Raw genomic sequence first — 219,282 nt, 5'->3', positions numbered from 1 at the left:
ACTCTAAATGGAATGATTTAGTCCTCATGACCATCATTAGAACTGCTTTTCATAGGAGGAGAACAAAGTCACACTCGCATACTTAAACCAAGAAGATAAATTTGGAAAATGTCTTGCTATCTTCATGGCCATTCTGTCCTGCGATGGTGTTCCAGTTATCTATTGCCGTATAACAAAGCACCACAAATCTTTGCAGTTTACACAGAAGGCTCTTATCTCCCATGATTTTGTGGGTGATTGCTGTCTCTAGGAGCCTCCTGGTTGCTTTCAGATGGCAGCTGAGTCTGGCATCCTCTGAGTGCCTGACTGAGTGGGAGATCCATCGGGGATGTGTTGCTCACTTGTCCGGTCTCTCCATGCAGTGAGCTTGTGCTTCCTCACAAAGGGAGGTCTCAGAGTAGTCAGACTTCTGGCAGAGCGGCTGGCTCCCCCAGAGCTAACCCTGCAAGAGGTCCCAGTAGATGCTGCAGGGTTCTTCTAATAACCTCTGAAGTAACTCAGTCATCCCCACCACACGTCATTGGTCAGGAGCAAATCGTAAGGCCAACCTGGACTCAAGGGGAAGGGATTACACAAGAACAGAATACAAGAAGGTATGGCTCATGAGGGCCACTTTGGAGATAGTGGGGATGGAAGTTGGAGGGGAAGGTGTCACTAAATCAGAGGGCTTCCTGGGTAGTTGTCACTTTAAAAGCACATGCAATACTTAACATGCATGAGGGTAGAGTAAGAGGTGAGTAATAAGGGGTGGGGCTGGGGAAGGGATATCCATGGGCAATTAAATAGAGCAAAGCTAAAGAAAGACAACTAGTTATGATGGTTATAGAGCTTATGAAGTCACAAGAAACCCTGGAGGAAAGCCACAGTTGTCATTCTACGACGGCTCCAATGCTTGAGTTGGATGCTTTCCCCCACCTCATCTCAGAGCCAAAGTAAAGGTTCAAACAAGACATTCCCATTCTTGGAAATGTGGTGATTAAAATGCTAAGTATGCTAAGTGGAGATTCTTCCTTTTCTAAAGACTTCAGAAAGAATTATTGCAGCTAATTAAGAGAGAGGGTTTTATCAAGTCTAGCTGGGATGAACGTAATTCTGGCAGTTGTCCCCTCGCATGAGGTCCCTACATCGCTAGAGTTGCCATGGCGCCTTCTCTAGTCTGTCCCTCCCTCTCTCGCAGGAGTCCTGCTGTATGGAGTAGCCTGCTGATCTTCCCCCTACCCTGGCCTCCATTTAACTCAGCCACTTGGCTAGGACATTCAAAGTTAAAGAGATTTAACAAACTGAGAAAAGGACATAAAATATGGATATGCAAATGGCCACAGACAGTGTCTGCACCCAGTATGTGGATCCTGGGAATGCTGCAGGCCATTCAGCTGTCCTTGGCCACTCATTTCATTGGTAGCCACTGAGGACTGTTGGGAGTATCCAGCCTGGGAGTGCCCTGGAATTACCACCTACACTGCAGCCAGAGAGAACGACCTTACCTGTGGCTTTACTGTCCCACTCCAGATCCCTGCAAAGAGTATCTCTCTCACATGCAGGACTCCCGAGCTGGCTGCTGACATGGAGCACAGCCAGAGGCTAGGAGAGGCCAGTGAGATTTCTCTGAGACTGAGGTTTTCTCGCTGATGGTGCCTTCTGACTTTTTACCCCTCCAACCCTCTCTCTGGACCAAAGAGAGGTGATACCCCTCAATAACCTTTAACAATCACCTGCAATTGATTCCCTAGCCATACACCCAGCAATGCCAGCCATAGAGGGTTGGCTTGGGACCTTATCTCCTAAACCAGACATAAGGTAGCAGCAGTGCTCAGAGAATTGTAGTGTGTCTGTAAGATGTCCTTACTAGAGAAGAGGCCCAGATGAAGGGGGCCCTTTGTTATAGCACATGCTATTCCACCTTCACCCAACTTCTGTAAAGTAGGCTGACCTTTGTGGAAGAAGTGAAATAAAAGTAAAGAAGTAAAAAGAATAAAAGAAGTGAAGCTAAGAAAAAGAAAATGATCAGAGGGAAAATTGCCCCACCAACTGAGGAACTTCTCAGGGAAGACCTGTAGGGTAACTGCAAGGAAGACAGGAGAAGAGAGGGTCTGCTGGCACTCCTTGGGCTGTAGAGGGTGAGGCTTGGTCCTCAGCTCCCCTCTAAGCCCAGATGGCAGGCAAACAGAAGCTCTGAGCCATGCCAGGGACCCGCCTCCAGTGGCGACGATGTCAGGTGTAAAGCTCCCTTTGGTCTGTCTCCCGAGAACTCAGACCCAGGCTCTCCAAGGGTCATGGCAGAACCCACTTCTTCTTCTTCCACTCAAAATGCTTGCTTGTCACTTGCTGCCTGGGCACCCTGAGCATATGGGCTGCAAAATTAAGCCAGCAGTATAATCACCTCTGTGCTCACACTCCCTGGTGTCTTTTCACCATGTCCAGGAGCTCTGGGTCTGGGAAGGACCAAGAATCAAGTTGGAAGATGGCCCCCAAGGCCTCAGAGGATCAGGAGTCAGGTGTGAAGTCCAGTCACCTTGATTAAGTCTTAACGACATCAGGGTCCCCCAGTTCAGCCGCAGGCCCACTGATGATCCATGTACCTTTTCCTGGTTGGGAGAAGAGCAGGCCAAAGGCGCCCGGACCACAGGGGCTGTTCCCTTAAGTCATTGCTGCTGCCTCCCAAAGTCCATGTAAGTTAGAGTTCCCCGCGAAGGCTGAGTGGGCATCGCCAGACAGTTAAAAAGGTATATTTATCAATATAAAAGTAAATGATAATTAACAACACTGCATTTTATAGTTTACAATGCATGGCATCGTTTTTATCTTTTTTTTTTTTTTGAAAAGTCAACTTGTGATTCCAAAGAGTAAAGTTAGTTTTTTAAAGAGTTAATATCCTCGTGACTTGATAATAAATTTATTGTAGTTATTATTCCAATAATTATTCTTTGCATTAAAGCTACTTCCAGCCCAGTTGGTTAGAGTCATTCCATGTGTCAAGGTTGCGGTTCGATCCCCAGTCAGGGCACATACAAGAAACACCCAATGAGCACATGAATGGGTGGAACAGCAAATTGATCTCTCTCCCTCTCTCTCTCCCCCCCCCTCTAAAATCAATAAATTAAAAAAAAAACTATTTCCAAACCAATATATGACACATTAATATTCACAGTTTTTCCTATCAAATGAACATCAACTCCAAGACACTGGGTTTTTGACAATTTAGATAAAGTTCTTTTTGCATGGTGACAGTATCCAGATTTGAATTCATCCAAGAAAAACAACTTCTCTAATTCACCAAACTCAAAGCTTTCAATAATAATAAAATCATTTCTTCAAATACCTGAAGACACTGTGTTCTAGGGCTTTAGAGACCAGCTGGAGGACTGTCTACACTGGTAAATAACCCTACGGAAACAAGTTTCACCCTCATCTCAGAAAAATAATGATTTTTTAAAACTATATATTTTCCCTCAAGGAATTGTGGAAGTAAAGTAAAATTTGAAGTTGAAGATAAAGTTTTCAAAAGTGCACAAGCAAATGTAAGCTAGATAAGAACTCAATATAAAAGCATTGCCACAAACTGCACATTTCATAAAGAAAACAAATTGCATTTCCCTGCCTGTCCACAGACTCAGGTTGGAGCTCTGCTGAGAACTTTGGGGGCTGCTGGATCCAGCAGGTCTCATGAACTTTCTTAGACAAGCAACAAATCTGCGTTTTGACCCTTAATACTGCATTACAGTCAGTATTTTTAAATTGTGTTTTCTGGCCGGAAAGAGTGAAGGTTTTACATAAAGATTTTATTGAGAGTAAGACCCAGGCAGCCCTGGGCCAACCCCCTGAACAGAAGCGCAGTGTCTGAGCTACCACAGAAAATGCAAGTAGAGCAGCCCTATGCTGTTTTCCAAATTAGAACACCTGGGATTTGTAAGTACTTCAAAGTAAGTATTTTTCTAAAATATGTATTGGTTGTACTCTGTTCTCTCTGCAAAGTCTGTCGCACTATCTTCAACAGCACTGACAAGTTTTGAAAAAATTGTGTTTGAGTATAAGTAACAAGAAGACATTTAAACCTGTTTTCCACACTTGAAATCTGCAGGAAGCTGCCTGCCCGACCTGCCAGCGTGAATCCGCCCCGACCAGAGCTGTTAATACACCTACAGTCCACTTAGCAGCTTCCACAAACCCTCCGGGGCTTCCGCGTCAAGATAACGCCATTTGGGCAGCTCCGCTGCCCAAATAATCAAATTATCACTTGATGTTGGTTGTCCCCACTCTAAAAGGTGGTCCCTGCTCTCCCCCAACCACCAAAAAAAGACATCAAAGCAAAGGAGAATGAATCTACATCACCAAATAGAATAAAAACAAGGACAACATCTGTGCAGGCATGCGGGGGAGGGGAAGTCACCTAGAGCCAACCCAAAGGCAGCATTCTTCGCTTTGCCTGCATTTGAAAACTTAGTGATCTTGAATTTGTAGGGGACGTAAAGATGGAATTTCAAAAAGCTTAAGCAATGGACCCAGAGAAAACCCAAAGGGTATGTATGTCTGTGACTTTAAAGATTCCCATAAAAACAGAAAAGTAACAAAGTATTCAAATGCTTATTATATCTGGTAAACCAAATATTAACATTTGACTTTCTGTTAACTTCAGCAGCTCATTTAAAAATAAAACATAGCTATTATGGGTGCCTCCTTGAAGGACTGTTCTTACACACGAAGCCTCATCGGGCCCTTCCTGGCTTGGAAGAGAAGAGCAGATACAGGAAACCAGCACAGTCTACACGTCTCCTCATGCTTCCATGGGGAGGGCAGGTCCTTGTGGAAGACGGTGTTTATATAATCAAGGGGTGAACTCATGACCTTCTTTGACTCCAGGGGACGAGGTAAAATCACTAGTTTGGGAAAGGCAGAGGTCAGGCTTGAAGCTGTAATTATCCAAGGGTTAAGGACTGGGAAGGAAGATTAAACTTGTACCCACCACTCAAAACTATTCTAGTGCATTATCTCACTGCGTTGGGTTCTAGTCATAACACATTTGCTTCATTCCGGTAGATGGAAGCAGTGGGGGAGACCAGCTAGCCCTAGAAGATGTGGAAGGAACTCAACCATAGCTCCAAGCAGAGTGCTGGTTGGAAACAGCCCTGCCACCAACCAGCCCTGTGACCTTCAGGCCTCATCTTCCTACTATTCCCCCACCCTTAGGGGTCCCTGCCCAGGCCCTTGTCAGTCCCTATGCAACCAGATCACAAACATACCTTAGGGAGAACAGCAGTGAATCTGTGGCTGCACTTGGCTTCCACTCTTCTGGGCCTAAAAGGACTTCGGCAATCCCCAAATGTCTCAAGCACACAATAGAAGTGTGGGACTTCCTGCCTTGAGCCAGCCTCTCACCGATCTTCCCTTAATGTTGCTTTGTGTCACCAGGCCACTGTACATATGCACACAAACATAAATGCCATTACTTTGCAGGAACAGCTCGGAAGAGTCTGGTGCAGGGCTCCCTGTCCCTTCTAGGCAAGCGAAAATGATTGAGGAGAACGTGGCTTCATTCAGAGCTGGGAGACTTGATCTCGTGTGTCTCTTTACAGCAAGGAGCTATACAGGAATTGCTGCATGGGAACTCCGAACATAAGGTAAGGCTCCATGAGCGCACCTGCCCACCTGGCATAAGGAGCCTACTTCTCTCAGAAGCTTCTTCCTGTCTCCTTAGGTACCTATGACCCTCAGTCATGGCAGCTCTCGCCTCTCATTTTATGCAAGTCTCTGCCTGACGCTCACCTGCCTAGCCCTGTCTGCAGCCAGGAAATGTGTCCCTAGGGGTGTCCTTGCCACTCTGGGGCCATAATATGTGAGTTGAAGACAGGATCATGTCAGAATCCACGGAGGGTTTCTCAGAGCTGCTGCTTTGGATGAAAGCTTGCCACTCACATGTAGTATTTGCAACTGGGTTGCTAGCCCGAGAAACACCGAGCAACGACTGAGAAATAGCGTGATGTGATGGGGGGCGCCATGGGCTGGGGCTGGGCCGGGAGCTCTGCTCCTGCCTCTGCAGCTGAGACCACCCTGTGGCTCCCAGCTTCTTCTCACATGGGGAGGGTGATGGCCCCGTGTGTTCTGCGCTCTTCTGCCTCTGAAGTCTGTGTGTCTCGGAATCTAGGAACTGGTCATGCCTGTCACGGCAAAGCTGTGCAGCTTGGGTGGGGCCTGTGTCGTCCTAGGCTCCTACTGCTGAGAAAACCAAGCACAGACTAACTCTGAAAGAGGTTTTTTGTATGATTTCCAGAGGACATTGGCTCTCTCCCCATCCCTTCCTATGATCTTCAATGGGTTTTTATTTTTAATTATTGATTATATATGATCTTTTGTTTATTAAATTTATTGGGGTGGCAAGGGTTATAAGATTTTATAAGCTTCAAGTGTACAACTCTATGATACGTCATCTGCGTATTGCATTGTGTGTTCCCCACCAAAGTCACAGCTTCCGTCACCATATATTTGACCCCCTTTACGCTTTACTACCTCCCACCCCCTTCCCTCTGGTAACCACCATACTGTCTCTGTGAGTTTTTGTTTGTTTGCCTTGTTTGTTCATTTCTCGCTTTCAGTTTTATATCCCACATGTGATTATACATGATCTTAAAGGGGTTTGATTTTGAGACTTTCCTGGAAGCTGTTTTAACTCTCAGTGATGTCTGCTGTGCATCAGAGAAAGGCTCTCTCCGCAGAGGAATTTCCATTTTTAATTAAATACCATGACAGGTTCTCTCCATACACCCTCAAGAGCTCATTGAGGTTCTCTCAATACACCCTCAAGAGCTCATCGTGGTCCTGAAAATAAGTGGGAGGAGGGAAGAGGGCGGGTGCCCAGGGAGGCCTCTGTAAGCAGGGTTTCTGATGAAGAAAAGAGGGAAAGACAGTCTGTGTGGCTAGCTCACAGTCAGGGGCAGGGGAGAGGGGACACTGCGGGGCTCCTTCCCGGCCTGCTTCTGCACCACCCACCTACAGTCCCTGCCCTCGGGCTGTGGTAGAAAACTTTATCCCAGGAAGTTCATGCTGCTCAGCCCTGGGCTCCAGTAACACGGAGACAGAGGTATCGGGTACCGAGAGCAAGTACCTTCCTTCTCCAAACTGCATAGCTCACACAAGCCAGCACAGCCCACTGAGCAGGCCCACGTGTGAACTGGTTTGAAATGTGGATTTCTAGAGCCTGACGCTCTATTGACTGCAAGAATGTGTTTGAAAATAATACCACTCAGCCTGTTCTATTTAGTCAATCAGATGGAGAAGAGCAATCAGATTAATCGGGCAAGGAGGGAGAGAAGAGAGAAGGTTTTGGGGTACTTTTGGTAGATGGAATACATTCCCATTCAAATCTCAAAAGGCAAAGGACTACCACCTTAGCCACAGTCAGGTAACACCTGAAAAGTCTCTGCCCTCTAGTGGCTGAAGGTTCAAACAATATTCTGCAGAAAATTGACAATGTGGGTTTGGGACTCTGAACTGAGACCACCCAAGCAGGTACTCTCTGTGGTCAGGGTTAGCCGCTTGGCTTTAGGTCCTGGGGCTCTGTTCCCAGTGAGGTAACTGATCCTAGGTCCCCAGAGGCGTCATGCACTTGGGAGCCTGTGCAGCAGAGGCCAAGGATAGCCCTATGCTGGGGAAGCCATAGAGCCTGTGTGAGACCCAGCTTCCCTCCCATACTGACCAGCCCTGGCCCTGGGGCCTCCCTTGGATGGAGCCCTGTGCAGGTGACCATCAGGCAATATGACATCATGTCCTGGCCAGTTGTCTTCTCTAGCTGCAGCTGCACTTTTCCCATCCCCAGAAGTCACTGGTCATGTCCCATCCCCATCAGCCTCTCATTAGTCCGATTCCTCACCACAGTCTATCCACCCTCCATTCCGAAGCCCTCCCCAAGCTGGGTGAACTTCAGAAGCTCTTGGAAGAGATGTGGTTACCAGGTGCTGAAGGACCAGGGATTCCAAATAGGCCACCTGAGCCCACCCAGCACACCTGGCATATCCAGCATTTGACTAGGGCCACTTAGGACCAGACACTCAGCCTCCAGGGAGAATCATCTCTTGGGAAACTGCCCAGGAGGTTTCAAAAGTCAAACCAGAATGATTGCAATGAGAGGTTTTGAGAGTTCTAGGGGCTCTGGTGTACATGGTTTTTATTTCAAAGAGCAGCATGAGGCTGTGACTGTTCCACCACATGAATGCTGGGCAGGCAGCTGTCCATCCTGGGGACAGTGGGGAGAAAGGGCCGGGCTCTGGGAGACAAGGAACAGTGCCACCGCCAGCCACTCGAGAGGTTTCTGCCTTATTCAAGATTATATACCTCCCTCCTCAGGAACAGCCCTCAGCAGTGACTGCCTGACGCAGGGGCGCCAATGCGGGGTCCCCTTACCTCAACTGGGCACATGGATGCTTAGTTCACTCCCAACAGGCACTGTTCCAGAGAACTCACCCCCAAAAGGCCTTGCATGAGTGTTGTTCTCACAGACTGTTTCCTGAGGAGTCTGACCTACAATGCTCTCCCAGCCCCATCACTCGGTCATTGAAAGTTCATACAGAACTTTGATCAGTTCCTCAAGCCCACTAAGCTCTCTCTGGTTTACGTGTCTTTGTACAAACTATTGCTTCTGCGTAGAGCCTTTCCCCTCTCCCCTCCCTGCTGTCCATTTTGTAAGGCTAACTTCTCTTCATCCTTCAAGCCTCAGCTAAGATGTCACCTCCTTTGGAAAGTCTTCCCTGATTCACGGAGCTCAGATGCCCTACCTCTCTCTGTGCTGTCACTGCCTGCAGTACTGGCTCTGTCACTGCATAATGAAGTTGTGCATCCATGTGATTGTTTCTCCTACTAGACCGTACCCTCTATGAGGGCAAGGACTGTGTCTCTCCTGTCCGTAATTGTGCATAGTGCAAGACCTGGAACACAATAGGCATGCCAAAATATTTGTTAAATAACTGAATAAAAAGTAGGAAATAAAGAAGCCATATATATATATACATATATATATATATATATATATATATATATATATATATATATATGCTAGAATTAATAGGTTTTGATGACTGATGAACTGACTGATTAACCATAAGAATAAGAGTGAGGAAGCTCTAGAACAAGTCCCAGGTTTCTGCATTTATAAGTAGGTAGGAGATGGTGCTGTTTGCTGAGAGAGAGAATACAGGAGGAAGGGTAAGGTGGCTTAAACAACAGCAATTTATTTCTGACAGGTCTGAAGGCTAAAGGTTCAGGATCGAGGTATCAACAGGTCTGGTTTCTTCTAAGGCTTCTCTCCTTGGCTTGCAGGTGGCTGCCTTCTCACTGTGTCCTCGCATGGTCCTTTCTCGGTGCCCCTACATCCCTGCCATCTGTGTGTGTGTGTGTGTGTGTATCCGAATGCCCTCTCTTTATAAGGATACCAGTCATAGTAGATTAGGGCCCAACTTAGTGTCTTCATTTTAGCTTAATCACCTTTTTAAAGGTCCTGTGTCCAAATACAGTCACATTCTGAGGTACTGGGAGGTAGGACTCCAACATATGAATTTTGTAGGAGGCACAGTTTGGCTCATAGCAGGTCCACATATCTCCTCAGCCTCCTTCCACACCACTGCCACAAAGACTGCCAGCCATGCCTCTCTGCCACAGCACCGACGTACAGATGGGCTTCTGCCTCAGATTTCCAAGATTCAGACTTCATTGTGTTAAGAAAACATATGAAAGAAGAGGTTATTCTGCCCGGGATGGGGGTAATAAAATGGCAGGAAGACATTTCCTTACTCCCCTGAAGCAGGAGTAACAATTCACTGGTTCCCAAAGAGAGGAACACACTAAGCCAAGGGACCTACATCAGCAAAGATACCACGACGTTAAATTTCCTAGGGAGTTTGGGGACAATTGGATGTGGCTGTTGTGGTGGTGGCATGTGGGGGATGGTAAGAGCTGAAGCAAGAGGGGGTGGCTGAGATCATTGTAAAGAGCTTTCCTTTTGGCATAAAATCAGCCAGTGTTTTATCTAGACATGTAAACAGGGAATTAGAGGCTGCTCCAATCGCTCAGGCAGAAAACAATATAATTATTGTAAAAGGTCGGAACATTGGAGGATGACGTTAAGACAAAGAGCTATTAGGATGGGGGTAGGGACCAGAGCAGTGAATAAAAGATAAAGAGAGAAAAAAAGATAAAAGCGGAGAAAAAGAGAGGAGAAAGGAAGAGAAGACAAAAAGAGGAGATACCTTGTTCAGATCTAAATGATGAATGCTGGTATCCCAGATGGGATTCTGTTGAGTTGGGCTCCGCCTCCTCAAGAAGACAGTATCCTCCTCACAGACTTTCTGGAGTTGGCCAACACCTCTGGAAAGTGGAGGATCCTGAGACCAGAGGAGGCTCTAGAAATTAGAGGGTCAGTTCCCATGGGAGACACAGCAGAAAAAGGACTGCCAGTGAGGAAGGAAGGTGGCAAAGAAGTCCAAGAGGGCCTGACAGGCTGGATGAGTTGGGCCTCTGTGGGCTGATTGGCTGGGCGTTCATAAGTCCAGTTCTGATTGGTCATTTAGGGAACACAGTCAACTCGAGATAGGGCTTATAGATCAAGCAAGGACCAGTCACCTGGATCCAAGCACACTGAGGACGTAGTGGCAGCTGTCAAAAGACTTAAGTTTCCTCTTTTAGGTACAGCAACAGGAAAGCAGAAGGATCAGAGGAGAAAGGGGAGATCACTACGCTTGGTCACTGTCGTCAGTGGTGAGCTTATAGCAGTGGTCAAGGCCAGAGGTTAAATGTACGGAAGGCGAAAGAACCAAGTGAGGGGTTTTATCCCAACTGCAGGCTAAGCAAGCCATCTTCACTCAACCTCCATTGAGTGAGGCTTGCTCTGAATGAAGATGGCCAGAGTTGGCTATTGTATGTCAGTCAAAGTTGTGACAATCTCCAAAATGAGTTTACTTTTTCCTTATGAAAACTCTAGTCACAAGAACACGAGGGTTTCAGCCCTGGCCGGGCGGCTCAGTTAATTGGAGTTTTCTCCCATACACCAAAAAGTTGCAGGTTCGATTCCTGGTCAGGGCACATACCTAGGCTGCAGTTTCAATCCCCGGTATAGGAGGCAACAGATGGATGTTTCTCTCTCACATCAATGTTCCTCTCTTCCTTCCTCTCTCTCTAAAGTCAGTAAAAATACATCCTTGTGTAAGGATTTAAAAAAGAAGAACACTAGGGTTTCCACTCTGGGTCTGCCCCAGGGCTCATCAACACTGATGGGTTAGGGAAGCCATCTGTGGGGCTTTGTTACCTCTGGGCTCAGAAGAGTGAAGCACTCTCTCTAAGACCGTGTGGGGACACTTAGAGCAGAGAGACCAGGCTTGTCCCTATGCAGCCGGTGACTGATGAGAGATTGGTGTGGACATGAATCACTGGCAGGCAGAGGCAGAGGCTGCCAAATTGGACAAAAGGACTCTGAGGCCAAGCTCTTTGGAGCACGCCCCATACACAACCAGGCACAACCGCCCTGGAAGCAGCCCGAAGCCTTCCACTGTGTTCTCACCCACTCTCTGATGATTCCGTAGGCTTTATTAATGTAGACTGTATCTTTCATTGTACAAATAGTGTAAGCATGCTATAGAAAACCAAGAAGAATTTTATCCACAACCCTGCCCCCCAAAGATAATTGTGATACAATCATAGATTTCCTCCACTGGACCTTACCCGCCTTAGTTCACAGTCTCAAACTTAGGACTTGAGGCACTCGTGGAAGAAAATCAACCAGAGCACCTTTAGCATAAGGCTTTATTCAAAAATGCCTGGCTTGAGAAGGTTCCAAAAGAGCATTCTCACTTGGGCAAGGAGGCTGAGTCGAGCAGTATTTTTTACAAGGATTTAAGAGGAAGGACCAGCTGAAGTTCAGCTAGTTTGGGAAATAGTTCAAAGATGGCTCTTAGAAACAGGAGGAATTGTTCTTCAGGATGAAGAGCGCTTGTTTGTGATTTTACCAAGGGTATTTGGGGGGGGGGCATAGTTAGGGGCTAAACTCACGTAGGAGAGAGGTAGAGAGGAACGGCTAATGGGGGCCAGGACAGGCAAGGCCCACACTGGGAATTCTGTCTTTTAGTGTCTCTTGCAGGGATCAAACGCAGATCCAGGCTCGCAAACTTCTGACTCCTGGCCAGAGTTCTTGGCCCATCCCACAGGGGCCCCAACCTTCACTACTTTGGTGGGTGATTGAGAAAGAATCGTGGGTATCCTGGATCCACTCATGGAAGGAGAGGTTCAGTACGTAAAGCCTTGGACGGCAAAGGCAAAAAATGGAAGGTTTTGTGCTAAGAATGTGACTTATCTCCAACAGCACTGGGGCCTGCAGGAATTGAGTTCTATGTATTGCTGGCCTGCAGCTACAGGTGAAGGGGACTCGGCCACTAGGGACTGACACAGTCAAGGGCTCCCTTATTTGCTGATGATTTAGCTCTGGAAGCATCACTATATTAATAACTGTTGCTGGGCTTCCTAATAAAACTCCCCAGTGCTTGATTTTTTAGCTATCAGCCTGGGTGGCCAGGCCTGCAGCCCATTGTACCTCTGTCCCCTAGGGGCAATCAGCCATGTGCATATCAGAGCTTTTTTTCCTTGCTGTGCCTTTAAGAGCTGCAGGAATGCAAAGAGTGTCTGGAGGAGGGGTGGGGTCTCCCAACAGGACTTCTGGGAAAGGATCCTGGGAATTTTTACCAGAAACCAAGCTGAGTTCCAACTCTGAGAAGTTGGGAGTGGTGTGTGTTAGGTCTGGGCTGGGATTGGACTGCAGAATCCCCTTGGGAAGTAAAGCAAAAGTAAAAGAGTTTGGGAGAGGGGAGAAGCCCTTCCTGCACTCTCCCCGATGCACTTTCACCTAGGCCTAGAAGCAGGGTACAGCCACTAGGCTGGGGAGGGTCTGTGTGTTTCAAGGGTGATGTCAACAGATGCTGGACCCAGGAAGCTCTCTACCCCAAGTCGGCCTGCAGGGCCTCCAGGGACCGGCTTGCCAACAGCTGGACTTGATCACCAGCTTTCAAAGTGAGGTCACACATCTGGTGGAATAACAAGCAAACTTTGCTTTCCGGCTCCTTTTAGAGGATTTTCACAGCAGCGGCTAGAAACCAGGAAACCACCACCTGGACCCTTGACTCTTCTTGGAGAGGCACGGCATAGGCGAGTCTACCCGTGGGTGGTTTGCAGGACGATGCTGGCCCTTCGGCGAGCTTCTGCTTTCCTGGTTCTGCTCCTCTCAGCTTTTCTGCCCCCGCCACAGTGCGCTCAGGACCCAGGCATGGTGCACTACATCTACCAGCGCTTTCGAGTCATGGAGGTAGGTGACATCTGTGCACCTGATATGGGAACATGCCTCCTGGAAGTTACCTTATCTTACCCACACGTCCCTATCTACTTGGGTTTGTTTTTCCAGATAGTAAATGATAAATACATTGCTAAAGTTACACTTGAACCTTTTTATGCTCTAGTGCTTTGCAGCACCAGAGTCCGGACTGCACCACTCCCCGACCTGGAACAGGGTCTCCCCCTGTGTGGGTTTTCTCTGTAAAATGGGGGTGATAATGGAATGTACCTCGTAAAGCTCTTCTGAAGATTTAATAAATTATTCCATTAGGACATGGCCTGGCATACTGGGAACTGTCCAAAATCTTATTATTCAGTAGTTCTGCTTTTAAAATACGAACGTTGAAATTTGGGGTCATTTTTTCTTCATTTTCACAATATCAGGATAATAGCTAATTTTAGCTTTTCCTCTTGTCTTCTCATGATAAACCATTAGGTCATGGTAACAAGTCATAACACTGCTGTGCCAAGAAGCTGTCCTAGCTTCCTTTGCCAAACTGGACTCAGATTTAGAAATGAGCAGATTTCAGCAATGTTAGGCAGGGAGAAAGTATCTGGGCCCTCTTCTCCATATGTTGCAGCCACCACTTCATGAAGCTTTGCAAAACCCAACATTTTTGCAGCATGACTAGGCTCCCAGGGACAAATGTAACCCTCTGTCCTACCTAGCCTGTGACACAACCCTGGTCTTGACATTGACTATTTCATACTTAATTGCTTCGCTTGTGCACAAGTTAAATTTTGACAAATTATCTTCTTTCAAAGACACTCTTATATCCAATATTTATTTTCAGTATTTTCCTGAAAAATTCTTGAAGTCCAAATTATTTGCTCACCTAGTTACAGTCAGGATCAAATAATTCCACAGAGCAAGCCCAACACATTTCCCAATGTTGTCCGGCCAACGGGCTGAAGCCTGGAGGCAGTGGATGGAATGTCCCCAGGCCACTGGCCTGAAGCGGCTTCTTCACTTGCTTTCTCCTCAGACACCTCCTCCCTACTCTCACCTCCTTGCAAGTGCCAGCATTACACTCAACCACTACCTGTAGCACCCACTTGCCCAACATTTTAAGATATATATTTATATATCTATGATTAAATGCACAAAAAACTTAAAAATTGATTCCTTAAAGTATCAATAGTACTTTGAATGAAGAAATTAAGTGTGATTTTTATTTCCCCCTTTCTGATTATTTGTATTTTAAAAATCTTTTTCTATGAATGATAGCTATTTGTATTACTTGGGTATAACTTCAATTACTAGTAGTAATTTGGGAATTTATTTTCTAACTGAAGCAAGGACTGCAAAAATGTACCCAAGCAACGAGGACATACATTCAAGACTTCCGCGAGTTCTCGAAAAACATATCTGTTATGCTGGGACAATGTCAGACCCACACAAGTGAATATAAGAGTGCAGTGGACAACCTGGCACTGAGGGTCGAACGTGCCCAACGAGAGATTGACTACCTAGAGTACCTGCGAGAAGCTGACTTGTGTGTAGAATCAGAGGACAAGATGCTGGCAGAAAAGCTAGTCCAAGAAGCTGAAGAAGAGAAAAAGATCCAGACTCTGCTGAATGCAAGTAAGAGAGCTGTGTCTTTTAAACTCTGCTAGGGACTGTCACTCAGAGACACAGATGTTGTGGGGGTGCTGACTGAGTATGAGAGTAATAGTTGGATGTGACCCTTGTGTGCTGTGCTGGGGGTGGGGCAGCCTTAGCAGGGAGCAGGTGTCCAAAGGAAAACCCATTCTCAGAAAGCAGCTTTTTCTTTCACACGGCATTCCTGAAGGCCCCATGGAAGGTCAGGGCTACAGGGTCAGAGGTCAGCCCAGGTAGGGCATCTCCTGATAGACCTTGGTTTGTCAGAGGCATGTGGTTCCAGATCCTCCCCGGGAGAAGGACAGGTTGGTGGATTCTCCTAGAGCTCTGGGAGTGGGGAGAGGCTGCAAACACACCGGGCATCCCTCAGGGTCGGGGTCTGCAGTGCACGATTATCGTGTGTGCTATTGGGATGGTGATATCTAGGGATCCATCCGAATCACTTCCAGGCCATTAAGAATAATGTTGAGGTGCTCAAATTAAAATAACAAGTAGCAAGCAACAAAAATATAAAAGGGAAGGAAAATGTCCTATATATGAGTCCATTTTACTAAAACCGTGAGGGACACAGTTCCCCCAAAAGCCTGTGTTCTGAGACAGTTTTATTGCAAATGGGATATTTATAGGCCAAGCATGTGTGCTTCAAATGTGAGACACCCCATTAGGGAAGTACGACGGAAGCTGAATGTCATCATTGTGCTAAGGGTTTCACACACCTTCTCAATGTAACCTGCATAAGACCTCCATGGTTCTTCCTAAGTGAGGGGACTTTTGATGTGAATTTTGAACAAATAAATCAGAGAAGAATGTGCAGAGGGCACATGTCAAAGGTATGAGGGAATGTCTGCTTTCCCACGTGGATCTGCAGATATGGCCAAGTGGACCTGTACAGGGCAGGTGGATGGGGAAGGAAGATCGAAGAGTTCAGTAGGATCCAGATAATAAAAGACCTTTCATGCTAAGGGGGTTGGACTTGACTTGAGAAACTACAGAAACCACTGAGCGATTTTAAGCAGCCACATGACATGAAGGAAGAAGGCAAGGCTAGAGAGAGAAGACCTGTCAGGGGAATGCTACAGTAATTGGGGCAACAGTGATTGATGGTGCCTGCAATTAGTGTCAGTGAGATGGAGAACAGATGGGTTTGAGAGCCACTGAGAGTTGGAATCCACATGGCTGGGTGACTGATAATTAAGTGAAAAGTGAGTGAGAAGGATGCATCCAGGATGTTGAGACAGGAAACCCAAGAGGAGTTTTGGAGCTCTTATTACTCTACTATTTTGCGGGGGAGCACTTACTACTCTAAAATCTTGTAGATCGTTTATTTGCTCACTGCTCATTTTCTGCCTCCACATCTAGAACATCAGCTCAATGAGAGCCGACATCCAGCATTTCATATCAATGTTGGGTCCCAGTGCCTAGAATGGTGTTTACATTCAACAGCTCTTTGTTAGTGAATAACTAAGTGAACAAATGAATGAATGGATGGAAGGGTCGTCAGCACAGAGAGAGGGGCTATTCGGCTTTGAAAGAAAAGAGGACATGTTAACTCAGAGTCAGAAGACAGAGAGGAGGGTGTCTTATCTATAGCAGGAAGCAGTTGATCAAGGTGGTCGAGTGAGTAATCCTTTTTGGCCCTGACACTGCCTTGAGATGAACCATCCTCTGAGAAGGAGAAACTGGGGCTAAGCATGGGGTAAGGGAAGGGGGAAAAGGGTAAGGATGAGCCAGCAGAGCATGAGCAGAGGCTGACCAAAACGCCGATGGGTAAGATTGGGAGCTAATGAGGCCTGAGCTAGAATGTGCCTGAACTTTTGTGCCAGGGATCAGGCAGGACTCCAACTCTGAACAGTTGTACTGAATTGGATCCTTGAGCTGCTCCTGGTCCCTGAACACCCTGAGCCCCTCAGGCCTTAAAGTTGCCCCTCGCCACTACATCTTAAGCTCAGCAGGGGTCTTGTGTCTAGACTTGTTGATTATTCAACTCTTGTCCTCTGCCTCATCCCTGAGACACTGGAGGCTAAAATATTCCCTCTCCTGGCTCCATGGTGAGTGAAAACTTCTCTTTCAGCTTTCCAGAGATTGCTCCTTTCATGCCTGTTGCCTCTGGGGCCCTCATTTGGTGACTCGGTTTATGATTAACAGCCACGTTTCACACCCCCCCCCCCCCCCCCCCGCCCCCCGACCATTGGATGGGTCCTGTCTACGTACACAGTGGGGGTGGAGGAGAGAGTTGGACACACTGTGTCCTGAACTAGCTCTCTTACTGCTTCTTTACTCTGGTCTTGCCTCTTACAATCCAACTGCTGTCAGGCAGGCCTTCCCACCACATAAAATGGATCACATTACTCCTCTGAGTGGAATTTTTTTTTTTTATCATTCACCATCCGTTATCAGCAGCAATAAAAAAATCCATTTGAATCTGTGCTAGTCTTTTATATAGAGAAGGCCCCTCACAAAGTGACCCAAGCTCATGTCCAGCTTCTTAGGCTCCTGTGATTTATCCAATGCAGTTGCAATTGAAAATACAAATATTGTTTTCTACCCACCCTTTATGACTCAAAAATGCTGTGGGTTCTCCAGGAAGACTTGTTGGTGGTGGGGAGGGGCGGAGGCATGAGACTCCAGGCAGTTTGGCCCATAGAACTCCTGCAGCACCTCACTCACCCTCCGAGGGAGCGCTAGTACTTTTAACAATACATGTCTATGTGTAGGTGACTGCTCAACCAGACCACGAGCCTGCTGCATCCCTACTTCAGTATTCCCAGGGTCTGGATCAGGGCCTCCCATGGAGGAAGCTGTAAAAATTGTCTATAGAAGAGCCCAGTTTACGGAAAGAAAAACCTGTAAACAGTCACAACTTTGTGATTAGTGGTCCTTGGCCTATTATTTTCAGAGGTTCTCTGCCCAAACGTAGACTTTGAATTGCAAATTTATTCCCCTCCCTTACACTGTTTTGTATTTTACATACTTTGCCCACTGCCCCCCACCTCTTTTATTTTTATTTTTTGCCATTTCTGTTAGTAGCTATGCCTATCTTGGTTTTCTAGTGCTGTGTAACAAATTGCCACCGATTTAGCAGCTTAAAGCAACACACATTTATTCCCTCAGAGTTTCTGGGGTCAGGAGTCCAGACACAGCTCAGTTGGACCCTTTGTTGAAGGTCGCAGGAGGGAACAGTCAAGGCACTGGCTAGGCTATATTCTCACCTGGCGCTCAGGGCTTTCTTCCAGGCTCATTTCTTATGGCAGAATTGGTGTAACTTTCTCTTGATTGTAGGATTGGGTCCCTCAGCTTCTGGAGGCTGCCCTCTCCATGGGCAGCTCACAACATGGCTAGTTGCTGCTTCAAGGCCAGGAGGAGAGGGCCTGTCTTAAGGAAGTATCCAGTCCCTCTTTTAAGAGTTTTTATCTGATGTAAGGCAGTCCCACCCATAATAATCTTCCTTTTGATTAACTCAAAATCAACTGATTTGGTACCTTAATTATATCTGCAAAATCCCTTCAGCTTTATCTTATACTATAATCTTATCATATTGCCAGGTCTTGCCCTCACTGAAGGGGAGGGGATTGTGTAGGGCAGAGGTGTCAAACTCATTTTCAGCGGGGGCCACATCAGCCTCGAAGTTGCCTTCAAAGGGCCAAAATAATTTTAGGATTGTATAAATGTAACTACTCCTTAACTGTTAAGGAGTTGAAATTACATTCGGCCCTTTGAAGGCAACCATGAGGCTGATGTGGCCCCCAGTGAAAATGAGTTTGACACCCCTGATGTAGGGCATGTCAACTAGATGGTGGGAATCTTGGGAACTGTCTTAATAGAATTTTGCCCACTATCCTGGCTGGTGTGGCCCAGTGGATTGTGCGCTGGCCTGCGAACCAGTTCCATTGCCAGTCAGGGCACATGCCTGGGTTGCAGTCACTGGGGGTGTGTGGGAGACAACCAATCCATGTATCTCTAGCACATCAGATATTTCCCTCACTCTCCTTCTCCCTCCATTCTCCTTTTTCTAAGAAATAAATAAATAAAATCGGACCCACCTTCTTCCTATAAGTCTTTGATCTTCCTATCTTCTAATCTTGGACTGCAGGGACTGAGCCAGCTATGGAATTTACACTAAAGTTTCTGAGACTCAAGTCTGCAGACACCGTGACAGGGATTACGGGCTGGAGAAGAATCACCAGAGGTCACATCATAGGGTTTTGTTCATAGATACACTCTTGGCTTTTTTTGGAAAATCTGTAGGGAGAGGACAATACAACGTCCTTGGGAAAATTCTACCTTATCTCAGGAGATTTCCAGAAAATCCTCACATCAGTCTAAATGGTTCTTATTTATTCTGGAAATGTTTCTTGGGCAACTATGAAGGACCAGATAGTGGGGATAATTAATAAGACTGAGTTGCTCTGTAATGAAGCCATTCCCTATGGAGCAGTTCCCAAGTCTTCGACCTTTATTTAGAGAAGATCCCCAAAGATGTTCTCATGAGTGCTACAATCCCAAGGATGTTTAGGGGTTATATAAAATTTTTAGAATCTTAACCTTAACAAACGCTCTATTTCTCTTCTTCCCCTCTCCCTTCCTCCTTCTCTCCCTCTGCCACACACTCTTGTATACGTGCATGTGCACACACGTCCAGACAAAACACACACACACACTTTAGAATGCAGTGAGTGAAAGTTACTTGGATACAATCTAACTTACATTTGAAAATCATTCCAAGTCTTTGATTCTTTAACTCTTACAGTACAATGAGATTTCTCATTGTACTTGGCAGTTTATGGCAAAGCCCATTACCTCAGCTACCCAACCAAAAGTCTTTAGCCGATTCCACTTGGCTGCATTCTTGTGTAGATAAGAGTATTAACCTCTTGTAAATAGCTTGTAAAGGAAAATTCTCCAGGCAGTCAAAACAAGGCATTATAGAAGATTTTATATTATTTTCTGTTTCAGTCCAGCTCCCTTTATTACAAGGGTGGGTGCAAGTTACCTCAAGTAACCCTCTCCCTGCTGAATTAAATAATTCATATCTTTTGTTAGATCTTGTTTGAAAAGAAGAAAGACTTCTGCTGCAAATTTAAATCCCTCTGGGATCCATTCAGGTAGAATAAATGGGTGTGCCTCATATTCAAAGCCATTAAAAACAAAATAAAATAAAAATCAAAACAAGTAAGCAAATAGAAAACCCACTGGAAGCCAAATAAAACATATCTGTGAGCCAAGTCCCAGGGTCTGTTAGTTTGTGATGAGTGGAAAGAAACATTAAGATGTGTAACTCTAAGTTGCAACAGATATATTGATCACGAAGGAGGAGATTGAGAGTATACACACGAGTGTGAGCAGAGGAGTGTGAGAGTGCTCTCACACACACAGGTTCTTCGCCCAGAAGGTGCTGCACCCATGGGGCCAGCAACACCGGAGGTACGTGTGCAGCTTGTCCCGTGCTGTCTCCCGGAGAGTACAATAGGCCACTGTGCTGCGTCCAGAAAGGCCCATGTACACAGCACTTGGTCTGTCCATCCATCTGGGAGGCCTGTGGTCTGTGAGGATACCTCCATTCCCAACACTACAGATACTAACAGAAGGTCCCCAAGCTGATGGCTTTGGCTCCAGGTTCAGTGGACATCTTTTTATTCTCTCTATAACTCACTCATTTATTCATTCATTCAACAAATGTCTAATGAAGATATATGTTGGCATTGTGCCAGGTATTAGAGCTGGAACATTGAATAGTGCAACATAACATCTTGTTCTCGAAGAGCTCACTGCCAAGTGAGGTAGCCACCTAAGCAAATAGGTTAACAGCTGGAGTGTGACCATTCTGAGGGAGGTGGCACAGAAGCCCAGGGGGGAGCCATTAAGTAGTTGAGCAAGGTCAGAGTTGCTGTGGAGATGGGGAGACTGTGGAAGGTAGACAGTAACCCTCAAGCTCAGTCTTAATAATAAAAAGAACCAATCAAACGGAGAATAAAGGGCACTTCGAGCAAATGGAACTGTAAATGGAGACACAAAGTCCTACTCGGACTTAGGGTTGAGTAGATCTCAGGTGAAAGGGGAAGTCTTGGAGTGGAGCTGAAAGAACCGGACAGGAGCTCAGGTTCTTCATGCTAAGTCAGGTCAAACTTTCAAGTGGTGGGAAATGAAAATGAGGTAAATAATAGTAGCTAGTGTTTATTAAATGCATACTGCATAGCAGGTAATCTTTAAGCATTTTACATACTGGGTTATAGCATCTAATTCTCACAACAGCTCTGTGACATGGGTTTTACAATTATCCCCACTTATGGGTGAAGAAGCCAAAGCACCGAGACAATAAGCAATTACTGCCCGAGGTCTCAGAGCTCACTGGTGCCAGACCTGGGATTCAAACTAAGGCAGGCTGGCTCCCATGGTACACCTCTCTCATGGTCTGTTCTGTTTGACAGTGGTAAGCATGGGGGTGTCAGGACTCAGAAGGAGGTTTTGGGAGGGTCATTCTGGTCCCAGTGTACAGAATGGACTGCAGTAGGGGAGGTTGAGTGTGCACAGAAGGGCTAGAGGGGTCATCTCCAGGCCTGCCACAGAGGACTCAAGGTGGGAGCCCTTTGCTCTGAGACTAGATGTCCTCACCCACAAGGCTCAGCTGCTTCTGATCTTATTGAGGGATATATATGAATGTTACTGAACAGCAAGTGGGGTCCTGCTGCCTGCTGCCACCCTCTAGGCAAAATCCGGGAGGAAAAGCTTTGGTGATAAAGGAAAGGAGTCTTTATTCAAAAGCTACACGATTTTGGAATAACGTCTTTCCACGTGCATTAGTCACTTAAGCCTACCCATTAAGGCCAAACTCTTTGACACCTGAGTTCTCCTACCATTCCCCCTGTTAGTTTTTAATTATATTATTTCTATAGGGTTAGTTTACAAACTAAAACAACATAAGATGCAAAAGCTACACAATTTTGGAAGAATGGCAGGCTTCTGCCTCAGACCTCATCCCCTCTAGGAAACCCAAAGAAGAATAACCCTGCCACCCTCTCCCAGGGCAACCCAATCCTAGGCTGTACCTGGAGTTTCTTCTCCTATCCAAAGTCTATCCAAATTATCATCCTTTGGGAAACACAGGAAGCTGCAGCATGATTGTGCAGACATTCTTGAGGAAGTAAGCCTGAGAGACAGTCTCTGCCCACTTTTTATCTTAAATCTTCTGGCCCATAATTCCATGGGCTCTGTAGGTATTCAGCTTCTCAGCTGACCCCACCCTAGACTGTTTACCACTGCCTCGGGCAGCCTCCTCCTCCGGCCCCTCCCTACTCCTCCCCAGAGATCTGATCAGATCTCTCTATCTTATGAGCACCATGTCAATCCTCTTGGTTGCTATTTGATGAGGAGTCCTACCCACAAATAGTTTGGTTTAAATCATTCCTTTAAAATTTGGCCTAGAAGGTTCAATTTTCTTCCCCACCTTCTTTATTTTTAACTCCTGACTTCTCTTCATTTACTCGTAAACAACACTCCTCTGCTTTCCTCTGGTGCTCTTATTTAACAGAAGAGTTGCATCTCAGGGGCATCTCTTTAGCCCTTATCTGACCAGGTACCATATCAAGTAGATTCTTCCTTCTGAATACCTCTTAAATGTATCCTTTCCATATGCACCACTCTGTCATCATCCCTGCTCTTGATGACTACAAGAGCCTCCTAACTGATCTGCTGGCTTCCAGTCTTGCTGGTCCAGTGCTGGCTTCCTCCTCCAGTGCCACCAGTATTATCTTGGCTAGAGTTACTTCATCATTGCCTTATCAACTCTGATGGCAACCACAATCTATAAGCTAAAGCAAACCCCATAAAATAACATAAAGAAAGCCCTTACAACTTGACCTAGCTTTCTTTAAACAATTTGTCATGTTATTCTCTATGAAAATAATACCTGCTGATTAAATAAAAACTGTGAATATTGTATGTACTATATTTATTGTATTTACTTTTATTGTAAAAATAGATGGCAAGCCAACCCGAGCACAGCAACTTTGAACATTTCTTGTCTTCGTCTTTCACCACTGCTTCCTTTCTCCGTCCGTCCAATGCTGTATGCTGGGTCTGATCTGCTATTCTGAAAACATGAAATACACCCCATGCATCCCTGCATTATTCATGCTGTGTTCCCCAAGTCTATTGCAGTGCATGGAACAGAGTAGAAATCAGTATTTTTTTTTTTTTAGCATGAGGAATGGTTTATTAGATAGTGGAAACAACTATTAATATTTTCCAGAGATTGCATTGAGTACTTTTTATCTGTTATCTTGTCCAAGCCCATGGCAACCCTGCTAGATAGAGACCATTATGACTTCTTTTCAGATGAAGAAACTGTGGCTCAGTGCTTCATGCAGTCCATCTTCCTCCCACTCCCCTGCTGCATCCAGAGTACCCATCACCCCGGAGACACACTAGATTCATCTCAGCCTTCATCTCTGCTCACCATCCCTTCACCTCTACCTCGTGTCAGTTGTCTGTTGCCACAACGATGCTGCATAACAAACACTCTGAAAGTGAGCAGTCAAAACAAAAATCACTGGTTATTTCTCAGGAGTCTACAGGGTGGCTGGACAGCTCTGTTGGTCTGGGCCAGGCTTGGCCACTCTTGTCTGTGTTCCCTAGCGGCACATTGCCCAGGGATGGCTGGTTGAGGATGGCTTCAGCAGGGATGGCTTGGATCTCCACGTGATCTCTAATATTTGAGAAGGTGAGCCTGGGCTTGTTCTCATGATGGAGACAGACGCCTGAGAGAGGGGGCATAAGCACACCAAGATGTGGTCAGTTTTACCAAATTTTTTTGTCCAAAGCAAGTTCCAAGTCTGGCTCCAGAGCCCACCCTTCCCCTGGAACCTCCAATGGCATTTACAAGGCTTTTGTTCTTGACACTCTGGAAATAGGCAGTAATCAAGATCAGTTTTTAAGTTTGCAAATTTCTCCATGAGAGCAGTGAATTGGACATTGGTGTGATTGATGGCTTTGAGATGAGATCAAAGAACCAGTGAGAGGACTGCTATAAAGTTCAGGTTCAGGAGAGCAGGCCCTAGACTTTGAGAAAGGACGGCAAGAACAGAATGAAATGAGATTGATCTCACAGGAAGGATCCATGGTGAAATGTCAAAATGACGTTTTCTAACCAGGCAAATGGGGGAATGGCAGTACCACACCTAGAAATTGAGGGCATTTCTATCCTTTTTAGTTTAGTTTTTTATTACAGGGGGAAAAAAACACTATGCAAAAAAAAAAAAGCTCAGTTTTTAAATGAAAATAAATAAAAACAGGAAGTTCATAATTATAATCTTGGAATGCTTAAATGTTGCGACTGTCAGATATTTGGTATGAAAAGCAGCTGTGTGATCAGAATTTCCCCAGAGCACTGTGCCCTCCCGTGCGTCACTTCCCATCAGCGTGCACCAGCCTGGATGCTCTCGGCCAGTATTCTCCAACTTTTAGTCTCTGGACCCTTTACATTTTAGAAGTTATCAGAACCCTAAAGAGTGTCTTTGAATTGCAGTTGTATCTGTTGATATCTACCTTATTCATCGTTAAAATATAGAAGTTGCAATATGTGGCAGATGGTCTTCCAGGACAAGACATACAGCAGAGAATATAACAAGTTAGCCATAGCCCTGCCCTCCTGGGGTTTACTTTCTATTGAGGGGAGTCAGACAGTAAAGGTGTTAAAGACAAACGTATAACCTGTCAGATAGGGGATAATAAACACCATGGAGGAGAATCAGCTAAGGTAAGGGGTGGCACGTGAAGGAGGTCGGCTGTGTGGGACTCCAGCTCTGGGGCCCCAGGGCGGAAGCGGCAGGACTTAGACGAGCACAGCTTTCAGCTTCCGGGCTCCGCCATGAGGTTCTCAACTCAGTGCTGTTGAGCAACACACAGCTGGGCAAGCAACTTTTCTTCCTCCCTATCTATTGCTAATCACCAATAAAGAGAAGCTGTCAGGGCCCTGTACTGTGTGCCAAGGAATACTTTGAATTTAGTGCTGGGCACCTAGAAAAGCCTCTGATGTGGATTTACCAAAGAGTTCTTATAACTCACCAACATCTAGGGCATTTATTGTATTCCAGGCCTTGTTTAAGCCCTGGATTCACACCCCTGCAAAGCCACCTCCTATGGCTCACTGAGACCCATTTCATATCACCCAGGCACTCAGACCATGTAATAAGGCCTGCTAATGTCCACACACACCTCTTGCTATTCAAATCAATTTTATTTCTAAGTTGGCATCTCAGGAGCTGGGATGGCAGATTTGGACACTGACTGATGCTGTGTTATCTGAATTGAATTGATTCCAGAGTTGGGGTGGGAAACAGCAGAAGACTGAATAGGAGAGAGATATGTATTGTGTCCCAGGCACTGTGGATAAAAACACCAATAAGACATAATCTCTGTCTGAAGTGCTTACAAGGAAACAAAGTGAATAAGCAATTCCAAGTCAGCCTGATGGATGCCCTGGAAGAGAGAGGGCTACACAGAGTGCCTTGGACACAGGAGGCGCAACCAACTGCTCTGCGGGAGTCAGAGAGTTTTGTTTTCAAGGACGAGTAGATGTAGCCCAAGTTGGCAAAGGTGAGCTAAGGGCAAGTCCAGGTAAAATCTAAAACTTCTGAGAGGCCATGGCAAGTATGGTGAGTAGTGACCCATCTAGTGTGGCGGGGAAGTGACAAAAGAAGTCAGATGAAGGACCTTGAGTGCCATACCGAGACATCTGGAACTTATTCTGTGGGCAAAAAGCATGAGATGGCCCTAATTTCTAGAACAAGTAAGTTCACGTTGACAATGTCACTGTAACTGCTTGAAGCATTGTAATTGGCTACTCATCCGAGAGCCATCATCTTCCTCATCCCAGTTTCTAACATTACACCTGTCACTTGATAGGCATTAACAAACATTTATTAACATGAATACAATTCAGGTGCTTGGACAAGTCAAGTTTGATAACAGGTTTTCAAGAAGCAGTCAAAATATTTATGGTTTTATAGCAATTCTCTCCTTTTTAATAAATTCAGCATTCTTCTTCCCAAGCAAACCTGTCCTCTCTTCTCTGTCACTATCTCATGCGATCTGTCACCCTATCCTTGAGTTTGGTTTATTACCCAGCTCCCTTGGATCTAATCATTATTAAGACCTGACTTCTCTTTTTCTATTTCTTGAATCTATACCCCTTCTCCTATGCCACTGCTATTTAGATATCTCTCATCTGCATTATACTTACAGACACTCCACCTCTTCCTCCATGGCCCCACCCCCCACCTCAGCCACAGTCCATTCTCTACCAACATCCAGACTGATGTTCTAAAACAACTCCTACTGAGTCACTTCACTGCAGAAGGACAAGTCTCGCCAGGTCTGGAGAGTGTTGTCATTAAATAAGGGGGAAAGTATTTTTTAAAAATTCAAATAAGTGATCTTTGTATATGAATTCACTGTGAGGCCTTGGGCCAAATTCTATCCTAATTGCTTGTCTGCAATTCTGCCTGAGGGAGAAAGGACAGAGTTTCGTTCTTTGGTTTGCAGGTAGAACCTTACATATCATTGTCTCTGTTAAATAATTTGCATCTTGGCTGGACTCAAAGGTCTTAAATTTATTTCCTATCCTTCCTTTTCCTCCAGCTAATTATCTCTTCTCAAGAGAAGCACAGCAGAGAGTCTCAACTTACCCTTTCACTCAAACACTGAGGGTATATTCTCCCCAAATTCCAAATCGAGGAATATATAAAAATTATAAAATATATGCCCTGAAAAAAACTATAGAAAGCATCCAGCCTAAACCCCTCCTTTTACTACTGGAAAAGCTCAGCTAAGGCTGACTGACAAGGGACTTTTAGAGAGACACAGAGAGAACCAGAGACCCAGTTCAGACCCCTCAGGGCTCTGACTCTGTGCCGCGGGCTCCATCTACCAAGGACGGGATGGGAGAAGCAGAGGAGCACGTGGGGAAAACTCTGTTCATTTTTTCCCCAGAACTCTTTCCCTGATCTAATCCATCCATCAACACTCTCTTTGTTTTGCTATTTCTCCAGGGACTCTCTATTAGAATAGAGGCATAGAAGGAGAATGGATTTCTGTGCTAGTGTCTGATGTATTTTTTTTTTAATTTCTCAATTACAGTTAACATTCAAAACTATATTAGTTTCAGGTGTACAGCATAGTGGTTAGACATTTATATGCCTTAAGAAGTGATCCCCTTGATAAGTCTAGTACCCACCTGGTGCCATATATAGTTGTTATATTATTGATTATATCCCCTATGCTGTATGTTACATCCCCGTGACTATTTTGTAACTGCCAACTTGTACTTCTACATTTTAAATGAACATTTTCTTATGGGTGAGACATTGAACGTGCCTTGCTCTTAGACATAATCCCTCTCAGCTGTGCTGCAAGCCTGCAGACTCTCCTCCCAAAAGGATGGGCAGGCTGGGCACTTCCTTGTCCAGGCATGCATCGTCACCCTGGGAATAGGTCCCAGGGAGGCCACTGCCCTCACCCACCCCTCCCTAGGCACACCCAGACTCACCCACTCTCCACTCCCTCCCACCACACACACACACACACCTTTCCACCGTGTTCCCGGGGCTGGCTGGCCCTGCCTCCTGGCTCAGACCGAGCCCAAGGGCCCATAGCTCTGTGGCCTATTCATTAACTTATCCAAGTTTTTTACTTTTTTTTTTCACTTGGGAACAGGAGACTAAAATAACTACCACTTGAGCTTATTGTAACAATTAGATACATTAATCTAAATAAAGTACCTATCACAGTACCAGGCACATTATATATATGGATATTTATTAATTTCTCAAGCCTTTGTGCTTGTTTTTCAATAGGGAACAGTTTCTAAGCTTCTCTAATATGCCTCTTCCTCCCCATTAAAGGTATCTGTGATCACTTACAGGCTTAAACCCTCATTCACTCACACTCTGTGTTCACCAGAGAATATGGGAGGAACAGAGCATTTACATAAGAGGACATGAGCTTGAAAAACTGAAAAACTGGGCTCTGGCAGGGAGGGGCCCTGGTAAATGGAAGCCCACTCCTCCTCCACGCCACAGCCCGCAGCCCCCACAGCTCAGTGTGGCCGAGGATCCAATGGTTCCTTGTGGAGTGCATAGGTTCCCAGCCAGCCCAGGCTTTCCCGCCTTCCCCAGGGGTCTGACTTCCTCTAATGCAGGCCAACTGGGACCAAGGTGACCCCAAGGCCACAGGGAAGTAACCCCTCAGGCTGGCAAAGCATGTCAGCAGGGGGACATAGTGGCAACTGATGGCTGAGAGACTCCTACACCTCTGTCCCAAAGTCAGGCTCTGGCCACACTGGGGGCCAGGCAAGTTCTCTGGGGGTCCGGGAGCACACAATGACAACAAGACCACTGAAAGGACTGACCTCCCTGGGACTCAGCTCTTCCCAGCTAAGGTTGCTCCTTGCCTCTACTCCTACTTGAGGTTTCCTTGATGAGAACCTTGTGTCAGATTTTTAAATGAAGTAATGGATTTGAAAGTATCTTAAAAGCTTTAAAGTACTTTACAAATATTATTTACTTAAGACAGGACTTATGATCACAGCTCCGGATATGCAGCACTAGAAAAGATCCTAGAAAAACATCTGTTTGAATGAAACTATTTTCCTCATTAATTCAATAGATAGTTATTGAACCCATTAAGCGCTGAGTTGGGAAGTTGGGTACAACAGTAAACATTAAGACAAAGGCCCTGCTTTTGTGGAGCTCGTAGTGTAGTGGGGAGAAGCACAGTTAGCTAATAAATAAAACCGATAACATCATTACAGAATGTGATAACTGATCTCAAGAAAACAGGAAAATATGCTATAGGCTATAGGACATCATTTTAAATTTAGATGCGGTAGTCTCAGGAAGCTTCCTAAAGAGATGATTCTGAAACTGTGATTTGAAAGACGAGTAGGAGCAGACTGTGGAAAGATCAAGAAAAACATCATTCCAGGCAGAAAGAATTGCAAGTGCAAGAGCCCTGAGGCAGAAACAAATTTGACATTCTCCCAGAATAGCAAGAAAGCCAATGCAGTCCCCAAGCACTGAGCAAGGGGGAGAAGAGTGGATGGTAAAGTCCCAGAAATAGGCAGCAGCCACATCATGTAGGTCCTTTAAGACAGGGTTCCCCAATTCCTGGGCCGCAGGCCAGTCCTGGTCAGGAACCAGGCCGTGAAGGAAGCTTACCTGAGCCTCTCACCTCCAGCCTGAGCTCTGCCTCCTGTCCCCGCACCCTGCCCCACCCCTACCAGTGGGAAAACTGGGCCCTGGTGTGAAGAAGGTTGGAGACCGCTGCTTTAGGACAGGGTCAAGGGTTAGAATTTTCTTCTAAAAGAGATAGGAGAAAGGATTTAGTAAGTCAGTCACATAACTCATGCTTTTAAGCAAATCACTCCTGCCGTTTTGTGGAGAAGATACTGTAGGTAAGCAAGAGTAAACCCAGGGAGAGAAGTTACAGACTATTTTCATGATCTAGGAGGAGGAGATTCAAGGAATACAGAGGACGAGGAGGTGGGAAGAGGGGGAGAAAGATGCATTTGAGCATTTTAATTAATATTTAACATCATAATTTAAAGATAAGCTTTACTATCAGAACTTGCTGGTGGTGGGGAAATGCAGGAAAAGAAATAAACCACGACTTCTGGAAAAGAAACTTGTTTGGTGGTTCTTGCCAGAAATGGGAAGAAGAGGATAAAGGACATTTGTGGGGGAAAAGCCGGGGTTCTGCTTCAGACAGGGCAAATGGAAAGATATCCAGGCAGGGACATTGAGTAGGCAGTTGGATAAATGAGTTTGAGACTAAGTAGATACCAAAATAGGACATTATTCCAGATACAAATTTGGAATTCATCGTTGTTTAGAATTCATATGGAATTCAGAGCCATGAGATAAAACAAGGTGACTTGGGAAGTGACTGCAGATGAAGAAAAGAAGAGGTGTGAGGACAGAGCCCTTACAGGTGGAAGATGAGAAGGCAGCAGCAATGATGCCAGGAAAGAAACCCAGAAAGATGGGAAGACAAACAAAAGGAGGGGTGCTCCAAAGTCGAGAGAAGAAGGGGTTTCAAGGGGAGATGGTGGTCAAGTAATGAAATTTTGCTGAGAATTTGCGTAGGTTGAAGACTGAGAATTGACCCTTGGATTTGTCAGCATGAAGGTTGTCAGTGACCTTGACAAGAATTGATTCAGTGGGATGGGCTTGGAACTTCAGATCAGTGACGAGTTGAAGTTTAGAGTAGCTGAGGGGATAACTGGAGGTGAGTGAAGTCCTCTTTTAAGGGGTTTTATTGTAAAGTGGAACAGAGAAATGGAGCCACACTAAAAGTTCTGTTTACTGAGGGGAATGATCTAATAGGGTGGGGGAGACTATTGACACAGGAGTGGGGAAGATAATTTCAGGTGCTAAATCCTTGAGTAGGGGAGAGGGGATTAGATCCACTGAAAATGTACTGAGTAGGAGGGAAGACAGAAAGTGGGGGTTTAGGTGCAATTGGTAGATTTGGTGGTTGGTAAATTCATTCATTCATTCATTCATTCATTCATCCCTTCCTTCAGCAAATAGTGGCCTGTGTTGGTTGCTATCCCAGGAGCAAGACATGCAGCAATGAATGGGCAGTAAGACAAAGCTCCTGCCCTTATGGAGTTTACACTCTAGTGATGGAAGTCAAGCAATAAATGTTAACAAATTAATTTATGATAGGTCAGATTGAAGATAAGAAGCACTCTTAAGAAAAATGAACTAGGGTAAAGAGGCTATGGAGAGCTGGAGAAGAGGTTGCCATTTTTTTTTTTTTTTTATCAGGTTGTCAGAAAAAGCTTTAATGATCAGGGAACATTTGAGAACAGATGTAAAGGAAGCAAGAGAGGATGCCATGTAGATGTCTGGGGGAAGATAGCTAAGTTGCAAGCAGAGGGGACAAAAAGTGTCTAATTTCTGAGGCAGCAGAGAGCTTGACACAGTTTGAGGAACAGTGAGGAGGCCAGTGTGGCTGAACAAAAGGAACGAGGTAGGAGAGTTGTAGGAGACAAGATCAGAGAGGCAGCCGGGGGAATAGCTCACATGTGCCCTGGAAGGCAAACCCTTGAGCATTACTCTCAGTGAGATGGGAAGTCACTTGTGAGCTTTGAGCAGACGTTGGACGTGATGGGACTTACATTTTTACAAAAATCCCTTTGGCTGGAAATGGACAATGGGGGTCAAGGATGGAGGTATGGCCACCATGTGGGAGTCTATTGCAGTAACTTAGGCAGGAGATGTAGTTCTCAGATTGCTCCTATTTTCTTAGTGAAATAAGAAGTAAGAATTTCATATGAGAGCAAGAAGGAAATGATGGAGGCTTAAGGAAAGAGAAGGTATGATAATGGAGGATGATGACTTGATTAAGGAAGTATGGTAGAATTTTTACCCAAACATCTGGCAGTAACAAATAGTTTGCTAAAATGCTTACTTACCTCAGAACCTGTGGGACTTCTGTGCACCTTTCTTCCTTGTGTCCAGTTTCTCTCCCTTCACCTGTTTCTTGTCCTCTAGCTCTAGACAACCTCCAGTTGGCCTATAGAACTCAAGCATTTATTAAGCAGTAAATGACAACCCACTGTCACATCCAGCTTCTTATATCAAAGCCTTTGGAAGGACTTCAGGAGGCCCCATTCTTCTTAAGAGACGGTTATACACATGTCTATCACGCCACCACCTCACCCCCCAGTCAGTGAGGGGGGCCCATAGAGTTCCATGCTCTTGTTCAGACCATCCTCTCCTGCCCACAATACAGACCTCATCAGGATCTGAGGGAGGCCACAGGGTTCTTCCTGCTCTCTAGTAAGACCAGGACTTCCTGTCTCCACGACACTGCTCACCTCACAATAGACTGCCTAACAGAGCAGTCCCAGCATCAAGTCCTTAATTAGAACCGATGACCCACTTTTCCTGAAATAATCAGTACAACTACTCTTATCTTGACCCAAAATTCTAAGACTCTAAGGTCTTCTGGAAAATAGCATGTTTAGGGCCAGGTGGAAATGGCTTACACCTCTTCTGTCCATATCTCGCTGGACAGAACGCCAGTCAGTGGGTGCAGCCTAAAAACAAGGAGGCCGCAAATGTCTAACTAGGGATGAAGAAAATGAAGTGGCATTTGATGAACACAGACAGACATTGTCTCTGCCAGGAGCAGTCAGAGAAAAGACAAGGAGGCACACAAGGAGAGATAGTGGTGACACAAAGATCAAGGAGAAAGAAATCTTCAGGAAGGAGGAAGTGATCGTGATGTCATGCTTCAGAAAGGTCAAGTAGGATATGGACGTAAAAGGTCTGATTTTTCAGCTGGGAAGTGCCTGGTAACATTATGAAGGGTAGTTTCTCTGAAGCTATGGTGACATGAAAGAATGGGAGGTGAGGAAGTAGGTACAGAGAGTACAGACTATTCTGTACAAGAAGTAACCAGAAGAGGGTGCCTATTGAGAGAGAATTGTTTTTTAATGTGGACAAGATGCTTATAAGCTAAAGAACTCATAGTGAAGGAGAAAGTCAAGGTAACAGGAAGGTGCTAATTCATCAAGGAGGTCTAGGAAAAGCTAGGAAAGGGCAAGGCCAGAGCACAGTGAATGAATTAGTCTTGGACAGGAGGAATGACATGGCTTCTTCTAAGACGTGTGGGAGGGTAACAAGGGTAGGAACAGCTGAAGAAAAGTTTGTAAGTGAGGGAAAGGAAGTGAAGGGGTTCATGTCTAATGGTGTTTATTTTTCAAAGTGTTAATCTGTTGTTTTGAAAGGAATGATGGGGCGGTTGTAAGGGGGATTTATCAATAAGATGGCTGCTACGTGGTGATTATAGTGGGGAGGGGGGTCAGCGGAGGTGGAAGAGGGTATAAGGGGGATAAATAGCAATGGAAAAAATACAATAAAAAAAGATAGCTGCTATGTGGAAGATGGGGGAGGCAGGGGCTAACCATGAAAAGCAGTATTGTATTTAGGGCTCAGCTGAGTTTGGAGACCCCTGATGTGTAGTGGTACCCACATGCACCATTGTGAGATTTTCTCCACCAACACACAGCTCTTCAGAGCAGAGGCAGATGTCTGAACTGAATTTTGTAGAGTGAACATGGTGGAATAACTAGGGATTGGTGGGTGATAGGGCTGCTCAGAGAGCTATTACAGATTACAGTGGTCTAGGATGCATAGGAAAGGAAGTGAGGCCAAGAGAGGTCTGATGGCCTGGGAGAAAGTAGAGGTCAAGTGATGGGGTGACATGAGGAAATGGAAGAGCAGAGGAGGTGAGAGCAAAGGAGTGAGAGATGAAAGGATTCGAAGGTAGGATGTTAGAGTTTTAGATGGATAATATGGAGCAGCTCTGGGGTGGGGGGATCCAGAGTATGACCAGGGGAGGAGGTTACTGAAGTGGTTTAAAAGTAAGGTGCCATGGAGTTGAAGAATTTGAGATGCTCAGAGGCTCTTCACGCATGTGGGGGGGGTGGTCCTGGAGAGCAATCAATGATTTAGACTAGAAGGAGTTGATAGCATGAGATATAAAGACAAGTTTTTTTTGCATAAAGGTGGAAGGATAATAGCCCGAAGTGTCAGGGAGGAGCTAGAAAAATATAAACCCCTCTTTTCATTTCATCTTCCTCCATCTAGTTTATGCCCTTTTCATCCTGTTTGAACTTTCAAAATATTCTTCTAATTAGTTTCCTTGATTTTTGCCTCTCTCATGCACCCATGATACGTGACTGCCAACTTAATTAATCTTGTTGAACAGCCTTCACCATTGCTCACTCTTGCTCAAAATCTGCAGTAGCTCCCTATGTGCCAGTAGAATAAAATCCATCTTCCTTAGCCCCACCTTCAAGGTTTCAGGCACGGAGCTGGTTTCAATCTATTGTGCTACTTTGTTTTATGCATTTAGTTTGAGGCAATATCAAGTCCTTAGCTTGTATTGGTTTAAATTTGATACTACCTTATTAATACTAATCTTGGAGGACTTTCCCAAATATAGTTTTGTTAACTGTCAGGAACATTCTTCCCCCATCTCAGAATGTCATCCTTCAAGAGCCAATTTAAATGAAGATTAACCTTTGCCTCAAATGACATCTCTATTCTCTGTTCTTCTTGTGTAAAAAATTTCACATTAAGCTTTATATTCTAGTTAGTCATATCAAGCAAGAACCACTCCTAATTTATCATTGCACCTCAGCCCATTGCACCCCCAGCTCTTAACACCTGGGTCAGTACCTTGCCTTTGTAGATATCCAGTGTCTACTGACTAAATGCATGAATACATTCATGAATAAATAAACGAATAGATGAGTAGAGCTCTTATGATGCTAGTAGTTTAAGGGCCAGAATCCTTCACTAGAAGATGATCTCCTGAAGGTATAGGGTTGATTTTATATAATATATGGTGGGGCAAAAGTAGGTTTATATGGAAAACCTACTTTTGTATTATATGGAAAATACATATGTATGGAAAAGTTGTCTGTATGGAAAATAATACAACAGTTAATAAATAATAATACAAGAATAAATTCTGTGTTTCATGTACTCACAACTATAAACCTACTTTTGCCCCACCCTGTATGTGTGTGTATATATACTCACAGAGAGAAAGAGAGAGAGATTTTGCATAGAGTAGAGAAGAGATCTGTTGCTTCAAAAATACTGTGGAACAAGCAACCCCAAAATTGAGTGACTTAAAACAATAGTCATTTGTTCTCATGGATCTGTGATTGAATGAGGGTTTGTCGATCTAGGCTGGGCTTATTTGTGGTGATTTGGTTTTGTTTCAAATGTCTCTTACCCTAACTGAGGCACGATTTTTTTCATGGCAGTGTCAGAAACATAGTTTTTTACCCTCAATATTTGGCGCTGTTCTGGGAGCATTGCACACTAAGAACACAGTAGATACCCAATAAAATATTGGCAAGTGGAGTTGAAATAGGCAGCTTCACACCTAAGTTACACCTGTGTCAACCTCAAAGAGCTCCAGGCAGGGGTGTCCAACCTGCGGCCCAGGATGGCTATGAATGCGGCCCAACACAGAATCGTAAATTTACTTAAAACATGATGAGATTTTTTTGTGACTACATGTCACAATGTACTTAATGTGTGTCCCAAGACAACTCTTCTTCCAGTGTGGCCCAGAGACGCCAAAAGGTTGGACACCCCTGCCTGAACAGGACCTCTGACAGCAAATAGCCGTCCTGATGAGTAAAATGCTGACTCTTCTAGGTGTACAGCCACACCCTCTGCAGAGATCCGTTTATTGATTTAATTCTTTGATTCTTGAATCATACCACAAATTGTCATTGATCAAATTGTGTGGTAACTTCATCTCGATGCTAAAGGGGTGGGGGGAAAGCCATCTGTGAGAAAAGCAGACACCTCATGTCTATAAAGTAACCTCCCCTTTTCTCCTGTTTGGCCAGGCTGTGACAACATGCTAACGGGCATAAAGTCTCTGAAAATAGTGAAGAAGACTATGGACACACATGGCTCTTGGATGAAAGATGCTGCCAGCAACTCTCCCAAGGTTTATTTCTTAATTGGATCCAGAAACAACACTGTTTGGGAATTCGCAAACATACGGGCGCTCATGGAGGACAGCACCAAGCCAGGCCCCCGGAAGCTCATCTTAACACATTCCTGGCAGGGAACAGGCCAAGTGATCTACAAAGGCTTCCTATTTTTTCATAACCAAGGGACTCCCAATGAGATAATCAAATACAATCTGCAGAAGAGAACTGTGGAAGACCGGATGCTGCTCCCGGGAGGGGCAGGCCGAGCACTGGTCTACCAGCACTCCCCATCAACTTACATTGACTTGGCTGTGGATGAGCATGGGCTCTGGGCCATCCACTCAGGGCCGGGCATCCATGGCTATTTGGTTCTCACCAAAATTGAGCCTGGCACACTGGGAGTGGAACACTCATGGGACACTCCATGTGGAAGCCAGGATGCCGAAGCTGCGTTCCTCTTGTGTGGGGTTCTTTACGTGGTCTATAGTTCTGGTGGCCATGGCCTGCATCGCATCACCTGTGTCTATGACCCACGGGGCACTATCATCGAGGAGGATCTGCCCAACTTGTTCTTTCCCAGGCGGCCAAGAAGTCATTCCATGATCCATTACAATGCCAGAGATAAGCAGCTCTATGCCTGGAATGATGGAAACCAGATCATTTACAAGCTCCAGACAAAGAGAAAGCAGCCTCTGAAGTAATGCATTACCTCCAGGAGGGAGAGGGCCTTGGCCTTGGAAGGTGCTCTCCAGGACATGGATGCCACAGCCCCTTTCATAATACCGTATCTCTCTAATCACATACAGTGATAAGGTCTAGAAATCAATGCATGTGTATCCTCCCTGATGTTACTGCCTTAGAGATGATCCAAGAGCTTAAATGAGAGTCTGTCATTCAGAAATTTCAACAAATTCTAACTCATCCAAACCTCTTGGCACTCAAAGCCTTCCACATTCTGATCCAGCTTACTTCCAGCCTTTTCTTTTACTAGCATTTACTCTAACTCCATCCACCTCACCCCGCCAAGCAGTTAGAAATGTAGGTCACCCCTAATACTCCTGGCTTTAGTCTCCTCTGGCCTTTGCTCAAACTCTTCCTCTTTTACAAATGCCTTTTGATATTCTTCCATTTTCACTCCCCAACTAAACTACTGTTTTTACTGATGTTTAATCTCAATTTTCCCTAGCTTTGCCTCTCATCAAGCTAGATAGATGTAATATTAAGGTAAACACATCAATATTTGAATACTGCTTTCCAGGTACAAAGTGTTTGCACCTATGTTACATCACTTAATTCTTATCTTAGTCTTGTATGCAGAATAAATCTTTGTAGTTGCCATTTTAGAGAGGAGGAGATCTTAAGTGAGCCATTCAAAGTAACACAGCTACAAAACAAAAGCTAGAGCTAAACACTGTAAATTCAATCATTTTTTCATTGCCCAAGGAGGCACCAAATACAAGGGAGGACCCCAAAAAACCTGGAATTACCTTCTGGAGGGCTGGCCCATTGTAGTACAGGCTTCACCCCGCTAGGTAAATGTTCTAGGAGCCTGTCTGTATCGGGGTACCAATTGGTGTTGTTGTGAGAGGCTGCATTTGGCTTCAGGGAATTTTTTTGAAGACCCTCTCAACGGGTTTACCCATTTCATGATGAGTGATTTACCAGCACACTGGCCCACACTACACTGAGTATTCAGCATTTTTTTGACCAAAAATGGCATGACCACTGTGCCCCACCCTCCCTATTCACCTGATCTCACCCCCAGGGACTTTTTTTTTTGTTTCTCCAGATGAAACAAGATCTCAAAGGGGAATGTTTTCCCAATGTGGAAGAGGTGAAACAAAAAAATGGCAGAAGCATTAAAAGGCATCAAAATCAATGAGTTCAAAAACTGTTTTAAGCAGTGGAAAAATGTCTCAATAAGTGTATTACATCAAATGGAGAGTACTTTAAAGGTGCCTGAAGTTTAAACATGTAAGAATAAATACACAATTTTTTATAAATAAATTCCAGTTTTTTGGGTCCCCCCTTGTATGCACATTAATAGAAAATTTTATAAGCAATATGTTCATCATGTTATACTAAAAATAATGATCTGCCCCTTTAACTACTTTTCATGTCCACACAAGACCTTCCTATAGGCATTTCAAAAGCTACTTGCTCCAGAAAACCAGCCTGAGGGTGAGGACACTACCTCTAGCCTCCTCTTGTCTTACTTGCTCTGCATCTCTTTTCTTGCTTGAGATACAATAAAATTGACACTAAGCAAACAAATCTCATCAGGGTATATTTGCTTACATGTCCTCAAGCAAAGCAGTTTCAGGGCCTGGGTTTACTGTGAGCAATCCCCAGCACACTGAAGCCCTTGGTAAATATTCTGGAATCTGGATGGAAGCCAGAGACCCTCCAAGTGACTCCCTGCCACAGCAGGCATGCCATGTGGCACAGGGGATGGAGGGCAGCCGTGCCAGGCCAGTGGGGCTCCTTCAAAATCTTTCCCACGCGTTCGTCCAATTCAGCCTGGTTTGGGTCACAAGTGTGGGCTGTGGTGCCAGTCTGTGTCATTTGCTGAGGCCTCTGTCTTTCCAGGTTGGTCACATGAGAGGGTTTGCTTTGTATGCTTGCAGCTGTTTCCAGACTCTGCCAAGCTCAGGCCAGGGCCACAGGCAATGAAGAGAGGTCTTCCCCACTCCCCACCCCCTCCCCCTTAGCATTTGAGTAGGTCTTTGACAGAATAGAATTACTCACTTCATGGATAGAGTGCAATTGCCCACTGTGCTAATAGAGCAATAACAGAGCAAGCCAAACCCACTGCGAAATGAAGCAGGTATGAATAAACATGATGGTATTATCCTCTCCATGGGTTCGGGGACATTACCTACCCTATAGGTAAAAGAAGATTACCTATTTCACAGGGATAAGGAATGTGAGCTGCCTCACAGAGGACGGTAGAGTGCAGTTACTAGCGAGTGGAGTTACGTGCGAGTCCCTGGCACATAGTTCCTTTGGCGGTACAGAGAGGTTGACTTTCATTTGTGATGTGCTTTGAATTAATAGCTTTTCAGGGTGCACTTTTCACTAACAATGCACTCTGGCACCTTAAATTCCTGCAGTTAGAATCACTCTTTTAGGTCAAGACATTTTTCTTCAGGAAGCCCCTGTTAATGTGCCATTTTTGTATACATTTTGGAGCTTACTCCAGGTAAATTACCTTTCAGCTCTGGGGTTTTTGTTGGATTTTAGTCTGGACTGAAGTCCCTATGACCTGTACCAATGGTCCTTAAACTTTATTGAACATAAGCATCACCTGAGGAGCTTTTTAAACTCCTAATGACAGGCCATAACCCCAGACCATCAAAACAGAAGCTCTGGAGGTGGGACCCAGATACATTTTTAAGTCCCCTCCTCCAAAGTGGTTCCAAAGTGCAAATAAACTCTAGAGCCAGTGACTTAAAAAGTGATTGTAAAAAATTAATTGCATCGTTCTGAGAACAGATCAGCATTTTCTGGGGTCTAGGGTCTGGGTAGTGGGTCCACTGGACAATGACGTGGGATTCGGGAATACCCATGAACTCATGTGAACTGTGGCCGCCTGTCTACAAAAGCCTCTGCTGCTATTTTAAGGAAGTGAAAGAGAACTGAAGGGTGTCCTGTTGTAACACAACTCTTGTGGGCCCCAGCCTTCCTCAGCTGGCTTTGCCCTTAGTCTGCTTCTGGCCAGGTTCCCACAGTGACCAGAGTCTCATATTTGCCTGGGTGGCTTAAGTTCTGTTCACATGTAAAAGACTTCTGAGCACACTGGTAATTTCAGACCACCAGGGTAATTTGAAAAAAAAGGATGTGTCTTGTGGAGTTTGTCAACACTTCAGCCTGAAGAAACGTAGAGAAAAAAACTGAGGCCAGGGCTGTAGTGACTCCTGCCAGAGCTGGGGACCAGGCCAGAGTCCCTGGTATGGATGCCATCTGAGGCCCACAGGGATTTTAATCAGCTGAAATGAGCAACTAGTCCTTGGAGGCCTAGGTGGGGCGACAACTAGCAATACAGCCAAAGGGGATTCAAGCCACACGCTGGCAGAAGGCGTTGGACTAGGTCTTCAGGGCCCAGTTCTGCTCAGATTCTAGAATCCATTCCTGTGGTTGGACCGGCAAAGCTTTTCTTGGGCCTTTGTACTCCAGCCTTGGTACTGCGCACAGGGAAGTGCTTCTGGTGCTCAGTTTTCATAAGATTGGGGACCAGTGCCTTTAGTTGGCGCTGACCACTAGAGGGACCTCCACCCCAGGTAGAGGGGTTCAAGCGGGGCCGGACCGTAGGTTGCCTCAGAGCCTTCCATATTGAGGGGCGAGGATAGGGCGGTGGAGTAGGGTGGGAAATCAGAGACGAGGAACGCACCTTCCCGTTGCCAGCCTCAATTTGGACAGAATCGCACGGGTCAGGGAGTCTAGACACCCAAAGAGTTGTTGCGCTGGGTGTGCCTCTAAATGGTGTTTTTATGGATTCTCTCCGCACTTCGCGACACAAATTTTCTATTTCCCTGTTTTCATTCCTTTCCGCCGATGACTGGTGTTGAAGAGCCGGAGAAGCCCAGGGGACCGAGAGAGGGAACTGCTCGGCGGCCTCCCTGGGGCGAGAAGGGTGCGGGATGGGGAGGTGACAGCAGCGGGGTCTCGCTCCAGGGAGGGGCGTGGCTGTCGGAGAGGGGCGGGGCTTGGAAACCTGGAGTGTGGTCTGGGGGGCGGGGCCTGGGCTAGGCGGACCCGGCCTAAGGCAGGTTCGAAGGGGCGGGGTTGACAAGGTCCGTCCCAGAGGAACCGGAACCTGTGACGGACCGGTCCCCGAGGTTCACAACGGTGCCGGAGAGGGTCTAGGAGCGACAGAGGGCGGTCCCAGGGGAAGAAGGCGGGGAAGCGGGTGCTCTGGGACAAGCCTCCCGTGGGTCCCCGCCCCCGTCACGTGGGCTCCAGACCCGGCCGCTGCGGTCCGTCCGCTCCTTGGTCGGTCGGTCAGTGGGTCGGTGGGTCAGTGGCCTGCAGCTCGGCTCTCTACTCTCATGTTCGGAAGTGGGAGGGACCCGGGAGCAGTCCGCTCACCTGAGCCGCCCGGAGAGGAACCCTTCACCCAGGTCAGTGGGCTCTTCCATGGCTCCCAGGCCCGCTGCGCTGTCCGGTCTGGGAGCGCCCGTAGGGGCATTGCCTGGGATACGGAGAGCCCCCAGATCCTAGAACCACCCGGGGAGGAGAGGTCAGTGACAGTATAGGTCCCAGAGCGTGTCCCAGCCGCGAGGGCGGGGACGCACTTCTCTTTCTCTGTCCAGAAGACTGGGTGGAGGGTATAATTCCTATAGATTTGTTCCGAATCTCTTGGGATCTAGGGACAGTGTGCGCTCCTACAGGTGCTAGGATGTCCCCGAAGATGCTCAGGGTGGTCGGTCACTTAAGTTCTGTGGGGTATGTCAGAGCCCTGCTCAGTCCCCTGGAGCAGCAGCCTAATCTAGAGAGCTCAAGGTGGTTAGGAATTTTACCGTCTGTTTGCCCATGCAAATCTGTGTTCGACGGAGTATGTGTCCAGATGCAAAGCCTTGGCTGAGACTAACTCTAAACTGTAATTGCAAAATGCAACATGATTTTGAAACTCTCAAGCCATGTCCCCCAGTAAACTGTAAGAAGGGGATGGTCCTATTTGAAAGTGGGCTCCTCCTCTCTTTCTCCTGACATCCTGACTCTAGACCCCACAGTTTGCCCTCAGATGAAAATAAAATTATATATCTAAAGACCAGAACTTTCAAAGTTTGGGGAGGATTGAAACAGGCATTCTAGTCAATGTATAACTCTTAAAAAAAATCCGGAGCATTGTATTTTTACATTTACCGCAGTTGGGTGTTTGGTATAGATCTAACCCCTTCCAATTTTGATCTACTTCTGTCTTTCTGTTCTTCTCCTTCCTCTCCCAGTTCCTTAATTGATGATAATACAAATCTGAAGTGTGTCCAAATTTTATGTTGCGTTTTGTGAATTTAAACGACCAACTATAGAAAGCTAGTTGGCTGTAAACATAATTAATTCATCTTCAGCATGTTCAGCCTTTGGTTATTATTTGTATATGGAAAACATTTGATTTATAGACTATGTGTTTCTCTTTGGGGCTTAAGAGAGGCAGCCCATTTGTATTCTGCTTAAATTCATGTTTAAATGACTTTGGAGTGGATGATGATTTAACACATTATTGTTATGACTTTGAGATGTGTTGATGTGCCAGTTACTGGTTTATTGCTCCTGGGGAGACACACAGCATCATGGTTTCTTCTTTACTGGGGTAGCTATCGCAGGTTCCACGAAGGAGTTATGAACAGAGTTGTGGGAATTCCTATCTTTCATCTGAGCAGAGAAAATCTGGGGTAATTTCAGGAAGGGGGTCACACGCCCTGAGAAGTGGCAAGTTGCCCAAGTGGGCCCTTATGGATAGTGGTAAACTATGAAGTTGACAAGGATGAAAAACATGGTTCCAGTAGGTGATGGAGTTCAGGTGCAGAGTCTGGATGTTGTCTGAAAGCATGGAAGCCAACAACAGGTTTTACGCAGGGGAAGGATGGATGTTTCTGTGAGCTTAAAGTCAAGGCCCTTCACCCTAGACCCTCCCAACTTCCCAAACCCTACTGTGATGTGGAGAAAATCCAGTAAATACTGTGGCATGAATGGTCAGGCAACACTTCCAAACAGTGCTTCTCAACTTGAACAAGCTTAAGAATCACCTGGGGATCTTGTTCACATGCAGATTCTGATCACTGGGTCAGGGGTGCGACCTGACAGTCTGCATTTCTAACCTGTTCTTGAATTGTGTGATTCCTTCACTATCTGTAACAAAGATTTAGAGCAGTAGTTTGCAAACCTGGTGTGCCTCAGAATTGCCTGAGGGGCTCTTAAACTATTCAGACTAAGTAGGTTTGGGATGTTTTTAACCAAGTTTTCCCCAGGTGATTTGATGAAGGCTGAGTGGGAACCGCAGTAGTGCTGTGGGGAGCAGCGGCCAGAGGGCAAAGACACGGGGGTGGAGAGCCCAGATAGCAGCCTGGAAAGTCACTCAGGACAGAAGTGATGAGGCCTATATTGGGTCTGAGAGAGCAGGCCACTGAGGCAGGAGAGACTCCAGAGAGAGATTCTATAGGACAGGGGGCTAGGGAGTGGGCATTGTCGGTCTTTTGACTGACTGCACAGGTTAAGTAGGAAGGAAGAATGATTTTGAGAGAATCCAGCTTTGGAGGAGGAATGGCATGCACTTAGGATTAAAACAATTTATGTAAGATTTGAAGTTATGTTTTACCTGGCCATCAGAAATTTTTTTCCATGAACAAATCTGTTAATGACACTCCCATGCTTAAAATCCTCGGGTGGATTCTCTGTTGTGAAACATGAGAAGGAAGAGCTAATATGAACACACTAATGAGGCATTTAAGCACTTATTTATTAAGTTCCCAGACTGTGCACCCCTATTCAAGAGGCTACATTCAGAAAAAATAAAAAAGATGTCACACATGGTGTAGGCACAACTAGGCTAACACTTCGGCAGTTTTGTGTTGTCCTGAGTTACTATTTTTCCTGCTTCCTCCTTCCTCAGAGCAGTTCCTCTTTATTCCCTGGCCTCATCCTTGGCTTTCAACCCTGGATGGGTCAGCTTTCACAGAATCCACAGGTCGTCTCAGAAAATGGGCTGTATCATTCATAGACTCTGAAGGCCAGGTCTGGTTCGACCCTGTGGCTCTTCAGCAGGTCCATTCTTACCTCTCACACACCAGGTAAATAATCTGGAGGGTGCTGTCCCAGAACATCTTTTTAGCTTTAGACCCAGATCACACCAAGGACTTTCAAGTTCCAGGGGGCTGCTAATTCTCAGGAAATTTATATGTTTAGTGCTTCTAGGTAAGTCCTAACTTGGTTCTCCTTGGTAATTCTTACTTCCATTTCCTCTGTCACTTACATAGTTATGCACACTGACCACTGAGCATTCATTGGGTGCAATGCTTTTCATCACCATGTTCCCTGTTGTATAGTAATCTTGACCTCTAGCACATCTGTAGATAGAAAGGCTAGACACAGATGGCATAGGATTGCCTCTCTAAAAGGATAAAGTATAACATCCTGGTACAGCATTCAAGGCTCTGTGGAGGCTGGCAATAATTCAGCTCACCAGCTGCATCTCCACTGTTCCCCAAACTGAGTACCTCACCCATTTCTATCCTTTGTGCCTCTCTGTCTTTGCATGCACTATTTCCTCTTCCTGGAAGGCCCTTTGTTCTCTGCTCTGCGACATGAATGCACTCCTATTAATCCTTCAGGATGCAGATCAAACTCTTGAAACACCTCTCCTTTTCCCACCCCCAAGTCATGTTTACTCTTCTCTTTAATAGTACATGTGTACAGCATCAAATACAGATCTCTGTTGTGGTACTTAGGCACTTTATTTGCATATCTCTGTCTACAAGCCCTGCAAACTCTGAGCTGCTCTAAGACTGCATCAGCCCTTGTGTGCGGCCTACTTGTGGCAGATGTTCAGGAAGAGTTTGTGGCAGAGACTTGAGCTAGATGGTTTTGCAATGTTTGCTCAGTAAAGGGGGGAAGAGGCAGGTTATTTTGTGAAGGAGATGAGGGAAGGGACAAGAGCAGAACCTGAAAAACTAGGACAAGCCCAATGAGGAGTGGCCCGCATGGCTAGAGTCATAGAGTGAGGTGGGGAGGGGACACCAGGAGAGGTGAGGCTGTAGTCTTAGGCAGGGAAGAGATCACAGAAGGCCTTAGAAGTTGAAGCTAGAGAATTTAAATTTTATTCTGATGACATCAAAGGTCTTTGAGTATGGGAAAGACATGGTGAAAGCTGTGCTTTGTGAGGGATTCAGGGCTAGGAAGGGCAGATTGGAGGGGGAGAGGAACTCCTCGTGAGCACGCACTGTTGGACTAACCCACTGGAATGGATTAGGACCTAAATCAAGGCAATGGCAACAGGGATGGAGTGGAGGAAATAGAAGTGAGTGAGCTTGCCAAGAAATCCTGCAGGATTTGGTGACTGATTGGATTTGAGGGAGGGAGAGAAGAGTCAAATTGGATACTGACATTTTGTGCTAGTTTGCTGGGAGAAGAATGAGGCAATTGTTAGCAGCATGAGAGCATGGAGGGGCATGGAGGGGCATGGAGAGGGGAAGGCAAACGAAGGTGGTTGATTCCCTTTGGAATCAGGGGAGCCATGAGTAGTTTCTTGCATGCCCCTTATATTCTTACACAGGAGAATGGTAAAGTCCAAAAGAAGGCTCAGCCACTGGTGGCAGAATCCAGGCCTCCTGGTCGTCTGCCCTGGGCCTCTATCCTGTGCCTCTGGAGCACAGTGGGTTTGGCCAGAGGGGAGTTGCCAGAAGGTCCAGCTGGAGATTCCATTTAGGCAATAAAAAATGGGAAAGAGACCAGGTTTGGGGTGAATGCAGCCTGTAGGGCAGCTAAGGCTGGAGCCTTATAGATCAAGGACTCAGAGGGGAAGTGTCTGCTGGCAGCCAATAACAGTGAGGGTGTGAAGGCTCACAAGTCCTCCTTTCTGTCCTGTTGCCTGGTATGTGGGCCCATGAGAAGTGGGAAGAGTCTTTATGGAATCAGCACTGATACTTTTTAGTGCTCGGTGTGGGTACATGTGTAATAAATGGTTTTTCTGCGACGGCAACCACCAATCTGCAATTCTATGGAAAGATGTATTCCGAGATCCAAGCACCTTTTCTTGTTCTAGAAACAGTTGAGGGACACATCCAGCTAGTCATGAGAAGTTGCCTGTGTAGTGTTGGAGTGGGGGTAATGGAGGAGGCAACCAGCCCTGAGTGGGTGTAGGGCCAGTATGAGGGATCCAGAGGGTTGGGGGAGGGCCAAAGCTGTCAGATGAGTAGGAGGACTTTATCTAGAATCTTTACCGTGGCCAAGAGACTCAGTGACCTGAGGCTGGATTTCCTCCCCTCCTTACCCCTCCCTTCCACGCCTCTCAACTCAGCCTCCAGCTTCCTAGGGTGAGCCCTGCCTTTGCCATGGCACAGTGTTCACCCCGGTTTGATAAGGCCAAGCTGGGTTAATGCATGTAAAACATTTAGATCATTGCTGGGCATGTGGTAATTGCCATATAAAAACAAAGATACAGGGAATGCTGGGATTTGACTTCGAGGGAAAGCTTGTGAAGCCTCTTGCCTCTTTTCAGCTATGTAACTGGGTCTGGCAAGTTTCCACTTCATATTGTTTTGAGCTTTTCTTTTTGTGCTTTTTTTTTTTTTTTTTTAAACTGAGACTAGAATGTATGCACGAGCTTGCTCACCCATACTAAAGACTTGAGATTTGGGTTGTTCACGACTCAGGGAGAACTAATACAGAAGTGAGTGGGTGGAGTGCCTGCTACTTACAAATCTTTAGGAAGAGATTTTCACTCAGATATAAATTGTGTCCTGGCCTCTCCCTGGGCCTACAGCTGTTGCAATGTTCCCAGGTGGCTCTGATTTGGGTACACAGGCATACCTCATTTTATTGAGCTTTGCTTTATTGTGCTTCACAGATGTTGTGTTTCTGAAGGCTGACCCTTGGCCAACGAAAAGGTTACAACTAGCTTTATTGCAATACTCACTTGATTTCAGTGGCCTGGAACCAAACCTGCCTGTATCTGTCTCCTCCTTGAGTACAGGCACAGTGAAGGAGGTGATCCAAATCTCAGGGTTTCTGTGCCTGCTTAGAGATTGTCAGTGCTTGCTGGACCCTGGGAGTATGTTTTAGTAGCATAGTCAGAACTCCTGCCCTGACTCCCAGGTAAAGACGTAAATCTATAGTGACTTAGGATCATGGGCGGAATGTACCAGTAAGATGTAGTTGGGCCTCTCATCTGGGCAGGGACTACTCTGGCCTGGAGAACCCCTCCTGTGACTGTACTGGGGTGTCCTGAGAGGTCTCAGCAAACTTCTCCCACGTGCTTCTGACAGAAAGGCCCAGAGAGCCCTACCAGAAGGTACTCCTTGGGTTGACAACCTGTGTGTGTGTGTGTGTGTGTGTGTGAGAGAGAGAGAGAGAGAGAGAAGAAAGACAGAGTTATGTAGGAGCCAAAAGGTCTATTTTAGCGGTCAAGCCACTGGTCATCTGGTGAGACCAAACTTGGGTTACCTTTATTCCTTGCATGCATATGTGGCACCTCCTTTCTCTTTAGGGGCCAGTTTCCTTCTCCCAATAAAAGGCCTAATTTCCCCTGAATCAAAGAGGTTTTCGCGTGAATAGTAAACTCCATGGTGGACTGACTGCTTTATGGAGACAACAGGGGTGTAGACAGGTCCCTCAGAAAGCTGCCTCCAGTGGGAAGGCTGGAGTGGAACTTTGGCTTTGGGGGATTTTACAGAGGGCTTGCCTCATGAGGTAGTGTTATTCCCAGTAATAGGGAAACTCTAGAGTTAAAGATTTTAGCTGTAGTTATGGTTGATAAGCTTCCGTGATTAATGCTTGTGGAAAGCTGTTATTCCTAGAATGGCATGCATGACTTACAGGACTCCAGGAGGTCGACAGGCAGTTCAGCCTTTGTGCCTCAAGGGGTCTGCAAACAATGGAAATGGTATCTGAACCATTGCGTTCCAGGGAGGATGCAGATAAAATTTGTTTATTAGCAGATTACAACTCTTATCTGATTAACCTTTTTCCCAAACCTTTTACTTACCCTGTTTGTCTCCTTATAAAAAGATTGGCTTGAAATGAGATGTTAAGATGGTTTTTTAGGGTATATAACCCTCTGTCTTCTCACATCACTGGCATCTGAGTAAAGCACCCATAAAGAGTCAATCCTTGTCTCTACTTATTAGTTCTGGTAGTGACAGGCAACAGGAATCCCAACTTTTCCTGTTTTATCATTTTATGGGAGGGAAACAGGTGTCATAGAAGTGAAGTGATTTTTTTTTAAGGTTCCAGAATATTAGACTTCATTTATTGTCCAGTGAGTGATAGGGAGAGTGATAGGAGATGAACATACGCTGAACTGGATGGGACCCTGGGATGACAGGAATGTCCCAGGCACACGGGGATGTGTGGTATCAAACTCCAAGTTCAATAAAGAACCAGGACATGTAAGGGGAGGAGGGACTGGGGAGAATGAACTGCAACAGGGAAAGGGGAGAAATTAGAATTTGAATTTGGGTGGGAAAGGTAGATGCTTCTAATTCAACAGTTTGCTAAAGCAAAGGAATAGTTCTTGGCTTTGACACCTGACCTTGACTAGATGTGATGAAAAAATTGTATTATATAAGCCCTTCCTGCAACCAGCCAAGACATCTGGTTCTTTGATAAAAGACTGCTCACTCGACAACCTCCACCACCACCCTGTGTGTTCATCTAGGTTTCTCTGAGCCTGCTTATTGGAACTGCGCAATGCCTCAGGCTCGGATCATTGTCCTGTTTCTGAAGTTGAGGAAACTGACTCTGTCCGCACCCCCGCCCCTTGCCCAGCTTTACTACAGCGTGGGAGGCAGCAGGTTTTCTCTACAATGAAGACTCCCTAATCTCTGAGGATTCTGGTAGCTCTAGAGTGTGGACTTCCAATCAGACAGGCCTCCCTTTAAATTCCAGCTCTGCACAGACTTGCTGTTGCTACTTTGAGCAAGTGTCTACCTCTCTGAACCTGAAGTCCCTCACCTGCCAAGTGAGAACAGGGCTATTTTATTTGGCTGTCGTAAAGATGAAATGAGATGATGCACAGAAAATGTTGGCTGCAGTGCTTGGCACATTGTAAGGAGTCAATAAAAGGTATTATTATCATTATCATGTTCTCAGGAAGCCTGGGAAAAATCCTCTGTCAAGAAGAGTGATTTATATTATCCAGATATAAGCTTATACTGAAATTTCAGGGGGAAGTAGCATTTTCAGGCCTCCAGGTGCATCAAAAAAGACAACCATGGTGGAGGTGAGCAGGAAGACCAGGAGGCAAAAGTGTGTGGCAGGGTGGGGAACAGCCTGGTTTCAGATGACCAGTCACCAAAGTTCAGGACAAGGGCAGCAAACAGAGGGCGTTCAGAGCCCAAACCAGCTCAGTGAGACATGGCAGGGGTAAGTGCAAAGTCCTGTCTTTAGGCTCCAATATCAGTTGGTGTGAGTATCCTACCTGACCATGTGGAAAAACCCACATAAGTTGTCTTAGCCTGGCTGCATTACTAGAAGTCCTTGGTTTAGACCTTGCTAGAGGATCATCCCCTTTTCCCAGCACTAGCCAAGACTGGCCACACCTGGAGGTAGGACCCTGGACAGCACACTTTGGAGGCAGGTGGAAGAGGGACCTTAAATGCTGCAAAGTTGGAGTCCCCACCCTGTAAGCTTTGGAAGGACCTGGGGACAGGCTGGAAGGCCCCAGGCTATGATTACGATTTTCAGGTGGGTGGGGGAGCTACCACATTCTGTGTTGCTCAGAGGGCACAGTTGAGGGTCTGTGGGGGTGATGGTAAAGGGAAGATGAAGAGGTAGATTTCAGTCTGAGATGATGTAAGAAATTCCAAATAACTCAAGCTCATCTCTGGGGCCAGGCAGCTGCCTGAAAGCGTGCATGCGAGTCTACCTGAAGAGGGTATTGTCCAAGCAGTACTGGCTAGAGACGTTTGTGCAATAACAGGAGGGCAGAGTTTGCGGAAAGGTTAAAGGTTTGACTAAAAGTGCTGTGGGACTTGCGGGAGGCGGGGTGGTAATTGGTGGCTTCTGAGCAGAGATGACTTGCAGCAAATGTAGGGTGGAATGAGCGTGGGAGGCTGGGGAAGGGCAGCCTTAAAGCTGTGCAGAAGCTTCTCTGTCTCATGTCACAGGCTGAAGCCCCACTCAGTAACAGGGGTTGGAGAGAGGAAATGCTCCGAGAAACTGCCTTTGTGGGCTGCAATTGAGGCTATGATCCGAAAGAAGTGATTGTACTGTGTATATTCTCTGCTGATGGTCATCTTGGCCCATCTGCCTGATAGGGGTATGAAGGCTCTTATAGCATCATGGTCACCCCTTGAAGATTTTGGGGACACAATGTCCTGGCCCCCAGAGAATCTGAGCCATGTGGCTGGGGCACTGGGCTCACAGCATCCAAGACACTGGGAATTCTGACTTGTCTGCAGCCTGGGCCACAGAACACACTTCCCTCCCCAAGGGGAGGTGGGGAAGGGTTGTGGGCAGCAGGGCCTCATTCACGTCGGCTGAGGTTTTGGGTGGGGTGCATGGAAGGAGGATGGAGAGTGCTGTGGTTAAGCAACGTGGATGTCTGAGAGGCGCGGTCTCCGGGCCTGAGTGGCAGGGAGCCTGGCTAGGCTCTAGGAGTTGGCCCAATGGATCTAAGGGAATGTTCACGCTTTTAGAAGCTGAGGTAGAGTATAATTCTTAAGTACTCTAGGGTCAATGGATTTGTGACCTCATTTATGATTTCAGTTACCAAATGATTTTTGACTACCCTCTGTGCTGAATACTGAGATGGTGGGAGCAGCGATGAATCAAATGTACCCTTCTAGGTGAAATTTAAGGAATGTACTCTTTACTCAAAATAGGCAGTAATACCTGCAAAGAAAACACAGTGAACATAGAAAGGAGAAGTTGGGGCACGTGGCTCTCTGAGGAGGTGGCATTGGATGTGTGTGTGGAAGGAAAGACAGGGACCAGAGACATCCCTTTCTGTGGGGACAAAGGGCATTTATAGCAGAGGGAGCAGCAATGTACAAAGAAAGGCATGGGGATGGTAAATTATGGGGCATGTGTGGGAAACAGACGGTGGTCTGGTTTGGCTGGAACGGAGGGAACCAGGGATTGAAATTATCAGCTATTAAGTCCCCACCACGCATAGGCATGAGCACTGAGGCATCTGCACCCACCACTCACAGGAGCCTTTCAGGGCTTTAGCCGAGGAGGGAACTGACTCAGGATAAGTGACTTTCCTAAGGTTCCTTATTTGGTGATTGGCTGAAATAAGGCTTTTGCTCTGTCTGTCTGGTCCCCAAACACATATTCTTTCCATAGTGTCTTGCCACCACGTTGAGAGTCTAGATTACAGTCATACCTTGGTTCTTGTTGACTCCAGAACCCGTCAAACCCTGTACTCATTGCATTTTGATGAGAGAAAAATGTTTTGGCACTTGGCGCCTGCTCGCCACGCAGAGCCCCTCTCTCACGATGAAACAGAGGTCAATGAGTCAGTCTCATGAGCAGTTCGGTACTCGTTGGCTTCAGCACTCATCACAGGTTCCGGAATGAATTAATAAGTACGGAGGTACCGCTGTATTTAGTTTTAAGTTTGCTGTGAAGATGAGCTCTTCATGTTGAGGCAGGAAGGTGGTTGGTGTACACAGGTCAGATGACATTAACCTTTGAGAAGCATTTGGTGGGCGTGACCAGATCATTATGATGCATACCTGACCCCGGGGATATATGTATATAAGCACATGTGTATTTAGGAAGTAAACCTCAAACACAGTAGGAATTGCACTGTCGTTCATAGCGTCATAGAAACTTACTCCCTGGTACTACAGGCAATTGCTGATTTCTTGGCCAAATTCCTCTATTTTCTCTCCCACTCAAGAAAGTATGTTAGAATAGGACAAGGTAATTCAGAATCTTCTCTAATTTATACAAAAAGATTCTTGGCTTTAGCTACTTTATCATATGACCCACCTCACCTATTGGGAATCGTGAAGGGACGGTAAGCAAGATGGTGCTCTGGAGTGAGTGGAAGGGGTGGGGGGGGGAGTCAGGGAAACCTGGGCAGTGACCCAGGTGGGGCTGCGGGGGTGGAAAGGAGCAGTCCATGCAGTTCCGTGGCATGTTCCTGGAGCCTGCCCATGCAGGGGTGTGGAGTGGATGCAGGGATGGATACCTGTGTGAAAGGAGAGCATTGTTTCCACAGTGACGTGTTCAGGTTCTGAGCAAGTGGGTGCTAGGGGTGGCTGCCTGCTAAAGTTAGGGCTCTTTCTTATTCTGTGTCCTGCGAACCTTATTGTTGAATAAGTCCACCCAGGGCCCCATACTCTGTCTAGCCTGGCCTCCCTCCTGGAGCTCAACCCAGATCCAGGCCTGGCCCCTTCACTTTGCTTCTGACCTCAGGGTGGACCTGGGCTCCTTCACCCTTCCTGATGGCAAAATTTCCCTCAGCCCAGAGAGAAAGCCTAAGACTACCTAGGGAAGTTGGGGGGCTACAGAGGGAGTATTTGGGCTGCAGGGACTCGGGATCTCATGTTCACAAGGGACTTTAGGTAGGACAAAATGCGACCTTCATGTTCTGCCTACTAATCATGACCACTTTGAAAGCTTAAGAGCTACTCCAGGGTCACAAATCCACTCCTCAAGTGTTGTGATTAATTATATTAGAAAGAGAATTTTAAGTAAACATAGTGACAACTGAATAAAGACTGGTGTCCATGGGAAGGACCCTGCCGGCTGCGTGAGACACGCATCTCAGAGCATGTTACACACCGTGCATGGAAACCTTTCCTCAGTAACTCCAGCGTGCTCGCCTGTTTGGCGCTAGGTGTTCTATACGAGTGTGATGTCCATCAGGACTGATTGTGGGGCCTCTCTGAATCACAAGTATGATCTGGCTGTCATCTCTCAGGGCCACTGCTGAGTTAAATGTGCCTCCCGGGACAAGTGCCGGGGGCTGGACACCTCCTGCTCACAGGCTAAAGCCTTTCACAAATGTGGTCAGGGTCTAGTCCTTCCTCTCCCCGCCCCTAGAGCCCTGTTTCAGCTGTAGCCTCCATGCTTGGGGTCTTCCAAATCCATCTCCTCATCTCCCTCTGCCAGACGTCTCCTTGATCATCATAAACTCTGCTCACTGTCACTAAGCCGGGCACTGGGTGAGGCTGGTGGAATGACTGAGGAAGGGGTGGTAAGGGTCTGGTTGCCCTGTCACACACTGCTGCAGAGAGACAGAAAGCTCAGATCATGTGCCCTGTGGTGCTTCCCCCCGATCTGCCTAATTGGGGGCTGGCTTCAGAGATTTGGCAACTTCTTGAAGTTATATTTCCCCCTCCTGATCTCAACATTTAGGCCCTGTTAAGGGGTCTTGGTCTTGGCTAAACGCATCTTCAGGAATAGTGCAGTTAGGGACGTGTTCTCCAAGAGAGGAGAGGCGGGGTGTTGCATATTTACTGGCCAGGCACTGAGCGGATCATTTACTCTATCCTCCCTCCTAAGCCTCTGACCTATGGAGCACCTATTCTTATCTCCATTACATAGTAACCTGAGACATTAATATGCATTACCCAAGCCCAGGATTTAAACCCAAGTCATCCGACTCCAAAGCTTGGACTCTTTCTTCTTCCTCCTGCCCCTCTCCTTCTTCAGGGACATGAGAAAGGAGTCACAGAAGGCCTGGGGTTGGGCTGGGCTGGCAGTGGGGGCTCTGGAATCAGCACTGCCTTCCCTTTCTATGGCCCTTTTAAATCACACTGACTTCTCCACCTTTCACTTTGAGTCCGAGGAACTATTCAGGTTTCTCCAACGGAAAATAATGGCCCGGCTAAATTTATGGACAACAAGAGGTAAGAAAAGGAAGAGAGGCCCTCAGGAAATTCTGCAGAGGAAGTCTGTCCTCTGGGGTCAGACTGACAGACTTCCAGGAGCAAGATCCCCCGGCTCCCAGGGAGGGGAGACCTAGAGCAGGGCAATTCTCCAGCCAGCTTCGCTTCGATCTGCAGAATTGTGTGCACATGGGGGATTCCTGGGACGCTTATCCTGGGAAAGTCCCTGACCCTCTCTCTGGCCTAAGTGCTCTTAGGGGAGGGAAGTGATCCCAGTGGCAAATGTCTTATGACTGCTGAGCTGAGAGTAGGGGCCCAGCGCTGCCCTGCCCCTCCCTCCCCCAGCCTACCCTGGGAGTTGTTGACTTGGCTTGAGGAGAAGAGGGTTGGGCCCAGGGCTCTTGGCTCCTTGAATGCAGCTTGACAGCTGGGCAAGCTAAGGGATCTTAGGGTTTCCTCCTGCAGCCTGCCCGAGTCTGGCCTTACTAAATGGTCTTGGTCCTCAGGTGCGGCTGCCTCAGAGCTGGCTTACAAATTGTCTTTACCTGGGTGTTGTGTAAGGTTTGAAGATGTGAAGCAAAGTCTCCCTTAGACTAAGAGGGAAGGGGCATGAGTGGATGAGAACAGAGGACCAGCTCCAGAGAGTTCTACCGTTTTCTGATGGCCTTGCTGTGTTTCCAAGATCAGTTTGCTGGGAATGCCAAAACCAAGTACCACAGCACTGGGTAAACGACAGACATTTTTTCCCCTCACAATTCTGGAAGCTAGAAGTCCAAGATCAATGTGTTGGCAGGGTTGGTTTTTTTCTGAGGCTGCTCTCCTCGGCTTCTAAAGGTCCATCTGCTCCCTGAGTCTTCACATGGTCTTCCCTCTACCCATCTGTGTCCTAAGGATACCAGTCCTATTGGATAAGGGCCCACCCTAATGTCCTCATTTTAACCTCATTACCTCTTTAAAGATCTTATTTCTAAATACAGTCATATTCTGAGGTACTGACGGTTGGAACTTCAACATATGAATTTGGGGAATGGGGATATAATTTAGCCCATAACAGGATATTTCCAAAATCTTCATTAGGCAAGATTCACAGTGAGGGATGGAGAGGTCTCACTGCTGGTCCTGCCAAAGACAAAGGTGGCCCCAGCCCAGCCCGTGGTGGAGGAAGCGCCATTGGCCTTGTCCGAAGGCTCAGCCCAGGAAAGTCCAGGCAGAGCTGTTCCCCTACAGTCTGGGCTGCCTGGCTGCATTGGTTCTGTGTGGTGTCTCCATTTGGCTCCCACGTGTCCCTCGGTCCCCGGTGAAGACAGGGCTGCTAATCGGTCCCCTGCTGACAACATCCAGCCCAGGCCCGCAGAGGAAGCCCCCTTCTCCTCGCGCCGAGGCAGGAGCCAGGCTGTTGTTGCCAGTGCACATAGCCTGACTTTAAGGAAATTCTTTGGTCTCCCTACCGGTTTAAACTTTTCTTAATGCAAAAGGAAAACTATTGCATTGGTTCAAAATTAAAATGTTTAACAAATGTTGAAATGAACATTCAAAATACAGAATAAATTTTGCTTAGTTCAATTAGTATTCTCCTAGAGCCTGCCAAATTCCGGTGTCTGTGCCCTTCCCCAGGTAGCGTGGGAGGCTTGTAGGAGGTAGCTGGCTGCAGGCTGAGGTTACGCAGGAGAGCCCTGAACACTCTAGATAATAGAGAAAACGTGCTAACTCAGATCTGTTTTTTTTTTCTTGTTGCTTAGCATTTTAAAATAATAGAATGAGGAGAAATGCCTGGTTTTATCATCTGTTAGGGGAAGTTACATCCTCTTCTCCTCTTGGTCCTTTGGGAGGATAATTGCATTCATCTATTATGTATCTTGTTCATGCCAGGCCCAAGCATGGCCAAGTTCCTCTCATGGTAGAGCTGCCTTTACCTTGGAATATCAGGCTGCAAAGAGAGGGGCCTCAGGTATGGAGAAAGTGGGACTGGAGAGGCTGCTACGGACAACTCCCCACCCTTATTTCAGGAAGCTGACCATGTCTGTCTGTGTGTCTGTCTCTCTCCCCTCTTTTCCCTTTTCTTGACACTCAGATACACATGCCTTTAGCATTTTGTGTCCGCCCACTTTTACTGAGGGTCCACTTGAATCAGGTTCATTGCTAGGCTCTGAGGATAGAAAGGTGAATAGCACGTACTCCTTGCTCTTAAGCTTCTTAACTTAGAAGGGGAGACAGACATATCGAGGAACTGTGCCAACAGCACTGTAAGTGATGATAGAGGTGGGTACCGAGTATGGCCGGAGCAGAGTGGAGCAGTAGTGGTGTCAGGAAAGGTTTGCTGGGGTTGGTGCATTTGGATAAAGCCTTAGAATGGGTGGGATGGAGACAACCATCCCAAAAGAGGAAATAGAGAAAACAGGAAAATCTTTCTGGATTTAGGGATTTATGGAGTGGCCCGTTGTGACTGGACCTGAGTGTTTGACTTGCAACTAGGAGGGTGGATCTTGCTGGAGAAGTTTGATGGCCAAGCTACAGATGCAGCTTTGTTCCTGAAGCACTGGGGAGCCTGGAATGTTTGAGAGCAGGGGGGTAATGTCATGAGCTTTATGGACATATCCTGTCTGCACTGGGAAAGAGGTAGGTGAAAGAAGAGTCAGCTAGAAGTAAGAAGCCGAAAGTAGGCAGCTTTGGCAATCCAGGTGAGAGACGATGAGGGTCTGAAGGAGTTTGGTTAGGTGTTGGGGCCTTCAGGGAGTCTGAATGGCACTGTAGAAAGAACACTGTATGAGTCATCAGGAATTTAGGTTCAAATCTCAGCTCTGCTGGCCCCTAGCAAGGGAAGGTGGGATCCTGTGCCTCCGTCTGGAAAAGCCCAGCTCCCTAAGCAGTGTGTGTGTGTATGTTTAATTTTTCACTATAAAAAATTCAAGCATACACAGAAGTAGAAGGAATGGTACAATGACTCTCTTTACCCATCACTCAGCTTCAACAATGGCCCCTGGCTGGTTATAATTTTTAGGTGGTAGTTTCTGAGATGAAACTTTTTGGAAGTATTCAAGTTAAGGTTAATTTGAAGCATTTCTCTGAATCTGTCTCTCTTCAGGTTGAGTCAGGGAAACGACTTGATGTCCATTTCATTTGTTCCTCCCTGGAGGTAAATCTGTGTGTGTGTGTACGTGTGTTCTCTGTTGTGAGAAGGATGAGGGTAGCTTTCTTTGAAGGGTATGTTCTTTCTTTGGGGGGATTGATGAGGCACACTGCCAGCAGGTTCCCATCAGCGGGGTGACATTCTCTCTGCCATGGGGCAGGCAGGTGTGGCCAGAGCAGAGAGTAGAGGTAAAGATGGCTTGGGAGGGTGGCTTGCAGGATCAGACTCCCTCCTGATCCATTCACTAAAGGGTGCATGTGGCCTGGGAGCCTGATTCATGCCAACCAAACTGACAAGGCTAATCTGTAAACCAGACACCAGTGGACTAATTCACTTTGGCAGGCGTTGTCCAGTGGCCACAACACGAACGCCTGCCCTCCCAGGCCGCCTTCCTGGCATTATCCTACCTGGGAAAGTGAATTACAGGGGTGGGTGCAGGTTGCGGGGAAGCCGGACTCCCAGACAGAGGCGCCATGTGGATGGTAGGGCTATCACTCAGATTCTGTGGGGCCTCCTTGCTGCTAGTGATCAGTCCTCAACCCCCAGAGATTCCTTATCGGTCACCAGTGTGCCACATAGAGCAATCACTGGCCAGTTCTTTTACTGAGAGTGACACAGGTCTGGTGGGGAATGTGGTAATTATTTATACTACTTAAATGCCCTCTGAGTTCAGCACCAATTGAAAAAATAGGACCAAGAGTCAGACAGATAGACCAAAATATCTGTTCAAGGGTTAATAAAGGTGTTTGAGAACATGGCCAGTAGGGTTCCCGGTGCATCCCTTTGCTGCTGAGTTAGCATACTCACCTCTATCAGGGACCTAGATGAATAGAGGCCTCTTCCTGTCAAGGCAGCTCTGGAAAAAGAGAGGGAAGGATGGGGCTGGGCCACACATGCTCAGTTCCTTCTCTCATTCCCTCCAATCAGATACTTAGCTGCTCCCAGGTGAGGAGGTCCTGGAAAGAGAGAATGTCAGTGTCCTCCCACCCCATGGCACCATGAAATAAATTAAATGAATGTGTGAGCTCGTGTTGTGGGTCTCGGCAGAGGCTCTCTTGGACAGGTAGGTGTGGAGATGCTGTCATCAGGAAGGAGAATCATTTGGGCCTTGAAAAGTTAGTTTTAGTGGGCAGAGACTAGAAAAGAGACCTTTAGCTTGAGGGGACAGCATGAAGAAGGCACAGCAAAGTGAGAATGCACTCCTGTGGCTGGAGTATCAGGGACTCAGAAGATTGTGGGCGCAGGTAGCCAGGCTTAGTGAGGAAGTGCTGCATAGTGGTTAAGAACATAACCTTGGAGTCAGAGAGTCTGGGTTCAAATCCCATTTCTACTTCTTCCTGGATGTGTGATTTGACTAAGGTATTTAACACCTCTAAGGTTCTCTTTCCTTGTCTGTAAAATTTAGATAGTAACAATTATGAATATTGACATATGAAATACATATAAACACTTGACTCAGTGCCGGGAGAGTGCTTAGTAAGTCACAGCCATTATTATTACAATCATGAGTCCAGGACAGTTTGGGCTCAGCGAGAAATGCCTGGAATGCCAGGTCATGAGTTTGGACTGCTGTGAGAGAGGCAGGTATTGCTCAGGTGAGAGGAGGCGCTCAGTGCTTAGGTTCTGAATACCTAAACCCAGCATGGAGCAGCAGGAGTGGAGAGGGCGAGGTGGAGAAGAGCATCCTTGCAGGAAGCCATCCACAAGGACCCGTCTGCTGTTGGAAGGTGAGGGAGGGGGTCACAGGGGAGGCCGGGTATATATACAGTTTAAGGAGGTCCCAGGAGCTAGCAGGCAAGGGCAGGACCATGCTGGAAGTTTCTGAGAATGCTGAATCTCAGGGGCTGCTAGGAAATGCTCAGTAAGCTGAGGAGTATTTGAATATTTTGATCTGGAGCTCACAAAATCAGTCTAGGTTTATGAGTCATGAACATGGAGACAAAATGTGGATTGTCCAGAGACTACAGAAAGAAAAGAGAAGAGACTGAGCACAGAACCTGCCCCAGGACGGTAAGTGGAAGCCACGAGAGGACATTTGGTGAAGGAGAGGATCTGAAAGAACTCAAAGAGTGCTCCATCCCAAATGCCAGCGAAGGAGGCTGTCTCAGGGCTTTCAGCACTGGTGAGATGCCGAGGGAAGCAATCCCAGCCGACACCGACCGATCACTTGTCTCAGTGCTTTAGTGGTATCAATCATTGAACCTTCACCACCACCTATGGGTTTTATTCTGCTCAGCTTATAGATGAGGAAGCTGAGGCACAGAGGGTACATGTTTTGCCTTAGGACACATTGTGAGTGGTGTCAGAAACGGGGTTCTAATCCAAGCAGTCTGACCTTCCAGCTTGCACTTTAAGCCCATCCTAGACTGTCTCTAGGATTCAGAACCAAAGTAGCTCAGTAGATGAGGGAGCAGCAGCAGTATACATGGGGGGAAATGTTATCACACAAGATGTCAGAGAGAATGGGAGGTGAACCATGAAGTGATAGCTGGGGATGTGGAGCCGAAGGAAGGCTTTTGGGGTAGCCGAGGCTTTAATATTTGTGGGCTGAGAGGAAGAAGCAGGAGAGGGGGAAAGATGCAGATTCAGCTTAGAGAGGGAACAACTGAGAGGCTGGACCCCAGTGATGAGAGATTAGGGGATCTGAGAGCAGAGGAAAATTTGGGGTGTAGAGAATTGAAGGATTCCATGTCTCACCAAAGAAAGATGCATGGTGGTTTGTTGAGGAAGAGTCTCATGACAAGAAGGAAACATGAGATTAAAGGTCTGGGTGCACGCGTGTCTGATGAAGCTGTATGCATTGTGAAGCATTCTGGAGCAGAAGGAAGAAGACACCTGAGCTTGCCTCCCAGGCAGGGGGAGAGTCAGGGCAAGTTGTGACCGGAGAGGCAGAGTGAGCTGGGAGCAGGTTCCGTGAGAGCTGGGGAGGTTGCCGGAGCGAGGTAGGCAGAGTTTCAGGGGAGGATCCTGCATGCTGACTGCTGACGTGCACATGTTGAGGGGCCCTGGAGTAGAGAGGCCCCATCCTTTCTGACCGGAATGAGAAGTGGTGAAAGAGAAGTGTGGGAGGGTGCCGCGGGGTTCTTGAAGTAGGCAGGTGCTGGGGACAGGCTGCCATAGCCTGGTTATGCTCAGAGAAGGGGAGTTCTGAGAGCCCTGCAAGCTCCTCTGAGAAGGATCCTTCCCTCCGGTCCTTGCATCCTTCTCCATTATTGTTGGAGAAGAATGGCAACCCCCAGGCAGCTCCTTTCACTGGTTCCCTATTGCCCAGTGGATAAAGGTCAAGTTCTAGGGTGAATGAGGTAAGGGACCCTTCACAGGCTGGTCTCAGCCTCATTCGCTGCTATTCTTCCCCCGTTCTCTGACCACACAGAGCCACATGCACAGCCCCTCCCCGCCAAGGCTTTCATGCAATGGGATGTGCTCTTTGCTCCTCTAGCAGTGCATTTCTGCCTGCTGTCGACCTGTAGAAGTCTCACTTGCTCCAGGAAGCCTTCTAGGATTGCCCACACTCTACTGTTTCTCCTTCCTCCTGCTGCCCTGTCCTGGGCATGCTGAACTTTTCTCCCCTGGGCATGCACATTGTGCTGGGTTGTAGCCAGGCATGCGTCCTTCTCCCTTGGGATCCCTGGGGCCTCTGTGGTGTCTGGCACCCGTGATCTTCCCCCAGAATGTTCATTATCTTGAATGAATGGATGATGAGGTGAGCCTTATTATCCGTGAAATGATCAGGCAAATGATCCACTTTTGAAACTCAGCTTGTCTTTGAAACTAACTTCTATGTGCTGTTTTGCATGTTAGTAACATTAGCAGCTAACTGCCATCTGAACTTAATTTTAGGGATGATGGGAATTTCAGGGAAATGCTGTTTTTCTTCTCACAAAGGAATATCATGACTGCTTTAAACTTAGATCATTAATTAATTTATGAATTGGAAGTCTAAACTGGAAAAAACCAAAGTTTGTTGGCTTTGGCTCATGGATTCCAATTCTACACGCAGCCTTCATGTTCTAATTGACATGGATGAGAGATGAAAGGTTTTTGGCCCTTGGTAGATAAATAACTTAGTCTTAACATTTATCTCTCACCCCCACCCCACAGCATCTGCTAGCACAGGTTTTTACTGATAACGGGACAAGCAGTATTTATAAAATAGATAAACAAATCTAAAAAATAATAACAGATTGATAGTTGTGGGTCATGCATTTTTATGACAGTTCTTTTCTGGTCTACATACCTGTTTTCAAGTAAAATACCACCTGTAATGGTCTAAGGGGTTGGCAGTGGGTGGCGTCCCCATGAAGGTGAGATACACGAGGGGTGGGTAGCGAGCAGTAAGCCTCTTGGTCTCATGTGTTTGGAGTTCTGTTTGGTTGGAACAGGGAGGCCAGCTTCCCTGTCGCACAGCTCTGCGGTGCTTCGGGCCATTCTGCAGGGCAAGGTAGTGTAGGGGATGGCAAGTAGGGACTCAGATGGCAGACAGACTGGGATCCATGGAGGACTTTCAGCAGCTTATGACCTCACCAGTATCTTAATATCTTTGTTTTGCTGCCTCCAGCTCTTCCATATAAAACCTAGCCCAGCTCCTGTCACTTGTCACTGCTCCCTCACCAGCCTCGTTTAGGGCTTGTAATTATAACATATCCCATATAGCAGGGGTCCCCAACCCCTAGACTGTGGACCAGTACCAGTCCATGGCCTGTCAGGAACCGGGCTGTACTGCAGGAAGTGAGTGGCGAGTGAGCGAGCGAAGCTTCACTTGCGTTACCACTTGGGCTCTGTCCCCCCAGTTTCCCCCTCCTACTTCCCCCGTCTCTGGAAAAATTGTCTTCCACGAAATTGGTCACTTTTGCCAAAAAGATTGGGGACCACTGCCTTATAGTATCACCAGGAAGACTAAATGAGATAATGAGGACAGTCTTCACAGGGGCTGCTGCTTCTGGAGGAGATAGGAAACCCTCTGTGGACTTCCTGAGCAGGCAGCTCTTACAAACAGGTGGAAACTGCACAGGCATGAAATAATTTGCCATCATTCCATGTACTGCGGACAGCTGTGGGGTAAGAGGCAGGCCACCAGACCTAAGCTGCATCTTAGAGCATATGAGGTATTTATTGTCTGTTCCTGGTCCTTCACATCCCAGCATCAAAGAGGACACTCTCATTTATGTTTATTTCTCGGACCTACTTTTTCTGAGACTCAGAAGGAAAGAACCTTCCATCCCAGGTTCTTAAGTGAGCCCCACCCCAGTGAGGATGCAGATGTATTTGTCTTAAGCACAGTGTTAAGGGGCAAACTGATGGGGGTGGGGAGACTCGGTAATGCTCTGTCCCTGGACACTGTCTGGCTCCCCATCTCACTCTTCACAAAAGCACAGATTCCTGCTTCTTAGCCCCTCCCATCCCTCTCCTTGCTGGAGCACCTGCATCCTTTGTCTTTTGAGACCTGCCCAAACCACTCCTTGGCAGGCCTGAGTTAAGGCCCACGGTCGTGGTCACTGAGATTGTTGTGGCCTCTTTACCACAGTAAACCCCTGAATTAGGGAGAAGGACCAGCTTGGGGGCAGAATGTCAAGAGCAGAAATGGGAGGTGAGAGTCATCGGAGGAAGATGAAGCAAGTGTTTAAAGATGTTAGCAAAGACATGGAGGAAACTCCACGTCAGCTCTGCAGCGTTCCTTAAGCCCAGGTCAGATGTGCCCTTTGGGTGTAAGCCATGGCGCCCATTTCCTGGCCAGACCCCACGCTCCTCCTTGTGGGCTGGGCTTGGGGTAGCTCATGCTCATGGCTTTGGTGTGGTGTTTCTCTTAAGAAGCTTGCCATTTCAAGGAGGAGGCAGGATGTCACTTCTGCTCCTGAGTCTGGGAGGAGGCTAAGCTGGGCGGAAGTCTGGCCTCATGGCGCCTGGAGGTGAGGTGTCAGTGCCTGGTGCTGCTATTCCTGGTATTCCTTACCAGGAGCTGGGGAGGGGGTTCAGCTATGTGACCGAGTCCCCTGCTATTATTACATGTTGGTGGAAGAGCTGTTTGGGATCTGTTGAAAGGGCTGTGGTTTGGCGAGAAGGGCCTGAGTTTTTTGGGTAAGTGCTTAAGTGGAAGCATCTGGGTTTGGAGGTGCCAAAGGAGGCTGGTGGAGGAGTGGTGACATGTGACAGGAACTGGGCTGGGTTTTAAATGGAAGGGCCAGAAAGCAGCTGGTGGGTTCGGGAGACCTGGGCTCTAATACAAAGGTTCTTAGGGATCTTTGGACCTCGCCCAGCGGGGAGTGGCTGCCAATGCTCAGTGCATACAACTCCCTCACCTGGTGCAGCGGGAAAAAGATGCTAAGCAAGAAATATTGCATTTTGTCTTCTGCTGCCACCCAGCACTGCCAGCCTACGCCTAGGCTAATAAGGCCCTTTCATCAATTCTGATGGATCTTGGCCCCACCGGTCTCAGCTTAACTGGCTGACAATTCAGAACAGTCAGATCAGGGGTGTTTAGGTGGGAATGAGAGCTGGCCTGTGAAAACATTTCAAAGCTGAAAGCTCTAAATAAATGTTTGTTATTAGGAGTCACCGATATGGTGATTAGATGGGGACAAGTTAAGCATGCTTGTTTGCCTTCGGCAGCATTCTTTTCTTTGTCGCTTAAGCTTCTATTCACAGACAAAAGAAATTAAGGCTCTGCCTCTCCACTTGTATTAGGCTCAGGGAGTCACCAGAGGCATTCAGCGATTCTGATAGCAGCTTTCTCAGCATCCTGGTCCCTCTGCTCTGACTCCTCTTTGTTGTGACTGGATGTCTTTCTGTGTACGGCTCCTCTATCCCGGTGGAAAGTTAATACCTGTGGCCTTGTCCTTTGGTCCTGATACAAAGTCGGTGTCTGTGGGCCCTGCCATTGCCCTGAGGCCAGGTGTGCTGCTTTTCTTCACTGTCAAGTTTTTCCCTAGGAAGACAAAGACCTCAGGACTGGACAGAACCTCAGGCCTCAGGGATCCAGGTACAGCCTACGGCCATGGACAGGCTTGCCCTAACACCCCTGGGAGCCTCTTAGCTCCCAGTTTAGACCAGTGAGCTCTTTATTTTTTCCCCTTGGGAATGGGAACCTTTACTATTCTTTATTACCTGTCCCATTGTATTTTGGAAGCAGATAAAGTATTTCATAGATCCACAGGTGGAGAGGAATTTTGGCCCTAGTCCACCTCCAGCTGCCTTCCTCAGGCAGGTATGGGCTCCTACAGATGGTCTCCCCAACAGATGGAATCTGTTACCTGCACCGTGCCCAGCTCCAGCTGAGCTCTGGGCTCAGCTGCATGGCCCTGCCTACTAGGAGCTTACCACTCAGACAAAGGAGTTACACACTGAAGTGGCCGTTGCTCTTCAATGAGAGTTCCAGGTGCTGTGAGGGAAGTCTGTTGTGGGAGTGGAGAGGGGGACTGGGTCATAAGCAGTCACTTCTGTGTATGGAATGGTAGAGATCCCTGGAATCATAATGCTGGAATTGGACCTTGAAAGAGGAGTGGGAATTGAGCAGGAGCAATGGGGGTCTTGGAGTAAAACACTGCATGGTGAGGAAGCCTCAGGGTAAAAGCAGGCAGGGTGAACTTAGCTTGGCTGTTGTGTCTAACTGTTGGTGCTCAGGGAGAGGGCCAGGTAGGGCTGAGGGAACTGTCACTGCTGTGGTGGTAAACCCCTACCCAGTTGTGTATAAAGCACTTCTACACCTTATCTCCACAATCCCACCACTTGTGTGTTTTCGTCCACATTTTATAAGTAGAGAAAATGAAGCTTAATGACATTGAGGAACTTGTCCAATGGCATAGCTCCCGATGGGAAGAGCATGGGTCCAAGTGCAGGCCTTGACTAAAGAGCCCATGGTCTTGGCCATCTCATGGGTCCTTAACTTCCTCTCCGGGTGACAGGAAGCTGGTGAGGCGTTGTGCAAGCGCTGGGTGCCTGGATGAGATTTGTGAAATTGACCCTCCTCCTGGCAGCAGGGTGACGGGGTGATGGATGAGAGGTGTGTGTGGGGTGAGGCTGCAGGCAGGAAAACCAGTCTGGAAGCCCTTGCAGTCATTCTGAAGGGAAATTATGTGACCTGAAGCAGGGTGGGTGAAGATGAGGGGACAGATCTGAGCAGGGGTGAGGAAGGAGACTTTACTAGACATGGAGACCAACTGGATGTGGGTGAGAGAAGGGAAGGCCAGGGGTGACTCCTGGCTTGGTGTGAGGTGGGCTGGTGAGCACCACCTGTTGGGGAAGACCATCTGTTGGAGCCTACTGAACATGAGGACATGGAGAAGTACGTGGGGTCACCTGCTGCCACCTCCCCTATCCCAGCCTCCATTGACTTCCAGGCTTCCTCAGTTTCCCACTGATAATGAATAGTTTTGTTTTACAGGTTCAGTATGTCTGGGAAAGTTTCTTCAGGGCTAACAGATTGGAGGGTGCCCTCAGAGGCCCAGATGCATGGAAGGCTTTCAGGGAGATGTCTGTGCACAGCTTCTTTCATCCCGTCCCTGCAAGGTTAGAGAGATGGGGAGGTCACATTTAGGTGGGCAGGATCAAGCATGGTTTGCTGGAAGAGCTGGCCTGAAGAGAAGGTGGGGATTTAGCCGGGAAAGCTGCTGGCCTGGGTATAAAGCAGGAAAGCAGTCGATGAACAACAATCAGAATCTGCCCACTGAAGAGAAGACATTTGGGCATTTGGGGCAGAGGCTCACCATGGGGTATGATGGAAGTTAAAGTTGCAGCCAAGGAGTTTGAGACCTTATGGTAAAAGGTATGAATTCTGCCCAGATACTTTCTAAGCAGAAGAGTGGTTGAGAGCTGTGTTTGCATTCGGTCAGCCATTCTGCTGATCAGTTAGGTGAGTTTCAGAATACGAAGGTCAGGCCCTCTGCTACTTGAAGGAGGCAGGGCCTCTCTGTGCTTGTGATTCTGATAAACACCAAAGTCTGAGGGCTGCTGGGTTAGAGGAATCTTTACTGCAGAGTGAATGGAGAGGCTGCTTGGAGGCTAGGATGAGGTAATGCAGGCACAGGTGAGGCTGTGGGGGCAGATGAGATCACCACTGGCAGAGTTGGGAGAGAGGACAGAGGATTGTCTCTGGTCTGACTCAGCAGCACCTGTCTCCCATCCTCCATCCTGAACCCATCATTGGACAGGGCACCACTTTCTCAGTTCTGGCTGACGCTCTGTCTCCTTGGTTCATCTCCCTGGTGGCTGCACGTTGGAGTGTTCTGGAGAGTCTGGGACCTCTTCCTTTTCTTCTTTTCCTTCTCCTTCCTCTTCTCCTTCCTCCTCCTCTTCCTCCTCTGTTTCTTCCTATACTAAAGTTACTTTGTGCAGTTGTTTTAAATACCATCTTTATGCAGACGGCTCCCAAATAGTTATCTGCAGCCCAGACCTCTCTCTGAACACCAGACTCGGATTTCTAAATGCCTTCTCAGCATACCTTCCTAGATATCCTTAGGCATCTTAAACATTTCCAATACCAGTCTCCTGATTTGGTTCTCCCCCCCAAGCACCGCCCCCCCAACAAACACACACGGTGGCTCCTGCAGTCCTCCCCATTCTCCCAGAGTCTCGGGGTGGAAACCTTGTCATCATGTTTGACTCTTCTCTCGTGCCCATGTCCAGGCTATCAGTATAGCTTACTGGCTTTGTCCTCAATATATACCAAGGATTAGAGTGTTTATGACTGTGCTTCTGGCCCAGGCTACCTCTCGCCTGGTTCTTCTGTGTTCACTGCTGCAACATCCCCGATCCTTGCCCTTGTCCATTTTCCAAGCAGCAACCAAAGTATTCCTTTTATTTTCATTTATTTAACTTTTTAAAAAAATACTTTATTTATTGTTAGAGAGAGGGGAGGGGAAGGAGAAAGAGAGGGAGAAAAATATCAAAGAGAGGGTTGCCTCTCACATGCCCCCAACTGGGGACCTGGCCCTCAACCCAGGCATGTGCCCTGACTGGGAATCGAACTTGTGACCCTTTGGTTCACAGACCAGCACTCAATACACTGAACCATACCAGCCAGGGTTCATTTATTTAATTTTATTTAATTATGTTTTACTGTGTAAAATTGGTATACAACATTATATATATTTCAGGTATATAACAGTATAATTCAGTATTTGTATACATCACATAGTGATCACCATCCATCAAGCCATCACCTGCAATTGATCCCCTTCACCCATTTCTCCCTCCCTTAACCCCTTCACACTCTGGCAACCACCAATCTGTTCTCCGTATCTATGAGTTTGCTTTGTTTTTTTTGTTGTTGTTTGTTTGTTTCTTTTGTTTTATTAGATTCCACATATAAATGAAATTGTGTGATATTTGTCTTTCTCACCATGTCCTGGTGAGGTTTTTTTTTGTCTTTCACAACAAATTCCACTACTGTTGTTTCAGTGGGTAGCTACATAAGATGTTTGGTGTCAATTTGCTGTATTTACCTGAGGTCTATCTTGTTACTCTTGGTCAAGACAATGAGGTTGGTTTATAGTGATTTTTTAGATGAGAATTGAGGCTCAGGGAGATTAAACAACTTGTCGGAAGACCTACAGCCATTAGCAGTAGAGTCCCAGTTTTAACTCAAGACTGTCTGACTGTAGAATTGTTGGTTGACAAGGAATGTGATTTAGCATTTAGACACTGCCATCAATTTCCTTCGTGTGTCTTCCTCCATCTCTCTCCCTCTTTTTTTTAATGCTGTAAATGGCTTCTTGCTCTACTATCCCAAAGAATTGTTTTCTGTATCATGCAAGAGGCTTTCTCCGAAGTTTAGAGATAGCAGGAGGTATTTCTTATTTCTTAGCCATTTAAGAGCAGCAATGGTTTATAGGTGACCTGCAAATTATAAGAAAAAGACTTTGGTTTGTTGTGATTTGGTGACTCTACCACCTGTTGGCCACTTAGGGAAGGGAGAAGCATGAGATGAAGGGAGGGTTCATTGGCTGAGAGTCCCTTCCCCAGGCCTTGCCTTCTACTCCGGGACCTTGGCCCTCATCTGGATGCAGCTCCCACGGAGTCAGGACCCAGCTCTGATACAGGAGACCCTGGAGGAGCAGGGGACTCCAGATCTGTTTCGGATTCCTTCCTGCATCCAGAACGCTGTGAGCCTGCCCAAAACACTTGCAACCCCAACCACTTTTACTGAGAAAAAAGTAGCTTATAAAATGAAGTGAAAGCTTGCAGTTCAGATTGGGTGGAGTATGTTCAGGTTTACTTGTACAAGATTTATCTTCTTCAGTGGTTCCTGCCTACTTCTGATTCTCCTTGGATGAACTTGAAAGTACAATAGTTAGTACATTATCTAAATCACTTCTTGCCTCAGAGCACACCAGATGATAGGCAGCAAACCGTGGCTCACTCTCTAAATTTCATAAGACTTACAGATCCTGCACCCTACTCAGCTTTAAGGAGCCAAACCAGCCTTTGTGTGGTGCTGTTCGTGTGGCCTTGATATCCGTCCCCAGACACTGGCATTCTAAAACGTGGCTGCTCCTTCTTCGTTGGCTGGTCTTACAGCTATTTTTTCCTGGCTGGTAGCAAAGAGGAGGGCAAGTCCTGTAGTAGGGGGAGCAGCAGCTTCAGACACTGTCTTGGAAAAGATGATGATGGCATCTAGAGAGGCCTGTGGGTGAAGGGAAGGGGGAATGGTGAATGGAGTACATCTTTCCTCAGACAACATTTTTCTTGGTATAAAAAGCCTGCCTGCGTATCAGGGTCAACTGCAGGGCTCTTAATAGTCCAGGTGTCCAGAGAGAAGGAAAACACTTTTCGGCACTATAACAATTGTCACTGTCCTGAGTATTTTAAGAGCAACATCCTCCTCTGTTTGCCCTTCTTCTTCCTGGCCTAGTGCGGCACCTTTCCTTAGAGTCCCCAGGGCACAGCGTCTATCCCTGTATCTTCTACTCCATGTCAGCCCCTGGGTGGCTGCTACAGCTCCCCTCTCACTGGTAGAGAACATGGTTTCCGTTCTGTTGGCCACCACCTGCTTGGAGGTTGCCTTGATTATGCTTGTCCCTTTGGAGTGCACTCTGAATCTGGCTCTTTTTCCTAGCCCCTTTGGTTATTGCCTCTTCCAGGTGCACTCTCTGGCCTCTTCACCTCACTTCTCTCCAGCCCCAGGTCTCTGGTGAGCCCAGGCTCCCAAGGGAGGTGATGTGTCTCTGTGGGGATGAGCAGACAGAGAAGACACCAGACACACTGGTTGCTGCCAGATGACATGTTTGCCTCTGAGACCCCATGTTTCTGGAAGGCAGGGATTTTCCCATCGTGCATTACCAATGGGCACCCAAACCTTGACATTGGTGAGGGGAGAAAATGGCCATAGTTGCCAGATGGAGATGATTGGTGGCCTCATGGCTTCCTGTTCCAAAAAGAGTGTCCATGTTCATAGACGAGGGCTAGAGGCGTCACTCCCATTGCATGTTTTTCCCTCCAAAGGTCTCTTCTATACCCCACTGACACCTCACAGCTGCCCTGTGACAGAGGCTGGCAGGGCCCCTTCTCACCCAGTTGTCCTGCCGTCTCCTCAGACTGAAGCTCATCAGCTGCTCACAACAGGTTCCCCACTCCTGGATGTGCCCAGTCTTACCAGCCCCAGGCTCCTGGGTTGTACATATGATACAGCCTTGACTCATGCTTCACTTCATGCCAGCTCCCACGGGTCCACCCAGCTTGCTATTTGCCAGGTACAAAGTCATCACTGGGCAGAGGGCCCGAGGGTCATTTTTTGTTGTAGTTTTGTTTGTTTGTTTTCAAGGCTCATTTTTATGGCCTAACTGCTCCATACCTTTCACCTTAGTAATAAGGCCCCAAGTGGGGTCAAGCTACTGAACCTGGGAGATCTTTTTCAAATCTGTCATGTTTATGTCTGAGGTGACTTGATTTGTTGGTCATTGGTACCAGACCCCTGAAGTAGTGGGTGTGATTCCCAAGCTCCTCTTATTAATTGCCCTCGTCATGCTTATGTGTATTCTGTGCAAGGGTTTGACTCATCTTGAGCAACTGGATGCTCCTGTGTAATCTTGTCGATCATTTTGACATTTGCCAACTACATCCTGCCCCTACTCACTTTTCTACTTTTTACGTACTACATCCTCTGCCTGGAACAGTGCTCTTCCCCTTATCTTCTGAGAAAACTCCTCATCCTTCAGGACCCAGGGAAATTGCATACCTGCCTTTTCCAGCATGCCTCACACTGTGTCATAATGCTCTGTTCGTAGTTTTGTCTTCTGCTCTAGACCATGTGGCCCATGGGAACAGAGACTAGGTCTGATTTATCAATATCCCCCAGTGCCCAGCACAGCAGGATTCAGGGAGTGTTGGCGGCATGAATCCATCCATTTGTTCACAAGTGTTTACTCAAACTTCCTTGTGCCAGGCACTTTGCTAGGCACTGGACACATAGGGGTGAACAAGATGATAGGGTCCCCTGCCTCTGTGGAAAAGGTTAGCAAGGCCAGTTAGCAAGGAAACAAATACATGGACAAGATCCTTTATAATTGCCGTGCTTTCTAAGGGCTGCTTTAGATGGACTTGTGCAAGGGAGCCCTCTCAAGGTACTCTGTAGCTGAGACCTGCAGGATGAGAATAAGTCAGCGGTTCAGATTGCTGAGAAGGTGAGCTCAGGGCAGAGGGGACTGCAGATGTAAATTTGGACTGGAGACCGAAGCACAGGGAGCCATCCTGTCACACCTCTTTGGTAGATCACAGAAAAGAGTTTGGGTTTTCTCCTGGGAGCAGTGGGAAGTCCTCAGAGGGAAGGATTTTTACTATCCCAGGTGGCTGAACAGGTGTGAATGCGCTGAAGATTGCCCTGCTTCCACTACATGCCTTTTCCTGCCGCCTCTTTTTTTGTCTCCACCCAGGCTTGCTTCTTTCCATTCAGACCCCATGCTGTGCACACTGTGCTTGCTCTGTGGGCACCTGGGCTGCTCTCCTTACCGTGGATCAGCTCTGTTCCTTGCTGTAGGCTTGCCTGACTCCGGCCCTGGTGCTGAGGGGCCAGCAAGGCTCTGCCCCTCTGCAAGCTCCCTTCTCATTCCCCTGAGACTTGTGCTTCCATGCTGAGAGGCCTCCACTGCCACTCACGCTTTGCAAGAGTGAGTGGCCCAATGTGCCCAGCTAAGAAGGCTATGGGCCACTGTCATGGGGAGCGTACTGTCCCAGGAATCAGGAGCACTGCCTCTTAGAATTTTAGTTCTACTCTACCCAGCGCCATTCAAGGTGTAGGCTCCCATATTCTGAGGGCCAGAAAGCCTCCCCAAGGATTCACAGTCCAGCCACTCCCTCAGTGCTGAACCTCCCTTCTGATGGGAGACATGGGAATCGGTTCCGTCTCCAGACCACTCTAAGAACAATCTAACTGTCTTCCTGTGGCCGCTTTCATTTTTCTTGCATCCCCCCACCCCCTGGGTGGCGGCATTTGTAACTCTAAGACGAAACTTAGCTCATGTCTGTGAAGTGGAGGCAGAGTTGTTTGCACATTCAGCAAAACCCGTGTGGGTGCCCAACGGACACGCGTGCTGTGGAGAACAGGGGCGCGGCTCCCGTACCCAAGAACGGTGCAGGTTAGGAAACAAGGTCCTGAGTGTCTCTGCTGTGACACTGGGCCTTTGGAGTGAGGAGAGGAAAGTGAGCAGCCAAAAAAAAGTGGCTTTGGAGAGGGTGTGGATAAGAACGTTAGGACACAAGGAACCACACTGGGCCGAACCAGTCAGTAGCAGTAAATAGCCAGGGTTTGACCCAGTTCTTCTACTTTCTGTGTGACCTCTGAGCCTCAGTGTCCTTATCTGGGAAATGAGGATAATAACAGCATCTAACTCACAGGACTGATGTCACAATTAATTGACGAATTAATATTTCACAGAAAATGCTTAGTACAACCCTTTGCACGTTAAGGGGGCGATATATGTTAGCTTTTTTTTTTTTTTTAAGTGAGGAGATAACCTCAGGGTATATTCGTGCCAGGATATTTCAGAGGATGAGACTTTAAAGTAAACTCAGGGAGGGAGAACCCAGATAACCCCAAGAGGCTGGTTCCTTTGGAGGAGGTAGGCATGGCGAAGAAAGATAAGCAAGCATGCATGTGACGGGGGAGGGCAGAGATTTATGGGTGCAAAGGCCAGGGAAGGCTCAGACACGGGCCCTGAGCTTCAGCAGTCCTGGAAGCACACGGCTTGGGGGAATGCCAATGGGAGCTTGAACAGCGGCAATCACTGTCTTGCTGCTACAGGTGACTCTGGAGAGCCCAGTGGTTTTTCGATACAGAAGCAAATGGCATCGTGTGCTAGAGATTCGTGGAGAAAGAGCACTCACGGCTGGAGGGGGAGGCCACAGAGATGGCAGGAACCACAGGCCAGCCACCAGGATTCTTAGGAGAGTGCGCTGTACAACAAGGGAAGGAGAGGGCTTTGCGATCTTGTGTGCGTCGTGTGGGACGCTCTGTAATTTTTCCTTTGTTCTTTATTTGAATTTTCAGTAAGAGAAGGAGGAGACTGAGCCGGGAGAAGGAGTCATGGCTTCTGAGGCCAGCCACGCGCTGGAAGCCGCCCTGGAGCAGATGGACGGGATCATCGCAGGTGCGGGCAGGGGTGTTGTTGACCGACGGCTCGTCCTGCACACTGCGGGGACTGCTTGCTCTCACTTCACTTTTCTTTGCAGCACAGACAGGAGCTCCTTGTTAGAGCTGTTGTATTTCATTGTGCATGCCATCTCTTTTTTAAAGGGTACAAACTTCTAGAACTCTGATATCTGGTGCGAGAGTGAGTCTCTGTTGAGACAGGGCAGATGTACCATGTATCAGTATGCATATAACTGTGTCACGGTTTAGACCCTGGCTGTGAGACAGTTTGGGTGCAATGAGATTGATCTTGTAAATTCTTCAGGGCACATCCTGGCTTCCTACAGTCGAGCTGAACCTTGAAGTCCAGCCGACTTTGCCACCTAATACAGGTGTCAGCTGTCCTCCCCAGCTGGTCTCCAGTGTGTTTGGAAGTCAAGGAGGCGGTTTTGTATTGTTTCACCGCGTCACCCAGAGAGTGTTCTTTATGCCATATTGCTTTCTATCCATTGCAACTGTTTGGTTTCGAGTTTGCAGTTAGAACCATTTTCCAGTTAGAACCATTTTCTAGGAAAGATCCAGCAAAACTGGTTAGGAAAGGGCTGCCAGTGGGCTGTTCCAACCGATTAATTCCTTGATAGTGGTACCTGAGCCCATATCGGTTAGAACAAACCTGTCATTGAAAATCTTCCCCAAAGGGCCCAGGTCTTCTTTCTATCCTCACCCGATGCAGGTCAGTGGCCTTGTTTGCTGACTTGGGGTGCTTCTTCGGGGCTTTGCTCCTTGTTGGGTGGAGCTATGGCTGGAGGAAGAAGGCTTGGGCTGACTGTGGCTGGAGCCCAGGGCGGGCATAGGTGCCTGACACTGTCCCCTTTCAAGCATTTACTTTTCCTTCATTCTGCAGAGACGCATGTGACCCACTGAGGGTTCTGGGTGTTTGCGCCTGGGATGGGGAGGTGTTGAAGTTTCTTCATGTTATTTATTGGTGGCACTGTGACATGTTCTAGCTGTCATCTGTCAGGCACTTCATTTCTCAGGGAACACGAGGGCCTTTGGGAAGCTGTGACTAATGCCCCACTTTCCACAGGCACCATAGGTTGGGATGTCCTGTTCTAGATTAGGGCCCCTGAAACCCTACTGAGAGGAAACAGCCCAGGGTGTAGATTTCCTAGCAAACTTTTCAGAGTCTCATTTGGGTACCCCCCAGGGGCTCATGTGCATGGAAATCAGAGCCACAGGGTCAGCCCCTCAGACTGGCTCAGGTTGTCAGCACTGCTGAGCCTTCAGCCAGGAGCAAGGAGGAGACTCTGGGAGAGCCCCTGGCAGGGCACAGAGCTCTCGGATGGTGATGAGAGGTGAATGAGACACCTCCCAAAGAAGGCAGCCTGTGTGGGCTGGGTCCCTCTTCCTGCCTCCTAACTTCTGCACACAGGCATTCCAAAAATGGCAAAGCCTCTGGTGGAATCCTCTCTGTCTCCGAGAGGATTCTGTGGCTGGATCCTTGGGGTCTTGCCTTGGATCTCCCTGGATCTGCAGGTGAGGACCTGGAGTGGGTGTAGACGGACAGGCCTTCCTGCTCTTCCAGCACAACATGCTCCTTCCTTCTTCCATTTCCTCAGTCCTTCGTCCTGGCAGGCTGTTTCTGGAAGGGCCTCCTGGGCCACTGTGTCAGGAACAGGTGTCAGTTTGGTAGAGTGGTGGACTGAGACGTTCTCTGCAGGTTAGTCAGGAGGAGCATCTACAGCCAGACTGCTTAGTTCAAACTCTAACTCCACAAATCCTACAACAAGCAATTTGTATGATCTGTGCCTTGGTTTCCTCTTCTTTATGTATTTATTATTGATTTTAGAGACGGAGAGGAAGGAAGAGAGAGGGAGAGAAACATCAGTTTGCTCTTCCACTTATTTATGCATTCATTGGTTGATTCCTGTATGTGCCCTGACTAGGGATTGAACCCATAATCTTGGTGAACTAGAACGATGCTCTAACCCACTGAGCTCTGGCTAGGGCAGTTTCCTCATATTTAAAATGGGAATAATAACATTACCCACCAATGGCAATAATAACAGCACTCACAGAGGGTACTGTGCTTACACATGTAAGGTGCTTAGAACAGTGCCTGGCATGTAGCACTATAACATGTTAGCTCTTGATAAATTAATGAGAGACAAAAAATTCTTTCTCATGTGAAGTCTTTTCTTTATCATGTGAAGTCAAGAGACATAGTAGAGTTCTCATTTATTAAGGCCCTTATTTGACCCAATGGAATTTCAAGGTTTTCATTGTATAGGGCTTGAACTTGCCTCAGTAGGCTCATCCAGGGTCTACAAGATTAATGCATAGTCTTCTGAGTGGTCTTTGCTCTGTTCTTGCCCTCTTGTACACTGTTGTCCGCAGTGTAATCCTTAAAACATAAGTCACATCACTCCTCTACCCCAAATTCTTCAACGGCTTCTCATCCGAGGGTAAAATGTAAAGTCGCCATAGCCAGCATGGCCAGCGAGGCCTGTGTGATCTGGCCTTAGGCTGCCTTCATGGCTGCATCTCCTCCCACTTCCCCTCTGGCTTATCTCACATTAGCGGGGAGCCCTGGCTGTCTCTGGGCCTTTGTGTCTGCTGTCCCCTCTGCTGGAATGCTGTCTTCCTGGTACACTCTGATCCGATATCTGCTGAGACATCACCAGATCAGAGAGGCCTCCCATGACACCTGTCCCACATCACTCTCTGTCCACGTAGCCTGTTTATATCTCTTTGTAGCACTTACCACCGCCTGACCGATGACATTCGTTTTTGTCTCTTTGTGTATTTTCTGCCTCCTGCACCAGAATGTAAGTTCCATGAGGACAGAGGCTTTGCCCCTCCATCTCCAGTGTCTCTCTTGGTCTGCAGCACGTAAACATTTATTTCATAAACATTTGTCCCATGTGTGGAATATGTTTTATTTGCTTTGGTGAATAGGTTCTCCTTTCCATTGGATAGAAGGCAGCTAGTGGTTTCTGTACACATCCTCTACCTGACTGCATACGGAACTTCATTTATTATTTTCTCTACTAGTGCCTTTGTTTGGCTGATTCTTTTGGAATAGCAAACCACTAATTTTTTATGTTTTTGAAGGCTCGGTGGCTGACACATCCTGTGAACCATCTCTTAAGTAGTAACTGGCTCATGCAGCGTTTGATAGGCGCTATTTGACAGACAACTCGACACAGGTCATTAGTGAATGTCTGGAGGGCGGATGATCGATGCATTCACGATCAAAAGAACGATAATTATTGAATGCCTCTGTGTCGGAGACTTTGCCGCAAGATTGTTAGTATCATCCTGCCTTTCAAAACGGTTGGGCTGAACTGGGCCAAAGAGTTTAGGAATTTTAATGGTTGTTAATGCAGACTGTTGGGGATTGAATTCCCACTCAGCCACTTACCCTAGCTGTGGGATCTCTGGGCAAATTGCTTAAATTCTCTGAGCCTCAGTTTCCATGTATATGTGTGTGTGTGTGTGTGTGTATATATATATATGGTAATAACAGTACCTATCTCATATTATTGGGATGATTAAATTAATGCAAATAAAGCACTTAGTAAGTCCTCAATTGGTGTAAGTTACTGCTTATTTTGTTGATATCACTGTTGACTTTATTGTTTTTGCCACCCAAAATCATAGTGCTACTAAATTGCAGAACTAAGATTTGAGTCCAGTGCAATCCTCATCTCTTCTGGGCTCCTTTTATTCCTCTGTTGGTTTTATGATGGTGTGTAATTGGGCCTGGGGGTTCTGTGGGGCTGTCTGTGGGAGAAAGGAGTTCACAGGGAGCAAGAACTGGTTCTGTTTTTGCTCCCAAACCCTTAGCTAGAGCGACTTTGCCCTTATTTCTCTTACACATTAGACTTTCAAGTAAGGCTTCCTTTGCTTAAAGAATGGCACAATTAAAGTTTCAAAACTGCAAAGATCCTGCAGAAATGACATTTTTGTGTGAACATTTAAATCCTCCTTTCTTTATTTCGATTCTCTTATGAATTTGAAGTCAAATGATATCAAGTAGTGCCAACACTACCAAAACACCATTGCTTTGGCATCTGTTAAAGCACTCAAATGAGTACCCACGGACCATATTCTCTCACCTTATGAAAACACAATTACCACTTACTTCAATGGAAGAAAATGTTATGAGCTTCCTGCACACTCCGACCCCAAATAGCAACCATTTATGCAAAAACAATATTGATTCCTACTAAAACAGACACCGTTCAATAATGATTATCCAATAATGATTATTCATAATCATAACACTGCAGAACAAGGATTTTCCTGTAGTATGATAGGCTACTGTTCATTTTCCAAAAAGAGTGCCCTTAGGGTATGTGGTATCAGTGTTTATGTAATTAAGCACTTAATTAAAAAAACAGTGTCCTCCTCCTCCTCCAATCAATGCACACAACGCAGGAGATTATCACTCACATGAACAACCAGGCCAGGAATATTCTGAGGGCATCCTGATGCTCAAGTGCAAATACGCTCTTCCTGACGCATAGTGTGGTGACCCTCACCTCAGGCACTCAGAGGCTCTGGAGATGTGTGGAAAAGAAATGCCTCGTAACCAGAAATAGGGCCATTACATGAAACTTTTTTTGAATTCTTTTTTAAAAAATATTTTATTTATTTATTTTTAGACAGAGAGGAAGGGAAGGAGAAAGAGAGAGAGAGAGAGAAACATCAGTGTGTGGTTGTTTCTCTCACGCCCCCTACTGGGGACCTGGCTCACAACCCAGGCATGTACCCTGACTGGCAATGGAACCAGCAACCCTTTGGTTCTGAGGTCGATGCTCAATCCACTGAGCCACACCACCCAGGTCAACTTTCTTGAATTCTTGAAGCCTAAATTGGTATATTCTGGCTGTGACTACTTGTTTGGAACCTTGGAATTCTATGCTAGAAAATTGGGAAGAGATAACTGTTAAAGACTCCAGGACCCTTGTCAAAATGATTTCTTTTTAGTATAAAAGACAATTGTTGTAGCTTCTGGTATGTATTAACTTTTGATCTGATCTTCCTTTTGATTAGTCCATTCGATGTACCTGCAAATAATACTATAATTGAATTACAGGGTTGACAATTGAATTTGAACTTTATATTGCTTAATTACATTATTATTACATTACATTAATTACATTATTACATTTATATTGGAACTGCCACCTATGCTAATTTTGCATAGGGCTTCATATGTTGGCTAGCAGACTCAGTGGCTGCTCAGTGAGGCCACTTCTGTAATAGGACCAGAGAACCACATGGTAAGGACACACAGGGCCACTTATTCCTCCTCACTGTGGCAACAGGCTACTCATGCAATGATTTGCAAGCTGTACCCATCAATGAGGACTAGTTAAAATGAGTCTGTTTTATGACAGTTATAAAAGAGGTTGCTTTGGGCATTTCTGCCAATTCTGGTTAGTATCTTCAGTTGGGTTTTTGTTTTTGTTTCTTAGATTTAAAGATTGAGGGTAGAAAAAGTTCTGATCAAGACTGAAATTATTTATCTTGGCCCACAATGATTTTAGCTGTGGTGTTAAAGGCCACATAATGGGTCCGTGCACAGAACAGGTGATTGGTCTTGTCTATGCCCTTTCTGAGGTTGGCCAGCATGTAGCAATCATCAGCAACAGAGTCGCCTGATTTCTGCTCAGGATTCAGGTTGTGACTTTGACCCAAAGAGAGAGTGGAAGTTGGGGGGTATCTAGCGGGCTCAGATGTCAAGGACTACCCTTTGCATAAAGAGGTTGAAATGGCCCACAAAGGCAAGCACTGTTCAACAGCATCATTCTCTTTTTTCTCCTTGCTATACTGTGCATCCTGGCATCATGCACAGGCCCCTCATCCAAACTCTTTGTTTGCTCAAGTCCTAAGCTTTGTCTCCTGTCCCCCTTAAGGGCCCATTCAAGCCCAGGTATTAGGATGTCAAGGAATTGGTGGTGGCCTACAAGGCAAGCACCAGCTCAAATGCTCTTACCCCTGAGGTTCTGAGCTCTGAAGGTTTCCTTCAGTTTAGTTGCTTTAAAAAGTGTGTGTGTGTTTCTGCATCGTTGGAGGATTTTCTCCATACACCTTGGCTGCTCCTGCCTGCCCTGTCACTGCTGTAATGCTGTCACCGTCCTTGGCTTATCCACCTTCCAAGCAGCAGTGGCAGGCTGATTCCTCACATCTCATCTCTGACCCAATCGTCTGCCTTTGTTTCCTGATTTAAGAGCTCACGTGGTCTATAAAATCCCTTTGGCTATGTAAGGTAACACATTTATAGGTTCCAGGGATTAGGTTGTGGACATCTTTGGGGGAGTCATATTCTGCCTATCCCAATGATCAGCAAACAGTATTCCTTTATTCCACTCCCTCGTTTTAAACCAGTTAAGGAATGGACAGAAAGGGAGACCAAAATATCTGCTTTATCATTAGTTTTATTGATTAGGAAGGTTAGCTGGACCTAAAGCCACAATTAAGATCTTGACTACTACCCATCCTACACACACAAACACACACTCCAAATTGAACTTAGTCCCAAACTAGAGACCTCCACTCTGCTGAGGCAAAGTTGGGCTCAGAAAACTTCCCTGAGGAAAATGCTCTCAACTAGGGGCAGGTGGCATCGGAGAGAATTCCTTCATCAGAAGAGTCATTCCTCCTTTGAGAAAAAACAGAGAGGGAAGGCAGGGGAGAGGCCACAAATGTGGCCTTAGTAGAAACCACCCTCCCTTCTCATGGAAATAGGGACACAGGAATAGGTCCCCCTTACCACAGTCCCTGATTTTTCTTGAGACTTCCTGTATGGTCTTGTCTATGGCCAATTTTGAAAAAATGCTTTATATGTGCTTGAACATAATGTGCCATCTCTAGCTGTTTGGGACATAGTTTACTATTTGTCCTTTGTTGTTTTGATAAATCACTCCTTTATTTTTTTATTTTGCTTTTTATATTTTAAAATTATATTTTATTGATTATACTATTACAGTTGTCCCAGCTTTTCCTCCTTTGCCTCCCTCCACCAAGCGCCCCCTAGTCCTTCAGGCAATCCCCACACCATTGCTCATGTCCATGGGTCATGAGTAGGTTCTTTGGCTATTCCATTCCCTATACTGTACTTTATATCCCCATGGTTACTCTGTAACTACCTATTTATACTTCTTAATCCCCACACCTCTTCGCCCATCCCCCATAACCTCCTCACATCTGGCAACTGTCAAAATACCCTCCATATCCATGATTCTGTCTCTGTTCTTCTTGTTTGCTTAGTTTGTTTTTTAGATTCAATAGTTGATAGATATGTATTTATTGCCATTTTATTGTTCATAGTTTTGATCTTCTACTTTTGCTTAAGTAAGTCCCTTTATCATTTCATATAATAATGGTTTGGTGATAATGAACTCCTTTAGTTTTTCCTTATCTGGGAAGCTCTTTTTCTGCTTGTCAATACTAAATGATATCTTTGCTGGGTAGAGCAATCTTGGCTTTAAGTCCCTGCTTTTCATGACTTTGAATATTCCTTGCCAATTCCTTCTAGCCTGCAAAGTTTCTTTTGAGAAATCAGCTGACAGTCTTACTGGAATTCCCCTGTAGGTAACTAATGCTTTTTTCTTGCTGCTTTTAAGATTTTCTCTTTATCTTTAACCTTTGGCATTTTAATTATGAAGTGTCTTGAAGTGAACCTCTTAGCATCCCTCTTGTTTAGGACTCTTTGTGATTTCTGGTTTGCATGTCTATGTCCTTCACCAAATTAGGGAAGTTTTCTTTCATTATTTTTTCAGATAGATTTCCAATTTCTTGCTCTTTCTCTTCTCCTTCTGGCACCCTTATGATGCGAGTGTTGAACCTTTTGAAGTTGTCCCAGAGGTTACTCCTTCTATCCTCGTTTCTTTGGATTTTTTTTTTCTTCTTCTTGTTCTGCATGGTTGTTTTTTGCTTCCTTATGTTCCAAATCATTGATCTGATTCTTGGCTTCATCCACTCTACTGTTGTTTCCCTGTATCTTGTTCTTTATTTTAATTAGTGTGTCCTTCATTTCTGACTATATCTTTTTTATGCTGTTGAGGTCCTCACTAAGTTCCTTGAACATCCTTATAACCAGTGTTTTGAACTCTGCATCTGATAGATTGCTTATCTCCATTTCATTTAGTTCTTTTTCTGGAGTTTTGATGTGTTCTTTCATTTGGGCCATGTTTCATTTTCTCCTCATTTTGGCAGCTTCAGTGTGTTTGCTTCTATGTATTAGGTAGAGTTGCTACAACTCCCTGTCTTGGTAGCATGGCCTAAGGTAATAGATGTCCTGTAGGGTCCAGTGGCACAGTCTCCCCTATCATCCAAGATAGGTACTCAAGATGCACCCTTCGTGTGGGCTAAGTACATCCTTCTTCTGTAGTTGAGACTTGATGGTTACTGTTGGCAGGTCAATGGGAGGGATTTATCCAGGCCAGTCAGCTACAAGGACTAGCTGTGACCACTGACCACCAACCTCTGCCCTCCACAGAGGATCACCTGTGTGGGAGCAGGGTGGTGGTGCTGCGACGTGGTCTGTACCTGTCCACTGGGTGTGCAGGCTCTGGAGTCTCTGGGGTGGTACAGGCCAAGACAAGCCCCACCTGTGTTTTGCTCAGGGCCACTCTGCCTGACCTATAAAGCCACCTGAAATGGCTGCTTCTTGTGCTGGGCTTAGAGATTCCCAGGTGAAGCCAAGCTGTGAATCTAGGCTGGTTGCTGCTAGTGCCAGGCCTGGGGCCACTTAGCAAGAGGTACTGGGACTGGGGGCTCACTGAGGCTGTCTGTTGCTTGTTTGAGAGGATTTAGGAAGTTGTGAAACATGAACTAAGACCAGACGTTCATATGGAAAACCATATGGGGCCTAACTTGGGTGGGCCCCAAAGTTAGGTGGGACAGAGTCTTGGGATGTCTCCAGTGTGGGGCAAACAGTGTTAGCCAGTTTGATGGACTCTTAGATATGGCACCAGCCTGCTGGCTCTGGCTGTGTGGGGGGAGTGTTCAGAAAAGGGACAGTGGCCTCTGCCCACCTTTCTGTCCGCAGCTCTCACCTTGATACCAGACACCAGATTCTCCCTGTATGCCACTGGTACCTTTCAAGCTGCTACCCTGGTGCTGCAGATCAGAGGGAGTGAGTCTGAGTGAGTCCATGTGTGGGTTCATTAAGAAGAACTGCTTGGGATTCCAGAAATTTCTTCCACCAATTCAATCCTAGTTATTTTTTGCAGCCAGAAGTTATAGGGACTTACCTTCCTGGCACTGGTACTCTGTGCTGGGGGGCCTGGTGTGGGACTAGGACTCCTTGCTTCTGAGATCTCTCTCCCGAATTTTTATCCACCACACGTGGATGTGGGACCAGCCTGTTTCGTGTCTCCTTCCCTCCTACTGGTCTGGATGGATGTGGTTTCTTTAATTCCGTAGTTGTCAGACTTCATTCAGCTCAATTTCTGATGGTTCTGAGTGGAGTTGCTCTATATTTTAGTTGTCATCCTGATGTGGTTGTGCCTGGAGGCGAGCTGTGTTTCCCAACGCTGCCCTCTTGACCTGAAGTCCATGTAAAAGCATTTGGCCTGGTATTTTCACTGTGAAAAAAATTAAATTATGGTTCAATTTTCTATAGGACTATTTAGATCATTTTAAAATTAGTTTTCTCATCGTATCCAGTGATAGTGTATTTGTGTGTGTATGTGTGGCTGTTTTCATAGTCTGATCAACACCCCTACTTCAATGTATGGAATGTTTTATTTTATCTTTTGAACACTTCATATTTTAATCACTCAGTGTCACAATTTTTGTACATCTCTCTTGATAACATCAAAGAACTGGATTTCTTTTATTCCATTATTTATTCCATTATTGAAATTTTTGAGTTTGAATAATTGAGTTTAATGCATTTATAACTATTCTAATTACTGGTATAAAGGTATGTGTGCACTTACCTTTCTGTTTTATGTTGTCTAAGACCACAGAGTGATAGAAGATTATTGAGAGTCTCAGTCTTACCACCTGCCTGTGGCCTGACTCATTCTGCATTTATAAAGGGGTGCGTGTGTGTGTGTGTTGGAGTATGTCCAGGACAGAGAGGGGTCACTCAGCAGTTGTGTGGAGATTAGGGGTCTTGTGCTTCTGTCCGTTTTCTTATCCGAATTTGGTGGGGTCCTCCTGGTCTCCAGAGAGTGCGGAGCACACACCCGAGTGTGGGTAATCAGGCGGTCTCCAAGCTCCCCAGAGCCAGGACTTGTTTGTGGACTGCGATCCACTATTCCTTCTATCCTGCACTTTGAGAAAGCAAACCGGCAATCAAATGGTAATTGTTTCCGTCTGTGTGGATTTCTCATTCCAGAGACTGCCATGGTGAGTAGGAAATTGGCTCTTAGAAGAGTAAAGGGACCTGGGATTAGACATCAGGCCTGCAGTGTGACTGTGGATGGGGTGGCCCTACAGCCCATATTTTCCATCTGTTGGCCTTATAAACAGTTCAAATGCCCTAGAAATTCCACCATCTAAACCATACTTTCTGAAGTGTTTCTTGCTGCTGAAAGAAGCACAAAAATCCTTTATGAGATTGTGTCGCCCCAGTTTTGGTTTGAAAAATATATCACTGTACTTAAATAAAAAAGAATAAGACTTTTTTTTTTAAATGGTGGAGTTTAAAAAGGGAAAAACTGTCCTATTTGGGACATATCAAATTAGAAAGGGCTGACCCAATATCCCAGATTGCTGAGGAAGTGTAAGCACTCTTCCCCTTAGCTGCTCATCCAGGCATCTGTGCGGACACTCAGCCCCATTCCCCTTCAACATCTGCTGGGCAGGGGCATGGCGCTAGGAACCCAGCTAACTGTGACAGGGACTCTGCCCTCAGAGACTTCCTGTCTGTAGTGGGGAGATGCGAAGTGGGTCTATAGAGTGATTAATGCAGGTTTAAAGTATGAGCACATCAGTGGATACAGAGTTTGCCAACTTGGGAAAATCCAGAAAGCGAGTCCGATTCACTGAACCCTCACCAGCACGGACACAGCGTCACTCCTGCTGCGTTCTCCTGATCAGGGCGCATCACTGGGGCAGCCCAGAGTCGGGAACCACCTGGGGGTGAAAGGACGGGAGCACACATGCAGGGATGGGAGGGATGTTTGGTGGTTATATATGCAGACAGCCTATCACATTAATTTAAATGAAAGCAAGATTATTAATCTGAAAGGTGAAGAATGGCATCTCATTGTTTTAGCTAGCATGTTTTTGGTAGGTGGTAAGGGCTGGCTGTGTTTTCCCAGGTGTCTAATGGCGTGAGGTCCATATGTTAGCCCCAGTGGGCACAGTTACCTGCCTCTGACAGGTCTCCTCCCATCACACCCAGCCCAGGACTGAAGATGATTTCTACAGAGTTTACTTTGTGAGTGATTCTGCCGAGGCTTCTTATCCATCCCTTCCCCCTCCCCTTTCACTACCTTTGCTCTTTACCAGCTCCCTGCCCATGATGTCTACTCTTCTTACCTAGATTCCCCCCATCTGTCGTTTTAGGCACGAAAACAGGTGCAGATATTAGTGATGGTACCTGTGAGCCTGGATTGACCTCGCCGGCCTCCTACTTGAATCCCTTCCCAGTGCTCCATCTCGTTGAGGACCTGAGGCTGGCCCTGGAGATGCTGGAGCAACCTCAGGAGAGAGCAGCACTCCTGAGCCAGATCCCAGGCCCCACAGCTGCCTACATAAAGGAGTGGTTCGAGGAGAGCTTGGTGAGTGGGCCCATGGCCTATTTGGGGAACTGCTGGGGAACATAATCACGGAGTCCAAGAAATGCCACCACTGCCTGGGCATGTTACTTCATCTGCACACCTTCCTGTCTTCAACTGCTGCCAGTGCAGCTTTAGTCAGTTCCCACAGGGAAGGGGTAGGACCCAGTCACACAGCTTATGCTACACAGTCGGCCCACCTGTGTACTCCATCCCCCGTCCTGAGAAAGGGAAATCCAGGGCCAGAGAAGAGCAGATGTGGAAGGCTTCTCCCCTCTGGATTACATGGACCGCTCACCGAGTTACAGTCCCTAGCTGGGGTGTCTTCCCCCGGCTGAATCCCCCGCTCCTTTTTCCTTACAACAGACGAGACCTTTGTTACCTCATTCATTCCTCTACTGTTATCCTAACTTCAGAGCTCCTTGCCCTAGAAATGCTTCTCGTCCCTAGAGTGAATGCAGGTTTCCTTACTCTCCTCCTGCTCATTGTAGATCGAGCCTGCACACCTGCTAGTCTCTAAGGGCAGCAGATGAGTAACCACAGCTGTAAACATGTGGCTTTGGTTACTCATCTCGCTCCCTGTGGAGGCCAGCTGGTCAACATTAAGAGACCAGTAACATCTGGAAGTGGGTCAGGTGAGAAGATAGCCCACTGAGGAGTTAATCTGGAGTGAAATCACTCCAGGGCTGGAGAGAGGCACCTGGGAGCCAGAGGAAGCATGTGATTATCTACGCTGAGGTGGAGGATATAAGCTGGGATGCAGTCTTCTAAAGCTAGGGGCCTGCAAACTGGAGTCAAAATTGGAAAGCTCACATGGAGTGAGGAAGGCAGGAATGGGACCACTGGGTGGGGAGGGAGGGCTTAATGACGGAAACCAGAGACCCAGGAGGTTGAGGCCCCTGTCCAGAGCCATGTCATTTGTTACGGGTTCCATCCCAGATGTCCTTACCTGCTTTCTGCTCAAGAGGCCTCTGTCAACAGTCTCATCCCCATGCCTTTCTCTGAACACTGAAGCAGTCTTCATTATACATGTTATTCAGTATTTTGATTACATAGGTCAGGGGTGTCAAACTCATTTTCACTGGGGGCCACATCAGTCTTACGGTTGCCTTCAAAGAGCTGAATGTAATTTTAGGACTGTGTAAATGTAACTGCTCTTAACAGTTAAGCGAGAGCTGGGTGCTGCCGCTGGGCAGAAACAAGGTGCTGGGCTGGATCAAACAAGGTGGAGGGCCGGATTTAGCCCGCGGGCCTTGTGTTTGCCACCTGTGACAGGCCCTCTGCCTGGTACTCTGTATATAGGTAATCCATGTGGTAGGGGAAAGTGTCTCCATACGAATTTCTAGAACCTGTGAATATGTTACGTTACGTGGCAAAGGGGAAGGTAATGAGTGGAATTAAGGTTGCTGATCAGCTGAGTTTAAAACGGGGCAAGTAGCCTGGATCATCCAGGCCCCATGTAATCACTGGAGCCCTTGTCAGTGGGAGGGGGAGGCGGAGTCAGTGTCAGAGTCACGTCATTCACCCCTCTGCTGCTGGCTTTAAAGATGGAAAGTAGCCAGGAGCCCAGGGATGCAGGCAGCTGCTCAGAGCTGGGAAGGGGAACCCTCCCCTGAAGCCCTCAGAAGGACCAGCCCTGCCAGCACCTGGATTTTAACCCAGTGAGACCCATTTTGGACTTCTGACTCCCAGACCTGTAAGATAAATACTTTGTGTTGCTATAAGCCACTTAGTTTGTGGTAACTCGTTAACGCGGCGATAGGAAAGTAATACAACCAGATACTTCTTAGAGAGGAAGGCAGAGAAGGTTCCTATGAAGGATGGGTCTCAGGTGGGCCTGTTGCAGTTCAGGTTTGAAAACCCTCTTCTCCTTTCCTCCCCAAATGAAGACAGTCCTTGGTGGGCCTCTCAGACTTGTGCTGATAACAGACAGAAACCCTCGTTGCTCACCACTCACTCCTTTAACCGTGGTTGGGAGTTGCCGGGGGAACAGCTTCAGTAGTTAGTTCTCTCGCTCCTCTCCCACAGCTGAAGGGGGGCCCTCTGCTTCCCTAGAGTTCCATGAGGAGCCCTCTGCTGTGACTGTACCCCAACCTCCACAACGCTGATCCTGGCTTCTCTCCAGTCACCTCTGGCCATCTTTTGCCCACCTCCCTGGATACCTGTGGCTCCCATAGCCCCCTTTACTCCGGGCGTGGATGCCCACCCTCTCTCTGTTCCTGCTTGCACTGCTGAGTCAGGCTGCAGTGTTTAAAGATAGTTTTATGACAGGTCCATAGTCCCTCAGTCTGAAGCCCTTGGGTCCAGGTGTGTTTTAGAACTCAGAACTATTAAACTGTGGAAAGGTGAGACAGTGGTATATAACTTATACCATCTCTAGCAGATACAGGGCAGGAAACACATGAACAGTTCTTCAGAAAACTTGCGAGCATCCACATGAAACGGGATGAAGAAAGACTATACATATTCTCCTGCCAGTTCAGGTCGGATATGCTGCCAGTTAAGTTTGGCACCAACATTATTTTTAATAAAACAAACAAACTTGGTTTTCAGAGTTTTTGTGAGTTTTAGAATTGTAGATAAGAGATAGTGGACTTACATGAAGAATATTCCAGTGCAGAAAACAAAACATGAAACCAAGTATTGGATATCGGATATCACCATTCCCAATGTCCATCCACCATAATCCCTCTCTGAGAGTCACTTGCTAACTCTCTCTGTCCTTGGGCTGGCCTGTCACCATGTGCCTGGGCCCCTTTGGTAACTCCCAGCTTTCTCCGCAGTTCCCTGAACATTTCATTAGGCTGCAGAGCAGTTTTGCACCTTTTTATTTTAAATGCCCCATCGCAGCTCTGCTCTGGACCTTACCGCACGGAACCGAGAGGTTCATTGGCGCATCTTCCCCAGCAGCCCCAGTCTGCCCGGAGTACAGAGAAGAGCTGGTGTGTTATTCTTTACTGTACAGCAACTACATATTTTCACCTTGTATGGATGTGCCTGAATGTGTGACCATGTCTCTAGATTGGCCTTTCAATTGTTTTTAATCATTCTCAAATACATGGCAGGGAATGTATTTGTCCAGAAATATTTTTCTTTCTGTGTAGGTATTTCCGTAATGAAGAGTCTGAAAGTGGAATTACAGAGTTGAAGTAGGCTTAACAGACAAAATACAGGATGCTCAGTTAAATTTGAATTTTAGAGAAGCAACAAATAATTTTTAATAAATATGTCCTATGCACTTTGCTAAATCTGGCACCTCTGATCCAAAGGTATTAACATCTTTGACACATTTTTCCAAACCACTTTTTAGAACAATTTTACTAATTTATATTTTCATTAGTGAGGCTTCTGTGCACCCTGATAAACAATAATCACTAAAACTAAAAAAATGAAACAGCTTTACTAATTTCATAGGGAAATGTTGTCCTTTTATCATTGTTGCCTGGCTTTGTTTAGTAGGAAGGTTAAGCATTTTTTTCATTAGCTTAGTATTTATTCTCTGAATGGTCTCTGAAGTGTTGATCTCATACCCCTATCTGAAAAAAGTTTATTTTCTGCATGTACATATTCACCTATGCAGTAATGTCATAATGTATGTAAATTCTATTTTTGAGTTTTTAAGGGACAGGTTAAAAATTAGTTCCAGTATTTTTTTAGGACATACCCCAGAGATCCCTTTCGGTCCCTGATTGCATCTACCCTACTCTTCTTTTCAAATTCTATGCTTTGTTTCGATTAGAATTTTAATGCTTTCTTCATGTAATAGGTTGACCAAAAAGTTCGTTTAGTTTTTTTCCGTATGATGGTTCTAAAGTGCTTATTTGTCTTTAACTTCATTTGAAACAATTTTATTAGATTGTACTGTGACTGTTGTCATATCAGCATGCATTTTTTAAAAAAACGTATCAAAATTGGTGAATTTATATGCAGCCATATTAATATTGAAGATGGAGGAGTATACACAACATTTTGGCGTATTATGCTTTATTATTTCGAGAAAGGTAAAAATACAACTGAAATGCAAAGAAGGATTTGTGCAGTGTATGGAGAAGGTGCTGTGATTGATCAAACATGTCAAAAGTGGTTTGTGATGTTTCTTGGTACTACTGACATTTTGGCCGAACAGTTCTTTGCTGTGGGGCTGTCTTATGCATTGGAGGATGTTTAGCAGCACCCCTGGCCTCCACCCACTAGAAACCAATAGAGGGAGAGAGCCAACATACTCAAAATATCCAAATCAATGAAGTTATTTGTGAAAATGAAAAATGTGTCTTTTACTTTACAGAAAAAACTAAATGGATTTTTTTGGCCAACCCAATGTTTAAATGACCCTTATTATTGGCTCTTTGTTTTATTTGCAACATATATTTTCCTCGTGTTGTTTTTAAATGTTTTAAATGTGTATGGTGCTTTCTGAGATGTGGAATTTAAAAGGATTGTAGTAGTTCACAATCAGTCTTTCCTGTTTGGGTTTCCACTTTATCTCTAGAAAAGCCTTTCCCAGCCTCGGGTCAAATAATATTCACCTTCATCTTCCTTCGGTACGCTTGTGGTTTGATTTGTATCTTACGGTTAACTCCAGTTCATCTGCAGTGTTTTTAGTGTGTCGTGAAATGCTGATCTAACTTTTATAATTTACCCAAGAAGATTCAAAACTTTTCTTTTTATTCAAAGACAGTCAATGTAGTTATTGGTTTTTGCAGGATTCGTTGCAAAAACAGCTTGTGTTCAGATTTACAGATCTCTTTTGGGGGTATTTACAATGGTTGGGGAAATACCTTCCCTTGGGGAGATTTTCCTAAAAATTGTTGCATTCATAAATCTTTTAGAGTAATTATGGCCATCAACGACCTATGAATGGTGTACTTTTCTGGAGTCAAAAGTTCATATAAACATTCCATTATACCAGGACTGAATGTTAATGTTTTGATTTTGGACAGAGCCAGCCTGTCTGTATTTTAGGTCTTGGAGACTTGAAGTTATTTTACAATCTGGGGGCACTCACATTCCATAGTCAGTCCTGTCTGTGTGGAAAGAGCATCTACAGCAGTGGACAAACAAACCCTGTGGTGCTTTTCGGATTGGCACTTTTAGTTAGAAGCCCTTGCTGCTCAAATTGTGGTCTATGGACCAGCAGCTTGGGCATCCTTGGTAGCTGGGAAGAGGAAAAAGTGCAGAGTATGGACCGCCTACTCTAGGCCCTCGGAGCCATTGCCAGGGGATTCATACAGACATTCAAGTTTGAGAAGCACTGCCCCAAACCACAGGGACTCACCTGAAGTCTTTAAAAAATCAATCACATGTGGCTTAGAATTGGAACTGGAACTAATGTAAGGCAGCGGAAGGGATGAGGCGGACAGTCCATGTGCCTTCTCATTCCTGCTCTCTGCATCTCGTCAGTGTTTGCATTAACCTCTTTAGACAACTGGCTTTGTCCTATACCTCAGTTACTGCTTTTTCATACAGCGGCCCGTCATGGTCCAACTCTGCCTGTGACATCTCTGTCAGTTGGGATTCTTTCTCCAGTAGAGTGGCATAAACAATAAGGAGGTTTATATGTCACTAATGAGATGTCACTAACGAGATGGGGAGCAGGGGGGTGTTCCAGGGTTAAATCAGTAACTCTGAGGTGACCTCAAGGGCTCTGGCTCTTCCCATCTTCCTGCCGCACCATCTTCAGGGGGTCGGTTTCCCGCAGACATGTCCCCGGCAGTTGCTGGATGGCTACTGCAGCTCCAGGCAACACATCCTCACGCAGACACAACCGTGTTCAGAGGTAGGATGTGTTCTTTTTATTTTTATTTAATTAGGAAGGAAAGTCTTTTCTCTGAAACCCTCCTGCAGACTCCTGTATGGTCCCAGTGGTCAGCATTTGTTCACATGTGTATACCTTAGCTGCAAGGGAGGCTGGGAAACAATTATTGATACTTTCATTCACCGGAGTGGGAGGTGGCCTCTGTCAGGACCATGATGAAGTGGGGGAAATGAGTGGCCCCTAGGAAGACAGCTCAGAACAACTGCCTCATGTCCTTAAAGTCTGATTTTATTCTTATTGATTGATAAATTCTTTTTATGTTTTTTCTTCATGAATATGTGAGTGTGTGTGAACTCAAATTCCTGAAGGAGAGAATCAGATCAGCTTAGCTCATAATTTTTCAGCTAAGTCCTCCAGGCCTACAAAGGAATGTTAAGTACAAAAGAAATTAAAGAGTTTTAATTTACATACAACTTTGGATTAGCTGTCCTTGGGTCAGACGTCCATGCAAGAGCCAATCAGTTGTGGCCGGAGGAGAAGGATCACATGACAGGAAACGTGGTTTACTCTTGTTGCTATTCATCAGGGATTGCGGATCTTCAGGCACAGATATCAGCATATGTTGTACCCAAGGAAAATGGGGGCTGCAAAGGAGGCAGTGGTGGATATGGGGGACTGGTTGGTGGTTAGAATGGCACACAGAGCAGACAGACTGGTCCTGGACCCCCATCTATATATTTTCGGTGGAAAGAAAGCGGCTGATTCTAGTGCATCAAACTCAAAAAGACTGTAGGTAGCTGTGCTGCTTTTTTGGTGGGGGGAGGGCTGGTTCCTCCTCTGCTGGATGTTGGCAGGGCTGGACACAGTGCTGGGCAGAGCAAGTACGCTCTGAGGGGATAATTATAAACATGTTAGACTCACCCTAAAGGCAAAGTAGAGCAGGCCTGCCCAGGATTCAGTGTTCCGGGGCTGTGAGTGAGTTTCCAGGGCTCTGAGGCCTAAAACAGGGTCTCCCCTCCCTTGGAAGCCAGTAAAATGAGGGAAGGTGGGCTCCTGGCCTTGAAGGGTTTGTGTGGAGCTCTCTGAGCTGAGGACATCCTTTGGGGCTTCAATTAGGAAAGGAACACGGGGATTCCCTTGTTCTAGCAGCAGTATCTCTTTCTGACATCTGGGTCTATCCCTGGAAAGTTGGTAGAGCACCAGAGAGCTTCACATTAGGCTCCAGTAGAGGGGATGTCTTGCAGTCTGAGCGAGCTGGGGCCTGGCCTGCAGAGAAGCAGCGGTGCGGCTGCCCTGTGCTGTGGTACAGGGCAGCAGTGTGACCCTCAGGAGCTGTCTCTGTGTTTGGTAGACAGGGCCAACCTCAGGGTCATAGAGGGTCACAGAGGAGGAAGCTGAGGCCCAGGCCGGAAGGCTGAGGCATCTCTGCTGTGGTGGGAACCGAGCCGAGTTCCAGAAAGGGGCAGCCTCCTTCCCCTCCCTGCAACCACTTTCTAGACCTGTGGTGAAGTGTGCAATGATGCCCTGAGGGAGAACATGGTCATTTCTAGTGCAGAGCCCCAGACTCCCTCCAGATGGCCCTGAAGTTAAGAAAGGAGAGTGGTGCTTATCAGTGATGCTGACTGTGCCACTGGCAAGAAGGGGCTGGTGCCACTGTGACCACTTCCAGGAATCTGGCTATACCTTGATGATGAAAGGAGTGTCCCCATTGTTCTTCCACATCTGCTCAGCTTCGCTGGGTGGAGGCTGGTTAGGCAGATCTAGGGCCAGGAGGGGTGGTAGCGGTCATACAGGGGCTAGTCGGCCAGCTTCCAGTGGGCCCTGCAGGGCTGGGGACACCTATCTGATGTGGGGAAGGGGAGCCAGCCTGGCTCGCAGTGGTGACTAGTGATGTAGGTCCCTGGGAGATGCCCATGAGATGCCGGAGCCAGCAGAGTCTCTGCATGGGGCAGCTTGGGTACTTCTCCGACAGTCTGGAACATACACTTCTCATCTCCTGCCAGGCGCCAGTCTGTTGTGCCGTCTAATGGCATTGGATGTGGGTCTGGTAAATCCTTGGGGAAGACCTGAGGCTTCAGCGGCTCAAGATGAAGTGCAAGGACAGGCAGGCACACCCAGCAGCAGCAGCAGCAGAGTGAGGGCAAACCAGGGCAGTGCCCAGGCTCCATGGGGTGACGTTGGCAGAGAACCTCCAGAGGGCTGTACTCCGCACCACCCCCCTGGCCTCTTTGCAGTGGGATACGTGGAGCAGGCCTGGCCTGCAGCGGGGACCCAGGCCTTCCCCTGCAAGGTTGCAGGTGTCCTGGTCAGTGTGCTTGGGCAGGGTGAAGAATGCTTCAAAAGGCCCGCGTTCTGCCACTTTACTTATGTGGCTTTGGGTGAGCCTCTCTTTGCCTCCTTTGGGATTCAATTTCCTTACTAAAAATGACAGATGGTTTGATGGTCTGTCTGCACAAACCGGCCAAGCATTCCAGTCCTACAGTTTGTCGAGGGGCTCTATTGAGCGGCCTCCTGCAGGCACCTGCCTTTACCTTCCTCAGTTTAGACCTTTGGTTTCCAGAGTGCAGACAGGTTAGGGAGCCTCTCCAGGTGCAGCTGTGCAATGTCAGGGCTCAGGGGAGGCTGGCACCTCAGGCAGAGTGGCGTAGGGTGTCCTGAGTGGGCCGCTTCTGCTGGCCTGGCTGAGCTGGGGGACTTAGGCCCCATCCAGGATATGTGCTCACCTCGGACAGCCTACTGGTCAGTTCAGGTGCCCTAAGTTACCTTCCTAATGAGTCTCTCAAGAAACAAAGAAAGAGACCCAGGCCAAGTAGGGTACATGGCCACCCTTCCCATTAGTTCAACCTCCTCGTCGCCGATGGCGGCTTCTCAGCTCCCAGCTCCTCAAACAAAGCCCAGGCGATCCTGCCAGATTCAGCCTGCAATCTTTGATTCTGGCCAAGGAAGCAAATCTATTTACCATATTGAAAAGCAAGAGGAGTTGCAAAAAAGGTGGGGAGAAAAAGCTGGTTTTTGAATCATAAACTGTGAGTTTGGGTTTCTCACTGGGTCTCTATCTCATCCTCCACCCAGGGCCCAGAACAAAGTCTGGTCAGGATATATGCATATTGAACATTTTCATTTTGAAAATTTAGACGAAAGTTTCATAGGAAAACCTTTGTCTTTTAAAAGAGAGAAGGAGAAATTTGGTGCCTGTTTTTACTTTTCAAGAATAAAAAAAGCAGAGCCTGTGGGAGCCCATTTCCAGTCTGTGTCTTGTCCTCCATCTGTGACAGGTGTGATCTTCAATGAGAACTCAGAAAGGCAAAGGTGTTAGCTACTTTCTTTCCTGTGCTTTGCTCCCAAGGAGCTCCTGCTCTGGGCTGGGCTGGTGGGCGTGTTGGGTGGGGTTGTGTGCATGCAGTACTGGAAGAAGCCACTAGGTGGGAGTCAGGGACAAATTCTGGAAAGTCTAAATAATAAGGAAGAAGGTATGGATGGGCTTTACAAAATAAAAATACCTTTTTTTATCAATTAAATAGATGACATAAGCACCTCATTAGTCAAGCTGCTGGACAGTGCACCTGGGTCAGCTGGCAAAGACAGTTCTTTCCCATTTCCCTTGGAACCCAGTGGACAAAGGGCAGACCTGGGAGGCCCCCACTGTTTGTGGTCTGGGAGAGGACACAGGAGGGCTGAGGGCTGGTCCTAACCTTCCATTGTCAATGGCGACAAGGTCTGTTCAGACGTCAGAATTTCGCTGGGGCACTATGAGGATGGCTCTCTCTTTTCAGGAGGCATTTCCTGACCCCACAGCTGCCACACCCTGTCCTAGGGAAGCCCCTAGTACTGAGGGGAATTTTGAATACACTTTTCCTGGCACAGCACCCACATTGGGGGCCTTCAGTCACTGCAAAGTTAGCAGTTTTATTTTTCTAGAACATTGGCTTTTTCCTCCCCCAAAGTAATTTGTACCCTACTAAATTCTAGAGATCTGGCTCCAGGCCTGACCTGAGGAGACTATTTCTGTCCCTAAGAACCAATGTTTATAAATGACCAAGAATGTGCAAACACTGGTGAAAGAGCAAATAAATCCTTCCCCACTCAATTTCCTGCCTCAGACCCCAGGGACATGGTGGGTGGTGTTGCCAGGTTAGCGAGCTTGAGGTCTGAGCATGCAGACATCCAGCTGTCAGAGAAGGCCTGCCAGAGCCACACCCCTGGAGTCTGCTGCCCTCTCCGCAGGCAGGCTCCTGGGAATTCCTGCCTTCAGGCAAACTGGTTCAGTACCCTGTGATTCAAGGAACTTCTGAAGGGGGTCACCTACTCAAATACAGTCCTGAGACCAGTAGTGTGAGCATCACCTGGGAGTTTGTTCCCGATGCAGAATTTCAGCCTGCTGGGTCAGAATCTGCGTTTTCACAAGATCTGCCTCCAGCCCAGGCGGTTTAGTGTAGGTGGGGAAGCACTGTCCTGGCCCAGCAGTCTGCAGCCTGTGGCCTGCCTGTGCCCGCTGCCTAGTTCTTACGTAAGCCCCATGAGCTATGAATGATTTTTACATTTTTCAGTGATTGAGGGAAATCCCCCACCCAAATATATTGTGATGCAAAAATGATGTACAATTCTATTTTCAGTGCCCATGGATAAAGTGTCACTGGGACCCAGCCACGCCCGTCGGCTTACGTATTGGCTGCTTTTGCACTGCAAGTGGCAGTCGAGTGTGACGTAGACCATGTGGCTCACAGAGCCTGACACATTTGCCCTCTGGCCCTTTAGAGGAGAACTGTGCTGACCCTTGGCCTGACCCACTTTGGCAGTGGGCTCCTGTGCTTGTGCACTGCGGGGACCTCGGGCTGCAGTGGCCAGGACAGTGGTTTCCGAGCAGGGCTCCCTTGTCAGCCTGAAGGAGCCATGTCCTAAGCTCGTCCCTCTCAACCTCCTCTTCTCCCCTCTCCTTTCCACACAGCAGGCTCACTGTGTGGCACACCTGTTGAAAGATTTACTACGGGTATCTTGGCACCTGTCACCATGGTCCAGAGGACAAGACTCAGGGCTGAGCTAGAGCTCAGGGTTCAGGTGACAGGTCAGCGGAAAGACCCCTCTCGGTCCACAGACGTGCCTGATTAGATGCTACTGACCCCTGGCAGCCGGCAGGAGGCACAAAACCTCAGGAACCCCACCCCCACTCATTCCCACACATACCTGCGATTCCAGCCAAGTAGGTGACTGTCCCAAAGTGCCCTCCTAGGCTCTGAGATGAGGAGGAGGGTAAGCTACATGAGCTCCCCTGTTCAAACCTGACCACTGTGTCCCCCTAGCTGTGGTTTCACTCCCCAAACATTTAGTCTCCTGCCTGGTCCCCTCCACTGGCTGCCGCACGTGCCAGACACAGCGCATTGAGTCTGCTTGCCAGTGAGTGAGCTGTTTTGGAAAGGCCCCGAGGGCTGTCAGGGCCACTGTAGTGACCCCTCTATACCCTGGGTGGTTCCTGAGAACTTCTGTCTTCAGAGGTGGGTCCAGGGACTGAGACTCTACCTGGAAGGGGCAGTGTAACAGAAGCAGAAACCCCACCCCGCCCCCACCCCTCCTTCATAAGGGCAGCCTAAACCTTTAGGAGTAACTGCTTAGGCCAAATAAAATCCAGGCTTCCAATCTTCTGGGAGTCGTGGATCACTTCTGGATGAAAACTTTGTTTTCAGAGACATAGTGATTTATACAAACAAGTAACTAGTACTTTGTGTACACTTTATGAACATATTCAGGAGCCTGTCTGATGCCCCAGGCCCCTCTGTGGACCACTGAGAAGTGCCCTGGAGGGGATGGCCTTCTGAGTCAGACAGTGCAGCCAGGGCTTGGCTTGCCAGCGCACTGCCGGGCCACATCTGGGCCGGCTGCGCCTGGGGGGTTAGTGCGTGCAAAGGTGCCTGCCGCTCCTCTGTCCATCGCATCTCACTCAGCCCACCAGCCACACACACTGCCCTGCTCCTGGTCTTTTGGAGTGTTATTTTGTGGATTTTTGAGTTGAATTACAAAGAAATAAAATGTACTTTGGTGTTTAAAAAAGTCGGGAGAGGCTGAGGTAAGAATTGCTACTTGAGGATACCATAAAAATGTCAAGAATTTAGCTGCAGCTTGTCTGGATTCCTCCCTCCCTCCCCCTTTCCCTTTCTGCTTCTCACAACCAACTCATCATACATGAGTTGCGTTAATAGGTGAAATTAGCCCTGTCCTTTCCTCTTCGAGTCAAGCATCTTTACGCTGGGACAACAGACCTTTAAGACTCATTTTCTCCAAGTATAACTTTAGTCTTATCTTGCCAGTCTTACCATTTGGGCCTTATTCTTTCATTCAAAAAATGTGTCCATTCTTAGTGTATAGCAAGAAGTGTGCTAGGAACGGAAGTTAGAGCAGAGTCAGGGCTCAGACCTGTGCCCTCCAGCCTGGTAGAGAGGACAGATATATAAACCGCCAGCTGTGGTTCATTCAGTACAGCAGGGCAGGTGGGGAAGTGGAGAGGCTGCTTCCTGAGCCAGCTCCTGTGGGCAGGTGGGAGTTAGCCCGGCTGAGAGGTAGTCACGTTGCCATGGGTTGCCTCTTTCCTCCTCTCGCACTGGAACTTATGAAGGGCACCCAGCCTCCCTCCAGAGGGGAAGGGGGGGTGGTTAGGCAGGGGCTGGGACTATGTCCCGCCTCTCCAACCAGCCCCCAAACAGCTCCCTGGTATCTTCCTCCCTGGAGCCCCGGAAATACCTTTACCACATACCATATGGTAATTCCCTACTTTTCCCAGAGAAGGAAATCAGTTTCATTTGCTTTGGATCCTAGGCAAACGTGTGAAATCTTCATTTGACTTTCTTAGGCTTTTACACAGGAAAAAATAAGAAGGCCTACCTACCCGGCAACCCTAGGGCTGTTCTTTATTAACACATACTACCACGGTTCTGGGTACAGACCCTTGCCTGGCAGGGGCCCCTGCCACACCCTGGAGCAGGGCCAGAGGCAAGAAGGGTGCAGAGCAGCACTGCAGGGCAGTAGAGCCTGCTTTTTGTTTCTGGCCTCAGATCTGGGTGTGTCTCCAGGAATTTACTCCGCCCCTCAAGCCAGCTGCTGGCCAGAGCTCTCCTCCTGTGATCTGTGGGCTGAGCCAGCCTGCCCGGATGGAATCAGGCTGCAGGAGATGTTTCTGCTTTGCTGCTTCTTTCAGGCCCTGCTTCTGGGCCGTGGGGAGTGTTGATCTGCACTGAGGGGCATGCTGACCCCCCGTAGAGCCTTCTGCTCAGGCTCAGTGTTCCTGGTGACTCTGGAGGGCACCAGAGGGCCCCTGCAGTCACAAGATGTGTCTGCAAGTCATTTACACAGCAGAGCTCGGAGCCCTTTCATGTAACCACAGTTCCCACTGCACCCACATCAAAGATGGCTTTTATAATCAGTCATAGCCAAAGGTTGCGTGTCAAGGGTTGGGCAAGGGAGAAAAGCTGTTTAAAGGGAGCTCTCAAAGAAGATGGCAGGGGGAGGTGGTGGGGGCAGCACGTGGGGAGTGCTGGAGAGGCCCCTGGAAAGCCAGCATGTGACCTGCCAGTAGGAAAACAGACGAAGCGCCCTGTCTGCCAGCTACTGCCTTCCTCAGGCTCCTACCCAGACCTCTCCCCGCCTCATGGGCTGCACAGGCATCAGCCTTACCTTCCTTCCTCCCTTGTTTGTGAGGCGAGTCTGGAGTGGTGGACAACCAGTGAGGCAGGTCTGGGATTTGACAGAAGATGCCCCACCCCACCCCCCAAAACCTGGTTCAGAATTTGGCCCCAGGGAGCCTGGCGCTGGTGGCTGGCAGCTGCCGGAAGCCAGACTCCCCCAAGTGGCACAGGGCTCTGAGGTTGTAGCAGTTGGTCTCTTGTGGCTAGTGCCACCAGCGCCAAGGACAGCAGACACCCAGCAGGGAGAGGAACCCAGAGCAGAGCCGGTTCTGAATCTGTTCTTTTTTGGAAATGATAGGCTCCCCTCAGGGCACAGCCAGGACAAGGGGTAGGCGTGGGCTCAGGGGTGGGGGTCAGCCTGTGTGTGGGAACCAGCAGCTCCTCCAAGAGCAGCGCTTATTTTTAGTCTTCTCCCCAGTCCCAAATAAACTGAGAGCAGCTGGGAGCCTGTGGGTAAATGCAGAGTGCAGCAGAGACAGGAAATCGGGGTCTGTCCGTAATGAGTTCCAGCCACTCCAGAAAGGGGGAGCCAGACGAGGAATTTTCTTCGGGACTGTTTCCCTCTGGCAGGCTCTGGTATTATCACCAAAAGAATGTTCGTGTGTGTGTGTGTGTGTGTGTGTGTGTGTTTACAACTTCTGTCCAAGTCTCTCTTTTCCCCCTACCTTTGTGTTAGGTTGGATAGCTCCGCAGGCTCTGCATCTCAGCGCTGGTGCCCGCATGTGTCCGTGGGGGCGGTGGGGGAGGATACCAGAGCTGCACAGTCTGGGCTGAGCCCTTGCGTATCTAAAACTGTTTAGGGAAAGGCTGGAGGACGAAGGCCAGGGAACTGGGGCAACTCACGTTCCTGAGGGGGAGGGGCAGAGACAAGGAAGAGAAGATAACTTGGTCTCCGGCCAGAAAAAGGGTTTTTCAACCAAGGAATCTAACTGCTGACATGGGTGCCCAGCATGGATGGGGACATTGATGTTTACAAGCATTTTGCGTGGCTGAAGAGGGTAAGTGAATGGCTGCTTTGTCTGGGTCTCCGTGGAGATGAGTGACTGAGAGACCCTTGGAGGGGGAGGGTGTCGAGGGGGGAGGTATTTGTCCTGCAAAGCCCTGTGTGGCCAAGTTCTTCATGAGAATCTAATTATAGACACCAGGGGAGAAACAGCTAGCTGTCTTTGTTTCTCCTCTGACATTCTGGTGAATGAGCCTCTGTCCGGGAAGGCCAGAATGGAGTGAGGAAAGTTAGTTGCTTTAACTTTGGCACTTAAACCGCTGGAGGTTCCAAACACCGTGCCCAGCAAAAGGTGTCCTCTGCATTTCGGCCTGAGAACGCCAACTGGAAACTGCTGCCTTTGACACTTCGGTGCACTGAATTCAGAAGCTGTTGAGCTTATTCTCAGCTCTGATGTTATCCAGCGCAGAGAGGAGCGAGCTGTCAGTGGAAAGAGCTCCTGTGTTTCCGGAGGCAGGCTCTCTGGGGAGCTCTCTTCTGAATGCTCTGAGGCTCCAGAGTTTGGGTTGCAAGTTGCTCTTGCCCTTTCTCGAGGGGACAAGTGTGTGAGTGTGTGGTGTGAGCGAGGAACGAATGAGTGCTGGGCAGTGGGGCGGCATCTGTACTACCAGAACTCAGGCTCTTACCTTGTTTGTGACCCTCTTAAAACTGGCTAAGAGGGGTATCCATTTATTTTCACACTGAGGCTGGAGGTTTTGCAGGGGCAGGAAGGGCAAAAGCAGCTGACAGATAAGAGATCTGACATTGCAACTGGGGAGAAACAGGAGGGACAGGAAGTATCCAGTCCAAAGGGCCCCGACCCCGACACCCAAACACGGGGCCTGTTGGCTTTTGTGTGCACCCTCTGCATTGCACATTCAGCAAATATTTATTGAGTTCTGGGTCCTGGGAGTCCAGTGAGCAAAGGAGAGCCAGTCTCTGCTCTTGCGGACCTTCCTCTAGTGCGGGAGTTGGCGGTTAAGTAGTCCCCGTGTGAGTAGACCCCGGATTACTAATTGATAAGTGCAGTGAGAAAAAGCAGAAGGCCCAGGAGGGCTATTGCAGACTGAGCAGCAGCCTTCAGGGAGTTCTCTTTAAGGGAGTAACACTTCATTGAAACCTGGAAGACAAGGAGGAGTGAGTCAGGTGAAAAACAGGATGAAGAACATTCCAGGCAGAGAGGGTAGTATGTGCAAAAGTCAGAAAGCAAGAGGGAGTCAGACGAGTTTCGAGGGTGAGAAAAAGCCAGAGTGGCTGAGCTCAGTGACCATGGGGAGAGGCAGGCGGATGCCAGCTCCCACAGGACAGCGAAGGCTGCAGCGAGGGCTGTGGCTGAGCTGGTGTGTCTGGTGGGGGACTTGTTGACATGTGATACGCTGGGGGGGACCAATTTGTATTTTAAGAAAATGACTCTAACTATGATGTGGTGTATGGTAAGTGGTATTGCGAAAAGTGAGGCAGCTGAACAGAATTAAAGAGCTTGAGGGCTTGTCGGGATCAACTAGCACAAACCCCTCATTTAACCAAGCCCAAGAGAGACTAAGAACCTCATGGTTATTAGTGTTTGCAGCTATTAGTGGTGCAGCCTGATCTTGAACCCTGTTCTCTGTCTCCCCGTTTGGTTCTTTTTCCTCATCTCTTCTGCCAAATATGTAGAAAATTATTGGTTTAGGACCCAGCAGAAATCCTGTCTGTGCTCAGTCCCTGCTCAGCTTTGGGATGGGGGCATTGCAGCCACCAGAGAGCATGCTGAAGAGACCAGACATTTTGGCAAAGGTTTGCATCCATTGTCTTAAGCATTCAAAAAGCCTCATTAGGGGAAGGTAGTGGGTGTGGTGGGGGGTGCAGATAAGAAGTACACTTCCCGTCACGCAGTCTTTATTTTCCTATATCCAAAATGAGGCTTTGAAACCAGGAGGCCTTCCAGCTGTGATTTGCCTGGGATAGTGGGTGCCATGTCCCAACCACTGGGGCAGATGTAATAATGCCCCTTGAGGAGAAGTTCTGTCTGTGGAGGTACTGATTCTGAATGTGACGTGACGTAAGAAGGCCTTTGCTGTCCTGAGACCCAGGCTGGGAGCCCCGGCTCCCGCGGACAGTGGAAGTCTGCTGAGGGAAGCTCTGCGTGATGATGAGGGGACTTCAGACTCCCCCCTTACTCCCAGCACCAGGACAACTCATCACAAAAGTTGTTTTTCTTCTACTTTTAGAATTTTAAGTAGCATTCAAAACACCAAAGCACGAAGTATTGGATGTATATCATAGGCAATATAATCAGAGTATCTTTCCTTCTCTCTACCTTAAACCCTATTGCCAAATCCTTTTTAAAACCCCTCTTTAGACAAAAATGCTTTTTAATCCCGTGACCCTGAACAGAAGCCCCCAGCACTTGCCCTTCATCTGGAAGAGAAAGCCCAGGCTCTGCTGTTGGCTTGGCCTTTGAGATTTTTACAACCCAGCCTTAACTTACCTTTTTAGTTTCATCATTTATATCTACTTTGATGAGCTCCCAAGTATACGCCCTCCCTTTTCTGAGCTTTAATTCCCACCCACTTCATCTGACTCCACAAAGGCCCTCCTTTCCCATCGGTCCCTTGCTGACCTCATCCCCATAGTGGACTCTTCCCATGAGGGCAGGTCCATAGTACTTCCTGTCTGCCCAGCTCACCCACCCGTCCTCAAGCCAAGGTGGCTTGGAGAACAGGTTTCTCTTAGCCCTCATTTTCCCAGGCAGAGGGGATGGTTGTAGAAGAAGGGGAGGCTGTATGATGTGTGACCTGGTGCACAGTCTAGGGGCCTTTGCCCTTTGACCAGTTCAGGAGGCCAATGCCTCGGAGCAAGACAGGGTCTTTGAATTTTGGGCAATGAGGGAGACGCCTGAGGTCAGGGAGGCACTGAGCCTAGAGGGGAAGCCTTTGCTCAGAAAAGAAACACTGTTTAGTGGCCTTGGGGGGCGGGGTGGATGCTGTGTGCTATTAGCGTTAAGAATGTGCTGTTTTAAGTAAGGCCTGGATGGAATCTTGGTTTTGGCACACTTATCAGCTATGCGATCTTAGATAGATTACCTCAGAAGCCTGGATTGCTTCATCTATAAAATAAGGAAGATAAGTGCCTGTCACATACAGGTTTTGTGAGGCTCAGGTGGGATAATGTATGTAAAATGTTTAGCATAGTGCCATGAATACCAGAGATATCCAGTAAAAGTTAACCCTTATTGCCTATTACCAGGCAGGGCAAATTGAAAGAGGAACAGATAGGACCAGTTTGGTTCTCTCCTAGCTGTGTATCTTAGGCCATTCATTCCTTCAGTTCTCAGCCCTTTTTCACACAGTTCAGGTAAAGGTGTCAAACCAAAGCATCCTAAGGACCTATGAAAAGCAGCTGCGACCTGGCCCACTGTGAGGAACGAGAGGCCCCAGTGGCTGTTGGGTCTGGCCAGCTTGGCTGTGGCTGCTGAATGAAAGCTGACCAGAGCTGGGTCTCCAGCTCCTTCCCCAACAGACAGAGCCCAGGGACCATGTAATCTCCTGCCACAAGTGTCCAAAGGGTCATCTGCCCCTTAGGTGCTCGATTCCGGACTCCCAGACAGCTCACACCTGCCCTGCTGTGAGATGAGTGGCTCCAACCTACCAAATAGTCGTGACAGAGCCTCTAAAAGGAGCTCCAGGCAGGCTCATTTTCCCAGGATAGAAATCCCAACACTGTCAGCATCTTCACACTGTTGCTGGCTTCTAGCACTCTCAGTCTTTAAGCCAAAGTCACAAAGAAAGTGGAATCACCCATGGATCCTCCATACAGCTGGCTTGGGCTCTGCAATAGAATGTGGAATGAACTCAAGTGGCTCCTGTGAGAGTTCATTTTGTATCATCTGGTGCTCAAATGGTTGATCCAGTAGCCTGGCCACTTGGGCCAGGGGGCGGCAAAGACAAATAGACACCCAGGCACCCTAGACACTGCCTGGCCTTGTACTCAAGTCTGACTGCTGTGAAAGCTGGAGAAGCAGGTGGCAGCTTCTGTGAAAGCTGCTCCTACTGGCTAAGAGCACCGGTGCTGGATCAGACTCCTTGAGTCCATATCTCAGGTCTGTGTGACCTCGAACAATTGCTTTGACCTCTCTGAGTTTCAATTTCCTTGACTTTAAAATTTGGATAAATAATGCAATATATGTAAAGTGCTTAGAGAAGGTCCTTCGTAAGTGTTACTTAAGGTGATGAGGACCTTGACCATAGCTGACAACCTCTGGTTACTCCAGAGCCATGTGCCCAACCTTGAGAGGTTTTTCAAGACCACGAGGAGAATGCAGTGGGTATGGCTCCTCGAGGGTTCTAGACGTCTGCAATTTCCTATAGGTACCTCCCATTTTTAGCCAATGCACCCAACACGCTCACCTCTCCTATTCCCCGGTATAGTTTAGGAGCTAGAATTCTGCCATCTCTGACCTCTAGCGCCCGTGGCTCCTGTCAGTCAGCTCCTTGGAGAGGCCCCCAGGCTTCTTTCCCAGCAGGATTTAACAAAGTGGCATCACACCAGAGTCACTTGCCGAGTAGCTGGTAGATACTCCAAATCCACGCAGCTGTGGGCAGTTCTGGCAACAGCACCTGGCTACCTTGACTCTTCCCACATTCTTCCCTTCCCCATCCCATTTGTCCCCCACTCTGTACTCCCCTCTCAACTGATGTCAACACCTACTTGATGGAAAAAAATAGCCACACTTTGACGAGTCTCTCATCTTCCCTTTCCATCACCACAAAATGAAACTACGTTCACAACCACTGTTTTTCAACCTTCTTCTCTTCTCTTTCGTGGGCCAAGAGTCCCTCCTCTCGGCCAAGGCTACCCCACTGTCCTGTCCTCCTGACCCAATCCTGTTCCACCTCCCCTTGTTCCTCTGATTTTTTTCTTCCTTCAACTTGTCCCAGCCCACCTGTCCCTTGCCCTTGGCAGAAAATGCTGCTTCTCAATTCTTAGGGAAGAAACAAATCAAAACTATCTCTGACCCTTGTGCATGCTTTTCCATGCTGACTTAATGACCTACATTCCTTCTACTGTCAGGAATCTTGAAAGAGCAGGTTAAACAATCACCATCCCCTGGTCCTTCCCAAGCCCACAGCATGCTGGCTTTGTCCCTAAAGACATCTTTCAGATACCTTCTACAGTGTTGTTCTTACTGCCTCTAGTTCCCAAGCAACCTTTCCCATCTATTTCCCCTGGATTCATTTCCATTTAGGGATCTTGTAGAGTTAATGGCATCTTGTGCCAGCTTCCCACTGTGGCCCTCACCCAATCCCATATTCCCACCTATGGATCTTTCTCTCACGCCTATTTGATCATTGGCTCTTCAGATAGAAGGTCCAGGCAGTTTAAGGACCTGATTAAGAAACTTCAGCAGGAACTAAGCTTATCCAAGGCTGTAATCTTGGACAAAGATCTTGGTAAATCGAATGCATTTCTCTCACTCCAAATCCCCCCAGGATGGTCAGTTAGGAGCCTTCATGTGCATCACAGCCACTGCTCGGTCGGAGAATTAGAGACAGACTGCCCTCAGGTTGTCCTTTGTTCTCTGCGAGTTCTGGAAACCGGAATGTCCGAAGGGTAGTGCCTGTCGTAGCTTCATGGAGAGCCTATCTGTATTGGGAAGACTCCAAAGATGCTCTTCTCCCATTCCCCTGGGAAAGTTACTCCTTAGCTTTTAAGACTTAATCGTTCAAGTGGTGACTCCACTATAAAGCCTCTCCTGTCCTTTGAAGTTATAATGGATTCATCCATCCCTATGCCTCTGCTGCTGGCTTATGTACAACTCTGCGGCAGTACTTCTCACACCTCCTTGTAAGACTACAAAGCTTTCTGATGGCAGGGATGGAAGTGTTTGTTTAGCACTGAGTGGGCCACCTTGCATGTGTTCAGGAATATTTGAGTCATTGAAAACATAAACGAATAAAGCACAGTTGTGTGAACGTGGGTCAACCAAGCTAATTTGCTTTATGAACTTTGCTTTGCTCTCCCATGAAGGTGGGCATTCAGGTCATTTGACACTGATGATCCCACCAGCAACACTTTGTATCCTCTTACATATCACTGACACCAAGAGGCGGAGGGCATAAGAAGGTCAGGGTCAGGATGGGACGCATCTTGTCGGACTCCTGGTAGCTAACGGTCTGATTGCATGTCACTCACACTACATTTGGAAGAAACTTTTTTAACTGGGTCAAAGATAGTAGATTGGCTTGACTATTCCTTTCCTAGAAAAAGTGGAACTGGTTCTGGGAACTGGTTTTATAATAACTGCTAGGTAGCCCTTAAATCCTTAACCAGAGAACCTAGGGGAGGTTTTCCTATTTACAAGCACCTGCCTACACTCACACCGCTTGATTCCCTTCGTGATGGGTTTGGTTACCTGAGCCATGTAATGGGGACTGACTGTAGCTGCTATGATCCACTTATTTTCAGTCTTTATCTTTGTGGTCACCTTAGTTTCAAAGTGTTACATTTTTCAAGTTTCCAAAAATGCTTGGCATGGGAATGATGCTTCTGAACTTGGTGTGTAACTGTAGTGACCTTGACATGTTGCCTGTGTCCAGCAGTCATGGCTCACATGAAACTGGTTTTCTGGATTGGATAAGATCCATTTGAGCAGGGAGCCTGAAATATTACACACTTTTGTTGTCATTGTTTTCTTGTTCAGCTAAAAACATCTATGTTTTTAGTGTCTAAAGAAGGGAGAACCATCCCAAGACTTATCTAGGGCCAAGGCCTAGCCAGTGTGCTGTGTTCAAATCTCAGGGTATTTTCAGGCAAGGAGCCATCATATAAAATGAGCTGAGTGGCTGGGACAACATATAACCTGTGGCCAGGATCCTGACAGAGCTGGAATCTACATCTTATTAGAGCACTGAAGGAAGTGACTCTTTATCTGGTGGAGGCTGCAGCCTTTGGGACCAGAGAAAAGAGGCAGCTGTGTTTTTGAGGACCCCAAGGCAGGCGTGCAGCTGTGGCTCCAAATAATGAATAACGATGGTTAGAGCTGTCACACTGGGGAGCTGGCTGCCTGAGGGTTTTCCCACACTCCATGCTTGCATACCAAAGGACACCCTCATGTGACCCCTGGTCTGCCCCACTTGACTTCTTGAACCAGCTCTTTCCCCACGTTCAGCCAAGTGCAATGCTGCCTGCAGGTCTTCTGGAACATGCAAGCAGGGAATGCTGCAGGATGCCCTCACCCCCACCCCCCAAGTATACCAGAGCACACACAGAGGTCACGCTTTCCTGGCAGAGGCAGGTCCTGCACCTGGGGATTCTGCATGGCCCCCCGCCATGGCAGCAAGCACACATGCCATCCAGAACTCTGCAGAGACCTAACATGGCTCTCCCTTGGCCACGCTCCATGGAGGGGCCAGCCAGGAGTGAGCAAGCACCCTGGAATCTGACTAGCCACGAGAGGCAGAGGGGATGGCTCTGAGGAGGCTGCAGGGGGTGACTCGGCTGGAAAGCTCATGTTTCACCTAAGTTTGACCCGACTTCTGGATTGTAACAAATAATAATGCAAGTTTTATGATTGTTCATTACTAGCTATTGATACCCTCAATGTGGCTCGTTATAAGCCTGTGTAGTAGTTACAGTATGTAGTAAAATGCTTATAAAGGGGAAATTGTGGCCACATAGATATGACTCAAAACACAGGCATCTTTTCAGGGACAGTGGAGAAGCGAACACGTCCCCGCTGTCCGCACCGCAGGCAGTCCCCGTGCTCTTAGCTGCCCGTGGGCCGGACGTTGTCCCTGAGGCCGCATTTTGTTCTTTCCAGCCAGAGCTACTTTGGGAGGTTTTCCTTTGGGTTGTTTGTGCAGATCTTTGCAGTTACTTCACAGGCGTCTCCATCAGAAATGCCGCCTCTTCTTGCACAGAAAGAGTTAATTAAAACTGTCAGCACAAGGGATGAACTGCTTCTAATGCTCCTTTGGTCTTTGGGCTTAAACAAAGACATTTAGATGATTTCCGTATGTCCACTGTCACTCAGAAACTGTTTATATTACGCAGAGGAAACATTAGAGTATCCTGCTACAGAGAGCATTCTGCACTGTTATTCCCACGTCTAGTGAGCTAAAGGACCCTCTCTGTCGCTCTGTGAGGTAAAATTTTCTCTATTTAAAGGATGGGGCATCTGAATTGGGGTGACCTACCTGAGATCACACATGGGTAGAGCATTTCTTTCTGCTCTTGTTGTGCAGAGAAGACTTAACCCCAACCTTCCCCACCACTGATGCCCATGGGCCTGTTGAATCTTGTACCATTCCCTGTCTGACCCCGTCATTTCCCTGTCTTGTTCTACACAGGAAGTAAGAATAGAGGCCAACAGGTGGTGGATGGCCATCCATTCCACACACAAAGGAGACTGGGCGTCTTTCTTTTATCCCATGCATCCCACACAGACACGCCCTGTGCCACAAAGTAGGTCCCCGTTAGCCCTTGATGACTATCCCGATTTTAACAATAGTTGGCTCAGAACTGACGCCATCTTCAAAATTGCCAGATCAAGCAAACAAGCAACAGTAGTCAGAATTCTTTTATCATTTATTACTATATCCCAATAGCAGGAACTCTTTCTTGTTAGTCTGTTTCCAAAGGAGTAAATAGAAGTCAGTTGATTGATCAGTTGCCCTTTGAGATAAATACATTAACCTGCACTTTTGGTTGCAAGTAACAGAAACTCAGTTTGAACCAGTACAGGCCAAGAAGGAACTAACAGGGAGGGCGGGGACACCTCTGCCTTTAGACAGCAGGAACCAGGGAGGAGAACGCAGCCACCCTCTGTCTTTTCTTGGCTTTCATTCGTTTCTATGCATGTTGGCTTCCTAGCGGACTCCTGCAAACCTGCTTCCTCCACAGGGGAGAGGCGTGGCCATTGACAACCTCAGGGCCTTCTAGCCCCACCACTGCCATTTTCTGATCCCAAGTATAAGAATTCCAAGGAAGGATTCTAACCAGCCAAGCTTGGAGCAGGTGATTGGCAGATGAGGATTATCTCTGAAAAGATGACAGTCCTCACTTCTGCCATGTGGTCCCAGTCAAGGTGATGATCCCAGCCTATTCTGGGCAGACAGACAATAGATTTCATTAAAGAAGGGCTCAGAAGCATGCTGTCTGTGTTGGTCTTCTCCATTCCCTTTCTTTAGCAAAGGAGAAATTGACTCATCTGAGCTTCGCTGCAACTAATGGTAAGGCTTCTTTTGGGGGCCTTAGACATCCTCTGATAATCTCATCTCTAATTAAAATGCAGCGCTTCCCAAGATATGGAAACACACTTTATTTCTTGAGTCTGCTAGCATCCAGGCCTCAGTACAGGAGGAACTCACTCAGAATAAACTTCTTTTACACTCACCCATGGGAAGGGTGGGGGCTGGACTCAGTTCCAGTTAGGCTCATGTCCTTGCGTAGCCCAAACTGCCCTTTACATGGAGGCTCTGCCCGTGCTGGAACTATGTCGATCAGTCCTACCCTTCCTGGGATGACACAGTCCACCCCCAATCCTCTCACTGCTCTCCTAATCACCAAGGCTGGTTCGCCACCACAGTCAACTCCCTGACCCCCAACCAGAGGATACCCTGTGCAGCTGCTATAGCAACCTGAAGCCTCTCCTTTCCAGATGGCTTAGGAAATAGCCCCACCTTACACTGTTGACTGCTGAAGCTGTACATTAGGCCTGCCTCGTCCTAGTGGCGATAGCGTTTTGGGTTTCTAGAAACACACCCATGATCTGTACGTGTCGAGGCACTGTGCTGTCTGTTCCTGAGGACTCTCAGCAACATCACTCTTAAGGCCTGGGGAAAACCTTGATCTGATAGTCCTGGGCTATGCTTTATATTTGCCTTCAACCAAACTGGGTTTTCGAGGCTGGATTCCTTGCATTCGAGATTTTACCCATCCTCTTGAGAGCAAAGTTTTGATGGAGGAAAGGGTGGTTTAGCTTCAACAATGTTGACTAGAGTTTCTGAGTCATTGACAGTATACATATGAGAAACGCCCTGCCCCGGTTCAGTGTTGTGATGCGAGGGAGGGAGGGTTTTCCACGGAGACATTCATTGTTCAACCGAGACGAGGGCACAGAAACCTCAGTCCGTTTTCCCCACCCCTGAAAATCACTACCCTGTGAGTTCTTTGACAGAAGCATTTAACCTGCTCTTAAGAATTCTTCTTCTCTCTTTTCTTGTAGGATTGTGAGGAAGTGTAGGTTATAATGATATCCTTAAATGCTAGTCAGGGAATTTGACCATGTGAGGACTGGAATATTGATTAATGTAACAACAATCAACTGCTATCAACACAAAGAAGCCAGTTGTGACTGTTAAGGCCCTTTGTCTGTGGTGTGAAAGAGCTTCTATGACAAGGAACAAGATGCAGACTGCAGAGAGGCTGGTAAAAGGCAGTGGTGTGGCAGTGGCCTTGGGTCCTGTCTAGCTTGTGCCTGGCACAGCCACCCTGGGAAATGGCCCCTGGGCTTCCCCTCCCACTGTGTCTTCAACAACCAGCCAGTGCTTCCTCCCAAGTGAGACTTCTGCCTTCAATGCGGAATGTGTGGTCTCTGTTTCTGTTCTAGGGCCAGGCCAGGCTCTGCCACCTGCCCTCACCTAGGTAGTGCACTGGGGAAGGGGTGGGACAAGGGAAGCAAGGAGGTTCCCTTTCTTAATGGGTGTTGGAAAGCCCATTTTGAAGGTTGCAATGTGGGGAAATGGGCTTAGGAGAAGGGAACCAGCGTGGGTCCCCTGTGCCCAGGTTCCTCTCTGACCCCTTCTTTTGCAATCATGACTTTCTTTGGGGGTAGAGGGTACCTTCCTCATGAACACTGGGCATTGATTCCTCTGGAGTAATATGATGGTCACTTTCCCATCTAACAGTAAGAGCAGCTTTTTCAGACTATCAAGCCCCTGGATGGCCTATGGTGGGCCTCTGGTTTCGGCCTTGCATTCAGCGTAGAGGAAGGGAGTGTTTGGTGGCGTTGGGCCAAGTCTCTTCCATTAGCAGCTACCTACCCTCCCTGCCTACAACCAGGTCAGCCACACCCTGAAATTGGCTGCAGCTCCAGTCTCTAGCTCAGGGCATCTTATAAGACTGCCTCTCCAAGGCCATTTCAAATCTTCTCCCTTTCATCTGTTTTCCATGGTTTCCGGCTACTTTCCATTTACTGTGTTTTCTCTCTGCTTAGCCCTATGAGATCCCTCTGGGTTATTTGGGTTCTTCTCAAGATGTCGCATCTTAGCTTGCTTCTCTCAGCTCTAGCTCTGTAGAAACACAATGTGCCAGCCTGGCTGCCAGAGACCATATCAGGCCATGGGCTTGGCCACTTCTGGAAGGAACGTGTGAGTAGATTAAGGACCTTGAAGTTGGCATCCCCTATCCTCTGTGCTCACTGTGATGGTCAGGATGGACGCCATGCTGTGAGGTATGCCTTGGCTCTGAAGAACCCTGGCGTGAGAGTTAAGAGATATGCAGATCTGTGCAGGAGTTGTTCCCACATAATTCCTCAGTGAATAGTACCATCTCCCTGGTCTCCTCAAAGAGCAGAACCATATTGCTGTTGGTGCTTCTGGCAGGCTGTGCCTCCAGCTAAACCAGACCCAACACATCCAGTCAAGTCAAGCACCGCTGGGTCTGCAGCTCCGCCGAGGCCTTCCTGGCCAAGGGTGAGGTCATCCAGCGGGTGGTTTTGCCAACTTTCAAAGCACCACTTATCAACAGCATCTGGTCATGTTCTCCTTGTAGTCGTTTTGAAATCCTGTGGTTTCGTGTTTAGGTGGGTGGTTTTGCACATATAATCAGTGAAACTGTCCACACAAATTGTATATTTCATTTGGAAGTTGGTAAGATGTTTTTCCCACATTTTAAGTACATTCTGTTTTGTTTTCCTTCTCTTTAATCCCAGGTAAATCACCACAGTGCTGCTAGTAATGAAACATACCAGGAACGCTTGGCACGTCTAGAAGGAGATAAGGAGTCCCTCATATTACAGGTGGGTCCTTTTTGGTGGGAATCAGCACGTCTATTACTTCCAACTCTGTAGCTGTCCTAAGTGGGAGAGACGTACAAGGATTTTCTCTGTTGGATTTATCTTGTTCTCAAAGTGTGTTTTTTTAGAAAGGCTTTTCCTGAAATAAAGCAGAAAGTAACTGAGGGCACAATTGAGCTCTGGGCTTGGCTTTGGGGGCTTTGAGTGTGTTCACTTATTTATCATGAACTGCCAAGCACCCATCTCTATACACTGGAAGCTCTGTGGCCGGGCTGATTAATGGAGCCTTGTCTTCTTGGAGCCCAGGAGTCTTGCAAGGATGATAAGCTGTGTCCTCATGTCACTAATAAAACAGAGCCATGAGTGATATGGGCCTAAGGGTGCATGTCGATGGGATCAGGCCCAAAGGATCAGGAGGTGGATCTAGACTTGCACATGGAGGCCTAGAGCTGGTAACATGAAATAATAAGCCTTTGATGACTCTCTGACTTCAAAGAGAGGAACTCTGAAATGTTTCATGGAGAAAGATAGTCAAAGGAATACTTTCAGTTTTGAAAACATGGCCATAAAGTTGAGCATTCCTACGAGAGGCCTATTGCTATGGCAAGAGCCCTTTGCTGTGTTAGTTGTCAAACTGAGTAAATTAAGCGTCAAGGTCTGGTATGCATTGATGATTTGGAGAATAACAAGATTAATATCCCAATCCTAGTTTTTAAAAAAGCTTGAAGGGCAGCAGACAAGACTAGTAGTGAATGGAAGAGGTGGCAGATAGGGTTCTGGAACCCTCCCCAGGTTGTGGGCTTTGGCCTAGAGCCCTGGAGTTAACACTACAGTTAAGAAGCCATAGTATGCTTTTGTTTTTTTCACTTTACCTTATTTCTTTTATTCAGTTTACTTCAATGTATGAATGTCAGAGTAACAAACAATTATTTTGGAAACTTTGGAAAATCAAAAAGAGTTTAACGTTTTGGCCTTTTGGCCTTTTTACCCCACCTTTTTTATCTTGTTCTATCCCTATCTTTAGTTTCTTACTATTTATTTATTTATTTATTTATTTATTTATTTATTTATTTATAGACAGAGGGAACAGCAGGAAGAAAGGGAGGGAGAAAAACGTCAATGTGTGGTTGCCTCTTGAGCATCCCCTACTGGAGACCAGGCATGTGCCCTGGTCGGAAATGGAACCCACAACCCTTTGGTTCACAGGCCAGTGCGCAGTCCTCTAAGCCACACTGGCCAGGGTGTCCTACCCCTATCTTAAATAAGTTAGCTCAAACCAATTATACAGTTACATAATTTTTGCATCCTAATTTGTTTTTTTTTCTCCACATCATTGATTTTGTTCATTAAAAATACTTGAGTGCTAACAACTTGGCGGACACTTGTTTTAGGTGCTGGGGATACAGCAATGAAGAAGACAGACTAAGTCAGTCCCTCTTCTCCAACTTCCACTTGTGTATGTGTGTGTGTGTGTGGTATACACACAGTAAACCAATACGCAAAATGTGTCAGGTGGTGGTAAATACTACGGAGAAAAGTAGAACAGGGTAAGGATTGTGTAGTTAGGGAAGACCTCCCCTGACAGGTGGCACCTGAAGGAAGTTAGGGAGGGAGCCACTTGGGTGCCTGGAAAAGCCAGGCTGACGAAGTGGTGGGTCCAGCCTGAGCTAGCGACGAACAGGAAGGGGCCATGGGGCTGGAGTTGGTGACTTGCAAGGCAGCCTGGTGGGAACTGCCTTCAGAGAGGTAGCAGGGGCCGGGTTATATAGCACATTAGAGCACAGATATGTGTAATTTGAAACACCATCCCAATGACATGATTAATGAAAGAGTGTCCAGTGTAGAATTTTGCAACAAACACTATGAAATTACAAATGTTTGAAGCAGAAGCCTTCATGGCTGACATAACACATTCCTATGTAGGGAATTACATTTTAATAAAGAAGTCCTATTTGATAAGAAGTCTCTTTGATGTTCACTGGTTTCTTGGTTTTTTTTTTTAACTTCCAAATTCTTGAATAATCCTTATTTAAATAATTCCAACACAATTGGGAACCTGCTTATTGGAAAAGTCAGAAGTGGATCCTAGCGATTTCTGTTCTGCCAGGAGCTTTTGGACAGACTTTCAGAGTTGCTCTTAGTGGTCAACCCTGTTTGCAGTAGCCCCGTGGAGTCAGTGAGACAAACCCTCCGCGTGGCAAGGCCTCTTGCGTAAGTCGCACGGCAGCTCAGCCAGACTGAATTAATTGAAGCCCTTGGCCCAGAATGTTTTGCTGGGTTTACTTGTAGAAGAACAAGAGAAATCACACAGAACAAAATACTTTGTGTCCAGGATTAGCTAAAAACAAATAAAACCAAAATCATTTATATTTTCATTAGAATATAAGTTCTTAAGGCAAGGCTTTGCTTTTCTTTTTTCTTTTTTTTCACTTCTGTATCTCTCCCAGTGTCTAAAATTATGCCTAGCATGTAGTAAGGGCTCAAAAAATATTTGTTTTTATTACATAAAGGTCACATTCTAGGATCTTTCTATTTCTTGTCCCAGTTTTCTACATCTCTCCATTCATTATGCTTAGAGAGAGTATTCAGGTTCTTAAGGACCCTGCAACCCAGTGTATCTCGAGTCTTACCTGCAGCTGAGCTATAAGCTATAGGATGCTACAGACCACATATTATTCCTCTGGGTACCACGAGCGCATGGCCGCAAGGCCCAAGGTGTGATGCAGACCATGTGTGTTAATACTTATAATAAGATTAACCATAACATATCCTTCCCAAACAGAAACTCTGGAACCCAGGGATCAAAGGCCACCTCCTGGAATCCTACCCTTTTGAAAGTAGCATTAGTCATTGAAAAGGCCAGACTGCTGATTGTGTTGGGCAATAAAAATTAAAAAACAAACAAAGGTTTGTGTTTAAGGTTGGCCCAGTTGACAGAAGGTGCCCGTTTTGGGATTATAATTAAAATGTTAGCACACCATGCCTCCACTCCAGGAATATGTTTCAATAATTCATTCATCAGTTGAGAACATACAAATGGAAAGCTTAATGTAGCCATATTAATTTAGATTAGGTCTTCTGTAAGGGGAGCTTTATAATTCATAAAGTTTATTTAAACACTAGTGAATTCACGTTAACTCTTTCATACTCCAGCTCTTATTCCTTTATAGACCTAAAAAATCATTCAAGATGCCCTGGCTGGTGTGGTTCAGTGGATTGAGTGTTGGCCTGCGAACCAAAGGGTCAGTAGTTCAATTCCCAGTCAGGGAACCGGTTGTAGGCCAGGTCCCCAGTAGGGGGTGTGTGAGAGGCAACCACACATTGATGTTTCTCTCCCTCTCTTTCTCCCTCCCTTCCCCTCTCTCTAAAAATAAATAAGTGAAATCTTAAAAAAAATTCATGACAGTCTATTATATATGTAAATGGCAATAACTGAGCCACTGGTGAAAAACCAAGAGTCTAAAGGATCCCAGTTTATCAGAGACTAATTTCTTTATTTTGGGGAGGTCACCCATTCAATTTCTTCACCTTCCTGCTCTGAGGCAACTTTAATTCAGAAAAAGAAAAAGGAAAAGGAAATAGAGTGGGCAGTTTGCTAATAGAGTGGGCTATGAAAATTTTTTCAGTGTATATTTGGGGTATAATTTAAATAATTTATTAAAAATGTATTTTTCTAAATTAATTCCAATAAATATTCTCAATGTTTCCCCCCCGCCACTGTGTGTGCAATGTGGCTTGTGTATGTTTATGACTTAGAGTCGCGTTTTGGCCTGTGAAGCACAAAAACCTTTCTGGAGCCAAGTTTTGTCAGTGCTAGTACATGCCCTTTACGTCCCACATTCCTTAATTGCTTCAGAACACTCCCCTGATAGGTGAGCAGCCTCACACCCTTATGAGAGAGGTGAGGTCATTGGCTAGTCTCCCCACAGCTTGGATTGCTCCTCCACGTGGGGTGGCAGAAGCCCTGGCAAGCCAGCCGAGATATGCCTTGAGGTTGGGGCTGCCCGAGTGAGCTCTAGAAGAGGAATAAGAGCAAGAGTTCAGCCCAGAGGCAGCTCTCACGGCTGCTGGGTGTTTTCTCTTGAGAGTGTCAAGAGAAGGAAACGTGACCAACGTTATTTGAGGCAGTGGCTGAGACTCCCTGGCAAGGTAAGAAAACAACTGGCATTTCCTTCATGCGGGACACTTCCCCCACCTACCGCCCTTCAGTGGTGTGTGGCTTCATGGCTCTGCCCCCTGGGGAGCCAGTCCTGCTCCTTCACCATTGCTTTATTTCCCCGGTCAGGTGAGTGTCCTCACAGACCAAGTGGAAGCCCAAGGAGAGAAGATTCGGGACCTGGAAGTGTGTCTCGAAGGACACCAGGTGAAACTCAATGCTGCCGAAGAGATGCTTCAACAGGTAAGGGCAGCTGGGGCTGAAGGCCCTTGGGTTCCATCAGAGCTCATGTGTTAAAGCCCCTTTCTGTGTCAGGGTAACAGCTCTTCCTTTCCTGTCCGTCCTGGCGCTAGGATTGGCCACTCAGTATAGTGTGTTGATTCAGCAGGTGAAAGCAGCCTGAACATTGAAAGCTGTAAGGGTGGGGTGGGGGGGGCTGGCCTGCATGAATAACCTGTTGGGCTGGTTAGACAGATTCCCAAGCAGCACTTTCTCCAGGCCTGGTTCAGTGAAGGAGCTCTCTGCCGGCAATGTCACCAGCATAATATCACGTGAACTGCAGCTTGACTGCAGGTGGCATCTGGGGTTTTAGAAAATCAGTCAGTTAGCTTATTTGGTGCCCCTTTTCCACTCATTCTTCCCCCTCTCACTCTGTGTAGTCTTCTTTCCTGAAAGTTATTACATAAATAATATTTTAATACAATTTCATACATGTTTAAATGAAAAAAAGTTGACTGCTAGTCAAATAAATAAATCTGTTAAATCTGTTCTTATTTTCTTTTGGTCCATCTCGTTATGTATACATATAATTTGTAAAGGTCTATTCATACCAGATATACAATTATTCCTCAGATTTTTATATGCTTCACATCATAGAGTTTTGCCCATTTTTATATTTGCTGTATGGTTGTCTTTACTATCACTTATCAATATTTTTTTGAACGAAAGTATAATTAATTGACTCTTCTACTCTTGAACAGTTTTAACTTGTTATAAGTTAAGAGCTACCATTTTTAGGAAGGATACTGAATTTTTATCAAAAGTCTTTTCAGGTCCTGGCTAGTTGTGGCTCAGTGGATTGAGTGCCAGCCTGCGAACCAAAAGGTCACTGATTCAATTCCCAGTCAGGGCACAGGTCTGGGTTGCTGGCAGGGTCCCCAGTCGGGGGCATGCGAGAGGCAACTGATCCATCTATGTGTCTCTTGCACATCGATGTTTCTCTCCCTCTCTTTCCTGCTCCCTTTCCATCCCTCTAAGAATAAATAAAATTTTTAAAAAGTCTTTTCAGAATCTGTTGAGAAGGTAATTAGAAATTTTATTTTATGAAATTTATCAATATATTTAATTAATATGCTTTTTAACGTGCATCCTTCTTGCATTTTCAGTTATCTTGAAAAGTAAACCATGACCGAAGCTTATGTGTGTATGTGTTGTAGCTCCTGGTATAGTGCTGGCTCGTAAAAGGGGCTCACCAATTATTTAAAGAATGAAAGTCCATTTCTTCAAATGAGGGGGTTTGATTAGATAACCACTTGTAGTCTTTCCCCCAAAGCTCTCACAGTTTCTCATTGCTGTAATCAGCATAAAAATAAAATTGTTTTGTAATGAACACAGGCTTTGAATCTGACCTTTGGTCTTAAGATAAATCTCTTAGTTCCTAGGTTTCTGTTAGCTTTGTTTGTGTTTGGTGAAAAACATTTCTTTAAAAGTCAATATTTGTATGCAGATGGCTTTATAAAAACTAGTTCCTACAGCTGGGGGCTGTTACTAGTTTTTTATTTTTTTCGTTGATGATTAGTAAGTTAACACATTCCTGACTCCATTTGATTGTCTGTTTAAATTGCATGGCATTTCTCTTGCTATTCCCTGAGTAGCAAGAGGAGTTGTCTTTCTTTGTTTTTATATTTATTTTTAAGAGTTTTGAATCTTTCTTTTGAAAACCCAGGGAAGAAAATAGGCTGATAGAAAAATCTCAAAGAGCAGAAAAGCTTTTTCACAAAGAGTGATAGAAGCGTAGGACAACCCACTAGATTGTATTTTTAAGGCTGCACAGGGTGTGGTTTTGGGGTGGGGATGAGAGGAAGATGATGGGGTGTTGTAAAAAAAAAAAAAAAGACAAAAAGAACGTTTGGATGTGGAAGGGAACAGGTCATAACATTGTCAGAAGGTGGGTGTTTCGGGAAGGCAGTGCCTGGCAAGTAGCCACGTGACTGGCTGACTGGCGGTCAGAGAATGGCTGCATTGTGGCTCCTGACTTCTCCGAGCAGCCTTCCTAACTGCTCTTCCGGGACTGCCCCACACCCTCTCTACGGCGCTGCTTCTGAGCCCTGGTCAGAGTCTCTGTGCCCAGCCGTCACTCTGGTTCCCAGTGCCACCTGGGGGAGTCTGTCTTGTCCTCCTTGGACTGGATTTTAGACTTTTGAAACAAAAGTCTTAAGCTCAGTTACTCTTCCTGTATTATGTATCCTAAGCCTTCTTTCCTGTGTGCTATGGGTTTGGTAATAGGCATGTGGTTTGCCTCTACCGTAAAAGTACAGGTCCTGGCTAGGTATCTTTTGGTGTATGATAGCTCTTTTTAGCCACCTCTAGGATTTAAAGATCTTCCTGGACTTAGCCATAAGTTTGTACTCATAACTTTGATTGCATTCTTTCAGTCTTTCAAGGGTAAAATGAAAGGAGTATAAGATACTCCCTTCGTGGAAAATTCCATTCCGAGCTCACGTCATAAGACACATATGAGCCTCAGCTCCCATTGGTGTGTTTTCTGGACATGGTGGTGCCTGAGCTTGAGATCTTTGCGTTCCCTGCTCCAAACCCCAGACTGAATATGCTGTTGCACAGTTAATGCTTTCCTGAAGTCTGCTTGATGCTGTTTGAAAAGACACTTAATTCTTGCACCACAGCACTGATGTGATGCCGTCTGTAGCTTGTAGTACGTACCTGTGTCTTCTGAAAGGGTGACAGGCAGAGACTTGCCTCATTTGACTGTGTTATCCTGGACTGCAGGGCTCTTGGCCTCTGATGTTGGGAGCAACAATGACTCATGGCCTTGAGGCAGAGAATGGAGGCAAACAATTGCCTCTTTCTGCCAGCCCTCAGAAACCATTCCTGCCCTGAGCCAAGCCTGGCCTCCTTCTCAAAGGCCTGAGGAGCTCTGAACAGTCTCTTTGACCGTCACAGTGTGGGGCCTTCTGGCTGCCTGTTGACACTGCTTGGGTATGCTGCCCCGCACACTGAACGTGTCTTGTCTAAAGGAGGCAGCGGCTACTCAACTCTAGCTGACTGTGCCTGTAGGCCCCTGTTGCCAGATAGTCCCATTTTTCACAAGAAGCTGGAAATCCAGATTTAAAGATAAGTTTCTGTTTTAAAAACATTGGTGACTAATTAAAATGAAATAAAAATACTGTTTGCACCACATGATATGTACCATCAGGCTGAACCTGGCCCATAGACCTCTAACCTACAACCTCTGCCCTAGACTTTGCCCCCTCCACTGGCTGGAATAGGACTTGGGGAACCGAAGGAAACCCAGCCCAACCAGCATAGCCCAAACCCTATGCTTACATGGGCTCCAAAACCCCACTGACCTCTCCCTTCCCACATCTGTTCTCCTGACCAAAGTCAGCCTCCCTCCAGGAGCCCAAGAGGAAAGAAGGGAGTTCCCCACCCAACTCACGAGCCACGTGCCCCTCAGCCCAGCCCAGTCCAGCCCAGCCAGACCTGGCCCAGCCTGGCCCGGCCTGGCCCAGCCCTGCCCCTGCTAAGTACTGATCTCTCAGTCCCCATCTGTTTTCTTTTAAGCATTAACCCATCCAGCCTCCAGAAATCAGAAAAAGAGAACATGAAGACCTTGTGGTTAGATGGGTAAACCAGGACCAAAGAGAATTAGCACAGGGGCCAGTCCACATGGGCAACACATGGACACAATTTAGAGCAAACTACTCCTTGTGTGCAGCCCAACACAGTTTGGGAAGGGGGCAGCTACAGCATCTCTTGGGACTGCCTAGGAAGCACCTACTCAGCTACTGCCTTGGACTCACTGAGCATGTCTGGATTTCTCAGGGAACCTTCCCCATTAGCAAGAGGCATTTCCCAAAATTGTACAATTGGATCTTCCTATAATTGTACAATCGAGGGGCCACAGCCTGAATCAGTTTTCACAGGTCTGGGATGGTCTGGGTACGGAGCTCACAGGGCTGAGCCAAGCTTGCCCTCTCTTCCTTAAGCAGGCCAAGGCCTTGTCCAGCTACATCTCTGAGTGCTGCACTCTGGGCGGTGCTCAAAGTAGCACCCTGGGAATATAAGCATACGCCAGTGCCCTCCTCCTCGTGACGGGCTCAGCTGGCAACAAAACCTCTGTGTTGCAGGGAGCATCCCCCATGGTCTGTTGATGTATTTGAGGTCCCTGGTGTTTTTTTCTGAAGTGGCCTCATGGGTTGTCTAGGGGGATCCAGAAGGTTCTTGCACAGCAAGCTCCTCTACCTCCCATCATGGACCCTTCTCCAGTGGAAGGAAAGTGGTGCTAGTCACTAGGTAAGAGATTTTATACAAAGCCAGCAGCACTTTCCAGAGACTGGCCATTTATGATGGAATCAATGTCAAGAGCAGAAATGAAATTCACTGCCAAAAAGAAGATAGGGAAGTCAAGTGGAGAAGCAGAAAGGAAGCAGACCTCCTTGTGAGGACATAGCCCAGCCTTTGGGAAACCTGAAGGCCCCCAGGCTCTATTTCAGTCCTCTTGCCTGACCCAGAGCTCCAGGCACCCGGCAATCTCATTGTTTTGCTGCCTTTGTGGTGAAGTGTGGAGAGTGACAAACTTAGTGAACTTGGAGTCAGTAGACTTGACTTCCCGTAGAGTTACCACTTGCTATTAATCTGGGAAAGTCAAGGCACCTGCGTTCTTCTTTACAGAGAATGGGGATGACAATGTGGACTGGACGTTGCCCGCCTTTGCACCGTAGTACAGCTATTCTAGTTTTGTTAGAACTACACACCGGCAGTCAGTGTGGGTCGTGATACTAAGCAGAGACACGTGGCCTAAGACACAGGCCCAGTCCCTGTCCTTGAGGGGACAGTGCACTCAGACCTATGAACTCAACAAAGCCTCAGCAGCCCCTGGCTGATAAATTTCCTGAAAACACCTTTAAAGGGGTATTTCCAACTCAAAAAGAATATTTGACAGAGCTGTGGACATGGTCCTGTGGGAGCACAAATCTGTCTGAGGAGGCGAGACACTTGAGTAAGGAGTGAAGAAAACAGGGTTTGCCAGTTAGTCCTTAAACCCCCTGGGAGATTTATGAGGCAGAAGCAACCACTTTCCTCAAGTGTCTTATGTGGTGTTTGATCTGCAGGCCAGCATGAAGTAGGTGCTTTGCAACTTTTTAGAGATAAGGGAACTGAGGTTCAGAGAGATGGTTTCAGGAGTGGGGACTGAGTCTGCACTCAAACTCAGGTTGACTACAAGCACCTCTCTGCCCCGTGTAGTTCATGAAAGAGGCTTCCCGGCAAGGTCTGGGCCTCTTGCTTCAAAGGGCAAAGGACACATTTTCCCTTTCATGTCATTCCATGGCCTGTCCTTTCATTCTGGTTTCAGATTGCCAGTCTGGCTCCAGTCCTCCATCATTGGTCAGTAACTCCCTGGGTCATGTTCCACACTTAAAGATGGAAGTAATTGCTTCAAGCTGTAGCCCTTTAAGGAGAGAATAAGTTGAAAGGCAAATTCTTTTTATCAGCTCTAGTCTGAAACTGAGCTCTGGAAACAGGAAATGACGATTTGCTCTGGGATGTAAACTTTTATTTTTGCCTCCAAGAAAGGAGATAGATTTCTCTTTCTGGAAGGAATTACTGGTACTGGTGAAGTGAGACGGGTGAGTGATAATTTTGTTCACTGGTTTTTCCTAAAGTTTCATTACCCACTTTCATGGCATTTCATACTAAGGAAAACCAAACACTCGCCTCCCATACTAACCCCTCCTCATCCCTTGCCCTCACTCATTTACACAGGTTGAAACAATTGAAAGAATTGGGAGAGCAGAAGCCAGGGCTGCATATGAAACCTGTGCCCCTCGTCTCTAGTCCCTGCCTCCCCTCCTCTCGCCTCCCCATGCATTATGGCTGCTGCTTGATTCCAAGAGATTCCCAGCAGGTCCTAACCCTGCAGGTCTGAGCAGGGGCCAAGCCTTACCTTGGTTCTCCAGACAAGCAGGCTGGATCCAGAGATAGATAATTCCAGTCTTGGGGTTTGAGAACTAAGGGCTCAAGACTGCTTTTCTTAAGGGGTACGAGAAGCCAGCAAAGGAGATGGAAAAGAAAAAAACAAAGGTCATAAAAACCAAAAGGAAGGACGGAGTGGTAAGGAGTAGCTTACACTGATGAGTGGATGAGGGGCAAGTCAGTTGGAGGCTGAGAAGTGTAAGTTATATCGGAAAGTTTGGACTTTTCTGTGCCCTACCTGGTGAGGGCGGAAGCCAGCTTGTAGGCATGCAGGCATCTTACTGAGAAGTGACAGGAAGATGAGGAAGAAGAGGCACCAGGGATGGATTATTCTTTCTAGAGCTTGGGGAGGGCAAGAGATGGAGAGAGACAGCATTCATACATGCCATGCACACAGAGCATGCACTTGCCTAATGAGAGCTCACAGGAGTTGGCAGTGGGTGCTCGAGGGGAAGGCCAGGTTGTGAGGGAAAGTTCTTTCAAATATCAGAAATTTGATCATGTTTATAGCCTGAGGGATATAAGCTGATGGGGAGAGAGATTAAATGCCTGTCTGGAGTGGATGATTAATGGTCCTACCCTGGAGCAGCACAGACTTCCTGGGAACTCCCTCAAAGGCAGCACAGAGGTGAAGGAAAGCCTAGGACCATGTGAGTGGGCATCATTCTGAGTTACCCTCTAGGAAAAGCAGGACCAGAACTCAGAGAACAAAGCCAAATGCCACTGGTTAACCAGGGAAGTAGCCTGGCATTTCATCAAGTTGTTTGAGGATGGCGTGAAGAGTCTAGAGACCAAGAAGTGGTCAGCAGCAGGAAGGTGGGTCAGATGGGGTGATTCAGGAGCAAACTCTGCCGTCACTGTGTTTTTAACATGTGCCTTGTATGTGCAACCTGGAAACTTCCTGAGCTAGAGAACAGTTCTTCAAGTGAAAGAGCCTGACTTAGAAGTTGCTTACATGTGGTTCTTTCAGACTAACCTTGGAAAGAAGGTGTGGGCTGGCTTTCTCTAACACGGATTTAAGATATACAAATGAAAGACGATTTGGGGAAACTTTGAAATAGAAAGGATGTAAGTTCAATGAATGATCAGGTGATTAAAAAAAGTCTTTTCAGTAACCCTGAGAGGTTATTTGAGGAGAAGAGGGGGATAGGACGGAGTTCAGGGGAGAATGGGGAAGATTTGGAATGATCTCTGAAAGGAACCAGCCAGAGATGAATACAGATTTTGCCAGGCAGTGTTGGAAGATCAGCTGTAATTAGAATAAAATTTGTATGGAAACCCATTGGCATCATTAAGTGACTTTTTACCAGCAATTCTCAGGCAAACATAGATAAAAGGCTTTGAGGTTTGGCATGGCCCAGGCTCTGGTAACCGAATGCATTTCAGGTCTAGGGGCCTCCGGGATGAGCTGGATGAGGAGTTTTCTGCTGCCGGGAGGATATAATTGAAATGACTAACCTCAAAGGTAAAGAGAGGATAAGGAGGCAAATATTGCTTAAAGGAAGTTGATACTCTAGGAAAATAGAGAGTTGTTAAGTAACTAGCAGCCACCAAGGAAGAAATGAAAGATTATCCAAATGAGTAAACGGGGCAGTTGAAAGGTCAGAGGATTGTGGCCAGACGAGAGGATTTCTGAGTTGAAGGTTTTAGAAGCAGAGCAAACACATTCTGGACAGAGACGAGGGCCAGGGTGTTGCCATCCTGCTGAGAGGCTGGAACAAGGTGCACGAAAAGCCCGTTGGTGCCGAAGTCAAGAAATGTGAAGCCAGAGTGGATGTTAAAAGGAAGGCAAACAAGGACGTCAAAGCTACTGAGGAGAGGGAATGTGCCCAAAGCAGGTAAACTATGGATCAAAAGGCAAAAGCCTCAGTGAAAATGGGCAGCTATGTTGGGTTCTAGGTATTCGGGGAGAATGTGATATTATTGAACGCACGGCCGTAGAAGAGGAGGGCAGACGTAGACCATTACTAGGGACAAATAGTGGTCTGGGAGTGGTCTTCCAACAGGGAGAAAGGTGTGCTGGAAGCTGGGCTGTTGAAGCAGAGTGGTCTTCACTTGAGATGACTAGGGAGGTGTGTGGTGTTGTGCAGGCGTCAGGACTTCGGGTTACGAAGGAGCAGCCGAGAGTATAGGGTAGTCAAATGCTATGAAGACACGTGTGACAGAAGTGGCAGTGCAGAGTAGTGGCTGGAGGCCATGCCGAGCCTGGAGGTGGGGAATGGAGCTGGACTGGGGAAAGCCGGCGGAAGGCTGGTTTTGAGTTCAGGGCATTGAACGGTATTTATTAATGACGAAGACAATGGGTGATGATAACGAAAGGGTAGAGGTCATGGTAACAGATGTAAGCTGGGAGAGAGTAAATGCAACGTTTGTTATCAGTGGAGTATATGAAATTAAGCAGCCCCAGGTTCCTAATGAAAACTTTGGAGTGTCCAACTGGAACGTCTGCTTGGAACGTTAGTGTGACCCATTAGGGCACGGGCATGACCAATCAGAATGGCTATTGGGACTTGAGTGAAACCAATTAAAATATTATCCCTGTCAGCTGGAACATTGGTGTGACCAATGACAGCCCGGCAGCTAAAACAGCTAGTGGGATTTTGGCAATGATGGGAGCAGATGAGAATCTTATCTTTCTGGAGAGATACATTCTGAGGCTTTTTTGAATCCCACCAAGCCGGTGGCTTGAAGGCTGGTTAGTGGACAAAGTGCATGAATATCCTTACGATAGTCAAGCACTCAACAGGGGCTGTGTTCCTAACTGTCATACCCCTAGGCCTTGGCATCTGGTAGATATTTAAAAACGTATTTGTTGAAAAAAAATGATTGAAGTCTCATGGAAGAATATTTTCTGTTCTCAGCACTCCAAAGAAATGTTGTTATCTCACGGACCTTGATTTGTAAAACTGCTCCTTTTCACCTTTGCGTCAGTGTCTGGGAAGCTCACACGCACATTATAGTCCGTCTCCCGCTGTGTGTTGAACTTTAATGTAGGACTTTGATACCAACAGCAGCTCTGGCTTCTACTTCTTTTCCTATCTGCTTTAGTTTTTATGATTTATTCTCTAACTTGAATTATCTATTGTGCAAACTGCCTCAAATAAGTTTTGGAATAAGCAGGCTGATGAAAGGCCAGAGAGGTAAACAGGGTTATGAGGTGGGGGAGGCCGACAGGAAGGTGGGGACGAGGGAGAAGGAGGTAGGAGTGAGTGAGTAGGTGGTGTGGGGGAGATTATGTCTGAAGTTACTTGACCCTAAGATGCCGTCATCTTCACCCAGAGAAGACCTGTTCAGGGACTTTTATGTTCTTCATAGCCTTAACACCAAGCCCTAGTAAAGGGAATGTACGTAACAAAATCTTGCCAGTTTGAGTGGGCATTTCCTGGGCTCAGTGAATATTTGTGGATTGCCTTTTTTTCAGCATGTATTTTTTATTTCCCTTAAAATTCTTGGACTCCTTCTTCTGTTTAGAAAACAACGATACATTAGGCAGAAATAAGTTTGTTTTGGAGTCAACAGACGTTGGTTTAAAAACTAACTCTGCTGTTGATTGGCGTGTCCTTGGCCAAGGTAGATCAGTCTCTAGTCCTGTTTCCTCATCTGTGAAGTTGGGAAAATAATGTTCACTGCTAAGTCCCTGGGCAGGTTTATTGAGAGGATGTATGTGAAGTACCCAGCAGTGTCGGCACAGAGGAGACACTCAGTGAGTTCACGCCCCGCCTCCCAGTTACGGAGGACGTGCTTCTCTGGCTGATGGCTCATGACCACGTCTCCCCCAGTTCTAGCGTGGCTGTGCTGCTGTCTGCCCTATGGGCCCTCTTTAGGTCTGTCTGGCCCAGGAAGAGTCAGCCTTCTTAGCCCAGGTCTCGGTGAGCTTATTTTTTTGATTTGACTTCTAAATACTTATCAACTTGGATTAGCAGATGGACAGTTTGTAGCCTGGCTTTCTGAGGTCCTGAGGGCCTTTGGCCAGGGAATTGTGTATTCCAAGTTCAAATCTGTCCTGTGTGGTTTGGTTTGTGATCTGAGGGCAGTTCAGAATACGTAAAATCACAGCTGCTGGGTCAGAACGGTGTTGAGATCGCCATTCCCCGCCCAGGGTTGGGCTGTGCGGGGTGCTGCAGAGCACTTGGACCGCGGCAGGGTAGTGTGTGTGTCTTTGACGTCGGCGCATTTGGCCCTCTGCTCTCCTAGTTGCCATGCTGTGTTTTCCTCGCTAGGACCTGTGTATTCGATGTCTACCGTATGCTAGGATTTTGGACCACGTGGAACATTGCTTTTTTCCCATAGAGAAATGTGTTGCCCCTGGACTTTGGGAAATGCTCCTGTTTGTAGAAGTTTTTTATAATTCCTAGTAGTTCTGAACAGGTGTTTTGCCTATCACCTTTGTTTTTTGCCTTATTTACACTTACTAAGTATATGTATTAGTGGCAAGTTGTCTACTACTGTTCTACTGATGGCAGGACTGGTAATAACCTCCCAGTGGGAGTCCTTACAATAAGGAAATCTTCTTACTTACATCCCATAGTTGCCAAACTCTAACATGGGGACAGCCCAGAGAAGATCATCTCACATAATAAGATTCCGATGAGATTATTCAGTAAATACTCATTGAATATCCATTGTACTTTATGCTCCAGCTCCCTTCGAGGTTCCTGGCAGTGAGTTCTCACAATGAGATGTGTTAAAGGCTGTGCTGGAGGCTGACTGAGCTCGGGAGGTGATAGGGAAATTTTGGTTTTGAAAAATATATTACCAAATCTTGTTTTTTATTTGTTTAAGAAGAGACGGATCTGATGCTTTGCCTTAAAATTAGAGATGAAGAAATGTAGTACTTTGAGAGAACACATTCATTTTTTTTCTACTTGGAAATAATGAATAATGGTTTCTCTGGGCAAATGTAGTGTTTTTTTGAAAAAAAAGTTTAGATCACATGTCTGTCATAGCACAGTGAGTACTGGCAGGCGCTGTGCTGTCCCCAAATGACTGATTATCATCCCAGGCCCATCCCTGGTAGGCCTGTGGCTTACAGGCAGCAGTCTGGACTCTGTTGCCCAGCACACCACCGAGAGATTGCCATACGTGCTTATGGAGCTGGAGTTGTCCTTGTTGCCATGGGGGTGTATGATTCTGAGATCTGGTTTTGCTTGCAGGAGCTGCTAAGTCGCACATCTCTTGAGACTCAGAAGCTCGATCTGATGACTGAAGTGTCTGAGCTGAAGCTCAAGCTGGTTGGCATGGAGAAGGAGCAGAGAGAACAGGAGGAGAAGCAGAGAAAAGCAGAGGTGAGTGTGATACACTAAATTCCAGGGGGACCCGTAGTGTCTTAAGCTGAGACCAGGGGAAGGAATTCTAATGGAGACTCAGACCATCTGGTCAATCCCAAGCCTGGCTGCTGCTGGCCGCCAGAAACATCTATGCACTAGAGATGCAGTGATCTGTTAATACCAAGTTATCAGATTTTGCTGCAGCTGCAGATTTCAGCAATGCCCAAACCACCCAATTTTGGCTCTAAGGCTTTGCCCTCCCTCCAGCTGCTGACAGGGATGAAAAGGGATGCAGTAGTGAGGGAAGGATCAGACAAGATGTGAAGGGACACAGATATCTTCTGTGAAAGCCACGGTAATGACCAGGTACTGTGATGAAGTTGGCTGGCTAATGGGCCCCAGTCACTATATCCACGGAATCTGATGTGCATTTCACTAGCCCAGATGGAGCCCTTAGACCACAGGTGGCAAACACAAGGCCCAGATTCAATCACAAGAATCCGGCCCTCCACCTTGTTTTATCCGGCCCAGCACCTTGTTTCTACCCAGCAGCAGCGCCGAGTTCCCTGCCCGTAGTTAAGGAGCAGTTACACTTATACAGTCCTAAAATTACATTCAGCCCTTTGAAGGCGACTGCGAGGCTGATGTGGCCCCGGTGGAAATGACTTTGACACCCCTGCCCTACATTATGTGCAGTGTTTCTTTTCTCCTGCGGGATCACAGGGGTGAGCCCATGCACAGGCCTCTCCTAGAGAATGTTTTCCCGTTTTGTTGTATTTTAATTTCCAGGCTCAATATGCCCCTGGCTAACATGCTAGACTGCTTTTTCTTTCTTTCTTTCTTTTTGGAATAAACATTTAGAGACTTTCAGGCTCAGAGCAACTTTATTTCGGAGAGAACAGCCTGTGTGAACACTAGATAACCATCTCCTGTGTGGCTCTACCTACAAGTCCCTGTACTCTCACCTGGAAACGTGAGATGTAGAGGGAAGATAGGCTTTAGGTTCAGAAACACGTTGGCTCAATTACTGGCCTACCTGCTTAAGAGCTTTATGAACATCAACAAGTTAGCTAGTTAATCTCTCTCAGCTTCAGTTTCTTTAACTACAGCGTAGATAACTCTGTGAGGTCCACATAAAATCATGAAAGTAAGTCCCTGTTATAGAATCCGGCATCTCGTAAGTAGTGGGTCTGTCTTCCTCCCCTTTCTCCACGTAGGCCTCTCCAAAGTCTAAAGATGGATGTTGTTTCTTTCTATTAAGTGAAAACATTATCGTGCACCGAAACCTGTCGTATTTCTGTGTTTCCTGGGTAAACACGGGTGATTGAGGCACTTCTAATATGTAGAGCATATTCCTTGCATTGCTTTTGAGAACATGCTCATTGGTAAGAACAGTTGCCCAAAGAAGATCTCTCCGTGAAGCTGAGGACAGTATCTCCTAGCGACTAAGTGTGCAGGCTCCTGAATCAGAGCTCCTGGCTGTAATCCAAGCTTAGCTACTCAGCAGCTTTGTGATTTTAGGCGAGTAATTTAACCTCCAAACCTGTTTCTTCTTCAGTAAAATGGAGATAGTAACACATTCTTCCTGTTTCCTGGGTTGTTCTGAGTAAGGAGTGAGATAATCTATGTGTAGTCCACAGTGTAGTGCTGGACACACAGTAGTAGCCAGGTTTTGTCCATCATTTACGGATCGTGTTGTTAAGCACATTAGAAATGGAAATGTGGGCTTGAGTACATTGCTGTATAAGGCAAAGATCTCACAGACTGAAACTTTACCTGTCTGAAGTATTAGTTGGATGGATTCTACTTGTTAAATAGTCACGGAGAAACAATTAAATTTTCTATGGGTTACAGATAATTTTACCAGTGTTTCAAGATGTGCGATGACGTGTGACCGTGCATTAGGGCTTTGCAGAAAGAATTCAGCAGACTCCGAGAAGGCTTCAAGGGGATGGACTCCATTCAAAACCACATACTTTTTTTTCCCCCACAGTGGAAGGGTTATTAGGTCATAGAACTTGAAGAGTCCAGGGTTTAAAAATCCAGCAACACTAGTCCAGGTGACCTCACAATGTCATTAGAAATCAGGCTTAACGTATCACTCGGTTCTGTGTCAGCTTTATTCTCAGGAAGGCTCTCCCCATGTGGGGGCAGAGGTGGCCACCAGCAGCTCTAGATCCTAGGAGCCTGGCCGATGGAGATTCTTCTCCTCAAATGTTCTGGCAAAAAACACAGGATCGTGTCCTATTGGGTCAGTTGGGTCACATGCCTGGTTCTGAACCAGCCCCCATAGGGAACATGCACCCATGCACACATGTGTGTTCACGTGGGGGCATCAGTGGGTCTGTGTATGGACGCACGCAGAGCCAGCACCAAACCGGGTGGCTCAGTTCCTTTGTAGGGAAGACTAGAAGGATGGAGAACTCCCACTTCCAGGCCCCATCTAGCTAAAGCAGTCATTTTACCATTTGCTTTCTTTCTTTTCTGAAAATTTTTCAGTCTGAGTTTTTGTTGTTGTTTTCCATTAGGCTATCCATTTTTGAGGCAACATAGAGTCGGAGCTGCTGGCCTCAGTCCTATCAGATTATTAGCCCTTCCTGGTTGCTAGTACAAACATTAGCTTTCTACCTGGAGGAATTTTTTAGGCTGTTCAAACCTGTGATAATCAGTGAACAGCCACATGGCCTGAAACACATTTTTCATTCTTATAATTGAACAGACTCTTTGCTGGGATCCCCGGAGCCTCCACATTGTCTGTAACTATCTGGATACCCAGAGGCTTAAAAAACAGAGAGTGCTGTTTCAGCTGCGCTATTGTCTTGTGCGAAGAGATGTTTATTTGAATGAGACATTTAGCTAGCTGAGGTTAGCAGGGGTTGTAGTTTCTGAGTAAAAGGAATGCTGCTTTCCATTCTGCACACTGCTGTTTTTTCCAGTGTTTAGCCTAAGGCCTGATTGCTTGTGGTTTGGAAAAGGCAAAAACTTTTTTTTTTTTTTTTTTTTTTTTGAGGTAGCCAGATCTGTAATGAGCTTCTTCTATGTAGCTCTGGCTTTATCCTCAAATTCCATGTTATGTTTCAATGAAAAGAAAAAAAGATGCTGTTAACAAGAGCATCGCAGACTGTTCTGTCTGGCTCTGATTTCACCTCTAGCCAGCGTCCTGCTGCCTGGAGTTGTGGAAGTGATTACGGACTATTGTCTGTAAAGGCTGCGGACTGTGAGGGGCAGGTTCCTGGGCAGATGGAGAGAATCCTGGCAGCCAGCCTGGCTCAGGACCCCGTCAGCAGCCTGAACGAGATGTACGTGATTACTGGCTTTCTTGTATTTATTTTACTTTTTCCTTATCAGCCTTTGGCAATAAGGCTGATCATTTCAGGGAACCTAAGTTTGGATCCATTAGCTTTACTCCTGAAAAGCAGGACTGCAGAAGAGCGACTCTCCTGGAAAGTAAAATCAGAGTTAGGAGGACAGAACATGAAAGAAAGATCCAGAAGCGAAGGAAAACCTGGGTGGTTCAACATGTCAAAGCCATGACCTTCAGAGGGAGCTTCCTTAGAGAAGGGAGGCTTCCCTAAGCCTGGGCTGCAGGGATGCCTGCAGGGGCCCCTGTGCAGGGGGAGGGGGGAGTTCCAGAGGGTGTTTTGGGGAGTGCCAGAGCAGCTTGTGGAGGGTCAGCCCGGACCCAGCATGTGCTGCGATGTGAAGTCAGCCCAGTTGATCAGGGACACGCACGAGCGTGAAGAGAGCCAGGAAGAATCTTCAGGATTTCCTGGCAGAAAATGGCAAGTCTGACAGCCCCGGTGGTACAGCCACGCCTCTGTCTTCCTACGGGGAGGCCCTCGGACAAGAGGGTGTCTGGTGTCTGAACTGGGAGACCAGGCTGGGAGGATTGTATTTTCTCAGAGAAGAGCTGGCCTGATGAGGAGAATTTCACTCTTGTTTTTATCCTGTGTTGTCTTATTTACTTATTTTTATTAACATAGAAAATACTCTCCAACAATTCAAAAAATCAAAAGTTCAAACAGGTATATATAGCCAAAAAGTCTCCTTCCATGTCCGTTCCTCAGCCTGCAGTCAGGAAGCAATGTCACCGTTCGTATTTTGACCTTCCAGAGAAACTTTATCATGGACACGCGCACGTATTTGGATATGTGTCCGCATCTGTAAACATGCACACGCACAGTCCACCCTCATTGCAAACGGCTTCCTCATTCACACTTACGTGTGCGTATCATTACTCCACTGTCTGCCTATGCTCTGATTTAACCAGCTCTCTCGTGATAAATGTTTAAGTCGTTTCTAAGTATTTGCTGTTAATGAATAATGCTTGCACACGTGTGAGGATACTGAAGTGGAACGGACGGCAGAAAGGGTACACGCATTTGAAATTTTGGCAGACATTTCCAAACCACCCTGAAGACTACAGAAGTTATATATTTTTTTAATTTTTTATTTATTTATTTTTAGAGAGAGGGGAAGGGAGGGAGAAAGAGAGGGAGCGAAACATCAGTGTGTGGTTGCCTCTCATGCACCCCCCACTAGGGACCTGGCCCACAACCCAGGCATGTGCCCTGACTGGGAACTGAACCTGTGACCCTTTGGTTCACAGGCTGGCGTTCAGTCCACTGAGCCACACCAGCCAAGGCCAGAAGTTATATTTTTGTCTGTGATGCAGACGAGTTCCAGGACAGTATTAAACTGACATAAAGGAAGAGTGAGAAAAAAAGCTAAGTAAAATTGTGAACAAGTTTAACAGGGAGGATGAGGTAGGAAAGACTCTTGATTATGGGAGGTGCCCAGTAGTTTTACATAGAAAAGAACCATAAAAAAGAACTTTGATGGTTTGCAAAGCAGAAACAAATGAGCAGAGATTACAACTGCAGAGCAGCAATTAGAACCTCATAAATGTCACCTGGACTTCATGATGTGGGACCCAAGAATGGAAGAAAGACCTTTTAAGAGAGGTGATGGGCTAGCCCTGAAGATAGGAATTGTAAAAGTAAGTTGAAATGCCAAACCTGAGGGTGGACATGCCGGACAGCAGCAACGCCACACGGGTGGGGAGAATGAAAGGACAGTGTCCCAGCAGAGTTGAGGTGTACCACCTGGTCACACTGCGCAGAGGAGGGAAATGCACTCCTGATACCACGCCCAGACTGACTGAAGCAGACGAGGGGCAGTGATGGAAGGGAGCAGTGATTTGGAGAGCTCCTCAAAATCTCCTCCAGCTAAACACTTAAGTATTTGAATTGGCTCTTGGTCCCTTCTCCCCCTTTTTATAGTTTCTACCCAGAGGGCCGATAAAGACACTGGGAAAACTACCAGTGTAACTCTAATGTTGAAGCAAAGGGGGAAGCTGGTTTATGAAGTAAAAGTGATGAGAAAGAGAGGTCATTGTCACTTGAGAGTTCATGACAGTGAGGGAGGAAAAAGCTATTCATAGATGGTCTTGCACAATGCAAATCATACCTTTGAAAGCTCAGAAACAAATTAGAAGATGACTCAAGAACACGGAACTACTTTAAAATAACATAGTTCTGATTGCACAATCTGACAAATAACACCAATAAAAAGAAGTAGCTCAGAGGTACCGTGAGAGAAGCGCATTTTCAAAGGGGTTCATACAAAACAGAAAGGACAAATGAAAGTTCACCTGCACGAACAGCACCAGGAAAGGCAAAGCCCAAACCAAGGGACTGACCACAGAAAGACATTTTGTTAAATGTTATGTTCTCGATAAGGTCAAAGAAAAAATGGGCTCGATTCCACTAATGTCTCTGATAGGTGCCAGGGACTTAGGACAGCAGTCCCCAAACTTATTGCTATAAAGCAAACTTTCAGGAATCCAGTGATTTGTTTAAAAACTAAAAGTAAACCTCCTCCTCCTCCTTTTCATTCTCCTTTCCCTCCTCCTCCTCCTACATGACAAAGAAAGCTGGATGGGTTTTACAAAATTTAGTGTAGAGTTTGGGGTCAACGCTATGATGATCTGTGAGAGGCTAGAGGACAAAGTAGAGACCCGTGTCCAGTGAGAGTGAGTCACATCAGACCGACCTCAACTGGCTTGGCTGGGAATGTGTCTTGTAGTGGCAGGCCTGGTCAGTCCTCGCTCCAGCGAGCTTGCAAAACATTGTTTGGAGCAGTCTCGTGGATAAGATAGAGGAACATAGGATGAATGTAGAACTAGGCGTATTAGTACCCAAATGACTATAGGTATCTACAGGGTGGGGTAAAAGTAGGTTTACAGTTGTTTTATGGAAAATAATACAATAAGTAATAATAAAGAATAAATTGTGTTTCATGTACTCACAACTGTAAACCTATTTTTGCCCTGCCTTGTACACTATATTAGTATCTAAAGACCCTCATTTTTTAAAAAAAGATTTTATTTATTTATTTTTTAGGGAGAGGGGAAGGGAAGGAGAAAGAGAGAAACATCAGTGTTTAGTTGCCTCTTGCGTGCCCCCTCTGGAGACCTGGCCCACAACCCAGGCCTGTGCCCTGACTGGGAGTTGAACCAGTGACTCTTTGGTTTGCAGGCTGGCACTCAATCCACTGAGCCACACCGGCCAGGACTAAAGACACTCTTGAAAGACTTTTCTGTAGAGGGTAACAGTAATGTGCCCTTAGCCCTTTTGCTTGTGTAGCATTTTTAGGATATAATTTAGATGCTGATATAGAAGTTCTTGACATTATCACAACGGGAAGCCAAAGAAAGACAAAATGGATCAGTTGACATTGGAATTCATAAAAATCACTTGATTTTAAGGATTCCTGAAAGTTTGCTTATAGCAAGAAGTTTGGGGACTGCTGTCATAAGTCCCCGGCACCTATCAGAGACATCAGTGGAATCGAACCCATTCTTTCTTTGACCTTATTGAGAACATAGCTTTTAACAAAACGTCTTTCTGTGGTCGTCGGCATTGTCCCTCGGTTTGGGGGTTGCCCTTCCTGGTGCTGTTCGTGCATGTGAACTTTCATTTGTCCTTTCCATGTTTTGTACGAGCCCCTTTGAAAATGTGCTTCTCTCACGGTACCTCTGATGTACCTGGAGGGATAGATAAGTTGGCAGAAAAAGAGTAAAGGACATCAGAAGAACCTGATAGTGCAGAATCACTGAGGGTGAGGTGGGCATGAACCACTTTAAGAGGGAGCCAAGAGGCTTGCAGACAGAGAACGTGCCTTGGATTTGACCAGGAGGACAACACTGAGGGAGCGTGGTGCCCCAGGGGTTGTGGCGGCAGCTTGTCCAGCTGGAGAGTGGGAGCAGGGAATGAGGTGGTGAAAATCAGGGACAGCAGTGTCCTCGTTTGACAGGTTTATCGATGGAGGGAACAAAATGAACTAGAAGACAATGAAATTCTAGAAAATTATGTAAGGGAGAAGAGCAGGCCTGAGGACAGGCAGGGCCAGAGGACTGAGTGCATGTGCCAGGGCATGCGGGGCCACTGGGCTTTTGTTGTCAGGAATCAATGTCACATGGGCCTTCACGGTGTCCTGGGAGCGCTAGGTCTTTCCTGATGTTTTCCCAATTTCTCTTGTTCGTGTCTTAGGAGTCAGTTGATGTACAAGGAGAAGCAGTGAAGAAGTGAACTCACATTTCTCACTGCCTCCCCTGTGCTAGGCACCACGCCAGGTGCTTTACCTAAGTCTCACTTGACTTAATCCTCCCAACAACCCTATGAGGCAGTGAGACCCTCATTATGCAAATTTGGAAACTAAGTTTGGAAAGGTTTCATAACTCACCAAGTCACATAGTAAAAAGTGCCAGGCTGGCATGAAACCTAGGTCTGTACAAGTTCAAAGCCTGTGCGTGTTTCACTGTGTCGTGACGTCACTTGTCATAGCTTAGCCCGGCATGACAGGCTGAATCTCCTTCTTTGTGGAGATGCAGGCTGGTCATTACCTTGAGAATCGTTTTCAACTCCATCTTTGATTAGCCTGCCATCCTCCCTCCTGCCCTAGGGTTTTTGCTTACAGGATTTGATGTTAAACAAACAAAACAAACAAAATAACTCTATGCTAATTGACTTCCAGCTTCAGCCACATCAGCCGGCTCCTTGGTGGTGCTTCACCCCCCCCCCCCCCCCCCCCCCCCCCCCCCCGCCGCCCCGTGCCTGACTTTCCTTTTCTCACGCCTCACAATGACTTCTAAATCCTTATCCCCTGTTACTTCACTGTGTCCTTTTAGCAGACAACGTTTCCACCTTCTCTACAGAGAAGGTCAAGGCCATTGGGGAAGCTCTCCCTTAACTTCCTGTATTTCACCTGGAAACCTATCTGAACCTCCAACTTGTTTTCCCTTTGTGCTTAGCCAAGCCCTCCGCCTGGGGCTGCTGATTCCTGTTCCTTTCCTTCCTCTGTAACTTCACCTCCTCCAGCTTCTTGGTCCTCATAGGTCATCCTAGGACCTACCAGCTAAACAATGAAAACTCCAAAAAGGCTGAGACATCGCAGAAGAAAAAGCATGAACAAACTGAATACAGATTTTTTTTTTCCTATTTAGTGACTTCCAGTGATGGCCAAGGCCAAGGGCAGCAGAAAGCGAGAGCTGGACTGTGACTCTTAGTGGCTGAGGCCAGACAGGCAGGAATCCTCTGCCCTTGTCAGGCATCTGAGCTAAGGCAGCAAGGGGTTCAGAACTCAGAGGCACATGGAACAAAGACCAAGTCAGAGGCCAGGGTCTGCACTGGGCCTGTAGGTGAGAACTCAGAGGGCAGGTATAGTCTAGCCCAAGAGTCAGAGTCCATCAGGGTCCAGAGACCAACAACAGTAAAGGAAGGTAAAGGTCTGGGGTTGGGCATTTACTCAGGCCCACAGGGGTCACCTTGACTTTTCACCCCAACCCTCTGGTCTCCATAGGGAAACAGCTTATTAGACAGATGACCCTGAGGGAGGACAACCTGGGGCTGTCTGTGGGTTAAAACAGGCGAGCTTGTTTAAGGGGAGAGTGACTGGAAGGCCAGAGGCTGCTTGTGACAATGTCATAAGCTCTCCCAGTCCAAATGGCATCACTGGAGAGGAGAGCAGGCTGGCGTGGGGGCCTTAGCCCAGTACCCTTTCAGCCCCAAGCTGGCCCATAGACCCTCAGTTTCCCTTCTACATTTGAAAAGGGGATTTATAGCCCTGACCAGTGTGGCTCAGTTGGTTGGGCATTATCCCACAAAGCAGAAAGTTGCTGGTTTGAGTCCCAGTCAGGGCACATGCCTGGGTTATGGGTTTGGTCTCTGGTCGGGTTGTGTATGAGAGACAACCAATTGATGTTTCTCTCTCACATCAATGTTTCTCTCCCTCTCTTTTTCCCTCCCTTCCCTCTCTCTAAAAATAAATAAATCTTTTTTAAAAGGGGGGCATTTATAGAACAACATGATATGGAGCGGCAGCTGTTCTTCTTTTAGATAACTATCACTGTTGGGGTTGGACAGCCTCCTCCAACGTGCCTGGGTAGTACCCATGGTGCCAGTGGGCAGTCCTCTCAACACCAGATGCAAGTGCCAAGGGTGTCGGTAAAGGTGGATAGAAAGGGGGCCAAACAGTTGGACTGGTTGCTCTCCCTCCACCTTTGTTCTACTCTACTGCTAACTGTCTCCTTAATTCCCTATCCCTGACCATCGGCTGCTCACAGTCCTCCCCAACCTCTGGGTTCCTTACTGCCACGAGTGGCAGCATCATCTGCTCCCCAGGCCATGATGCTTCATCTCCTGCACTCCCGCACCTGGCACGGGGTCTACAATGTGGCTGCTTGACGTCGCTGAGACTTGTCCCATCCCCTCCTCTTGACCCAGGCAGAGTCACTCACTGCTCCCTGAAAGCCCTGTGGTTTTCTTAGCTAGCTGCTGTGGTGGTTCTTTTGTGTGTCTGTCCCCACTCACCTGTGAGTGCCATTGGTCTCTGCAAGAGTGGCACTAAGTGTCTGTGGAGTAGATAAAGGAAAGCCCAGGAGAACTGTTAGTGAAGGATCCAGAACCGAGAGTAGCTGTGAATTCTAAGGACTGCAGTTATTCTCAAAGTTACCGTGAAAGGCCACAGCGTTCTGGAGGCTACAGAGGAGTCCGGTTTGGAGTGGGAAACGAAGGAGTAAGGGTTGGTGTACTGTGTGAGGGAGAGTTTAGGGATGGAGGCATATTAGCGTGCATGAGCATGGTTTGTGCCCTGTGTCACCTGCGCACGGGGTTGGCGTGTGAAGCATGGGGGGGGGGTGTCTATATGTGCCTCTGCCTCTGCTGTGACTAGACTCTGTGTCTCAGATGTTGACATGCAAGCATCCCCCTCACCCCCCTCCCCGTATGGCACAAGGAGCTACCAGGTGTTTGTTCAAACCCCAAGGCTGGCCCAGGGATGGGACAGGCCTCAGGAAAAGTGCCACATCTTTTGGTTCCCCATAAAGAGAGTGGGGGTCACAAACAGTGCCCGCTGGGTGCCCCCTGCTGCTCACCCCCTTTACCCTTCCTTCCATCCTTCCTTCCTTCTGTGATGCTCCCTTAGGGAATTCGGTGTCTGAGAGCTGACTGACCCTGAGTGCTTTTTCTCCTTTCTCTTCCTTCCTACAGTCAGTTCTGAATGTGATCAGTGAGCTGCAGGAGCAGATGTGTAGGCTGCAGCTGGACATCCACAGGCAGATTCAACAGCGCCTCTTACTCAGTAGGGACCACCCTGAGGAGGTGGCTGCCGGCGACCGTGTGGCTGAGCCCCAGGCCTGCAGCCAGGACTGTGCCCGTTGGGAGGGGTCACCTGTAGGAACCTCACTTAAGTATATCGGAGCATGCGTGTGTGGGGTGTTTCACTGGTGGAGGGGCTTGGGCTTTTCCTAACCAGAACAGCGTGCTGTGGCTTAACAGGGATCTGTTGTTACCTCTGGACAGAGTTTGGGACTCACACACTCCCTGCAGATGTGAGCTGAGCTCTGTGACCCTCACGGAGCAGGGTCTGAGCGGGTGAGGCCACCCTTGGACAGGTGGCGCACTCATCTCCCTCGGTGTGGGAGTGAGTGCTGGGCATTTGTGCAAAAGGAACCCTCCGGAGTACCCCCTAGGTACGCTGCAGACACTGATGCCTGCTTCTGGGCTGGGAGAGGAAAGGAAATTTCATCTCCCTTATTTTTTTTTAAATAGCATTATGAAAGAATCCTTTCAAGTTTATTTTTAAAGAGGTTTGTCCCCAGCAAGAACATAGAATGCACGTTTCTACTTGCTGTGATGATTAAGTCATCATCTGAGTTTCCAGAAGAATTTCCTCACATAATCACATTAAAGGGACTACACCATCTCTGGGCCCTGTGGGGTGTATCTGACTGAGATTCTGGACTTGGTCCCTCACACTGATGTGACCTGTCTGAGGCCTGGTGATGGCAGCCATGCAGAGATGAGCCTGCACCCCCAAGGTCCGCTATCAGAGGACTTGGGAGCCCAAGAGAAAGTTCAGGTCACAGTAGCTGTGAGCACTGCAGAGGGTCTGCCTCAGCCCTGCAGGAAGCTACCATGACCACACTCAACTGTGGAATATGGTGAAAGTCTCTACCCAGACTTAGGCATTAGGGGAGGCACTCAGTGGGGAAGATTTCCTCCTACATTAAAGGATACAGAAAAGAGTTGGGAGCCAAGGTATAAATCTAGAGTTGGATAGGGAAGCCTGAGAGGGTGCTGGGGCATGCTGAGTGGTTACATCAGAAAAACTTCTAAAGGAAGTTAAAATTTGCACCAGTGTTTATAGCCAATGATGGGCATCAGACAATTTAGAAGGAGAACTGCCAAGGATACACGGGCCCAGAGAGCATCCTGCTCTGTGTCCCCACGGCAGCATCGCCTCAGGCAGTAACCTGAACACATCTGGTTCTGTCAGCAGGCCTGGCACTCCCGTAGGCAGGGCCAGAAATGTTCTCAGAAACTATCCCAGCTCAGCTGCAAGTCCCAGCAGGCCTAGAAGTCTAATGCTGCAGATCACAGATACAGTACCCATAGCACGGAAGATGTTGTTTTTGAAGGGCATCAACAAATGCTCCCCTCCGCTGTAAGAAAATCTTCATAAATTACCCTACAAAATTCAACTGTAAGCAACGTAACTTTCTGGTGGATTATCTCAGAATGCAAAGAGCTCCAGGCCACTTAAACGATGACTTGAATTTCATGGGTTCATTCATCAAGAAATAATGCATACCCACTTTGTGCCAGAGGTTAGCAAAACTTCTCATGGAGTTCAGTGCAGGTAAACTAGCCATTAGCAATCGCACCAGCAAATACTTAATTGTGAACGGTGTGGGAGATAGCCGGATGCCACGAGAGGGTACAGCAGGGGCACATGATGGAGGGTGGAGGTTGGGATAGCTTTGCTGAGGGAGGCCTGAAGGATGGGTGGGAATTAACCTGGCCTGCAGTTCCCAACAGAGGGAAGAGTGTGTGTGAATGCCCAAGTCAGGAAGAGGAACTAGAAAGTTCCCAGTGCGGCTGGAACATAACCAGGAGATAGAGTCATATGCGAGGCAGGCCGCATGCCAGTGTCAGGCCAGGCTATATTGGTCATAGGTTAAATTTTATGAACTTTGAGGAGCAGGGCTGTGCCAGGGTCAGATTTGTGTTTTAATGGCATTGTTCCCCTGGATGCTGTGGGGGTTGGTGGGTTCAAGAAGGGTAAGACGACAAAGGAGCACCCAACGAAGGGCCTGTGCAGGCCAGCAACACTAACAACCAGACCAGAGCAGTGGTGTCGAGTTGGAGACAATGAGAGATTCACGCTATTTCCTTGGGAAAAGCATTAACAAGGCTTGGGAATGAATGGCACATGTAGGAGGAAAGGGAGAGGAGATGCCAAGGACGGACCCCAGGGTTTGCACAGGCGATTTGGTGGACGAGCTGCCATTCAGTGTGATGGAGAAGTATAAAAGGAGTGATTAAGAGTTCCCCCTGGGCCTGGTCATGTGATGCCTGCATGCCATCCACGTGGGCACGTTAAATAGGAAGTTTGTTAGATGAGCCTGGAGTTCAGAAAGTCTATGGAAGTGATCACTTTTAATGAAATTTTTCTTATAGGAACCAGTCAGCAGGGCCATTTGTCTGTTAAAGGACTCTTGGTTTGGGTCAAAGGTGCCATCTTTGCTAAAGGGATGGTGTAGAAAGCAGGGGCCCTGGAGTCAGAAAATGCGGGTTTGGATTCCAGCTCCACCATGGGCAAGTTGTTAAAGTATCACCTCCCCACTCGGCAACTTTCAGTGGCTTCCTACTGTCCAAACAGTGGCATCAGAAATCCTTATGTTCTCATCCAAAAGCCTTTTCAGCAGGCCCCTACCTTATCTTCCAGGTCTCATCTCATCCTCTCCCCAATGCCTGTCCCTCCCTCCTTTCTTTAAACCCACCCCCTCCTCTGAACTGGAACACCCAGACTGGCCTCTGCATTTGGTACTTGGCATTTGTTTCCTCAGTGTTTTATGTCTGTCCTGCTGGCTGTCACTTCCTCTGTGAAGCCTTTCAGGATCACTGACCCCTCCTCTGGGTTCCTCAGCCCTCACTTGGCACAAAAAGATGCTCCCAATTAACCTGCTTCCTGCTAATTTGTCTGTAAGAAGCTTCCTTATTTCCACATCTCTTTTCCTCTTGCTCCAAAGCCCTACCTGTCCTGCCCCTACATACATGTTTGAGGCAGGCACACCCCATATAGGACGTCGGTGTCAGAAAGGAGTGAGCAGAACAGGTTCTAAAAATAAGCAGAAAGTTTTCTTTCTTATGTCAAGAATTCCCTGGCCTTTGTTTTAAAATGGCCACACAGCTTCTCCTGAAACAGCACCATGTTTAAAGATTTGAACTGCAGTATGGAGCATGCTGTGGTTGCTCCTGCCCCAGGCATCCTCTGTGCACAAGCTTAACCAGGGTTGTAGATCCAGGGAACAGCGTCCTGCTTGTTAACCAACAGAACTTTGTCTTTCTCCCTCATCTCCCTAGGAGTTACTGCAAGAACTTAAGCACCTCAAAATCAAGGTGGAAGAGTTAGAAAATGAACGGAACCAGTATGAGTGGAAGCTGAAGGCCACTAAGGTAAAAGGCAATTCTGATGCTTATGGGGAGACACTGAGGCCCAGTGGGGAGTGTCTGTGTTTAAACTCTGGGTTTGCAGGAGCCCATGCTGGAAAAATGCAAACTGACCCTACTGTGTGCACACGCAGCAGTGACCAGGTTCTTCAGCAGAGAGATTTGACCCAGGAGGGCTCTTCTCAAGGAGGAAAGCCCACAAGATTATGAGCTGCTGAAGTAACTGAGTCTCTCCCCTCTTGCTGTGTCCCGTAGCACCATCAGCTGACATTGTGCCAAGAAGGGGTGAGCGAGTGAGAGAGCAGGCGAGTGATGAGTCCTTAGGCAGATGAATGCCAACGTTATATTGGCTGCATCATTTTAAGTTTAGCCAGTCCCTCTAATAATCGGGTTTTGAAAGAGCATGCTTTATTTTCAGCAATGAATGTATTCCTTTTAAAAAATGATGTATACTTTGAATATTTTAAAAAATCAAATCATGCTTCTATTGAACTGGGGAGCTTGCTATTTAAAAGACACCAAGGGCCCTGGCTGGTGTGGTTCAGTGGATTGAGTGCCGGCCTGTGAACCATCGGGTCGCTGGTTTGATCCCCATCAGGGCACATGCCTGGGTTGTGGGCCAGGTCCCCAGTAGGGGGCGCATGACAAGCATCCACACATTGATGTTTCTCTCCCTTTCTCCTTCCCTTCCCCTCTGTCTAAAAATAAAATCTTAAAAAAAATAAAAAAAAGACACACCAAGGATAATGTAATTGAAATGCAGAGGTTAAAATAAGTGGCTTGGATTCAGCCCGTAATTTTTTTTTTTGGCCTGAAATTTGTATTTAAGGATGTCGAATTCATTGTCACTTAAATATTAGGAAATTTCACATTGAAATAGAGTAAGGCTACCCTAGGGGTGGTGGACTATGGAGAAGGAAGCTCTCACCACCCTGGCACATCATTCCTTCCTGAAGGAGCCTGGGCAGGGCTGCCTCTGCATGGGGTGCACACCTGCCATTTCCCTAAGGTCTCCACAGCGCCACCTATGGATGTTGGTGCATGGCCCCTGTAGACATTTTCATTTTTACTAATTAGTGTTTTGTTAACATCTAGTTTTTTTGGTTTATTTTTTCTGTAAGTTATCTTTTAATTATTATAAAAACAATATTTATTATAGAGAATTTTTAAACTAGAAAAAATTAAAGGAATAAAAAAATCACTCATATACCACCCAGGAGCTACCACTATTAATATTTCCTTCCTGGCATTACTCTCAGTCTCTGTCTCTCTCTCTCTCTCTCTCTCTCTCTCTCTCTCTCTCTGTCTCTCTCTCTGCCAATTTCTGGTGTTGATCATTTATTTACAACTGTATATCATGCTATTAAAAGAAAACTCTGAACACAATGTTGATGTCAATAGTCTATATAATATTTTTGCTTAACTATTTTACAGTTCAGAACACTGAGGCATTGAGTGGTTAATCAAGTTCCCCAAGATCTCACAGCTAGCTAGTCAGCACCAACGCTAGGCAATCCAGATCCATTTAGCCACCGCTCCGTTTTTATCCACTTGTACCGTTGTATGCACTGTGCTTCACGGTCACTGGTCATAGGAGCCCCATTTTCTCAGAGAGCTCAGAATCTTCATCGCAGCGCTCCATCAGGTGAGCCTTACCTTGGTGCAGCCTTTGGAATTATACATACCACCTTCTCTTATGAAACCAAACTACCCTTTTCTTTTTAAATTACCTAAGCCCTTTGCCTTGGCATGTAGACTTTGAGACACCGAGAGTTATTTAATAACTACCAGGTGTGGAGCAACTCCTATGTGCCAGAACGTACCAAGCCCTTTGCACATTTTTTCTCATTCGATCCATAAAATAACCTGGTGAGGTCCGTTGGTTTATCATCCTCATTTTACTGGTGAGGAGATGGAGGCTCAGGGTAGCCACAGTAAGGTTCAGATCTGGATCTGGATCATTCCAAAACTCGTGCTCTCTTCCCTATGCCATCCTGATTCCCTGCAGTGAAAACCTTCAGTGGTTTCAAAAGTTCTTCACTTTTCTTTGTAAAGCTTCTCAGTCCCTATTGAGTTCATCTTCCATCGCAGCAGCATGAGGCTGTGGTCCCAAGTTTAGCGAGGCCCAGCACTTGCTGGGAATCAGAGTGCCCACGTCTGCCTGTCACCAGATCTAGCCTTGGTGGCTGTGGCAGTAGCATACTTTGTCCTCAACGATCAAGTAGAGGGCCCCCGGGCTATCGTTGACTTCCCAGCTGTAGGGACAGCCACTACTGAAAGGATATCAGAGCACCTGTCATTTCTGGCCTATTTTGTGGAAATTGGCACATGGGAGGTTGGGCCCAGCCACTTGGTTTGTAGAGTTTTAAATATTTAAGATTGACCTTGCCCTGACTGGGTGACTCAGTTGGTTGGAGTGTCATCCCATGCACCAAAAGGTTGCAGGTTCGATCCCCAGTCGGGTATGTATGGGAGGCAAAAAATCGATGTCTGTCTATCTGTCTCTGTCTCCCTTTCTCTCTCTTTAAAATCAGTAAAAAACATATTCTTTGGTGAGGAATAAAAAATCATAAATAAGTAACTGACCTCACCCAGGGCAGATCTCAGAGAGCAGAGGCTTCATCGTGCGTGGGGTCCGCCTCACCAGGTCCATGCCACTGATGTCTACCATGGGGTCCACAGACAAGCATCAGGTATCCAGATTCTTAACAGAGACCAGCTTGGACCCTGTCTGCAAAGAAAGGGAGACATGGGCATGGAGGGGTACAAGAAAGATTTAGAGAGTATTTTCTAAGACTAGTCTGGCTCTTACAGAAATGAGAGGCATTTGGATTGAGCATCTCAAGGGAAAGCTTCTCAGAAGCCACCGTCACCATTCATGATAAGCCCATGGACACTGTGGCCCTGAGTGAGCCAGAAAAGCTGCTGTGGGCTGTGAGCCTCAGCAGGCAGTTTGGCACAGATGGACTCGGCTCTCTGACCTCTGGGTGGAAACCAGAGCACAGGGGCAGGGCTCCATAGGAAACTTGGGAGTAAGGAAACCTGGCCTGTGCCACCTCTTTTTCTTTACCTGGTCATTTCTATCCCATTAGGGAGCTGTTAGGGAAGACTTATTCAGAAACCCTCACAGTGGTGTCAGGGAGCCCAAGCTGTGTAAGAGAGGCTCTCATTTGTCCTGTTATCTTAGAAGCAGACCTGCTGTGGTGGTGAGACCCTGGCTTTGGAGCAGGTGGGGATTATGTCCTTGCCTGGTCACTAAATGGCTCTGTGACTTGACCATTGAATCTTGCACGACTCCTATTTTCTCCCCAGGGACACACAGGGACATTGCTTCCTCCCATGGTTTCCTGTGGAGACTGAGGGAGGTTTGATGCAAGAAAGTGGACAGCACAGGGGTCCACGCAGAGTGGCTGCTCAGTCATGAGTCCCAAACACAGGCCTGTTCAGCAGAGGAACCACCAACAGAACCAGTGGTCACTTGGCTACTTGGAGTTGTTCACAGATTGACTGGTGCCTCTGTGGGAAAGGAAAGCTCATCCATAACCTTGAGGAATGAAGGCAGGGCGTGTCTGGGCTCCCACATGGGGCGGATGCAGCCAGAATAGAAGTCTTTGTTGTGTGCTTTGTTGACTGGCTCAGGGGTTGGTTCTCAACCTCTTACTTAGTCTGGTTTGATGCTCAGAGAACTAGCTAGTTATCATAAGGGAAGGAACAGGATGAGAGCAGCAATAGTAGCATTTATTGAATGATTACAATCTACCAAGCATTAGGCTAAGTTGTTCATAACCATTATCTTATTTAATCCCCTTTACAGGCCCACGAAGTAAACGCCATTTTCCCCATTTTATAGATGAGCTAAGACTCAGAAAGGTTAACTCACTTGCCCGAGGTCTCCCAACAGGAAGTGAGAGAATCCAAGTTTGTTTGACTCCAAAGGCAGCATGCCTCTTGGGGTGGATCCTGCACAGTTCTGATCTTCTAATGAGTATGGGGAATCAGGGACACAGCCACATGTACTGTCAGGTGTGAAATTTAACCTGCTATATGCGGTAGAGACGTGGGAACCATGCACTGCACCTGCCTATGTGTGTCATGCACAAATGTGTGTGTGCACTGGTGGGGCTGTACTTACCTGCTTTGTTTGCAAAAGTATTTCTGCTCAGCACACCTGAATGCCTACATGTATGTACATGTGGGTGAGCGTGCACAGGTGCCTGGAGGTTGGGCAGAGGCAGTGGCTATGCACAAAGGGTGGGAGAGTGTTTGAGGGAGGCAGCTCTTTGCTCACTCTTTGTGTGCCACTAGTGATTTGATTTCCAGTTATTTCCTCAACGGGGTGGAAAAATGAAAAATGCGTGTACTTGTAACAGTGGAGTACATACATGCCATTGCATAACTATCTAAGGGGGAGGAAGACCACATCCAAAAAGTGATTATCAATTTCTAGACCAAGGGCAGCCCTCCCATTGCACACAGTCCCAGCTCTTCCAACCTCGGTGGTGTTTGGATCACAGAGGGCAGGGGATGGAAAGAGCCTGGTCTGGTGGGAGGGTGCAGGACAAGGGCAGGTAGACAGCCAGAAACAGGCAGGGTCAAAATGTCCAGAAATAATGAGACTACATTATTCCAGAGAATACAAAATATCCAGAATACATTCAGCAGAGCTCCACCTTGTGGAGAGGGCAGTGAGCACCTCTATCTGCTCACCTCTGGTACCTCTGCTCCTAATTTCCTAACGTGTCCTAGGAGCCACTGGCTCTGGGCTCTGACTTGAGGTACTTCTTTACAGTTTGGTAGTCCCTCTGAACTGGTAGGGATCCTCTGTTCTCTTCTAGGCTGAGGTGGCCCAACTGCAAGAGCAGGTGGCCCTAAAGGATGCAGAAATTGAGCGTCTGCACAGCCAGCTCTCCCGGACTGCAGCTCTCCACAGTGATCATGCAGAGAAAGGTAACTGGGTTGACTGTGACAGAATGCACAGCCAAACCCTGGGTCCTGTGCCCCCTCTTATATGCGGGCATGTATGTCTGTGGACGGGTATGTGAATGCCTGTGTGAGTAGGCATGCTAGTGTGCATGTAAGTGCATATGTGTGCAAACACGACCCAGTGAATGAATGCACGCATGTGTGCATGACTGGGCCTATAAAGCACAGCTCTGTCATGGAATCACTGCCGTGAACCCCTTCCCTGTCCAGAAGACTCAGCTCTGGAGGCTTTTCTGAGATGTATTCTGACCATTGAATCTCCGTGTGGCCACATCTGGAGCTTTAGATGTTCACCTGATTGAAAGGGCTTGGTTTTGGGTCATCGCCAAAGGAGAGGTATTAGCAGTCTGTTCAGTCATTTAGTGGATACCTGTCTGATGCTTGTACAAGGCCCTGAGTTTACAGAAACAATTAGTTATCGCTATCCTTTAGATCTCAACCTGTCTGAAATGTTACCTGTCAGAAAGACCTTTCCTGGCCACCCTACCTCATTCAGATGCTCCCAACCCTATTTTCTAAGTCAGTGTTGTTTATTTTCCCCATAGCATGTATTATACCTTGTCAGTGTTGTACTTTGGGGGTTCTCTTTGTATAGACTGTTGTCCTCACTCTGTGTCTATCTTTTCTTTAAGACCATATCCCTAGAGCCTAGTATTTGGCCCACTTTAGGCTCCTAAGAAATATTTATTGAATAAATGAAAGAATGGTGAATGGTCCCCAAGGAGTTCAAGTCTTGCTGATTAAAACTAGAGGATAAATCCTCTTATTAGCACATATTTAGTATTTATGGTATTTATTTTGTATACAAAATGATCACACATCTTCCCACTTTTCCTGTTAGCTCAGGCTGCAGAATAATGCTGGAGGAAATCATATAGCCCTGTGGACTGGCCCTATTACCTAATCTTATCTTGGCCAAGCACTACTTAGCTCAGATCCCTGGCTGGGTGGGGATGCCATGTAGCCATGGAACAGTGACTTAGGCTAGTGAAAGAAGTGGTCACCAATATACTAATCCCTTTCCCAGGCTTTCTCTTCCCAGCTGTTGAGCATGCCACTCACCCGCCAAGCCTAATGTGGAGGCTGCACCCCCTAAGGTATCCTCCTAGATTATCTGTGATACTAAACCAGGACAGAGGGCTCCCTAATCCATGACTTGTAGACCAGGCAGCCTTTCCCCTGTACCCCATGCTACTCCACAGTCCAAGCCTTCCAGGCCCTGCCCCATTCCATCATCAGGTACCTCTTGGAGCTGGTCCTTTGGTCATTTGCTGCTCAAAGCATGAGCGTGTTCCAGTCTTCGTAGGGAGCTACTGCTCCCTCCACTTGCTGGGCTGCAGAGCTGGCCTTCAGCTGCCAGGAGCCTAAGATAATAAGCAAGTGCTCTGCACTTTCCTCTGAAAATATATCCCTACAGCTGCTTATCCCAAGTACATAAATCTGTTCTTCCTATTCTTGTTGGATATAGCAAGCATCCTAAAAGCAAATGGGGGAGCCAATACTTTTGTTCCCTTGTCCCCTGTACTTTTCTTATATAGATACCTCTGTTCTCTCTGTAGTGCCCAGTCTGCATCTGGGGGTATCCTTGTTTGGAAAATCCATGTGCCACTTCCTAATCCTCTAAATATTTGGCAGAGTGACCTCCAGTTCCATTAGGCACTGGCCTTTGATCTGGCTCTCCAGAGCACTTTGGAAGAAGTCAAGAAAGACCCTGTTGGGTCCAAAGTGAGAGAAGGCCTTGAGTTGTGCACCACAGACTGAACAGACCCCTCAGCCCGTAGGGAAATTCTGTGGATGTGTGATGAAGCAGGGTTGTTTTCCTCAGCAGTAGAGTTTAGACGCAGATGTTCCGACTACCCCATTTTAGGTTAAGCTAAGTAACCAGCTCTTACCTAATCACTCTTTCCCAGCTTCCATTCAACTGTAGAATTCTACACCCCACCCCCGTCCCCCATTTTAAAGTCTCTGCTACAGTCCATGGGACTGTGTGGTTTTCTTTAAAACTAGTTTCAGCCCAGGTATATGCCCACTCAAGTTATAAAGGACATATGTCTGTATTCTTGTGAGATGTTAGTTATGAAAGATTTTTCTCCGTGTCACCTTTGAGTAGATGACATTTTGTTTTCCCCCCACAATTGTCTATAAGGGAAGACAAAATGATTCATTCATTTATGAGTCCAACGAATATTTGATGAGACTGAATTCTATGCCAGACACCATTATGGGCTCTTTAAAGAAGTAAGGAAGGCCATGTGTAACTCATTCACATGGAGAGTGCTCAAGTTTTCACTTGAGGAGCATCTTAGCATGTGGGGATAGCTGTCTGCATTTATATAAATGTTTCTTTCCACACCTTAATTCTTTTAGACCAAGAAATTCAACGTCTGAAAATTGGGATGGAAACTTTACTTATTGCCAATGAAGATAAGGTAAGATTGGGCAACCTGTCTTTTACCTGCTGATACCCCTGGCTCTGTTTGGTCCCTGCTGGTAACTGACATTTTGGACGCAGCCATGTCCATCAGGCCATTGACCCGGGGCTGTGTGAGAATGGCTTCTGCTTCCTAGAGACCAGGCCTCAGCCACCTGTTGTTGGCTTTGATGTCTGGGAACTTGGCCTAAATGGAATCTCCCAAAGGCAGATAAAAGCCATGCCTGTTCATGCTGATGTGGTGGGGAAAAATACCAGTGTGCTTACAGGTCAGAGCTGTTGCTTAGCCTCCTAGCAAGACTCATGCATGGTCCGCCCATCTCCCACGTGCGTGATCCAGTGACAGACCCATCACAGAGACACTAGGCGGCATGTCGCTTGCCCTGCCGTCTCACATTCTTCACATGTGATTCCCTCGTAGTCATGAAATAAACACCTCTATACGTATCGAAGACCCACCTGGCACAAAAATCAGCTTGGAAGGATCACACTCCTGCATTTTGCAGATGAGGAAACAAACTCAAAGTACTTTAGTGGTTTTGCCCAGTGTCGGGTAACAGTAGACGACAGAGCTAGAGTTTATGCCAGTTTGTCTTAGCCCAGGATCTGTGTGGCCTCCCAAGTTCCTAGGTTCTGCTGAAAGAAATGGTCCTTCTGGGAATGTCCTTTGCTGTGCGAGGAACCTCAGACTCCTAAAGAACAGGAGAAATATTTGGATAAGTGGACATTTTTATTTTAGTCTTCTCATTTTTTTGTGTGTAGCTCCAGAGGACAACGTTTGGATCAGGAGGCAGATTTTAATGGTTACCTCAGAGGGTGGGGGGACCTTGAGTTTCTGCCTCTGGAACTGTTTCAGCCTCTCGAAGACCCTGTCAGACAGGGATTGTTTTATGGCTAGAGACTGGACTCAGCCCTCAGGGAGAGGCAGGAGAGCCTGCAGCTGCCCGGGAGGCAGACCACTGAGAAGCCAGGCTCTGGGATGGGCCCCGGCACCGTGTTTCCACATGGCGTCCACTCTCAGGGGGTGCAGAACACAGCCCGGGCCCCCAAATGAACTCACCGGAGGTGCCAGTGGTGGCATTTACATGTGAGTCTGCTCTCGCACTGTGACAGGACCGTCGGATAGAGGAGCTCACAGTGCTGCTAAACCAGTACCGGAGGGTGAAGGAGATCATGCTGGCAACTCAAGGTAAGAGCACAATTTTCTCTCAGAGGTATTCCAGCTACTGGAGGTTAAATCCAGGGGCAGTCTGGCCAGAAGATTCTTCTTCTCCAGTCAGGGAAGACCCTCTGCTGGAGGACGGAACTGGTTAGACTGTCTGGAATTGTAGGAAATTGGCAGCTGTTAAGATTTCCAGAAATTTTGTCTTAGAATAGAAAAATACCAAATAAAATGAAGCATTGCTCCTTCCTCCCCCACCTCCCATCAAGTATGGTGAGGTCACAATTAGTGATAGCAATGACAGTGGTTAATGCCTTGTACTTTTCACAAGCTGTTTTTGGCTGGGATTCTGTTTTGGAATCGAATGCAAAATGGAGAACATTGTTCCAACTGTAAAGATTTTGCAATCTACAACAAATAATCTGAAATAAAAAAGGCATCACGCAATCTAAAACAAATAAATAAATAAGACTTCCAGAAATGTCCAGCAGCATTCAGTTCAGAACTCTCAAGGACTATCCAGATCACCAAGAAAATAAAGCCTTCAAATTGAGCCCTTGGGAATCCCCACCCTTGGAGGATCTATGCAGCTTCCCAGGTTACCCCTGAGGGAGTCAGTGAGTGGAATCAAACCTGGATCAAAAATCAGTTCAGTGCCCTTATTGGGGATTAAAGCTCGTCCACCTCCCGGAGAATGTAAAACTGCCCTGGCAAACTCCCAGGGACTTGGGGAGGCTTCTGTGGGTCTTTAGGCGCCTAGAATTCCACAGGAAATCGCAGGGCAGGGAGAGCTGTTTGCATTTCATGTTTGCTGTGCAGGTGGAATGCAACATGCAGGCAGCATTCATGTTATGGGCGTCGGGGGGCATGTGCCAGGCTGCCTGCCTTGTTGTTCACACCATTGACCTGGGCTTCCATCCGGATCCCGAGGAAGCAGCTGTGTCATTGGAGAGAGTAGCTTTGAGGGTACTCAGGAATCTCTGATTCCGGCTGCCTCATCTTAAGAAGAAACGGAGCCCCAAACTGTGTTAGGGCTGACTGGTCACTGCCAGGGGCCTGTTAAGCCCCCCCCTGCCCCTCCCTCCCCACTCCCATATGCATGTCACTGCCCCGTTTTCTCTAATCTTTTGAGATCTTGGGTCGTCACTCTCAGGATCTGATTGCCTGTGGCCGAGGAGTCAGAAGGTTGGAGAGGGATACCACGGGGTCAGTTCTCTCTGTTCCACACTGGAGCTTTGGCCTTGAGATCGCCCCCTTGGCAGCCCTTGCTCAGATGCCCTGAAGAATCTTCCAAATCACTGTTAATGCCCCTGTGTATATTGCTTAGTCTTTCTTCATGAAGGAAAAGCAGTGTTAGGATTTTGTGGTACAATTATAATAGTGATCATCTTTTCTGCATTAATGCTTCCAGGGCCTTCAGAGAGAAGTCTCTCAATCAATGAGGAAGAGCTGGAAGGAAGTTTCAGAAAGCGAAACACTACGAATAAAGGCCCCGAGGAATTATTTAAACCAGAGGTGCTGTGTTTACATCCATGATGTAGGGTTTCAGCAGGCCCTGAGAGCTTACCCTGAGCATGGGGGAGGATCGAGTCAGACCACTGTTAGGTATAAACCTTGACGGGTGAAGATTTAAATCAATGGAGTGGCCCCGGAGGCCTTGGGGACAGAGCCCTGAGGACAGCAGGGGGCCCAGGCACAGGCCTGCGTTCCGCTTGGGAGGACAGTATAGTGGACACTGGACTTTCAAGGGTAGGAATTTTCTTTTTTAATCCAGTGTTTTTGTTTTGTTTTATTTTGTCTTTCCTATTTGGAATGTAAGCATAGACCAAAAGTGCTGTCAGTTTTACTTACCACTGTTTCTCCAGAGTTTGCAGTGATGTCTAGTACCCAGCAGAATTCAACAAGTATTTGTTGAATGAGTGCACGTGTCTTCCTCATTTAGGGGGATAACTGCCAGTTCGGAGGTGATGCATTCCTGCTTCACAAATGTCCCCTGCAGGCCCTATAACCAGCATGTAGATTCTCCTTCTCCTCTTTTGCTTATTTCTGTATGAACCTCTTTGGACTTAGGATGGGCACAAATCAGCAAACTCAAACATACAGATCTCAGGTAGTGAAGGAGCTTTAATCTAGGATCTAAAAAATTCAAGAAACTCCAGGACAGCGCAACTGAAGAGGATCATGGCAGTCTAGCTCAGCCCTTGCAATTAAGGAAAGAGTGAAAGTGTCACCGATGACCCAGTTGCCCAGTCAAAGCAAGCATCCCAGATTGCCGGCAAGAAGGAAATAGCAGTACCCGATCCATACTCAGTACCTCTGTGTATCAATGTGATGGGCACCACATAAGGCCCACTTCATTTACTCCTCATGACACCCCATTGGGATCCTTATTTTATGTGATAAAGTGGAGGTTCAGGGAGGCTAAGTGACCTGCTCTAGGTCACACAGCAAGCAGATGGCAGTAGATAAACCTTGACCTGAAGCCAGGTTTATTTGACCGAAACGCCAGGGATTAGCAACTATACTATACTGCCAGGGCTGTTCCCACAGCAGACCAAAACGATTCTGTGCTCCGGAGAAAAGAGGTGGTCTCTCCAGTCAGTCTAATACTGAAGACATGGGACTGCGTCCTTATGCACCAACATTAGCTCAAGTCCATGCCCCTGTGATGCTCTCTCCTTTCTCGCCTTCTTGGTGAGCCTGTTCTCAGTTCTGGAGAGTCAGCTCAAGTCGCCTTCCCTCTGAAGCCTTCCTGACCTTCCCACCAGTGAGAGGAGCCCCTGCCTCTCCTCTATCCCCACGTCACGTTACAGGTATTGGTGCCATAAGGACATGTCACATTGATCTTTTGTCCTAATTAACTTGTCTGCCTCCCCGATATGGGGTGTGCTGGCCCCACACCCAGCACCGGGTATAGCAGGTGGTAGATATTGCTCACGTCTGTAGAGAGACTGTATCGGCTGCAGTGTTGCTCACTGCAAACAATAGAGGTCTACTCTGGCTAACCTATGCAAAAAAAGAATGTTTTTGGAAGGGTGAGCGGTGGCTCAGTGGATGAAAGGAGAAGCTGAAGGACCAAGCTCAGAAAGGCAGGAGCAGCAAGAGACCTGGGATTCAAGTGTCAGGACTCCTGTCAGAACTCTGCTGCTAGGGTGAACTTCGGCCCAGGAAGGAGAGGCACGTTGGCCAGGGTTGTTCATTTACGCCCACCTCCTTGGTATCCTGAAATTGCAAAGCACCAGAATTCACGTAGCCACCATGGCTGTACAGAAATGCAACTTCCCAGGAAAAATCATCCAAAGAAGGAGAAAGGATGGTGGGTGGCCTCCAAACAGTGACTGTCCTGTATGATGACTCTTCTCTTTCTGATACAGATGCCTCCAAGATGTAGCTCTCCCATAGGGGGGCCACCTCCACTTCCGCAGAAATCACTGGAGACCAGGTAGGAGGCCAAAGCATTTCCCCAGAGCTGCTGTGCCCTCAGGCCCCTCATGTGATGAGCATGACCACCATGCCCTGGGCACACCTGCCCTGCCACCATCAGAGCAGCAATCCAGGCCCCAGCAGCAGCCACAATGGCACCAAAACCATGGAGCTGTCACGAGCCACGCCTATCACCCCTGGCCACAGAGGGGCTCCCCTTCCCACAGCTGAGGGTCTGGGCCATTGTCACCGAGAAGAGCCCTGCCCAGGGGTTAGATCCTCAGAGGAGGGGTAGCTGCACCTCATCTGTGCCCTCCAGGGGCTCATCAGAGCTGAGAGCATCCCATGATGTGTGCCTGTCACTTTTGTCAGCCCTTCTGGCATGTCCTTCCTGCTCTCAGGGTGAATCTAATCCTGTGACAAGCCACGCTCTCTAGGAAGGGCCATTTCTCCTACAGGGAAGTTGGTCCAGTTGCTTTGGGGAAGCTTCACATAGCAATGAGCTTATAATGGGCTGCCCTGGGGGGTCATTTGGCTGTCATCTGTCTGGCTCCCCCTAAAAGGAAACTATTTCTAGTTCCCTGTGTCAGCCCTTGAGAGCACGTTTCCGAGTAATGGAGATACGGAGCTTCATGGCCCACAGCAGGCTGTCTGAATTTCAGCCACGGTACCTGGAGAAGATGGCCATCAGCATGATGGACACTTTCCCAGAATGGTGCTGAGTCTCCAGAGCCTACACTCTCACAACCCCGCTTTCCAAAGGGTCAGTTTTCCCTGAGCCTTTAGTCCCAGAGCCAATGGTGGTGTTGAAGAGGGCAATGAGCCTGTCCTTAGTTTAGCAGAATAAGAAATTCGGTGTATGAGTTCACTCAGGAGGAAGTCAACACTGAATAACTCACACTGACCAGACTCCCAGGAGACTGATACACAAACAGATGCTGATTTATTCACATGAACTGAGAGCCAACACTGCCAAGGAGACTTGTCACAAGGTAACTTCATCTCTATCCAATTGGTGCCTTTCTCTGCAAAATAGCACCTGAGAAAGCAAAATCCTCTGAGCAGACTGGTCAGGATGAACAGAGCCAGAGCAGAGGGTCGGGACATTCTAGCAGGAAATGCTTTGGGGCCGGCGTTGGCTGATGTGCTCGTCTCCACTCTGAAGTAATTCCTCCTCCCTGGATTACTCTTAGACCCCCAGACAAGGCAGTACTGACACGTTTCCTCTCTTTGCGTCTGTAGACGTTGGTCTTTTACAACCACAAAACAGCTCCCATTCATGCAACATAATTGAGTGTGTTTTAGCTTTTTGAGGAATGCCAAGGACTTTGGTTTGGATTCAGGTGATGCGCTCATGCCCTCACCGACACACTGGCTACCCCCAGATGGGCCAGTCTCATCTCACATGTAATGAGGGTGACGAGAGGGTGGTTTTTCCCGAGCGGGACCCAGAGCCCAGGACAGACTACTCGCTGAACATTTGGAATGCCCTCTGCATCAGTGATGCTCTGTACCTTCTTCTCCAGGAACTCTTCCTTTGTGTTTTCCCAGGGCTCTGAAAAAACACTCCTGCAGTCTAGAGGACTTGAGAAGTGACTCTGTGGATAAGGTCAGCCCGTCAGTCTCTCCATGTTTCCTGAGTTACTTCTTGGTGCCTGGCACAGTGCTGGGACACACAGGCGAGGTCCTGGTGCCCGCCTTGTAGAGGCTTTCATAAAGTTAACGGGGAGGCAGGAATTACATGAATATTTTGAGGGAACCAGTCAGGTGTGGCCCAAGACATCATGGAGGCCAAGCAAGTCAGGAAATGCTGCCTATAGCTGATGAGGAAAGATGTTGAGGTGGGCCTAGGTGGGTTTGGGAAATGGGGAGCAGGAGGAGGTAAGATCAGGACCACGAGGCATATCAAGCCCAAGAAGACCTCAAATACTGGCCCTGCATCTCCAGTAATACAGAGATTCTGAATGAGGAAGTAAATGTGGGTAACGGAGGTAATCCCAGGAGTGAGCTACAGGATAGAAGACTGGAGAAGAGGTTTTTGTAAGAGTCTGGAAAGATGAGGAGGGCTTTGCGGCCCCTTCTGAGCATAGCTCTTGACCATGTGGGTGACCCCTGTGCTGGAGGAGGCAGTCACTGCCTCTTGAGTGAGGATGTCGGAGACCAAGGGGTCCTGCCCTGATAGAGCACCTTCACTGAGCCCCGCTGCACAGGACCCCTTGGTCTCCAGCCGTGCACCAGCCTCCCTGGTGACACAGTGGAAAACCACAAGGGCTGGAGGTGACAGGAGCCACGGGCCCATTCCATAGCTTTGCTCCATGGTCATGTGCCTCTTGCCCTTTCTGGTCAGGCTTCTGGAGGTTGCTCAGGACATCTGTCTGTGGGGTTGGACAGTGATCTGTGTTTCCTGCTATGGATGGTGACTACCTGGCACAGAGATTGGGGGGGGGGGGGGATGAGACTTGCAGATTCCAACTGGTCCTGAGCTGTTGTTTTTGACTAACACAGATCTCTCTTTCTCCACATAATCGAAATCTTTTTGTCATTCCATAGTGTGTCGATGGGAACAAACTCTCTCCGGCGGGAGAACCCAAGGTACGTGAAGTACACGTCCCTATCACCTGTATGTGATCGTACTGCTTCCTAGAGTGTTTTCATTTAGCACATTACAGCTTTTGTAACCTTAAAATATGTTAACTCCAAGGGGTGAGAGGGTGAGAGAAAAGACAAAACCTCCTGCTTTATTGTACCCGCACCAGCGTGTGCTTTCCCCTCCGGTACCTGTGGGGCAGGGTTTCTGATTACCCTCTTCATTCTGTAGGCTCAGAGAAACTCACCGTTAACCAGGCAACGTAGATGTGGTCTCTGGGAAGGAGGTGTGCTCTCAGCACACAATTAAACGAGTGTGACAGCTCTCATTCTTTCTGTGTTCCTATGTCATGGTTAAAAACACAGAAGTGCACTCAGCCACGGCCACAAGAACCTTTTTACAGCATCCCCTAGCATTGGTGACCGAGAGCTTGTTACCCCGTAAGACACCCCCTGTACTCTCTCCTGGCTCTGTCTCTGAGCCACATCTTCTGGGCTTCCCTAGCATGTGCCTCGCTGATCCTGGCTCTCCCTCCGGAGCCCATGACATAAGTCATTCTCTCCTGCTCCTGACAGCTCTGGAATTGGAGTCCCGCAAGCCCACTCTGAGTTAAACATCCTCTCGTGTGCACAGATCACAAACCTTTGGCATTCCTATCTGTCTCCTTGGATGGATCCTCTGACCGTGCCCTGGACCACGCTTGTGCGTGATGTTCCTGATGGGTCTTTCCTGTGTCTTCCTCCAACTAGAGATGCTCTTGCATTGCTGTCACTCCAGGCCCCGGCACATATTTTCTGTGCCTCTGTTTGTGTGCTAGGCTGGAGACAGGAATTGTTTTTCTCTATTTATAAATGATGAAGGGTTCTGAGAGGCTAAAGAGAAAGAGCTTTGCCTGAGGTGGTCTGACTCAACACCTGGGCTCCTCCCACGCCAGTGTGCTGCCTCTCTGTGCTGGGCAATCGGTTATATGCTGCTGCCTGGCTGGGAGTTCTGTTCCTCCATAGCCAGGTGTACACTTCCTGGAGACCAGGGAAGCAGACCTGGTTCAAGCCTTTCTGTCCTCTCCTGACCCTGCACAACCACCTCTGTCCCCTCCTGACCCTGCACAACCTTCTTCTGCAATGAGTTCTTTCTTCCCACCTTTTCTTCTTGGATGAACAAAGTGAAGAGCCCTTTCCATTGCCTTCAGTTCCTTTTGTTGTCTTTCTCACTGGTCTGGCCACCTCTGAAGTCCTTCCTTGGGTTGGGTCCATGTGCTCTACTTACATCAGCTCCTCAGCAAGCTCCCAGGCCATGGCCGAGGCAGTGGCCGTGGTTGTCTCTGCCCTGTCTCAGGAGGGCATGTGTGATGACGCAACTGGAAATCTGTTTTGAGTCTCTCCCACTCCTATATGTATAATATGGAACTTGGAGTCATACCCTTCAATTGTCTAAACTTTCAGAATTCTGACTTCCCCACAGTCAAGGGTTCACAGGTCTGACTGTGCATCAGAGTGATTGAGATGCTTGTTAAAAACACAGACTCCTGGAACCAAGTTGCAGCTTGGAAATTTATATTGGTTTTACAAGTGCCCCAGGTGGTTAGGAAGCAGCCAGTCTGTAGACTAGCACTTGGAAACTGTCGGTCTTGAGCCCATGGCTGACCAGGTCCATTCTCCACCTATGGGTCACCATGAACTTAAAAATCACGTGGTCTGAGTGAAGTAAAAGTCACTCAGGTTCTGGTGATTTTTACTTCACCCCATTCTTTCAGAATTCTTTGAGAATTTAGTCAACTTTTCCCATATCCCTCCTTTCTGACTACTAATACCCAATTTATAGGGCATTAGTAGTCAATGTCCGACGAATGAATTGGATTTCAAACAATTTCTAGGATGTGCATTTGTAAGCAAACTGAATTCAGAAATTTGGGGGCGCTTGGCTGCTAACTAAATGAAACTTCAAAAGGTGGCTCAGTCGCAGAAGTGGCCTGTTTCTAATCTGACTTGTCCATTTTGACATTGGCTTTGTCTTCCATATTACCTTTCTTCTAGTCCAACCAAGTGGGTCCAACCAGAGTTGGACTTCAACTTTTTGTGTTCTTTTATTCTCACTCAAATGCATTCCACCATGTTTCCCTCAGGTTTGTGAATTTAGGGGCCATTATAACTTTCTTGACCTTAAGTCCAATTCTTCTTTCCCTTTTAATCAACCTGTGTCTTTGGGACACGTTCTATGGCCTGGGCCCATTGCGTCGGGCCAACCCTCATGCAGACTATGACCCTAAGTCCCTAGTGGACTCCATGTTGGCACGTCGTAGCCCGCTCACTCATTTTCCACTGCCACCCCCCCACCCCCTGAGTGCGTGCATACCTTCTCTCTTTGCCTTAATCTGATATTTTTCAAAGATACTATTATCATAACATGTAATAATTAAAATATATATTAGCTACATATAACATATTAACTGTTATATATTATATAATAAAACAATAGCTTTTATTATAATTCTGGCTTATATATTCAAAGAGCTCAAAGGGTAATTTACAACAGTTAATTCACTGAGCCTCTGAGCACTAGACCGAACGCAAAGGCCCCCTTTGCAAAATGGCTCCACTTCCTGCTTAGAGTCCGTTGATGTCAGCCCTGAACTTGGCCTTTACTCCATCCCTGTATCACTGTGTGTGGCCTTAGGCAAGTTTCTTCCTTTCTCAGCACTCTGGTACCCTTTCCTGACATGGACTAAATTATCTTGAGGGATCTTTGAGTCAGCCTGAGTGAAAAAATGACTCTTGGAGAACAAGGAGTTGTTCCTGCACCCAGACTTCCTAACTGGGTTTGGGTCTGAGACTGACAGCTAATTCAGCACCTCTCCTTCCAACAGGACAGCCCTTTCCCAGCGGAGCACAAATACCCCACGTTGCCTGGGAAGCTTTCAGGAGCCATGCCCAATGGAGATGCTGCCAAATCTACTCCCCTTGCCTCTCAGCCTGACCCCACAGGAAACAGCCTGCTGAGGCTGAGTGAGTGTCCAGCCCCTGGGCTGGTGACCCCTGGAGCAAGTAGCCTTGGCACTTCCAATTATTGTACAAGATCCTGTGCCCACCACAGCAGCCCACAGATGGAGCATGATGGGGGTGGGGGTGAATAGGACAACTCATACCACTTCCCAAGACTCTGGCTCCCTGTCGAGCCCAGAAAACCAAGGTGTATACCCACCCTTTCTTTCCAGGTGCAATTATTCCACCCCCGTCTCTCTTCTTCTAGTCCTCCTCTCTTCACCCCCTTCCTGTCCTTCCCATCATTGCTCTTTTCCCCCCCTCTGACTCCCACTCCACCCTTCCGGTCCCTTTCTCTCCCTCCTCTGTCATCCTGATCTTCTCTTTCCTGTCTCTGCCTTCCTCTCTGCATCCTCTCTATTTCCAGTAGGATGATCTTATGTGCTACCAAGGGAGAGCATTTCCTTAGAGAAATGGAATCAGTGGCCAGTAGGCAAGGATGTCAGTCCACAGGTATCCTTTTCGTGCTTAGGACCATAGACCTTGGAGATCTTTGCTGCTTTTCAGGTGTAAAAGGCCCAACAGCAGCAGCCGATCAATGGGGCCCAGCAGGGAATGTCCTGGGCCTGGCAGGGCTCTCCCTGCCCCGACTCCTCACCCCCAGCTGTCCCTGTGCCAGCCCATGTGTTGGCTTCCGCCCTTGGCCAGTTCTGCCTGTGGCTGTGGGAACTCCAGATAAGCCCCTGAATGACTGTGTCCTGGTGGCACTCGGACTCGCGGCGGCTTTGAACATTCTAGTCTGACTAAATGAGCCCTGGCACCTGCCCAAGCTGTGTGGGTCCCAGTGTATGCAGCCCCTACCATTCTCCCTCCCTCCCCCTGCGTGTGGGCACCCCACCTGCCAGGAAGTGGCTCCGGGAGCATTTGGTCCCCTCACATGAAACCTCCTGTCAGTGCGCTGACCCTGTGGGCCACGCTTCATCACCATGCACCCCTTCCTTCCTTGTGGGATTATTTTGCTTTCTGTTTGAGTTTTTCTCTCTTGCTCGATGACTCTCTTGTTTATTTCTTTGCTTCCCTGTAACTCTGGTGGGCTGGACTTGGGCCTCTCTTGCTTCTTCATGTGGCTTCTCTGCTTCTTGGTTGGCTGGAGATCGTGGCCGGAGTGTCAGTGCCCCCGTATTAGGTACTGTACCCTTCCAGGTGAGGTGGAGAGTGAGATGCCCTGTTGCTCTACCCTGACACCCCCTCCCAAACACTCAGCCAGGTCCCCCCCTGCCATCTGCCTGCATTCTCCAGTCCCCCTTGGGAAAAAGAAAGCAAGCTCCTTGTCGGAATTACCTGCAAGTTCTTGGACCCCAAACCTTTAGAATTTGAAGACATGAGCTCACCCAGATTTGAAATCTTAAGCTCACTAATTCCTCAGAGAAACCTGGAGTGTGCTTGAGCCCCCTACTGAGATCTTGGTGTAAAGTTCTTCCCTGAAGGCAGAGCTGGGCAGACTCTTCCCAACCCCCACTGAAGGGTGATGGTCCAGGCAAGGGGGAAGTTTCTAAAGATCATGTCCCTTCCTCTCATTCACATTTCATCACATTCTTTCACTCTCAGGAGACACAGAAAGTGGTTGGGACGACACTACTATGGCCAATGACTTCTCCTCCACCTCATCCGGCACCGAGTCGGGCCCCCAGTCTCCCCTGACACCAGAGGGTAAACGGAGCCCCAAAGGCATCAGGAAATTCTGGGGAAAGTAAGTTGGTGATGATCATAATGATATTGCTTGTCATTCATATTCTTCTTGACTAGGCAAAGAGTCTACATAAACCCCTATTCAATTAGACATTGAAACAACAGTAAAAATAGAGAGGTCACATTTAGAGGCAAGAATTTGAGTGACTTTTTTAGGGCCCAAGGGAAAGGGAACTCAGAAGGCACCCATTAAATACAGCCAGCTGCCTTGCGTGCCATTCATCCTAGGCATCCCTCCATCCCTCACCCCTGGGCACGTCTCTGCAGCTCAGCCACCCTGTGCCTTGGGAGAGACATGTGTGAGACCGATTTCTTCCTTTTTAGGGGTCAGTCTGTATCTTAATGTTTGAAGATAGAAAACTGACTTCTTGCTGGCCCAGCTGATGCAATCTGTGAAATGACCAGAGTTCTCTTTCACTCCCATGGGGAGTGGCCCAAATCCCAGAAGCAGGAATAGAATTGAGGTTTGGATCTGGCCACGGAGCTGTCACAGGTCATGATCTTTGACCTCTGGGGAGGCACTGGGAAGCAGTGCCATTGGTCCTGGGCCTGGCTGGTGTGGCCCTGTGCAGGAGGGGGCCCTGGCTGCCGCTTGCAGACTGTCCCTGACAGCCTCTGTGGATGCCTCTCCACACAGAATCCGAAGAACTCAGTCAGGAAATTTCAACACTGATGCCCCGGGGGTGGCAGAATTTCGACGAGGAGGGCTCCGGGCAACTGCAGGGCCAAGACTGTCGAGGACCAGAGACCCCAAGGGTCAGAAAAGGTAAGGCTTTCTTTAGTCCATCTACAAAGAACTGTGTGAAAGCCTGGCCAGGGTGGAGCCGGGGGCGAGGGGGTGCGGGCAGGGACTGGATGTGCCAGAGTCAGAGGTGGAAGGCAGGAGCTCCTAGTGCAGAGCTTCCCAACCTTCCCCATTTGACGTGAGTAGACGTCACTCATGCTTACAGGTATTTGGAGGAAGAGGCGAGAGCGTTTTCTTGTCATTGTGGCCCTCTAAGGAATTCCCTCACTTAAAGAACAACTCAATCAGGCATGCAAAAAAATATTTTTTAACCAGCATGTTAGGGGTACTTTCCTGGAAGGAATCTTCTGAAATATCTAGTCTTCTAATGTTCCATAAATCCCCATTTTTTTAAATGAGTATAAAGTTGCTTTGTCAACTTCTTCCCTCTCACCACCCCGCAAAAGACTCTGTAGGGATTTTAAGTGTGCCATTAATATTCACAGTTTACATGCAAAATTGATGTCTCTAAAGTTGATGGCTTTGAGCACCCAGTCATCCTGTCCAGAAACACGACCTGGCTCTTCATTTGTTCACGTCTGTTTGTGTTGCTCAGCCCGGCGTTACAGCTACCGTGCCCCGCCAGCCCCACACACGGTCACACAGGACAACGCCCATACATCTTATCATTTTGGTTGCTGAGAGTGGGATTTATTAATTATTTTAACAAAAGAAAATGTTAGTGGCTGTGCATTGATGGTATATAGAGAATTGTTGATTTGTGTATGCCATGTTATGGCCCACCTGTGTACTACCTGTGCGCATGTTATAACTAGCCATGTGTTACATGCGGTATTGCCTGTGTGCGCATGTTATAACTAGCCATGTGTTACATGTGGTATTGCCTGTGTGTGCATGTTATAACTAGTCATGTGTTACATGCGGTATTGCCTGTGTGCACGTTATAACCAGCCATGTGTTACATGTGGTATTGCCTGTGTGTGCACATGTTATAACTAGCCATGTGTTACACGTGGTATTACCTGTGTGTGCATGTTATAACTAGCCATATGTTATATGAGGTATTGCCTGTGTGCACATGTTATAACTAGCCATGTGTTACATGTGGTATTGCCTGTGTGCGCATGTTATAACTAGTCATGTGTTACATGTGGTATTGCCTGTGTGCACATGTTATAACTAGCCATGTGTTACATGTGGTATTGCCTGTGTGTGCACATGTTATAACTAGCCATGTATTACACATGGTATTACCTGTGTGTGCATGTTATAACTAGCCATATGTTATATGAGGTATTGCCTGTGTGCACATGTTATAACTAGCCATGTGTTACATGCGGTGTTGCCTGTGTGTGCGCATGTTATAACTAGCCATACGTTACACGCGGTATTACCTGTGTGTGCATGTTATAACTAGCCGCCTTCCTGAGTTCTCTTAGGTTTTCTAGGTGAACTGTCATATTATCTGAAAGGAATGGCTTTATTTTTACTTTTCTAATAGCTATACTTGTTTTTATTTTGTCTCTTCTTATACTGGCTACAACTCTCAGACCAGTGTTATTAATACTAATTAAAAATATGGTTTTTTTAGAGGCTTTAATATGAATGCCCCTACTGTTTCATTAATAAATAAGGTATTAGCTGTTGTTGATTGGAGGGTTTTGGGTTTTTTTTATGTTAGAGAACTGACCCCCATTTCCTAGTTTCTGAGTGTTTTCCTAAAAATGGTGTTGCACCCTGTTGAAAGCATGATTCAACTGTGGCTCTTCATCCTAATGGGGCTCGTGACACGTGTACACTTGTGCACGGACAGGAGCACATGTAAACATGGCCTCACGAGGATCACGCACCTGCCCCATGCTCTTAGTACTTACAGATTTGCGGCTCAGGCCAGGCATTTCCCAGGGAACTCTAGCAAGGGTGTCTAGCCCCGCGGCCTGTGGGCCGCATGCGTGTGGTGCAGCACGGCTATGACTGCGGCCCAACACAAAATTGGAAATGTACTTAAAACCTTTTTTCTGCTCATCAGTTTTAATCAGTGTTTGTGTATTTAATGTGTGGCCCAAGACAGCTCTTCTTCCTCCAGTGTGGCCCAGAGATGCCAAAAGTTTGACACCCCTGGGAGGCTACCCCAAATGAGTGTGCTGTAGTGGAATTCTTTTCAGCTAGATCCCATGGTGGGGATGGTTTGTTAAAACATAGCTCCCCTTTTGTGAGGCTCAGTTAGGTTCGGATGGAGCGTCAGGCCCTCCCACTAACAGGACAGGGTGTTTTTCCTGCTTCCCAGTGACGCCAACGCCCCCTTCGCCCAGTGGAGCACAGAGCGCGTGTGTGCGTGGCTGGAGGACTTTGGCCTGGCTCAGTACGTGATCTTTGCCAGGCAGTGGGTGACTTCTGGCCACACTTTACTGACAGCTACCCCTCAGGACATGGAAAAGGTAAGGGCTGAACCTGAGACCAGGAGATTCCCATTTTTCCCCAAATCAATGCCTGGAGAGGTGACCATTCCCCCCCCCCCCCGCCCCGCCCCACTCCTCCTCCACCCTCAATCCACATACAAGGGAGTGGAGAGAGGAGGCAAGACTCCCTGTCTCTGCAAATTGACCCCTTGACACTGTGCAGGGTTCCACTGCCTCCCAGGTGGGATGTCTACACCCACAGAGCATCTTCGGAGGGCCAAGCCGCCTGCCGAACTTCCACATCTGTCTTCATCTTTCAATTTCAGGAGCTGGGAATTAAGCACCCTCTTCATAGGAAGAAGCTGGTTTTAGCAGTAAAAGCCATCAACACGAAACAGGAGGAGAAGTCTGCGCTTCTGGACCACATTTGGGTGACACGTAAGGGCAGGCATATGTGTATAACGTTTCTGGCAGCTCCTCGGGGTGGACAGAGCTTCCCTGAGAATGTGCCGCCAAGACGGCTGTCTCCTTGGGAAAGGCAGATGGGTCACTAAGCCTTGTGGGGAGTGCAGCTGGAGCTCCAGAATGACCATTCGCGGCCCCCTTGTTTTGGCATCCACCCTCTCCCACTCTCGTGAGTCCTGACGCCCCTGTTTCTTCCCCTCTGTGCAGGGTGGCTTGATGATATCGGCTTACCCCAGTACAAAGACCAGTTTCACGAATCCAGAGTTGACGGGCGCATGCTGCAGTACCTCACTGTGGTAAGGGCTTTTCCTCTCAGTATTTTGGTTGTTCCTGTGAGCACCCAGCTCAGGTGTCCCCGTGGTGGCTATTTTAACCTTGATTCCACCACCTCCTCACATTGTTAAGGTCTTAAAATCATGTCAGTTGTCACATAAGCAGTTCCAAGTAGCCAAGTGCACACCAAGTACAAACAGGGAAGAAAAGCTGTCGGTGTGCCCGTGTGCACCTGCTGAGATGGGGTTGACTTGTCTGTTTCATCTGGGAAGGAACCTCAGGGTTGTTTTGTCACTTTGGAAACTGGTTCATCAACCAAAACCTTCCTCTTCCAGAATGATCTACTCTTCTTAAAAGTCACCAGCCAACTACATCATCTCAGCATCAAATGTGCCATCCATGTGCTGCACGTCAACACGTTCAACCCCCACTGCCTGCACCGGCGGCCAGCTGATGAGGTGAGGGCAGGGCGGGACTGTCTGGGTAGCCCTGAGCCAGGGCCCCGGTACCACTGGGCGTGAGAAAACAAGAGTACCATCACCGCGAAATGGCTGCCCGTCGGACCGCAGAGCTTGGGATACTCTCCTTCGCTAGAGCTCTGTGGCGCCCCAAATACCCCATGGCCTGTACTTTGTGGGCCACAGGGCCCACTGGACCTCTAAGTTCCCACCCTCCCCCGGGGAGACACATGCTATGGGCCAGACGGCAGCAGCAGCGGGTCTTTCAACGCCATCATGATAAAGGAGATGAGGAAGTGGTGCACAGAAGAGGGAGGGTGGAGACAGATCGGAAAGATGGCTGTTGAAGGAGGCAAAGGCGAGGAGACGAGGTGCCCATAAGGAACCCGACAGTTTGGAATAGCTCTCCCTCTTGGTAGATAGGAAATTCACTAGCCTCCGGTCCCAGGTGCACAGGGCATCCATGAGCAGGTTTTGCTAGAGAAGAGCTAGCATAGGTAGACAGACCAGCCCAAAATGCTGGATAAGTCTGTATAATGTTCCGTGAACCGCAGAGTTCTTGGTGGGCCCTGAAGCTAACGGGCTGTGACAACACCCTGTCTCCTGCGTTCTCGGGAGCTAACTCTAACTCTGCCGTCAGATTAACTCAGCTTCCTGAGGGACTAAGGACGTCCACCTCTACCCTCCATCACCTACTTTTTCTGTATTCAACACATACGTGTTGAATGTCTTCTACATGTCAGGCACAAGCTGGGTGTTTTGAAGACCTGTTGCCACTTGAGGGCACTTAGGCACGAGTCTCTTAACGTGTGCTCTCCTGAAACATCTGGCCACACTAGGGAGACTCTCTGTCTGTCTACAAAACACTCTGCTCATAATTGACAGTCCACTGTGAAGTTGTGTTGAACCACTGAGTGAGTGACTGTATGCCTTTTGAGACTGTTGGGTCCAAAGTTCACCAGAGAATGAGGGAAGAGCCGGGCTCTGAAATAGACGTCTCAGTGTAGAAAATCCTGCAAGGTGCCATGAGAGCTCTATTTCTTGGAAATGGAAAGGCCCTCAGGCCACTGCTGTTGCTGCCTACGCCGCTTAGGCGTGCGAGTCATCGTCTGGGGGGGCATGGGGCAGGCTCATTCCCCGGGGCCGCTCCACACAGCACCATGGTGGGGTCTAGCGGACCTAATTTCTTCATTCTTCTTGCCCTCACAGAGTAACCTTTCTCCTTCAGAAGTTGTGCAGTGGTCCAACCACAGGGTCATGGAGTGGTTGCGATCCGTGGACCTGGCAGAGTATGCACCCAACCTCCGCGGGAGTGGCGTCCACGGAGGTCTCATCGTGAGTGGCTCTCTGGACTGGCCCCTGACTCAGTGAAACTGGGCTGTTCAGAAACTGCTTTCTTATGGGCTAGACTGAAGTCCTAGTAAAAATAATTGATATTTCATATGAAATCCTTGTATAATTCGAAGTCTCATCCTTGTATACATCAAAATCACAGAGTGTTTTTGATAACTTGTGGTTGAGAATTAATATACTCCATAGAAACAAGACGGCTTCTGGAAGGACTTCTAGCCGCAGACCCAGAAGATTCCAGGGCAAAGGGGTTGCGTGGGAGTCAGCCCTCAGCCCCACCTCCTCCTAAGGGAACATGGGGGCTGGGGAAGTGAGTGGGAGGCCACCCAAACCTAACTTGCTCTTGCCGAGATACAGTCCTTATCATCACTCGGATCTGTCAAGTGGCAGAGCCAGTGGGGAAAGGAGGAAGGGGTGGCTTGGAAGTCACCCAGAGTGGACCCTGGGGGGCAGCCTTATCTAAGAGGTCACAGTTCTTTGGTGGCCTGTGAAAATGAGATGGTCTGCTCAGAGCCAGGCCCCATGCCGGGTAGATGGGGGGAGCAGGACCCAGGTCAAGTGGGTGAGCTTCAGCCCCTGCCCTAGAGTCCCTCCCAGGCCCATGAGGCCATTTCTTAGTGTCATCACCTGGGGCCACCACTGTCACCACTGGGTGGTTTGTCTGGTTTCTCCTTAGATCCTGGAGCCACGCTTCACTGGGGACACCCTGGCTATGCTTCTCAATATCCCACCACAAAAGACGCTTCTCAGACGCCACCTAACCACCAAATTCAATGCTCTGATTGGTCCCGAGGCTGAACAGGAAAAAAGAGAGAAAATGACCTCACCAGCTTACACACCACTGACCACCACAGCCAAAGTCCGGGTGAGTTGCCGGACCCTTTCTGCAGCGGTCACAGAGGCCTCCCTTCTGGCCCTCATGTGGTATAGCAGCTGAGCCAACCCCTGGAGCCAAACCAGTGTGTGCCACCCACACGAGGAGGCTCTCTCAGCCTCTGCTCCAGTCTCGTGTCTGTTAGTCTCCATTAGGCCACTTCCCTGCCACTCTCGAATCCAAGGAAGAAGTGCAGGTTTCTTTTCACAGACATCACGTGCAGGAAGCACTTATTCTCAGGAGGCTAGGAGCTTGTCTACCCCAAGCTTGCCTTGCTGAATTTTCCTGAGTCCGGGCTCCGGGCAGTCAAGCCCAATTTTATGCCACAGTGCTGTGGGGTATCTTGGTCAAAGCTTTCCTGCCAACACAGGGTGTGTTCCTCTTGGCATCTGGCCCCGGTCACCCTGTGGAGTGGCCGGCACATAGCTATCCAGAGGCCCCGAGGTTGTCCAAGCACCAGCACCGCCCTCTGGGGCTCTCTGAACACCACAAAGCCCACCTGACCTGCCTGAGCCACATCGTCCTCAGACCATGTCCTTCCCAGGCCTCCTTCACCGAGGGGGCAGGACAGGAAGTGTGTCTGGAGGAGACAGGCAGAAACACTGCTGGGCGGAGTTGGAGAAGGGCCACCCAAGGCTGGCCCACGTGGCTCCACAAGGGCAAGAGGAAGGAAGGGAGAGCTCCCTGTGTGGCACCAGCCGCTGTGGTGAGGCAGGTCCTCTAGGCTTCCCAGCGCCCACCCCACCCCTCTGGGAGGTACCACCATCACTACTGGGGCAGCAGGGCATGAGTTTCAGGAACGGAGCCTCGAGGAGCAGCTCTCCATGTTCAGGATTACATGTCTGTTGGTCTTTCCCCAGCACAGAAATTGCTTACAGGAGCTCTATTTTGCTGAGAATTTTCTGGAAGCAGTTGGCCTTCCTTCCCTCAGAAGCTTGCTGTGCATTGTATTGTCAGTCATACTTGCACACCAGCTTGGTAACCTTCTCATAATCTTGCATTTGCTGTGTTTTAGCCAAGGAAACTGGGATTTTCACATTTTGGAAACATAAGAAAAAAGAAGTTCGATGAATCCACGGACTACATTTGCCCAATGGAGCCCAGCGACAGTGTCCCTGACAGGGTCTACAGTGGCTACCGGGGCCTCAGCCCACTTGATGCCCCCGAAGTGGATGGGCTGGACCAGGTGGGACAGATTAGCTGATGCCTGTCACCTGTCCTGTCTGTGCACCCTGAGAACTCACAGTAACACCGTGTGTGTCACCGTATAACTGCATCTCATCCCCTGCACACGCGCATGACTCTCAGAGGACAGTCCAGCTACTGTGCACCCCCGGGCCGGTCTCTCTCTCAACCCCGAGGGTGGCCTGGGTGTGGAGTTGCACCTTTGCTAAGGGGCCAGACTTTGGGAACTGCTGCCAAAGGTGGACTGGGGAGGAAAGACACTTAAAGATGCCTGTACAATTTTAGTGATTCTATGTCCATCTTCAGCACCAGTGGAAATGTGCGAGTTTGGACACAGGTCCAGAGACCATGGACAATCCCCAGAGGCTCAGCTCTCGGTCCCCCCACTGTGCTTCAGCTGAGGGCCAATCTCAAGTGCCTTAGGCCTCGGGCCACAGCGTCTTGGCTGAGGTCACAGGGACAGCAGCAGGGCTTTCTGCCGCAGTGACGATGTAACTGTGATGTGCCTTCCTACACAGGTGGTCGCTTCCTTCTAGTAATAAAAACAGTATTTATGTAGAAAGCAAACAGAGCAGCATGTCTTCAGTCTTGCTGGGGGAAGAGAGCTGAGCACATCTGGAGACGGCATCCTGCTCCCTGCACAGCTTGAGAGCCAGCAGCACCAGCCTGGGCCCTCAGCCGGGTGCACACAGGGTTGCCAAGTGTCCTGGATGTGGGGGGTGGGGCCGGGAAGGACCTCCAGCCCATATCCTTTAGAGGAGGTCCTGTGGCTTCAGGCTCCACCTCCCTCGAGTCCCGTGCACATCCTGACCGTCAGCCACATCTGTCATGCAGCCCCCAAAGTTGGTTTCCGTTTCAGCGGCGTGAGCCACCTAGTGAAGGGGTGGTGGGGAGACAAGAAGGCGGCCTTGCTGGAAGGACTTTCTGTCCTTTTACATGTTTTTCCAGCTTCCGTTATGGACCTAGCTGAGCCTGTAACCTTTGTGGAGGTTGGCCCGTCTGCGCTGGCAGCACTGCAGCAGACCTGTCCTCCCGCTTTAGAGGCTGACTAACTGATAATGCACCTTCCAGACGGGGTTCATCTGGCCAAGGACTGAGGGAGCCACACGCCTGGCTAGTCTGGGCTCCTGCTCTTGAGATTCCAGTTTGCCCCAGGGCAGCTTTTGGCTCCACTTGGTCCCCCAGGGCCTCATCTGCGGAAGCATAACAGCCTCATCCAGACTGTCTGGAAGCCTGGGGCCTTGTGACCCCACTGAGGGCACTCTGATTCTGTCCTAGATGGAGCCAATGCTCAGATTTGCTTCTTAAACTGCCTGTCACCTCAGGCCATGGCCTCTAGTCTCCCCTGAAGTCTGGCCAGTGAGAGATGGACAGGCTCGCCAGCTGGCATGGCCGGTGTTTGACGCTGGTGCCTGCTCCTCAAGGCTGGCACCCAGGCTCTGCAGTTGGAGAGCCACATAGGGCGGGCCCTGTCCCTTATTTCTTATCCCACTCAGGGGATCCCTGCATGTGCCTGTTTTCAAACTCTGCATGGACTTACGTCACTAATTCTCTGTGCAGCCTTAAGCAAGGCCTCTATCCCTTTGTGGGCCCCCATTTTCCCACCTGTAAAATGAGGGGTTGGTTATATGTGATGCGATACCCTCAGAGGATGCTTCCAAATTTACAGTGCCCAAAAAGTTCAAGGGAGAAGGAGCGGGCCAGCATTACCTGAAGGTGAAGGGAGGGGAGGGCTATCCCGTTAGTGAAGCAGCTCCATCAGCAGCTCCCTAAGGATGCCCACCCGGGCCTAGACCAGGCCTCAGCGTCTGGGGACCTGTTGGTGCCAGAAATTGTCAGTGTACTCAGCCTCCTGAAGCCCTTCATCTCAGCTTCTGGAAATAGAGCACTGAACACATACTAAAGGGCCTTTTCTGACAGACCCTGCCTGTGCCCTGCACTGGGGTACTCTTAGAGCTAGTGCCAGGGTGGGGACCCAGGAAAGCGTGTACACGGCAGTGTGGGTACTAGAGGCTCTGCTTTTCCCCGGGGACAGGCAGCATGTGCTCTGCCCACCTGTCACTCTCAGGGCCTGGCCCACTCCTTGTCTGCACCCCTAGTGGGCATACCTGAGCAGGGCGGGACTCGCATGCTGTCCCTGTGAACCATGAGTGGAGCCCAGGTGTGCTGACTGGGCTGCTGCCCATTTTGCAGATGGCACCTTCGGAAGGCACTGTGACGCAGATAGGGCTCCTCTCCCAAGACATTCACCGCCTCACGGTAGGACCCTGACCCTCTCTCCACAGTAGGTGTCGGGAGGCCCCGTGAGTTTGGTGAGGTGGTGTACAAGGCCTGGGACAGCCCTGTCCCTACTCCAGAGCCTGTGTCATCAACACCTCTGCTGGGAGAGGACAAGGAATGGTGCTGGGTGCTGAGGCCAGAGCCTGAGCCAGCCCCGAGCAGCAAGTGGTGCAGAGGCCTTCTCCACTGGCCTGCTTCTGGGCCTTGAGCTGTTCAGGGCACTGGGAAGGGTTATGGACCTTGAGCAAAAACCAGCTCACACGTGCTAGGCCTCAGGTCCTCTTCCCATTCTCAGAGCTGCTGGGAAGGAAGAGCATCTCAGAGGAAACTGGGATGCTCAGCAGCTCTGGGTCACCTGCCTAGTCAGCCCAGTGCCCAGGCCTTACCTCTGGCCTGGTGGACACTCTTCTACCCTCTTTGCCCATGAGACGCACATATTTCCTGTCATGCCTCTGACATCATGGATATCAAGTCATGTGAGCACATCTGGGTGTGCCCGATGGGGACAAACCATACCATGGGGAGGCAGCATGGTCTTAGGGAGAGGAGCAGCCCCCTAGTGAGGCCAGCCTGGCTCAAGCCCCTGCTCTGGGACCTTGGGCAAGTCATTCTCTCTCTGAGCCCTGGCTTAGTTATCTGTAAGGCGGGGCTAAGGATATCCTCCTTACAAGGTTCGTGGGCAGACTAGAGCCAGCAGGAAAAGGCCAGTCACTGGGAGGGTTCACATTTTTGTGGCCCCACGCATTTCAGGGCCCGTTAGTTCCTGATCTACTGCATCAGTGAGCTCACTGGCTGCAGCATCTGTCCCGTTGAGGCCACTGTCACTGTCCTTTGCCCATCTATCGAGACACATAAGAAGGCTGTATCCAAGGGCATAACAGGAGGAGGGCGTCACCTGGAATCCAAGTAGGATCATTTTTATTCCATTTTTTTTTTCTTGGCTCACACACTTAGATGAATCCACCCAGCTCTGCCCTTATCACCTCTAATAGATTTCTGGTGGCCTTGAAATAGCAACTTTGCCTCTGAGGTATGAGCAATTTATTATCTTGAGAGTGCTGTCTATTCTGACCCAATACGTGGAATCCCTGGGACACCATGAACTCATGGGGCGCTGGTATCAGATGGAACCACACTCAGTGCCTGCTGCTTCCCATGTAGCTGCTGCAGGGCGGCCTTGACCCAGACCCTGTTCAGCTGCGCCTTCGGCTGTGTCCTTTCAGACCATGCTGAGCCAGGACCAGATGCTGAATGACTCTCGCCTGGCTGCTCCCGACTCCGAGGACTGGAGATGACTTCTTCATGGCTGAGAGCCCAGAGAGGCACGTGTAGGGGCCCGGAGGCTTTGCTTCACTGGGGAGCTGGCACACAGCCACTTCACAGCCCAGACCGAGGCAGGCGGGGCATCTCAGACGTGCGTGCTGACGGGAGGAAGTGGGGCTGCGGACAGATGTCCAGGAGGTGGCCTCAGCGCCCCTATGTTTTCGGCCGTGCTGTGCTCTTCACCACAGCTTTTATACCTTTTGTACTTTTATACCTGACTGCAGACCGCTTTTGCGCGGGGCCAGTGAGATGTCGGCTCAGACTCCATGGCTCCTGCTGCTCCTGGTGACAGCTGGGAGGATCTTACACCAAAGGGGAAGGTCTGTGAGTTCATAAAGGCTCTGCTGGGAAAAAAGGTCTGAAAGTATTCCGGATATTCTGTAGAGACTGAGCCGGGTGAAATGATAATAGGAGCCCCCTCCCTGAGCTGCTTCCAGACAGAAGCATGTGTTCCCACTCACAGGGATCTGGTCTGCATGAGGGTATTTGGGGTGAGAACAGGAAAGGAACAATGAGACTCCCACCCCGGCCCTGGCTGCCCTCAGTCTACCCTCGGTGTGCAGAGCGAGTGTGTCTTAGGTTCTCTGAGCTGCCGGGTCTCCCAGCCTCTAGCAGAGACGTCTCCAACACTCACAGACTCAAGGGCCTGGCCCTGGCCCTGTCCCTGCCCCTGTCCCTGCCCCTGCCCCTGCCCCTGCCCCTGCCCCTGCCCCCGCCCCCGCCCTCGCCCCAGCCCTTCCCTCATCAGCCTCAGACACAATCACCTGATCAAACAGCTCCCCCCAGTGGAAGGCCTTTGGAAATCTCAAATCGATGTTTCCACAGCAACTCTCCATCTTCCAGAGAAGCCTACAAACCTCAGGTGTCTCCTACCTTAGGAGAGATTCCTGTGCCCCTGCCATACAGGGACCTCCCAGCCCGTCTTGCCCCTGAGTGACTGGTCCCCCTTTCTCCTCTCCCGTGACAGCTCTGGCTCAGGTCCCGTCTCTCTGATTTTCACAGCTGGTCTCCAGTAGGTCCCCTCCAGACTTTCTCTGCCCCCGCCCCAGAGTGGCCTTCCCAAAGCACTGTTTTACTCCTGTTACCGTTCTGGCTAAGAACTCCCTGGTTCCAGAATTTACCACTGATCAGAGTTCAAAGCCTTCCTCAGCACCCAAGCCCTTTTGAATCTTCAGCCTTCATGAGCCCTGCTCGAGCCTGCGCTGGTGTCTTTCCCTCGCCGTGCGATGTACTTTTCTCCTAGTCCCGCCACAGGGCCAAAAGCTGCCTGTGGAGACCCAGAGGGCACAGCCTCTTTCAGGAAGCCTGCTCTGGTGTTTCCGTTGGAGGTCCCTGTGTCCCTTGAGCACAAGCACTTACTGGCTCACCTTGAAGTAACGTGTCATCTTTCTCCCTCACCACACCCACCCTCAACACAACTCGCCAAGCACGTGCTGTAGGTGGGCTCCCGGTGGTCACCTGGCTTGGGAGATCCATGCTGCTGAGTTCCCCCTCCACTCACTCCTGCCTATGTCAGGTTAAGTACCGTCCGTGCTGGACTAAGGAGGGCTAGGGGTAAGGCATGACCGTGAGGTGCTTGCCTAAGGGTGCTGATGGTCTAGTGAGGGAACACAGATCTGTTTCAGGTAAGAGTGTTCTGAATGTCACAGATGCGCCAGTAGAAGCCTCAAACAGCACATTGTCATTTTTCATGGAGGACTGGACTGGGGGCCAGGGCAAAAAGGCTCAAAGGTAGAGGTGATATTTGAATTTTGAAAGATGAAGCAGGTTCCCCAACCATGCCAAATGGTCTTGGAAGATCTGAACACATCCCAGGAAGCCGGTACGATGAGAGCGGAGTTTCTCAGCCTCCGCCCTGTAGGTGTTGGGGGCTGTCCCAAGTGCTGTGGGATGTTTAGCAGCACCCTGGGCCTCTCCCTCTGGATGCCAAAAGCACCTCTTCTCTAGCTGTGACAACCCAGAATGTCTCCAGACTTGGTCAAATACTCCCCAGGGCGGGGGGTGGTGGGTAAGACCCCCTCTGGTTGAGAACTGCAGAGGCAGGGAGTGGGGTCAGAGTGGGGGGCCCAGGGAAGGAAAATCCGGTGCAGTCACCTGGAGCCAGATCAGGAACAGCCTTGTAGACCAGGGCCCTGGAATGCATCCCGGAGACCTAGGGTGGCCAGGAGGGGACCAGCGAAAGCAGTAAGAGGTTGAAAGCAGGAGACGAGCACATTGATATGTGTTTAAGAAAAATATCCGAGGGCAGGATCTTACTCATTGCATGGAGTCCAGCAGAGAACCTTTCTCTGGGTAGGGGATTCCGTGAGCATGCGCTGAACACATGCAAGGATGGAGACGGGCTGCCTCCCAGCACCCCACCCCCACCAGCCCTGGGGGAGGTCACCCTGTTTTCCAGTGCATTCCTCCCTCTCCCTAACCCTGTATATGTTGAATGAGGAATCCAGCGACACCAAGGTTTAGCAAGGCTGCTGCTATGCTAATTTTTGTGAAAAGGGAAGGAGTGCCTTGGAATTAAACAGAGCCAGGTTTGCAGCCCAGCTCTGCCACCTGCTGGCTGAATGACCTGGGGACAATAACTTTGTCTCCCAGGCTCAGTTTCCTCCTCATCTATAACTGGAAGAACAAAATCTCCACAGGATGTGTGGCTTGTTATGAGGATTATACATAGTTAAGTGGAGAAGGGGTGCTACCCCTGCTCAGGTGACAGCAGGAGTGTGTCTTCCTGGCCATGGGCAGCACATGGCGAGAGTGGTCACTTTTGATATGAAAGATTGAAGGAGTAGCTTCTGGAATCTAAATTTATTTGCAAGTTCGGTAGCTTCTGTCTGTACCCACCCCTACCCTACCATACAAGAATAGGGCCTGGCGTCTAGAGGGTGCTAGCAAAAAGACCCCCTCTTACCTCCACCTGTCGTGCAAAGTGCAGGGAGTCTGGGATTCCTGGAGCCCACCTACCCTGCGGATTCACCTGCTGCCCTGACTGATGTGTGTGTCCTGAACACCACTGCCGTTTCGGGGGTCGCCCACAATAGATGGAAGAGCGCTCACAGAGGGGCCTGCGCCTTCTAGTAGAACTGATCTTAGAAACAAAGCACCGGTGGAGGGCGGGGGGGGGGGGTCAATTCTGCCCTGGCACTTTTGCCAGTTCTGACCTCCCATCGACACACACGAGCCAATTCACATGTAGGGCAGCCAAGGCCTTCTAGGTGCCTAGTGGGTCCCCCACAGAGCCACACCTCATGGGTTATCCACTTTGTACTGAAGTTTATTTCACTAGACCAAGGGGAAAGATACTAAAATGGAGTTCTTCAGGCCTCCCCAAGCAAGAAGATTCCAGAAGCCATTGTGCTCCCAGCCTTGTAAACCCTTCTTAGGCCAGCCCCAAAGAGAGGAGCACCAACATGCCCAAGAACACGTTAGGAGGCACTTTTGAACAAGGTGATGCTAAACTCTCTTTGAGACAGATGTAAGGGACTAGGGAAGTTGGCTAAGAGCAAAGAAGGTGTTAGTAGGTGAAAATCATGTCCTTGGTATAACCCAGTTTCTCCAGGTTAGGGTGAGCGGCTGTCTGGATCAGGGGTGGCGGGCCACACACCAAGATGAACGTGGACTTCCCAGGACCAGGGAGGTGCTCCTTGATCATGTTGGCGGTAATGAAGCCTGAGCTGTACTTCCAGCCTGAGATTAAGCAGAAAAAAGCTGTGGAGGTGCCAGGTTGAGTCCCTGACCCCAGGCCTCTTGCTGTCCCTCCCTAAAGCCAGGGAGAGGGAGGAGAAGCTGCTGTCTAAGGCCCAGAAGTTTGTACTACTGTTCTCTGCAGAAGGCTGCAACGTATAGCACTGGGCACGGCCAGGCGGCTCTGTTCAGTATTTACACCAGATCCCGGGGTGTGAGGCTCCTGGCTGGAGTCTGCCTGCAGTGAGCACTGGTGAGGACGGGGAACAGGACAGTGAGGTGTGCTGTGCCAGGAGGGTGCGAATCAAACCGGCCAGCTGGAGCCCTGCAGGGCAGTGTGTCTCGGGGTTTGTGGACTGTCTCCGTGGGGCGGCTCCCTCTGCTGGGCAGTGAGCTGTATGACAAGGTGGACACAGCTCCCTGCAGTGTGGCAAAGGCAGCCTGAAGGGTGTGGTGGCCTTGTAGGGTGTGGTGTGCACAGTGGTGGCTGGGTGCTGTCTGGGGCTCAGCATGTGAGGACTGCTATCTAGGTGAGGTGAGTGCTGTGGGGTCAGGGGCCATATTGGATGCAGTGTATGGGATGCCTCTGTGGGATGCTGTGTGGAGTGCAGGGTAGGGTGGGTGTTCAGGGTGGCCCAGTGCCTCAGTGTCCCTCCTGACACTCAGCGCAGAGTGGAGTGCTACTGAGATATCGGACACCTGCCTCTGACTGCCTTTACAGGCAGGTCATCCCAAATCCTCTCTCCTTCAAATTCCTATCTTTCCCATGTGGAGACAGAGCCCAAGTGCTCAGCCCCCAAGCCCAGTCCTAACAATCAAACCAACCCACCCAGGGACTAGTCTGGTGCTGACCCACGGTGGGGACAAGGGGCTCCGTACCAACAGGAGGCCTGTCCAGGGTGTACCACAAGTTGAACTGATCTGGGTGAGTTCTGGCAACTTCTTCAAGCTCCTTTCTCATCAAGATGTCTTCCTCTGTCTAGAAAAGCAGCAGCATGAGCAAAGCCCCTCCAGGGACTTCTTGCTTATCCCCCAGGCTGAGCTCACGGGTTAGCACACTCCTGGCCAAGCTACCTCTACTCTAGTTTGAGTGCTCCCCGCAGACTCCCGCGGCAGATGAGAGTTCTGCCTGCACTCCTGCACAACAAACCCTCCCGTGTGAGCTGGGGAGCTGGGTGACTGCCCTCCAGCCAGAAGGCCATGGCTCTGCAAGAGTGAGGTGGCTTCACTCAGAGGTTCCAGCCCCACCTCCAACATCCACACTGACACCAGGCACAGCAAACCCAACTGAGACAAGCTTAGTGTGGGCCCAGGATCTTCTGCAGGGAGTGCAAGGGGCTAAGGCAGTAAATATATACATTATATATATAAAATAACTCAGCACTGGAGGGCCAAAGGAGAGAAGCAGGGGCTGGAGCCTCATTCAAGGAAAAGGCAGCCAAAGCTAAAGGCAACCTGCCACGGGCCCAGTGATGCTGCGCAGAAGGCCTGGGTCTTAAAACTCTTTATAGTCCTTGTCCTAATAATGCCACGTCTGGGATTCTGTTTAAGAAAATAACCTACAATGATCAAGTCTAGGCACAGTTATTCACGACTCTCATTTATAACTAAAACCAATCTGAATGTAGAAGATTGAGTAAATTATGGTGCAACTTGATATAGACTCTGATGAAAATATTTATAGTTTTAATGAGAAGAAAATGGCTGTATGGTAATGTTAACTAAAAAACCCCATATCTGTGTGTATATAATTGTAAGTGCATAGCATGTAGAGAAAAAGGACAAAAATAAGTAAAATATTTATATGTTTCTGTATTTTCCAAAATCTGCATTGAGGGCTGCTATGATGTTGTACTCAGATGGACAGAACCGTGTGTTAAGGAAGGAAGGAAGGAAAGCACGGTGCTTTGGGTTGACTGGGGACAGAAGAGTTAAAAAAAAAAAAAAAAAAGAAGAAGAAGAAGGAACAACAGGCCCTGACTCAGCTTCTCACCAGCCCTCCCACAGCCACAGGCACTCAAGCAGCGTGAGCTCAGGGGGCCAGCCAGGGAGGAGGGAATGCAGAGCCTGGCTCAGCAAACAGAGCATTCCACCCATCCCACCCCTGCGAGCTCAGGGCTGACTCAGCAGAACCAACCTGGTTCGCAAAGATGAGGGATATCCTGGTCCTGTCTCTGGGGTTCTTGGTGATGTGGCGAATGAGCTGCAGCATGGGCGTGATCCCTGCAACACAGTACGCGGGCTGGCCAGGGCTCACGCTCGGTGCCCAGGCCCTGCTCTGCAGCAGCTGAGCCCTAGCTCTGCTTTTCTGTATGCCCCCCCAAACTAAAAGTGGGGAACAGCCTTTCATTTTGGTTTTCCCTCCCAATGCAACAACAAATGAAAAGCCCTTTCTCATTTTCAGATGGCAAGATGGAAGGAGCACTGGCTTTGGTTTCAGAACTGGTTCACTCCAAGCTCCCTCACTAACTCCCTGATGGGGGTGATTTGAGCCCAGTCTGAGCTCTTCAGGGTCCTCACTTGTAAAACAGAATTAATGATGAGTAAATGTGATAGTTTTAAAGGTGCCTATTAGGGTGTCTGGCAAGCTGTAGGTCTCCTTACATGTTTGTTTTCTTCTTTCAGGCATTCATTTTCAAAAGATGGGAGTCAGGCTTCAGCAGGACCCAGGAGTCCTTGAGGGACCATGTGTGGGCCTGCCCAGCCTGGCCCCCAGCCTCTTCCATGTCCCCAGCCTGACTTTAGAGGCTCCCAGGGCTCCTGGGCAGCCACCGTGTTGGGGAAGGGGAGCAGGGCACATAGGGGCAGTTTCAAGGCCTGTCATTGACCCTCCATTCCCATCTAAAACAGCCAGGCTAGTGACTCTCTCAAACATCACCCCTTCTAGGATCAAGCGACTTAAAAGTCAGAGAGGTCTCAGGGCTCACCTCTGGATGAAGCCCCCAGAAGCCACTTACCTGTGCCCCCAGCAATCATCCCCAGTTGACTGGCCAGCTTTTCTTCAGGCTTACTTGTTTTGTTCTCTTTGACTGAAAACTTCCCTGAAAGCACAGAGGGCACTTCTGACTTCTGGAGTTCTTGCCTGAGAGCATGCAAAAGGTCACTGACTTTCCTCAGGACTTCCAGGCAGCCAGTCCGCCTAAGGAAGCGGCTGCGCCATTTTAAGCCAGAGGAGCCAGCCAGGGTGACCTCCTTGGCCAGCCCTGGTGCACATAGTGGGGATAGCGCCTGGGCCTCCGTGGCAATCAGTCACTGGATCTTTTCTTCTGAGGGATGAGGGAGGTGACGCTGAAGTGACTAGGGAGCCTCACAGAGCACTGTCACCCGCATCAGTGAGTAAATGATGAACATGTGAGTAAATGAAGGCGTGTGGACTCCATCTGTCCATTTTTCAGCATTGGTGGGTTACATTTTATGTATCAGGTGATGAGGAAACACCAAGTCACTCCCCTACCTCAATGATGCCAACAATCTCGTGCAATGCGTAGGTGAATGAATGTGTGACAACTTTAAGGGCAAGGCCGTGTGCCTCACATCTGAGGAGTTTTCTAGAACAATGGAACCACTGCAGGAGATGATCTTCCTCCCAGTGGGAGGCCCAGTATGAACCCCAGTACCTGGCCCATGATAGAACAGGCGCCCAGTTGGCCCTCGGAAAAGAATGGTGTCCCCAATTTTCATGTTGTCCAAGTACTGGGTCATCTTCCCTCCATCTGGATAATTAGGGTGTGCGTTTTTGAAGTAGATCTGGAAAATAAGGCAGCATGGATTTTGCAGCCTCAGACCTGAAGCCACAACCGCACACAACTCAGGGATGCATTTGCCATTGGCAACCATGCGAAGAAAATCCTCGGCACTCAGTTGCTCCAAGCTACCCTTGAAGATTTCACCAGGTCCACAGCCGCACTGTTTAAAGGACATGTCCAGGGCACATGTCCCTTCTTCACCACACCACCCTTAATAGGTTTGTGAGGATGGGACAGCTGGACAAGGGGGGCATCATTCACCTTTATAATTAAGTCCACAAAGCCTTGATCATCATCACTGGACACGGGTGTGTATGCCCTGATCACCAGAACACCATCGATGTTGGCCAAGAGATGGACATAGTTACCTACAGGAAAGGCATCAAACGCTGAGTGAGCATGGCTGGCCTAAGTAGCACTCAGGACTCTCCCAAAGAACTGAGCTTCAGGGAGGGGGGTGCATAGTGTGGCAGGGTGCATGGGACGAGGGCCACGCAGAGAAGGAGCCCAAATTCAGATGTTTGAATCTTAGGCCTCTCCTTGTCACTCCGTGTGCAACCCTGGGCAAGTCACTTCATCTCTCTGGGTGAATGGGGGTGCTACTCCTGCCCCGCCTCCATCACACTGTCGTTGAGCCTCACGTACAGGAAACCACTGTCAGTGCAGGCTTACTGTGTCAAAGTACTCTGTGGGGCGGGAAGAGCTCACTGTTGGAGGCTGAGTATTAAAAATGCCAGAAAGGGGAATTTCCCTTTTCAAGCAAAATATGTTGCCTTCACAAAGTCATTTCTTCCTTAACTGGATGCATCGGAGTCAGTGAGTGAATCACAGCCCCCTCACCTGTAACCTGTTGCCTGGCACAGAGAACACCAGAGGTCACAGGCATGTAGGGCCCTAGGATTTGGACGCCCACGCACCAGGAGTCCTAGAAAGAGCACTGTGTCTTCCTGTGCGATGACTCTGGTAAGAGGCAGTAATGACGTTTTGAACCATATAATTCTGACCATCCAGGATAGAAATGGCTGGCCCAGCTGTGGCCAGAAACCTGTGGATCATAACTGCAGCCCAGTGCCACGTGATGCACTGGGCTGTTCGGACTTCTGCTGGATCTACCATGGGAGACTTCAGTGACCAAGGCGATTAGTGGTGAGGGCAGAAGCTGCAATAAAGAGACGCTGAGAGACAGAGGCTAGAGGAAGCTCTGTGCCAGAGCGTCTGAGGGAGTAGAAACTGTATACACAGGAGACAGAAGTGGAGACCTGGAGAGAGAGACAGGGAGGGGAGAAGGAGGAAAAGGAGAGAAGGATCGCTGTAGGGGCCAGTCTCTCCAGTAGCTTCAGGAACATGAACTGAAGTCTTTCAGGAGGCCTGAGGCACAAACTCTTGGGGTTAAGAAAGGACAGGCTCAAAGACTGACTATGGCCTGGCGGGGAACCAGGGATACCCAGCAATGAAAGCCTGAGGCAGCTTCCTTCTGAGAACTACTCTGAAACTGGAAACCTTAAAAAGGCTCTTTCAGTTGCAGCCAGCCTGGGCCTGGCCTGGCAGCATCCCCAGAGAAAATGAGGCTGCCCAGGCTGATCCCGCAGGTCCCATCTCTAACCAGTTTCATTTCAGCCCAGGTGGGAAGCATCAGCAGTCTCTGAAGACTCATAGCAGACTCTCCCAGAAGCCTCTAAATCACCTTGTCCCACTAACTTTGCACTGCCTACACCAGGGATGAGGAGAGAGCAACCATGACAGATTCTAATATACGCTATTTCTCAAAGTTTTTTATTCTTTTAGCCCTCTTGCCAACAGGCCAGGCAGGGGGCTAGAAGGCAGGCCAACACTGAGCGGTCATGGATGAAGACAGAGACAGGACACAGCAAAGAGGCTGAGGAGCCAGGCTGGCTGCCTGAGGGGTCGTGTTAACACTTGCTGCAGGTGAGGTCGTGGTTTTGTCCCAGGTACACAGGCCGTGTTGAGGATCTCCACCAGGCACTAGCAGTGCGTACAGAGTCCCGGGTTCCTAGGCTGTGGACCTGGCAGAGGTTTTCCGCCTCAGTGAGACTGACTCAGCTGTCTGGTAGTGTTACAGACTAAAATTGGGGTGACTCAGAACTCTAGGATTTCTAGGGCTGGTATTTACAATGGGTGCCTCCTTGAATGGGTCTGAGGCCCCTGCTGAGAATCCATGTGGTAGTTGGGGGGAGGGGGCTGACTCTCCCTCAGATCCTGGGCTTCCCTCCTGACTGTAGGGGAACATCAGTGTCTTTCATCCTTCCCATGTACACAGACAGCACTTTGCAGTTTCTGAATTTTGACATCCATCAGTCACTTTATCCTCACAACGTACCAAGAGGCAGGCAGGCCGGGGAAATCCCATTTCATAGTTTGGGCTCAGTGGGGTTAAGGGACGTGCTTAAGGTTGCCCAGCAAGGCACCTGTGATAAGATCTTAGAGCTTTTGACTCTAGACTCACCCCTTTTCAATGCTCATTGCAAGGTCACTTCTGTGTCAGCCCAACTCTAACAGTGAGAAAGGGAATGCACTGTTCCCAAGCCCGTCTCCCAAACACTCTGAGCCGATGCGTCTCAGGCAAGGGAGCAGGGCAACTTGTACACCCCAGCTGAGTCTCCGAGTTTCCTCACCCAGTCCTGGTAATGAAATCAAACACTACTCACCTACAGGAAGCCCTAAAACATGGTCTGGTGAGGGCAGTCCAAAGCGGAACCTCCTGGTGTTGTGGCTGATTTGCTAATAAAACAGAAAACAAGGCAGGTTCTGTCAGCTTCCTAGAAACCTTGCTGGGGAGCTCAGATGCCCGGGATAGGAGCTAGCTCCCTTTGGGGCTCTCCCAGCATGAACGTACACACAAAGGCAGTGGGGGAGCAAATTGGAGGCTGTGAATGCCTGTCCTACCACCCTGCCTTCCCAGCCAGCACCTTCCCCACCACTCTTGGCCTCCTCTCTTTCACCTGCTGACAGTGGGCTGACTCATTACCTCTTTCTCAACCAAGGGCAGTGAGTACTTCATTTCAGGGTTCTGTAAGGTGATAAGATGTCTCCTCCTTGAGTTCATGTTCTTCAGGGCCAAGAGAAGTATCGTAACCCCAATGACGGAGATGGCAAGGAGCAGGGACGGGTCCTAGCCAGACACAATGTGAGCAGGTCACCTCTGGTCCTGCCTGCCCTGGGCAGGACAGTTCTCAGGCACAGAGGAATCTTCTCCATGCCCAAGGCACAACGGCGGGGCTGTGCCTGAGAGACACGTGGAGAGGGAAAGGTGCTGAAAGACAAAGCAGGCTGAGTGTTCGGGGTGGGGGGGCCCAGTAGGATGGGTCAGGTGCAGTCAGACAAGGAGGGTTATTTCAGGCTTCCTGAGCCGAGCCAAGCGGATGACCTGCGAGTGCTAAAGTCACCAGGCCCTTCCTGCCCATCCGCCTCCATCCCCGCTACAGCCAAGGGTGCCAAGCCCTGGGAGTCCCCGCCTGGAGGTGGAACGACTGATGACATTGCTTCTAACACACAATTTGGAATGAAGGTCCGGTGCCCAAAGGCAGAACTAGAAAGGGAGACTGCGTTTAGCATCCCCCAGAGGTGATTGTGGCTGAGAGATGAGCCGGGAAGGGGCCACTACTCCCAGCATCCAGTTTAGGCTAGGTGTTGGGGTGGGGAGAGTACTTAAGACCTGGGGGTGCTCCATTACCTTCGCTCCTGAGAACACACCAACACCTCCAAGGTGTCATACGGAGCCCGAGCACTCACCTGTCCGCGGCCGCGCCAGCTTCTGCACCTGCCTCCAACTCCGCCCTGCGCCTGGCCGAAAGCGCCCGACTCCGGACAGCGCCCGCCGGCCCTCTTTTCCCGCCCTGCGCCCCGTTGCCCCGCCCCGCGCGCGCCGCGCCCCCGCTCGCCCCGCACGGGGTCCTGCGCGGTGTGCCCCCCACTCAGCCCGCGCCCCTTCCCCTCCGCTCCGGACCCGCGCGGTCCTGCCCGCGCCTGACGCCGCCTCCCGGCCCACTCCCGTCCACCCTTCGGACTCCGGGGGCCGGTCGGACTTTCCCCGGCTCCCACCCGCCTCCTCGACTGTGGCGTCTTCCCGTGGGGCCGCCGTGCCCTGGGAGCCCACCCGGAGAGAGACGCCGAACATGTTGCCGTGGGGCTGGCTGGAGGGCCGGTGCGCGGCTCCCAACCCCGCGGGCCCGCCGACTCCGCCGGACCGACGGCAGCGCCTCGCTGACAGGTAGGGGCCCGAGGCCGGGGAGAGGGGCTCGGCCGGAAAACGCGCGCACAGACCGGCGGCGGCGCGCGGCGGCCCGCTCTGCGGTGACCCCCACCCCTACTCCCGTCCCGAGGGGCAGGCGTTCTTTCCCGCGTGCCTCTGACTCCGCTCCCGCGCTGGCCCAGGACCGTGCGGAATCCAGGGGCTCCCGTTGCTCGGGGCTTCCTGGTTCCTAGTGAAACAGTTCTTACTTTTTCTGTGATCCCCTCTCCATCCGAGTCCTCTCGCGGAACGCGCTGGGCTGCCCCGATGGAGAGCTGCCTGTCCTCGGCTGGTTTAAATTGCGACAAGGCTGGAGGGAGGGGATGCTGGTAAAGGAAATGGGAAGTTAGGCCAATTATAAGCCCCCTGTCTGTCTGTCTGTCAATCTGTCTTTTTATACATCCATTCATTCGTCTATCCATTCAACACACATAACGAGCTCCTACTCTGAGCCTGGTCCAGAGCCAGGTGTTTGCAGGGATGGGGTGGGGGTGTGATTTAGTTAAAAAAGATATTCACTCAAAGCGCTCTTTCATTCATTTATTACTGGGAGAGAAAGATGACAGGTACCCAACACTAGACCAATGGGAGGCAGAATGGCAGGCAAGACGGTTATGGGGGTTCTTCACAGTATATCTGAGAATCTTGCTCCCTTCTCCCCATCAGTTCTCCCATTGCCAGTGGCAAAGGTAAATTCCTGCCTCCTGGGCCTGAATGAGAGAGAAGTCAAGCAATAGATTCCCATCCCATTAACCAGCCCCCGTCCCCAAACACACCACCACAGGCCCAGGTGTAAGGGACACCTCCCCAAACACCTGCAGGCACCAGGATATTATTGTCTGATATCTTAATTTTTGGCAATATAATCAGTGTAAAGTGATGGCCTGTGGACCTATTTCAACGCCAAAGGAGGCTGAGTATCTTTCATATGCTTATTTCCCATGGAGTTTCTTTTCCTGGGGGCGGGGGGGGGGGGGGGGAAGTCTGCTCATGATTTTTGCCCATATTTCTACTGAGCTATATTTGCTTACTGATTTTAAAGAGTCTTACATTTTTTTAGAGACCACCTCTTTGCTAGTTATATGAGTTACAAATGTTCTCTCCCAGTTTGCAACTTATTTTACCTTTCTTTCTTTTTTATTTTTTTGTCTCTTCTTTTTCCCCTAAAATAGGGTCTCTTGGGGCAGAGACCTGGTTTCCTCCGGCCTTAGTGCAGTGACTGCCATGAATGGACGAACTCACCTCTGTCCCGCAGCGTTTAGCACACTGCCTGGCACGTGGCAGACGCCCTGTAAGTACTAAAGGGAGGAGCAGCCCTTTCCATCAATACTGTATGCTGCTTCCTTGCTTTGTTTGGCTCTGTAAGACATATCACCAGATGACACACATGTCTTATCTACTTGTTCACTGCCCCTCTTTCTCCGCTGTAACCTAAGCCCCTCGAGGACAGAGCGTGCTTTGTCTAGTTTAATTCCTGCTGCATCCCAGGTAGAATAGTGCCTGGCAATTGGTAGATGCTGAATAAACATTTATTACATGAATGAATGGATGAACTTCCTTTTCCTTGATTCAATCAAAAGTCTTTATTTTTCTGTTTGGAATCCAAAATTACTTCTCCCTTTCTTGTGGCTTTCTTAGTAGTTTGCCTCTCCCCTCCATTCTCCCTTCTCATTTTCCCTGAAAATCCCTCTCTGTTACTAGAGAGGCAGATGGCACACCCTCCTTTATTAATCTCAGATCAGTATAAAAGGCCGGTGTGTGTCTGGAGCTCCCAGTAATTTTGAGAGGGCAGGGATGTGCCTCCTACACACTTCATACGTGTTCCTCGCATACTCGTGTGCTGCCTGGATTTTGGCTTATCTTCTACTAATCCCCTGAACTTTACCGTGAGCACCTCTCACTCTCTTAATGCCCAGCTTGGTAGTAGGGCCCGACCAATGCAGACTCCAGCCTGCGGGGTTCTTGTGTTGTGGCTGCAATGAACAAATTCACATGGACTACAGAAGTCCTGTGGCGAAAAAGGAATGGCACAGTGCTGCGACCCCTGCCTGGACAGGCTTTTATTGCTTTTCTGGGTACAGTACGTCAAGGATGGTCCTCATTTACTCCGCACAGGTTTGCTGTAGGTGATTACCCTTTACAGATAACAAAGGAAAGAATGTCGCTAATTACTTCAAAGAGAAAGATGTTACAGATCAAGGGGAAAAGTGGTTGAACTGGTTACACTCCATACTTGGGAGGTTTAGCACAGACTTTAGGAAGTTACTTTAAAGATTTGCAGTAAACATTTGCTGCCTCAATCCAGGGTGAGGGAGTTTTAGCAAAAAGCAAGACTCAAAGCAGCCTAGGTACAATGCAGGCCTGATTCCCCGGGAAAACTGATCCTGTGTGCCAGCTCGCTCCCCGTTGGTTTTCCGAATAGGGCTGGGCTACATTCGCTATACCACGTGGAATGGTTCCCTGTACCTGACAAAGAGTGGGCCCTCGGCAAGTGTTTGCTGCAAAAAAGAAAGAATGAGCATCGGTGTTACTATGTAAGCATGTATGAGACTCCACCCCACAGGGGAGCTTCTCCAGAGCAGTACAAGCCTCCCTCACTGCCGAGACTCCCCTGGGGGAACTGATGCCCTGACCAGGCTGATGCTTAAAGAGCATTTGCTCTCTCAACAATTTCTAGGCTGTTGTGGACTTTTTATTAGCTTTTTAGCCTTGAAAATGATTTACTTCCATTTTACCCCGTGAACAAATGACCACCTCTTAGGTGTTAGCTGTTAAGCCTAAATTGTAGTATGTCCCCCCAATATACCCACATCTTAATCCCCAAAACCTACGAATGCTGCCTTATATGGCAGAAGGGACTTTGTAGCTGTGATTAAGAGCTTGAGATGGGTAGACTCTCCTGGATTGTCTGGTGGGCCCAACATCACAATAGTCTATGCGCGAGGGGTGCAGGAGGAGACAGAGGAGGCAATGACAGAGGAGGCAAGGACAGAAGCGGTAACTGGAGCGGTGAACTCTGAAGATGGAGGAAGGCACTGCAAGTCAAGGAATGCCAGTGGCCACAGAAGCTGGAAAGGGCAAGGAGAAGAATTTCTCCTCAGAGCTTGTGGAAGGAACCAGTCCTGTGTTTAGTCCAGTGAAACCGATTTTGTACTTCTGGCATCCAGAACTGTAAGAGAATAACTCTGTGCTTTTTAAACCTAGTACATTTGTGGTAATTTGTTACAGCAGCAGCAGGAAACTAATGCACTAAATGAATGGGTTTTTTTAAATATTTTTTTATTGATTTTTTTTAGAGGAAGGGAGAGCGAGAGTGAGAGCAAGAGAGAGAGAGAGAGAGAGAAACATCAGTTTGTTGTTCCACTAATTTATGCATTTATTGGTTGATGCTTATTTGTACCCTGGCTGGGGACCGAACCTGCAATCCTGGCATATCAGGACAATGCTCCCACCAATTCAGCTACCTAGTCAAGGCACAGCTGTTTTTGTCTCCTAGGGCCTGTTTGTTTTTACTTGGATTTATTCCAAAAACATATTTCTTGTGATTGGGATTGGAGGAGCCAGGAGGTGCCCCACCCTCTGGTTTTAATGCCCTTGTTGCTGTAATTATGGGTCTCTTTCCTCATGTGAAGAGCCTGTCTCATTAGCCTCCTGCTGCCTGGCCACGTCTCCAGCTGGTTGTCTCTGCCAGGTCACACAAGTGCGCCCACTCCATCCCTTGCTCTTCACCCTGGCTCTGGCCTGTCCTTTGTGCATTGTGCAAAAATGTCATCCTGACAAAAGGTCGTCAGCAGACAAATCTAGTTGACTGGGGTGAGCTTTGCGAGGGAACTCTGGTGGGGCATCTCACCCACACCAAGCGCCCAACACCATGACCAGTGCAGACTATTTGTTGAATTGGAGTTTCCTTGGTTTTCCTCTTCAAGGACTTTAAACTAAAGTATGTTGATGCTACGTGATCACAATTCCCCCACTGAGCCCTGCAGGTGGCCATAAAGCAAAGGTGTTAACACTTTGCTTTCTGGAATGTCTTTAATCTCAACTTATGTAACGGAAATGTGGCATGGAAAACCTTGCATGCTTCTGGCGATGTGAGGCTTACCTGGGCCTGACAGAGTAAGACTGTATAAAGGCAAGAGGCTTGAGATGCTGAGAATGACCAGACTTTGCCAGAAACTATGTTTGGGAAAAGTCAAAAGAACAGCTTGCCGAGTCCTATTCCCGTCATCCCTCCCACGCCCAGGGAAATCCTTCCTGAGCAGCTATGTCTGCAGAGCCACGCCAGTGATGTTAGTCAAGTTCCCCACTAATATTTATAGCAGTTGCTTCAACTCTTTCCAAACAGCGTCTGTTGTGGCAGGGGCTGAGTTAGAGCCTCCAGAAGGTAGTAGTTGTGAGTTCACAGCTTGGGCTGTGGAGACAACAGGAAGTAAGTGGGGCAGCAAATGCAGTTTCCAGGAGAAAGTGTCACCTGTGCAGATGGGGTAGCACTGCCAGCCTGGGGCTGGGAGCCTCTGACCTGCGATAGGAGAAAGGCTGGCCTCCAGGAAGGGGAGAAATGGAAAGCATCCAAAAGAAATGAAGGAAGTGTTCCTACCTCCTACCTGACTACAACCAGAACTATGGCTGTTTACCAACTTGCCCCTGCCTCTGCTTCCTTATCTCTTTTAGGGACAAAAGCAGAAGGTTTTCAAAAAAAAGTTTTATTTTTGAGGACAATTTCTGGTTGTTGTTTTTTAAAGTTTGAACAAGTTAAGATAGAGCACACTGGACTAATGCCTCTGTTCTGAGAGTAATTACAAAACCTTCATTTTCATAAAACTATAGAGTTTACAAAACATTTCCCATACTGGAACGTAACCCCCTGAAATTGTCATGATGCTTTTACAACCACATGAGTTTGGAGAAAGAACCTCAGGGAGATTCATCTCATGCTTTGTCCATGATCACATAGCTTGAAAATAGCAAAGCTGGGACACAAGCCCACATTTGTGAATCCAGCCTCATGTTCTTCCTCTACACCATGGCACCATGGGCCATGAAAAACTTTGTGTTTGTGATGCCATGCAAACTTAAAAATTCCTGACTTCAAATTTAAAGAAGCACTCTATAGGTCAGCTGACAAAGCTGGAGCCCAGAGACGTCTAATGATGCTTTTGGAGGAAGGTCTGTGATTGGGTCATTTGTGTTGCTTTGAGCAAAAGAGAATGATTACAGCCTATGGAGCTCTAGGTCATGGAGTTTTTGATGTGTCAACTTGGTTAGAATACAGCCCCCCAGTTATTCAGTGAAATATTAATCGAGATGTTTCTGTGAAGAGAGTTTACAGATTTAAACTTCCTAATCAGTTGACTTTAGGCAGGGAAGATCATCCTGGATCATCTGGGTGGGCCTCATTTCATTAATCGGAAAGATCTTAAGAGCAGAGCTGAGGCTTCCTCAAAAGAGAGGAGAAATTCCACCTGTGGAGAAGAGCTTCGGCCCCTGCCTGTGGAATCCCAGCATCCTGCCGTCTTCCCTTTCTGACTTCCCTCTGGATTTGCTTGCTTAGCTCCCACAATCATGCAAGCCAATTCCTCGTGTATTAGCTTGCTAGACCTTCGTAACAAACTATCACCAACTGGGTGTCTTAGAAGAACAGAAATTTATTGTGTCACAGTTCTGGAGACAAGAAGTCTGAGATAAAGGTGTTGGTAGGGTTGATTCCTTCTGAGGGCTGTGACGGAGAATCTGTTCCATGCCTTTCTCCTAGCTTCCGGTGGTTTGTTTGGCTTGAAGATACTGCATCACTCCAGTCTCTGCCTTCACTTTCATATGATGTTCTCCCTGTGTGTGTGTCTCTCTCTGCATCCAAATTTCCCCTTTTATGAGGACACCAGTCACTTTGCACCGGGGCCTACACTAATGACCTCAGTTTACTTGATCAGCTCTTTAAGGCCCTATCTCCAAATAAGGTCACGTTCTGGGGTACTAGAGTTTAGGACTCTGACATATCTTTTGGGCGTCCTCTGGTTGAATTGAGGCTAATTCACTGTGTGAATCTCTCAGCCACATTCCCTGTAGCAGCTAACCAGAAGCATTGGATTCTTCAGGTAGGGCATTCCATGTCTCCAGAAACATTGACTCGTCCTCTGATCTCGAGAGGTTTAATGCTGGGTATAAGCATAATATAATTGTTCAGATCACACAAACAAGGTCCGTGCTTGGGACTTGGCATTTAATTATTATGGTTAGAATTCTGGGGCATCTCAGTCAGCTGAACTCTGTGGGTGTTTTCACTAAAAGGGGAGTAATTTAACTGTAACCTGGCTTTGCCATAAGTGGCTGCTTACCTGCTAACAAGAATGAACTACACGAGAGCTTTGTGGGGTTTGCACAAAGTGCTCACAGGTATGAGGGCTTGGAAGGGAACTGTGTAATTCAGGTGTCTAGGGCCTGGGGGGTTGGTGAAGATATTTCACATATTGGAGCCCCTGCCCCATGCCACTAACTTGTTGATTTAATCCTCACTACATTCTTACCAGGCATGTGTCAGTCACCCATTGTTAAGGTTGAAGAAAATGAGTCTTAATACAACTCTTAGATCACATATCTAGTAAGCATCGGCCAAGGTTCAGACATACAGTTGATCCTCATCCTTTGCGGATTCTGGATTGGCAAATTCACTTACTTGCTAACATTTTTTGTAACTCAGAACCAGTACTCATGGTGCTTTCAGGGTCATTCATGGATATTTGTGAAAAATTTGAGTTACCTGATGCACGTGTCCCTACCTGAGGTCTAACGAGGTGACACTCTGCCTTCTTGTCTCAGCTCTCATACTATAACTGTTCTTTCCATGGTCTGTTTAGTACCACGTTTTCTGTGGGTTTTTTTTTTCCCACTTTTGTGTTTTTTGTTGGTGACTTTGCTATTTGAAATGGCCCTAAACATAGTGCTGAAGTGCCATCTACTGTTCCTAAGTGCAAGGAGGCTGTGATGTTTTGAAAATACAGGCGATGGATAAAGTTTGTTCAGGTTCGAGTTATTGTGGTATTGGCTGTGAGTTTGGTGTTAACAGATTAACAATATATACTAAGTAAGGTGACTTTCATCAGAAACAGACATAAACCAGAGGCTCATAGGAACCTAACTGTGGATCTCCCCCAGGAACACTGGTTCAGTATTCACTAATTTCAGTGTTCGTGGTGACTTTATAGAACAGAGCTACTGCACAGAATGATTCCATTGGATCCATGTTGGGCTCTAAAGGCTGTCCTTGGTTAACACGTTATGAAGACGAGGATGTGGACCCGAGGTATTGGTGCCTCTTCCATCTTACCTGTTTCAGGAATGAAGGCAACTGTAGCCTGAAAGCCTCTGAAGGTCACATTTTCATCCGACTGGAAGCTGATGAGCATTACACCCGAGGAGCTCAGCACAGGGGCTGGGGCAACAAAGCCACACAACCGAGCTGGTTCAAGTCCAGCCCAAGCAAGTGTGGTCAAGGGCCCAGCAAATAGATGTGACATTGAAGTAAAGAAAAAAATAATTGTCCTTTAGGTAACTATTAGGATATAAACTTTTCTGGTGGGCGTCACTATTTGTTTTCAAAATACACAGGCAGTTGGCTTCTTTTTACTTTGTTTTTAACCCCATCAACATTTCGATGCTATTTATCTCCCAAACACTCATACTTGGAATGCCACTAAAGGAATTGCGTCTAGCCAGAGGGCTTATTTCAGTGGCACTTCCCCTTCTGACCCCTCATTCATGTGGGCTTTCCGTATTTTCTGTTCAAAGGGCCCTTTGATTCTCCCTCTTGCTCACCCTGCCCTGACGCAGGAGAAGAAGGAGTAGGGGTAAGAGCCTAGGGAGGGATGGAGGTGGTGCAGGGGAATGAAGGACCATTGGGCCAGATCCTTTTAACTCCCAACAAGGACTGGGTCCCAATGCAAACCAGGGAGACTGAGCTCCAGGAGCACAAACCTATTTCCTTCTTCCTGTCTACATCCTGGTGCACCGTCACATAGTCGGAAGTGCAGTCTCCACTCTCCTCTATTTCCAGGGTCTGAAAGGAAAGCTGAGAAAGCTCTACATTACATCCAGGGTAAATAATAGGAATGAATTACCTGATTTTGATTAAGCAGAGAAGTTTAGATTGCCCGACTCCCTCTGGAATGTGACCTTAGGTGAGAAAGTTAGCGGGACCTTCATGAGTGGGTTGAGTCACTAATACTTAGGGAAAGATGCAGTACCACAGGCTCCCAAACCTGCTGAATCATCTAAACTGCCAAATACAGTCCCAATATAAGGGTGGGAAAATATGCAAATATTTGAACTCCTCAGCTCCCTCCTAGAAGGAGCAAAGATACAGCAAAGAATAATATTTGAGCAGTTCGATGGCACTGGCCAACTGAGTGTGAAGAGGAGGGCAGTGGGAGACAGGGTGGACGAAGCAGGACTTCAGATTTTAGACGTGCACGTGATGGGGATGCAGTGGAGCCTGAGCACTCAGCCAAAGTCCCAGGACTGCAAGGAGAGGACGAAAGTGGAGGCCAGTGATCATTAATGGTGAGTGTAGGCAAGGGAAGAAGGAGCCGTGTCAGCAACAGGATTTATTCACACATTTCTTAAACCCTTACTGGGAGGCTTTCTGGAAATGAACCCTCTGCTCTCTGATTCTTGGTATGCTCATAGTTATGATTCGTAGTGCTAATTTCCAAATTACTACCTAGAATGAGGCCTGTGGACTGACGCCGTCCCTGGCCGGGTGTGAGAGCCTCACTTCACTGATGCACAGCCCTCAGTGAACCTTTGTTGGATAGGCGTTTTTAAATTCCTTCTAGCTCTGGCATGTTCAGATTGTCAACTAAATTTATTTTCATCCTCCTTCCAGAAAATGCTCATACTTAAACTTTTATCCTCCATCGCTGATAACAAATCTCCCCTTAATTCTATTTCCTCCTGAAATTTCGGCCTTGTGTTTGCATTTCAGAAACATTTAGAAAAAGATCTATGCTTACTTTCTCTGCGTCTTTTTCTCCCACTCATTGGCAAAACCTGTGTGATCTTGTTTCTGCTCCTAACACCTGACTGGATATTTCAGACACCACCTCTCCTACCTCCTCTCTGCTGTTCAACTGTCCAATCTAAATTATTCTACCCTTTTATCGGGGATGAGGTGGGGACCAGACAGTGAATGCTCAGTCAGTCCTCCTTCTCTTTAAATTCTGACTTTGTGTGGTAAATCCAAAGTATCGGCCACAGCACTCTGTTTACTTTGTTTAGTGTTTTATTTATTTATTTATTTGAGTCAAATTAATTTTATTATGCTTCATGATGTTTAGTGTTTTAAATTAAAGGCTCCATTCTCCGGACTGCCATACCAGCCCGCCAGTTTGGTTCTCCTGTGTTTGAGATTTCTTTTTGCTTCTTGAACATATGAGAACTTTGAGGTCTTGTTCACCTTACTCTTCCCCCTTTTATTTACTACTCTACTCTCTCAACTTCATACTCTCTTGCTTTCAATGATTATTTAAGAGAAAGACTTCTAAATAAATGCATAGTTCCAACCTCCCTCTGACTACGGTCTCACCTTATCCACCTGGAAGCACTGCTCTGCAGATGGCTCGCTGGTGTCTAACGGACAAATGAACAAACACCACTAATCGAATACTAAGTAAACTCCGCATCCTGACGTTCAGGGCTCTCCACACCTTGACCTGAGCCTTACCTTCCACCGCCCCTCCCTGTACGTGTTATGACTCTCATGCCTGAGTCCCTGAACCTCTTCTACGCTGGTTGCTCTGTGCTTGCTCTGTCCCTCTGCATGAGAGCTTGATGATTTGGGCCTTATTTGCATGGACTTGTGTTAGCCATAGTTACAAAGTGTTTCTAGAAGGGACTAGAGACTAATGAAACAATATACCAAGTACAAAATTTAAGGCAGCGGTTCAACAAATAGTCAAGTGCGCAATTGCCATCTGGTGGTAAGTGTCGGTAATTACAGGAGGAAATAGACTGGTCTGTTATTCAACAAGTGTTTGTTGGTAGCCTTGTATTGTTAGGTAGTAGGTACTAGGTACTAAGTATGCAGCAGTGAATAAGTCAGATAAAAACCTCTGCCCTAATGGTGCTTCTGGTAGCTATTCTGTGGAGATACCATAGCAAAGTAAGGGTAACAGAGCCAGTACCTTAATTAGGTAATGTGTGGGGGCTTGAAAAACCCAGTTACAGTTGGCCATGTCACTGTAGTCTTCAGGGTAACGAAGACTCTGTATGAGGCCTTCTTCAAAAAAGACAGTTAAGGAACTGCAACCTGAATCTGAAACACAAGGGGAAGCATCTAAACAGCGGCATCAGCCAAACAAAGAGAAGCCCCTTTGTTTTCCCTCCCGTCTTCCACAGATGATGCGTGATCCAAATCTTCCAGCAGAGCCAACGGGGAGGAAGAGGCTCGTGCACTGATTCTCCAGAACTCGCTAGGCCCTCTCTCCACACTTGTACGTGCAACAGCAGGACCAGCCTGTTCCTGCCACCTCACGGGCCTGTGGCCCTCGGCACCGTGGAGCCAGGCGGGTCTCGGGAGGGAGCTCCCCACCCCTCACCTAATTCCTATGGGGCCTCGAGGTCTACAGAAGTCCTGCAGAGTGTGTAATAAAGATAAATGGTTTTACCAGGAAGGTAGCTGGGTGCAAGCGCTTTATAGGTGAGATTAAACCCAGTGGAATAATCTGTGGCATCAGAGAAGAACTTCAGCCTTACAGAGTTGGAGGCAACAAGAACTGATGAAGCGAGGCTTTCTCCACAGAACTTCCCTGCAACACAAGAAGGTTCTTTGTGCAGAGTCTAGAAAACAGCACTCATTCAAAGGCTTCAGGAGGACGGAACGAGTTGTCATGATAGTGCAGGATTGTCTAAACCAGGGTTTCTCAACCTTGTCACTACCGACACTTCAAACTGTTCTTTGTGTTCAGGCTCCTGTGCGTTGTAGGATGTGTTGGAGCATTCCTGGCCTCCAGCCTCTAGATGCCAGCAACACTCGCTCCAGCTGTGACAACCAAAAAGCTTCTAAGACGTTGCCAAGTGTCTCCTGGGAGGCAAAATCACCTCCAGTTAAGAACCAAAAAAATACCCCTCTCCTTCATTTCTGTTTTTTATGTAAGTAACTTTTCTCTCCTACACACGAATATACATTTTTATTCTTAGCTGGACAAGGCAGATCATTTCCATGCCTAGAAAAGCAGTGTGCTGCCTGGGAGGCCCTGAGAGGTCCTGCAGTATGTCTGCGTTTCACTCCCGATGGGCTCCAGGTCTGGCAAAAGAGTGTAGGAAGCCTGGTTCCACGGGAAGCAGATGCAGCCAATCAAATGCACTGTGGCCTGATTTAGTTCTTCTCTACTGTCAGTTCTGAATCTCAAAAGCTGGAGACAGGCAATGTGGTGTTTACAGATGTCTCAGTGCCAGACATATTGTAAGCAGGCCCTGCTAGCCCTAGTGTCCATTTGACAAAGTGAAACTCCACTCACCAGTAAGTCTGTCTTCCAAAGAATATATGGACAGGTAGTTGTGGCGACAAGACTCTGCATCCAAGTGGGAAAAACTGAGTAACACATGCATTTCCTCTGGCACCAACAGGGTCCAGACACACAGTCTGCAGGCAGAAGTATTACGAGGATGTTATTCTAGACCTAAAGTGACTGTCACAGTTAATGGGCACAGTCAGACCAGAGGTGGGCGTCGGGGGAGGGGTGGCACAGGTGACTACTCACTGCTTGCCGTCCTGATATAGGTCAGGGCTTTCTGGGAAGTGCAGCTCCCCCTCAGACTCGCTGAGCACATGACCCTCCTCACTGCACGAGGCTGGGAGGGAACAAGAAGCAGGCTGACAGTGAGGGCTAGTCACACCAGCCCTCACGTTCCTTGCCCTGCACTGATGCTGGGGACTCGGGGTTGTTAGTGTGCATGCACACTTCCTTGTCTCATGAAACCTTTTTTGCCTTGGCTTCTAATTGCTTTTTTTTTTTTTTTAATTCCTTTTAGGTACTGCTGCCTTGAGGTTCCATGATTTCTTCTCCTTCATTTTTGTTCCTCTGACCTCATACTCCATTCCATACATAAATACAGGTAGTTTCCAGGTGGTTCTATCCTTAGTTTTCATCTGTCTCTGCCCAAGCCCTCTGACCAGTCTCATTCATATCCTCAAGTTCAGCTGTCACCTCTACAGGTCTGAACTTCAGGCCTGATTTTTCAGTTGTCCCCTAGACATCTCCCTGAAACTTAACATGCTATAAATGAAATTTCTCTGGGTATGCACTTCTGGTCTAATTACTTTTATGTGCCCTTCTCTTAGTCTCTCATGGTCAAAACTTAGGTAGCATCCTTGATTCCTCCCCCTTCGTCTAAGTGACCAACAAGTTCTGATTCTTTTTGTTTCTATTCCCCCCTTTTCATTCTCTGGCCCTTGCCGTAGGTCCAGCCATCATTCTTGTCTCTTGAACTAATGCATAATTTCATAAATCTACCTCGAATTGTTTCCCCCTCCAATCTATTCCTTATGTGCTGCTCTTATACCACTAAAGTATAGCTCTAATCTATTTAATTAATCCACTTCCTGTTAATCAGTAAAGTCCAAATTTTTCTAACTGGCTTTCAAAAGTTCCATAATTTGGTCTCAAGTTGGTCTTGAGAAAGAACTTCCAGCGAAGATGGAGGTGTAGGTAGATACACTTTGCCTCCTCGCACAACCAAAAGAAGGACAACAACAAATTTAAAAACAAAAAGAACCAGAACATCCAGAAAATTGAACTGTATGGAAGTCCAACAGCCAAGGAATTTAAAGAAGAAACACTCATCCAGACTGATAGAAGGGGCGGAGACGGGCAGCCAGGGTGGAGAGGACCAGGGCAAGTGAGGCGGCGGTTGGCAGACTGGGCAGTCCCACGTTCACATCTGGGTAAACCGGAAGGAACAACTGGGGAGCAAGACAGACCACACAACCCAGGTTTCCAGTATGGGGAAATAAAGCCTCAAAACCTCTGACTGAAAAAACTGGGGGGGCAGGAGAAACTCCCAGCCTCACAGGAGAGTTTGTTGGAGAGACCCACAAGGTCCTAGAATGTACACAAACCCACCCACCCGGGAGTCAGCACCGGAAGGGCCTGATTTGATTGTGGGTAGTGGAGGAAGTGACTGAAAGCCGACTAAGAGCCAAGCAAATGGCATTGTTCCCTCTTGGACCCCTCCTCCACATACAGTGCCACAGTGCAGCAACCTGGGTTGCCCTGGCAAATACTTAAGGCACCACCCCTTACAACATAACCCATGTGCTGACACAAAAATATGGCCCAAACAAAAGAACAGATTAAAGCTCCAGGAAAAATACAACTAAATGATAAAGAGATAGCCAACCTATCAGATGCACAGTTCAAAACACTGGTAATCAGGATGCTCACAGAAATGGTTGAGTATGGTCACAAAATAGAGGAAAAGGTGAAGGCTATGAAAAATGAAATAAAGGAAAATGTACAGGAACCAACAGTGATGGGAAGGGAACCAGGACTCAAATCAATGGTTTGGAACAGAAGGAAGAAAAAAATTTTAACCAGAACAGAATGAAGAAATAAGAATTCAAAAAGATGAGGAGAAGCTTAGGAACCTCCAGTACAACTTTAAACATTCCAACATCCAAATCATAGGGGTGCCAGAAGAAGAGGAAGAACAAAAAATTGAAAACTTATTTGAACAAATAATGAAGGAGAACTTCCCCAATCTGGTGAAGGAAATAGACTTCTAGGAAGTCCAGGAAGCTCAGAGAGTCCCAAAGAAGCTGGACCCAAGGAAGCACCCACAAAGGCACATCATAATTACATTACCCAAGATTAAAGATAAGGAGAGAATCTTAAAGCAGCAAGAGAAAAGGAGACAGCTACCTACAAAGGAGTTCCCATAAGACTGTCAGCTGATTTCTCAAAAGAAACCTTGCAGACAAGAAGGGGCTGGAAAGAAATATTCTAAGTCATGAAAGGCAAGGACCTACATCCAAGATTACTCTATCCAGCAAAGCTGTCATTTAGAATGGAAGGGCAGATAAATTGCTTCTCAGATAAGGTCAAGTTAAAGGAGTTCATCATCACCAAGCCCTTATTATATTAAATGTTAAAAGGGCTTATCTAAGAAAAAGAAGATAAAAAATACAAAGAGTAAAATGCCAACAAACTCGTAACTATCAACAACTGAACCTAAAAAAAACAAAAACAAAAGCAAACTAAGCAAACAACTAGAACAGGAATAGATTCACAGAAATAGAGGTCACATGGAGGGTTATCAGTGGGGAGGGGGAGGGGGCAGAATGGGAGAAAAGGTACAGAGAATAAGTAGCATAAATGGTAGGAGGAAGTTAAGAAGCACAAAATAGACAAGAGGAGGTCAAGAGTAGTATAGGAGATGGAGAAGCCAAGGAACTTATATGTACAACCCATGGACATGAGCTAAGGTTGGGGAATGCTGGTGGGAGGGGGCATACAGGGCAGATGGGAATAAAGGGGAGAAAAAAATGGGACAACTCTAAGAGCATAATCAATAAAATATATTTTTAAAACATTTGGTCTCAAGTTGCGCTTCTGATAAGACCCCACCACATATCTAACACTTCAGCTGCTTTGATTCACTGGTCTCCATTACAACCTACATTTTCCTATCTCCATCCTTTAGTGTCCATCCAGGATGACAGCTGGAATACGTATTTTTCTTTACCTGTATCCCACTTCCACCTGACAAATGTCTACTCTTTTGTCCTTTAAGGTTCCACTTAGAAGATGTCTGTGCTCTAGAGCCTTCTCTGTTCTTCCTGCTCTGAGCAATCTGGGAACTCTTTCTCACTTTGCTTCTTGTGGGTAGTTCCACAGACTCACAGAACCACTGTGGATTTGAGCTAAAGATGCCTTAGAAACCATTTGGTTCAAATTTTTTCTTTATGAATGAGGAAACTGAGGTGCAGAGGTAGGAAGGAGCTTCCCAAAGTCATAGAGTGAGTTCACTGCAGCCATGCAGTGTAACACCGGGCTGAGTCCCCTGGATACGTAAGGACACTTTCAGGTTAAGGTGTGTAGCTTATTGACAACATCTGTACTGCCTCACCCTCCTCCCTCAAGCCTCTGATCCAAAGCGAGGTGGCAAATGTTTGCTGAATTGAGATGGGGCTCTATACTGACAGGATGTGAAATGGGAGGGAATCTGGGGCTCCCCCCGGGTGAGGGACTGTGCTGACTGGCATGGAATGGCTGTGGGTTTTCCAAGTGGTGGTTTTATACCTAGTGAGTGAGGACAGCTCCTGCAGAGGAAGACTTCTGATTATAAGGGGAACTGCTATTCAGAAATGCTAGATGTTCAGTTCTGCTTCTAGAGGAGGAGGCTAGAGAAATACCCACCTTTGGAGCTCTTTCTCCGCTTCCCTGGGAGAGAAAAAGAAAGAGGCAATTCAAGGTTTGTGGTATCCTAAACAATATTTCAACAAGTTAGCATCTCCCTGGCTTACAAGTGTAGAAATTTTTCTAGTCAATATGCAACTAATGAAAATCTAATCTGTGGAAAGAACAGAAGGAATACATTGACAAAGCAAAATTGGCCTTTTGCTTTAAGGACATGATTTTATGCTCTTTATTAAATAGGTGAATTAAATGACAGGCCATGGCTAGCTTGGAGGTTGCACAGAGCAAGAAGAGGTCATCTGGTCTACTTCTCTCATTTTTACGTGAGAAGGGCAGCTGGAGATGGAAGTGCTTCACCTACAGCCACAAAGAATTGCTAGGATAGCTACAGCTTGAACTGAGGGCTCAGGTATCTGCCACTGGACCATATCCTTGAAAACAAACCCAAGTCTTACTAAACTAATTTGAATTAACCCCCTTGTGAAAAAACAGAAGCCCTATTGGGGCTGGAAGCCACCAGTTAAGAAAACAATTAAGTTTGATTTGGAGGCAGAAATGAAGTTCCAGTTAACCCCCTGGTCAGTCTAGTAGAAGGGTATATGTAGACCCAGGTCTTTTCAGACTCATGGAACCTGGATCTGGACCAGGCCTTCTCAACTGTGGCACTTGCTAGCATTTGGGCTGCATCATTCTCTATCGTGGGGGCTGTCATGTGCATTGCAGGGGGCTTAGCAGCATTCATGGCCTCTACGCACTAGTTGCTAGTGTTAAATCCCCACCTCCAGTTGTGACAACCCAAATTGTCTCCAGACATTGTCCCCCGGGGTCCATATTTCCTGTGGTCGATAACCACCAGTCTATATACTATTGCTTGCTGAATCTTGCTAGCACAGTTGAGAAGTGGCGAATACATATTTGTATGCCATACCACATACCACATTTTGCTCTTGTTTTAGCTTAAGGAAATATCACAATACTTATGTGCTACCCTAAGAATAGAAGCAGAACCTGCCTGCTCAGTGGTCCTAACTGGGCTAGACTCTGCTGATCCTCTTTCTGGCCCTGACTTCTTGACCTGACATGCTAGCTTCATTACCAATTTGGATGTGTTTTTGGATCCAGGGAAGCACTTTGCTAAGGTCTGTGAAGATCCCAGGGGATCCTTGATCATCTCTCTGCACATTGTTTCTCCAGCCTCGACCACAGCCCAAACCCCAGGAAGTCACACCAGCGAGAGTCCAAGTCCCTTTCTTGTTCCGGCACATGAGGGCACCTCCTGAATCTCCCTGTAGGGAGAAAAAGCCTCTGTTACCATCACAGTCAGTATCTGAGACCCAGAGTGCTCGCTCTTTTCACCCATCCAGAGGGTCGATGAGGATCAATAACATTTCTTCACTTCTAATAGTTTGGACTGAGGCCTGGAAGCACAATTCACATTAGATCCTCAAATATTAGTGGCGCCTATCAGTTCCATCTCCTTCTTTCCCATGCTAGGCTTTCATCAAGCATCAGGCTTTCTTCCTTTTCCTGTCTCATCTCACAGGCTCAGAGAAGTCCTGCCCCATAGTAAAATTGACCTTAGGTTTTGGTCAGCAGCAGGGATGGAGGGAAAATAAATTTCCCCTTATACATGAACTGGAAGCCTCTAAACAGGAAAGAGCCAGCCATTCTTGAGAGATATTATTGGCATTATCTGTTATCTATTCATTTGCAAAAAGTGGAAGACCTTCTCTGAATTTACCCTCCCTGGTGTAAACAGGTGGTTTAAACTCTCCCTTTACTTTGACTCAACCTGTCCTGTCACTCTTGACCCATCTTACAATGCTGAGGGAAGCCCTGCCTGGGACCCATCAGCCCAGCTGCTCCCACCTACCTGACACGCATCTCTCCCTCCATCTGCGAAGCCTGTGCAGAGAAAGGTCCGCCCACTGATGGGTTTCTTTAGGGTTAACAGAGCTGCCGCACACTCCTCCTGGGTCAAAATGGGCAGGTCCACTTCCTGCAAGACTTGTGGGAGGATGCCGTCTAGAAAACAGAGATGAGAGAGCCCCAGCAGGGCACTCGTCCACCCTTTCTGAGATGAAGGCGCCGGCCCCGTTCAGGCTTGTGTCTTCTGCAAAGACCTGAATTTCTAAGTACATCTTGATATTCTCTGTTTTTAAAAATGTTTACACCATTCGTTTAAAAAAAAACATTAAAATTTCTATTTTCTGATTAACCAATAGAAAGTCCAGACATCTGATTAAGGGTAGGGGCATAGAAATCCTTACCTTCAGTCAGGCGGCCCCAGCCTGCAGTTGTACAAATCAGTCCAGGCTTAAACTGTTCTCCTGGCTCCGGAAGACACATGGGCCCCACAAATTGGCCTGAAATAAAGAGCAAGGCAGGGCATGGAGGGGAGCACACCAGAAGCCACTCATCAACTGGCAGCTAGGTGGTTCCCCCATGATCTTGAAAGAGTTGTGATATTTTTGCCTGACACTTCACGTGTCACTTGTCAGACAAAGAAAGACCCTCTCCTGACTCTGCATAATTCCATATCTGAAGCTACAAGTAAAAGCATTTCAGATAGGGGACTCTCCACCTCAAATCCTTGTCTCTATGCCCTTGACCCCAAATTGTCAGGCATAACATATGCTGTAAGGAATGTGCTATACAACAAATTTATGGAGAACGTGGGATAGATAATTCAGAGTGAGCCTGAAACTTTTACCAAAATGGAAGGTGCCAGCCATCTTCAGAAGCGCGATATCGTAGTCCATTGGTTTCTTGGTGGAGAAACATGGGTGTATGATGATGCTTTCAATGGTGAGGGTTTGCTCTCCCGGCTCTCTATGGCTCAAGTCATGTTTTCCAGCAGTAATGTTCAAAGCTGAGGCACTGTTTCTATGAAGAGGAAGCAATGAAACGAATGATTTCATTGAGCCTCTGAGTACAGTTGTAATGGTTGACAAATGGGCCTCCTCAGAGTGGCATGGATGGATAACCGGGGTCATGGCTGCTGAACAGAAAAAGTAAGAGTGATTCTAACACTCTTACTGAAAATGCAGAAGTTCTCAGTGTGAGTAGGGGAGTAGTAAAGAATGGCCTCATGGAGTCAATGACGTAATAAATCGAATACTTTGCAATGCTATCTGTAAAATGTGTAAAGATACATATATATCATATATATATATATTTCTATATATATTTATATTGTAATTCAGGGGCCTAAAGCTAGAGTGGACTTTATGTAGCTACCCTAGATGGTTGGCCTGGCCCCACTATCAGCAAATGATTTGTGATCCCCACTAAGTGTGTTGCTTAGTGGGTTGCTAAGTGTGTTGCTAAGTGTGTTACTGTGAGAGACGTAATGCATAATGGACGAGCACATGGTAAGGGACGTAATAGCACCACACCGCTCATGTCCCAGAGAGCATGCACGCACTCTCAGGGCTTTGGAACAGATTACAGCCGTGGGCGGTGGGGGGCTTCTCCTTGCCTCCTTTATGTTTGTAATTTAGAGACCTGGCATGACACGGCAAAGACCATTCTGTCCCCCTTCCTGAAGCAAAGTTATCGGAAAGAACTGCACGGGATGAATTGAGATGGATTAAGATCTTTGGGCTTGCCACATTTTGAGGCTTTTCATTCCCCAAAGTGCTGAGTTTATTTAAAAAATGGGAAGGGCATAATTTTCTCCTGGTGTACTTTCCTGGCTCTTGGCTGTATTAAGTACCTAACCTAACGCATAGCAACTCGCTAGCCTAACCACCTGCCACACTGCGGTGGAATTATCAGTTGGCTCTTTGTTAGACTGTCAGCTCTCTGAGGGCAGGACTTAGGTCTTACTCATCTTTGTATCCTTGGTACCCACTAGTGCCCAGCACCAAATAAATATACAACAGATGTTTGTAGATTTGAAATAGGGCAAATATGGGGGCATGACCTTGACTGCAAGAGCACTGGCAACAATAGAACATTTGAAAGCACACAGGAAAGGGGATAAGTGACGGAAGTTGGTAAATTGGAGCTCGTAGAGGCAGAGTCAGTCCTGGAAGAAGACATGGGAGCCTTCTTGATGTTGTACTGGCCTCCTTTTGTTCTCTCTAATCCAGTTCTTGCGATGCATTAATGAACTGCATGACTTTTTTTCACTGAAATTTAGGGAAACTAGGAGAGAATTTTCACAAACATTATCTTTGTGCTACTTTTTTCTTACTTGGACATTATTCTTTATTAACTTCCACTCATGTGTAACTATTCTGCTTCCTCGAGAGATGTATGTTTTCTACCACGTCGAGTGCCCTCTGACAACATCACTAAGCCCTACTTGTGTTACACAATTAAGATGTTCTCTCGCCAAAGCATGTATCACACAGCTCCTGTTTTAAGAGTTCTTGCTGCAGACTCCAAGGGAAAAGAAGGGTGATCTGACCTGTATGCGTGGGCTGGGCCTTCCCATACCTGTTTGCAACACAGTGAGCAGCCGTAACCACCCACTGTGGGGAGATGATGGTTCCTCCACAGATATGCTTCTGCCTTCGTTTCAGAGACACCTGAAATGCAAAGACGTTAAATAAGAGCAAGTCAATGCCATGCGGTCCCCCAAAACCTGGAGACTGGGCATGTTCTGGAAAATAGGCCCAGATATCTTCTTTACAGATACTAGAAATCATGGGCTGTAAAGATATGAAACCCACTTCCCTACAGCTCAGAAGAAAGAGCAGTGCTGGAACCACAGCTTCCCAGCCCTGGTTCATGGGAGAGGTGGCTAATTTCAGATCATTGGCTATAAGTATTTATTTTGTGTGAATTGTTTGTATTAATTTATTTTTGTAATAATGCTCATTCATATTGTTACTCTAACAATGTAAACAATACCTGTGAATGAAGAGAAAGAAAATGAATCGTTAGATATAGCAGAGTCCAAATGGACAGGTTTGGGAGAAGGGCAAGGTGAGAGAGCTAAGGGAGGCTTTCAACACGTGCTCCAGTGCCTCCAAGCCTCTTAGAGAAATGGTCTGGACCTACACTCCTCTGGTGCTCTTAACTATTTGACCTCTATGACTTCTTTCAGCCAACTTTTCTGTACCCTGCCTCTATCTTTGGTTTATTCTGTTCATGATATTTCATTTGACTCTAAAATTACTTACAGAATACAAGTAATACTTTTAATTCCATTGTTAGAATAAGAAAGTAAGTGATTTATTAGAATTGTTCTCTTTTTGACCAAAAATTATTCAATGAGCATTAAAAAATATTTAATGCAGAGAAAAGACTAAGAACAGAATAAAGAGCAAACAAGTAAGTCAGTGATTCCTCCCTGACTATGACTTGAATAGGGACTTCTGAATTGACTAGCCAACCAACTGACCAAGTAAGGAACTAACTGGTTAACCAACTCTTCAACCGAGTAATTAACTCATCAACCCAGTGAATACAAACTCAGTCAACCAACCATTACCAAATATCTGCTCACCTAAAAGTTAATACGGCTGATTCAGAAGAAGTGAAAATAGCGAGCTTTCACTCTACGTGCATAATTAAATGGCAAGAATACAGTATGGCTCCCAGGTAAAGAAAGTTGGAAGATGTTCAAAGACAATAAATGTAAACACCATTGGCTAGGGACGGAAGCACAGAGACATCTCTGTGGCATGGGAGGATCAGGAAATTAGACCGAGACAGAATTCTTAGGGTATTAGCTATTAAGAAGGCAGTAGCCTTGATTATTTCCTGAGAGGTCCTATGGTATAGGTACAAATCTTACACCTCAGGCATAAAGTAGACCTATGGATATGATACCTTTGACTTCCCTGGTCATCTTTAACTATAAAGATATAAATATATTTTTAATATATGTATTGAATCAGAACATTATTTTTTAATTGCAAATTTAAACATTTTTCGTCTTCTTGAAGTGGGATTTTTGGCTTAGGGGTTGCAAGTTATGGATGGCATTTTCAATTTTTGGAACAAGGCAGTATGCATGTAACTGTTCTGGACATGCTTTTTGTGCACCTGAACTTGTCCACACCCTGAGGGACTTAAATCCCCGCACACACTCATGAGATCTCTGGTGACGAGGTAGGCAGAATGGAGCACACCGATGAGTGGCATGTGATTCTAAGAGATCCAATCCCAAGACAGCTTATAGTTCACCCACCAGGGAATGTTCTCTGAGTCTTACCTGCCATGGGTAAGAGCCCTTTACCACTTGGCTTCCCCCAACAATGCGACTGAAAATGTTGAAGTAATTCCAAGGCTGTGTCTTTACCAGACTCTGCCCACAAGTGGGAGCTGGGGAAAAGAAAAGAATAAATAAAATGAGTGAGTAGATAGCTTCTAACACTGAGGGATACAGGGAACTCTTCTGAGCAAGAAAAAACTGTAGGACATGGATCATGTAGAACGATTACAAAATGGTTTTAAGTTAATTGTGGGATTTGCCGTCATTGGCAGTACAAAGGATTATTCAGCTTCTGTCACGTAGAACATGCATATCATGATATGAAGATTAGGAGCCGTGAGGCAGATCCCCACTGGATTAGCAGTGGTGCAGCCCCCTTTGCTTCTGAGCAATCTGGACCCTTTGAGGCTCCTCACAGCACTCTGTACTTCTATGACATTAATTATATGCATTATGGTTATTTCTATGTCTTTGACCCTAACTAGACAGTGGGCTCCTCAAAGGTATGAACTTAATCTTAGAAATACCTATATCCACAATATCTAACACAGTTCCTGAGGCATAGAAGTTGCTCCGTTAATCCGTTGAGTGGATGATGCCATAATCTGCCTGAAATTGTAATTGTGTGTACATCATCTCCCCTGCTCCACCCAGGGGGCTGAGTCTGAGACCATGTTCTGTGGTACCTGGCGTACAGTCAGATACTGGATTTAATTTTCTCTGAGAGTAGAAAGTAGCAGATTATTCAAGGAGAGTGAAGTGGAGAGAAGACTGTGTCCTGATTCACACACACAGCAGACTGGTGTTAGGGTAGAAGAGTTGCCAGTTAATAGAAGAAAGAACTCTTGTCTTTGTGGAAAAGACTTTGTCCCCCCAAAAGTTGCATTTACTTATTTATCCTCAATTTTTCTGACTCCTCAGCTAAGAGATGGGTTAGATTAAAGATGTTTGCAACTGCCTGGTCATTCACTGTCTTCTGTCCCTACCGCAGATCATTCTTTCCTACATGTGTTCTAGGAAGGCCTAGAAGGCCCTGGCTCATAATCACCCTACTTCTTTGCCTAGCGGAGTCCTCTGATCCTCGCTCTTTGCTTGGAGACTCCTTGACTGAGAAGTCTTCCTTGATTTCCTCAAGATGTGCTCTAAGTGTCTCTCTTATTTCTGGTAGTACTCTTCTCTCTCTCCCCTTTTATAATTTTGTCGTGCAGCATTGTGATAGTGAATTGTTTGTCTGTCTTCCTCATTGGACTGTGAACTATTTGAGGAAAAAAAATGACGTCTTCATTCATCTCTGTATTTCCAAGGTTTGGCACAATTCCTGGCATCAAGTAGACACTTAGAAAAGTTGAGTGGACGAACCAAAAGTTTTCCTTGAGAACATACCCTTGAGAGCATGGCTGTTTAGATTAATATGCTAAAATATATAAAACTCTTTAAAATAACGTCTCCTTTAGCCCCTCCCCACTCTGTGCCTGTGAATCAAGCACTATTACCCTCATGTTGCAGATGAGAAGACAAAGAATCAAAGAGATGCACGGCTAGTTCATAGCAAAGCATGGATGCAACACTAGCCTTTCGATTCTGAACCCACTGCAGCCATGACGTTAGGATCTAAAGCTGGTTTTCTGTTTCAGCTGAATGAATCATAAATACTTCAGATATGAAATATACTATTTTCTGAACTCATTGGAGAAAAGACAGAAAACATGATGATTCTCAGGGCTGGCTCAGATCTGACTGTGGAGAAGCTGCAGAGAACTGTACTCAGCTTTCACTTGAGGCAAAAAGACCATTTATAATACACGACAGTGAACATGCTTCATATTTCCCAGCATGGCAGTTTTCCAAAATATTACAAATGCTTCCAAATTTGTGCTATTTCCTGAATTGGTTCCAGGAATGAGGATGGGATTGTGCAATATGTCCAACTAAGTAAACAATCCCAGTTTTCTCCAGATCGATGCAACTTGTACAAATTGTATTCTATAAACGTCTTTCCCAGTTTTATGTGCTGATTTCAGGAGAAAAGTCCAAACTAATTACATGAAAAACAATTAGGTTTCCACAGTATGTTTGCTTCTCCAGTTTTCCCAAAGAAGTGTGGACTGGAGTAGTGATGCTCAGTGCCAGCAAAGGTTATTCCTTCAGACAAAGATAATTATAAGGCTTGTTTGGAACTTACCTTTGGAAAGAGAAATAGTTGCAGATTTATCTTGTTCCAAACAGATCATTCCAAGTAGTAAAACCAGTTTATTCTTACTCATAGGCATTTTGAGATTCAGGGTTTCTTCCTGAAATTTTAAAGAGACTAAAGAGAACCAAAATAGAAAGCCTTGTGAGACCAGCAAAAAAGCCAATTTAAGAGGAGGTTATTTGTTAACTAAAACTTGAGGCATTCAACCATGTCCATATGATGTTTCTGAATGTGGTTTCTTGCGAAGACCTTCGTAAGATGTGGGAGTCGACCACAGAAGCATAATCTTGATTGAGCAATATTACACGCCCCATTACACTCACACCAACTCACTGTTTCTCAGAGTCTGTCAGCCTAGCTAAGTGGTTGGTGTCTAAGGTTTTCATCTGCAACCATTACTTGCTTCTTAGTACAAGTTTCCACTTTCTACAATAGGATTGGATATCAAAGTTGTCCATGTTTACAAGAGTAGACTTTACTACATGCTTGCAAACAACCCATGAGGATATGCTAAAACATGTTTTTCTTTCTCTTATTTTCCAAGTGTAAATGAGTGGTTATAACCATGGGTTAGAGAAGAAGGGGAAAGGAAAGATAATTTGGTAGCCCAGTCAGGAAGTCACTCATTCAGGGTGCTGTCCTTTGGGGCATTGGTGATTCTGCATTCTCTCACTACTGTTTTGTATTTATAGAAGATTCTAAACCTCCTTTACTTCTACACCTGCTAGATGCTGTAGCAGGGATTATGTGCAAATCCTCTCCCCTGGCTGAGTTTGTGACACATGGTTCATGTGTGAGGAACAGCTGTGGATCTGGTGCTATCTATGACCACTTAGGAGTACGAGACTTTTCTGTCAACGTTGACAACTTACCTACCCAAAATGGAAGCCCCTAACTTCTTTGTGGCAACTTTGGCCTTTGTACTGAGTAAATCTATTTAAAAAATCTGAACACATACAAATAACATAAATGCAAACAGAGAAGTTTTAAAAACTAAAATGTGTGAGAACTGCAAATTTAAGAAACAGTCAAGACTGTGTCCTTACAGAAAGAAGGACACTCAAAGCCCCAGTTGTTTATTCCTTTCTTCAAAGAAGACGTTTCCTTTAAGCTCTTGTATCGGCACGCACAGCGCATACCACAACACAGTGTCAGTCCCTATCGGCACGCTCAGCATGAAGCATGCCTCATAAACAACATCAAGCTGGTCAGTAAAGCTTTGATTCTCTCGTCTCTTCAGAGTGTAAGCTGTTATTCCTCTTACTGTGAAAAATCTTTCATCTTCAGGAACAGTATACCAGGGTCTGAGAAGAAAGGAGTCGTTCTCCTTCCCTTCTCTTATGAGTCTTAGAATGCAAATGGTAGGATTTCCATAAGGCCAGCTGTCCAATCCTCCTAGGGTTCTAGGGATTATAATAAGTTGTACCTTGTAGTACCTTGCAGGAAGGGATATATTGACTTCCATGCCAAAAAATATAACCTCATTTAATGTTTGTGGGAGATTTTTTTATTGTCCTAAATTGTCTTGTTTTCTGCTTTCTCACTCCCCTACATCTTCCCTGACCCCCTTCCTCCCTCAGACCACAAAGTGTGACCTTCATAAAAACTAATGTCTAGGAGAAAGCCTTCAGAGGTTGGAGCATAACATAAAGTCTTCACCTAGAATTTTGGGACTAGTTCTGTCTCTCTCATTTGCAGACACAACCCATGTTTAATTTCTCTCTTCTACCTTCTTCATTCCAGTGTGTGATTTTTTTTTTCTTTTTCTGCCTTTGCAGAGTCCTGCATCAGGCAAATCCATATACCATTTCCTTCTTCCTTCTTTCCTTCCCAATCTGCTTCCTTTTGCTCACGTTTGTCTCTCTGCTGACCATCTTCTGTGTCTACTACTTCTGGGAACACCCCTCCCACTCTTCCTTTCCCAGCATTCCTGGAATTCCTGGACACAACTAAATCTTTTCTCTTCACAGGAATCCTACCATTTGCATTCTAAGACTCATAAGGTAAGGGAAGGAGAATTACTCCTTTCTTTTCAGTTTCCCTCTGTTGCTCCTTTCATTTCCAAATCATCTCTTCCCTTTTAAGACCAGATATTTTAAAACAACACCTTTATTGTTTTTGACTGCCCTCATGGCATCCTCTGATTTTCCTTAATTATTTTACAGTTAAACTCACAGTCTCTACCTTCCACTTGCCTTCAGTTTTGTGTCCCCTCCTGTGACAACAGGAGGTAAACAGGTGTCTATAAAGACAATTGGTGACTCTCATCTAGGGTTTGGACTAAGCTGGCAGCCTGAGAACGTGCCACACACATCAAGCAAGAATCATTTTCAGTGTTTTCCATTGGTAGGAGCATAGGAGGGAATGTTTGGGCCCGAGGGGCAAGGCAGCATTCCAGGTGGCTGGTAACATCCAGGAAGAATGAGAAGCAGACAGGTCCAGATATCCAGCCCCTGGGACTTCCTTCCTGAAAGTACATCCTGTCTCTGTCTCAGGGACACTGAGTTGGCTGTGGTAAATGTTTATGGCATTCATATAAAGGCTAGTACATAATCAGAAGTACAAAGTTGGGCAAGCAACAAGAAAGAGCTAATCATTGAGGAAAAAAAAAAAAGCAAAACCCTGAAAGGGACGCACCAACAGTAATCATCAGAAGATCCAACTCCCAAGGAAGTGAGCTGGTGAATTAATTAGAATAAAGACTTTAGAATAAGTATAATTAATATACTCAGAGGAATATGAGAAACTATTGCATAGGAGGGACCAACTTGAGATAGTAGAAAATAAAACTGAGATAGTAGAAAATAAAAATGTATTGTTGGAATAAAAAACAAGCCCTCACAGATGGGTTGAACATCGAAATGGACACAAGGAAGACACTCCAGTGAGAAGGAAATATGCCCAAGGTGCAGCCCAAAATGTCAGAGATGGAAAGAATGAAAGAAAGATTAAAAGATGGAGAAGATAGATCAAGAAGTCCCAAGCAACCATCTAGTGGGCGTGGCAGAAGGGCGAGTGAGAATGGAGGAGTGGGCATGGAAAAGCAACACCAAATGAAAGAATTAAAGAAAAAATTTCAGTGCTGAACAGAGTCAAATCCTCAGATAGAAAGGTCTCCTTAAGTACAAATTATAAAGAAGGACAAGAAAGCACTATCGTCAAATTGTGTGATGAAATATAGAGCATATCTTCAAAGTTTCTATAAATAATAACAATTAGCTACAGAAGAACAACACGTTGACATCAGACTTTTCATCAGCAACATGGGAGGCAGGAAGATAAGGAAGCAACTCCAAGTTGTGAGATGGAAAGTTGTTATGTATGTAGGATTTTATACTTAAATGATAGACGATTCAAGCAGGAGGGAATATAAAGACATTTTTATGTCATGGAGGGACTCAGAAATTTTACTAATTACAAGTCGTATCTTTCTGGATGAAGAACAAGAGAACCTAAGGGCAAGAGTGAGCAAAGGAACAAATAAAAGTCTAAATAATTATGGATAAGAAATAATCATTTGAGCCAAATTTCCTAATGATTTAACAAACAAGATGGGGAGTGGTGAGAGAAGGAAGGGAGGGAGATAAACGCATGCTCAGATCTTTGTCTAATTTGATGGTAAGATATTGAAACTAATTAATTCCAGAATTGGTAGAAAATGTGAATGAAGTGTTAAAACGAAGCGTTTTAACTATTAGAGGAATAGAGATAAGATGCATACATTATATTATTGGATTAAAAATAGTATGAAGAAAACTGATTCAACCTAAGTAAAACAAATGATAGGAAATCAACAACAAAGAAAACATGGTAAATAGAAAACTCGAATCAGATTGTCATATTAAATCATGTTCGTAGCATGTGAATGAATTTGATAATATCAACAACTAATTAAGGAGTGAGGGAATGTGTACTCTCAGATACTATTGATGGGGAATAATTTGACACATATTTTTGAAGGCTTTATAAAAATAACAGATGTATTTCATGTGAAAGTTATAGCAGTTCTTAAACATTTATTGATGCAGACACTGGCCCACAGTGGCTGAGACGAGACAAATTCACACGGACTATCGGAATACCGAGTCCTGTGGAGAAAAGGGACTACACGGCCACTCCCTCAAGAGGAGAGTGCCCTGACTCTTGCCTTTTGTTGCTTTTCTGGGCACTTTACAATGAGGATAGTCCTCATTTACTATGCACAGGTTCCCTTTAGGTGGTTACTTTTTACAGAAAACAAAGGAGAGGGTGTCGCTAATTACATCAAAAAGGAAGGATATTTACAAATGTAAAGGGAAAAGTGGTTGAACTGGTTACACTCATCCTCAGAAGGTTTAGCACAGATTTTAGGAAGTTTTTTTTTTTAATTATTTTATTGTTGTTCAATTACAGTTGTCTGCATTTTCTCCCTACCCCTATACCCTACTCCAGCCAAAGCCATCTCCCTCCCCTGCATCCCCCTTCCCCCTTGATTTTGTCTATGTGTCCTTTATAATAGTTTCTGAAAACCCTTCTCCCCACTGTGCCTTCCCCCCTCCCCTCTGGCTATTGTTAGATTGTTCTTAACTTCAATGTCTCTGGTTATATTTTGTTTGCTTTTTTCTTCTGTTGATTATGTTCCAGTTAAAGGTGAGATCATATGGTATTTGTCCCTCACCACCTGGCTTATTTCACATAGCATAATGCTCTCCAGTTCCATCCATGCTGTCGCAAAGGGTATATAAGCTCCTTCTTTCTCTCTGCTGCGTAGAATTCCATCATATTAGGGAGTTACTTTAAAGATATGCAGTAAACGTTTGCTCCCTCAATGAGGGAGTTTTAGCAAAAAGCAAGTCTCAAAGCAGCCTAGGTACAATGCAGGCCTGATTCCCCACGGGAGAACCTATCTGTGGGTGTGGGTCCTGTGTGCCAGACCTCGCTTTCCACTGGCCTTTCCAAGTGGGAGCTGGGCTCATGCCACGCAGAACAGTCTCCTATAATTTATATACCTAATTACAGTGTTTAAATTATTTAAATAAAAATTTGATAAGAATATGAGAAATTTTTTTTTAATTGTTATTCAATTACAGTTGTATGCCTTTTCTCCCCATCCCTCCACCCCACCCCAGGTGAACCCACCTCCCTCCCCCCTCTCCACCCTCCCCCTTGGTTTTGTCCATGTGTCCTTTATAGTAGTTCCTGTAATCCCCTCTACCCACTGTCCCCGCCCCCACCCCCCACCCCCACCCTGGCTATTGTTAGATTGTTCTTAACTTCAATGTCTCTGGTTATATTTTGTTTGCTTTTTCCTTCTATTGCTTATGTTCCAGTTAAAGGTGAGATCATATGGTATTTGTCCCTCACTTCCTGGCTTATTTCACTTAGCATAATGCTCTCCAGTTTCATCCATGCTGTTGCAAAGGGTATAAGCTCCTTCTTTCTCTCTGCTGCATAGAATTCCATTGTGTAAATATACCATAGTTTTTGGATCCACTCGTTTGCTGATGGGCACTTCGGTTGCTTCCAATACTTGGCTATTGTAAATTGTGCTGCTATGAACATTGGGGTGCACAGATTCTTTTGGATTGGTGTTTCAGTGTTCTTAGGGTATAATCCCAGCAGCGGAATTACTGGGTCAAAGGGCAGTTCCATTTTTAGTTTTCTGAGGAAATTCCATATTGTTTTCCACAGTGGCCTCACCAGTCTGCATTCCCACCAACAGTGCACGAGGGTTCCCTTTTCTCCACATCCTCTCCAACATTTGTTTGTGGATTTGTTTATGTTGGCCACTCTGACTGGTGTGAGATGATACCTCATTGTGGTTTCAATTTGCATCTCTCTGATGGCTAGTGATGCTGAGCATCTTTTCATATGTCTCTGGGCCCTCTGTATGTCTTCCTTGGAGAAGTGTCTGTTCAAGTCCTTTGCCCATTTTTTAATTGGATTGTTTGTCTTCCTGGAGTGGAGTCGTGTGAGTTCTTTATATATTTTGGAGATCAGGCCCTTGTCTGAGGTATCATTGGCAAATATGTTTTCCCATACTGTTGGTTCTCTTTGTAATTTGGCGCTGTTTTCTTTAGCCATGCAGAAGCTTTTTATTTTGATGAGGTCCCATTTGTTTATTCTTTCCTTTATGTCCCTTGCTTTAGGGGATGTGTCTGTGAGGATGTTGCTGCGTGGAATGTCTGAGATTTTCCTGACAATGTTTTCCTCAAGGACTTTTATGGTGTTACAACTTATATTTAAGTCTTTTATCCATCTTGAGTTTATTTTCGTGTATGGCGTAAGTTGGTGATCGAGTTTCATTTTTTTGCACGTAGCTGTCCAGATCTCCCAACACCATCTGTTGAAGAGGCTGTTTTTGCTCCATTTTATGCTTCTGCCTCCTTTGTCAAATATTAATTGATCGTATAGATTTGAGTTTATTTCTGGGCTCTCTGTTCTGTTCCATTGGTCTATGTGCCTGTTTTTATGCCAGTACCAGGCTGTTTTGATTACAGTGGCCTTGTAATACAGTTTGATATCAGGTATTGTGATCCCTCCTGCTTTGTTCTTCTTTCTCAAAATTGCTGCAGCTATTCGAGGTCGTTTATGGTTCCATATGAATTTCTGCAATGTTTGTTCTAGAATATGAGAAATTTTTATTTCATTTTTTATTTACTTATTGTTGTTCAGTTACAGTTGTCCTTCCTGTTTCCCCATTGCTCTCCCCTGCCCTGTCTCCCCTAATGCCCCCACTCCCACAGTCAACCCCCACCATTGTCTGTGCTCTTGAGTTTTCTATTCATGAGAAATTGAAAAATCAACAACCATAATGCAAGGCTTTCAGAAATTGGTAGGTAAAATAAAAAATAAAAAAGTAAATTTGATCTAATAGATTACTAATATAAAGCACAAATTTTAAAATTATGATCATTTTCTTTAAGTGTAATTTGGCAGTATATATTAGAATTTAAATTATGCAAACCTTTTGAACCAGTAATGTCACTTTGTAGAGTACATCCAAGGAAACTAACTGGCGTATGAGCACAGTGAAGCATTAGCAGGGATATAGTTAAATAGGTAATTTGAAGCACTATCAATCATTACAAAGAATGAAGGAAATTAATACATACTTACATGGAATTACCTAAAAAATATTTTAACCAAAAAAGGTAATTTCAGAGCAGTACAAACAGTAGCATTGCTTATGGAAAACCACATGGAAATGAGGAACAAGGAAGAAATTCTTGGCTTATGTGGAAAGAGAGATTGGGAGAAAGATAAACACAGGGCGGAGAAAGGAACGATTGCAATAACTGCATCTCTGTATTTAAAGAACCCAGCACAGGGATGGAATCTGTGTGACAAGTGGGAAATTCCAAGGCTGAGTGAGGTAACTTGTGGGTCACTGTCACGCAGACAAAGGCATCATGGCTTTTCCTGCAGCTCTCGAAGGTGCCACTAAATATGAACCACAGGACAGTTGTTGTAAGGTCATAGCTGCTTCTCAGGCATATCACAGATGATCAAAGTATAGCCTACATTGATTCTGTTGCTCCAAATCAAGTTTCAAAACTAATTAGATCTATGCACTGTGATACTCGTATGCAAATAATGAAGAGAATAAATGAAGCCCCTGAGACCTTAGTGAATATCTCAGGCAGCGTGGTGGTGGAGGTATATGTAAACACACCTAATTATCCCCGTCTCACTGGGTTTCCTCCCATTGGATTTTCAGTGGAATGCTGGCAAACCTGTGTGTATCTGGTGTGAGGTACTTAAGGTCTTGTATTCCAAACGGTCCTAATTCCTGCATAAATAAGCCCTCTTATACAGAGATGATTCCTGGAGTCTCTCCCCCTTATAATATTTGACCAGCAGGTAACACTTGTTACTGATTTTTAAATGTCTTGTGCATTTGTAGTAGAAGCTAATGGCTGCTTATTTGAAGTGTATTCTCATCCACATATTGCCACCCACTGTAGGTGTTTTAACATCACGACATCTCATTTAACAGCGACCATGAGACGTAAATGTTATATCATTCTTAAAAAAATAAGGGCACTGATTCTCAGACGGGTTATATAACTTTTCCAGATCACCTAGCTGTTAATTGGCAGATCTGGAGTCCCCTAGAGCTTTTGGCTCTGCAATTTTATTTTACTTTGATTATAGCACTGTGCTATGCTTTCCATGTTACGCTGGTACTCATGTTTTGAATTTGAGTCTTTCATGTAGATATTTTCTCCTAAAAATACAAGATTTCTTCCATATTTGTGTCTTTTAAACATCTGACACAATCCTAGGACTAATTATGAAAATAGAAATTTCATATTCTCACATTAATGTGTCAAACGAATTCATATAAAAGGTGATTAAATACAGTGGTTTAATGACTACAAGTTTTTCATCATAATAGTGGTGAATGATAGGGTTCTGATAGTTATTTACCTGTATATATTGTAAAAATATTTTTTTGATGTTGACATTCTTTAAAAAGTAGCAAACACTCCATTTAGCAGTTCAGGCGTGAGTACACAGTTAACTCCATTGCTTTAAAAAACAATGACATTTTTTCTCTCTCAAGTAGCAGGCTTATGATATTTGATAGTAGTACTTCCAAAGTATTATTTGATATTTGATATAATATTTTTGATTTGATAGTATGTACTAATTCTTTTCATTGTTTGGTACTTGCTTTTTCAGGGACCTGGCTTGCCTCTTACTGAGTTGGTGGGTTGACCTCAAAACTATGGGTAGTTTAGTTGAGCTGCTCTTTTTAAAAACCTTAGGTTGGCATTGTCATCACATTTCTCTTGAGTCAGCTGCAAATTCACGTCTAGCACATCGAATGCTTCAGCAATCTTGACTACTGCCCCCTCAGCCAGCACCATATTGCACCGAGACTACTACAGCATTCCACAGGTCTTTCTGCTAACTCCCTTACTGATCTACAGTTTAGTCCCCTTAGAGGAAGGAGCCAGAGTTATTCTGTTACGTGAATTAAAATGTGACACTGTTTACAACTTTGCATTGTCTTCCTATTGCACTTAGGGTAATGTTTTAACTCCCATCGTGGCTTCTGACTAGTTCTTGAGTTAATCTTGTTTTGCTCTTTTCATCCGCATTGGCTTGCTTTTCTTCCAATGTACCAAGCTATCATTTCTCAGGGCCCTTGCACTGGCTGGCGCTCTTCCCTTCTACCTTAGCATGGTTGGTTTGTGTCATTTACGCTTTATTTTAAAAGCCCCCTACACAGAGAGATTTCTCCTGACCAATATAAAATTAGCCACGCGGCCTGCATGGTTCCAAACCCTTATCTGCAGTCACGCCTGCACAGCTGTTAAAGCACAGGGTCCTTAGTTGTGGAGATTGGAACCATCTCTAGACAGTTTCAGTTCTGCCTCAGCTTATTTTGCTGATCATCAGCTCTCACATCATTTTTAGTTTGGTGGAGGTTTCCTTTATTACATGGAAGCTCATTTCTGCATTCTGAACATTTAAAAAATATTTAAGGTATAAATTTATCTAAATAGTTTGTTGAAAACATTTTAGGCTATTTCATGTTCACAGTATTGCTTAAAACGGAAATCTGCTTTAATTTTAATTTTTGCACTCTTTTTAATGAACCCACTCAAGTTTTTGTTAGGTGAACTTTCATTTGTTATGTATTACTTTCTTTTCTCACATGGTTGATTTAATATAAGCATGCAGGCATTTTGTCAACATATTCTAATAACTTGTTATTCATACATGATAATACAATGTATCCTTGTGGTTGGTCCGTATAGTGCCTAAAGTATAGTTAATGACCCAAAGTGGATTGATTTCTCCTATTGCTCTCAGGATTAAACTCTACATGAAGCTTCCATTTACAGCCTGTCTGTAACTATATTGATCAGGTTAGGGTATGTTATGCTCTTCTACCAAATTAACCCTGGAAACTCAGTGTGGTCCAATACAACATCGATTCATTTCTCACCTCTAGTGTGTTTCCAGTGTATTCTCCACATTCCCTCAAATTCCAGACTAGTGGAGGTACTACTGTTTTATAATGGTGTCATGCAGAATATGTCACCGTGGAAGAGAAGAGTTGTCTACTGGAAATTTAACTTGATCCAGAAGAGACACATAGTTCGCTGCCATGCATAGTTCACAGTCTCATCTAACTATGAGGGGCTGGGAAGTGTGGTCTTAAATGTGATCAAGAAACAGAAGCAAGTTGCATATTGCTAAACACTATCAGATGATCCATCACTTTGACCTTTCTGGTTCTCATCAGGTTCTCAAAGCATCGCTACTGTAGGTGTTCGTTCAGTAACTTGATCAAAGAAAGCAAACGTGAGTGCTGTGTTCTCATCTGTGCCGTCGGTCTCTTGTGAGTGCCTTTGGCCCTATGTTAATGGACATTGATATTCTCAAATTATGGGTAATATAAATGTGCTGGAAACATTTGTAAAATCTAAGCATTAGAGAAAAGTGAGGTCTATGTTTTGATTTTTAATGTCTTGGATGATAAATATAGTGATTATAAGATTATTTAATTTATTGTAATATCCACCAGTTTTTATTTCAATAGGCACTGTTCCAAATAAGATGGAGAGTGGAAACCACACAATGGTGACAGAATTCATTATTTTGGGGTTAACAAAGAATCCTACACTTTGTCCCATCCTCTTTGTGGTTTTTCTAGGAATCTATGTTGCTACCATGTTGGGCAATATCAGCATAATCATGTTAATCCAAAGAAGCCCTCAGCTTCACACCCCAATGTACCTTTTCCTGAGTCATTTGGCCTTTGTGGACATTGGGTATTCCACATCAGTCACACCTATTATGATTGTGACCTTTCTAAAAGAGAGAACTACTATCCCTGTCGCTGGCTGCATAGCCCAGCTTGGCTCTGATATTATATATGGGACAGCTGAGTGCTTCCTGCTGGCTGCCATGGCCTATGATCACTATGTGGCCATCTGCTCCCCACTGCTCTACCCTATACACATGTCTCCCAGGGTCTGTATCATCCTACTAGTTGTTTCCTATCTGGGTGGATGTGTGAATGCTTCATCATTTTTGGGCTGCTTATTGAGTCTGACTTTCTGTGGACCTAATAAAATTAGCCATTTTTTCTGTGACTTTCCACCTCTAGTGAAGCTTTCTTGTACCATATTTATGTTGCTGAGATATCTCCTGCCATCTTAGCTGGGTCAATCATTGTACTCACACTGTTTATCATAGTCGTTTCATACCTATACATCCTCTACTCGACCCTGAAGATGCGCTCTACTAAAGAAAGGCACAAGGCCTTCTCTCCATGCACTTCCCACCTTACTGCAGTCACTTTGTTTTATGGGACTGTCACTTTTGTTTATATCATACGAAAGTCAAGCTGCTCACCTGACCATATGAAAGTCGTGTCTGTGGTCTACACGGTGGTGATCCCCATGTTGAACCCTCTCATCTACAGTCTGAGGAACAAAGAGGTGAAAGCGGCCCTGAGAAAATGGGTGGCTAGAACACACTGGTCATGTTGAAAGAAATTCAGTGTGATTCCAGAAACTGCAAAATGATAGCGTTTGGAACATGTGATGGATGTTTCTGTTGTCCGTTAGCCTTACCCTTTTATGTGAAGAACTGTCTCGAAAATAAAGTTCCAGTGTGTTAATTAATGACAACTTTTATTTATAATTTTCTAGTCACCAAATACATCATTTTAATGAAAATCTGGGTTCAAATTAGATGTATATTTTAGGGTTAGGATACCTAGAGAATATAGTTTCACTTTTTCTCTCCTTTGTTCACTATTTAGGAAGTCTATGATTAGAAGGTGTTTTCTTTTTTTGTTAAGTTAAATATTTTTAGAATGTCTTATATGTTAGCCTCTTAGAAAGCATCATGTCCTAAATGGAAATGCAACTGATGGTGTATCAACAGTCCAGATCACTTTCTCTGGAGGACTTGGCCCCTCTTATACAGGGTTATCATGATCTTTGGATAGTGATCCCACAGTATTGCCACCGGGAGACTCAATCCAGGTAACAGTGAAGGAACTCTCAAGGCTTAGCTTTGAAAGTTGTTAAAAAAGTCTATCTTAAATGTTCTTATCACACATGAAAAATGATAATTATCTGAGGGGGTAGAGGTGTTAACTAACTATATTGTAATCATTTTACTCTCTCTCTCTATATATACACACACACATACACAGATATAAATACAAAGATATAAATCTTTCGCCTTTTACCATTTTACTAGATATACATGTATATTAAATTTGATGCATATGTCTCAAATTATTGCATTGTATGCCTTAAATTTACACATCTTATATGTTAATAATATCTCATTGAAGATGGGAAAAGATAGAAATAGGAAGCCTGAATAGACCAATCACATAAACCAGTGGAATCAATAATCAAATACCTCCCAACACAGAAGAGCCCAAGAAAAATTTGGCTTCATGATTGAATTCTACCAAATATTTAAAGAAGAATTAATAATAATTCTTAAACTCTTCCAAAAACAATAGAAGAAAAGGTAACAGCTCCAGACTCATTTTATGAGCCCAGTATCACCCTTATAACAATGCCATACAAATACACCACAGGAGTCCTCTTCGTCATGATTATCCTATGTATCCACTTGGTGACCATACTAATCTTAGCACACGCTTTTCCTCTAAGATTTAGAAACAAGGTACAATGCTCAATCTTGCCACTTCTAGTCACCATAGTACTGAAGCCTTAGAGCAATTACACAAGAAAAATAAATAAAAGGTATCCAAATCTGAAAGGAAGAGGTAAAATTGTCCCTGATAGCATGATCTTACATAGAGAAAACTCTATAAAGACTCCATCAAGAAAACATTTGAATAAACAAATTCACTAAAGTTGCAGGGCACAACATACAAAAATCAGTTGCAGTTATACACTAACAACAAACTATCTCAAAAAAGAAATGAGGAAACAATCCCTTTTACAATAACAACAAAAATAATAAAACATCTAAGAATAAACTTAATTAAGGGGGTGGAGGACTTTTGAAAACTTCAAAATATTGGTAAAAGAGATTAAACAAGACTCAAACAAAGGTAAAAACATCTTGTGTTTTGGGGTTGGCAGACATTATTGTTATAATATCCGTACTACCCAAAGCAGATTCAGTGCATTCCTATCAAAATCCCATGGGAAGTGTTATAGAAATAGAACAATTTTAAAATTTATGTGGAACCACAAAGAACTCCATGGCCAAAATAATCTTAAGAAAGAAGGACAAAGCTGTAGGGCATCCACATTCTGATTCCAAATATACTACAAAACCACCATAATTAAAATAATATAGTACTAGGATAAAGGCAGACATACAGAACAATGAATAGAATAGCACAATTTACAAAAGCCAAGTGCTGGAAGCAACATAAGTACCCATCCGTAAATAAATGGATCAAAAAACTGTGGTACATTTACGTGATGGAATACTATACAGCAGAAAGAAAGAAGTACCTCCTATCCTTTGTGACAGCGTGGATGGAACTGGAGAGCATTATGCTAAGTGAAATAGGCCAGGTGGTGAAAGACAAATACCATAAGATCTCACCTTTAAGTGGAACCTAATCAACAAAACAAACAAGCCAGCAAAATATAACCAGAGACATTGAAATTAAGAACATTGTAACAATAGCCAGAGGGGAGTGGGGAATGGAGAGGGGTCTATAGGAGCTACTATAAA

At 47.0% G+C, this 219,282-nt stretch overlaps 5 protein-coding genes across 14 annotated transcripts; 3 read left to right on the top strand and 2 right to left on the bottom strand.

Moving 5' to 3' along the window:
• Nucleotides 1-12,734: 12,734 nt before the first annotated feature.
• Nucleotides 12,735-38,386, top strand: OLFML1 (olfactomedin like 1). The gene is made up of 3 exons (XM_045194326.3): nucleotides 12,735-13,327; nucleotides 14,650-14,938; nucleotides 35,400-38,386. Exons 1-3 carry the CDS (start codon nucleotides 13,202-13,204, stop codon nucleotides 36,188-36,190), a joined length of 1,206 nt encoding a protein of 401 aa, XP_045050261.2. The 5' UTR covers nucleotides 12,735-13,201; the 3' UTR covers nucleotides 36,191-38,386.
• Nucleotides 38,387-40,343: 1,957 nt separating this feature from the next.
• PPFIBP2 (PPFIA binding protein 2) lies at nucleotides 40,344-170,690 on the top strand. 8 transcript variants are annotated; one of them, XM_024559086.4, is made up of 26 exons: nucleotides 40,344-40,609; nucleotides 71,593-71,692; nucleotides 83,212-83,426; nucleotides 109,745-109,831; nucleotides 114,114-114,227; nucleotides 125,351-125,482; nucleotides 139,393-139,485; nucleotides 144,315-144,426; nucleotides 146,830-146,891; nucleotides 148,007-148,082; nucleotides 149,467-149,570; nucleotides 151,430-151,497; nucleotides 153,030-153,087; nucleotides 154,029-154,070; nucleotides 156,929-157,067; nucleotides 158,652-158,793; nucleotides 159,430-159,558; nucleotides 161,825-161,975; nucleotides 162,263-162,374; nucleotides 162,609-162,697; nucleotides 163,010-163,132; nucleotides 164,342-164,467; nucleotides 165,159-165,347; nucleotides 166,372-166,542; nucleotides 168,735-168,800; nucleotides 170,045-170,689. In XM_024559086.4, exons 2-26 carry the CDS (start codon nucleotides 71,629-71,631, stop codon nucleotides 170,114-170,116), a joined length of 2,736 nt encoding a protein of 911 aa, XP_024414854.1. In that variant the 5' UTR covers nucleotides 40,344-40,609; nucleotides 71,593-71,628; the 3' UTR covers nucleotides 170,117-170,689. The 8 variants fall into 8 exon arrangements, with proteins under 8 accessions (XP_024414854.1, XP_045049939.1, XP_045049936.1 ...); XM_045194000.3 differs by lacking the exon at nucleotides 40,344-40,609 and adding an exon at nucleotides 61,938-62,023 and having other exon boundaries at nucleotides 170,045-170,690; XM_045194004.3 differs by lacking the exon at nucleotides 71,593-71,692 and having other exon boundaries at nucleotides 40,345-40,609; nucleotides 170,045-170,688.
• A 2,721-nt stretch (nucleotides 170,691-173,411) lies between these two features.
• CYB5R2 (cytochrome b5 reductase 2) lies at nucleotides 173,412-182,058 on the bottom strand. 3 transcript variants are annotated; one of them, XM_071221442.1, is made up of 9 exons: nucleotides 182,027-182,058; nucleotides 180,555-180,698; nucleotides 180,235-180,307; nucleotides 177,830-177,936; nucleotides 177,440-177,569; nucleotides 176,780-176,863; nucleotides 175,960-176,045; nucleotides 174,702-174,801; nucleotides 173,412-173,825 (listed from the first exon to the last, which is right to left on the bottom strand). In XM_071221442.1, the coding sequence occupies exons 2-9, from the start codon at nucleotides 180,630-180,632 to the stop codon at nucleotides 173,653-173,655; spliced, it is 831 nt and encodes a 276-aa protein (XP_071077543.1). In that variant the 5' UTR covers nucleotides 180,633-180,698; nucleotides 182,027-182,058; the 3' UTR covers nucleotides 173,412-173,652. The 3 variants fall into 3 exon arrangements, with proteins under 3 accessions (XP_071077543.1, XP_053781678.1, XP_053781679.1); XM_053925703.1 differs by lacking the exon at nucleotides 182,027-182,058 and adding an exon at nucleotides 181,683-181,735; XM_053925704.1 differs by lacking the exon at nucleotides 182,027-182,058 and adding an exon at nucleotides 181,319-181,402.
• A 16,186-nt stretch (nucleotides 182,059-198,244) lies between these two features.
• Nucleotides 198,245-205,853, bottom strand: OVCH2 (ovochymase 2). The gene is made up of 7 exons (XM_024558677.3): nucleotides 205,582-205,853; nucleotides 203,400-203,509; nucleotides 201,674-201,765; nucleotides 199,941-200,113; nucleotides 199,498-199,593; nucleotides 199,101-199,252; nucleotides 198,245-198,513 (listed from the first exon to the last, which is right to left on the bottom strand). The coding sequence occupies exons 1-7, from the start codon at nucleotides 205,667-205,669 to the stop codon at nucleotides 198,262-198,264; spliced, it is 963 nt and encodes a 320-aa protein (XP_024414445.3). The 5' UTR covers nucleotides 205,670-205,853; the 3' UTR covers nucleotides 198,245-198,261.
• Nucleotides 205,854-216,150: 10,297 nt separating this feature from the next.
• OR5P3 (olfactory receptor family 5 subfamily P member 3) lies at nucleotides 216,151-217,088 on the top strand. Its single transcript, XM_024558676.2, is given in 2 exon segments — nucleotides 216,151-216,729; nucleotides 216,732-217,088. Coding segments are annotated over 2 exon segments (936 nt in total).
• The last annotated feature ends 2,194 nt before the right edge of the window (nucleotides 217,089-219,282 follow it).

This window comes from Desmodus rotundus, chromosome 5 (assembly GCF_022682495.2).
Source record: "Desmodus rotundus isolate HL8 chromosome 5, HLdesRot8A.1, whole genome shotgun sequence".
Classification (NCBI taxonomy): Eukaryota; Metazoa; Chordata; class Mammalia; order Chiroptera; family Phyllostomidae; genus Desmodus; species Desmodus rotundus.
This window is presented reverse-complemented; position numbering and strand designations above follow the sequence as displayed.

Coding starts and splice junctions, on each gene's coding strand:
- OVCH2 (XM_024558677.3), bottom strand. CDS start 205,669: ATGCCTATGAGTAAGAATAAACTGGTTTTACTACTTGGAATGATCTGT. Junction 201,766..203,399: donor AGGGCTCTTACCCATGGCAG/GTAAGACTCAGA, acceptor TTTGCATTTCAG/GTGTCTCTGAAACGAAGGCA. Junction 199,253..199,497: donor CTGGGGCCGCCTGACTGAAG/GTAAGGATTTCT, acceptor TCTGTTTTCTAG/ACGGCATCCTCCCACAAGTC.
- OLFML1 (XM_045194326.3), top strand. CDS start 13,202: ATGCTGGCCCTTCGGCGAGCTTCTGCTTTCCTGGTTCTGCTCCTCTCA. Junction 13,328..14,649: donor AGCGCTTTCGAGTCATGGAG/GTAGGTGACATC, acceptor TTCTAACTGAAG/CAAGGACTGCAAAAATGTAC. Junction 14,939..35,399: donor CCAGACTCTGCTGAATGCAA/GTAAGAGAGCTG, acceptor CTGTTTGGCCAG/GCTGTGACAACATGCTAACG.
- CYB5R2 (XM_053925703.1), bottom strand. CDS start 181,703: ATGTTCGGCGTCTCTCTCCGG. Junction 180,308..180,554: donor TGCCCTTGGTTGAGAAAGAG/GTAATGAGTCAG, acceptor CTGTTTTATTAG/CAAATCAGCCACAACACCAG. Junction 177,937..180,234: donor TGTTTTAGGGCTTCCTGTAG/GTGAGTAGTGTT, acceptor CCTTTCCTGTAG/GTAACTATGTCCATCTCTTG.
- PPFIBP2 (XM_045194000.3), top strand. CDS start 71,629: ATGGCTTCTGAGGCCAGCCACGCGCTGGAAGCCGCCCTGGAGCAGATG. Junction 83,427..109,744: donor AGTGGTTCGAGGAGAGCTTG/GTGAGTGGGCCC, acceptor CTTTAATCCCAG/GTAAATCACCACAGTGCTGC. Junction 154,071..156,928: donor CTCCGGCGGGAGAACCCAAG/GTACGTGAAGTA, acceptor TCCTTCCAACAG/GACAGCCCTTTCCCAGCGGA.